Genomic DNA, 288,358 nt, shown 5'->3' with positions numbered 1-288,358 from the left:
ATATGCCTTTTCCAACAGAAAGGAACATCAGACATGTTTGAGGCAACAACGGTATGAGCTATGTGTAGGGCAATCAATTCCTAATTAGTACTAGGGATTTGTAGAGATACCTGTATATCTTCAAAAGTTAGATTTTTTTGAAAGCAAGATCAGAACAAGCAATAAACTTTACTTACCATTGCAATATTCATTCTGTATAAGCATATGATCATCTTCTGCCCATGCAGAGTAGTATCTTACTACGTGAGAATGCTGTCCCAGAACCGCATGTGCATAGACCTCTCTTAAAGCATTTTGCCTGTTACAGTCACAAAAAATAACACCACGCAAGAATATTACAAGGTGAAATTAGTCCATCTCAGCCTGATAGAAAAACTTACTATAATATCATGCCCCTCTGCCAGCTCAGGTTTCTAACTAAAATCTTCATATTCAGTTCTCTGGCACCTTAAGGTAGATTTGTACTTATATCCAAACAGCCCAAATAATTTACATTGTATTAAAAGACTAAGTATATGGAACATCAAAAAACAGGTTTTGTTGCAGATAATTCTTGAGGGAGCTGCCAATTCCATTACATACTTTCCAAGCAGCAGCAGCAAGCTTTGAGAAGCATCACTGAAGTTTTAGGAAAAAACTTATGATGATCATAAGCCAGGAGTATGACTGAACTCAACATTCCTAACTTCTCGTGTGTAAATCTGACATGCAATTTTGAGCAACTCAAACTTGTGGAGTTTTATAATATAACTATTAAAACAGTGGGGGAAAAGTAATGAATCACAGGCTCATTCACAAATGCCAAAAAAATACCCCAAAACTGACTTAACTAATCTGCACGTCACTCAAGTTGACAAGGATAAGGACCTAGTTGGGAATACTGCTTTTCTTTCACGTCTCAAAGGATCATTACTGCACAGTTTATTCATATACTCCCTCCTGACATTAATGCAAGTAAGCATTATTCTTACTTTCCAGATGAGAACAATCTGTTTTCACACAGAATATTGGGACAAACATCTGCTAGGAGAAAGGCCAAGTAGCCTTTCCTCCCTCCCTCCACAGTATTCAGAAAAAAGAGGGGAAAAAAAAAAAGTAAAGTGACTTCAGAATTGTATCTGGTTTACATTTAATTCATGTATATTTGTACTTTTCTCTTAAATGCCTTCTCTAGACACTGATACAAAGAGATATGGGAAGAAAAAGCACCAAGAGGTGACTTCTAACTTTTAATAGCAGGCAATACTCACTCATCCACTGAGCCAGCTAAAGGTTTCTTGGATCGTTTTATTGCATAAATACAACCATCCAGCCTCTTCACACATTTAAACACAGAACCGAATTCACCAGATCCAATCTTTTCCAACTCATGAAATTCGGTCGCATACCGTGACTTCATATTACTTTCTGTTATTGTTATCCTCTGCAAAGATTAGAAAGGAAAATACTTAGATCTGCAGATACACAAACTGCCAAATTTAGTATCAAGTTCTAAAGATTAACTACCTTAGCAGGTCTTATAGTTTCATCTTCAGGCTCTCCATCACTTGCTTCCATGTCCTCTCCACAAGAGCTGAAAATTACACCAGTTACTTTTGCAGAAGTAACATGGCTTAAGTAAACTTAAAACTGAAATCTAGCAGCTGTTGATTTTTCTGAGATCTAATTCTCCTATTCTACCGAAGTTTAGTTTAACTAATTGAACACTAGACATTTGTAAGCACAAACTCATAAAATAAAGGTACCATGCGAATATCTTTGTCATGTCTTTCTTCATGTTTCATACTAGTATTTAATGTAGTTTTCCCTCAAGGAAAGACTCATAGCTCATTCAGTCAGGTAAAAACACTGTAGGACACAGCCTAGTCTATCCTCTCTGTATACTAATCAAAAGATCTAGTGCTAAATGCTTATTTCCTAATATCATGCATCTCAAAGCAGATAAATTAAGAGCTATATTATGCATCACTAACAGTTTTGCAAGAAAAAATACTTTCATAGAAGCAATTTGTAACAAAACTTTTGCAGCTAAAAGTAGTTCTAAAGATAAGCTTAACAAAGGAAGATACAAGTTACTCACTCATTCCAGTGCATTCTCTTCCTCCTACGACATTTTCCTTCAGAGTTGTGAAGGAACATGGAATCGGGAGTGAAGGGATTAATGTTCACATGAGGTGTTTGTCTAATATCTTCTTCTTGCTTCTCCGATTTCCCAACATTCATAAATAGAGAGCCCCCTCGAAGTTTAACTGAGCTGGAGCCTATTCCTTGTGCTTTAGAAAGCAAACTCTATATTTATTAAAAAAAGGAAAAAAGGGACAAAAAAGACATTTATAGCCTCAATATTGCTTTAGACATAAACAGTCAGATCATGCTTGAAAGCCATCATTACTATACTGTTTAATCAAAGTTAGCATGAGTTGTTTAAATACCTGCATTTCCATCAAAAAGAATTCCAAAGAAACTATTAGGCTTTATACTCCACACAAAAACAGTTAAAGGAAACACTGAATGTTAAAATAATTCTTAAAAGATAGGAAAGACTGTAAGAGCAGTGTTTTTCTGTCTTTAATCATGTCATCACCTAAATTTCTTGGACAATTCTTTGTCCACAAAATGAACACAGATGAAACTCATCATCCATCCTGTGCTGTATCACCATGATTTTCACATATAAGATATGGAAGTCAGATCAGACATAGGAAATTATCTCTGGTGATTAGAAGTTTAGGTGGCAAGCTAAAAAAACAAGTAAGTAGAAGATTTAATACTGATGCACAGATGCCTCTTCATGAGCCTACAAAGAATTGCTGAAGAATTGACAGCACTGTTGCGCTGTCAGTTCAATATCCAAAACGCATCTTTTGGGTGGTGATTTGTCAGACCAGGCATTTTGCAGGCACATGACGACACCTCTCCCAGTTAGGCAGGGAAGTTTGCACCTGAGTCTCCTACATCTTGGTGAGGAAGCCAACTACTGACCTATTGGATCACAAGCAGGAGTATTGCCTTATCCCAACCACACCTTACAAAATAAAGAACTGACATAACTAAAGCCTAAACTGCCATAAGGAAGAAGGCTGATACTTGGGATCTCAACTGCACTCCCCAAATCTGGACTAGATGAAGACCTTTAAGTCACTGTGCATCTCAACAACACATTTCAGTACTTCCACTGGATACCTTAACCAACTGATTCTTCCAGATTCCAAAGATAACCCACGTAGAATTTGGGCACCTAATTTAAGAATTCCACTGAACTGCAGTATTAAGACCTTGTTTTTAGTGTCACAATCCACAAGAGTCTTGCATTTCTAAAGCATCTTCTCCTGACTCGGTACAAGATCATAACCAATTTTACTATTTCCAAACATGTACCACTGATTTCTACCAGTAAAACCTCATTTGAGATAGAAGCTGTAGAAAACCAATTAAGAAGGTTGCCTTCCTTTCACCTTAAGTCAGTTGTTTTCAATCTATAGTCTATAGATCCCTGGGAGATTATCCCTGGGGATTATCCCTGGATTACTGCTAAAGGGCTATATGAAAAGTACTGAAGAAAGCAAGCCTATTATCACTAGATTTAAATTCACTATATAGTGTTCTACATTAAGAGTCGAGTTCAAAAGTTGAAATGCCTTCCAAAAGTCTGTTATTGACAGTTAAGAGCTACCTATCCCTTTAAGCTTTCAAATCCATCAGTTTAAGAGCATCGTCTACTCGATTAGCCTTCACATTTGATGCAAAAGAGTGCAGACACTGAACTTGCACCGGCATACGGTACAGTAGTACTCAAACAAGACATACTAATTTACTGACAGACACGTCGGAGCAAATTCCAACTCAAGCTTTAACTTTCTGGTTATAAAAGTACAAATGCCCACACGACACTCAAATATTTAAGAGTTTAATACTCTACTTTCACCTTTTAAAATTTTTTTTCCACAAAACATAGCAAATCAGGGTACTTATATACTCTTCTATATAAATAATATACATAAAAATGTAAAAATGCGTTTGTAAATATGTATTTTATATATATGAGGGGGGGTTGTTCCACGCCCCCAGTTACCCTACGGGACAAAATGCACGACGGAAGGGGCGCGGTACTACTTTCGCCTCGCCGTTCGCCCGGGCCGTGGCCCCTCGGCAGACAGCGCGGCAGCCCGGGCTGCGGAGCGAACCGAGAGGCGCCCGCCCTGCGCCGAGGGAGCCACGCGGAGAGGCGGCGCCTCCCCGACCTTTAACGCGGCGCCCGCAGCCGCCCCCGCCCCCCCCGCCGGGCCCACCGGCGCGCGGAGCCCGAGCGGCCGGCCGGGCAGCGGCGCGGGCGGAGCGTCGCCCCCCGCGGGTTACATAACCGTAACGGACGGGCTGTGGGCAGGTCCCGGGGCAGACGCCAACTTGCCGTTGCGGGCAGGCGGGGTGGTGCAAGCGGCTCGCGGGGCGGGCGGCGACCCCGCCGGCACCGCCCGGACCCGGGCCCCCGCCGCCCCCTAACCCCCGCATTTCAACGGCCGGGCGCGGCGCGGTGCCTCCCGCGGCCCCCCAGCCCGCCGGGGGCGGGCCGGCCGCCGAGCCCTGCCCGGCCCAGCACCCCCCTCCGCCCTCACCCCGGGCAGGGTCCCCGCAGCGCGGCGGAGCGCTCCGGGGCGGGTGCCTCACCTTGGGGGTGTGCGGCGTGTCGAAGAGGCGCAGCTTGCGGAAGGTCTTGTGAGGCGGCGTGCCGGGGTAGTCGGGCAGTGGCGAGCTGGGCTCCTCGCTGCGCACCCGGTAACCGCTCGCTGCCGGGTGCGGCGGGGAGCGCCCGCAGTAGCGGCGGCCCTTGTGGGGGGGCGGCGGTGAGGGCGAGCCGGCCATGAAGTAGGCTCCGGGCGACTTCACCGGAGAGGAGCCGAACCCCTCCTCCTCCCACGAGTCCCCCTCGTCCGGCAGCGGCGCCGCCGCTGGCTCCATCTCCTCCTCCTCCTCCAGCAGGGGCGGGTCGCCCCGCGCCGGGGTGCGAGCCACCGAGAGCGGCGAGTCCGCCTCCTGGAAGGCCGAGTCCTCGCCGGTGCTGTTGCCGCTGCTGCCGCCCTCCTCCTCCTCGTCCTCCTCTTCCTCCTCGCAGTCGCTGTGGCCGCTCAGGAACAGCAGCTTCTGCCGGATCGGGGCGGCCGCCCGCCGGGCCGAGACCCGCCGCGGCGGCGCCGCCTGCTGCAAGCTGAGAAAGCTCATGGCGGCTCGCTGCGAGCCCCGCTCACGGCCGAACCCGGCCGCGCCGCGCCCGCTGTCGCTGCGCTGCCCCGCGTCCGCTCGGCGCGCTACGCCCCTGGGTGCGGCGGCGGCTCCGCACGGCGCTGCCCCCGGGCACGGTTCGCCTCGCGCTGTTCGGACTCCGCGGCTTTCCCGCGACCGTTAGTCACGTGGCGCGCACGCCAGCCAATCACGCCCGCCCACTCGGTTTGAAAACACGGAGGGCGGGGGCGGACCTACACGCGGCCGCGTCACGGGGCGCTTTGGCGCGAACGCCGCGAGCGGTGCGGGCGGAGGGGGCGGGGCGGGGGCGGGGTTCGCCACCCGAACCCAGCCCTGAGGCGGCCACTCGTACGTGTCCGCCCGGTGAGGCGCGGGCGAGGCGCCATCTTAGCCCCGGGGCGCGGCTCCGCCCAGCAGCGGTGGCGGAGCCCGGGAGGCGGCCGGGCCGGGCCGGGCCGGGCGCTGCGCTTCTGAGGGTGCAGCTCCCCGCTTCGCAGCAAGGTTGTTTTGCTGCCGTTTGGTTGCTAGAAAAATGCGCGAAAATCTCCATTTCATGTGCCTGAAAACAATAACTCCTTTTAGGCCAGTTAAAGGTCTTTTTTAGGTAAACCAAACAATTAATACATTCCAAATAACTCGGTTCATGTGATTTAAAATGCAGTCAGAAACACACGAGCCTCAAACACAACACCCCATGCTGTTAACGGTAACTCCTACAAGACGCTTTCAAACGACCCAAAAGTCTCGGCATAGCAACTGTGATGTACAGGGCGTGCCATTTATCACACAGGCCGTCCCCTACAGATGCCCCAGCTTTGCCTCTCAGCTTCATTTTCCGTCTCGTACCACCTTGATGAAATGTAACCCAACAAATAAACGTGCCAATCTCTCTCCTGTACTAAATCACCTTAAAATGAACCCCCTGGGTAACGAAAGTCCTGAACAAATCAGGCTTTTCCAGCCACAGGAGCCCCAAGCAACCCAAAGAAAGCCAGGTGTGTACCCCTGTTGAGTTTCTCCCTGCTTCCCCAGGCTCTCCGGGCAGGCACACATCCCCTGGATGTAACGCCAGGGGTTCGCTTCCCTGAGAGCTGAGCGTGCGTGGGATTCTCGGACCCTGTGGCACAGCCCCTCTTCTGTCAGCCCGCACCTCCCGCCAGCCTCCTCCCCAAAGCCTACCCCTCCTCACCTGGAGGACAAAAACCACATCTGCTGCAAATGGGACACCTCTACAGAGAGCAGCACGGTCTGACTGCGAGTCTGAAAGCTTCAAAGGTAACGAACTAAAACATCTAAGGCCCAGTCAATAAAAATAGAAGTTTGTACTTAACCACGTTTCCATTGTTTGCCCATCTCCTGCCTCTGGGCTGCGATGTCCATGGGCAGAAGCCTCAGAAGCAACTTCGAACACGGTTCCAGCTCCTGCAGCCGGGGAGCTGACCTTCCCGCTGCTGAAGAAAGGGCTGTGGTCAACAGTGGGGCTCGGAGGTCCTTTTCTGCTGCCTGCTGGAACAGGACACCTGTATCTCCAACAGGTAATTATTTTTAGGTGGATTTTCTATTGAGGCCCAAATCAAAAATACCGGGATGCTTTTTTCTCCCCTTTTCACACCGGTGCTGTTCACATAAGTGCCGCTCTCCAAGTCCGTGTGCTTTTGGGATGTAAGAAACACCACAGGGATGCTAGTGTCCCATACTCCACTTCTGGTAGCAATTCCTCCTTTTTTAACCTCTTCTGCCTGAAAATACCCATTTCTTTGTAGAGACCTGCCACGCAGGATGGTACAGCTGTCCGCAATGGCTCTCACTGGTACCCTGCAGGGATCGAACCAGCAGCGTGCGCAGGGGCAACTGCCTGTGCCACCAGCGTTGCATTAACGTAAGAGCGTTTTAAATTAATTTGGCTAATATAACTCTGTACTCACACACACTCCCTGTGCCTGTGAAGTGAAATGGTTTTGCTCGGAGCTCCGTCACCTCAAGATGCGTGGGTCACCACCCTTTTCTTTTGTAAGGCCTACATAGAAACATTTCCGCTTCAATATCACATCCCTATGTATTTCTCACACTTTCAATGGCCCGAAAGCTTAAGACAGTTTTTGTTTCTAGGACAAGCAGTGGCGAGCCCCAAGAACACAATTTTTGAGATTATGGAAACCTCCTGAAAACTAGTTTCAGAAAACTGAAAATAGCCAACATAACCTATGAAAACAGGATTGGGCAGCATTTACAGAGACACAGCTACATCAAACCAAGTGCTATAAACATGCTTGGTGTGCAATAATTTAGAATCACAATAATGTCCCATTAAAAAGACTCATTTTTAAAACTGAAATGCACTGTATAGCAAATATTAATTGAAGCATTCGAGTTTTAGAACGGATGATGTAAGAGAAGGCTATTAAAAAAATACCACCTCCATCTCTTTCTCAATTAATAGCCCACAGAGGGAGATGCAAAGCAATTCCTAGTAAGTGACTCAAAACAACCCAGCCACTAGCTGTGGCTTACTTCAGTCATATATGAAGTTTCCTTTTCTTTAAAAAAGATTGAAGAATTTAAGCTTTCAATAAATCCCTCCCCCTGAAATGTCAAAGTTGCAGTTTCCTTCCCAAACTCAACCTAAATATAACTGGTGCTGCATTGCTTTCTGGAGTCTACAGACAGAGATATTTAGTGAGAGTAAGTGGCAAGCTGAAATTCAGAAGCCCTATTGTATAGACTTTAACTAATGAATTGCTAATCACTGGAACAGTTTAAGTGGGACAAAATCAAATGGGACAATTCAGAGAAGGAAGTATTTCTGAAGAGAAGACAAAGATACGAGAGGAAAGGAAAAAAGGAATAGAGAAAGAAATAAACAGCAGTAACACAATTGTTTTAAAATGAAGTTTATTTCCAAACTGAGAGCCAATAAGAAAGGGAAGTACTGAATAAATATGTAACTATAACAAAATGCGTAGTTGCTATATAAGGACTGCATTCATAGGGTCTACATATGTGCTGTTCTGAATTTGCATCAGTTGTTCTTTTGCTGTAGTTTGACAGGACCATAAACGGTTGTGTTGAAGAGAAGATGATTTTCCCCCGACTGAGTGTGGCAACTCTGCTATCCTGTCCAGCATGACAACCACTATAACTAGCATTAGGAGGCCTATAAACAGCCTAACTAAAAAGCACCGCAGAGCCAATTCCCTTAGTCAGGGGGACATTAGCAATGGACATCATCACAGGAGGAAGAGAGGTGAGCGGGAAACAGCTCTGCAGGCTTCCACTCCGCCATACTTTACGACTCAAATTCATCCCAAATTCTCTGAAGCTCATTAAATTGCGCCTTTGAGCCTCTGTAGATCTTGCAAACTAAAGCACTTATCCTCCAAATAGATGTAACAGCACGTAACCCGATGTCCAGGCAGTGCCTGACTGATACTCCTACAAATTTGAGTGGTTTTAAGGGTTTTCAGGATATATTTGCAAAATTGGCTTCTGGTTTTCTTTAATACTTGCTTTTAAATTAAAAAATAAGTATATCAGTCTGGTGCACTGAAGATTTTGCCACCAGAAATACTTATCTGGGGCAGCACACACTCACTGACAAACAGCTGCTTTTAACTAGAAGTTTTCAAGCTCAAGTTCAAGCTCAAGGGAAACTGTTGTTCCCTCTTTTGTGGGTAGCAGGGGAACCCAAATAATGATGAATGGGAAAGAAGTGGAACAATGGCCAATTTGTCTAGCTGTCAGAGGAAACTGCCACAGAAGTGGGTACACTGCCATCTTGTCAGGGTTTCCTGCACTTACAAGTTCTCTGCAGTCCCCCAAAACCATTTTGATAAAATTGGTTCTGCCAAAAACTAGATGAAACCCATTCTACATCAGCCAACACAGTCGTGAAACTATGATGAGTTCATCTTATGAGAAGGGTAAATGGCGTGAAAAAGCAGAAGAGGAGGAAGGTCAAGTTGCTTATATGAAAACAGAAACACTACAGCCACCTGTGCCAAGGCTGTTGCTGGAGAACCGACAGCAGAGACAGATCTGTGCTACTGCGGGCTTTTCTCTTGGGTTCCAGCAGGTACCTGGGGACCAGTGTGCCTGTCACCAGTGCCAGTTGATGGCATTCCAGTGTTCACACAAGACTTGGCATATACAGGGCTAATGGGTCTCAGTGGTAGTGTGCCAACTGGGAGATGTTGTCTCTGGACCACTGACAGCTTAAAGGTGAACAGTTTAAAAATTATTTTATCTGGGGTTGTTCTGCTAACAGCTGCTGTTAGCTGGCAACCTCTTTTTCTTCATTACAAGGTCCAGAGTTGAATCAAAGGTGGACTTTGCGTCCAAAGACATGCCTGTAGTTAACGCTGCCAGTCCTTTTACTGTTTTTAGCCTATAGTCTGCATGCAGATAGAGCATTTCTTAAGGATGTATTCACGCAGGAAGTGTAAATAGTAAGAGCAAGATAACAAGGGGGAGAGTAGAATTGGGAATTTGACAGCACGTAGGATGCCTCCCAAAGTAAAGAGCAGCTTTTGGGCCCAAAATCTGGGAATTTAAGGGAAGATACTCAGAAAGAAGTTATAATGGACAAGGTACATTAGAAAAGCACAGGTTTTGCCAAGCAGTCACGTACAATTCAGTATTTCTCTGTGACTATGAGAGCACACACTCTTAACAATTTTTAGTGACTCCCTTTTTGCCTGTATGTCTGCCTCCTCACACTTGAAATCTCTGCTTATAAAGAAAATGGCAGAAGAATCTGTTCCTAAGAGCCATATTCAGATCAGAAATTTCCTCCAAAACATCCTAAAAATTGAACAGATAGAATGATTGCCGTGACTGAAAACAGGTACAATCAGAATGCACCATTCCTGTGCTGAAGCGAAGTTAAAATGATCAGAATAGCACAGAAGTCAAGATTTTGTATCTGTAATTAAAAACCTCAAAATGTCTAATGCATAGAAACTAAATAGTCACTACTAATTTACCAGTATCACTAACGTTCTTCCTTTTTCTCCTTCAGGGAACATGCAAAACCATAAAAGAGGTAGTCAGCCTTTTTTCAAATTTACTACTATTCATTTTAATAATCTCTTACACATACAATTTAAAGTAAGACATTTTGCAAAAATTTTTTAGAGATGCAGATAAAAAGATAAAAGCCTACTAAGTTTCAAGAAGCTCAGCCACCTTCTTCCCAGTAACACCATCCTCAGGAACCTACATACATTCACAAATCTGTCTCTTACTGTCTTGAATATATCTGTTTAAAAACAAATAGCAGCTAATCCTGTCTGACCCACGAACAATTCTTGTACCTTCTGATTTTTCAGTCATTACAACCTATATTTACATCTGAATTAGCTCTACACCAAAGCAAAAAACCCACTGGAGATGTAGCTTTGGAACATTGCCGTTTCTCCAGGAGCTTTCTACAGCCATTGTGGTAGTTTCTGTTATGCCAGCAGACCTGCCTGATGTTAGGAAGTCAGCCTCTCTTCCTTGTCTTGCCTCCCCCTAAGATACCTGCTCAGAAGCCTCTCAGCCAACTACTACAGAATCGAGCAGTAACATGATGGAGAGTCTAAAACTCCCCAGAAAAATAAGTAAAATACAGCAGCCAGTCAACCTAAAGGCTGGTGAGGGATTCAAACAAAGAAAAGGTAAAATGCTGGGGTTTTGACAGTAACATAAGACACTTTTTTGTTATAGAAAAAATTCTGCACAATCACTTGTGCCCTGAAAGTGTAAATGTTTTGCCATTCCTTTGAGTAAAATGCTTCAAATAATCTAAACAGAACAAAAATAATCCAAATATAATCTCTTACTGCTTCAGAACCTGAGATGGATGGGATTTAAGGGGGTCACATTTCCATTAGAGATAAATACACAGACTGTGTAGGACAAAACGCTTGCTTGTTGATACAAGCTTGTATGTTTATTGGGATAATTAAAGTCTGCTTTGAATATAACCCTCAGCTGAAAAAGGCTGGTATCACATTCCTGATAGGGTTAGGTGTCAACCACTTACCGCTAATGGTGATGGTCTAATTAGATTGTTAGATTTTCCTTTGGCCAAGTGAACTTTATTAGCAGAATGAAAAATAGCATCAAAGGAATGTCAAACTGCTGGCAACACCTAAGCTACATTTTAAAATACACATAGCAGAACAAGAAAAAATGCTTGGTTTTATGCCTTATTTGGAGTGTAGTTTACTATTTACAACAGAAGAACTGAAAGTGGCTCTTGATTTTTTTGGTCTCTTGTCATAGGGGTCCAAGCTTTGGAAGGTTTTTATCAATGGAGCAAAAATTACTTTTGGGAGATCTGGTGTTCAAATATATACTGCTTTGCAAAAAAATAGGAGTACCTTACTAACCACAACCAGCTGGAGTTTGAACTTATGCATCTGCAAAGGCAAGGCATGTGTTAATTTCTATCTTTTTCAAGACAAAAATTATGCAGGCTGAATAAATATATTTTTAAAGTTCCAAACAACTGTAAAGTAATAGCTGAACAGGACACAAGTTACCCTTCATTTCCAGTCTTTTAATGCCTTACTGCTTAATAAAATCAGTTTGCTTCCCACCCAACTATTAGTGAAATTTCATCTGTGCTATATTTGAAAATTACACAGAAAATTTCACAGAACATTTAATTGTTTTCATTCAATGACAAACTAAGAGTGACTGGAATAGGTTTGTTATGGGGCACTTCTGCATCTTGGTAGGTAGAAGCTATGGTCAACCTAAGGTATGCAATCTGACTAACCTCAACAGCTGTAGCGCTGAAGTTGCCAGATTCAGAAACACTCTTGATCACATCCTTACTCCATACCATCGTTTCCTGGTGGCTAAATATCCATTAAATAGCTTCCTGTCCCTGGGGAAGGCTCCCTGACTCTGCACTCTGAGAAGTACACAGCATGCAGAGTGATTTTTCCATATTCTAGTACAGCATGATCATCACAGAAACCAGAGCATCCAGTCAAACAAATTACTCCGGGCAGTATTTGAGGGGTTACGAGGGTTAGGAACTAGAGTAAAGTTTAGGAAGAACTGCCTTCCAAGCTCAGACATTTTGTTTATATGGACTATCAGCTCTGTTCTTCTCTTGTGTGCTAAGCAGACACCACATGCTGTGCCTGAATATCTCTGGTATCGGTCAGCTGATGCCGAGATTAATTACGCCATCAGAGATTATGGCTGTTTACAACTTTGTTGTCAGGCTTCACGATTTACTCTTATAAAAACACTCTTCCAGTGTCAGCCCATTCATGTGTGCTTTGGCATTAGCTCTTTAGGGTAAAAACTGTCCTATTGTTATGCATAGTGTGTCTGGCACAATAGGCCATCAGCCTGGAGCACCGAAAATAATTGCCTCTCTCTTTTTACTATCAGGGGAGGCACTGAACTACAGTAAAGAAAAGCAAAGCCCACAGTGGTGAAAAACTGTAGAAATATTTAAAAGGGAAGAATTGACTGCAAAGTCTAGAGAGGTTTTGTTTTTATTCCTTTAAGGGAGGAGTTGGTGTAGGCCTGGAACTCAGAACTGAAAGAAGAAAGTGACTGGGAATGCTGGAAACGTGGGAGCCAATTTGTAAGAGGAAGTGATATACTGAGTTGCTTTACTTGATAGGATTCCTCTTTTACAAATTATTTCCTTCTAGTGTGCCAAAGTATTCCCTTTGAGACAGAACTTTCAAAAAGAGGAATAAAATCTATGGGGAAAGGATAGAGATTTCTACTGCCAAACACCCAATCCTTTTTGTCATATTCTTTGTTGCCTCCTCCTGAAATCCTTTTTACCAATATTCCTATCTAACCCGATTTCATCCTGTCTAATCTCCACTACAGGTCCTTCCGACACCAACACGCAGCATCAGCTTACCAGAACAGCTCCTTCCACTCCGGTCTGAATGGAAGCAGGGCGGAAAATCACACAGGTCTCTCCACTCTGAAAGTAAGTCTATTATGAATACAGACCTCACAGCTAGGATGCATATAATTACTTCAGCTTCTCTTTAAACACTAAGCAGTCTAAGTCAGTCTGGCTTATTTATTCAGTAAGTATGTTTTCCTTTATAGGGGTAGCTAGCACAACATGGAAGCACAACCTTTGACGTGGGAGTTGTGCAAGAGTAACTGGTAAGATACCAGTAAGAGAAATAATTTTTAAAATACTGCAGGTTTTCCTGACTGAGCTAGTTCTGAATGCCTTGCAGCAAACCAACTAGTATGAAAGAGGAATGAATACTCACATTTGTACAGTGGTCACAAAATGTCCTGGGAAACGAGAAGTAAGAACTGAAGTATTTCTTTGCTAAGTCAAAGCCATGGTTCCAGCCACCATTTCCAGAAACTATTAGCAATGAAATTTAAGAAAAAAACCTTGAACGTTCATGTCAAATGATACATCTTTAATTTCTAAAAGGTGATAAGTACTAAGAAACTGATCTAGTTGACAAGGCAAGTAATCCTCCTTGCATAGTACATTTATCTCCATGGGATATCAAGAATTACAACACTTCAGGAAAACTGGTACCTAAGTGAGCAAGCAGCCTCAATCCTATAGAAAAGTTACAGACAACCTCAATGTTTCCAAGTTTTACTTTGTAATGGATCCAGAGAATAGTCTTTGCTTTGTCCACATCTATCCCACAGTACTGTATTCTTTCACTGCACTTTTCAGTTGGCCATCTGTATGAAAAACATAAAAGGCTGCAACCCAAACTCATACAGTAATTCACAATAAATTAGCTTCATTCTATGCAAACTTGGCCTTTTTGAGGTCAAATACCTCAAGGTATGTAGTTACGGACTTTATTTTTTATGTAAAATGTGTACCTCACAATACTTATAAAATGATTACTTGATTAACACTTCATCCAGAAGATGTTTAATCCTTCCCTTGAGAAGGTAAAAGGTGAGGCTTCAGTTTCAGAAGTGCTCTTGACACTCATCTAAAATAAGCACTGAATCTTACATGAAGCCAAAAAATTTAAACTTAACAAGCTTACTAACAAGACAAGAGTAAAGACACTTTTTCATATAAAAAAAATTTAAAGTTATGTTTTACTGTATGTATTAGACATATCTACAATGGATTTTTTTCCTTTACAGAATGATAGGTGGAGAGGAGCATTGTACTTACATCATCCTTAATAAATCCCTTTTTTCTAGTAACTTGTGTCCTGATTTTCAAAAGCACTGATTATCAGCATACCCTAGGTACTGAATGGTAGCAGCAGGCACTCAGAACTGTTGAAAATAAGACTATTATAGTTGTACTTAGGCCGCAAATGCACCATTTGAAAATATTCCTCTTGAAAACAGGTAGTTTACTTTTTAGTCAAAATCAGTTGACGAATTACTATTTTAATCACTCTTGTAGTGTTTTAGAATGTTTAAAATAACTATTAACACTAATTATTTAATACACTATAGTGGATTATGATCAAAATTATTATGTCAAAAATTTAAGTTTATGATAAATAAACTTTGGAAAAATTTATACAAGGCCGTAAATAAATAACTTGAACTTCAGTCTCATTAAAAAGTAAAACAGTACGTCACACAACAATATCATCCTATCTAGACAATACAATCTTGCTATATTTTATTGCATAATAATTTGAGAGTAACATCTTAAGTAAAGTATGTAAAGAAACAAAATCATTAGATTTACTTCCTTTAATATTGAACAACCAAAGTTTCTCCTTTGTACATAATCCAATTTAAAGATAATATAATTAGCACTTCCAGCATTAACAGTCTGTATTTACAATGAATGAGATGGGGTGGATAATCTAAAGAGTATTCAAATCTGTATGAAACAAATCAAAATACGAAGATTTACAGTAGCCTCAAAATCCAAGACTTTTCCATTTATGGAATGCAATTTAAAAGGTTTTGTTGTCTTTATCACCTGTAAGGGTTTCTGAAATGATGATTTTAAGTAGTATTTTAAACGTTTGAAATCTTCAATAATGCCTTCATTATTTGTACATGACATTAAAAATTAATTCCAATACTTCTATTTAATTTTTCACTTGCTTGTAGACCAGTCTGAAATCTGATGAAAGGGTAACAAGGAAATTTACTATATAATCCTAATTCCATATTCCTGAATATACAACGGTTGGAAGTAGATGATGTCAGTCCATTCCAAGGGTTATGTACACAAAACTTACAAAATGTTCTTCGCTCTTGCATAAAATGTGTACACAGTATCAATGAGCGGGGAACTTCAAAGTTTTTATGGGTTGCTGCTGGCATGGACCTTTGTTGATTGAAAATAAAATACCTTTCACTCTATTGTTCTGGTAGCAGTTTTAGAAGTTAATCATCAATCCCTGGTGTTTCACCCTGTTGTATTCTGGAGGCTATTCTAATGGCTTCTTCCAGAGACTGTTGTTCTCCAAGCTGAAACAAATGCATTTAAACATGAATAAATCCAAAATGTTATATATGGATATAAATGTATAAAAAAAAAAATTAAAGATGAAACCAAAGATCTAGATATGGATCAACACTTTAGCACAAGTAAGTGTGATCAGTATTGTCACACTTCTTTTGGGTAATATATACTAGCAGCTATCTAATCAGCATGACAATTAAGATAGCTTCCAACAGCAGATTAAACTGAGTTTCTATGTATCTACCGAATAAATTTTCTTCAAAGAACTGCTGTACTGTAAACACATTTCATGACACCCAATTTCAACTTGGCAGATAAAACAAAGCTAAGATAAGGCTTTCAAAAGTCATGGAGGCTGTTGAATTGCATTTTAACGCTGGTAAAGCACACAAACATCTTCATTTTTCTTAACTCTCTTGCAGAAAGTCAGGTCTTTGGAACACCATATGACATCAATATATATAAAAAGTGTATACTCATTGCAGAATGCTGACTGTATAAAAAAGCAGTCATGATGACACTGTTTGATTCTACAGTAGTTTAGAGAGGAAATTATCTTGTAGTTGCAACTACAAGGCCATCAATGTATCTGGCACTGTCAGAAGCAACGTCAACCAACCCTGAATGAAGACAACTGGACACAATTTTGGGGAAGAATCCATGGAGTTTTATAATATGTACACCATGCATGTACATCCAGGGATGGGAACACTGAAGAAAACCTCAACCTAACAAAAACGTAAAGCTGGCCATTACCTACTGGCTCGGGACAAAGAGGTGTGAGAGTGTGAAAAGTAAAACCAGATTATTTGACAGATGGATAGACCTAATGGGACAGTTCTAAATATCGCTTGTAACTTGTTTTTACAGTCACTGGATATCACGTTCTGGAGCCACTCAAATCAAGAAGAGCTCTGTTACCAGCTCCTTAGGACTTCAATCTGGCTATCAGGCTACTGGCTTAATCAGTATTTAGAAACCAAATGGATTCATTTATTAGTATCAAAGTACATAAGAGAAACAATCAAGAACTCGGGTATAATCAATAATATTTTAATTTTGAATTCTCTCTCTTCTATTTGTATTGTATATTTTAAGTTTAATTAATATAAAGATACTTCACCAAAAGCTTCACTGCTGGTAACAAAAGAGGGGCACGTGCAGAGTGCACTATGTTTTCCGTTCATTCAAAGGACACACTGCTGAGGGTGCAAGTTACTTTTTTTTCTTCCTCTCATGCAAACAATTGCCTTCTGATATGCTTTCTCTTAGATGCAGTTTTGATTACTGCCAACTTAGCTCAAAAGACAGGAGTTCAGAATTAAGAGCTTCTCGACTTTCATTGCTCTTCAATCAGCATCTGACTTACTATTTTCCATTTAACAAAGGGAAAAATAACAATCTTATTTCTCATTGAAGATATTAACACAATTCCTTTCAATTTGAGCTCTTAAGAGAGTACCATGCACACATACACTTAGACTGCAGCATTAATCCTGAGACTCAAATGCTCAAAGGTTTTGATCTCAGTTTCAGCAAATATGAACAGTTTGAAGGAACCAGACTTAAGTTGCTGTTACTTCCACATGCAAAGTATATTTTACCCCCGGAAATGAAATTTGTGAGTGCATTTTCTGCATTTCTTTTTCTATTTGAAGCTATTGCCAAGAACCTTTCAAGAACACATGTTAACTTACACTGCTTAATACTGATTTGTTTAGAAACTCTTTTGAGCATCTTCTGTCTGCGTAGCCACACTGATGTTCTTTTATATTGGTATTTGTCAGAGCCAAGGCCCATCATGCAAACCATACTCAAGACAGTTGCATATATTCAACGCCCTTTGAAATTCATAGGGCGTATCACATCCATGAAAATTATCCTTCTTCTAATTGTATACTGTTTCAGGATGTATGGTTCCCGTGATTTTCCATGTTCTCTAGAACAAAATGTGTGTTGTCTGTGGTGATACCCAGATAACAATAAGATCAAACCCACAAAGTCTCGAGTCCCAATTTCACAGTAAATTTGAATACAAAAGTAGCTTCATTACACTCCCACTGGACTTCTTATTTATGCATATAGTTAAGCACAGAATCAAGAGGGCTATGAGGTGGACCAAAAGTATTAGGTACTTTGCAGGACTGATACTATTATGCAACCCAAAATTTAAACTAATTCAACTCCTTTTATTTTACTTTGAGTTTAAAATTGGCTTCTGTCATTTATTTGACCCTTGGCTGCAATGTCATTTAAAAAGATGAATTTTTAAAATACTAAATCTTCCAGATCTAAAATTTCCAAAAGCTTCTATTAACCTACCATCATATCATAGGTAACAAAAATAAAATATACACATAGTTAATTTAATGTTTGAGTAAGGTAGCATACTGGCTGTTGTTTGCCCTAGAAGTTTCATTTAACCTTCCAGTCAAGCCAAGCTTCCCTCTGAATAAACTATTCACAAAAACACTTGTCTAGGTTTTGGTTTTGGTTACTTTCTAGATAAAAGCTTAATTTTTGCTCGGTTTCCACCTTCTTCTAAATTAGCCCAATTTAAATTAAACTCTTTCAGACCTAGAAATTTCTCTTTCATTACAGTGTTTGGACAATGTGAGGAACTATTTACAGAGATTGCTGCTTGTACTGTGCTGGTTTGACACATAAACAGGTCACTATTTCCAGAGATTTCTGATTATTAATCTTTCTATATAACTGTTCACACTTTTTCACTATTAGTATTTCAAGGTTGAAATAACAGAAATTCAGCAATTTTATCTGTATAAGTTCACAGCAATTTACCCTTGAGAGTTTGGCTTTATATGTATCAGCTCTATATGTAATGCTGAAGGATGAATGAAAGCACTTTTCTACTGAAAACCTGTGATTCCATGAACAATTCAGTTGACCTGAAGTTTGGCCCTCCCCCAACCTCCTCCTTTTTTGGAAATTCTACAAGTAGATTTGGAAAATCAGGTGCTTATTATTCCTCTTCCTAACCCTATATATTATTTTAAATATGAGAACATATGGTTATGGACTATTTTTTCAGGGAGCCAAGCTTATTCGAATCATTTTCTTACATGGCTAGGAGCTTCTAGCTCTAGAAGTAAGAAACACTCCAAAAAACATTTATCACCATCTTACCTGTACTGCAATTTGTGTTCCATTGGATGTAGCCAACAATGTAACAGGTCTCGTTTCTGTAGTCACTAAATGGTGCCCATGTTGCTGATGTCCCATTTCTGATGAGGCACTATGAAACGCTGCTAAGTCTTGAGCCACAATAGCAACCTTCAAGACCAAAGGAAGAGAATCAACTGGATGACAGATCTGTTACCGTTACTGACCTCATACAACGGTTAGCTTCAAAGTTAAATTCAAAGCTGTGATTATTCATGAGCATTATTTTATTGTGCAAAAGATACATTTTTTAAGAAAGGTTGCCATCACTGTGTTCTCAAAGTTATCTATTAGCTCTCAAAACATAAATATCCACTGAACTGCACCTCTGTAAATGTGCCTATAAGCCTGTGATTATTTATACATACAGAGCACGGCGATTAATAAGTATCTTCATTTTCACATGGTGCATTTTTAGAACAGTGGAATGCATTTTAACTTAAAGATTAAAACCTGTATCACTATATTTCTACTAAAAAAGTTAGCTATTTTATTTGTATATTACAAACAAAACTGTAAATAGGTACTTACACAAATGTTTCCTATCTGCCAAATAAATTACAGTCCCATAACATTAAGTGATAAAGTTACAGTTCATATTGGATTCTATTTTTAGCTCTGCCACTCATTTACTATGTGACTTTGGGGAAAATGCTTAGCATTTCTAGGGTCTTATTTTACATACACCTAAATGAATTACTGGACTGGTACCTCAGAATTTTTTCTTGGTGCCCAATTGTTTTTAAAACATTCTGCCATATGTTGATGTACAGCACTGGAGTAGAACACATCATACTCTTATGAGAGGAATGCTATGGCGGGGTGTTGAAAACTGCTTTACTTAGATAAATCTATGTGAATAACAGAACTGTGATGGCTTAGGTGCCTATTTTATATCATCTTATAAAGGAACACTACACATGTACGCAGGATAATATCTTACCTGCTGTCCTTCGGTGCCTTCTGCAGTAACCATCGCTACAGAATGTGTTCCTGCAGAAGAGATGACGGCATCATGGGCAGGGACTGTGATGGTGGTGCCATCTTGTGTTACCATAGTGATAGTATTGCCAATTGCCTGCATATCTGCCTGGGATATGTTGACCTGAAACATAAAATAATTCCTGAAGTAAAAAAAAGAAGGTTTGATTGCTGCTCAAGTCATACCCAAGTCTTACCTTTTGGCAAGATAACATAAGTTTTTAAGTAAGGTTTGGAAAAAAAACGATATGCATTTGAAGTGTAACAGCATTTATCAAACAAATTCCTGTTAGTTGGTTCAGCAGGAATACTCCTGCTAGTTCAATTTCTTCGTTTGAAACAAAATGTGTAGCAATCCAGAACAAAAAGGCAACTTGTTCATAATAACAGGGAAAAAAATACTTTAAGCCATGATCACAAGTAACATACTGGCCAAAAGATCTAGTAGCCATTATTCCACTTCCTGACCAGCATGCTCTTGCATTCCTTGAGAATCAGTGTCACTCTTTGGCTAAGTCTCCATCTTGGATAAAGAGCCCTCATCGCATTCATCTTACTGATTGGGATCTAATATTCCATGACCTTTCAGACACACTTATCTGTTTACAGAAACAAAATTATGGCTCTCAGTAATAAGAAAAAGGATGCATACTTGCCCCCAGAGTCTACAACTCCATGTTAATCAGATCATCTCCCAAATAACTGCATGATAGATTATCTATGCATGTGTCTTACACAACGGACAATGTGACTGAAGGTAGTACCAACTGACATACTTTTATCTTAATGGAAATACTAAAGAGGCCTATGAGGGCTTAGAATTTTAACCACGAATAAACAATTCATAAAAAATTAATGATATAAATTACTGATGTCTCCAGTATAAATGCATTAGGGCATCAGATACGTGATTTGATGTCTGACTTACAAGGTAATAAAGCATCCCAGAACTAAAGTCAAGCTGAAGGATAATTTAAATAAATGCAAGAACTCCATGTCAAGGCTTCTGCAGGCCTTCCTTTTAGAGGGTAAAAATGCCAGTTACTTAGTATTGCTACAATGTTCAGGGCTGGCAACATAACAGCCCCCTTTAATATTTCATTTCCAATTTGAATTTGGAAGATATCTTTCATATGCTACTGGCATTTCAGCTACCTTTCCAGCTGAGATATAAACTTTTCCCCATATTCCTTCAATATATTGCCATAGGTAAACAGAAGAGTTGTGCTGAAATCCCCTACCAATGAAATTTCATATAAAAACCTTAAAAACTATATCCATGGGAATCCTTAAAAAATATATCCATAGGAATTTTCAAGTGGAGGTAGTATCAAAGCATTCCTTATCCTCTTTTTTACGTTAGAAATGGTAAGAACTGCACACTACCAAACAGCTTGTAAAGCAGGCACCTGGATTTCCCACCCCCCATTCCTCCAAAGTGTGTGCAGAAAAGACAACAGTGAAGATGACCATCAGATATTAATAGAATAATCAGGGAATTCTGAGAAACCTCAGAAACTAGGCTGTATATATAACAATTGTTAAAATAGCCCATAACTACTTTAAGAGTGACAAAGATAACAAGGATAGCCAAAAAATCTAGCTTTGTATTAATACAGTTTCAGATGTCAGACTATGTGGTTTAATTCAGGTATTCCACAGGAGGCCCAACCCTAAACATATCCTGACCCAGCCTCAAAGAAGCTTCTTTCCTTAAGAAACCCACTTACAAATTTATCAAGAATCCTAAGTTATTTTAGAAAGCACATGGATTATCTGCAAACACCTGCCTCAATTCTCAACATATTTTTGTCAGCTCTTCAACACTGTGGTTACTTACATGTTGGGTTCCGTCCTGGGATATTAGTGCTACTTGTTGACCTAATCCTGACTGAGTAACTGTAGCAACCTGTGCAGAAATTACATCTTCTCCCTCTACACCTGTCACATAGGTTATCTGGGAGCCTTTGAGAACATCTTCACCTTGACCTATTTGATACAAAGAAGGCAAGAGGATAGTTTACATACTCTAAATGCTGCCAGGAAAGCAAATGACAAGGATTAAGTGCCAGCCTGATTTGAAGGTTTTAAACACTCCAATGGAAAAGTTTTAGTGGAAAGATGAGAAAAATAAAAGAAGGAAAGATACCAAAAACAAGTGAGAAAGTCTGTTGTGTTTTGGGAACTCGGGGTATAATCTTTTAGCAATGAGTTTTAACACACATAAATACTACACATAAAGAAAATACACATTTAGTTTATAAGCCAATATTAAAATGGTGACAAACATTTCTAATTCATTCACTAAATGTTAACCTCTCCATACAAGAGGCTCCATGTAAACACAACTGGCAGCTTTTTAAAAGAGTTATTAATTAACAAACATACAGAAGTACACAGTGATGCCTGAGTGTGAAGATTTAAGTAAGTTCATTATCTTAATAAATGTTTAACCTCAGCAAATGAATCTTATCATTCCCTTAAAAGAAGGAATTAGACTATAGTAAATCTACTTGAGGCATTCAGTGCAGTTTCCCACATACATGTAGTAAAACAACTTTTCTGACCAAAACAGTTTGTGTATTTCCTATCTTCAGTCGCATCTAAAAATCACAATTTGACAAGTGATAGTTGTTCTATCACATTACTTCCTTCAGTCTGATCCTTTATAGTCATAGGATTCAACACTCATGATACGATGAAACACATACTCTAAGGAGTACTGCAGCACGTGAGCTTATTTTCATCTTTGCCTCTAGGACAAAGGACAGTTTACAGAAACTGCTATTGGCCGCAGCAGAACTGGCACAGTATCAGGGTGCTGCAAAGACAGATTTTCCTTTTCTCAAGGCAGTACTCCTGCACAAAAGACTGCCACCAACCATGGTGTTATACATACTCTTAGAAAAATCCCTGAGAAAAATCCAGCAGGTTGCTAACATAAACATTTCAGATTCTCTCAGGTCCCTTCCCACATTCATGTTTATAGCAGGTTTGCTGGGACTGCACCTCAAATTTCGCTCTTATCCCCAGGACTGCTATAAATGAGTTTATGATCTGGTCAATTGCGCTCTCAGTTTGTGTTTACAAGTTGCATACCACACTAAACAGTCCTACAAAGAAGTTTAATAACTTTATTAAGTACTTCAGATTTTTATCTATGCTTTCATTTCCTTGGTTATAAAAAAACCAGAAAAATATTATCCAGCCCATTTTTTTACAAGAGATTCAAAGACTGAATGAAACTCTAACCTGGAGGTGGCTCAAAAAAAGCCTCTTGTTCTTCTTCAATGGGCTCTGTGTCATTGTGTGCTGTCCGCTTGTGCATAGCAAGTGTAGAAATCTGCTTGTATGTTTTCCCACAGTGATTACAGTTATATGGTTTGGAATGAGTATGTACAACATGATGTTTGTATAAACTGGAATACTCTGTAAAACGTTTATCACAACCAGGAACTGTACAGACATAGGGCTTCTCCCCTGTATGGAAAAAACAAAAGAGATGAAGAGAACTTTATCCAGGATGCACAGAACAAATTGTCCACAAATGATATTTAGTGACACACCTTCATTACCAACCATACTTGAATTTCAAAGGCAACACTGAAGCTCAAGCTCACCAAGTTTATCAATGCAGCCTCTCACTGTCTTTTTTTAAAAATTACTGCCAGTAGTAGTTTTTCTCCCTATTTACTCCCTAACTACTGCCCTTTTTTCTCCCTGTCATTCAATCTAAAACATGCTCCTGATGAAGACAGAATGATACAGGCTGAAAGCTGTGATGCCAGTTTGGCATCGTATTGAGAATTTTGTTCTTTTATTACTGGAAGCCCCATACTTTTCCTCAATGATCAGGTACGTTGATTCACCAGTACAATTTCACTGGCTTTTGAGTCTTTAAGCTCTGAAGAAATCTATAAAAACACCTTTCATTTAAAAATCAATGAACAAATGGCCAAATTACCTTATAAACTAAAAAGATAATCTGAGGTACAAAACGTACCTCTGTGAAACTTGTCTGTGCTTCTATAAAATATATAAGGCTACCAAGATGATATGGCTATCACTGGCTTTTACATTTTAGAACCTTCGAATTTGTGCCAATTATTTCTGCTCATTAACCCTGACAATCAAGTTGGATAAGTATTTTTACCTCCGGTCTATAAAAAGAAGGTTTTGACCACTGCTCCAGGAAAATACAGCTGGGATGAAAGTGTGACTCACAACCATGAGCCAAAGTCAAGCTCAGACTTGTGCTTTACTGTTATTTAAGAAACAGCTCACAACAGAGGCAAGCCCCAGAATCCCAGCCCAACGTCCACTGAAGACAAGGTTTTGCACTCATTTTAAAGAACTTTGTATCCAAGCCAAAATTATTCTGCCTTGACAGCAAGGCGGGAAACCTAACTCCTTAACTATCCTCAGCTGAAGGGAGACGAGGCCCAAACAAAAGTACCAAGCTAGGTCATATGAACATGACTATACCCAATTACAATGCACCAAAACAGTGTTCACAAGGAGAATGACACAGCCTCTCCCAAGCAGATTCCATTTTAAAATACAAAACATCACTCATGTACCTGTGTGTATTCTCACATGATTCTTATAATTAGTTGCACTGGCAAAAGCTCTCCCACATCCTGGCTCTGTACAGTAATAAGGCCTTTCGCCTGTATGTGTCCTGATGTGAACCTTTCTAATATTAGATGTTGTGAATGACCTGCCACATCCTTCAAATGGACACTTAAAGGGCCTTTCACCTGAAAAAAAGAGAAGAAAAGGTACACATCCAAAAGTTATAAAAGAACAAAAATCCTAAATCCTTATACTTAGACTGAATGTAGGAATCTAAAGCTACCTAAATTCTCTCTTTGAGACCCTCAGTCAGAAACCATGAACATGCCACTGTGGAGTGTTCTACTGTTTAGCCAAAACTGGCAAAATTCAGGAAAATCATACAATCTGTAAGCTAAATTATGAAGCATTTAGATTAGTACTTTATGATGTATAAAACAGACTCAGTTGCTTGGATTAGCTTCCACATTGTCTATATTCCATATTTAACACACAATTCATACATACATTATCCAAAATAAGTATATCATACCATTTTTACATTTGTTAATTGAATTCATAAAATGAAAACAATACCTTCATGATTTAGCATATAACCAAGATACAAATGGATTAGTAAAACTCATTACAGAAAGCACTTAACCTTACATGAGAAGAACCAACTTTTTAAAGAGAGACAGCCCTGAAACTCATTTCAAACCCCAAAACCAAAGCAATCACAAATACAGGTTCTTTTAAAAATAAGTCTATTCGTGTAATATAAATTTGAGCGCAATAACTTACATCATTGCACCAAAACATTTTACCATGAACACTAGATAAGGCCAATGCCTGTCTAATACCCCACTACCCCTCACCTTTCAGATCTATCAAAGCACACAGAGGGGGAGAGTGAAGGGGGCTAACTTTGGAGAAGTGCGAACCACCTGACACGCTGTCCTGTTGTAATTTCACACTTCCTAGAGCCAAGTACATTCCACCCACTGTACTACTTACCAAAGACAAGAATCTGAGAGCAAGAGAGGGCAGATTACCACTGCAGATACAACATTAAGTACTTAGAGACAGAAATAAAAAACAAAGTCCTGATAGAGACATTAATACCACGAAACTCCAAAGTAGTTAGCTCCTTGGCAGAGGAAACTATAATTCACTCCTCAGGGCAGCTGTTTCGGGAAGGTTTTTCAGCTTCCTGCCAAGGCAGTGTGTGTATTAAGTGTACACGCCTCAGTGTTGTGTTACCATGGCTCCCCTAATCCTTGCTTCAGCACAGGACCTCAAATCATGCCTGAGAGGAGCCGGGTTGCAGAGTCAACCCCGCCCAACAACAGACCCTGCATTAGAAACCAAAACAGATTGCTCTTAAAGAATGCCCGCAAGAATGTCATCCGACCGGTTGATGAAGCCAGCCTTTTAAGTTTCTAATGTACTTGTTAGAAAAGCGACCTGTTTCCAGGTGACTGAGATTTCTAGCACTAGAAATGCAAAGCAAGTCAGAAGCCTTCGAGCTCTATCCCACAGCAGCTATGAGGAACCATCCACACCAGCTTTGCTGATACCAGAATAGTATGTCTAGGGAATTAATGGAGGAACCCGCGGCAAGCATTTGATAGCAACAGAAAGTGAGACTGGACTGCCACTGAAAGACAGGGAAAAATCAATTTTGGCTAAAACAGGCAGAAAATGAAGAAAGTGCTAACCCTGCTCTATGTGATAAAGGAATGAAAAGATTTCAGAGGCCCGGGCCAAGAGTGGGCAGAGCCTGGACTTGCTTCCATCGGGTGCACTGTTGCAGCTTGCAGAGGGTATGAGCATACGCTACTCCATCCATCTGCACAAAGGACTTGGTGCAATTTTCTTCTCATTCTTTGGCTTCCTGCAACTGCTTATAAAAAAGACACCCCTGAATTCCAGTGCCTGGACTGCTGGGAGTCTATGATTGTATTATTAATATTGTTCAAATGGGTAAATGGTTACATAGGGCTAGCTCGTGTCTTTTGTCTCAACTGCTAAATTAGATTAAAGCGATTTAATTACCATACAACTTCTAGGGCCATAAAGAAGTAAAGAAAACAGTCTACAGCTAATCAAGTTGTAGTCCATACAAGAGAAATATTTCAGTTCATAGTTTGTACTTGATGTACTACATAACATCAAACAGTTCTCTTCTAGGACTGAAAACAGATGACACTTTTATGTCTTCATTCCGATGATCAATTTAACACCAAGATAGCACTAATCCCAACAGATTGTCTTTGAATACGGAAGTCCAGGAAAGCAGAATTATCTCAATGTAATCTTGAGTTTTTATAATTTTTATTGCCTGCTTTTATTCCCCTCCCCATTGTTCTTTTTAATCTGAGAAAAACATATTTCTTTTGTTGTTTTTTTCTTTTTTACTCTCTAAGATTCAGAAAGTTCAGTGGAAGAACTTGGTGGTGTTCTAGCAGGTAAGTAAATATACTTAATGGAATAGGTTAGTAAGTGATAGATTATTCTTCCTACATTTAAGTTTTTTTTTCCTTTTTTTTTGAGATCTCAGAAGCAAAGGAGACATCGTGTGAACTTGTTTACACGTGTGTGCACACACAGAGTTTTGTGGAGTGCAGTGTATGCCATCTAGAATTTATTTGTGTTTTGTCTTTCAAATGAATCTTAGACAAAATGTAAAATTTTTTTTTTAATGCATTTGAAAGTTTTAATAACAGCTGGTTTTCTATGATATTTTTGTTCATTTTTCTGCTGCAAGAAGAGGAGGGAAATCAGGATAACAACAAGCTCAGAACTATCAACCTTCATGAAGCTGGCATGCAAGTTATCTTAAAGCACCAAAACTTAAGAACACTGATGCCATTTCTGAAAGGCGAGCCATATTACTGAGGAAAAGATCCCTGTTCTGTTACAGCTGCAAATGAAACTGTAAAGGCACCAAGTGACTCAGTGACAATGTAAGTGATGCATTGCTAAAAGTTAGTGCATTTGCAATAGCAGTGTGAATGCTTAAGCACTTTTTCCAAGAAAAGCATGCTGCATTTGCAGTAAATGCTTACCATGCTGAAATGCTGTTGAGCTCACTGGGCTTCAGAAAGAGAATATACACAGGCTGATTTCATAAGTATAAAGTCACAGAATTATCAAAGAGAAAAAAAAATCCACCTAAATGAATTAACAAAATTAACGAAAAAAATAAGGGTGATAATAGTACCTGTGTGGGTTCGGATATGTTTCTGCAGGTCTCCTGAAGTCTTGAATGATTTGGTGCAATTTTCTTCTGTGCACCGATAAGGCTTTTCACCAGTGTGTGTTCGGACATGACTTTTTAACCCATATCCTGAAGATCAGAAAGGATGTTATAATAGTATAAACACAAAATTAGGATACTCATAAACCATCACCATCAAAAGCTGCGCTTGCCATTCCAATCAGGAAGCTCCCTGATGAGTAGAATTTGCTCTTTCACTCTTCACAAGCTCTTAATTCTACCATAGAGAGCAGCAGAACTCTAGATACAGTTTAGAAATTCTTTCATCCTTCATTTATGAAGAAAGTACACTTCCATAATGCTTCTCCTTCCCTTCAAAAGGATAAACTGTAATGATTATAATGTGGACAAATATTTGTTCTATCTTGCAAGGAAGCTGTATGCTCTGTATTCCATCTACTTTTTATTTCTTACCACTACTGTCATCAAAATGACATTTAATTATTCGCTCATACAAAAATCAGTACCATTAATGAAGTCAGCAGTAAAAGCTCTACTGCTATCCAGGCTCTAAACTCTTAATTATTTTAAACCATATTATTAACATCATCACATATATACGTGCCAACTGGTAGCAGTCATGGACACTCATTCCCTTTAAGATTACTTTTAGGAACTCGTCATCATCAAAAACTCTACCAGTCTAAAGCGAGCTTTGGATCAGCTTTGTAAATTATTTTGCAAAAAGCATTTTACCAAGATTTTCCTTTCTGCACTTCCCTGAAAAGATCATGATCATGACTAAAGAACCCTGAAATAGCCATTTTGGAAAATGAACTTGAATTTTACTTGTGTCCACAAGTGATGTATGTATTTCTACAAAATAAAGTAACAAGTCTGTAAGAAGATGGCACCTGCTTTAGTTTCACAGTGTGTTCTCCCTAAAACAGCTGAAATCCCTATTCTTGATGTTTTTAAAAACACAAAGCATATCTACCAAGCTGAGCATTAATTCATTCTTAGATCTAAAATAAACTCAATTTCACGATCCAACGCAGGAAAGTTCTTAATATTTAAACTGAGAGCATTCAGTACTGAAAATGAACTTTATCAAAGGCAAGAATTGCTGAACTACAGTGGTACAATGGCTCTGACCAAAAATACGGTATTAATAGACAAACAGCTGTTTATAGCCATACATCAGTCGGTTGCAAGGGAAAAGAATATTTCATTCTGTAGTTTTGAAATCCCTTTACAAACACTATGCAATTAAACTTAGGTTTAACCCTTTCAGTGTGGTTGTTTCCCTGTTGTCCTTTCTCATCAGCATTTCTGTTGCTCGTTTCTATTCAAAGAAACAGTATTAAATGTATTAGATCAGATAAAGTTATTTTAAAAACACTTTAGTAGTCTGTACGAAATGTAGAGTTTACTTCATAAGAAATGTCACTCTTTGGTACAAATTCAATAAAGAATACTTAAAACAGCATCTTCCATCAAAGTTCCTTTCAGATTTCGAACAGAAGGTCAGGTGTTTACCTCTAGCCAACAGGTTCAACTTCTTATTATCACCTCATTTAACTTATACTATTAGTTTCATGTTAAGAAAGGCCTTATTTTTTCAACATAACATCTGACTGTAGCATAACAGGTGAAGAGTAAGGCAAAGTGTCAAGTGTTTCACTTCATTCCTCCTTCAGTAACTAAGAGTTAAATCTTCTGTCCTTTCTATATGCTACACTAGCTGAAATGATGACTTCTTTTGCAGTTCTCCCAACGAAGTTCTTTACTTAGCAGTTTAAAAAACGGCAGTATTAAAAACTTATTTTATACAGAGACAAACACTAAGAAGCAGAAGGAGCTAGTCTACGAAAGATTACCTGTTGCAAAGGCTTTGCCACATCCAGGATGTTCACACTGATACGGTCTGTCTCCTGTGTGTGACCTTTCATGCACCTGTCAAGACATCCACTACACTGATTAAATGAAATGATGTATCTGATTACTTCAACACAGAAACAGTTCATTCTCAAAGACAGTATTTTATTTCTCTTCCTAAGATTCACATTCAAGCGTCTTCTTTCTAAATCAGTGATTAAAAAATAAGGAAATATTGTAACGATATTTTCCCTAAAACTAAAGGTCTAACCTGATCCTTTCAGTCCGTTTTGCAAAGAAATATTTCTGTAAACACACACAGAGTTGCCATCACGCAACTACATTAAAGACTGTACGCAAACATCAGTGCCCGCTCTCTATTGGATTTTGACTCCACTGAGTGCTTCTAATGATCCTCTTATATTGCATGAAACCTCTACAGCAAGGACACCATTTTAACACATGATCCATAGAGTCAATTACTCACTGACTCCGGAGTGTTTTGTCAGAGACAAGGCAGCACTGCAAGGAGTTTATCTCATCAGCAAGTGATTATCTCAGCCTAAGCTGGAATGTGAACAGCTCTACACCCTTACTGTTTCAGTAATTCCTTTACTTAATTTAAAAAAGGAAGAGAATTAAGGAGTTGCCACCTGTAAAGGAAAGATGTTCCAGCTTTTCACTTGAATGTTGGATTGTTTTGAAGAGTTAGACTTTGTATTATGATGGTAAAATCTTTCAAAAATTGGAATTTTTGCATGATCATGCATACACATAAAGTAGGTAAAGTGAACACTGGTTTCCAGAATTTCTGTGACGCTGCTGGTAGAAACTATCTCAACAAGAGATTTCTTACATGCTGGCAATATAGAAGCCTAACATGATCCCACACCTGCATCTATCCAGAACACCAAGCAAAATCAGCTGAGCACCTGGGACAACCAATTATTGTAAAATCAATCCGATAAACATTTGGCAAAACAGCACCATTGCGACTGGCTCTCTGTTAATTTCTATTACTTTTCACCACATAATGTGTCAAAAAAAATCATGCCTGCAAAGTAACGACACTCATTTTACATCTCATCACCTTAAGATGGTGAGCTGTTGTGTACAGTTTTCCACAGCCATCGTAATCACAGCGAAAGGCTTTCTCTCCACTCTGCTGAGATTTTGCAGTCACTCTTGTTCCATGTCCTTGCAAGACAATCTTAAGTTAAAAAAAAACCACCATTAAAAAAAAGAAACACAATGGATCAGAAAAGTCACACACTTTATTTTGCTATCAAGCTAGAGCTGATTCTGACAGGTTTCTTCTGTCTCTCTTTGCTATGCCATGTACTTCTTAGTCCTCAATAAACAAACTAAAAATAACTAAAAAGCGTAAATTCTGATGAAAGGAAAAAGAGAAAATGTAAAACATATTTACTTGTAGCTAGCAAATTTAAATGCATGCATTAATTAACCAAATAACAACCAAATAATTTGAAATATAAGCCCAGTGGTAAGATGACCAAATTAGTAGACAGAAGAGGCTTAGATTACATCTAAGGCGCTGGATCCGTTCCTAAGGGAGATTAGCCATAAATCAGACCACCTTCAAAGATAAGTTCATGCAAAGGCCAAACAATAATTAAATGCACTTATAATGAGCACTTTTTGAAAATGAAGGAAAGCATTTTGTACTTTGTCAGTGATGCATGTGTTTTGATCAAACTAATTGGAGCAATTTGAGCTAGGTTCTACTCTCCTTTCTGGCATGACACAACAGGAAAACATATGATGCAACTTAAACCCCTTTTAAAGGCTTCTTCATACACATACACTTCATACACTAATATGGAACATTCATACAGACTGAAAAAAGAGGCAGAAGCCCAAATGTAAACATTTTGATACAACTGTATGCAAAGTAATCGAGACTATTTTAAAAGGCCTATCATTTCTTTAAACCACCCCCCTTTTCTTATGGATCCAATTCTGTTCTGAATTGTCAAAAGAACATTTAAGAGAATGGATGAGGTGGGCAGGCACCTCTGGAGATCTTCTAATCCAACACCCCCTGCTCAAAGCAGGGTCAGCTGCAGCAGGTTGCTCACAGTAGTATCCAGATGGGTTCAGAGTATCCAAGGATGGAGACTCCTGAAGGCTGCCCCCAGCCTTCACATTCCCAACTAATCCTTCTTGGTAAGTATGAGGTCCAGCAAAGTATTTCACCTCGCCAGCTGCTCAATAACCTGCTTTAGGTCTCCAGTTGCCACCCCTGAACTCCAGAAACCTCCTGGATTTCATATGCCCTGTTGTGATGCTCTTCCAGCAGATTCCGAGGTGGTTAAAATTCCCCATGAAGACCTGGGCCTGTGAACATGAGGCTTCTTCCAGTTGTCTGAAGAAGGCCTCATCTTCCTCCTGATAAGCACTCTGTAGCAGACAGCCACCGCAACGCCACCCACACTGGTCTGCCAGCTGATTCTGACCCATGGCTCTTGACTGGCTCACCACCCATCCCAAAGCAGAGCCCTGTGCAGTCCTGCTGTGCTCACATGAAGGGCAGCTCCCCCTCCTCCCTTCCCCTGGAGGTGGGGCCTGGCCTTATTAAAGAGCTGGTTTCCCTCCATCACAGCACTGCAGTCATCTGAACTGTCCCACCACATCTCCCGCATCCCAGTGAGACTGTAGCCCTGCAACTGCGGATAGACCTCTAATTCCTCATTCAGACAGATCAGAAGGTTGATTGAGAACAACCTCCCTGAGGATTCTTCAGGGAGGATGCCCCCTGTTACCTAAGACTGTAAGACTAAAGATTTAAAGTTGAATATGAAATTTTTAATCAACTGAAATGTGCAACACCACCACTTCAGAAAAGCTCCTCTGGAACCATGGAGAAAAACATAACTTCATGAATCAAGAAACCCATTACTAATACTATGGTTTAAACTATGATATGAATCACAGAAGTCACTTTAATATATTAACGATCATGAAGAAGACGCTTGATAGAGCACCTGCACTTAAGCACTGATTTGTTTTTTCTATCAGTAAACCTGCTAGTATTTCTTTGTTGTTTCAGCATATAAAAATATGTATATAGTTGCTAAGATCTGCTATAAAGCTGAAGCATGCCAAAGTTTAAAAGAAAATTAATTTTACCAATATTAAGATTGATACCGGGGGGGGGGGGGGGGGGGAACTAAAACAAACAGAACACTTAGGAAAAAACCAGTTGAACATCACGAGCGTTTGTTTGTTCAAACAACTGTTTGCAGAAGTCTGTGTCTCTTCACAATACGTGAGTTGGTATGACTTGAGGATTATTAAGAATTCAGTTAGTATTATCCTACAACAAGGACAGATATAGTATTAAAATTACTGTTCTTAAAAGATAATACACTCTAAAGAAACTAAAAAATTCAGATGTTAGGAGGCACAAAATCAGAAGAACATAGCAAATAAACCACCTTTATAATAATGTGAAACTTGTTAAGAGGAATTGTGTACTTCAAAATAATTTTAAATAGACAAAATTTTAAAAACCCCTGATTTTAAAAGAAATCACAAATGCATCCTGAGTTCAGACAGATAACACGGGAGAACAACAAAGGCAACAAAGATGTCAGATAAGATTTTTATATTCTTTACATACAAACTTCAGTCACATGATTCTACTTTTATTATGAACAGATGGGTATGACAGGTTTGAAAGGAAATAGTGTGTGATATCCATTTGGGCATATATAGTCTTTTGTTTTCACATGTAGAAATCACAAAGAGGTTTTATGCTTTTTTCTTTGGTGAAAAACCTAACCACATGCAAGTTTGAACGACTACTTAATAGCGTTACATCTGTTCTGTTCTTACGTTACCTGTGGACTTAAAAAGTTTATAAATATACACTTATTTAATACTGCATCTAAATATGAGACTATTTTATCCCAAGTAATATATTATTTCAGAATGAGTTACAAGTAGGTATCTACTTAAATCAAGATATAAACACAATTAAGATTTTCATAGATAATAGATAGCTTTGGGACCCTTCAGTTGGTCAACTGAAGTCACCTTATAGGGGTCAGAATTTGAGACTAAGCCTCAATACCTTTTGAAATATCAGATCTTTTTTTGTTTGGAACATATAATGCTCTGTAAGATTGGCACATTTCCATATGGCATAAATGTTGCCATACATGTATAAGATAAAACAACCTCCAGATTCACTTTGTTTTGGGGTTGAGGCTGAAATCAACATGTAATTGGATACTGGTTATTTTGCTTAATAGACTCTTACTTCCAGGTAAAACCAATCAAGATCTTATCTTACTGTTCCTTGAACTTTGCATTGTGTTGGAGTTGTATCCCTATTCCAACCTACAAGTGTGCAAAACCTCTAAATTTCTTGATTTCATTTTATGGAATATATTCCAATACCATAAATAATGCATGTATTAGTTATTATCTACTTTCACAGTCATGCCACACAGGCAACAGTGGGGTGTCTGCGGCTTTAAAAATTGCGGGACCTAGCTTTTAAAAAGAGAATTTTGAGGTCAGAGGTGAGCCTATAATTCTTCCTTTCACAGATACAGTATTTTACCTTAGAAGATATTTTTCCTCCTTGTCTAGTTCATTATCTCTTAAATTAAACAAAAAGGAAAAATAGCGCTTCTCTGACCAAACCTTTCTCAATACAATGACTTTTCCGTTTTTGATTTTGTCATTTGAACGTGATGGTATAGGGGTTTTATTAGTATTTTTGTTGTTGATCATAATTCTTTGTAGCCCAGAATATGTTTTGCTTTGTCTTTTCCTTTAATAAAATATGTTATGATGACAAATACCATTCTCCTTACATAATTTTATGGATCCCAGGTAAAAAAAGCTTGAGATTTAATAAGTTGCACCTGTATTTTCCATTGCCCTTTGAAGTTTTAAGTTAATATTTTCACATTGAAAATGTTTTTATATTTCTACATACTAACAACATGAATACAGAAAAAGAAATGGAAGTATTTTTCTGCTTCTTTAAGCGTTCACTAGGAGCAATGCTCTGATCTACTGATTACTTACAAAACCCGCAATAAAAGTCAGGGACTCTTAACAGGGCAAGTGGAATCAAAATAAGTCATCAAAGAGAAGAAAATAATTCATTAATTGAGTCAGTATTCCTTCTGCTTTAAGGAATATAAAAAGTCTCTGGAAAAGAACTTCTGAAATACTTACACCCTTACTGATGAAATACTCAGGTCAGCTTGAAGAAATCTTAGAAATCCAATATAATTTTTAATTATCTTTTAACAGAAAAACCCCAGAAAACAGTAAGTATTAGAAGATCTTTTTAAAATCCTGTGAAAGGATCTTGTACAAAGAAATATTACCTATCTGTATAGGTTTGAGATCTAAAATTCCTGAAGGGTAGCAGCAGACCCTAGTTCATTGCTACACAGGACTACCTGTCATGCACATTGCTGGGCAGAGAAGACAGAAGAAATAAATATATTTAATTATTTTGTATTGGGCTACATACCTGCATTTTTTTATCTTGTTCATTTTCACCTATCATTCCTGTGCCACTAACACTGTCATTTCCATCAATAGACACCTGAAAAATGAAGTTGAAATGGGAAAAACATTTACAGGTTATTTTTAGTCATTTGAAAACCAGAGGGTTACAGACAGTTTCTGAGGGCTTATTATTTCATAGCTCTCTAGCTCCCTCTTGAAACATGATTATCCTATAGATAGGACATTAGCTCACATGAAAATCACCACTTGTAGCACCTGCATTATAGAATAGGTTAAGAGAGCATCTCAAAGTTCTCTTAAAATAAGGTAGGAAAGACTGCAAGAACCAAGTATGTTAAATTAATAGACTGACAAAAGTACTAAAATAAAATAATAAATTTAACAATACTGAGTTCTGACAGAAAAAAAAAAAGAAAATGTTTACTTCCTTTATAATAGAGATATATCTCTCACACTCTGTTAAGCAGAATTTACTTGTTTTGAACAGCACAACTCCTTTGGAATTGAAATACCTAAGACAATGTGTAACATCGCAATTCGAAATAGTCAATTTACAACAGCTAAGCAAAGACTTGTGTATCACTCCATAAGTTTTTTTTTAAAAACAGTCTACAGGAGGAGAAAGGTATTGCTGCTTTCCAAGGAGCTTATAAAAATATTTGAAAGAGTATTAGATGTTAATTTGAAATTTTTACTTAAATAAAAATGTAATTGCCCAGTTTAAAAAAACCCAACAAACTCTCTCACATACATCAACTCAAAGAACAGCATCTTACTAGTCACTGTAGAAAAAACTAATTTAAAGTATACTTTACATAGTTTTCCATTCCTTAATTGCCTCTGTATTGAGCACAGGCATCCACAATACTCTCTGCATCCATTACACTCAAGGCTGAGATTGATGCATCTAAATCTAGTCTAAGTGATTTTATTCTTCTCTGAAATAGTTTGGCAGGAACCCTACCTCAGCTGGTATGCTTATGCCCTTTCACTAAGGAGGTCATAGCGGGCTCCTGAGAACATTAATGTGTAAAGTATCTTGCTCAAAGCATCAGCTTAGAGATTGAAGATGAACTTGTCCCATAAGAGGTTTTCAGACTGTACTATCTTTCTAAATTAGACGATTGTGAGCAATATACTTTTGGCAACTTTGAGCTAAAACAGTGAAGAGGAAAGTGCCCAAGCAGAAGCAAGTTTACATTACAGAGAGACTGCAAAGACAGTCTGCAAGCAGGTAATTCTCAGGTGGTTTTTTTTAAAGGAAACAATAGCCATTTTGAGACCTTCTCCTGCAGAATTTTTGAAGGAAGGGGAGAGAACCTGCACAGAAAGGAGACTTGAATCACTTCATCCTGAACTTCCTCTTGTTGGTTGAGAAAGGAACTGCTGACATGAAATTAACAGTTCATCAACGCCACTGGAAACAAATGATCCAAACGGAATGTGCATGCATGTGTGTAGACATACACAAATCCCAGGAACTGTACTTTTCCAGCAGCTGGGATGTCGCAGGAAAACAGCTTATGGAAGAAAAGTATGTATTGGAACCTCTTCACAATTCCATTACATATCTTCTGACTTTAAGTTCACTGAGAGCAACGATCTCTTTTTTTCCTTGGTTGCTTTGAGAGGAAGGTGGCATTGACTTAGCCCAAAATTAAGCGGACTCTAGTTAAGTCTTTGCATGCGCTCTGCAAGATGTGGGAAAGTAGTGCAATGCCTAAAGGAGAAGCAAGGGACAGTGAAAAATGTATGTGTTCCACCACTTCCAGTGAGCTTCTCTGTAGTCTTCTTGGATCTCTTTGTATGAACTCTCTTACAGAGTTTTTACACTGATCTTGGGCAGCCTATTGATCTTTGCTATTTCTCCCTCTTATGTAGGACAGGGGAACAGAGAAGAACCACCGTTCTCCAAATCCGCCTTTAAAAGTTTTTTCACCCTTTTCAGATTTGAAGAGAAAACCTTCAAGATTAACAAAAAAAGCAAGACATCCAATTTTAAACCTCCTTTTTGCAGTATTTGGAGAATTCTGGGAGGATTCCAAGGAAGATCTTTGAGTTCCTTCTAAAAGACACTCGTAGATTCTAAAGAAAGATTTAGTCTGCCTTCAATTAAGAACATAAGAACACCTATACTGAGTCAACCTAAAGGTCTATCTAGTGCACCCATTTTGTTTCCAACAGCAGCCAGTAGCAGACGCTAGAGAAGACTAAAGGAACAGGCCAAGGATATAGTGATACATTCCCAGAAATATTCTCCCAACCTCCAAGCAGTTTGTGGCTTAGGAACTTCCTGAACTAGAAGTCACATGTTTCTACCTAATAGCCCTCAATACATTTTTCTTTTATGAATTTATCTAATTACTCTTTGAATCCAGGGACATATTAGCATCCATACTATCCTACAAGCAGTGCCATGGCTTAACTTCGTGCTGTTTGAAAAAGTGTTCTTCCCTTGTTTTTCTTTAACCTGTCACCTGAGAGTTTCATATGATGTTTCCCAGTTCTTACACTGGTAAAGACAATGACAAGTTGCTACTCTTCTTTGTGCCACCTAAAATTTTATAAAATTCTATCATATACTTACCTTGTGTATTTCATATGTTTGGTCATCATTGATGCCCCTTCCTGTACCTTTTTCAATGTTCCTATACCAGCTGCTATGAAAAGTATACATTGCCTCACTATGAAGCGTACACGGGCATGCACTAGAATCACAAAACCACATTTCTCCTTTTAAGAAAAAGACAAGGTTGTGATGATTGAGCTATTATTTGCTTTTGTATGTAAAACAGGTGCAATACTTGGAAACTCACTCCTACTGACTTTCCCCGAGAGGTTCTAGCAGTACCTTTCAGAATAAGATTCTGAGATGAAATTTAAAGAAAATAAATAGAATTTTTCCTAGACACACACAAGTACACTACAGAAAACAAATTTACATTACAGAATTAAAAAACACATGTTGAGATAAATGGGACAAAAATGCAAATTTATTTGCATTTCTTCTGTTTCTTCTTCACCTTCTCAAAACAGAAACTTAATACAAATTATGATTAATATAGCTCCTTGTTAAGAAGGACAAAGTTATGATTGATCTAAACCTAAATTAAATAGTAGCTAGGGAATGTGTAAAAGCTTGTCACTACAGCTCAACTAACCCTGAATTACCTTTTATTTTATTAAATGTTAAGGCATAGCCAAACACAACACAATCTGACTGGCCCTCTTAGGATTTCTCAATTATAACAGTCAGAAGCATAATGGAAAGAATAGTGCATAAGCCATTTAATTATCCTAACTGGCTTTCTCCCAGAATTTTACAACTCTCAGTGACAGTAGAGGACAGATATTAAAATTTATTCTACTCTTTTTCCAGAGCAATACAAGCACTGGTAGTAATCATCCAGCAACTGGGACACTGCTAAACTATAAAGTCATGGAAGTTGCACCGCCCATTATTATACTTACATCATGCTTTATGGAAGTCCAGTAAAGTGGACAACATGAATTTTGAGCATCATACTACATTTTACTATTGAAAGTATGGATCAAAGAAGTTTTTTCCAAACTCAGAAACTGTATAATTGTCTATTTTACACTTCATAACATGTGTTGTCCTTGCCCAGTACACCAGGCCCTACTCTTCCCAATACAAGGAAAAAAAACCCCCAAACCAACCCAGCAATAGTGCCTGAACAAGAATAATTTAACTTTGTCCTTCTTTCCAAACAGTGTCCTCTCAAGAGGCTCCTTTCCAATGCTATATTTTAGAGAAAATTATTATTTAATTGTCTAATAATCTTTCCGAATCAGTCTGACTCCACATCATTTCAGTGTTCAATCTTTTGTTATTTTTATGCAACACTACACACTGGAGCTGCTCATGATAGTGAAGCACTGTCATGACAATTTAGTGTTCTCTCTTCTAAGAGTCTGAAGACTCTCTTTAGTATCATTTTAATTCTTAGATCACAATTGGCTTTTGCTGACAAATACCTTGTGATGCTACATTAAAACATTATCGATAGAGAAAATGTCTTTCAGTATACCTTGGCTGCATATTGCTCCAAAGCACTGATGGTATCTGGGTCAATGGCAGCATCTCCCGTATGAAGACCTGCCACTGTGCCATCAGCTTGAATGGCCAAAATGGTATCTGACTGTGGCATTTGCACCGTGTGGTGAATGTAGGCAGTAGTTCCATCCTCCAGCTGGACTGCTTGTAATGCACTCTGGTCGTAACTGTCTGAGAAATAATATTAGAAAGTGTTATGAAAGAAAAGGAATAGCAATGTCTGCATGTTACACGAGAAACCTCTGCTGTTTAGGAAATGTCTCCTAAAGTCATATGTATGTATGAAATATATGAGAAATATAACTACTAGTATATCAGAAATATAAACACTTAAAATATTATTATGAATAGCACTGAAATTTTTTTCAAGACAAGACCTCCCATAGCTTTATTTCTGCACACTTATAAAAGTGCAAAACCCATTTTATATTGGTCTAGTTTTATTTACAAAGGAAACGAGGAACACAAATGTGCTTTCCATTTCGTATCCACTCGTAATAAAATGAAAATAATGTAACACATGTACTGATGTCAATACTTCAGATTTTAGAATTCATAAATCTGATCATTTTAAGAACAGAATCATGCAAATATGCAAAAGAAACACATAAAATACAGGATGTCTTTTAAGGAAGAAATTCTTTATTATATTCTCTCCTCTTAGTATTGCTGATTGTAGAATGTAATTCTTGTCACACTAGTTTAAATATCTAATAAAATATCTACTTGTTCACTTTTTGTAGAGAAGTAGTACTATTTCCAAGACTCGTGTAATCACCTTCTGCAGAAATCTAAGTTATCATTTAAAATAAATACGTTTGCATTCTTGACTGTCAGCTGTCACATTTTCTGCCCTACTACCTAATGGCAAAATCATCAGTATTACGATCTTTAAAATTTAAGTCAATCTCTACATTCTTTAGGTCAAGCGGAATTGATTGATTGATTCTTACCTGCTTTCTCTTGTCATTTTCACATGCAATTATTGCTGAAATCTGTGTAAGGGCTTACATTCTCTATTAACATGACATATACTTACTTGAATGTGATCCTGGGCTAAAAAAAAGATAAATATGCTGGTTTTGATTCTGTTTATTACTGGCCCAAATAAGGAAGTGAACCAGTCCCATTTCAACAATTTCCAGATGTCACAAAGTAAAAGCAACAAGTAATCTACATTGGAAATTACACTAAATGACGTCATAGTCTAAAAAGAGTTCCATATTTTATACTGCTAAAGTTCTGTTGAACTTTAATGTAATGTAATAAATGTAATGTAATGTAATAAATCACACTTAAAAAAAAAATTACCTTTCGAGGTGTGATGAATAAATGCCGTAGTTCCATCTTCCAGCTGAACTGCTTGTCCATCTTCCAGACGCAAGCTATCCCCTGTTCAGAAGAAAGAATTACAATGCTTCAACAACAGTTTGAAAAATCCATTAGTTGGAAAGATTAAATACTAAATACCTAGGATCTCTTCATGACTGTTTCCATTAAAATAAGAAATCAAGCTATTATAATGACTGTTAATTACTTAATATCAATATTTATCAGTAATACATTATTTCAGAATATATTTCTTATATTACTACACTTACTGCTTTTAGGCATGGGTACATGTTGAACATAAGCAGCAGAACCATCTTCTAGTTGAATCACTTGGCCATCCATTAATTTACCATCTGAAATACACAATTAGAATTCTTAAAAAATATTCTGTATGACACATCACAGTTTAAACACACAGTCGAAACTTTCTGGATTAAAATATCAATAAAATATCAGTGAGAAATAATGTTTGGTAAAGAGTAAGCACAGTATGACTATACAGAGGTTTTAAAATTCTGGTGTCCTATGCAGTCAGCAGAATGTTGATATTTGGGTTTGAAGTATAAAGATCATCTCAGTTTTGTTTGACTTATGTTGTGCACTTGATACCTGCATCATATTAGTAGCAGAAATATTTATTTTATAGTATTACTGTAATACCTATAATTCCCAGCTGGAATTGAAACTTCATAAGCATTGTACAGATTTTGCCTGACTTTACAACCCAAAGGGGTTTACAATCCAAAGACAGGGTTAAAAAGGGGAATACGATTTCAGTACTAACCAACTTCTAGTCATTTACCTACCTTTAGAATTGTGCTGTATGTAAGCAGTGGAGCCATCAGCAAGGGTAACTGCTTGCAAACTTACACCTTCCATGTTCTCTAAGTTGTCACCATCTAGCAAGGAAAAAAGTTCATATTCACTATTACCAGCATCAAACCCTAAAGGTCACAACTTAACCACCTCCATAAATGACTACATCCCCTTAAAGCATAATGATTTCAGAAATAATAATAGGAAATAGTTCTTACTTGCTTTCTGGTTTTTGAACCTTGAATATATACTAGGGTCCTATTTTCAAGATTTTGCTGTGTAAACATGACAGCTAGAATGTTATTTTCCTTAACTAAAAAAGTTACAATGTTACTGAATAAACAACTACAAAGCTGACGTTTTAGGAGAAATATTAATTAGGCCATTAATCCCAACAGTGAAATAACGATATATATACTTGTATTGATAATTTTGTTTTGTACACTACTACCTGTCATTAATATCCACAAATCTATTTAGAATAAAACACAGATTTAGGAAAAAGGTTTTAATCACATAAAATCATAACAAAGCTGACAGAAAACATCGTTTAAACCAATGCTAGATCACCAATTTAAGATCACTACTTTAAAACTCAACTTGTTTAATACATACTTAGATATAAACTGAAGTTACAAGGTATAAAACAGTAAAACTATAGTGAGAATAAAGTCAGATTTTATCAGATTTTATGTTTCCTATTTTGGCACGTTTACACTCCTATTACCTTAATTAAGAGATCATTTCCTTTCAGAATTAAATTAGTGAACTTAATCAATCTCAGTTAACTAAGAATAATTTCTGTTATATTTTTCATTTAGAATACCCTACCTGAGTTTTAGAGTTTTATCTGAATTTCAAACAGAAAAGACACCATTAATGTAGAGATATTTTAACCTGAAGGTTCACCTTGCACAGCTACAGCTTCTGTTAGACAAAGAGTCACATGCTGGGCCTCCATTCCTCCTCCAGAAAATTCAGTCATTCCCTGAGAGTCTCGATTTATCTGAGCTAATAACATTGTCTACCTAGAAAGAAAGTATTCACAAAACATAGATAGAAAATTTAAATACAGAACCAGAACTAGTTAAAGACAATCCACATTTAATTAGATTTTTATACAGCTGCTACAAATATTTTATGTTACCTTCCGCATAAAGAAGATGCAATGAATGATTGACTTACCTGGAAAATACTTCAGAGGAAAAAAAAAAGGTAAATATTATTATCTCAATTAACTAAGCTGTTAAGAACTTCAGGTAGCAGTTACTAAATTGAAGTGCATCAACCACATTTAGATTTCAGTTAAATATGAATTATTCAACCAATGTGTAAAGAATAATGGTGGTAATGACGGTATAAGTAATGATATCTTTTTGTCCCCAGAATTAAAATAAAGCTGACAATTCACCCACAGTCACCCATGACAACAGCAGGGCTTTAACTATATAAATTAAGCATCTCTCTGGTGCCAGTAAGAGGTTTAGAATTTATCACACACTGGGAAATACACACTTCATTACTAAGTCTGACTGAATGATCCAACTATTTCCCTAAACTTTCCAGGAAGGTTTCTATTTAAAAATAAAATAATAAAAAAAAAAACCTCCTTGAAAATAATAAAATATCTCATGATAAAATGTATTAATTTAGACAACAGGATAGTGATTAGTGAGCAACAGTCACAACTCTGCATGTATCTCATAGAACCAGGTATAGCCATCTCTTTGGATACTAATTTTTTACCCAGCCATGTTTCAATATGGGAGATTAAGAAGTCTACTGAATCTGAAAGGCTTACTAGTAATACTTCAGTATTACTAGACTAAGAAGCTATAAAGGAAATGTGTAACATTGCATTCTATTAACTCAGATGTTGGCTTTCACGACAGGAAAAAAAAACAAAAACAAAAACAAAACCAAAAAACAACCAAAAAAGAGTCAGAGTTCTGCACGCCCTTTAGTTAATGTAAGATACACTTATATGTGGATGAAAAGGAAAAAGAAAAAAAAAAAAATCACATGGACTTGCAACTAGGCTACACAGCATTAAAGCAACTTTCCTCCCAACCCGGATCTCTTGATAGTCGAGTTTTTCTTACAATAAAAAGCAGTTAGATAATCTCACAAAAAGGTTACAGATAAACAATCAAAGCTTTTAATCTTAGTATGGCTCTATGACCTGCTGTTTTATAATTCAAGGCTGAGACATATTATCTAGGGTTTTTGATTTACTTATGATTACATTTCTAAATAACTAAACTATTTTTACCTCTACAATCCAGAAATCTGCCCTTGAATGAGCAACTCATCAACGGTCTCAAAGACCACTGAGAAACTCGTGCTTACGTCAAAACTAAAGAATAACGAAAGCAAAATTAGACCATTTAGGTACTCCAGCATGCCTGTGGTATTTAAAAGGTTTGGTACACTAATTTAGTAGTTGAAAATAATACCCGAGTAATATTTTCCAAATACATCCAAGTGACTTTGAACCAGACTCTATTTCCTAGAGAGGGAGGCAGCTACATACATTTCTCAGTCTCAGCAGAGGAAGAGCCAACCCACACCCAGCTGCTGCAGCTCTGCTGCTTTTGCTGTCTGAAGTGCTTTAACCCGAGTGCTGTGCACAAAGTAAACGTCCTACGGTCCAAGCCCCGCTAACTTTTAATGTGATGTTATACCAAGTACCCACATTACCTCCTGAAATTGGACCTGGAGTCTAAATCACGTTGGCATGTATGAGAATATCATTGACAGTTTGGTTAACTGTTAAAAGCCCAGTTAATGGAATAGATAGTTTAATAAAGAAAGTAGAAGGGGTAGCTTTAGGAAGGTTTTAAGCCTCCTGTGAAAAAACCAAGTTTTTTCATGCGCTACATTGAAAATCATATAAGAAAAAACGACTACTATGATCAGTTCACAATTCAGTACGAAATATGCCTTCCAAGATTAAAATCCTACATAATATCTATCTGGCACATTAAGGAGATTAAAATATAGGCTTGTAATAGAGAATTTGAACCTTAAACAACTCTGAGCATCAAAAAGAAGATACAGTTAAGACAGAAACCAAAATATAATTCAAAAGTGAGAGATTTTTTAACATCCAAGGGAAAATGGGAAATTCTTGTTCGCAGCATCCTTTTCACGAAAAGAAGCTTTGGTAGAAAATAAGGTCTCTACAAGAGATGTAAAACAACAGAAAAAGAGCCAGTGCAGAGAAGCCATTCAGACTAAATTGCATTTATATTAGATGTTTCTGAAGAAAATGAAATAGCTACGTTTTTTTGGATACTATAATCTAAGGGACAAGGAATTGTATGAGGACATAAGAGATCCTGAGTTCAACTCCTTCCTCTGCCATCTCCACGTTAATGACTTTGGATTAGCAACTTTTTTCCCTATTACTCATTTATCCCCCCTATCTCAAAATAGGGACAAAACACTTAGAAAGCACTTTGCTCGTAAACAAAAAATGGGACAACAACATGCTGTAGCTACAGGATCAGCTTGAACAAGCACTGAAGTGAAGTGGCCCTACCCTCAGCGTTGATGTACTGTGCAGCAAATAAGATCAGAAAACTGATGCAGTTAAAAAAATAAACTAGCACCAAAAAAAGTTTTGTTCCAGACCAGTTTGCAAGGACTGCTTCTCTGGAGGTACTGCCAGCTTATAGCAAGTTAAATTAAGTAATTATGGTATTAGATGCTAGTGGTGCACAAAGGTGGTCTGTCTTCCTAACTGCTAACAGTGTTCTGTATTGTTAATGTTTTCCATTCACTTAATTTTCAGGACACCTCACGGAAGTAGGTTGCAAAGCAGCTAGACCATTTCACACATTGGAGAAGAAGGGCTACACAACCACTGGTTTTGCCTAGAACTATATTCTGAAACAATTCCAGCAGGGACTGCATCTCAAAGGCCTTTCAGCTCCGGTTTACTTTAGAGTATTCCCTCTCTTAGACAAAGTATCTTTTAAGAAGCCCCCAGCATCTTTAATATACTATCTGCCTTTAAAATAGAATAATGTCCTTCCCCCAGAGCTTATGCCTCTTCTCTCAACTTTGGGGAAGTAGAGAGGAAGCAAGTCAATGCAGACAACTGCGAAGTCTTGAAGAGTCAGAGCAGAACCAATTGCTTAAAGGGTCAATGGTTATTTTGGAAGAAAAAGAAATCTAATGCAAGATAAATTAAAGGGCCAAAGAAGTGTTTGTTATTGTAGTGTGGCTGATTAGTAGTTATCACACACTGAAAAAAAATCAGAGTGAACTGCACACAGCAGAACAATGTTGACTACTTTTCTCTATTCCAGATGATCTGGACCATCATGTGCTATAACTCACACTGTTGCTGTTCTCTCCCAATTCCGACTCCTTTAAAATTATCCCTTCCAATATATCCTCCTCCCAATCCTCTGTCCTTCCACTAGCTTCTTACCCTCAGCTCCATCCCTTCTCCTTGAAGTACCAGTTTTCTTCTTTTGCCAGTCCTATCATGGTACCAAATTTCCAGCACGTCCCTCTTCCCAAATATAATCCCATCCTTCTTGTCAAAATAATCTAAAATACTCCCATGTCTGCACCAACTCCTTCTGCAGCTAGTCCCCAAGTCTTCTCTTACTGCTGGTCTGCTCTCCGTGTCCATCACACCATTGTCTATCACCTTCCTGCCTCTTTGTCTCAAGACGGTTCATGTTCAGACCCATCTTAGAAGTACATTCCCTGTAATGGAGCTTGTAGCACTGGGACCCTCCCAAACAGCAAAACCCCAGCTTTCACACACTCTCTGGTGATGCAGTTTCATGCTGTTACTCTGCTGTGCAGGGAGGAGTACCCTCAGCCAAAAGTGGATGTGCTGCTCACTTTGAGCCTCTCTTCTTCCTCCCCAGTGGAGAAGACAGGCTAACCAGACAGGGCTACGAGCTCTGAGGAAGAGGATGGGGGAAGAACTAAAGAAGATGTAAAGTTGGCCTATGTTGTAGAGAAATGGGTCAGGCTATCACAGAGATATTGCTGCTACAGTGTTACCTTTTTTTTTTTCCCTAGAAGATGGGTCAAATACAGGGACAGATGGCCAAGAAAGGTTATGGACTCTCCATCCTTGTAGGCATTCAGGACTCAACTTGACACAGTCCTGGGCAACCTGGTCTAATCAGAGCTGCCTTGATCGGGGCTGGACTAGATAACCTCTGGAGGTCCCTTCCAATTTAAACTGTTCTATGATATCTAATCATTTTGATATTGCATACATTTAAAACAGTATCACCATGCTGTTGGTACATCATCCACCCTGCAAATCTAGTCTCCTATCATATTTTTATTCATTTGCCTTGGTTTTTGAAACCAGTCTGTTTTCATTAAACTCAAGTCTCTTCCCTTACCTCAGCTTTACTCACTCTCTTCCCCCCTTTTCTGCTAACTGGTTTATATGCTGCTTTCTCCTCAGCTTCTCGCAAATTTGTCTTCATCCTTCTTCCAATCTGAATCTCAACAGCTTCTTTCCCTAATCCACCTCACTGCTTTTACTTCTGTGCATTTGCATCACTAAGCTTTTTCTTTAAATCTCCTGTCTGCCAGGAATTTTTTCAGCAAGAACCTGGGAGAGAAAGATTTCCTTTACCCAATTCAAATATTGCACCTCATTAATTAAAAAGCAGCTGAAAGCATCCATGAACCCTGGGGTGGGGCCTGCATGGCTGCTCAACACGATTGACACACATGTATTCTGCTTAATCTCAAGAGCTGTCCTACAGAAAAGACCCAAGTATAGGCTTAGTCATGAGGTACTCACTGAAGTGAAAACTTGAGACTTGACTTTGTGAACTCTTGCAAATCTTCACAGATCATATGCAAGTTGCAATTTTCAAAGGCATGTTAATGATGATATTTGGAAAGACTTTCACAAGGACAGTAATGCATATTGCATTCCTGAAATGATTAGTCACCGAAATACTCCTATGTTATTCATGCAGAGAAAATCTTACCATTCCTTAAGATGGTTAAAATACTTCCCACAAAAAAAAACAGTGTGAGACAGAAAATTATTAGACTGAAAAATCTCTGAACTGAAAACAGTGTCTGATAGAAGGAAGCAACAGCCAGTCACAAGAACTGATGCTGAAATAAGTCTCGCACTGTTAGTTACAAAGCAAAAGCAGCGAGTTAGTGATGCGCATTGCTGACTTTATTATGCTTTTTGACAAAAGCTGCACCAGCAATGTAAACCCCCAGTGTAACATTGATAGATAAAATATGCCATCCAGCAGGGTGGCATCCAGCATAGGTGCAATTTTTTATTTAAAAAAAAAAAAAAAAAACCCAAAACACCCCCCCCAAATTCTGTGAACGGAAAAAACTGTGAACTCAAGTATGCTTTAAATTCTCAACACTCAGAAACCAGAGGGATGCCAGGGAGTGGGGTGGGTGGGTGTGTGTTTGAGGAGAGAGGTTGATTAAAAATAAAGACTTTTTCATGACGACTTCATCAAGTTGCCTATGTAGAGAGCACCTCCTGTATTCTTCCCTCCACTAACGCTCAAACAAATAGAATCTTTTGGGTGCTGTCACTTGTTTTGGAGGAAAGATGCAATGTTAAAAGAGAAGTTTTTATATAAACTCAATCTAGCAACTGGAAACAGGAGTCTCCACTGAAAACTAGGAATTGAACTAAAAAACAGCAGGTGGGATTTAGGCAGCTGAAAAGTAAAGCAAAAGCTGGTAGAGTGCATGCTGCCATGGAGCAGAAAGTGGGTTTGGGGCACTTGGGAACTCCGGCAGCTGAGAGGATAGCATGAGGAGACCCCATGTAGTGGAGAATGTGGCAAATAACAGCTGGAAAATAGCAGGAATTTGCCATTTAAACAATGACTGTACCACTGCATTGCTGGACAAAGGAAAAAACCTGCAGTGACAGCAGCAGAAACTCCTTAAGAGGAAAAAAAAACATGATGCTTAGAGGATGATTAACAGGAAACGGAATAAAGTTTGTAATAGAAGTCATGGAAGAAAACGTACGGTTATAAAATGCAATCTAGAATATGCGTGAAGAAAGAACCGGGAAAGACAGACAGGAAAGAAGCTACTTCAGACATTCAGCAATCTTGTGATTGTTCACCCTTGTTGCGCAGATAGCACCGAGAAGTTTGAAATAATATCCATTTATTTCATTTGAAAAGAAACATCACTTTTATTTTTAATACACTTCTAAATAATGTACAAAACCATTGTAATTTTATAAAACTTATAAAAACAATGAATAAAAACCAATCCAGAAAAGTAGAAAGGCAAATGACACATAACCCCACAATACTGAAACTTTCATTAAGGAATTTTAGGAAACTGCATTCCCATATTTGACAAAGATGGATCCCAAAATCAGTTCAAGTATGTCAGCACAGTAACATAAAATTAAGGTTTTTCTGAATTAAATACTGGCTGCATTAGGATCCTTAACAACTGATATGATTGCAAATATCAGTAATTTCCCTAAACTAGCCTGATTAACACACATTTGTGAAAAATCAAAATCTGTACCTACAATTAACACTCTGGTTAAAAACACTTCAACTGATAGATAATATGCATTACAGCCTTCTGGGTCTCAGTGCAAAAAATGACTGACATAGACTGAAAAACTGGCTAGTCCAGACAAAGTTTTTTTAGAGGACCCAAGTGTATAGCTCACTAATTACATAAAGTAATTTGACAGCTGTAAGCTCAGGAATAAAAACATAGCAGAACTAAGGCTCTCTAAAATCTTCTGTTCCCATATGTACCTGTATGATAATCTTTTCCAGTATTACACTAGAAATCTGTAGCAGGGTCAGAAAAGCAATTTAGATCCTGTGGATGCTTTGATCAAATGCTTCAATAGATGAGACATGGATTTCTTTCTTCATCAACAGTCCTTACCTTTTTCAGTATTTTACCATTGCACTGAAACATTGATTTCATGCACTGAAACACTGATTTTAGATTGACTTTTAGGGAATAAACCTAACAAACTACTTAATGTTAGGCATTTCTAAATTTCTACATGCTTTCTTCTACAATCTTAACTTCTTTTACTGTATCTTTTCCAGTCTCTTGTAAAGGCAAGCAAAACATAATTAAACAGCAATTTCCACCACATTAATCATGTATAAATGAAAACAAGGCTGAAGTATAGAACAAAAGCTCTACTAAAGAATCTGGTAACAATAGTTGGATTCAGATAGAGGGGTAAAACATGCAATTTAATAGCAAATTACACAATGATTTTCTAGATAGCGAAGAAGTGTTGCGAATTATGAACCATGGGCTCTAACCCTGACCCTGGAGAAGAACCTAATCAAGACTGACAACACTGTCAACTGCATGAGCATAATGCATACACTCTAAGTGGCAGCACAGCTAACTTGCAGAGACTCATGTTGCCCAAAGCAGAGATTTACAGTCAAACTCAAGGCTCCTTTTTACTCTTTTTGCAGTATTACAACCTCTCTGTTCCACCAGAGATACATTCTGATTATAATGCAGTTCAAGACTAATTCACTGCCACAGAGCCTGGTATCTCTTCAGAAATAACATATAAATGCAAGACCAAATGTATCACTGCCATAACCAAGCACAACTCTTCTGACTTCAGTGCGAGCCGTGAGAACCACATTTAGCCTCACATAATTATTTTATGTTCCAGCAGTCTTCTTCCCCCAAAGCCATCACCATACATTGTTTACATTGTGAATCCCAACTACAAATCGTGAATGTTAAAAGTATTGTCAGATGTCAATGTTTGCATTTTATTAAAAAAAAATTGGATTAACCAGTGCAAATAAAGAATGTTTACAAATCCTTACTCTAACTAATATTACGAGATTATGCATATGTGTGCAATTTCACACTGTGGGAGTGCTAAGGATGCTATGATTTTCAAATGTATGGCACTTAAAAAAACACAGGCAGATCAGAAGGCAACCCACCAAGAAGTCCTGTAAGTGTGAAGAAGACTCAGGTTGATCCCAAATATGACTGCTAACTTGACATGTTTCTTGAACATGTTGGAGAAGAAATTACTAGTTAATCAATGGAGATCAGAGTAGATCCATCAGCATATTAACTGTCAGCAGTGCTGACAGAAAGCTAATTAAACTCATGCTGCAGCTTTGGGACAAGCCCTCAGCAGCAAATGCTTAGTTCAATGGTCACATCTGCCTTGGGCGGCACTATTACAACAGCACTCCTTCTAAGTATCTACCCCGATGACCAGCACGGCTTCCTGAGCCAGAGATCTGAAAAAGATTTGGGAGACTTCGGAGATCCGATTCCAAAAGTCCTGCACAGAAGGTAACAAGCAGTTGAGATCCATACAGCACCATTTGCAGAGGTACAGAGACCAGGATTCTGAAAGCTTTATTAAAGTAAAAAAAGTATACTAATGCACCTGGGCAATGATCAATGCACTAATGAGACAGTTATTCTTAGTACACTGCTGTATAGGTTTAGCATAAGAAAGGGCCATATAATCTGTACCAAAACATAAAATTCAAACATGACTGAAAACACCTATGCATCATTTGGAATACTTGTGTGTGTGCATAGAATGGCTTGCAGGCGTATTGCGACAGGAACAATGTAAGTCACCTACCAAAACAAGCCAGCAAGTTTCTCTCAACTCAGATGGTATTCCTTGCTCAAAGTTAATACACATTTCTTCCCTCCTGGCCAAACTTGTATTATCAATGCTCAGGCATACCTTCTTTTCTTAAAAAAAAAACACATTTCTTTATTGCAGACTGACTGGTAATAAATTATTTTTGTTTTAATAGTCAAAAAAGTAAGGATAAATAATTATAATGTGCACACTCAGAAACTGAATGTTGGGCCCAAGATCAGAAAAAAGCTGAACCTATGGTAGGTCATCTGATTTTCTGTTTTATACTTGAAAAACTTAGAACATAATTAACAAAGCTGAAAAAAACCCCAAACCTTTAAATAATTTTTCAGCACACGTCAGTGAGATAAAGCACTAGATTTCATTCCAAGTGGATTTTCCCCCTGGAAGTCACAAAGTGAGAAGCAGACTTAAAGCACTTAAACAATGAACCTATGTGTTTTTAAAACTACCGGCTTTTGGGGTTTGTTTCTACCATCAAATATATATACACAAAATATTGGCTATATAAAGAAGGCATCCAGATGATGCATGTCAGAATTGTATGCAAATTGTATGCAGTAAGAAGGAAAAAAAAAAAAAGGATAGTTAACTTCTGAAGCACTTCAGGAGGCTACATAATCCTTAAATCATAAAACCTCTGGTTATATCGGTGAGTGTTTTAAATAAAACAAGGAACATTTAGTGAATAGGTGAATACTTAAGGGCTAAAAATCTGAAAGAAATTGAGACCAATATTTCTATCAATGTTTTACTTTTGTGTCAAACAGGCTGCTAACTCTCTTAATTGTCAAGAAATCACAAATTGTCTAATTTACATCACCAAAACAGTTAATCCTGGCTGTGCCCCTTCAAATCCTGCAAATCTGCTGAGACTGCCAACAAAACAGGGAATTTTGAGTGGGTTGTTTTCTGTGGTTATGAGTTAATTAGTAATCTGATAACTACACTATAGATGTATCAGTATTAGCCATGACAGTTAACAGCAGTGGATTAGTCTACACTTGTATTTCAGCAACTAAACAGACAGCCTACTGAATTGCCAACCTTTACTCTGAATTGCAAAAAAAAATTACAAGTGTAAATTGAAAAACAGTACATCTAAATATATTCTAATGTATTCTGTGTAATACCATGTTAGTTCAGTATGAAGATAGTTAAGATATGGGCAACACCAACTAACTGGCAAATACAGACCCATCTTCCAATTCTAGAGAAGTTTGTCATCAGAAATGAAGTCTAAAGCATTAAGTGGATAACATAATTTTCCCCTCAAGAAGTGTATACAGAGGAAAACATTCAGCAGACAATAAAATACAGACTGAGGGAAGCACTAAGTAGTTGTAAGTGTAACTCTGATGTCAACTTTGAATATCGCAGAACTTGCTGGAGCTAAATTCCCTTCAAAACCAAGAACTTCATTTATTTAACCAGTGTTATCTTGCTGGAGCAAAGTACAATCCCACTATACGATTAAAAAAGCAGCGTAACCCAGAAAATTTTAGCAGACTAAGTCACTGGAAGCATTTCACTAATTTAGCCCAATTCTGTTTTTAAGTAACTGATCAATAATTCCTGGTGCGCAGAGCAGAGAGTGAGACGACCAAAACCATATCCCCTTAAGTAAATACAACTAAGAGCAGATCAAGTGATAGACTTAAGGTACAGGCAGAACCCCATAAACCCCATTGTGCCACGATGGGTAATAAGGCTTTCTTCCTTTCCTCCCCCAGAAATGTGGTGCCCATGGACAGGCACCTCCCTCAGATTCCTCACTCCATCCTTAGAACAATATCTATGCACACCTCTATTTATAGGAACTTGCATTTCAGAGCTGAATTCTCAGATTCCAGAAGAGGATCCATCTGTTAGTATCACAATCCATCTTAGGGATCCATAAGCTAAGCAGAAACCTTCCTTCAATCTTTTGGGATCTGCTTTGGCACAAGGCACAGGAATATATTATCCAATTCATGCTTTCTTTACCATGTGCACCAATTTACTTGCAGCACAGAAGAGATGAAAAAACAAATTGCCCACCTATTAATGCAGGAAGAGCAGAAAGCATGCTGTTGAGCTGTAGAAATGTACAGGAGATGTGACAATACAGGAAAAAAGCCAGGGGCAAGGAAAGGCAAACAAAGGTTGGCCTGGGATGCTACGGTATGTACATACACATCAGAGGCAGCAGGAGTTTCTGCATGGGAAGCAGAAATCATGGGGATGATCAAGGAAGAGGGTACAAGTCAAAATGCAGACAGGAAAGAGTAATGAAGGAAACAGACTACAAGAGCACTGAGACAAGTTAGATCTTCCTCATGAGTATTTGCATTCTATCCATTGCAATGCTTGAAACTGGAAGAATTGCCCTGATTATCAGGAATGTGCTGTTTGCTTTGTGTGTGGAAACTCATCCAAATACAGCTGAACCCTGCGCTTTGGAAAACAAATAGTTTCACACGTGCCAACTAGACTCGTCAGAATTTAATTACAGTTTCTCAAAGACTGCACCTATGCTGCGCATGTTTTAACCCAAAACTCTTAAGGCCAAGACTTACATGCAACAGCAAGGAAAGATCAACATCCCGCACTCTAAATAAAGCCCAATTACACTCTAAGAGAAGCAACCCAGTTCAAAATGGTCATCTTCTTAGCTTTATTTTAAAACAAAACCCATACATTTTATTAAGGCCAATACATAAGTCTGCAAGAATACACACACACAGAGAGTTTTAAGGAATGCCGAGAAAAGGTGGTGTCCAGGGAGAGACCATTACCACCACCAAACTTAAGCTGAGCAACTCTCAGCCTAATCCTTCCACACATCCAACAGCACTGTAGGTGAGAAGGCAGCCCCCAGACAGCCCACGCACCAGCACAGCTGTGAGCGGGCACAGCAGCAGCAGCCCATTGCTTAGACCTGCTCACTGCTCGAACTCCTACCAATTCCCTTCTCCTGGATAGCACAGGAGAGCAAAACGTGGGCCAGCAGCAGCCTGCTGAGCTGAAGCAGTACGTAATTTGAGATATTCTAGAGACAAAAACAAATTTACAGCCTAATTTTGGCACCTATTACCAGGGAATATTCATCACTTTATTATTGCTGCGCCCATCTCCTCTGAGAAAGGGAATTGCCAGCTCATGAGAGGAATTATTTTGATGTTTAAGCATCAATGCTACACAGGCATGAAGACAGAGTGAAACCTGTGTGACTTTCTAGCTAAAGAAACTTTTACACTTGCTTAAGCAGTTGCTTTATTTGAGCCTTTAATGTAAGGCATAATAACTCTTCCTCAGATAGGATACTAGAAATGAAACATTATTTCATTATAATAATGAGAATAGTTTATGTAAATTATGCAATCAATTTGAAATACATTTCTCAAAACGGTTTAAAATGTTTATTTTTACATCTCATTTAATCTGCAATCTATTACCAAAACAATCATGTATTATTTGACTACATATTCCCGAGTTTCATTTTCTGTAGTGATTCAGATGAATAGCTTCTGACATATATACAGCTTGAAAGCTCAAGACTTTAATGCATGAAATACAAAGAAAGAAGCCATGAAAAGAGTTATGTTGTACTCTGCCATTCTAAAGCTGTATGGCAAATACACGAAGAAGCTAAAATATACTATGCACATACTACTTCTCCTAAAAAGCTACTAGTTAAGGACAAACAAATTTAACTTTTCAGGTACAATCACCTTGAAGCTACAACAGAAATATCTGGTATATAGTCCTCTAAGGCATAACGATGTACACCACCTGAAGCAGAATCTTGAGAAAACTATGAGACAAGAGAAAATGTTTTCTTTGAAAGACTGCAAGGTTGAAGTTTCTGTATCACTGTAAACAGGAATAATGATCCTTAAAAGTACTGGTATCGCTCTGCATATAATGTCAAATGTAATTCTTTGGTAGATCATAGATCAAAACAAACCCTTAAGAGATTTTACACGTAACTGGAGCTGCTCAACCGTAGGCTTGTTTTAACAGAAAATTTAACTTGCATGAAAGTCACGTCATTTTTTCTTGACGAACAAGCACCACAAATAAGACCTTATCAGAAAATAAAATCTTTGCGTTATTGCAGGTAATTTTTCTAGAGGAGTAGCTTCTAGTTATCCTGTTCTATTCAAAGTTCTACACAAGAAAAGCTGACGGAAACGACAAGAAAGCAGGCTGTAAAACGCTTAAAATGATTCTGGACGGCATTTTAGTGAGTTGAAAGAGATGAACTAAAATAGATGATTTCATGAGCTCCGTGCAACGACCTTCTGCGTTACACGGCAACAGCCGCGCTCATGGCGCTACAATACAGCAACGTTAAAAATAAGCAACTTCGTGCAAGAACAGCGAGTTATTCCTTCCCAAACGCGCATCAAGCCGCAAGGCCGAGAGAGCTCTGAAGACAATTGTTTTAATGCCGTTTTGCAAGTTTGCCCTCCGTCAAAATAGAAATAATCACGTTAAAAAAAATGAATAAAATGTAAAAATAAATTAAACCCCAAATTCATGCACGGCGAGCGCCAGCAGCGACCGCCGGGCGCCGCGGGGCGGGAGCAGGGCACGGAGCGCGCCATGATCCCCCCGCCCGCAGCGCTGCCCGCCGCCGCCCCCGCGCCCCCCTCCCTCCCTCGCCACCGCCCGCCCGCGCGGAGAGCGCGCCCGCCGCCGGCAGCCCCCGCCCGTGACGCAGCGGCTAACGGGCGCCCCCGCGCCCGAGCCCGCGAAGGGGCGGCCGGCCGGGGCGACCAGAGCCCCCCGAGGGCCGAGGCGCCGCCCGGGACGAGGAGGGGGCGGCGGGGGCCACGGCCGGTGCCCGGGCCCGGCGCGCCCCGCGGTGGGAGATGCCGGCGGGCAGGCGCGGGCAGGCCCGGCGGGAGGGGGAGGGGCCGGGCCGCGCGGAGCGGGCGGGCGGCGGAGCCGCGGCTTTATTCGTGTCGGTTGGTGCCGGCGCTGCCCGGCTGCCCCCGCTCGCTATCCCTCGCCGCCTCCCTGCGCGCGGGGCGGAGGGCGAGGCCCGGTTCGGCGGCCCGGCGCGGCGGCCCCAGCCGGAGATGGCGGTGGTTAGAATAAGGCACACTGGGTAAAAACACATTTATATACTAACCTCGCCGAGAAATTTTCCAACAATTCCTCCGTCCGACCACCATGCACCAGGACAGGAAACGGCCGCCTCAGCGCCCGCCCGCCTCAGCACCGCCCCGAGCCGCGCGGGCGGGCCTCGCGCCCCGTGCTACCGCCGCTCCCATTGGGCGCGCCGTGCCGCGCGTCACCGCCTCCGCTCGCCATTGGCCGCCTCCAGGCCCCGCGCCAATGCCCATTGGCTAGGCGCCCGGGGCCCCGCCCCGCGGCTTCATGGCGTCTCGGTTATGCTGGGTTCGGGGCGGCCGCTGCCGCCATTTTGTACCGCGGGGAGTGGGACGCTTGTGCGTCAGCGGGGGAGCGAGGGAGCCGGGCGCCATTTCCTTCCCTGGGGAGGACGCCCGGCGGCAGCAGCGCTCGGGGACGCCGCGGGTCCCTCGGCGGGGGCCGCGGGGAGGGAGGAAGCGAGGGAGGGGACTGCGGGGGGCCGGGCGCGCCCTGAGGCGGCTGCCCCATTCAGTGCGGCCGGCCCCCCGCGGTGGGGACGGAGCGGCGCGGCCCGAGGAGGCGGACGCCTGGAGCTGGGCCGCCGGGCGCCAGTGGGGAGGGACTGCTGGCTCGTCTGCGGCCGTCGCGCGGGCTTCGGCCCCGCCGTCGCGGCCCCCAGAGACGGCTCCGGCCCGTCCTGCTGGGCCCGGGGCGCCGCCGTCCCTACGGAGGCGGGCGGGCCCACGGCAGGCGGTGCGCGGGGCTCCGGCCCTTGTTGGTACGAAAGCTGGAGGGAGGGAGGCCGCTGGAAGGCTGCCGGGGTGCGGTGCCCTTGCGGAGGGCCTACTCGGGGTAGGGCGTGCGGACAGGGCTGGGGGGAGCGAGCACCCTGCCCTTCCCCAGCCTGGTTATCTTCTGCCATTTCAGCCCAGCTCTTGTGGATAAGGACTCTGTTCTTTATGCTTGAGAATATTTATCCTTATGTGATCTTTTTGGTATGGAAACATGTAATAATCCAACAACAGCTCTACAGGCAATTAAAGGGTATTACAATTATCTTGGTAGACGATTTTTCAAGAAAACCCAACTGTGCAATTAACATGAGCTATCACCACTGACAGGACAATATGCCCAGCTCTATAGGGCTTGCTTCACCTTTCTGAACATGATATAGAAAAGCATTTCAGATTTTTTGCTTGAAACTCCAGAATAATAGTTCTAAATTCTTCATACGAACAGCCAAAAATGGCTTATTCCTGAAGAGGCCTAATACAGAGCAATTTTCCTTTCTTCGTTTCAAGTTTTCCTTCCTGTTTCTTAATTGGAAACTTTCACCCAAAATACAAACTACAGCCATCAGTTTGATATGAGGTACAGTAACACTGAAACACCCAAGATAAAATTCTGTTCTGGGTTTACCAACTCCTCTATGTTAATAGATGACCTGTTAATCTCTCTCAAATCCTACAACTCAGTACTTCCCATTATGAAGTGCTTTCTGTTTCTAGCATCAACATCTGAGAATGGTTATAAAAAGCAGAAATACGCAAAGCAGTGACACACCATTTAATAAGCTACATATTGATTGCAAAGTAATTTATTATCAGTGCCACACCAGACAAACGAAGCTTTTCCACGTTCCCGGTTCTGGGTATGTGGAAGGTCCCACAGAGAAGAGAGCTGAACCCAGCTCAAGGGACTCAACTCTGGCTTTTATAGTCTGTAACAGCATAATACAGAGAGCCTTGGACATTCCAAGATTTCCTCAAATTTTGATAACTTTTTTTTTTTTTTACCACTGCATTCAGGTTAAAACTTGAATAGTGGATTGAGCAGAAATGCAGAACTGTAGCGCTCTTCACAACTACATTTTTTAAAATAAACCAAATGCCCTCTTCTGCATAGATTTTCAGAAGCAGTGTTCATCTACTGCTGATCATACACCAAAGACAAAAACTTAATTAGTAGCCCAGGTCATGGAAGACTGGTAAAGACATTTGGACCAGCATTGCCTGAACTTGGCCACATCTGTTAAATCAAAACCCACACGTAGCCAACGCTGGGTCTACCACCAATACTGACTTTGGAACCACGTCCTTCCTCCTGGAGCCTGCAGCACCGAGGAGCCATCCCCTCAGCTGCGCTGCTGGGAGCCATCAGCGAGCATCAGTCCCACTCCTGACACTGGAGAAGGATGAGCCGCGTATCCTGGTGTTCAATACACACACACAGAGCGTCAGCAGGGGTATGACTGCCTACAGTATGAACTGCTTAAGTACAAAGTGCTTATACTTTCTGAGCAGCATCTCAAGAGAGTTACAGGGGGACAAGTTCCAGCCCGTGAAGTGAAAATGGTTAGCAAGAGAAAGTACGTATGAGAGAGGACTGAAAGGGAACTTGACACAAATGTGCAAAGACAAAATGTGCTGAGAAGCTTCATGATGTTTCTACTCGTCAGGAACTGATAGTCGCAAGAGGAAGAAATTTCCTTTAGAAAAATACAACTTAACCTATAAAACTTAGCAGGTATCAATTACTAGGCACAATTAAAACCATCTGCATGTTTATTGTCAGGTATTCTGTAATTAATCCACTGCAGACTTCTTGAATCTTGCAGTAGTAATTCTAGGCTACAAGAGATTTGAACAGAGCTTTGCTGTACTACGCTGACACCTATTAATAATTCTTTTAAGATAGTGATTTAGGAAAAAAGGGTATTAAATTACCCAGTATGTCAACATTTTAAAAAATAGTGTATGACACAATCCTTTTGTATTTAACACAGTTAAGAGAACTGGGGTTGTACCTAACATTTCTGCTTGAAGAAATATTTTAGAGAGGAAAATACAAACCTTAGAGCTATGTAACTAGAACAGGACTCCCAAGTACTGTAAGAATACAGCTACATTCAAAACACCACACTGAAATAAGTGAAGGTAAGGATTTGCTTTAGATGTTTATTAATCCAAGGAGATCTTCCATAATAGAAAAAACAGAGGCTTTAAATTTCCCAGCTCTTCCTTTAGAGTTGCATTATCCTTGAAAATGGAATTGGATAAGTGCAAGTTCTAGGAGGAAGATCAATTTTAAATTTGACATAAGTGTATCACTGAAATTGATATATTGCATCACAAAATGCACTATCACCACCAACAACAATGCAAAATTGTTTTGCAATTTATATAAATACATTTCTTGGAGCAAAGGAAAGCAAAGTTCTAGATCCATTCTTAAAAAAGATGCTCCTTGCTAACCAGTCTAGCGACACATAAAAGCACCCTTGAAGTAAGACTGTATTCCTCACACCAAGATAAAATTCTTCCCTTGACTTGTGACTTGAAAAATATAACTGTTCCAGAAATGACAATGGCACGAAATTGGTGTTTTTTCCCCTCATTTTTTTCATCTGCTTTGAATATAGAGCCTTCTCACTGTTGCTCTGTCGTTATCTTCTGCCATGAGGCAAAAGCGCCTCATCTGTCCTAAAAGGTTCTCTTACTTTTTTTGGGATGCATAACAAGATAAGCAGATACCCAACAAGCAGATGTTCAGAAATTATTTATGTCAAACTGGGCATTTTTCAAGGTCAAGGAATGCACAGGAAAAGGCATGCTGTAATTATGTCTGTCACCTTTTTCTACAAAAATAAAACCTTGTCTAGAGATTATCTTGAGGCCGGAGTAGACCTGTACGTGCTCATGAGTTACACATTTACAAAAAAAAGTTCTGCTATATGTACTTGGCCAGTCAGCTAAAGATTCAAAAGTACTACCGTGGTTCTCATACCACTACTATAACGGATACTCTGATTCAAGGCTTAATTTTTTAGGCTTTTTCACATCAGGTGCAATATCCATCCTTTTAAGTCCACAATTTGCTTTTAAAGTATCCCTTTGGTATTCGGCTAGGGCAACGTGGCATTATAGTCCTGGCTCAGTCTCTCACATTAGCACTCTGTGCGCAGGGAATTGTATTTGCCGAAAAAAGGCAGACCAGAGAGGAGTGACTGGAAAAAACCATTACACCTGCCCAGAGAAGCGCTAGCAGTTGTGCAACAAATGGAAGGCAGAGCAAGGTGCTGGTCAGCTCGTCAAGGAAACCCCAAACCACGAATTCCTGCTACTCTGCTGATGCAAAAAACCACACCACACAAACCAATTTTCTGAAGACTGCATTTTGAGTATCATAATATATATATGTGCATTTCATTTTTACAGATATAAACTCAGTTTATTTTTAACCTGTATTTAAATTTTGGAGGCTTACATTAAATTAAGGTAGCTTGTTTAATATCAATTGTAACAGCAGGTGACATTTTTATATAAAAACAGCCAAAAGAAAAAAAAACACCAAACATTTGATTTAAAAGACCTGAAACCAATGATCTCAAGGCAAGATCAAAAACCTATGGATTTTTGCTTTTAGAAAAGAAAAAGGGGGCATTTAAGCCAACCCATTCATAGCATCTCCCTGCTGGCTTCTTCATACAGTGGTTTTGATAGTGGTCCCAGAGGGAACTGTATTTTGCCTCTCTAGCTAAAATACTAGTTACTATAGCAACTTTGAAGGAAGAAAATTGTGGCTTCAAAAACGAAAGATTGGCAAAACTTCAAATACACTGTCTGGATCAGGCAGACAACAGCACACACTAATGCTGGGAGTGCACAAAGAGGGGGAATGAAATGCAAGAGTAGCGCACCTGCACTACCACGTGCTGGAAAAAGAGTATTTTGCAAAATTAGGGGAAAAAATTGCATTCATAGATCATAGCCCAGATTAGCCAAATTAAATTGTTGTGTTTTTAATAGATTGCATATATAGATGTTTCATCCACACATTTCAATCGACTCTTAAGAGCAGAACTTCACATCTTATTTACCTGCTTTAGAGAAGATAACTTTTTCCTCAGTGCTTACAGTACACATTTGTATCCAAATTTCACCTTGTACAGTGAGATCTTTAAGAAAAACAAAGGACACAGAGGGTGGTTGTTTTTTTTTTTTTAGCAGCAATGAAATATCACTAACCCCTTTTTACATAACCGAATTCAAGTCACAACCAGAGGTGACTGCACCACAAAGTCACCAGGTACAAAACTGCTAGTTCATTTTAAATTAATAACTTGAAATTATTTTCCCCAATACATCCCTTATTTTTTATTTTTATTTTTTATAAACAGCAAACATTTTGCTATTTTTGTACATAGGCTAGCAGGCTTGTTTCAATATGAAAGTGCTAATTCATTTACAGATTTATCAGTTATGTAGTGCTACATTAAGTGTCCAATATTCTACATATGAACAATCTTGATAAATGGAAATGATGAAGATTAAGTAAGGCTATCTGATTACCTTATCTTATTTACATTACAAGAATAGACACCCAATAGGAAGGGAGAAAAGGGAAATAAATTGGGCAAATACTCATACTGCCACAGGTGTAAAAATTAAGTCTGCCTTCTAGCTTGTCCTGTAAATGAGACATTTTAAATAGTCCTGCAGCCCATGCCTATTTTTTTCCTCAGAAAAAGAAAAGCTGCCTTCATGACATCCCCTCTCGATTTCCGATTTCCAAAGTGTGTCATTTGAAGCTTTAAATTCAGATTCTTCCTATCTTCAAAAAAACCTCTGGTTTGCTTTCCAGTATTAGGTTGCATGATCAGGTCCCACTTCTGGGGCTTTTTTCCAATCTATTTATCAATTAGTTTAGAGTGAGTTGTAGATAACATGAACCAGTTCTGGAACCACTATTGGGAGGAACACAAGCTCTTCACTACAATCACACAGTAGCAGGAAAAGTGATAATTCAATTCATTCCTGGGGCAGGGCCTCCAAAATTAAATGAAGTTGGCACAACTGGAGCATTGAATTTGTATCCTCCATGCTTTTCAATCATTTTGGATTCTAAAACAAAACAAAAACAGAAGGAAGGTATTTTAGTGCGTGTGTAGGGGGGAAGACAGATTAAGATTTTGTGACTGACCATTTTGAGTCTCTCAGAGATACAGGTTTAACCTGGGGTTACCCAAGAAAGTAATCAGCACCCACAAAGTGGAAATGTGCCAGGCCCCAAACAACAGATGGACTGATTATTCATTTATTTATTTTAATCTCTCAATATTGTTATAGCTATGCTTAAATGGATTTATAGTTAAAAAAGCCCACACTTTAGCTTTTGGACATGAGTACGTAATTTTCACATTTCAGAAACAGGACCCGAATGAATGCTGGATTTCTAAACTTGCTAACAGGTGCCCAATTCTTTCTGATTAACATTAATAGACTTTTCAGTCAAATCAATAACAGAGCACATGTACAAAAAAGCAGTACACAGATATTAGCTAAATTTTCAGTGTTCCTATCTCAATTCAACAATATAAGCAGAAATAGCCACTGAAGCACCAGAAACAGACTTTTTAGTATACACGCATTTCCCCCCGCATACCCAAGCAGATAATTTAGGTTGGTTACTAGACCATATAATATAATTGTGAGAGAAAACTACCAAGTTTATCACTTTTCATTTTCAACCAAACCTTAAGATCTTTAGGCATCTGAGGTCCCCATATCCATCACTGCAAGTAACTGTGATAATTAAGCTGTCTGCTTTTACTAGCTGCATATTCCGTCCTTTGAAGATTATTTTAAGGCTGGTTTTTACAAGCTCTCATACACGGACAACTGAAAATTAGGTTGGTAAAGAGCAGATAGAAATGTGTATTTCCATCTACCTTTACTACAATCTAGATAATGCAGAAGAAGGTTTATATTATTCCCAGCTCAAGATAACAACGCTTATTAATGTTTTATTTCCAGTCTAAGAGTTTTCTCCGACCTCAAATTAGTTGCAATCTCTCTTTTTCTGGGAATACAGGACAGCTCATATTATCTAGAGGATCTGCATTTTGTCTCTGCTTCTTTGGAAACAGGCCAGAAAAATGTTGCCATGGCTGATGGAGAACATGACCTGGGGAGCATCACTTTGTTCCCTCCTGGCTCCACAGAGCACAGATGACAAATCTCTTAGCTTATGGAAATTCTTCTTAGCTACATTAATGAGAAATAATTATATTCCGAATCCTTCTAACAGGATGTGCCCACGTGTGGTAGGTAGCCTAAATAGAGTATCAGTATGCTCTGATAGTAGCAAGAATTTCCTATAATGATCTAGTTGCTTAAGTTAAACTTCAAAATCTCAACCGAACTTGCTCTATGAATAAGCAGCTGAAAAAAACCACCCAAACCATTCTTTTTCATAAAATGCACAAGTAGTATATAATCTCATCAGTATGATGTCTAGTGCTTGACAGGGTTCACAGTGAAACTATTTTATAACCATTAAAAGTGGACCATTCTGGACACTTAAAAGCTTTGTGAGGTAATTTAGGCTGTTTTCTGACAAAAACTACTTGTAAAATGTGCATTCTTACTACCAATCTTTTTACTGAAAGATTTCTGAACTTCTATTTTGAAACATCTTGCATTAATTGCTCAGTAAGATGCAGGATATGAGACTGGACTGATCACTCAAAATTCAGCCTTGACTTTTATTGGCTTACTCTCAAACACCTGGGAAAACTTGGGGGGGAAAAAAAAAGAAAACTGAAGATCCGCCCACTTCCTATATTTTTAAATCTGTATTATCTGTATTGAAGAATAACAATCTGAAATATTTAATAGGCTTAATAATGTAGCTTTACGGATGGATACTACTTCCATAATTTGGTATTTTCCCATCCATAGAATAATTGTCTATCCCAGTTGGACTAGTTCACATCAGGAAATAATTTGTCAGCCACTTAATGTGTTTGTTACCATACCTAGAGTTCATCCACCTTCAGGTAATCAAATCAATTGTTTTCAAATCGAAGCAATTATAACAAATATGCTTTTATTTACTTGGCCACTTCATTAAGACATTTCTATCATTCCTTACACCTGTGGTATGCCATACAATTTGTGCATTGAGGCTTTGTGACCTGACAATCTTAAAGAGATTTCAAACATCTCTGGAGTGTAAAACAACCCTGCTTTGATGAAGACATTATCAGGCTTGAATTATAGGCATTTTCTGTATTATGCTTCTCGAGCACATAAACAGCATTCAAACAGTGAAAGAAGCAATTAATGGTATAAAGGGGGAAAAATACCATGTGCTGCCCGCCTCTGATCTGCCAGAGTTGCTATGTCCTGCAATTGTTTTCTTTGTTCTTCATTAAGACCCTGTGTCAAAGCTTGGTACCACACAGGGTTACGATTCTGAATTGCTGCAAGAGAAAGAAAACATAAACAAAAGGAAAGTGTTCATTAAAACATTCTGTAACTCAAAGCTTACTAACTCACTAATAATATTATGTTAGGGTTACATAATTCAAGACATTTAAAACACTAATACAACCTCTGACCTCTTCCCTCCCACCATAAATTCATTCAAGCGTCTCCCCCTGCTCTGAAAATTTAATGTTGGCTTCCCCTTTCCAAAGAACAAACTTGTTCAAAGCACATATTGGAACCTGTTTGGAAGCTTTCAATGGGTTCTAGTTTACAATGGTATACACCAAAATTAAGTTAAAATATAACTTGTTGGCCAGGAAAGGAAATGAAGTTACTTACTCTGAAAAATTGTTTTAAATATTTGATATTCATCAATAGGGTTGTCTTCATCATCAATAATTGTAGAATAGCCTTCCAAAGCAGTCTCTTCAGCGTCATCTTCTTCCCAGTCTTCATCATCTCCATCTTCGCCTGCCTGTTTTGCTAGAATTTCTAGATATTCTTGACCATCTTCATCAATATCATCTTCATCACTCCCCAGTTCCTCTGAGTTAAATATCACACATACAAAAAGTTTATCTCAAGAATAGTAAGAACAGCTCTTTAGGTAGATGGCTGATTATGCAAAACAGGCAGTAGAACTGAGAACAGTATAGTGCAGACTAGAAAGGGGGAAGCTCATTTAACTCCTCTCCTAGTGCCATGGTCTTTCCCCCAGTCAGTCTTCCTTCACTTATACTAACTGTGTAAGTAGGAAAGGAAAATGTTATTGTCACAAAAACATATATAGAAAAATGTATATACAGATAGTTTGGAACAGCACTTGATAAAACTTTAAGCAACGCAATATTCGTGCTCCAAAGAAAGTCTGAAATAATTTGATGAAAACACTTGTAAAGGCACATGCAAAAGGGCTGTTGAAAAGAATGCTTGAGAAATACAAAATGTAATAGCGTGAATGATTTATAATGACAATAGTCTGAAGAGTCCAGAATTCAACAGCAGAGATCAAAAAGAAACTGGGCTGTGAGTAGACAGATGAAAACCACAGATATTCCTTTGAGTGTGGAAAACTGTTCCAAACAGTCACCCACAAAGACCCCAGCCTGATAATGGAAAGATAAAAATAGGGAACAAGAACTAAAAGCTTAACCAGAGTATAGGGAAAGGTAGAAGAAAGAAGTACGGGAAAGTTGTAGGTAATTTTGAGCTTCATATAAAAAAGATGGCAAAAGATGTGGAAGTTTGTGAAAAGACTGTATGAAGAAGAAAGTCTGTAAAGGCTGATGAGGTCGAGATTACATTAGTCCAAAGCAAAAAAAAAAAAAAAAAAAAAAATCACAATAACTGATTTTCAATACCCAGCTAAAACACCAGCAGCTCATGGGACAGTTTGTAATATATGGTCCAAACTGTACAATGGATTAGAAGGATTCCTGGAAACTCCTTCTACTGACTCTTACCCCTCACTCAAATGGGAAACATGCCCCAGTAATAATTCCTTTCAGCAATGACACACACAAAAAGCTAGCTTGATGTGACTTTGAAGAGACTCAGCCTAGGAAGTTAGTTTTTAAATGGCACTGGAATGTAAGTCAGATATACTTGAAAGTCGTTAAAAGATGTCCAGTGTACTACTGCAGCTTCTGATTTTTGGAATTAGGGAACTGAAAAATTCCACAAAGGAACTCAGATTTTTGGAATTAGGGAACTGAAAAATTCCACAAAGGAACTCACCACAAAGGAACAGAAAAAATGAAAAATACAAAGTAACAGTGACGTTTCAGTTACCATACCTGTTTCCTCATCTTCTTCAGCTTCGTCATCATCATCGCTGTCATTTTCATGCTCTGCATGACAGGCATATGCTCTTTTTAATCCATTAAATAAAAGGATAAAAGCTGGCAGGATCTGGCCAGCAACTTGATTTAAAACCTGTGGTATTTGCTCCAGATCAATAAGAGCACACAAGCCAAGCACACACATCTTTCTATCATGAAGCCTACAAAATAGGAGAGTAAAAAAGTTGCAAGTTTTTTATGATTTACAAGCAGGTAATATAGAGGTGTATCACGGAGATAATCTTCAAAATTAGAAACACTTACCCCAAGAAACAGTCCACATCATTAAGCCACTGTGTTATGAAGTGATTAGTGACAGGCTCCACATTATTGGGAAAACGAAGATTTTCCAATGTATTTAATAGTAAATGAGGATTGTAATACAAAGCAGCTATGGCAACCTGGAGGCACATTGTTCGCAGTTCACTTGTTTTCACTTCTCTGGTCAATCTCTCTAACGCAGCTTCCACAAATAAGGGGATGCACTGAAAAGTGAGAACCGTTACAAATTTAGTGATCAAAAATAAATTTTGTAGTTCTGTATTTCACACTAAAGTTGAGAAATGTCTGGCGCATTAAGACAGAGGGCATAAAATGGGAATAATTTTTAATTGCCAGCAGAAGTCATGTACAAAGATGAAATGAAAAGGTGAAAAGATTTAATCTACTCTGAGCACATGGATTCTGTGACATCATGCACAGTAGATGTAATTCTTGGTTCTATAATCCTGTGTTTTAAAAATGAAAAATAGAGGAAATGTGTACACTAGGAAGTCCAGAAAAATCAACTTAGTCTTTTTTAATATCCACAACAAAGTCAAGAGATATTACTAGCATTCCAAGAAAACAGCTATTCAAAGGAGTAGTCTCTTCAGAGATCCCACACTGAAAAAAAGAAATTGCTATAGAAGATTTTCTTTCAAATAAATTAAAAATTAAAGTTTCCAGGGACCATATCCACAAGTATTAAAAAGCATGCAAAAAATGTTTAAACAGCTATTATACAGTGCTTGTCACTTGTACACGGCGAAGGCACACAAATTCATCTCTCAAATTCCAACTTCCATATGTGCATAATGAAGTCCCTGGTTCCTCTATGACATTAACTGAGATTCTAGGAACTTCATTTTCATTCTTACTTATTTCAAGGCTATTAACTTGACAGGTTGAATAATTTTCATTAAATATTCACTAGAATTAACTTGGAATATAATTAATCGACTTTTAAAACCAAGATGCTCCTAAAACAGTACTCTTCCAGATTCACAAAAACACTTGAGTTTTACAGTGTCCTACATTCTGGAGACAAAGTGTGCAATAACTACCTCTGCAGTGCTGTTAACTGAGTAACACTGAAGTAGAAGACAGGATTATTAGTCATACTACACAAACTTCTCGGAACAGAACTCATGTTAATACATAATCAATTCATATTTGAGAATAAAATCTTTTTAAAATATTAGTTATAGCAACAAAGTTGTTACCAACCTGATCAATGCCACGCCCTTTACACTGAAGAATAATTACTTCTAACAGCTTTGCTGCATGACATTCTGCATCTTCTCCAGCAACTCCTGTAAGGACCTGAAAAATAACAATTACTATTGATGATATCCCTTCAAGAAGTATTTTCTATATACTGCTTTGCTTTGAAAAGCTGATATAAATTCACCCACTCTACTACAACGCTAGCATAAACATCCATCAGTGAAGCAGCCAAATCTAGAGCAATGGCTCAGTGTCACAACTAGAGACTGAAACATTGCTGAATGCGGGTAAAACTAATCTACGTGTACAAATATTCAATAACTCTATGGATGCAGAGCTTACAACAGTACCTGTATAAACATCAGCTGCCATTTTGCAAAACTTTATTTCCATACACAGAACAAAATTTTTTCTTATGCATTTGTGTACTGAATTTTGTAAAAATTGTATTTACAAATTTGGGATATCCAGTGGGAGACCACGCAATACCTAAAACTTCTGTGTTAAAGATTCACTGTGCTCAGCTAATAAAACACTAATCACTAAGAGGTTATAACAGGCTAATTTTCTTTTTTATATATAAAATGTTCAAGTACTTACAATCAGCCTAATCAGCCTGGTTGCAACTTGTTTTCAATAAAGGCTGGCAAGAGTTATTCACTATAATATTTAAACATCTTCAAAAGAATTACTCAGGAAATACCATGGGCAGGGCAGCTGACAGTTCACCATAATTCTTATATAGACACAACACACATGATATCCAGAAGCGGAAAACTGAAATCCCCCCAAATTACTATTAGAGATTATAAAATATTAACACCATCTTATAAAGAAGTATTCAATTCCTCACATAAGGCTAACATTCTGGAAAGCTTTGTATTCTACATACTGATTGGATAAAGAAAGCCCAGTTAGTGGCTACCTATAATACAGAGGAGCTGAGAAGCTAAGTTAAATACAGAAACACTGCGCAAAAGTGACGGGACTGAGTCAGAACAACTGCATCCTGCTCCCAGCTTTCATCACTGACTTGGCATGAACTTGGGAAAATAACTTCCTATTCCTATCCCTCTACTTTCCATCCCTACTTCATTTGTTTTAGCTAATAGATTTAAGACCTTTAGCATATATATGATATGTAGTATCCTAGCCTAGTGAGGCTACAAATCTCAGATAAAAGAAACCATCTACCTTTTGCAATATGCATACATGTTTTGCATGCCCGTATGCACAAAACATGCATGCTCAAAAAACTGGGTTGTTTAATCTGCTTTTGTTGTGTATGATTTTTTTTTTCCCTTTTAGCAAAAGCATGCATCTGAAACTTGATGCAACCTCGTTATATTTCTCTGCAATAACTTAATAATTTGTAGAATCACAGAGGATGTTAAATAGCATAATGCTTTAAGAGCAGACGTCAAAATTCTTCAGTTTCACAGTCTGCTGCTGTGGAAAAAAGTACCCAGTTTAACAGTGTATTATTTCAGAGATCACAGGTTTTGTTACCACAAAGGAATCTACTTACCTTTTTGCACATACTGTAGATCATTTCAAGATATTTTGTGTCTGACAGAAGTGTATCTGTATCAACAGTAACATAATTATGCAAGAGAGGCATCATGTCTGTATTAAAAGAATGATCACAGTTAGATATTGTTTGCATGTTTTATTAGACGAACTGTTAAAATCAGATTGAAATCTATGTATTAATAAGTTAATTACAGTTCTTGCTTAATGTCTGTCAAGATAAGCATGCATCTAGTCATAGATGCCTTAGCAAAACAAGTCAGGTTGCAGTAACAGCAGAACAAAATACTTCAAGCATAACCTCACTGCAGTGTTCTCCTAACATTTCAATCAAGATGCTATTCATTGTATGGTTGAAATCTCATATATGAAACCATTTGGCTTTCTGATTTATTTGTATTACTTACCAGTAAAATAATCAAAGCCATCCTGCTGAAAGACTTCAAAAACAAGAGGAAGAAGCTGCCACATTTGTGCAGAAACTTGTTGACAGGTTAGACTATGAGCCAAGGAAAAGATCTCCTCATAGAACTCTAAAACAAACAGAAACTAGGTAAATTTAATGCCAATCCCATACACTTAAAAAAATAAGCCAACAAAAAAACAGATACCTAATACATGCTGCTGCAAAACTGTTCCAATCACTTGCAAACAGATCCCTTCCAGCTGCTGGGTAATCTGAAAAAAGGAGATTTATGACTGTTTTTAATACTTTGGAGTTGAAATTAAATACATTTTAAAATAAAATTACTGAAAGCAGTTTCTATTTATACAATATAGTCTTCTAAAAACAATTCAAAACTACTCATATTTTAGAGCACTCTTAGCTAAGGATTTGTAAGATAGCTTTTAATATGAGGTGGTTTTGGAATATTATTTGAATATTGGAAGAATCTCATTATAGCGTATCTTTTAAAAAGAAAAGCCTGACAGTAACCCTCTGCAATAGTTCAGTCCCATTAAAACACAGTAAGTAAATGTATATATCAAAGGGGTAAGCAATGGAAGTTGCAGGAAATATTTGCTGTCCCAGAAAAGTGAAATTTCAAAAAACAAAACCAAAATGAAATAAATACCAAACCACCTCCCAAACCTTGCTTAGGATGTTCATATGGTATTGTGGACAATCAGTCTAAATGCCAATTACAGATTCAGACACCCTTCCCAATTAGTATTTATTAGTCCATGAAACAGCTAACAAAACAGTCATTAACCTGTTCAGGGCACTTACCTTGGATAGGGACAAATAAGGGTTGAGTTTCTGGTCTTAGCTATGCAGAATAGGATTTGAAACTAACCAGCTAAATACCTTATCTCTTGGAACACTGGTCATCCTGTGTGAGATGTCTCTAAATATAAATGTTTACTGATCAACGTTTTACAATTGAGTTCCTCAGGACTAGCATATTGTTACACAAACTTTTCATTTAGATAGCAAGAATTTGCTGACAAAAACAAGTACATGAAAAGCTTGCTGAGCAGCTTTAGCAACAAGTAATTGAGCCCAACTCGTCCTTGGTTTATTGCATGGCAGCACTGGATTCCGCCCTTGGGCATTCAGAATGCATATTATGCTGCTTCCTTAGTAAAATCTTCAGAGCCCTGAGAGTACAATTTATTACTGAACTGTTTAGTCACTAAAAAACTATAATGTATTTGTCAAAAAACAGTAGCTGATTTTGTCAAGACGGATATAGCAATAACATCTTTTGAACAAGCTGCACTCTGGACAGAAGTTAGTCCATTCAGTACAACAAAACTAAATAACAAACTTTTTCATCACACTGGAGAATTTTACAGTGCAGATTAGGCAGGTAAAACCCTATCATTTAGCGTAGCCACAACAGCTGTATTTACAGACTGATTCTGTTGCAGAGCAAACTAAGCCAGCAGAATCAATGTTCAAAGCTATCTGAAGTTCTATTTTCTTTTTTCAGACCTTATCAAATCAGATGGGTTTTCCAGCTGAGCTGACAGAGTTCCATCTGTTAGAGACAAGTTGCTTCCACCTATTCCAACAAGAACCTGGATTCTTATGGGAAATACTGGGGCAACGTTTATGCTCTATTACTACACGTATTATGTTAGAAATGTGACACTGTTACAACTTTGTTGGTAAGTACTTCACTGTTTTTTGTTTTAAGATATTTTTGGCTGAAAGGACAGTTTTTCAAACAACAGTATCAGGAATACTGGAACCACGAAAGACTTTCAGTGTCTTAGACAATACATATTAGCTTTAAAGTAATTTTTGCTTACTTCCTTGTGATCTTCAACTACACTGAGAAGTGTATCAATAGTGTTCAAGATTCCCATTGCTGTCACTGCTTTATCATCACTGCCCTCTTCATCTGGTCCAGTCTGGATCACCTGATTAAATGTCATTGCCTGCATATAATAGCAAAACAACCCATAAATATGTCATTTAATGAGGACATGCTTGGAGATGAAGAACAATTGTGCACGTCTGGTATTCTACACAATTTAAGAAGGACTTCTGCTAAGAAAACGTGTATGACTATTAGAAGGTGACTGCTCCATTCCAAAGTTTGTTTTCAAGATTGATAAAATTTGAATGTTAAGCCATTTGAGCTGTCATCCTTTATCCATTCATGAATAAAAAGATCTAAATGACATTACTTTCCATGCAAAAGAATACATTTTCTATGAGTAAGTTTTTCTGACACAAGGTTTAATTGGTAGCTGAACTAGACTGACCACTTTGCAGGCATTCCCAGAGAGGACATGCAAACAACTTAGTTTTAACTCCAAGGCTAGCACTGAGCTGACCTTTGCTTTTGAAACCATTAGTACAACTTACTAGATATGGCCATTGAAGCTCTGAACTTCTCCTGCAGATTCAATTTCATTTTCACATTACATACAACAGAACATATTTTCACACCAAACTTTTTATTAAAAATCTGCTCTTTAATTTCCCATTTTAAAACAGAAAACCTAAGTCACATTGTAGAGACTACCCAAAATGTGCTACCAAAATGAATTATTAACACTATCAGGAGAAAATACGTACAAAGATTTCTCAAACATTTCTACAATCATTCTTAGAAATTTCCATTTAGTTCAAGTTATGAAGCCACTTTTGAGAAAAAAGTGTCTAAATGCAGAAGAAAATTACTTGTATCAATGCACTTAAGCAGACTGGAGTAACAACAGCTATTGATTGATGGACAACTACCTTAATTTTAAATACCAATCTTTCACATATTAAACATCTTCCTAAGTCACCAGAAAGTTCTTACCAAATGCTGTGTCATTTCTACTGCAATTGGGGTAACTTCTTCACTATATTCACAGATCATCTTCTGAATCACATTAGTAAGATCATCATTTTCAGTCTCTCTTATAATATGAAGTAAAGCTTGCATTACAGGTCTAATGAATGGAGTAATATATTCTTTAGCTGTAAAACAAGTGAAAATACTTGAATTTACATTCTTACAAAACTACAGTATAAGAAAGCCAATATATACTTTATGAATACTTAGTGCTTCAGCATTAATATGCCAAAACAATGGGTAGTATAAATCATTATAGCAATACTAACATTCAGAACAATTTTTTTAATAAAAATGTATACCAAAAGGATCACAACTGAAGTATGAAAACCAGAGTTCTACAGTCTTTATTGAATGCAAGATTACTTATGAATACAAATTTTAATTGCAGGAATGGGTACATACACATTTTTGTCACATTAGCCAAAGTATTTAATATAGAATTTATGTTTGCTTTGTGGCTTTTATGCCAGCTTCAGGAATACTAAGCCTGCCAGGATAAAGACAACTTTTTTTAAAAAAATAAATTTTAACATGAATGAATGTGTGCTGAGACAGAGATGCTTATATTACCACTGTATTTCCGATTGAATGATTAGGTGCTGTAAAACTGGATTTATTGTGCCATGAAATGGTGATAATGTTATTTATAAAAAATATAAAATTTTCCAGCTGGAAAATTACAATAAATGATTACAAGATTAACATCACGAAAGAAGAGAACAAGGTTCCCTGAACATTGCAATATTAATGCCTATTCCATTAAAGCTTGCTGTAGCTTTAAGAAAAGAGGGCTACCTTTCTCTTGATTACTGATCAGAACTTGAAGTGCTATTGCAGCTTCCACTTTCACAGGCATTTCCCTATCATCTATCAGACACCGTCTTGTGAGTTCTAAGGCTGTCTGAAGATTCTGGTCACTCTTAAATTTGACTTCACAAAAATAATGAAGAACCCAACAAGCCTGAAAAAAAAGATATTGAACAAATTCAGAGTTACAAAACCTACAAACAGGATTATCGACTACTAGTATACCCATAACCTACAAAAATTATTAAATCTGAAGTACAACTACTGTTGAATAAAGATACTGTAAAACTTCTTAACAGATAAAGATGTTTGAGAGTGTGGAGGCTGGCCAGTGGGAGGCTTGTCTTTCAGACATCACTAGACCAGTACTATGATCTCAAGTTCATCTTTGGCCACAGGTTTTGTGTGAGCAGTACAGTCTAAATGCAAAACACAAATAGACCATACCACCAGACACAGATGGAAAACTATGCACACAATTCTGCAGCCATTTTAAAACTACACAGTAGCTATCTATAATCACACATAAAGACTGATACTAATCTCTGAAATAATCATACAATTTATTACAAAAAGGTGCAGGAAGGAGTGCATTTGTTAGAGGGAAAAATTTAAAGAATATTCCTGAAGTCTTCAGTTGGAACAGACAGCGTATCTTAACGGTAAATCTTACACTTTCTTACCCGTGCTCTCATGTAACCCAGCTCACTGCTGAAGAGAGGGAACACGTGATTCTGCAACATATATTCCATCTGATCTTTATATATCTTCTTCTGTTAGAATATGAATAGAAATACATCCGTTTAAAACTTCATATAAAATGCATTTCTAATCCAGTAAAAAAACGTCACATGTAAAAGTGTGAACAGCATAACAAAACCCTCAGACTTTTAACTTCCCCCTTTATTTAAGTCCATTAAGCAACAATGAAATCCCATATTAGTAATTAAACTTGGATCCTACATGGACTTTTATAGTCCTTTCAGTTAAAATAGTGACACATTTTTCCTGTCATTTTTTGACTCCTAGAGACACCTTTTGCTTGGCAGTACATTACTCTGGTATCAAAAGCAAAAGCGGTCAGGGAAACTGAGCTGTGGTCCAAATACAAGTCCATGCCCTGCATCTTTCTTGCTACTATTCTAATTGAGCAAGGTTGCTAATTTCACTTTATTTCCTCTCTTCTACATTCAGAAAAGATCTCTCTAAATCAACAGCCTCTTACTGGATGATTTTTTTTTTCCTTCCTTCCACAAAAAAAGGGCATATAGTTAAGTGTGGCACAGGAAACGGTGTAGCAATTCTTAGTAGAAGCAGAGAACTTAAAACAATAATCTGAACTTGAACATGACCTAATAAAACTTATGTCATTAAGCTGACAACAAAACCAAAACAATTAAGTTCAACAGCTTTAAAAAATCCTGGCAGTGATTCAACAGCTTCTAAACTCAAAGAGCTACTCTCATTTTTTCTAAGATACTATATGTGAAAGAAAGGAAAGGAGGAAAAAAAAAAGAACCAGAAGAACCACCAGATTTGTTATGCTTACTTTTAGGAGAATTTCAGCCAAAGAACCGATCATATGTAAAGCACCATCTTTCTTACGAGGGTCAGCATTTGGCTCCGTAAGGATCTGGTAACAAAAGCCCATTGTCTTCTGCAAGACCTAGATTACATATAAGGTTAGTCAAAGTATTTCAATTGTCTCAGGTACCATTCTCAGGGCTCTGAAATGTTTAAATCTCTAAAAATCTGCTCCAAGTCTGGAATTTGTATAATGTTTTATGTCTTTGTTATAAACACATAACATTCTTGATAGATAGGTCCTAGGGGAATTGGCAAATACAAAAATCACAAATAGACCAGTGCAAAATAAATTTGAGAAATGATAAATTTTAGTCTACTATGATATGACAGAGAGCAGAAAAGTAAAACTTTTATTAGTAGCTCTTTCAGCAAATGGAAACTATAAACTAAATCTAGCTAACATTGTACTTAAGTAAAATCCTTGAATAGCTTACCTCTTTCCTTTTACTACATGATGTAAACAATAACGTCTGAGCAGCAGTTGTTGGAGAAATGAAGTCTTCAAATACATCTATTAAGTAAACATATAACAGCTATAAATTTTGGTCCTTTACTACAGTTCATGATCCTAATGTAATCTAATGATTTAATATGAAACAAAAGAGCAGCAATTTTCCTTTTTTTCAGGTGGTTAATCATGCTTTCTTACTACAGATATTCCAAGGCCAAACAACAGTAACACAAGGTTGAAGATTTCCGATACATACGTTTCACCTTTTTCATGATCACTGGCTCTACATGTCTAATTTGAAATTGTGTGCCTTCCTTATTCTTAAGAGAAATCTTTTGTAACCGTAGAAGCAGACACAGCAGCCGATTTTTGACATATATGTTATTTGCTGTACAGGCAAGCACTAACTGATTTGAGTTAAAAATGCTCAGTTTCTTGTTTCTCTGCAGCAGAGGAGTATCACAGCCTTGTATAATACCTGTACTGTTTACAGGTCTGCCTCTGACCTGAGGGATAAGAAACTCCCAAACCCATCAAGATTCCTTGTTCCAGCCACATAAAAGTTCTAGTGGAGGAAAGAATTTGTTCAGAAAGTCTGAAGTCTCTTCCCCAGCCTGAAAGGACTGCATAGACTTACTGTAAACCCCAAAAACAAAGTAGCAAGCCATTGGAGGTGCAATTAGACAAGTCCGGAATACTAGGCTTACTTCATAATGTTTCATTTATCATTACAGTAAATCTGTTCTGAACTGCGCCATGTGTGAAATTCCTTAAGATCATAAAAACTCCAGGGCCTGAAATATTAGCTGTTGTAAAGCATAAACTTTCAGTAACACTAAACTTATGTGATTATTGTTAGCAAGACCTGGACTGTTTGACTTACAACAAAAACTTTGTAACTGTCAAAATTAGCTACTTTTTCAAGTGCCATTTTTGACTGTCATATGTTATCTGTCATTTCCACCAGTATATCTAAAAGTTAACTATATGAAGTTACATTATTTAGATAATACAAACTGTTTTTCTCTTTTTTTTTTTTAAAGATTAAAGCCATCTCTATTTTCACAAAAAAATGTAAAAATCCCGTCCTTGTATGAAGTAGTATCTTAACATGAGTAGATTTCAAATTCTCACCAAATTTCATGCGAATATATTCATACGGATCTTCTTGCCAAAGCTCTTCATCAGCATCTGTATAGCACATCAATGGAAAAATAACATCTTGGATAATTCCCTGCAATAAAAAAAAAGTTGAAAACAGGCTAGCACTACTAAATCAATCTCTATATTCTGTCCTGTATTTCACAGATTTTGTCCATCCTGTCACTCGTCATATAAAATGGTAACATTCTAAAACTATTTGGACATAGTGGATTTTATGTGCTACATTACAAAAGAGAGATCTTTTAACTTAAGGTAGAGCTACAACACAGCGCAAGCTATTAGATTTGCTTTGGATAATGGTATGTGGAGATGATTCAATGCCATAAATTCAGTAGTTAACACCATCTTCAAATTTGTTGTGTTGTTGTGTTACACTGTAATCCTTAATATATTAAAGCACAAAGGACCGACAGCAAAAAAAGCAATTAGCTAGCTTTGCTCATGTATCAAAGTAACCTTCACCAAACAGGCTTAAACTCTTTCCACCAGCAATTTATAACAGAGGTCCATAAAACTTGAATGCTACAGCAAGGCTAGAAACACTGTACAACAGACTGACTAATGTACCACTGAGTCACCTAAGTATTAAACCCCGAAAATGGTTTACTTGAATATGAGGTTTCAGATTCTTCCAGGTAACTGCGTGTGACACTCCTTGATTGATGTAATTCAGTGTTTGCTGCAGAACTCTAGGAGCCATGTACTGCTTTTCCTTGTATTGATACAACACCTTCAGCAACACCTAGAAAAATCAGATCTCATCAATAGCTTATACTGAGCACAGACCATTTTACCCAGAAGAATTCTACCCTCCCTCACAATCCTACATAAGAACTCTCTAAATCCAACAACCCCCCCCTGTTTATTCATTAGTCTAAAATGGGTACTGACTAATCTTTCTACTAAATGTCATTGTCAATTTTATAAGGCAATTCGCAGCTCACATCAGGTGCTGCACATCTTTCAAAAATACAATCCTTTAATAAGACAAAACATACATGCTAATTCATCACCAACATAGCCCAAGGGACCTTTCCCTCCGAGGTTTATCATTCCATATTGCCACTCTTTGGGGGCAGAAATTCATGCCCAAATACTGGATTGGTAAAATACGCTACACTCACGCAATCTACTGATCCTTGCCTATGTGCAGCCTTACAGCAATGATGCTGTATGAAGAATGTATGTGTATGAAGAATGATGAACCAGCCTCTCCCCTTGGCTATCTGGCCTCAATTCTTCTCCTGAGGTGGCATTCAGAACTATTCACAGGGATTTACGTTTGTTAAAGTCCATGGCTCTCCACGAATAAGGACATGAAATGGACATGGAACCGATACTAGTAATGAAATTCCAGCTCACTGGGAAGTTTGGTATTGGTAATGCAAGGGGGTTTCTTTGTAGCCCAATCCAGGTCAGTGGCAACACTGCACCTTCAAGAGCAGCAGCACCAACTGGAGAGAAATGACAAATCCCATTTCCAGGGTTTCATTTAATTCTTCGCATAAAACAATGTTTAAAAAAATATCCAAAACTGAAGGAACTGAAAAGATATCTATCAATCTGTAATATCACCAAGAAAACATTTTGGAGAAAATGAGATTCTTTATTTTGAAAAGTAATTCCATTGATAACATTTGTTACACAAGCACTGAAGCGTTTCTCCCAAAGGAGATGCCTTGCACTTGAGTTTAAAGAGGATGCATTCATTCACCATGAAATTCATAGCTTTACAAACGGTTTTATGCTCTAGATGCATTATCAGTCCTCAAAGTTTAACTGTTCATATTTAAAAGCCTCCTGGACTTAAAAAAGAAATTACCGGTTGTTACTCTCACCTGAGTACAAGGCTTTGGTGACATTAGATATGATAGGAAAGGAAAAGAGAGCAAATGTTCAGACTTGCAGCTGTTTTGAGGATTATCAAAGAATACATATGTCAAAATTTCTTTTTAGTCTCTTGTGAACTAACTAAAAGAGAAAATGATTCACTGCAAAGAAAATACCTTAAGTGACAGATGTTTGTAACTTCCAAAATCAGTAAAACATGAGTACGTAGTAAGACTAACATGCTTCTTGAAGTTAGAACAATTAAGAAGAATGTAATCATTAAAAAGAGCTTAACAAACTGGTAACAAAATTGATTAAACATGTAAACAACTCTGCAACATATTTTACTTCCTTGATGGGATGCCTTAAATACAGTCTTTCCAGAACTAATGAAGACTAATGAAGACTGGGATTTCTTGCGGTTTTACAGAGAGTACATGACATTCTAAAGACTGGCTTCCTTTATATAAATTTCAACACAAGCAACAAAGAAATGACCATCACTGTATTAACATCACATACTGAACTTTTATAATGCATGGATCTGAGACAGGCTCCACGGCCTAAGTCACACCACGGTGGCAGCCCAGGAAAGATTTAAAAAATACAAATTAGGGGTTCTTTGTTCTCTGTGGAAAAGCTGATACAAGAAGATCCAGTTTGCTAGTGTATTTGAATTTTAGAAGGATCTGAAGTTTCTTTTTTTTTAAGAGAGAGAAAGATTCTCCAATGTAACAGGACAACACACAGAAAAGCCTAAATTCATCAATAGTCAATGAAGGGATGGGTGGTAGTCTTTGGAAATGAGGACAAAGCTGAGGCCTAACAAATGGTCTTTGTAGCCACGCTTCTTAGGACAAATGTTTTGGTCCTCTCTTTTCACAAATCGAAGCAGTTTCATGATTCAGATGCAATAAGTAAAGAAATTAAAAAGATGAAGAAAAGGTTTAAGAATTGCAGTGAAGAAAAGCAGGATGTGGGATGGAGGCTCCAAGGCAAATAAAGAAAATTCTGCAACTGTGCCAAGGGACAACCAGGCAGTAGTGTTCGACCAGGGCTTAGTTCTGGCTCATCAGGTCTTTCAAAGTGAGAAATGTCTGGAGCAAAACAGCTGCTAACACAAGGGGTAAGAATCAAGGTATTCCTGTTAGGCAGCTCAGCTTGTTTTGGTCAAGCTTAAGAAAGTTTAGTTAGAACTAATGCTGAATGTATTAGATTTTTTTTTTTTGGGAGGTTGGTGACATGCACATGACAAAAAGATACAGAGTAGATAAAAAGAATAATCAATGAGAACTAATTATAAGAATAATACTAGCAGTATGATTCAAGTTTGTGCTTGAACAACCTGTAATCCCATACCATATATTTATCTATTACTCCTTTAGTGAAAGGGTGCATACACTTCAGAGAGTAAAGAGAACTCAGTGAAGCACATTATCAGAATTTATATTCTTCAGTATTTCACAGATCTCCAATTTTTGTAAAGAAATACATTCTACTCAAAAATCTTCCATAACATTTATCTGAAAGATTCCATTTCTTGAGCATGCATCCAAGATTTATCTTCTGCACAGAGAACAGCACCTTAAAAATAATCTGTATTTCTAAACAGATTACATTATTGTATAGGAAGAAACATTTTAAAGTCTTGCTTTTTAGCAATTTTCTTTAAAGACTTGAAATCTTGGTGTTTCCTAAATATAAATAACAGTAAGGATCAAATTTGATTCAAAGAAAATGTAAAGAAAAAACACGAAGTATTTTGTTGAACTGTTTAAATTTCTCTTTTTAAAGACTTCTTTTGCCCATACAGTCTTTTGTCAGAACTTCATTTTATCTTGGAAGTGCAAATCAACCAGTAAGGTCTTAAACAACATGTAATAATTATCTGTCTGACATCATCTACAGGTGACGGATGAGCACCTCAGAACGTGACACTGACTCCACTTGTCTGAGTAGAATGTTGGGATATATTTCCTAACACTAAATGTGACAAATGTTCTTTTCCCTTTCAATACTTTGGATGACCTTCAAAAAACTGTATTTAGGAGATAGCTTTCCCTACTTTTCCTCTTTTTAAGTCCTGTAATTCATTATAATTTCATTAGGAATGAAAACTAAGAAAACTGAAACTGAACTAAGAACTGTTCTCCTCCTGATTAAAATAAAGGCTTTGAAGAAAACATTCTGCTCCCTGAGATTTTCATAAATTAATAGTCTATTTACATTTACAATGTAATCAACTTAATATAAACCGATTTATGAGCCAATACAAGGAAATTTTACAAAAACTACTTGAAGTTTTTTTTATAAGTAAACTTGTTTCAAAAGAGCAGAAGTCAGCAGTACAGCCAGGAGCTGGGAATCGTATCCAAAAATTTCCCAATATTCATGGGAATTTTCTTGCTAGTTCAAAAAGTTCAAATTTCTGACTTTGCAACACATGCACTATAAGAGAGGCAGATGACATTTCAGGAAAACCTGTAGGTTGCTGCCATGTGGTAGGACTATCTGAATCATGAAGTTACTCCAATAAAGGTAAATCAAGGATAGTTTGGCATAACATTAATACATCAGAATAGAAACTGCTATAGTCCAGAAGATGCTTTGTGTACAACAAACCCTGTAGAAGTGACAACCCTCAGACAGGGAGATGAGTGGAAAGTGACCATCAGACTTACCTGTCTGTAAGTGAGCCTCTGCTTGATCAGGCTTTTGTAGAAGGCTAGAAAGCTTAGTATTTACTGACTTTGAGTCAAAGAAGAACTATATCATCAGAGTTAAAAGGGTAGGTAAGAAGGTCAACTACATCACATAAATATTATACCTATCTCTTTCAGAAAAAGAAAAATTGATAGCATTTACCTGAAGCTCCTCTGAGGGCTTGTTAGATGAGAGCATTTACTCTATTTACAGATTATCAATGCTGCATAGGCTTTTTTCAGGGGATTATCTTACGTAACAAATTAGTAATTTTTTTAATCATTCTTTTCTTTTAACCCACAGATGTCAGTGCTTTCTACATCAATGTGCTTAAAAAAAAACAATTGTGAAGCAGAGCAAGAAGCCTTTTCAGAAAATAATTAAATAAGAAATCACTACTAACTCTCAACTTATCCTAATACCCCCCACATGCAGGGTTTCTTACTTGCTGAACACCAACAGCAAATGCCTTCAGGAACACTTCAGCAAACTCATTGTACTCCTTGGAAACATTACCAGGGCTTCCATACCTAGAATTAGAAGCAAGTATGCAAATTCAAGGGTGCAGCAATATTATTGACTTGAATATTTGTTTGGTTTTTTAAAAATAATAATGGAAGAGAAAATACCTCTCAAAAAGTCTAGCTAAGATATGCAAAGCCCACTTCTTGCATTTCCACCAAGGCAACTCAGGTCTGTCATCTTCATCAACTTGAAGGGTTTCCTTTGTGGGGGGGGCAGGGAGAAAAAGAAAAAAGATTATTTACCAACTATTCACAAAAAGTTCAAATTATATGTATTTTAAACAACTATATAGCATATTTTGCTTTTAACCTGCCATTTGTACTTCTAGCTTAATAGAAGTATAAAGTACAGCATATATAAAAATACATCCCATGATATATGCTGCATAAATTCTTGAACAAATTCTTGAAACAAGAAGCCAAAATAAGTTGTGCTGTAATTTGAAAACAGAACTCCCATACAAGCTACATATTTTCAAAATTTGTCTAGTGTTTAAAACACCCTATTTAGCTTAAAAATTTATTTTCTTGGCATCTGAGAAAAAAGAATAAAGAAATAAAAAGTTAAACTTTTTAACGTGCTAATCAATGAAAAATATTTAAACTTAAAGACATAAATAGACAAAAGCCACTTACAGCTGGTACATCCCTATCGACAACAGTCTTCAGGATTTCTATCCATTCAGTCAGGTTTTGCTGATTTATCAATTCCAAAGGTAATGTGTACTTATTTAATAATAAAAAAAAAGGCAAAATAAATTTATCATAAAGCAATTTGAATATAATGTTACTTTCATAGTTTGAATTTTAGCTCTTTCAAATCTTTGTCTACACTTAGCTACCATGAAAGATTAGCAAACGACTCGGAAAACCAGGCTAAAGAACTTAACATAACCTAGTCTATATCCTCAATATCCTCAAAGGTGCTAGAGGTCTTTACTCCATTCTGCTTATGCAATGCTAAGACGCTACTTAAATGGATGTTACACTAATTTCTGAAGCAATTAACAGCATATTAACCGTTTCATTCCAAACTGCTGCATTTACACTGGTAATTCTATGTAGGCTGGCCTCTACAATCTGTCATTAGTAAACTGATTTTCTAATCGGTTTTCTAGCCAACACTCTACTCTAGAGGATGGCATGCGTAAGTTCTATCTAATGCCAATCAGGAATAGCACTGTACAGAAGTAGAAGTACAGCACAATCAAGCATACCAAAAACCTGTGATACATACCACAGTTGAGTAGTAGGGGAAATGATTCAGATGTAATCTAATATTGTTAATATTTCTGTCATTTACTATTTAAGGAAAAGCATAATGCTTTAAATTAAATTACTGATCAAGTATATACAAAGTTTTTTACCTGGACAAGGGCATAAAATATTTTGAAGATCTGTTTCTGGATGAGGACAGACTGATCAGATGGATCACTCAAGAGCTGAATGAAACTATCCTTCAGAACTGGTAGAAAATGTTGCATTGCAGCTATCAAAGGACTCCGCTCCTCTGGTTTCTTGTACCTTTAGACAAGAACAAACTAGTTTTGTAGATCTTTCAGATAGCTTTTGAATTTTATAAGTCCACCCTTCCCCAATGTAGACACAAGTAGATTATATTACAGTTCATAACAACATATGATTAAAAAAAAAACTAGCCATTTTTTGTTACAGAATTTGAAATAAAGCTATAGCCAGACAACATTACAGTTAAAAGGCAAGTTAGAAAACCGCTGAGTGTCCATTACTCCACTATATATCCACATCAGTTTTCTGCTGGTAACGCACTCCTGCCAACTTACTCACTTTGAATACTACATCATGTTCAGCAACACCATTACTATAGTGAAAAGCAATCAGAGCACTACAAAAACTGCAAGCACAAGGTACATGTTTATTGCCAAGAATGGCAGATGCTGGGCTAGCCAGTAAAATTCCAGAAAGACATTTATCAGAGTTCAAAATTTATCAAAATATTTCCAGCAGCTAGATTACTTCACTGACATTGAAGGAAGTAAATGGTGAAGTCTCTCACAGTTTACCATTGATGTCTCTCACATCTTACCATTTAATTTGCCCAAATCTAACAATCTGATAGAGAATGTAGGCTTCAAGGCTATGTGGCAGACACTGAGCAGGCTTCAATTGCAACCCCCCTTGAAATAGTGCCTCAGACCTTCCCATGCTGGTGACAGTCCACCAGTGTGCCTATGCTGAAAACAAGGCTCCATTTCCTTTCTCAAAACATTTCAAGATTCCTGAAAGGAAATGAAGCTACATTTTGAAATCTTCCCCCCAACTTTTAACTTACAAAGAAGAAAGTCCTTATTGACTCAAGAGTTATCACAGCAGAATAGGATCTTGTCCATACTAGTGATGACAATAAGAACAAAGTAAAATATCACTTTAAGACTGTACAGCTTTATTTTTTTTATTAAGCAATTAATACTATAATACTCTTGGACCTTGTGGGAGATTTTTGGGTTGGGGGATTGTGTTTTGGTTTGGTTTTTTTGTTGTGTTTTTTTTTCTCCTCCCAAAATACATTCTTGGTAGACTTTCCATTAATATTAAGTATCACTGCTCAGCCTCTTAAACAGTGCCAATTTGCAGAAGTATAAGATAAAGTCTACCCCGTCTGCTGCCATGTGGCATGTTCTGTAAAAACTACTACAGAACACTGAGCTCCAAAATCCTGTTCAATAATACAGTTTCCACGTATTTTCTGAAACAGAAACCTAAATATAAGGATTAAATATTGCTGAGGAAAACTCAGTTTCTAATTTCTGCAAAAGACACCATTGAAAAAGACCAGAAAAAATGACTATGCAAAGAGCAGCCATTTGATCTTGATAGCTGGATTTGCAGGGAAAAAAAAAATGTTGAAAAGCCCCAAGACATTTACCTTCCACATTAAAAAAAAAAAATTCAATAGCTAAATATTCCTACAACTCGAGCAGTAAAAACTTGATCAAAGTCATAACATCATGCAGATTTTTCCCCAAAAAACCTGACATAAGTAATTTAACAAATTTTACGGAGACCTGCTTGCACCCATATTGTTACGCGATGAAATGTGCATATTCCTACATGATTTGTGAAACCGACACTTTTTGACCCCAACAGAAACCTGAACAAGTATGAGCAGTTACTGGCCTCAGCTAAAGTGTTTGATCAACTAGGATTATGAACATACCTGTTACTTCAGTTAATCATGCAATGACTGTGCTCGTATCAAAATTCTTCCCTAAACAAGGATTACTATAATCATAATACACTACCATTGAACACTTCATGTTTTATATCCCGCAGATCTCTGCTGTATACTTGGTTTAAGAGGTTTAAATTGAAAATCAAGTGAGAAACCAGTTTATTTTCCTTTCCTAGCAGGACTTGCAACTTTCAGCCACTGAAAAAACTCCAACATGGGATTACAAAGGTCTTTATAGTATTCCTGTAAAAAAGGCTTTTTGAGAAACTGATACTCACTTGTTTTACACTAATTTACGTAAAATTCATGGAATTTGGCAGTGAAATTTTTCATGCAACATTTTAAATCAAGTACCTGAAACAAAAAAGTTATGCATGACAGTGCTTTGAAAAAGTTGTGGATTCCATCAGTTCCACTGTTACAATTCCCTGACTCCAGGATTGCACTTTTCTCTGACCCAGCTCAGATGAGCTTCCTACATGCCAGCAGCAGCAGCTAAGCTCCACATAACTTCTCAAAGCACAACCCCAACTTTAAAGCTCTAAGCATAATACCAGATAGAGCAAAGAACATTCACCTGTATCCTAGCCCAATGCCTTGCATATAGGAGAACAGTGGGCTTTGATAAAGATTTCCTGTGATGGGTTGGATGAGGCTATCAAAATGATCATACCAAAGTCAGTCAGCTAATTCTGAACTTCCTAATATTCAAGATTTCACACTTTGAAACCTTTATATGTTTACTGTCACTGATACCTATAGTACCAATTGTTCAAGATTCTAAATCTAGTTTAAATAAATAATGATTTTCTGCAAAAGTCATGATTCTGAGCAGATTTTCTTACTGCTATCAATCCATAAAAAACAACTACCAAATTAAGGCTTTAAAACACCCTCTTTTTTCTGATCTCAAACCTTTAATGAAGGCAGTTTTTCTGTAATTTCTTAGTGGAGAAGATAGATAAGCCAACATCTGCATAGCGAGTATTCAAGAATATTTTCTAAAATTAGATTTCTATCACCTTTGCGCAATCTGAGACACAATTCTACATGGTTACAATATACATACAGAAGAGAAAAAATACACACAAATATACTAATTCTGCTGTTATATATGGGAGAAAAAACTTACTCATAGTTTTTCACAAGTTGATAAAGACAAAGAAGAATTCCAAGCCAACAAGCACTGTTGTCAGACTGAAGATAAAATCCAATTTTCTCCACAACTGCAGTCCAGCGACTAGGATAATCATGCTTGATAATATGGTGAATGCAAGTAGTAAGCTGTACTCTAGAAATCAAATGCACAATGATTAAATAAGCTACTACTATTATTTTAATAATATTCTTGTGGTGTTGAAACAGCTAATATTGCCCAAACTTAGGCTTATTTCAAGTTTTGTTTAGAAGGTTTAGGTTCTGTACTTTCTGCTTAATATTCTCCATTTGAGGAACTTTAAATTTCTACATGCTGCACAAGCTGAAAACTGTTTTTCCATCTACATTAATTCTATGCTTAGGATACACAGTGTATGACAACGATACTTAGCACGCAGGTGATCTTAGTTGTGCAAAAAAAAAAAGAAACCCAACTGTCAGAAGCCACAGCCAATTCATAAACAGGTTAAAACTGCATACCTAATCAGCTCAGGAGAGTGAATAATGGCTTCTACAATATTTTCACGAATACAGTGTCTATCTTCTTCTGGGATTGAGTAAGGTGGAATCTCTCCTGGTGCAGTTTCACGATCTGGCCAATACTGGGTTATCATATTTTTCAAGTAGATAACCCCTGCGAGACAAAAGTGGCAAATCAGCTGATAGCCATTCAAAGTACAAAACAAACATGCATTTTGCAAACAAATCTATTTTAGAACAAAACTGATTGAAATTACTAATTCATTGACCATTTCTGAGTAGGAGAATCAAAATACATAAACCATGCAAATTATTAACCTAATAATTTACTAGGTTGATACTCTTTTACCCGTTTACTGTGATGTCTGTATTTTTAGTTCTGTAAAGAATGTGTTTTCATATAGAAACACTAAATGTATCGCTTTTATCTGTGCTACAGATAAACAGTTGTGGAACATTTTAGCAACACACTTCTGAAAAATCCTTTATAATTATTTTCTCAGCATTTTCATTAAAACAAAGCTAATCTATACTAGTGACTATCTAAAACATCCCTTGTAAGGAAAAAAAAAAATATCTAAGTTGGTGATACAGGAGTGAACGCTAAAGAGAAACAGCACTCCTTTATACCAAGGTTATGAGCCACAGCACTTTGTAGCAACCAGGCTGCTGGCACAAATGCCTGCATTTACCATTTCACAAACAAATCCAAACTGCTTATGTGGCAGAATATAGATTACAGCACTTGGAAAGAAAAGGACTTGCAAAACGCAACAGGAAATCTCAAATGGCAAACTAATAACAAAGTTACTATTAATCTAATTCTCTGTACAAATCCATAAAGCAACTTCTCTTCCCAAATTTCATATGCACCTTCTGAAGTTTCAGAAACCAAAGGGTTTCAGAAAGGGTCTGCAAAAGTAAGAAACACTCAGCAGATATGTGCTATTACAAGACTGAAGCGATGCAGACTTCAATCTGTCCTCAGTGGGATTTATCATGTCAATAATTGCCTTGCAAAACATGCACTGTTTGTAAGCTATGCGTTGTATGAGTTGTCTCCACTCTCTATAGACTGCTTTGGTTTTTAATTGGCTTACACTAAGGGTGAATTTTCAGAGGTTGTTTTCAAACTTCCCTCTTTTTTTTTTGCATGTTGTACATGTTAAGCAGTAATTTTTTTGAATCATCATCTGAACAGTACCCCCAAGCAATAAGATAAAAAGGCAAGTTAGACTTATGCTACAACTTAGAATAGTCTACTACGTGGAAGATTCAAATAAGTGATCAAGATCACACTTCCTCAACTGGCAGAAAAAACACTGAAGTATCATATTAGAAACCTCTATCAAGTAATCATAGCAGCTTTAAGGTGATGTTTGGAGTTGCTAATACTCAATACCCAATTTTACTGATGACTCATGCAAATCAGCAGCGTCCAAAAGACATAATTTGTTTTCTTCCACTTAAAATGTTTAGAAACATTAACATTACTAGTACAAGGTTAAATTACCTCCTTGGACCGAGTGTACTAGTATCATAAATCATTCTGTTTCCCCAAAGACCGTTATTCACTAGACATAAAGGGGAGCAATCACTGAAGACCCAGACACTTTTTCTTTCTGTCTTCCCTATTCAGTGTATGGTGCCAGATATAGTTCATGATGACTGTAATTCGAGTGACTCCTAACTTTTGAGTATTTCAGATTAAAACCAATAGAATTCTTTAACAGTATCTGCATATGTACTTGTGTGTATGCACCATTAAAGCAGATACAATGAAAAAAGATTTGAAAACTTGCCTGCCTGTCTCACTGGTAAATCCAGTTGCTCGGACATAGTGATCTGAAGCAGAGTTGAAACAAAGTTCACTGACTTATGAGCCTGTAGAGAAAAAAGAAAGAATATTATTTAGTCATAGTTTGGTAAGTTTTAGAGTACTCCTGTTAGGTTTTACAATATCTTTATAATGATGTAATGCAATCAATAGAATACCAGCAATTCAGACAGCTTTACAGTAGTCAGCTAATCAACCAAAGCATTCCAAAGTTTCACGCTCACTGTATTCTGAAGACAGCATGGGGGAGGAAAAACCCTACCGTTTAAAGTAATAGAGTTGAAGAAATCATTAAACGGGCTTCAGGAATTAGCCTTTTACAGTCACCAAACATGTTCTTCATTCAGAACAAATACTTACTCGAAAGAAGAATATCTGAATAGCCAAAAAAATCCAGGTGCAGCAAGTCCACAGTGACCTTTAACAAGGTATGAATTTATCATATAATAATCTAAGAAACAGATGGCAACTATGTTTTAAAACTAAGCCCAGCCTTAAGCAAGCCCATCCAATTCACAGTTCATCTTTCTAGAAAGACAGCTTCAAGTGACCATTTATGCATTACTGCAGCAACTGTCAGCATACCTATACAACAGCAAACCAACAGTATGGAGACCTAAATGGAGTGACATCCTCGGAGTAACAACTTTGCCAGGATTTGCAAGAGTTCACTTACAAAGAAAACAAAATGTGTTTTTTCTTACAATAATGAGAAATGTCATTGGTACACTAAATGCCATATTGTATTTTCAACACGAGGAAACTAACCTCATTATAGCATCCTCTATCCACCTTTCCTAAGCATCAAAAACTCAAGACATTAAATGAATTTCCCTGGGAAAAGTGAACTGTAATTCTTAAAAATCAACTCTACTTTTTATTACTGGAAAACAACATAATTTTCCTCAAGGTCAAGAGTTAATGGACATGAGCTGCAGTGAGGGAAATTCCTATTTTACAGAAGGAAAAAAAAATTCACAAGGGTGGCCAAGGTCTGGAATACTCTGTCCACAGAGGCTGTGGGACCTCATCCTTTGAGATATTCAGAACTCAACTGGACAAGTCCCGATCTACCTCATCTAACTTCAAAACAGCTTTGCTTCAGGGGGCTGGACCAGATGATCCGCAGGGGTCCCTTCTAACCTAATTACTTCATGATTCAAATTACCAAGATATATTTCTGCTTTCTCTTCACTGACATGTCAATATTGTTTCATACACTCTTTGCAGCACTTCCATCAAAGACAACAGCATAGATCTACATAACTTAACCTGTTAAACTCTTAGGAAAACACTTCTTACCTACTTGTTACTCAGTTTATTACTCCCTACATGAAGCAAATAAATTAACACTTTGAAAACTATTGAAATTATACTATTCGTTTATCAAAAACAAACTATTGTCTCAGTTACTGCAGCAGAGCAAATTAATATCATAAAGAGAAACAATCAGAAATTATCTATTCTTCTAGTAGGACCAAAAGCTCTTTTGACAGTATGAAATGATGTCAACATTCCTCCTAAGTATGTAACACTGCGCAGCTCACTCCTACAGCACCAAGTTCTTCTCTCCAACTTTAACTTTCCCAAGCAAGTATCTCCTATACATTCTAGCATAAACAAGTGTAAGAGGGACAGCCTGGGACATGACATTTGTTCATGCATTTGTACTAAGATTTGATTAGTGTAGCTTGTTTTCTATCTCCTGTTACTTAAAACAGATTTTAAATGAAGAACGAACTTGACTTAAGAATCTCCCCAAAATGTTAAAATGTTGTTGTACATATTCATCCTGTGCACTAAAACTCTACAGGCTACAGAAAACTCACAGACGCAACACTCACATCTTGTCCAACCAAAATGTTTATTTGTAGAGTGTGTTTTGATGAATTGGGAGTAAACGACACTGCAATATGAGCAGGCATCTTTCTTACCCATGTCCCTCTGATATCCTCAAAGTCCTGAAGAAGCAGATACACTTTCAAATGAAAAAAAGTATTTGTTTTCAACTGTCAAGTAATGTTGAATAAATACATTTAAAATAAAATTTACTTGTTGGCATTAATTTCTACTACAGCTCCAGGTCCGTTAAGTTCCTTCTTTTCTTAAGTAACATTAATAGACATGCTTCTCCTGCAACACATACCAAAATGACATTAGACCCTAATTCAACACAGTATTCAATTATATGCCAAACATTAATGTCAGCGGAAGTACTCCTGTACTTAAATGTGTTATTATGAACTTGCTGAAGAAAGCTTTCAGATTCAATAACCTTTAACTCACCTACAAATAAGGTCATATTACAGCCTGCATAAAATTGACTTAAAAGTGCAAACTGATGTCTTTCCACAATGACTATGATAAACTTAACAGCAACCTTTTCAGTAGTGAAAATTTGCAATGTATTTCATGTTTGGAAATTGAAAAGCATTAATACTAGAACTTTAAAAATGAAGGATTACCTTCTCTTTTTCATGATAAATGACAACTATGCTTTTAATAAAACTATCTTTTTCAATAAAAAATATGGAAATTGCTTAAGAACTATCACGGAACTAATGGGAATAACAAAACAAATTGATACAAAAATGTTATGTCTTAAAAGCAAAAAAAAAAAATGAACAGCAGTGTACAAAACTGCCACACATTGAAATTTAATAAAATACCAAAGAATAATCTTTTCTTCATTTAAAAAACCAGGACGGAGCCTATGCCTGTACCAAGCTACAGAAGCTCTGTAGAAACGTCAATTATATTAGTATGTGGGATTAATATATTTTCACTGGATTCTTTGAACTGTAACAAGTTTTAAAGGATAGGACCAAAGCACTTATACCATTATCTTGGCTTTTTAAAATCTTACAAGTATCATTCTTATTAACATCTCAAGCATCAGACACCAACCAACCATGAGGATGGGCTACTTTATCACCTTTAGTAGTTCAAAGCAAAGATTCAGACTAGAAATAATTTATGCTTTTAATGCAATGTAGTATAAGTAAAATACCTTGTACTTTTCAAACAAAGCCGCCTCTTAATCCAGTCAGTTCATAACTAAATTCACACAGAGCTACATTAACACTTCTATGCATTCTATATGGAATATAAAGGACTTCCACACTCTTTACAATGATCCCCTTCCCATGCCACTGAAAGTAAGGTGATTCCAGAGAAACTTAAATGTCGGGAAGAGTAAGGACAGCTACATGAAGGCATGTGTGCACTGAATGGTCAAATAAAACCCCAGGTACTACAACAACATGCTCCCTTGTTTTGCTTTACTATTAAAAAGAACATCCAATGTTTTACTGGCACTTAGAAAAAACAACTGTAAAATAAGACACCACATAGGCACCAATTTTGTATCTACGGCATTAAAAAATACTCAATACACATCCATTTCAGCTATTTTAATCTTTAGTATTTTTACTCTCCAAAGATGGCTGCATCTCAGGACATCATGTTCCTCTTCACCGACAGCGCTGCTAAAAAAAATCAACCAAACAAAAAAAACACACCTATTTTAGGTACATTTTCTATACAAATACTAGCTTTTGGTTTTAGTGCATGCGATTAGTCAGAATACTTCACTATACAAAAGGTGAGCTGCAAATGAAGATTCATTAAAGGTCTACCAGGGAACTATCCGAATGTAGAGGATTCTGCTGGCCCATGCACACCCCAGTCTCCAGAAGAATCGGGTGCACTGATGCCACTTCAGTGAAAGCCACTGGCAAGTAACATCATTCCACACAGAAGTCCCATGGCTCCAGCATGCAAGAATTAAAATCAGGATTTCACAATGGTTGCTATCACATACCCTAAACTATGCGGAGAACAGAAACAATTTCTACGACTTTACAGTTTTGACATCCGTAAAACTTTGTCTTTTATTCTCTTGCTCCTTTTTTACAAATATCCTTTTAAAATAAATATTAAATTTAGAGAACTACAATGAAAAAAAAAAACAGTTCTGTCACAGTCAAAGTCTGTTTCCCAACATGTAACTCAACATTTGAAAAAAAAAAACAAAACCAAAACTGATCTCAAGTCCTTCCCCCTTACAAATCCTCCAACATGCCGTGTCACTGGTATGACTTTGTTGTCTAAGAGCCAAAGAATTCAGGGACTTTTCCCAAGAGCAATCTTTGCTATGCAGCCTCGCTAGCTGAGGAATGTATTCTATCAGACCACAAACGTTGCACCACTGTCTGTTAATATCAATCACTGTTCCAGAACATACAATCTTTTTGCGTATTTCATTGCAGTTTTTCCTAGCACAGTTGGTTTGTTAGCCATGTGCTAAAACACACTTTTGAGAAAAGTGTCATGCCAGCTACATAATCTGAAATATAAATGAAGTTTGAAGTTAATATTAAAGAGACCAGTTCATGGCGTATGAACTATCAACAGTTAATTATGATACAGTGTCCTGGTTTCGGCTGGGGTAGAGTTAATTTTCTTCCTATTAGCTGGTGCAGTGCTGTGTTTTGGATTTAGTACAAGAATAATGTTGATAACACACTGATGTTTTAGCTGTTGCTAAGTAGTGCTTACAGTAGTCAAGGACTTTTCAGCTTCCGATGCTCTGCCAAGTGCACAAGAAGCTGGGAGGGAGCATAGCCAGGACAGCTAACCCAACTGACCAATGGTACTCCATACCATACGATATCATGCTCAGTACATAAACTGGGGGAGGGGCAATCGCTGCTTGGGGATGGGCTGCGCATCAGTCAGCGGGTGGTGAGCAATTGCATTGTGCATCACTCATTTTGCATGTTCTACCATTATTATTATTTTCCGTTCCTTTTATGTTCTATTAAACTGTCTTCATCTCAATCCACAAATTTGACTTTTTTCCTGATTCTCTCCCCCATCCCACTGGCAGGGAGTAAGCGAGAGGCTATGTGGTGTTTGGCTGCCTGCCGGGTTAAACCACAACATATGGAAAAGCACTTTTCTCCCAGTAATGATACTCACTAAAATCAGTTACATTCATCTTTAATACTAGAATTATTCATATCTCACACAAAACCTGCATGCCACTAAACAATAAAAACAAGAAGCTTCATCTCACGTAAAAAGACCTCGGTGCATTCTTCTTAGACATTAAGAATTTAACATATCATAACAGACACACTACTATAGGTACCTCCTTTACTGTTACCAAAAAAGCAAAACAGAAGGGCAATACTTACTACATGTTGCTGAACTAGAACCCTAGGTTATTTATATAGTTATTCAAAGTAGCACACATTTAAATAAAGGCTACAATTTATTTTTAAAGGAGCTGAAAAAATACCAATTCAACACATCTCCCCTATTCCAATTTTGAAAAAAATCTACATACAATTTTTGATCTAGACCAACAGGACTAGGTGAACACAACTATTACACTGAGATGAAACAGTTTGATTTTTGTATAGAAAGGTAAGGTCAGGAACTGTTAGGCCACGCTGAATCAGCAAACTGCCCTGTAGCACGCTCTAAATTCTTTTTTAAGAACTCAGCAGGTGTGGAAGTCATTCTGACCTCAGGTTTTTGCAAGCTAGTTCTGCCACCTCTTACGCAGCTACAATGTATATGTAAATCCAGTTTAAGGTCCACAAAAAATACATACACGCTTATAAGATCTTGCAAACATCCTTGATGTTCATTTTATCAGAATACTGTCTGCAAGTTCTGAAGCCTATTTGCTCTCCTGTTCGCAGAGGAAAAAGGAATGTGCTCTTAGCAAAGGCTAGCTAAGCACACACAGTAACTATTTGCTAAGTCATGAGAAAATGGCAAGTCGCCTTGTCTGCTAGGATTTTACCTTGTACTGGTTAACATGCATCATGAATGTAACTTCTTCCTAATGAAGACAAAGATCCCTTGGTTCCTTATTGCCCCCAAGGGGATTTCTGGTGTTGGATCAGCCTTGATATATAAAATTTAACCATCCTTTACCAAAGCATCTCTCATCTAGCACACACCAAAATATATAGATGGAAGATAAGGGATCTTATCTTGATATTAATAATCAAGTACTTTCGGTAAAACGTCATACTAACAACTTTAAAAGAGAACCCATGATCTGATAACCAGGGCCAGGAAACTCATGCTCTGTTCTTGTTCTTACTCACATTACAATATATAGCCGTAGGTGTTATATATGAAGACCATGTTAGAAAAGGTTAAAAAAAATTAAAGATGGGGGTAACATTATAAATACCTACCCCAAAGTATCTAAAACATAGCATTTCAGCATTTGGAAATTCCTGGGTGAAAGGCACTGCGTAATAAGCAGCTTGCTTTTTCCCCTTTGACAACCTTTCACTCCAAAGCTCCCAGTAGTTAGAGTCCGATCATTTAATCATTCCATCGTTCTGACATTTGTATCTATTAAGCAGGCAATGAGAGACACTGAACTAGGCCCTACTGTAGGCTGTTAAACCAACGGCGTGCTGTGGCGACTAGTCAACAAGCCGAAGCATTTTTCCTTCCCTTGTCACCTATATTAGAACATGAAAAGGCTTAAACACAACTTCTGAAAGCAACAAGATAACATTTTTGTAAACAAACTCCTTTCAGCTTTATCTTAAATTATGAGTTATTAGGAGTTAATTTATCTTAAATTATGAGTTATTGGGGATTGCTCGCTCTTTTTTTCTTTTCTTTTTTTTTTTTTTTAAACATTGTCAGACACAAAAATTGGGTTGTTCATGTAAAAAGATGTCTTAATAGCTCATATGTAACTGGGGTTAATCTCAGATACTTACAAGACACACATAACAGTTAAGTTATAAATTCCCTGGAATTACAAAGAAGAAACCTGCAAGGAAAGTATTATCTAGCAACTGCATCTTTATAAATATGTTGATATTAAAAGATGAAACAACACTGTGTATTATTTTCAGAGTGTCATTCCATAGCTGCATAGTTAAAAATATCTATTTTCATCACCATTTCTGGGAAAGACTTTATACACGCAGTACAAAGACTGTTTCAAAAGGCAACAACATCTTCTTGCTGCTTTTCAGTAGCTTACTTGCAGAGTGGTTCTAAGTCCTTGTAAAACACAGCTTTCCCCTGTAAGACAGGGACGGAGATGGGGAAACACCTCAGGGTACATCATCAGCTGGAAATTACATGAGAGGCTGTCGGACACAAGAGCTAGTGGTATCGTTCCCTGTAACTTATTTTCACAGTGAGGAAAGTAAAGCCAAAGGGACTGAGATACCTGTTTTGTGGGGTTTTTTTTTGGTTTTTTTTTTTTTTTTTAAAGCATATCTCAACTCTAAAAGTTCTCACAGCATCTTATGTGCAGGCAATAGAACCTGATAAAACTTACTGAAAGAAGAAATAAAGCATAGAACAATTCATGACTTAGCCAAGGTCAAAGGAAAAATAACAAAGCCTGGACAAACCAAGAATCATACAACCCGATTCTCTTCTCCAGTCAGTGGAAACTTTGTTGATTATCATGAAGACAGACCTAGACACTTAATTCTTCCATTAAGTAGGAATATCAATTACTGACTGAAGCACATTCTTTTCTGATAAGGTAAAATGACCATTCTACTGAAAACCAGTCTCATCAGCTCACCAGAGGCACGTCAGACAAATTAAAGGTAAACTAAAAGGTCAACCAAGGACAACTATTAAACTTAAATTATAAACACACTTGTGCGTGCCTGGCCACGTGCAAGAATAGCGTTTGCTGCTGTATGATTTCATCTTTACAAAGAAAAAGACCCCCATACCTGAAACAAAATATTAACTGGTAACACAATTGCCCTAACAAATTTAGTTAACAAATTTAGACCAGTATCCTGCAAGCAAATGCATAACTGACTTCAGTAAACCTATGCAAAACCAAGACCCTGCATGTGACTAAAACTACACATATGTACTAGTGCTTGCAGATTTAGGGTTTAACAAATTTTTTTATCACAAAAGGTCTGTGAAAGATCAGTGAGGCTACATTTCCAATAAATAATTCTTACGCACCAGTTCAATAATGTCTGGTGTTTTTAAAGGGGCACAGATATTTGGATTTTACACCAATTTAATACTTGTGTAGTACATGATAGACTGTGATGTTTTGATTCAAAAGTGTGAACAAAAGCCAGTTGCTGGTGAGTATGATCCTTCAGGCAACAGAGTTAGCCATTTGCTGAAGACCCCAACTGGCAGAGAACATAATTTCCTGCATGTTCAGCAACTCAATACCTGCAGAAAATAGCTAAAGTAGATTTCAAGCAAGTTACTATATATAGATATGGACAGGCATAGAACACAAAAAATTGCATTTTGGACCAGCTTAAGATTTCATCTATATTACTATCTTTATAGGCAATTACATTATTTTCACTTTTGGTTTAAATAAGAAACACTAAAACACTTTTTACCGAAGTATATGGAGAAGCTGGCCAATCACTTTATACAAACCTCAATTAAACATTGACTAGTTTTACAGCTATCTATTTCAAATGTACCTAATATTTATTTGCCATTCACTTATTAAATGACATGCAGGAATTCAGCTTAATTACACTTTTCTATAATATGAGAAGCTATACCTTTAGTTTCTGAAAGTTTCTCTACTGCCAGCAGAACATTTGGCTCACCTTTATCTAAGCTCTGCTGAACATCTGTTGCATTAAATGTATTTTGTCAGGCCTCAAGTCTGCTTAAGAGCAACAAAGAAAAACATTTGTGGAAAAGGCCAACTAAAGGCACCACGCGAACTGCCACACAGGCTTATCCTTCACCTCCTCCATCAAGCTATCGCCTTTTCTTTGAGTCAAACACTAGAACACCTTTTTTTTCAAAATGTCTAGAAGCCCTGTGCCTGTGTCTTATCACTAAACAAAAGTTTTCACCTACCGGGTGAAGTTAAGTGCAACAAAAATATAACCTTCTTCCAAAATCGAAACCTGTGGAACTAGAAGCTGCTGATTTTGTTATATCCCAATGTGACACATGAATGTAGTCTAAGCAGATGACATATCTGGGTTGGGAACCCTGTCTTCCCCCGTCTCTTGGGCACATGTCGATACTACACCCAAAAAGCACACCTACCTCGACAGCGCTGCCGAGCCCGGAGTCCAAAGGATTTGTACAAACACCAAATAGCCAGGCTATCAGATTTATTTCTGAACTCAGCCCAGGCCACTCTTACGTGAACAGGCTACACTACTTATAAAGTGATGGGGGTCTTGCTACCTCCTTTCCCGCTGACAAATTGCTGCCTTCCACATGCAAAGACAGGCCTTAGATAGTCCCAAGCAGGACTGGGTGCAGCCCCTGAGCCACCGGGGGCCTGCGCCTCTGACGATTTTAAACACCCCTCTATAGATTACCCTTTCCCCGGCTGAGCAGCAAGACAATGGAGATAATTTGTTACCGACAGGGAAGGCAACGGGGGCCTCATCCCCAACCCCGACCGCTCTCTGCCGTTAAACCCCCGCCGGAGCAGCCCCGCCCGGTACGGCATGGCCTGGTCTGGCCCCGGCCGGAGGCCCCGCTGCCATGTGCCGGGGACAATGCGAGTCGGGCGGCCGGGCCCGGCCTGCAGCCGCGGTGACACCAGACGGGGCCCGGCGGCGGGAAGGGGCCGAGGGCGCGGGGAGACGGGGCTGAGGGAGTGAGGGGAGGTGGAACCACCCCCCCCCCCGCCGCTCCCTCAGCCCCGTCTCCGCGCGCCCTCGGCCCCTTCCCGCCGCCCCCGCTGGGCCTGCCCCGCTTCCCCCTCACACAGGCCTGCCCCGACCCCACCGCCCGCGCCGCCGTCCCCCCCGCTTTCCAGTACCGCAGCGGCCGGGGCCCCGGCCCAGGCCCCGTCGGCGCCCTCACCTCGTTAAGCTGCCTCTCGGCGGCTTCCCGCAACGCCGGGTCCATGGTACCCCGCAGGGCCTCGATGATGGTGTTGGGGTCCATGGTGGCGGCGGCGGGGGGAAGAGGAGGAGGCGGAGGGCAGGGGCCGGGGCCGCGCCGCGCCGTGCGCACATGGACCCGCCGCCTCACAGCGGCCGCCGGCGCGAAAGGAAGGGAAAGCGCCAAAGGCCCGGATAGAGCTGCCCCCCGCCGCCGCCAGGGAGCGGCGCCCCTTCCGCCGCCCGCGCCCCGCCTCCGCGCCGCGGGGCGCCACGGGACCTGTAGTCCAACGGCCGCCACGGCGCTCGCCGCCGCGCCAGCCAAGCCGAAGCGGCGGGCGGCGGGCGCACTTGTAGGGAGACCGCGCCGCCGCCCCCGCACGCTGCGGGAAGGGGAGGGACGGAGAGGGGTCCGCCGCGTGGTTCCCGCTCCCTGCGAGGGCTCGGTGCCCGGCCCGCCGCCTCGGGGGGCGTGTTGTGTTCGGGGCAGCCGGGGGAGCGGCGCTGGCCTGCGGAGAGGGCCTGAAGGCGACCTCGGCCTTGCGGTAGGCGCCGCTGGCTGCGGGGCGCTGGGCTGGGCTGCCCGCCTCTGCGGGGGAGGCCGGCACACGGTCTGCCCCGAACTCATCGGCCGCGTTAAGATTAAGTGGAATCCGTTGTTTTATCGAAAGTCCCTCCTTTTAGCACGTACGCCTCCCGTTTTCGGAGCGACTTGGATGGCTGGTGAGGAAGGAGGGGTGCGTGGAGGCATGGGTTTCCTCTAAGGGGCTTGCTTTATAATGGGCACAGGGTGCAAACAGGTCTTGGGCATCTGGGAAAATCCAGCGTTTTGTTCTGCTGGTTTTAGCAAAAAAGAAAAAAAGAAGTCCCGAAGGTGTGTCAGAAATTTGTCAGAAAATCCATGTAAACAGAGCTGTCCGTCCTGGAGGGGTTGACTCACAAAATCAGAATTGGATGCTTAGGTTGGTCCTCTGTAAGTCTCTTCTGCAGGCTTTATCCTACAAGCGTTCAGGCACTGAAGTAATTTCACTTATGTGAGTAGTCATGATAAAATAAGCAATGCTATTTATAAACTAGGTGCATAGTGATTTGTAAAATTTAATTGGTAGTATACAGAGTCATTCACTGTCATGTCTTCATTTGGGGGATGACATGCAGTGATGTACTGGAAATTCGGAGTTATTTTTGCGAGAGGAGTTTATTGAACAGTCAGATAATACAATCAAGAAAAAAAGTTTCACAAACAGCCCAACCTGGAACTAATCTGAAATGATGGCACGTTAACAAAGAAACTGCATATCAAATAGAAAAGCAGAAATGAAAATATATACAGGAAATAACAAAAGTGATACAATTTAGAAAATTGATAAAGGACACTATCTTTTTATACTTAAGTTAAACAGTTTCAGGAAATGCGACATTAAGACTTGATTCCCTTTACCACCTTGCTGTGCTAGTGGTCTTGCAACGTTGCTAACTCCGTACATGGAGTTAGCGCGGGCCACAGGCCATTCCCAGCACGTAAGCTGGATGGGGCCGGCTTGGTTTCGAAGGCCATCCTCTTTCAGTTGGCCACAGTCCCAGAGAACGGCCTAAGGCAGGCTAACCAGTACCATCTCAGCTGGCAAAATCTGCACTAGTCAGGTTTTTTTAGAGGGTCTTTTCATATATGAAACGGCTTAACAGACTTGCTTTTGTGTAGAAATTTTCCAAATGAGTAACTTTTCCATGATTGTTGCTGGCCTAGAAAACACATTTCTCAGTTTCTCTTGCTACTGGTTTGTTGGTGGTGTTTTTTTACGTAATGCTAAAACCTGTGATTTACACTACATAGCTTTTTTTTTTAATTGCAAGTATGAAAATGAGTGCCTCATTTATAAAACTAAACGGCGAAGCAGCAATGAATGGCTGGCTTTCTAAATAAGCCCTGGAGACATACGGACCAAAAAGACCCAAGTGGCAATGTAGCATAATTTCAGGACATGATGTCATAGGATGTTCTTCTATAAGTTGCCCAGATCTGCAGTCACTCTCCAATTCTAGATGTTGCCCAAAATGTAAAAAAAGGTGAAATACTGTAGATTCAATACCATTAAAAAATGCTACAACAAAGTCTTTTCTGTGCCTTTGTTGTCAGATAACAAGATCAAATCTCAATGCTCTTTGTATCAAAGGAGCAAAGCAGTAACGCCTGTAACCAGAGAGAACATAGATGCTAAGCGGATCCAACAACTTACGAAACAGAATGTATCTTCTCTAAAAAGAAAAATAAGTACTTCAAAGGACAAAGGGTTCATGATGTGCTGGTTATACATAATACTCTCTGTCAGATATACACATGCGAAACACTGCAAAGAAAAGCGCAAAGGGTGCTGTGGGCTAGAGGAGCTTATTGCCAGAGCTCTTACCATTTGTATACAAAAGTGAGGAGGACAAAAAAAAGTTATGCAGAAGAATGTGTAAGCAATTGTCCAGAGTCTGAGTACTCTGAAAAAGAAAACATTGTACGTCAAGGAATGTTTGTGTTCACAAGGATGTTTGCATTCGCGTCTTTGCTTGCCCAAAAGTAATAACAATAGCTAACCTCACAGCAGGATTAATTGCATAAATGATTCACAGAGAATAATAAATGCAAAGTTCAGTAGAGATGGACATTTCACGTAGACTGGACACCAGCTTTAAGAAGAAACATCCATGAGGTTAAAAAAGACTATCACAAATCTGAACAATTTGTTGATGGATCACATTTGCCACAGGTAGTTTAGTGTTGAACAGGGCGATGAAATAGTAAAGATCAAAGAAAAGACATACTAGCAGTTTGAGTGGAGCAACCTAACAGATGACAACTGACATCAAAGTACAAGGGACTGGTGAGCTGTGGCATCTTGAACACTGAAATTTTGTCGGGATTAAATAAATACACCCGCTTTTGTCAGATACTTTCTTTGAACAGTATTAGCAGGACAAAAGAGACTAAGTCTAGCCATCCCAGCACAGCAATTGGCGAGGACTTTGGCCAAGCCTGTTTAGCAAACTAAGGAGCTGAAAAATACCCTACCAAAGCATAAATAAATATCTTGCAAGATACAACAGATGAGTTGATATAAGAATTTAATTTTTAAGTCAAATTTCAAATCACAAGAGTTAATGGAGAGAAATGTGTCCCTTAGCCAGACAAGCCTCATCAAATTCTTGGTCTCAGAACAGAAAAAAATGTATACATGCTGCAGAGATGAGCTGCCCGATAATCTTCTCTGTTGTGTATGAACACTTGTAGACAACCTCGGGCCGCTGTGGGAGAACTGAGTTTCTCAAATTATCTCATAAAAGGCAGACGTGGTATTGTGCAGGCCTCAAACATTGCATACAAATCAGTCGCAATTACTCCTGAAGATAAACATACTCTCATAGACTGTCTTGGGTTTAGCAGCCATGTATATTTTCCCTGGAAAGTTGGAACGATAACAAAGACAGTATTTGTCAGCTTTAATAAAGTAGTATACTCCCTTGGAGCTGACTGCAGAGCACTGCTTAGCATGTATGCCTTTCTGGGGTACCGTTCTCTTTACGGTAAATGAAAAGCTGGAAGCCAAAAATTGTCTATAAAGGGAGCACAGCTATCGAAGATCTTTCTTGAGCCTTGTCAAGTTTGAGTGCTTTCATCAGATCTTTCTAAAAAATTTTGCAGAAATTTTTATGCCATCTATATATTCCAAAAAAGGTGGTAACTGATAAATGCTGCCATCAGCTGTTCTGGGCGGGAACAGATTTGGCAGCAGCCAGATTGACTCCAGCTATGCAAAGACAGTGTATTCATGCATCAACAGCATTCAAAGTATCAACCCAGAATTCGGAAAAAAATAACTTGCAGGTACCTACCAATCCTACAAATCCAAAGGGAGTTCGGACATGGAGTGAGTGGATGAATCACCAGCACCCAAAGCTCTCCTGGAGCTACTTCTGCTAAATCAAAAATGGCAATAGGAAGGAAAAAGTATGCACAGAAATACTGTGCCAATATGCAAAGTTTTCAAATAACTATTTATATTAGTCTTAAAAGAAAAAGCTCAAATGGGATTCAGATATGAAGCTAGAAAATGAAACTGATGACAGTCAACAGGATTTGGTGTAAAATCATCAAATAAAGGTGATTAATTGTTTGAGGAGTTCTCTAGTTTGGCTGGGAAAATGGTGCAGAATAAATAGACTTCTTTGCTTTAAAATATCATAGTAGACTATAACCCCTGAGCACGCATCGAAGGGATTGAGAACTGGCTAAATTACAGTTCTCGGTAAAAAGGTGGTAAGTGAAGAGTGATTATTTAAGGGACCAGTTTGTATTGGATTTCTACTGATACCCCTGGCTGACTCTTTGCTATTTGATACTTGAAGCAGTTCTGAAATAAATATAAAATCTAAATATAAAAATTGCTGCAGATCATTGTGAGGATGACATAAGATTAGCAAAACAATCCTATATGGATGGAACAAGCTGGTACCCTGAACAACAAAGAGAAATGCACTTTAATGCAGCCAAATGTAAAGTTATACATGTAAGAGCAGAAAATGCAGGCAGGTTTCTGTAGGCTGATTGCAGGGACACCGTGGGCACGCAGGCTGACCTGGGCTCCCAGCAGGACATTGTGGCAAAAGGCTTAGTACAATCTTCCAGTTGAAAACAGAGGTCTGGAAAGGGGGAGTAGGGAAGTGATTTGTCCCTTCCTCTGGTGCTGGAGAGACAGATGCTACATTGCCAGAGAATAGCTCTAGCATTTACGTTTCTTAAGTATTTACAAACTGGATTGTATAAAATAGCCACAAAAATTATTTGAGATGAGGAGGTTACTCTCTTCATCTGTGTGAGGCCTATTTGAAACGTCCAAGTAAGGTTTAAGACAAAAATTGTGAGGAGTCTTGGTTACTGTGTGTCACCACTACAATGACGAGATGAAGCAGAGATTTAGTGGGCGGCGTGAGGGAGGTGCGTTCCGGGGTCCCTGCTCTGAGGGTGGCCCTAGCCGAGAGCAGGATGCCACAGCTCCCGTTAATCCCTCCTAGTCAGCTGGGAGTTGGCTGCACCCTCAAGGTAAACTTTGCTGAAATTTTGTTCAAGATTGTAAAGAAGCCACTCAGCTCCTTTATGTAGCCATGAGCTCAATACTCGCTCCACCCCGCCAAAAAAAAGCGCAAGTCACCCCCACCCCTCCAGCCAGATGGCAAGGCTTGAGCAGATGCGAAACCCCATACTCAAACAGGTTTCCCAGGGGTCGGAGGCTGAAAGCACGAGTCGGTTATTAGCTGGTGGAAGTGTGTGCAAGTGGAACAGCAGGAGTAGAAATGCTGAGATAAAGCAGCAAAGAAACAGTCACTGTAACAGAGCCAGTGGTAGTAAGGTCCTGAGTAAATGCCAAGGAGACAGAGCTTTTATAGAGTTTTTAGACCAATGGCCTCTTAAAAAAAGAAAACAAAACCACTTGAGCAGCGTGAAAATAAAGAGAGAGTTCTGATATATGATACTTTTGAGTTCAGAAAAATGGGACTTGTAATTTTTTTTAAATAAACACCTCTTAGGTGTACCTTAGGTACAGGACTCCCTCACCAATTCTTTTAACAGTTAACTCTGGGCTGCAAGCTGGGAAAAAAGAGCGACAGTATCTGCTCAAGAAGAAAATACTGGGTACTGAACAGCTCTTTAGTGAAGAAAGATGTAACAGGATCAAATATCTAACATGAAACTAGAGAATCACTGAGACAAATTCCCATTGGCGGTAATCAGTACTCTGTCTCTCGATGTCTTCTGACTGAGACTGGATGCTGTTCTGGAAGATATGTTTTAGTAAAAACACAAGCTGTGCTTCAGTCACACTGACAAGATTAGAGCTTTAATAAAAAATATGTGCATAAAACGTGGATTGCCAGTACTACACAGGATGTTGGACTAGATGATGTGATCATAAACTGCACAGTGGTGTGGTGGGTTGACCCCCGCTGGGTGCCAGGTGCCCCCCAAGCCGCTCTATCCCCCTCCTCAGCTGGACAGGGGAGAGAAAATATAACGAAAGGCTCATGGGTCGAGATAAGGACAGGGAGATCACTCAGTAATTACCATCACGGGCAAAACCGACTTGTCTTGGGGAAATTAGTTTAATTTACTACCAATCAAAATGAGAGTAGGATAATGAGAAAATAAAAACTAAATCTTAAAACACCTTCCCCCTCCCTTCTTCCCGGGCTCAACTTCACTCCCGAATTCTCTACCTCCTCCTCCCCCCGAGAGGCGCAGGGGGACGGGGAATGGGGGTTGTGGTCAGTTCATCACACATTGTCTCTGCCGCTCCTTCCTTCTCAGGAGGAGGAGGACTCACACTCTTCCCCTGCTCCAGCGTGGGGTCCCTCCCACGGGAGACAGTCCTCCACAGACTTCTCCAACGTAAGTCCTTCCCATGGGCTGCAGTTCTTCACGAACTGCTCCAGCGTGGGTCCCCCACAGGGTCACAAGTCCTGCCAGCAAACCTGCTCCAGCCTGGGCTCCTCTCTCCATGGGGCCACAGGTCCTGCCAGGAGCCTGTTCCAGCGTGGGCTTCCCATGGGGTCACAGCCTCCTCCGGGCATCCACCTGCTCCGGCGTGGGGTCCTCCACAGGCTGCAAGTGGATATCTGTTCCACCGTGGACCTCCATGGGCTGCAGGGGGACAGCCTGCCTCACCATGGTCTTCACCAGGGGCTGCAGGGGAACCTCTGCTCTGGCGCCTGGAGCACCTCCTCCCCCTCCTTCTTCACAGACCTTGGTGTCTGCAGAGTTGTTTCTCTCACGTATTCTCACTCACTCCTCTCTCCGGCTGCAATTGCGCAGTTTTTTTTCCCCCTTCTTAACTCTGTTACCCCAGAGGTGCTACCACCATCACTGATGGGCTCAGCCTTGGCCAGCGGCGGGTCCATCTTGGAGCCGGTTGGCATTGGCTCTATCGGACATAGGGGAAGCTTCTAGCAGCTTCTCACAGAAGCCACCCCTGTAGACCCCCCACTACCAAAACCTTGCCACGCAAACCCAATACAGATGGTTTGGTTTTTGCTGTTCGCTTTCAAGTTAGATGTATCTGCTCCTGAAGGCGCAGTTTCCGCAATGTGGAAGTCCAGCTAACCCAGCCCAGAACCTGCTTCAGGCGGCGGAGCAAGAGTGTCCGTAGCTTCAGCAGTTTTATAGGCGTCTGTGCTTTTAGCTTTCCCTTATCGTGCTGTGGAGTCCTCTCCAGCTCTGTAACTCTACCCCCGGCCAAACTGTGCAAAAAACGTACTTCCCTTCATGCAGGGAAAATGAAACAGAAAGAGGCAGTTTCGAATAAGCCTCAGTGGCACATAGACACCGACCATGTCGGGCACTAGAAAATGGTGAATTCTGTGCGCAAAAACATTGGATTTCATGGTGCTTAGGGAAAATGCCAAACTTACAAAGCTGCAGAATGGTGGATCTGTGACACCCTGGAGAGAGAAGCAGGAGATAGGAACTGCTGCTTGCGGCACTAAGATGGCACTAACAGTCTGTGCTCTTTTCATGTTTTTAATTCGGTTGCACAACCACAGACGTTAACAAACGCATTGAATGGAATGTGTTGTATTACTGTGAAATGAAATCTCATGCTGAAGATCACAGAATGGCTGCAAGTGAATTCAACGTCCTCAGAATACTGACTGTGATCACTGTGTTCTCCAAGAACGTTTTCTTTTTATGTGCACTATGGGCATGGTTTTATTCTGTTTTTGCAAGAAAACAAGTGTGTCCTTTCCTTACCGTTCCTTAAGTAGGACCCGAAGCTCATCTTATTTTTTATGATTGTTCCTAAAATGGACACCTGTGGATCAAATGTAATGCGGACTTGAAATTTTGAAGAAGCAAATTTATAGAAAATCGAAGTATAAGGGATGTGCATCCATGATTTATTAGTGTTCAAGCGGATGCTGATTTTTAAAACACAAGCTTTCTAATGCAGTTTTTACAGCCAAGACACAGCAATAAACTGAAATTGTTCAGAAATAGCTGTGAAAATGTTCAAGCTGGGGAACAGGCAAAAGTTTCTGAAACTTCCTAAGAGTAAAAAAGTACATTTAAGCTGTAACTTTAGCTGTATTATTAAATATGTGTTCAAGTGAGGCTTATGCAAGCTATATGTACAGTTATCAGATGTATATTATTTCTTCCTATTTAATAAGACAGAGAGTTCAAGCTGTTTAGAATAATTTCAGTCTTTATAATCATATCCTGTTCCCATTTAAATTGATTAAATAACGAGTACAGTAGAACAGGACTAGGATTTTATTATATTAAAAATTCACTCAGAATAAATTCTCAGCACTTCGGCAAAGCTTTTCATTTGCAAGGAACTACATACACGCGTTAAGAATTTTAGTAATCTTGTAACATAGCGTTCAGTTTATTAACTCATTCCAGTCTGTACAGGCAGTTCCCTCCGTAACACATCTGTGTTCAGAGCGCGTGCCAGCCTGGCTCCTCGGTGCCTGTGAAGCATTTCCAGAGTCCCGGCAGCCAGGGAGGCTGTGAGGCAGCCAGGGATGGTCAAGGCCATGGTGAGGAGCCTCTGGTGTGCTCAGTGCCCACACCCTTGGCCATCAGTTCCTAGTGCAGCTGTGAGGTGACACCACAAGCCAGAACGTTGGGAAGCTCCGTTTCCTTCAAGCACCTTGAATTGCCAGCAGGTGTTGAGACTGTGCAGTTTTCCACAGATGGTGAGCAGCATGGATGTCATCAGCAGCAGTGAGGACGCCGGAGAGCAGCAGCACGTGGAGGCAGCAAAAGGAGAAAAGAGAGGGAAAGAATATCAGAGGTGGAAAAGAAGAAAAGAAGGAAGTGATACAGGAAAAGAAGGTATAAGAAAAGAGGTAGAGGTAAAAGGGATGAAGTTGATCAAGACGTCTATTATGACTATTATGCAATATGAATGACATCAAATGGCTGTGGTAACATTCATCCAAGGATGAGAAATCAGTAAATATGATTGACCTCTAGTGATGACCACAATCTTAATTGCACATTTGGGATTTATTATATATTTATCATAAAAAAGAAAACATATTTTGTTTTTGCTGGAATGGTACAATATTCCTTTTTCTTACTTCTCCAGCTTTTCAGATCTACCTTTCCCTCTGTCCTTTCTAAACTTGAGGAGACAGTCATGTATGTTACTAAGTCAATAAAATGAATAATAGTTTATCTTTAAATAAAAGACTAAATTGAACCTTTTAAAACTTTCCTGTTTGATTTTCATAAATAGCACATTCAAGATGACAGTTGTCCAATGCCAAACAAATACCCTTAAAATCCATTCTATGCCAAAATTTTAAGATTAAAATTTAGGCCAGGCAATTAGGTATATTCTCTACTCCCTTCCCCATTTGATATGTAAACATTTTTTCTTTTAGAAAAGTAAAGTAAATGGAGAGTACAGTTTCTGCATAATACAGGAGAAGCAGGTAAATAGAAAAGAAGCCTTTTATGCAAGAAAAATGTAAACCCAGTTCTGTTCTTTTATGGAATGTACAGCTGAAATAATCAGAACTGTGTTAAAAGCAGAGGCCCCACGCAGGGCAGGTGAAGAATCACAGTACATGGCCAACTGCCTTTCTTTGGGTCTGACTACAAATAAAGGAGAGTGACTGTCGCTTGGTGAATTCTCTGTCTGTTTGAGAGGAAGCGTAATAAAGGCATCAAAGAAATACCCAGAGGCAGCCAGGGAAGTGCTTACAGCTGACTGGGAGAAAAACTAAGATTTGTGAGCAGCAAATTAGCTGGAAAGTTTACTTACAAGTACTAAAAGAAACATATTACTCCTTTCTGTTTGATTCATGCTACACTAAGTGAAGCACAACTTTTGACACATATTTTTTAAATAAATAGGATTTCATAAAAATACCTTACTCCTTCACCAAATTACTTTTCTATTAGAAATAGCTCTAGAGATCATAAGCCTTAGATAGCTGCTTATGTTAAAAGAGTCAAAAATAACAAAATTAGGGTTGAAAAGTGTGATGTGTATTTCCTAGACAGAGCAAAGATAAATATCAGAAATTGAGTGTATTAAAAATACATTTTTTTTTGTTATAAGACCAAATTCTTTTAATTTCCTTCTTTTACTTGCATGTTAGATGTTATCTGATTAGCACTTTTATTAGGTGACTCATAGTGTTTATTCTTTGCAAGTCTTTACAATTCAGTATTGCTGTCCAAATGGGATGAATATGTTTTCTATTGGGTTATATTGTTTTAAATACCAGTATTTTCTTATTTAACAAAAGCGGTTAGAATGCTGAGGAAGGGTAAACATAGGACCCATTCTGACCTGTATGTACATTGCTAAAGAAATACAGATATTAAAACAAGCGATGAAATTGATATTATTCAACTTTATACTCTACCTGTGGGCACATGTATGTGTTTCTTGATGACTGTTGGTGCGCCACTAACTGTTTATGTGGAATAATAGGTGGGTGAGCTGGGGTGTGTATGTGCTGCGGCAGGGTATCTGCCTGTGACACACAAACATATAGGACACATAGCTTTATCTTGGTTAGCTTCTGAGCAGCTGCCCAGATGTCTTAGCATCTTTGACAGAGGCTAACTGAGTTAGTACAGAGCTGGCCCAGAAAGTCACACTCCTGTGGCTTCCAGGCTCTTGGTAGCCAACCACTAGATTACAATTAGCTCAGATAGCCTGGCCTGTGGGACAAACGCACCTCATGATTGCTGCATGCTAATTCCAGTAGCTGCAACAGCAAGGCAGGGAATGTGTGTGGAAACACGAGAACCATATTGCCAATGCCCATGTCTTTGGCTGAACAAGACTCCGTGTCTCTTCCGTGTGTTTTGTGAAGAAACAAGGTGGAAAACATTTGCCCCTCATTTCACCTTTTGAAGGCACTGAATGATGCATGCAGGGCAACATCGTGTTCTCAGGATAACAGAGAGCTGTGTCAGCTTCCTCCCTGGGCGCTCCTCGTACACCTTGGTTCCTGCCTGCCAGCATTCTGCTGTTCTACTCCTGGCCCTTCCCGAGCAGGATTCCTCGCTTCAGAACGTGAAATGAATTTTCATTCATGTTTCTGCTGGGTTGACAAGATAAAATAATGAATTGCTACAGCTAAATCAAGCTGAAAGTTTATTAAAGTATTTGCATGAAATTGTATCACCAGTACAGCAAGTAATTCCACATAAAAAAGCAAACATGCTGGTTCAGCTATAATAAGGATTTCTACAGAATAATGGCATACTGGCTTTTTTTAGTTCTTATAAAACCACTATCAGTCTTCCTGTGGATTCCTTTTATTTTCTCTGTACTAGCCTTGCTTATTCAGAAATTATTACATCATATTAATTAACAATGTCTTAAACAAGCATCTGACATGTCTTTTCTGTAGTCATTGGCTTTAGCCTATTTTGTTGCGGGAAGTGGGCCAAAAAGCTGATCCTGTAGTCTCTCCACAGGCAAAAAGGAACTAGTATTGTGTGCAGTAAAAAAAGTGTGCGAATTTCCTTATCACAGATATTTGTAAATCTGGATTTTTGCACTCAGCCAAGCTATTCAACAGGAAACTTTGCTAGGACTGGGTGCATAATGTTCAAGATCGAAATGAAGAGGTTTCCTTCACAGAACTGCCTTAGGTGAAAACAGTCTATACTTGTCAGACCGTCCCCATTTAGTCTCTAATCCTGATTACCAACTGACTCTGTGATGCTCATTTATTACGATAGTAAGTGCTATCAGTCATATTATAGCTTTTTCAATTAATTTATAATTTCCCATAGGAATACATGTACAGCAATTCATTTCTCAGAATGTTGGCAGCTTTTTTAAAATGTTTCAATTAAACAGATTCTGACCCCTTTGATGTTGCTCTGAATTTTAATTATTTTCCATTGCAGAACACTGGTTTAATGATGACCTGAATATATTTCTTAAAAACTAACTATGTGTGTAGTTGCATATAGCAAGGATGAAAGGTTTGTTCCTTGTGGATTGGTTATCAGCCCACTCATTATGAATGGTTCTGGAAGAACTTAGACCTTAGAGGCCAGATCAGGAGAAATACTGGGCACTCTCACTGCAGACATTTTGTGTCTCTCAGAAAAAGCAAAACAGAAGAAAATATGGCATTACATTTGCCATATTTTGATGAGACCACGCATTCTTAAATTGTGAATTGTGAAACACATCGTAACAGAAAAAAAAAATCATCCTATTAACTTTTCCCCTCCTAATCTCAAATGCAATTCATGCAATTTATCTGAAGGTTGCTAAGACTCCTTACAATATGGGAAATATTTAGAAGTTCTAAACTTTTTCACTGGAAGTTTTGCTTTTTTTGGAAAAAGTAATACTAGGTTTTCTTACTTTTCCTTTTTTCTTATCCTTCTTTCTTCTACAATCTGTTTTACACTCACATATTACCTGAACACACTTCTCTACCTTCCTTTCCCCATCAGACTACTTGTTCCACATTTTCTTCCTGAATCATGTGTCTAACCACTATGTCATTTTTTTTCAAATCTTTGTCTGTCTGGTCTCCACTTCCAAAGATCCCTGGTTTTTCCTCTCTTCCTCCTCTAAGATAGAAGAAATTTTCAATCGAAGTAGAAACTCCGACCTCTCTCTTCAGATCTTCTGGGACCCTTGAGCAACACCTGGAAATAAAGGATCAACCAACCCGCAGTCTTTTGCCTGCTGGCCACCAGCCAGTGGTTCATTGACAACTGTAAAGAACTGCTGGTCAGGCTATTTAAATCTGAAAATTACTAATTCTGAAAAGTAAGGTGCATTTAATTTTGAAAGTCTTCATTCATGTGTCCACTACAAATTGGGAAAAACTGCAGAAATAAACCTTCAGCTACCTGACCATACCGTTCTCCTGCAGTATGTCCGTATAGTGGGTGCTGTCTGACAGGCTCTGAGATCACCTGCGTTCTCTCCTGAGCAGGGGCACTGCCTCTGGTTTCAGTGATTTTTGATCACTCCGTATGTTGTGCATCAATGCTATGAGAAACGGCCGATGCGAGCAGGAGAAAGAGCCTCTGCATTTGTATGACTCTGTGATGCACTAATATTCTTCCCTCTTATCCCACACATGTACACGCTTACTTTCCAGGTTAAGGTCTCTGCAATGATCCTCCTCAACAATGAAAACAACTCTCAGAGCATGAGCAGTGAATGGCTTTGATCATCCAGCCTGCTACGATTTGTGGGTATATTGGCCATGAGAACTGATTCAGAAGCAACACTAAAAGCAGCTGAACTTCAAGCCGATGATTTCACGAGGGTTGAAAGATGGATGTGTAAACTGGTGCCCCTGTCACTCATAGCACTACCCAGTATGGTCTGTAAGACCTTATGTCACATAAACCAGGCTGCTTCTGCCATCAGACCAGAACCGTGTTCCCCCTGTGTGACATAACATTGTTTACCAAGTTATGTAGGTAAGAGAGAAATGTATTCCCAGAACAGAAAACCCTAGGAAGTGTCATATGACACAGTGCTACATTGAGACCTTCTGAGCCGGAATTTCAGAGAAGCTGAGGTCAGAAGTCAGATATTCAGCATTTCTGAAAAGCTCCGTCTTTATAATTTCTCCTTTGCCAGGCATGCTTACCATAATCTGGGTCACATTGCTTAAGGTCATTCTGTTATTTAGGTGATTAATGAGAAGACATGCAAATCCTTCCTAACACTGAAGCAAGTGTTAATTTTACGCTTTATTGGTCTGTTTTTCAAACCTATGTGCCAGTACCGCTGATTTTCTTCTCCTTTTGCAAGCCAAATGCATTTACCGCTTAACACCAAATGATGATTAAAACTGCACTCAGAGCGCAACATGGAAGATGATCACTGATAATTTGACCCTTTGACTCTGCAATACCATTAGGCAATTGGCTGTTGACATACTCTTTCTGCTGGTAACCCAGTTCAGGTAGCCAAGTGGCATGTTGTGTAAAGACCACATTCCAAGAGAGCTGTAGAATAATGAGGAAGTTGAACTGGTTTCTGATCCGATCTCAACAAGTTCTCATTTTTTATCTTTCACAGTGTTTACTCTCTGCTTTTTATCATATTAGTTTCAATTATTTTTTATAAACACATTTTCTCTTCTAGCTTCTTTCTTAGCATTAGGGGACAGAGCTAGGACTTCAATTGAGGGCAAATTAGAATAAAAGGAAGCTTTCTTTATGATCGTGTAACCTGCTTAGCCTACTTAGAGTGAGAAAGCAAAATGCAGAAAGGAAATGTCAATAGACAGTTACAATGATCTGACCCCTTGTCCACTTTTTAAGAACCTGGCAGCAAAAGGAGCTCACTCAGGTCTTGGTGAGTTCCAGCGGGTGGTTCCACTTGGGCCTTTGTGAGGATAGTGGGAAAAGCAGCTTAAAAACACCTGATTGCACTCCACAGCATTAATTTCTGTCATTACTCCAGCAGATTAGACACTGTCAAAGCTACACACCCCGGATTGTGTTCAATACTGGGAGGTGGCCTGAAGCTGGCTGTCCAAACCAATGACCTTTGTGAGTTCTTCACATGACTTCACATGGGGTTCTTCACATGAACCCCAAGCTTTCCAGGTAAGGCATGTTACAGGCCCATATGGCTGGACAGTGCAGTGTGGTTACATCAGGAAGAGTGACCTGGCCCAAAAAGGTGACAGTAAATGATGGGGTTGAGACTGGATAGGACAAGCCTCAGACACAGGCTGTTTAAATGGACACTGGAAATCTCCACTTCTGACTTTTTTTTTCTGCCACTATACCATTCCCAGTGTTACTTTTGAACAACTCTGTGGCCATACAGTGAGGCAGTTCAGGACTTAGTCCAATAAAGAATAAACCAGAAAAAAGAAATACAGAGTATTATTCAGTGAGATCAAAGGTCCCTGCTCAGGTTCACTATTCATCCCCTCCCTCTTGAATTTGCGTGCCCAAGAACAAGAATCAAAAGACAGACTTCTGCCAACACCCGAACATATATCCTAAGCTTCAGTTTAACTGAGCTGAAACTCCAATTCCGCATTTGTAGAGGCAGAATCTGTAAAAACAGTCTGAAAAGTATGTAATGGCATCTAAAGAGAAATTAAAATGGGTCTTTGATCAGATTAAAGATAGTGTTTTTATCAGCATGGAATAACTTAAATCTGGGAACTTGTGCCCTGCGGACAGGTATGTCCAGCTACCTTATTGCTATAAATTAGAAGGAATCCTTGAAGGAACATATTCCTCCTTAGAAGAGATATTTGAATTTTCAGCTATGTTAGTATAAACTCAGCTGCAGACAGGGTATAAATTTGATCATTACATTTAATCCTAACCTGGTATTAAATATGAATCACGACTAATGGGTGTATCCCAGAATAAGGGCATATACATTTTCTACACGGAAATTTACAAATGTGATAGTTATCACGAGTAATAAACGCCAGATTATAAATACCTCACCTGCGGACCCGCGCTGCATGGCTGAAGTCTTGCGCAGCTGTTTTTGAGTCAAGCAAGGACTCTCCTTGCAGCTCCGCATGCTCACTCTCCTCTTGCGCTGCCTCCCTTTTATCTGCCTGCGGTTTGGACTGCCGCTCATATTGGCCTCCCCCTACAGCGCTGTGTCCATTACGTGTGGGTTGTGCTGTGCTTCACAGGTGCCTGCAGAGAGCTTTGAAGAAGGAGACACTGAGCAAGAGTAAGGTGCCAGGAAGATTTTCTTGCTTTGGAAATACTGTTACTTCCCTTGCTACCTGTCTTAAAGAGCTGACATTGGCTGAACTCTTTGACACATTTTCTGCCTGAGCCCGTTCCCAGAACTCAGATGCTAGATTAAGGGTAGGGATGAGGTCATTAACAGAGTGAGGTGGAGTTGTTCAGCCCTCTCCCTGTTACAAACAGTAAGTTAGTTATTTCTGTCAGGAGGACACTTGAGATTCCCCCAACTGTGATGAGAACTCCCTCTTCTCCTGGTATTTTTAATAAGAGCTTTGACTTTTTAGAGAAAGTGCTTTCTGAGTCTGGGGAAAAAAAAAAAAGAATCAGAAGTAAGGCCTCTGAAGGTTGGTACTACATTTAAGGAACCTGACGGAGCTTTCATGCCATCCCTTAGTTGGGATGGCATAAGCTTATTACAGGGTATGTTTCACTTTTAATTTGCAGCAAGACAAAATAACCTTTAATTCCTGTCTTCTTGCATTCAAATATAGGATATGAGCAGACTAACCAGAAAAGTTTCTTTCCCCATTTCATACCATTGGCACATGCAATAGAAAAAAAAATGTAGCTGGCTATTTAAGGTGATCTATGTACTATTAATTAGGAACAAGAGCTGCATCAAAACTGAGAATCTGGATATATTTTTATCTTTTGGCATAGAAACATCATAGCTATCTATTTTACTGTGTTTCTAATTAACTAAGCAGTAATGAAAATAAATACATACTATTGTATTGTGTATTGTATGTACATATGTACATATGTACTGATTGCACATAAAATGTACAATTGTACGTAAAATGGACCATAGGAGTTAAGAAACATACCTTCTATAAAAAAAACACCAGAAGAGAAACGAACCTCAACATTTACGATTCCTGAGTTCGGATTCAACTCATTTTAATGCTTACAAGTTTTGCTCTCCCTTCCTGTTTAATTCATTTTTCAGCTTCTGTTCTTGAGCACTGACTTTTATAAATAAAAGCTTTCATTAACTCTCCTTCTGGCTCCAAGATATTTCTAATCCTTCATTCACACAAACAGAGCTATTCAGCCACAAATATGTGCTTATTTCTATTTATCTCACTTGTTGGTGACATTCTTCGATTTCTTTTAATCAGTGCATTCCATCCTAACTTGTCTTCTGTGCAGGTGCTTATTCACCAGCTACATCCTCAAACTCTTTATCGTAACTAATGAAAGTATGAGCTCATCAAAACACATAAACCCCATTGCTTGCAAAGGACACAGGTTTATTTGGTTTAAATTAGTATTTGGATAGAATGACAATAAAAAAAATGTTAAGAGGTTTAATTTCTGACAGGTATCGCTTAGTTTACACAGTACTCAAGCATTTTTAATTGTACTCCAGCAAAACTATACTTAGGAGAACTGAGGAGAAGTGGACTCTCAAAAATTCTTAACTCCGTTGAAGCTTGTTTGTATATGAACATTGCATCCATATAGCTAAATTAGTTTAGATATGCTTTAATTGCATTAATGCCAACTTCTTGGAACAATGTCCGTATACCAAACTGATAGTATCTTTAAACAAATTCGTTGAAGTTGGTAAAAAAAAAAGTAAAAAAATCACTAAGACCCTGTGTACTTCGGATTGGTTTACCAGTTACATCAGTGTAGTTGTATATTTAATTTTGTTGTCTTGATTTTCTTCCCAAGTGATATAAATGAAGTTGAGGAAAGACCTTTCTTTAATACAACAAGAACATCCACACAACTTGGAGAATTACAAGTGTAACTCCATTGGTTAACACTTACACCCCAAATACAGGTTTCACAGGACTGTAAATCTTTAAGGCAAAGGTGGAATAAAAAAATGCATCTGCCACAAAATACAAATTCCTTTGTTGATTAAAAATTGACCTGCTAGCATAATTTTGTTCAAAACTTTTGAAAAGCCAGTCTTACTCCAGCAGACTCCTGGGTATGGCGTATGTACTGCTATACTACAGACCTCTTGTAGTTACCTCAGAAAGACTGCGTCAGACTCTTCTTCGCCAGCTTCTTTCTACATCTGTGCTCCAAGAGCAAGGTCTTCTTTCTGAACTGGTTCAAGCAATGTACTTTCTCTTTCGCTGGGATTACTGCTGTACTTGGGAAGTCACTGTCACCTCCGCATCCAACACCCAGCACCCATGCTGAGAAACAACTCGGCACCATCAGGGAGCCGTGACAGGCTCAAAACCAACCAGAGACGATATGCTGAGCGCTCATAAGCTTCAGGCTTTGTCCACCCCAATCCTAGCCAGGCCAGGAAGAATCAGGAAAAAACCACCTATGCAAAGTCCTTATGTCAGAAACATAAGGAATGATGTGACCAATCATGCCATCTCTGCACGTTTCTGCTGGAACAGCGTTTGGGCTCTGCGATGGCTTGCGAGGGGCACAGGCAATAGCAGGCGCTCCATCACAGCTCCATTACAGCTGGGCCCTCCATCACTTTCCTGGGAATGCTCTCAGGAAGGGAGGTGAGCTCTGGTGTCATCTGCCTTCAGGTTGTTACAACTTCTTTTTGCAAGCTACTGCCTCTCCAAGGTGCCAGCAAAGTAGCTCCCTGTTCTGTGTAAAGCAAAATCAGCTGCTTTATTCTAAAGTTTAAACTGTTAGTTGGAACAGAGTAATTTCTTGCTGTATTTACACATACTAAAAATGTTAAAACAATGCAGTTATCTTTGTGGTTGTCAGAAAGAAGACAGTAATAGGGGAAAGCAGGAGAAAAGGGTTCTAAATCTGCACTTCTCCTTAAGAAATTATATGTATGATTTACTTATTGATTAATGCTCCCATTTTTGATAATTTTCAGCTAGAAGCTTTCAGGAGTAGGATCACTCTCAGTCTCTCTTCCTCCTTCCTCTTGCTGACAATTAGCATGACTCAGTCTACAAAGCATCGTCAGTGTCAATGACTCAGCCATGCGACATGTGCTCCATCAGTCCATCTCGGTGTGATTTTAAAAGGAAGCAAATACAAGTTTTTGTGTTGTGGGAAGACAGCTCTTTCAATTTGATAAAAATAAAACATTCCATCCAACCACCCACAAAAGGAAGTTATTTCATATAGCTGACCACTTAGCTGTTGCCCTAGTAACTATTTTGTTTCTTTCCAGCAGGTCAAAAAAGCATTTTTCCTTTTGGTTCACATATAATTTGAAAGAACTCGTATTCTGAGTTTAAGGTATATATGAAACCAATTCATATAAACCTTGTGGGTTCTTGCTTCATTCAGTCTATAGCCTCTAAGTACAAAGTGCTGCTCCCATTGCTAAAGCCACTGAGCAAACGCCAACTGGAGACTAGAGCATTCTTTCTCTGCTGAATAAAGTATTGTGCAGCATATGTTCCATATCAGGAGGGGCTTAGAAAGAAGCTCCAAAGACAGAGGAGATTTTATGTTGCTTATGCAGTTATACACTATGTATACTTTATACATGAAGAGAGTAAATCTATTTTCAGTCCACAGCTATCGTTCTCAGTACACTGTGGAGTGAAGCTGCTTCCCGCAGTGCTGATCTCCACCATGTGTCAAAAGTTTCCTCGATCACCCACTGAGTTCCAGTTACCAAAACTCTTTCTCCTCTGAACACATAAGGGATGGGGCTTATGGTGGCATTTTTCATTCTCTGCTTTCCCTCCAGTAAATGAATCTAATTTAACGTTTTAAGTAGAGGTTCTGAGTTATTTTATTTACAGAGTGAGTCCTAAGGAACATTCCCCAGACATGTCCTTTTTTTTTCCTGAGAGAATGCAGAGGTTCTGCTGATCTTTGTTAGGTGTGGGCATCTTTGGTGGTGACTACTTAAATTGCCAGCAGATACTAAACACCAGTGACAGTTTCAAAGTTTAGTAAATAGACAACACATTCACAACAGCAGCATGCCCCCTGAGGGGAACCAACAACAGCATAGAACAGTCTAAGAGTCTTCTGATAATCTAGTCTAAAAAATATCACTTATGCAGTATATTTCAACTTCAAAGTGATCTAGTTAATGAATCCTTAAATTTCACTCTGGCAGCAATTCAGAAAGCTGGAGCTCCATAACACTGAGTTGATTAGAGTTATCTTCTCTATTTTTAATGAGACATATACTAACACTGGGAGCTTACTGCAGAATCAGCGTCCTGGGAACCATCTGCAGGCCATGCGCTTGTACTAAGTAAATAGAAGGGGAAACATGGAGCAAATTAGTATTGCTCTGATTGTCTGTTGTATGTCTTACAGTGTGTCTTGGACAGTGGGAACTGTAGAGAATTGAGCAAGAGTCAGATGTTGGGCTAACCTGTGTTGTCAGGTTACCTGCATTTGGGTAACACAGAGGGGCTACACAATACAAAGCAGGTTAGTTAGAAGTCAGACATCCACTGAAGCAGGCTCTGCCCAACTCCTTGGCTCTGAGTGATTACTGAACAACAAACATGCCAAACTGGGATTCATGCCCCACGGTGCAAACCACTACAGCAAAATAAGCCAGAGCCCTTGCAGCATTTAGAATCTACTCGGCAGCTTTTAAATTGTGGTACGTATTTTATTTACATCTTTCAGTATGTGCTTTTTCTCCTGTTTCAGGATGACTTGGTAAACATTTTTCTGCATAATAATCTGATTTACAATTTTACTTCCAACATTCTTCAGTTTAGTATCTATTTGATGTTTTGTCAGAAGTTATCCAGACAAGAAAGAAGTCCCAGTGTTTGAATCATTTTACCTGGAGTACCGGAAGCAATGGGATAATCAAAGAGAGATGACAAACATGATGTGCATTTACAATAGGGGACAAAATGCTATCTGCTACGGTGTCAGCAATTCCTATCTTGCTAGTATGTACAATTTTCTAGTGAAAGAGTTTGAAAAAACAAAGGATTCCATCATCTGGCACCAATGCCCAGAGCAACAAGTTCATAGACCTGACTGGCTCCTCAGGGCACTTGCATTTCTGAAATATCAATTTAAAATATTAAAACAGTGAATTACATGATTTAATGAAATAATTTTAAATAATTTGATTCTAAATGTAAGAAATTCTGAATAAATTAAAGCTTCATGTGGAATCTGCTCATGAGTTGAAGCTTTATTTGGAATCTGATCGCAATTTATAGTTTCGATTATTTCCTCCCACTGGATTTGGCAGGGCCTGTACTTGTGTAATAGCGTATTAGACTATTTAGATCTTAAATAAATCATCAACTTCCTGTAGACACTTACACTGTAACACAAGTGGATTTGGTACAGTGTAGCAATAAAGCAACGCTTTTAAGAGGTCTACTGTATGCTGAACTGCATCCTCCTCACTGCTTTATAAAGATCTATGACCTCAGGAAATACAATCTCTAAAATTCTACTGCTATAAAATTACTTATCTGTTGTATCCTGTACAAGCAATTTTAAAAGATATGTTTAGGCATGGTATAAAGTTAGTTGCAGCCAGAGTATTCAGATAAACGATGCTGAAGTTAAATCTTAGAACAGTGTCCAGCTCCCTCATGAGAGCTTCCTCTCTAGAAAAACTCCCTGAAGAAGGGCTAGAGATTTATCAGTAGGTATAGCTGGAAAAGGGGAGAGAGGGTGACACACTATCTCCTTCAGCCAACAAGTGTGCCCAGAAGCTTATGCAATGTGTGTTGTCTGCAGAGTTTCAGAGTATTCTCCCTGGAGAATACTTACTGTAACACTTGCTGGCAGCGAGAGTTGAAAGGTTAAGAGATGCCAAAAGATTGCATGAGGAAATAGGTGCTTTGAGGTCAGATTCGGCTTGAATGCCAAGGAATCTGTGAACACTGGGACATGACGCTGTAGCTTTTCTGAGGGATTTAAAACCTTCTCACTGACAGGAGGAGACGTGAAAGAAAACCCTGAGACAGCTAGAGGTGTTTTTCTTCCCGGGAAAGAGCAATCCGGCTTATTTGAAACAGCGCACTGAGGCTTTCTTCTCGAAAGAGACGAACAAACCGGTTCGAAAACCTAAAAATTTAACTGTAAGAATCAAATAAGGTTTCCCCTTTTCCTCAAAGCTCACTACTATTCCAGCGCCCCGGAGCCGCCCGGGCACCGCCAAAGCGGCCGCCGCGGCGGGGCGCGAGCGAGGCCCAGCCGTCTCAGCCGCCCGCCGAGGGTCTCTCGCCGCCCTCTCTCCCAAGGGAGCTCCACCCCCGTTCACAAATGTAAAGCCGCTCCCACGCCTCACGCCGTTACCGAGGTAGAACAAGCCCGCAGACGGGTTTTATCCTGCTTCCCGCACGCACGATCGGCCTCTACTTCCAGCCGGGGCCGAGGGGGCCGGGCTGGGGCGCCGCCACTCCGCCGCGCTGAGGGGGCACCCTGCACCGTATTTACCTGTATTGAGCGCACGCCCGATTACCGTATATACCCATATGGACGTTCCCAGAAGGGAGGCGTTACCGTATTTACCGTCACTAACCCACTGCCGCATTTCACGCCGTGAAGCCCAACACGTGCTCCCGTATATCACGGCGCAGAAGCGCAAGACCGTAATGCCCCTCATAAAAGCGGCACACCGGAGCAGCGCATGCGCTGTGCGGCGACGGGGGCGGGAGCGCGACCGCGACCCGGTGGGGTGAGGAGGAGCGGCCGGTCCCGCCTCCTTCCCGCGGCTCTCGGTGCCGGCGAGGCCTGCCCTGGCCCTGATTCGCCGGGCCCCGGGGTAGCGCGGAGCCATGGCGCAGCGGAGGGCGGCGGAGAGCGGGCCTTGCCAAGCGGCGGCGGAGAGCGCCAGGCACCAGCGGCAGCTTCTAGAAGGTGCCGGGGGTTGGGGCGGCGGGAGCGCGCGACCTCGTCCTGCCAACGGTCAGCCGCCCGCCCAGCCGCCCGCGCGGGCCGGGGACGTTGCCCTCGGCGCCGCTCGGCGAAGACAACGTCCCCGACCCGCGCGGGCGGTTGGGCGGGAGAGCGGCAGCACGGCCGCCTCAGGGGGGCCGGTGTGTGTGGGGGTGAGGCGGGCTCCCGTCGCGGGGCCTGTGAGCCGCTACCCGCGGCAGGGCCCGGGGCCGAAAAGGGGCAGCAACCCGCCCCACACACACGCTAATGGGGAAACACGCGTGGGGTCGTGTGTATGTTATTCCACTACCGGCATGACTGTAGTACGAAAGGTGGCAGTGGCAGAAAGTGCAGTTCCCTGTATTTCCCTTTTTCGTCCTCTGGGTTTTTTTTTAATATTTTTTTTTTTCTCTCTGGAGAAGATGATGTTAAAATAACCACCGGTGAGGTATTCATGCTTGTAACTGCTACACGGATGCCGCCTTCGGCCTTGGCAGAGCCAGTGCACACCTGTGGGATCACGCTGACCTCAAAGCGAAAAACGTTAAAGCGAGCAAAATTGCCAGCTCGTCCAGCCGGCTCTGTTTTGTCCGTGGGTTTCATCATCCTTTCGCTGTGTTTCACAACAGTGAGGTGGCAGTGTGACCCGCTTGAATGGTGTGCGTTGGCATTGTAGTCATGCCAGCGGCATCCTCGGATGAAAATACAGCCTTGGCATTTTTTGTGTTCTTCAGGTGACCAAGACTGATGCCCCCTGCAAAGTTGTGCTAGCCTAGCAGTGTCTGAGGAGAGTGTTTTAATACATGCACACATACACACCCTAGTGTGGATGTGGAGAGTTCTTACTGTTTATTTCTCTGTTTAAAATTCTTTGTGTGTATAGCTGCATTTGTGCTAATCAGTGTATTGCATATCATGTTGGTAAAAATCTAAAGTATAGAAGAGGTCTAAAATGTAATTGTATCACTTATTGTACTCCCATTACTTCCTTTACACAAGAATTTAAAGGCTAATAAAAACTTATATAGACATATCCAAGAGAAGTCTGTTTTATACGAGTGTAAAATATGTGTAATTCCCAAGTCTGAGAACCGTAATCTTTATACCCCAGGCTGGTAAGCGTGTCTTTACATATGTTTTCTCCTGATGAGTGTCTCACCTAGTTGGCTAGTGGCTGTGCCTGATGTTCGTTCTTGGGAGGAAAAAAAAAAGGAAATCTGTTAATGAGCCTGTTTCAAAGTTGCATTGTACATACTGAAGGTTTAACTTCAAGTTAAATCTCTGGTTAACTAGACTGGCAGAAGATTTATGGCAAAAAGGAAAAAATATGTATGGCTTACTTTGTTTTGCTCTATTTTTCTCTTTGCAAACCTATTTATTAATTGAGGCTTAAATTATTAAGGATCATAGAAGTTGACTTCTATGGGATGTTTGCCAGTGTAAGAACTTCAGATTTGTTGAAAGCTTTCAGGGAATGTAAGCAATGTGTTGTATATGTTATTGAAAGCATTAGTGGGAAGATTATGTCCACAGAGAGCTTACCTTAACATTTCCTTAAAGTATCAGTTTGAAATCCGTTGTAAGATGTGAGTTTTTTTTGTTGCTGTTTTGTTTTGTTTTTAACTTTGTTTGTTTTTGTTTAACTTCAGGGAAAGCTCAGGCAGAAGGTGGATCAGCTCGGACATCACTTCTTATTCTAGTGTCTATCTTCTTATCAGCTGCTTTCCTTATGTTCCTGGTATATAAAAATTTCCCACAACTTAGTGAGTAAGTATGTCAGGAAAGATTAATTTATTTGCTTTTCATTCAAGATCAAATTGTAGAGGGGCCTATGTGGGGTTAAGTGATTTTTAAACTGACATGAGGTAATTATAGATATAACCTTATTTTTTTAAAAGGGAATTTGAATGTATAACCTAGAATGTCAGGATACAAAGCTTAATATTGAAATACTAACCGGTAGGATTTGTGTAAACAGAGTTGTACTTGACCTAGGGTTTCTGTTGGACAGTTGAGATACCGTGTTTTGAAAAGTTACCCCCTGTCACATTAGCAATGGTAACTCACTATGTCTTGACCTTCTTCAGTTGAGAGCCAAACCATGCTTGGTTAGGGCTAGGTTTATTTTAAAATTCCTTGCGCACTGGTATAATTGCAGGCTGTCATCAAAAGGGGACATCCTTCCTTTGTACCTAAGCTTCACGTTCTATTTTTCTCCTTTTCGTTGCATCTAGTGCTTGTGTTGGGAAGGTAGATAGTTTGACAAGATGGAAGCCTGCTTGTCTGACAACTTTCTTTTTTTCTTTTAGTAGTTAATTTTCTGTCTGATTAACTTGCTCAACAAGTTCAGTTTGCAACAGTCCAATCACTAAGTCTGATACAGAGGAAGAGAGGACACTCAACTGTGCTGCCCAGGGTTGCACCAGATTAAGGTGTGACATGAGATTTTGCTCTTAAAGCTTTGTTTGTTTGTGAGGTAAAGCTCTGCCGCTCTTGCTGCACTTCAGATGTTACGACCGTAGTGTTGAGGCAGTTACAGTTGGTTTTGGCTGAAATGTTGACTGCTGTTCAGTTGCCAAGGTTTGGTTTGAGTAATTATTTTTTTGATCGGTACTTGGTAAGAAAAAAACCCCAAATCCTAGAAATTAAGCTGATTATTGTAATGAATCAAAAAATATGGTTTGCAAATATCTAAAATCGAGGATTTTCTAATACAAAACATGCTGTAAATATTAAGTGTTCATCTGAGAACATTATCACAACAATAATCATGTGGTTTGTTTGCTGAGGTTGTAGTTTAGTGATGTAGTGTATCTAATTATTTATATATTCAGTAAGTAATTTTACTATACTCTTGGATTACATTTACCACCATTCCTGCTTTTTTTTTTTCTTTCCAGAGAAGAAAGAGAATGTATAAAGGTTCCTAGAGATATGGATGATGCAAAAGCCTTGGGAAAAGTCCTGTCCAAATATAAGGACACATTTTATGTTCAAGTATTAGTGGCTTATTTTGCCACATATGTTTTGTATCCTTTTTCTGATATAAATGGCAGTTTTGGTATAGTCATATTTCTCTGAAAAAGAAATGAAAAATACAAACTTATAAATTCTTGATCATGGGTGAAGAAGGCTAACCTACCTAGGTGTGTTTATAAATAGACACTGATATTCCAAAATCTTTGAACTTAAAAACGTTTCTTGTGTGTTCCAGAATGCTTTTTGGACTGTAAGAAGGGATTGAGTAGAAGGAAACTGATCAGGCATGTATAGCAGTAAATGCTGTTGGGGATTTGCATGCAGCTTCACCTTGACTGTGTCTGTTATGGACAATATTATTAGCTTTGATATTAGACTTGGTCTGATTTTAGTGTTAACGCTAACTTTGAAATTGCAAACTGAATTACCAATTAGAAATTACTGTTGATTCTAAAGGATAACTGGGACTACTGCACTGGTCTTCCTTGAGACATTCAAAAGTGCTATATAAGGATAACTTACAGAATATTTTACAGCATTTCTCAAGGAAAGTGTTTTGAGCCTTCTTTTATCTCTGCAGTGCCCACATTCAAAAAAGAAATCTATTTCCTTTTAGAGAGCACTAAATTTCTGAAGTACTTTCTGCCTAGGGAGACACAAAGGCTACCCGTGTTCTGTGTTAACTTCTTTTTCCTGAGTGCTGAATATATTAATTAATCATTAACACATTCTTAACTGGAACACTTAACTAAAGGTTGGTAACTTTTAAAAGCTGTATAAAGGTCTGTTTCATAGTTTAATGCAGGAGGCTTTCGTAACTCAGAAATATCAGCACTGAATGTGCTATTAGTAATTATCCTCTAGCTCGTTCTTTTAAAGTGTAGTTCACAAATAATAGATTTATGAAGAAAATTAAAATATTTGTTTATATATTAACGAGAAGTAGAACATAATTGGCTGCTTATTGAACTACTATAGCAGCTGATGTGACGACATTTACTGTCTTGGCAGTAGACTGTGATCAGTTGACAAGCATGTTACAGTTATCTCAACCTTGACACTTGCTTCGAAAAAGCTGTACTGGTTGTAATGGACTTAAAATAAAGGAAGATCATTTGGCTTTTTGATATTTCAGTCAGTTCAACTCAGATAAAATAGTGTGCAAATTTTTTTTGCTTTACAGGATTTCTGTCTGAAGTATAGGCAATACATTATAGTCTCAAGTATGCCTTAAGCTCAACAGCCTGTTCGCTTATGCTGCAGGAATTTAACTTTTGCCTTTTTGAAAAATTCTGACAAATTAGTGATCATGTATCCTAGTTATCTAGTGATTGCACCATGCCTGTTTGTAAAGAAGTAGTAGTTGCCTTCATACATGTCAGTCTTCCATGAAACTCATAGTAGTTATGGGCTAGGACAGGAGTTCTGTGAACGTTTCAGAGAGAATGCCTGAAATCTGCATATCTCTGGTCAACAATGTAAAATCAGAAGTATGTGTTTCCTGTAATGTCACAATAAATACCCAGTGTCAGTTGTAGCACAGATAAAGAGAAAAATGTAGTACAGCTTTTATTATTTAGTGACGTATTTTTGTACGTGTAATGATGAATTTACCCCATGTTTCTCTGTGCTTGGGCTTCTTGTGCTACTCTGCAAATGTATTTTGAAGTAAAGGTCTTTAGAGACTATGCCTATTTATATTTATGCTTTTTTTCAAATTGTAGTATGTATCCTGACTGGTTATAAAATTAAGAATTGATAGCTTTTTAAATTTTTTTTTTCCTGAACTAAGATGCATCCAGCTTGCAAACATTTGCTATCCCTGGGTCTATATTTCTCAGTATCCTGTCAGGGTTTCTTTATCCCTTTCCGCTGGCCTTGTTTCTTGTTTGTCTGGTAAGTATGGAAAATAGTTTGTGAGGGCATATATTTCTATCCATTTGGAATACAACCAAGCATCTAAACAGCTTGCTGTTTGAAATGATCAGAGTCTGAGTGAAATAGGAGTATGCATGAGTTATCATTCAGTTCTGTTGTGAGAATGGCGTTACCCAGAAAATTCACTGTAGCACTGCGTGATGATGCAAAGACTAAACTGTTTCTCCAAGTTTTCTTAATAATGGAGGCAGCTGGGTGTGAATCAGCCAGAGTTTCCTTTGCTTTAAATTTGTCTAGCATCCAGCAGAACCTGATTGTAATTTCAGAACACGATTACTACATTTTTATTATCGCACTGCAAAACACATCTATTTTTAAATGGCTTAAATACCCAAGCAGCTTCATTTAAGATATGAAATGTATGTTACTGACAAGCTTCCAAAAAAGTAATTTACAAAAGATGCAGTCATAATGAGCGTTAGTACTCACGAATGAGATAATTGAGTAGGTATGGAGGACCAAGTCGATGAATTTTCAAGTTTGAATCTCTTTAATGCCATTGTGCCCCTTATTTGCAAAGCTTTCACTGTTCAAAATAGTAAAATAAAACTGCAGAAGCACTCAGTATTAACTGATAAGTAATCAACATTGTCTACTTTAAATGTTAAGATTGACCTAAATGCCTTGGAAATAAAGGAACTGTTTTGGGTCAACAACATTCTTAGGGAGTATGTACATGCTGCTGAAGGAGAGCCCTTCAGCCTCAATGGAGGGCTGCATAGAAGCAGGCTCTATCCAGCCAGTGTAGTAAATAGGGATATAACGCTAAGATTAATTAGAGTTTTTGCTTGTTTGTTTGTGTGTTTTTTTTTTCCAGTGCTCAGGACTTGGAGCTTCATTCTGCTATATGCTTTCATACCTAGTGGGACGTCCTGTTGTATACAGATATTTAACAGAAAAAGCAGTAAAATGGTCAGAACAGGTAAAGCTTCTAGAGATGCTGAAATTTATGATAAAAAATGTATAGTGGAATAACATGGAAAGCTACTGGGTCTCGTGCTTATGTATCTAGTTACAAAGAAAGAATTCTAATTCCTTGCTACACTATGTAGTTACTTTCTCTGGGCGTTTTTAAACAGTGGGTAGTATTCCTGATTTTATGGTATTTCCTGTGAGGAAGCTGTTTTTACCTAGGAAGAGTTTGCAACTGATAACCCCCTGGTTTAGCTAATGTCAATAGGAAACCTGTCCAGTTTCAATTTAAAGTAGCAGCTCTCTAAGCTCAGAACTAATGAAAACTGGGTTTGTGTTTTTTATAGGGGAAGAAAACCTGTAGCTGTATGTCTGATTGCAAAACCTTAATTTCAAGATGTTATTGTGGCTGGAGCATTTAGAAACTTTCTCTTACAGTATCTGATAACATTAGTTTCAACAAGTGTTAATTGTCAGATGAAGTTAAAGATTTCGCAATACGAAATCATAGTGTGATTAGTATTTGAGCTCATGTCTCTTGCTTTGATACTCTGAAATATGTTCAAATAGATTTTTTTTTTTGGCAAGTGTGAAGCACAACTTACTACTGTACTCTGTTCAAAGGGTTTGAATCACATACAAATATTTTACACTTGCTCCTCATTAGATAAGATGTAGAGCTGTATCCTGCACAATTGACCTTATTAAATAATATAGTAGTATTTTGACTCTTGACCCAAGTAAATCTTAATATCGCAGTATAATCTTGAGGCTATTCTCTGAGCAGCAAATGGTTACTATTTCCATTAGTAGAACAGGGTATGTGATTTAAAATTATGTAATTACATGTGCAGCTCATATCTCACTGCTTCCAGGTTAATTGGACTATATCATGCTTGCATTTTGAGGGCTAAGACATTTTATATGCAGGATAAATCAATGTTTAAATATTCGTCCTTCGCTAAGATTAAAAAAATTCACAGTGGTATTATTGAACAATAGCAGGGCTACTGACTTTAGTGTTGCAGTTAAAGCTAAAGTTGTGACTGAGTTGTTACATGAGATTGCAAATGGAATTGCAATCAGGCCAGGTTTGATTTTTAACTGTTTGGGGTCAGATGACCATGTTTAGGCTTAGACTTAGTGAAGGTCTGCCAGGATAGGGCAGAAGTGGTGGATGCTTTGCTATCCTTATAACTTGGTTTGAGGTTACAGTTCTTCTTTGAAAGGGCTGATGTGCTAAAGCCAGGCTGGAAGGAGAAGAGGCTTTGATGTAGTACTAGCGTAAGGAGCTGGGCTAGACTTGAGAATGTAATTAAGACTGTAAAGTTTGGGCTGTTGTTGTAATGGGTAATTTTAATGCTAGGCATTCTAACGTATGGGTAGATAGGTTTTGCAACTGTGCTGGCAGCAGCCACCTGATCAACTTTGGCGCCGTGACCTGGGTAGGTTTCCAAGTGAGGAATACAGCTATGTTTTAAGTTTGATCATGAGTTAGGACAGAATGGGTTGAGGAACAAACTTCATTGCTAGTTCCTCCAAAAGCTTTAGGAATAGGATGAGGAGCTGGCCGTGTTGATTGGGCTACAGTTAGACAGGCGGAGGTTGCTGCGCTAAAGTTAGGGTTAGGCCTGCTGCTGTGCTGAATTACTTGTTTGCTGTTTAAGTTGGCTGATTCAGACACATCACCATGCTCCACCACAGACTGGTATTTCCAGACTAACTTCAGTACTGTTTAACAGGTGATTAACTGATGACTCTTCCTTGAGTCACTTTAATTGATTTTACGTTTGCAACTTTTAAATTTTACAGAGATACACAAAAAACCCCTAACAACCCTCTAGTAGTAAAATCATTGTGTATTTTCAAGGCAGGGATTTTCTACTGAATTTCTTTTGTTTTTGTTTTGACAGGTTGAACGACACAGAGAACACCTCATTAACTACATAATATTTCTGCGAATAACACCTTTTCTTCCCAATTGGTTTATCAATATAACATCTCCTGTAATTAATGTGCCATTGAAAGTATTTTTCGTTGGCACTTTTCTAGGTAAGAAAGTGCTAGTCATTCTGGCTAGTGAACTGCAGTTTAGGGGTAGCCAGAAGAAGGGGTATTATTTGCTTCTCTCTGTATGCGTTGTTCAGCAGAGATCTCCACCTACTGGACAGCTGAAAGATTACACCAGAATATTGTTTTGGTACTTTTCGATGTGTGGCGCTTATAGCATCGAAAGATTTTAGTAGTCAGGACTATTCTGATGTACTGGATGAGAGGTAATGAGCCCAGGCTAATTACTTGCTTAAGGAAACACACATTATATGAACACTTTATTAGTAACTTTTTGTTCCACTCCATGACTATAATACTTCTATGAACTTCTATAAGCTCCTGTTTTGAGCTCAGCATAATTGTGTGAGGATGTACGTGACTTTAATCTGAAGGATTGTTTCTCCCCTTCCCATTCCATTTTGTTCATCATAATATATCTTCCTAGGAGTGAATTCATAATTTAACTAATGTAGTACTAAACACTTTAGTTAATAATTGACACATTTTTGCAAATACATCTTTATCTGGTTAGGAAACAATCCATATTTTTCCTTTATGAACTTACATAAAATCCATTTGTAGAGAGACAACTTGAAACTGCTGAGTCTAAAGAGCAGAGATTATTTTCTTAGTCTTCTGTGTTTGAGTTGGTGTTAAAAATATTAAAAATGGCATAAAACCAGTTCTTTCGATAAGGGTTTTTTTGTCTTTGAATGTTGTATTTATACCCCTCTTTAAAAAAAAAAAAGTACAAGGCAACAAAGTCTGAATTTTTTGGCGTTAAAAATTGGATGACTTATTTATGATTTTTTCCATTTTTTTCCACCTTAACAAGCTGTATTTTCTTCCTTTGCTCTCCTACCCTTCTAATTCCCTGCTCCAGGTGTGGCACCACCGTCTTTTGTAGCCATTAAGGCAGGAACAACGCTGTACCAACTTACAACAGCAGGGGAAGCTGTTTCCTGGAACTCTGTTTTTGTTCTCATGATTCTAGCCATCCTCTCCATCCTACCAGCTGTCTTCCAGAAGAAACTGAAACAGAAGTTTGAATAAGGATCAAACTGGACCAGAATTTCCCATACTTCATCTCAGGATCAGCACTTCTGATATTTGTATATTTGCTTTTCTATTGGATCTTAAGCAATTTAAGGGGAGGCTTGTAATTGATAAGAATGTCTTTAAAAGAACACATGGCCTAAAATAGAAGGAACTGTGTTCAGAAATGTACTGCATATAGTTTTGTAACCAAACCATCAGTGTTTTACTTTAGGAGGTTGTGTGGAGGGGGCCCTCAAGATGAAGGAAGTGAAAACACAGATGTAACACTTTGCTCTGATTATCTGCAGAGCAAAAATTGTAATGTAGACATAAACTACAGATAATGCTTTCTAAAACTTGCAGGAAAAAACCCTAAATATTCAGTCCAATTTTGTGACATTCTCTGTAGGTTTGCATGTGATCTGGTCTGAGTACATTTCTCATCAACGCTTTTTTTTTTGCCTTTTGAGATTCCAAAATAATAGCATAATATAATAACGGTGCTCACTCACGAACAAAGGTTTTTTGCAGTACTTTAACTACAATGATATTCTCATCCTGATTGTTTACTTCTATTTATTAGTGCTGTGTGGATTTAAATACTTGAACGTACATTTGCTTTACTAACTGGATTAACAAAGGCAAAGTGTCACATCATTCCCTCTCATCCTCTGTAAAGTTTTATTCTGGAAGAGGATATAGGAAGGGAGAGAACAGGTTAGAATTTTTATTGTGGCTGGCTGATGATTTTGAAGTTCTAATTTTAATTTTTTAATGTTGATTATTTTGCCAATATTTCACTTGCATAGATTTATCCTGCCGATTTAAGAAAATGATCATATGATTATATATAAAACTCTCAGTTCTCAAGTGATTTAAAAAATGTATAACTTTAAGCAGTGTAATACTACCTTTTCTCAAGCAATATGTAAAGAGTATAAAATTTTCCATTGCAGCTCGATTAGCTAGAAATGTCAGGTACTCAAATTGGTGCAGTTCTTATTAAAGAGCTGATTCCAAATAATGTTCAAAGCATCACGTAACAGAAGGCTCATGTGTCAGTGTATATAAAATTGAAAGGATGATTCTGTTGTCTGGTAAGTCAGTAACTGGCAGTGGGCAACCAGCTATGATTCACCTTTAAGTAAAAGTATATATATTCACTCAATAATGTATATGATACCTCCCCTTGTGTGCTTACAACTGTTGTAGTTTGTTGTATTGTCAGTGGAATCCCATAAAATGAGGCCCTGATCAGCAAGGAACTGGGGTATGCATTTATGTTTTATCCTATTGAAACCAGTGCTGCTTATATGCTTTAAGTTGGTGCCCCTGAAGTATCTTGCTGAAATGGGAGTTGACACATTAGCATATGCTCCAATTCAAGGGTTTATTTGTCTGTATCCTCATGTTAACTCATCATATGATAGATCATTTGAGATGTAAGAGAACAGTTCCATAAATGTGATAATGTGAAAGGTACTGGTACCTTTAAAGAATTCTGTTCTTTTTGTAATATAATGTTAATTGACTCCATTTCATCACAGTATTACATGTAAATATATAGTAAATATTATTGATATGCTATTTGTCTTTTATTTAAATCTGGGCTGCACAGTCAATGTTATTTTTTACATAGGTATATAAAGGAATTCATATCACTTCTGTTTGCAAGTTTATTGTAAGATCATTTAGCTTCAGCAATTGTTTTGTTATTTAGAATTTACTCTAAAAGTGTAGTTTATTGGCATTTAAAACTGAACAGTAATTATTTTTATTGCTGCAGTTCTAATCTCAGAGGTCATTACCCGGGGGATTTATTCCATAGTAAACTTGAGTATGAATTCAGCTGTTGTGAGCAGGTGTCCCCTAGACTATTGAGTGTGAAGTCGCTGTAGATTTACAGCCTACTTTTCTGCATAGTTAATTTTTCATGCAGATGAACTCTCAGAATAAATTACCTACTACTTATTGTCCAGTAGCTTTTCTCAAAATTTGTCTTAATTTCTGGTCAATAATAGATGCTGTTGTAGAATCCCTTCTATGCTGTATAAAGCCAATGTTTTGGTGGAATCTTGACCCTAAAGAAGGAACTGAACTATGTTTCAATTTAATGTGAATCATGCAATCACTTGACATTTTCACTGCATTATATTTCACTGTGTAGGTGGGATCAGGCTATGTTACTGAAAAACCTGTTGTGGTTCAGTCTTAGCCTGGGTTCCCATCACAGTGGCTAAAAGCCTTAAGATTTTAAAAAGGTTGAAAATACAGTTCTTTCTGTTTGCAAAACCTTAGCATTTTTTTAACCTGTCTCTTCTGTGTTTATCTTCAGCTGCCAATGGCCTCAGGCAGTTTTCTACCCTATGAGGATGACTTTTGAGGGTTGTGAAGAGTAAGGAAGGCCTTACTCTTGAAAAAGACAAAAAAGCACTGTGGTGTGGAATACTGTACTAGCCTGCTCTTTCCTTTTGGGGAGTCCAGCAAATGATCCAAGAGATAGCCATTACATTTTGACAGGAAAACAGTGTCCACCATGAAACAAACCAGGAAATCAGGAAGATGTAGCCTTGTTTTTTAATTGCAAGGAATTCTGAGCCGTTAGGTGACCTGTTTATCTTTTGGAATTTTTTGTGATACTTGCATGACATCATTACTAAATGTCTCTTGCCATTTGATAATAAAGCTATTATATAAAACATGAAACATTGTATTTTTGAGTACAATGAAGCATGCTAGACTTCCTACTGAGCTTAATTTTTTATTAACCTGTTTAAAAAGGGATGAGTTCTTCTTAAATGGTATTTTTAATGACGGATTAAAAATTAAACTGAGCTGATTACCTCAGTAGATGAGATTCATTCTGTTTCTACCTTTATTTCAGAACACCTAGGTAAACTTGACTTCCTTTTCCATCTGAAATTAATTTCTTATATACAACAGTAATTTTGAAAAGTTTTTATATTTTGCACTGGAAGGCAATTGGGTCTAACTTGTATCTCCTCAACTAGAACCATTTGCATAATTTGCTCTTTTGTTTTGCATGAAGTCCTGATGCAAGGCTCACGTGCTGAAGTTGTTGTTATAGCTTTATTCACCTGCCCTTAATGTTCTGTTATGTCCAGTTTATGGAATTCTTTTTTTTTGCCTTGTATAGAAAACTGATGTTGAAAGCTTGCTGAAAGGTTAAGACGAAGTAAAAATTAAAAAATGACAAGTCTCTCTTTAAAATGTTAGTGAACTATACTATTATGCAAAGTCAAAACATGGTTTTTGTTGTCAGGTAACTTTGAAGATTTTTGTGTGTTGTTCCTGAGAATATTCATCATGTATAGTTTGTGATAACTGCTGGTTTTGGCTGGCATAGAGTTAATTTTCTTCATAATAGCTAGTATGGGGCTATGTTCTGGATTTGTGCTGAAAACAGTGTTGATAACACAGGAATGTTTTCATTACTGCTGAGCAGTGCTCACACAGAGCCAAGGCCTTTTCTGCTTCTCGCCCCCCCCACCAGCGAGTAGGCTGGGGGTGCACAACAAGTTGGGAGGGGACACAGCTGGGACAGCTGACCCCAACTGACCAAAGGGAATATCGCACCAACTGAGACTCCCTGATTCCCATCCATAAGCTGATTCGTTGACTGGAGAGCCAAGGAGTCATCAGCAAGACTCGCTCACCCTTTAACAGTCCCATATGGCCAGTGTGAAAGTCTAATGGAGAGTGGAGACTAACAGCAGACTACCGTGGCCTGAACAAAGTCATGCCGGTGCTGAGTGCTGCCGTGCTGGATGTGCTAGAACTTCAATATGAACTGGAGTCAAAGGCAGCCAAGTGGTATGCCACAACTGATACTGCTAGTGCGTTCTTCTCAATCCCTTTGGCCAGTTATTAACTCTATCCCAGCCAAAACCAGCACAATAACCTAGTTTTGTGGTAGTAACTAAAACACAGTGTGGATTGCTCTGCTTTGCATTAGATCTGAAGTATGCTGCCTGCCTCATACCATGCAGTTTACTCTGGATTACACTGAACCACCAGCAGAATTGACTCAACCAGGTAGCTGATCAAGGACTGAAGCACCCAGCAGCTACTGCAGGTACATTTTTACAAATGCGAGGACTAGGTGAAATAGATGCCTTTGTGAGAGCTGTTGCTACAGGAATGAAATTCATACCTCTAGTGTTTTGCACTAGAAATACATTAAAAAGGAACGATACTGTTTCTTAGTCACGTATTTTTTCTTTCTTTCATTCTTGTAAGTAATAACAGTGGAGTAATAACTCTGGGAATTGTGGGAGCTAAAGCACTGAGAATTATACCTGCTAGTCAAATTCCTCCATTCAACATTAAGTTTGGCACAGTGAATAGATCCTGTCCCAGAAGTGCCATGTGAGTGCCTGTCTGTTCCTCAGCACCCGCTACAGAGCCAGTGCCAGAACGGGGAAGTCTAGCTATCCTTCAAATATATAATGAACTATTTTTCATAATGTGGCACAATCTCTTTCGCAAGATTACAAAATAGGGGGATTTTTCTTTTTCCTAGGAGGCTGAAAAGAATACAGGTCAAATTATAGAAAGCTTTCCTTCTGTCATAAATAGTGTGAGGTTTGTGAACCATATATTTTAGTGTGACAGTGTTAAGAGGGAAATGAAAGAAGTTTTGACAGGAGAGCAGGATCCAGAGTGAGCTTTTCAAATTTCCCTCAAAGAGAAGTTAGTTATTCTGATTATTTTTATGACCAATTGATGTCTTGCAATGACACACATTTCTATCTAACTCTCAGCTGGTGGCTTTATAGCTCCAGGTCACCCAAACTGAAATAAATTATGGCCTTTTAATAATGGTAATTAATATGAATAACAGCAAGATATGTTTACTAACATACCATGACTCCCCTTCCTCTTCTTACAAATATTCCACCTAGTGTAATAATTAACGTTTCATTATTTTATAGTACACAAGGAAGAATCTGAGTCTGGATTATGAGAGCTAAGATCAATGACTGGTGTATAACTATGCGAGAGGCCTCATAAAAGCTCCTTTCTATAGATAATCTTCAAAACACAGAGAATTCTGCTTCTGCACATCTCTAGGACTTCAATGATGTCTTCATAGCCTTAAAAGGTTAGTAGACACAAGTTTAATAGGCTCTGGAGAGGAGAATGTGCCATAGTGGCAAATAGCTTTTGAAATTCTGCATCAGAATTAAGATCTAATGGTTATGGTCATAACTCCTGATTTTTCTTTCACCACCTCGCCCTTGAGCAGTTGTATCTAATAATCTGGAATTTGCAATATTTACTGTACTTGGAAGAGTTCCATGCCATGAAAAAATGTTTTGAGCAGATCACTAAATCATTCTTACGTTTGAGTATTTGTTCTGTGCTAAAATGATTTCTCACAGGGAGTATCCCCAGGGTGGGCGTTGGAAGGGCGGGGCCCAGCTGGCCTGTCCACTGCCTCCAGCGAGGGAGCAGGGCAGGCCGGGGGCAGCCTCCGTCGAGAGCCTAGGTCATCAGGCAAGCCTGTAGTGATGAGACAGCTCTGAGGGGAAGCCAGAAATGCAAATCAGCACACAAGGTCAGGATCAGGCCCGGGTAACCAGGTCTGACACAGCCTGGCTGCCTGACTTAACTGGACCCATGGTTGGTGGGGTTAAGACCCAGGCAGAGGCCATTAGTGCCCTCAGGGCCCTCTTACAGGCAGTTTCTATCTTGATATGGTGACTTTGATGGGACTTATCCTGAATTCTATCCTCTAATATCCTTTGATTTTCCTCCAGTGTTAAGGGAGATCATAAATGCTCAGTCTGAATACTGAAAAATTTATGAAGCAGATATAGTAAATCAGACATTTCGATACCCAAGTCCCCTTTGTGGATCTAGCTCAGTGTCTCAACTAGAACACTAGGCCAGACAGCCACAAGTCTTCAAACCTGACTTCAGACTTAACCAATGTGTGACCTTGACTGTGCCAATATTGTGCAGTTTCCTGAAAGCCTCTTGATCCTATGTTTGCCTTGGTCTTGACATCAATGATGAAAATCAGGGTATTATCTTCTTTCTTTTTCATGGTTGATTCTGCGATCAAAGGGAACCTCATAATGATATAAAGTTCAAGCTTGTTCTGCTGTGGGGTGCTCTTGCAGCCCTGGGCTGCCTTTGCAGCCACTGGGTTGAGTCTCGGGCCTCCCACAAGTGGGAAATGTGCAGGCCTTCTTGAAACGGTGGAGGTTTTCAACAGCCTTGGCCTTTGCCTCAACCTTGGACGATTCGGCCTCCTTAGGCTGGGGGCACCATCCTCAACAAGCGGAAGTGAAAGGAGTGGAAATAGTTTAAACCAGACTCTCACGTACTCGCCCTCTGCCCTCATCTATGATATTGACAAACTCTCGGACCTCACCGACAAGCGGCCTGGTGCCACTGCCCATCTGAGGCTCTGGGAGCCCTTGCAGTAGATATACCTGCACAACGGATCTATGACCTGCTCACAAGCTGCGCCACCAGGTGTGGCCTCCTGGAGCTGGGGAGAAGAGGGACAACGCTGCATGGGAGCTTAAGAAACGTTCAACGGCTTGACGTGACAGTTCTCTTCCGACCTGCGCCCTGATGCGGCAGGATGTGTCTGTTAGGTGATCTGGCGTGCAGGCTGTATTGCAGAAGTCTGTTGCGTGGATATTGCTCACACAAAACGCGTTGTCATTAAGCAATTGCAGCCAGTTTCAAGTGTCCAGTTTTGCAGACTGGAGATGACTGCTTTAATGCTAAGTGTCACTGATTTTTTTTTTTTTTTTGAGAATCCAGGGTAAATATCTTAATCGAAGTAGTTAGAAGACACCATATCCAATCAGCACCCTGACAACTGTAGTGATCGATTTATGCTTTGAGCTCTGTTACCTTTCTGAGTGTACCTCATCGTGGGAACTGGCTGCACAGAAAAAGGGCAGATACCCTATTTCAGACTTTTTCAATTCTCTGAGCAGTGTTGAATGAAACTGTAATTTGCTGTTTAGGTTTCTTACTGTTTATTAAATAAACTCTTCCCATAATCACTGCTGTGATTGTTGGCAAAATAAACCTGAATTAACTAGTATAAGGAATAATCAAGATATGTTCACATTAAGTTCTGTCTTCACTGTTTTTAAAAGACTTTATTATTTTTGATTTAAGGCTTGAGCTTGAAAATCCCAGTCTTTGCCATTGAAAGCAGCAGCTGAATCAACAGTGATAGTCTTGCCAAAGGCAATGAATCTTTTAAATTACTTCCTATTTACTAATATAGCTTCATGATTCTCTGGCTAAACAATCATAGTTTCCACAGATTTCACAATTCCACAGATTCTCTCACCATCATAAAGAATACTTTCAAGAATTCATAATCTAGTTTAGAGTGGTGTTGCCTTACTCAAGGACATCTAAGCAATTTGGAAAGTTTACTGACAAAATTGCTGTATTTTGGATGTTTTCTGTGATGGGAACATTGCTTAAGAAGACTAACAGATTAAAGCTGCTGGCCTTTGAATTAGACGTCACAGATATTGCTTGTGGTCACTAGGCAAGAGTATTTCAGAAATGAAATAATAGGGGAGGGAAAAGATACAATGGAAAAGAGACAGTCATTGACAAAATGGGAGGAGAAGGCTCTAGCTGTTTGGGTACATGTACTGGACGCCTAGATTTAACAGAGACTAGGCTGTAAGCTGCCTGCGAAAGCAGAGAATTTATCTGACAAAATATGAATGAGCTTTTCACAGCAAAAATTGTGGTGACTCTCCTCTTTATTGATTAATTAACCTTTTGTGGATTCTGGTTCATGCAGTTCCTCCCTTCTTGTTCCTTTCTTGTAGCAATTCAAAGCAAATCTGAATTTTTTAGTCTGAGACTCTCCTTTTAAAAAAATATTTCTTGTCCTTAATCTGTTGCATAGCAAGGCCTGTGTGCCTTTAAATACTGCTGCTCAACAGTATTTCTGGTAATCCTCTGCTTACTTACTGGCCCATCTAACTTTATTTGCTAAATCTTCTAAATACGTGGTTATTGCTGGAACAGTTAAAGTGCAAGTAAGAACAATGTTTTATTTCCCCATTTTACTCTTTATTTGACAAAAAAAACCCCTGCCAATACCTGTGCTGTTTCCCTAGACTTTCTTGCAAGTCCTTCCGAGACCCTCAGGTTATGACTTTTGTTTGTAAGGGTTAAACTACAGTTCAGGCTTACTCAAAAGAAGTTTACTGCATGCTGAATACATTGTCCCTTGCCACATCGTAAGCAGACCAAGAAGCAAAATGTGCAAAAAAATGGCTAGAAAACATAGCAGAATAAGAGCAACCAGATTTAGCTATTTCTGTTCTCTGTTGCTGCCTTCCGCAAACCACCAGGAAGGCTCAACATTATCTAAATGTACGTGCTTACTCTAGAGTTAACTTGAGACTTTCACTCTAATACTGCTCCTAATTATCCTGCTGTCTTTATTGAAATCTCCCCCTCAGGTTCACTAGTGGTTTAAAATTGAACTGTCGGAATTGTCAGTCAAATCTAAGCAATACTTTCATTCATTGATAACCCATTCTGTGGCCCATACAGTCTTAATCAAGTGAATACTAATAGCACCAGTGCTTCTTAGTTTTTCCTATTTCCCAGGATTAAAAAGCTCTCCACAATTCACTGGGCAAAATGGCATAAGAGCTTAGCTGTTGTACTGCAAAAGGCTGTAGACCATTGACAGTGGAGTCTTAACACGTGCTGCTATCTCTGGTGCTTGCAAAGAACTCAGTATGTCTTGGCAATGTAAACTCAAATATGTTTTACATGCTTGATAGCATGTTAAGTTAGATTGGTGTCTGATTAATTCAGTATTATGGATGCAACCTTAACTACTTGGGCAGTCCTAGATAATAATCCTGAAAGACTGGAAAGTTTTAATTTCTCCTCTTATAAGCCCTACAAGATAGGGAAGGATTTTGATGTGAAAGCCACAAATAGAGAACTGAGTGAGAAGAGGAGAGGAAGGGGAACTGCTTACAGATCCAATTTTAGTCTAGTGGGGCTATCCCATGTCCCTCTATGGTCAGTGGAAAGAAGTGCTCTCAACTCGGAGCATGGGTACGTGTTACTAGTCCCTCAGTAACTTGTTTGAGTCATTCTTGTTCTTCCCCTCTTCCCCAGGGGTTGTTTTCCTTTCCATGCTGGGCCAGAAGCAGGGTGGATTTCACCCAGCTGTGCAAGCCCAACTGTTAACAGTTATCTGTGACGTTAATTCAAATAGAAAAAAAAAAAACAACCCTAAAACCAAACAATCTCAAAAGCACTTCCCCTGCACCCACCCCCTTTCCCCCACGACCCAGGCCAGTTTCAGGGCATGGCTGCTCCACAAAGCTGTGGAGTCACAACCACCATTGGAGCAGCAGCCTTCAGGGAGCGGGGATGAGAAGCTGTAGGTGACAGGGGAAGATTTAAGTCCAGATGTGCTGTCAAAGCGCCACCAACAGTAAACCGTGCCTTAAGCGAGTAGCCCCTGGCAGAGCCTCCTTGACCCCTCTAACTGCAGAGGGGAGCAGAGCCTCTCCCTGGCTGATGAGAGCCTCTGAGGGGAACCGCTCAGCCACCGACCCCGCGAAGCTTAGGCCGGTGCTGTAACCACGGACCCCTCGCCAGCCGGCAGAGAGCAGAGCCGCTGTCCTGCGCTGGTCTGACCGCATCCCCTGACGGCTGCCCGCCCGCCTCACCGTCCCCCCGGAGAGCGGACGCGCCGCAGGCAGCCACCACCCTAACGGCCACCGCGCGCGGCCGCCCCCCCCTCACACCCCACCAACTGCCTCTGCGCGCGCACCGCCCCCCCAGCTGGACCAGCAGCATCACGTCATCCCCCGAGCCCAGAGCGCAGGCGCAGCATTGCGGTTCCCCTGCCCGGGCCGCCCCCCCGCAGGAACAGCTGGGGGCTGTACCCACAATGCCGTGCGGCGCTGCCCGCTCCGCTCCATCATGGAGGCGGCCGCCGCAGCTGGCGCAGCTGGCGCAGCCCCGCCGCCCGCCGGCGCCCGGCCCCGCACCCCCTGAGCCCCGCGCACCCCTCGGGCTCCAGCATGAGCGGCGGCAGCGGGGGCGGCTCCTCGGCACCCGGCCGCTTCGCCGACTACTTCGTGATCTGCGGGCTAGACACCGAGACCGGGCTGGAGCCGGACGAGCTCTCCGGTGAGTGGCCGCGGCGTCGGGGGGCGGCGGCCGTTAACAGTCGGCTCTGTGGCGGCGGCGGCGGGACGGCAGCCTCCGAGGCGGGGTCTGGCCTCGCCGCCTCCCCGCTCCGCGGACCCCGGGCGCCGTCTCGGGCGGCCCGGGGCATTGCGGGGGGAGCTGGAGGAGCCGTCGGCGCCCCCCGCCCCGGGCAGCGGCGGTTGTGCCCCGTGCCGCCGGCGCCTCGGGTCTGTGTAGCTGCCCCGGGTGCTTGAAATGCAGAAACGCCTGGCTGTGCACAAACGTGTATTTGTAGTAGCGTACCTAACTTCTTTAAAAACCCCAACAAAGTACCTCTTTTAAACGGCCTTTTCAAAGTGAAGGTTGTGTGGTGGCGGCGGCGGTGGTGTTTTAGATCATCTCTGTCTTAACAGCGATACACTGCGCTCTTCTGGGAGCTTGGTTGTGGTTACCAACTTTTAGTCAGGCTCCTGGACGTTTCAAACATGCAGGTAATCGTAATGAATCAGATTTCGGAGAGAAAGCGAAGACCTCTTACTTATTCTGTGGTAGGTTTTGTTGAAGCATAGGATAAGAATTCTTTTCCAGCAGTATCTGAAAAGAAATCGGGTTAAGAAGTAATTACTCTTAGATGAGAATGTTCACACCACATACACAGCTAAACCATATCAGCCTATCCCACAGTACTGTGTCAAACCTGTTTTTGAGGTTATAAATCTGGTCTTTGTTTTAGCAGCACCTTGTTTCAGCTTTAGTTTCACTGTACTGGCTTCAGTTAAATTAGATTGCTGCTTAGCATCTTTAACTGTTCAGAAAGATACAGGAATGCGGTGATGAAAACATGGCCTAAAATCAGTACTTACTTTGGGTATTTGAGCTCAGAACTTGACCAATGATATGTTCTTTCTTTTTTTTTTTTTAATTAGCTTGCTTTTGTAAGGTGTCATGAGGGTTTTTTTTTTTACATCATTGTATTAAAAAAACCCGCCATTAAACACTTGTTTCTTGTAGAGTGAAATTTGTTATTAGAACTGACTTCTTACATTGAACTCTCCTAAACTTTGGCTATGATGGAAACTTTTTTTCTTTTCTTTTAATGACTTCAAACAGAATTTCTCATCTGTCCCTCATGCTGAGCAGTACCTTACCCTGAAAGAACTCATGCTTGTCTAATGTTAAAATAACTGTAGACCACGATTTGAGACTTGAAGAATGAATACAGCATGGTCTGTTCTATAACGGCACTTTAAATTACAGCAACAGTTTAATTTAGGAAATCCAAGAGAACAAAATTTCACTGAAGGATGTGTGAGGTTCCACAGATTTTTCTTGATTAAATCACAAGTGAACAAAATTTCTGGATTGAAAACAGTTTCTGATTTTGTTATTCATTTACTATATATCTATTAGTGTAACATAGTGCAAGGCACACTCAGTAATACTCCCTGATCTTGATAGGAACATGAATAACTCTCCTCATATAATTAAATTTAAAAGCAGCAGTGTATCACTTTGAGCTAGCTATCTAATAGTACACTAGAAGACATCAGTGCCTTTTTTTAAGTATTCTGTCTGAGTGCGCAGGTCTGAAAGCTGGAGCATGATGTTCTTGCTTTCCCTGTCAAGGACTACATCTATAGTATGTAAAACTGGAGCACGCAATATATCTTGGACTCTGCTATTCCACCGTGATACTGTAATGGTGTTGCTTGTGACAAGGTGTGGGTTTTGGGGGGAGGGAATAGGTTTTAGTATTTATGGGGGAGACCTTTTGCGTGACTTGAGGAAAGGGTTTAAAAAAAGGGGGGGGAACAAGGGGGAGGAGGATAAATTTATAACATCACAGCATATGAGCTAGCTGGAATTCCAGTGCATTTTCTTGAGTTTGTTATGTTATTAATAATGCATGATCGTGTGACTGATAATGCTTTCAAATTGTGTCTTAGGTTGTAGCCTCCTCCAGTGTCCACTGATATAAATGGAAAGGGCCTCTGATTTCAGTAGGTTTTGGATAAAGCTTTGAAACACTTTGTACTTCCTGGAAGGCTTTCTTGTTTGAATGAAAGGGTTATTGTGCACTGTTTTTTTCCCCTCCTTCTTATTTCTGTGCTGAAAAATAGGTTCTGAATCCTTGTACTGTTGAAACAACTTACTTCATAAGTGTCCATTGTTGGAGGAGAGGCGCTGGCACTTCAGCTGGTGGGTGCAGGGGTGGGGAGTGGGATGCTTCCCCAGCACGGTGAAGCCAGGCACAGCGGGTCTCTCCAGGGCTTTCCTGCATCAGGGCTGCCGGAGCTCAGCCTGGCATGATGTCATCGCCGCCCCACCGCCGCAGGGAACTGGCGGTCGCTGCCAGGGCCCCCGGGGATGCTGCCGGCAGACTTTGTTCTCACCAAGCTAATGAAATTGTGTATTTCAGGTATTCAACCTTAATATTGATGATATAGCGTTTTCTGCAGACTTATAAATGAAGCATAAGATCATGAATTGATGCTCAGTCTAGTTGCTTTGCTTGAAGAGACACCTCTGAACCTCTGACAGTGTTTTTCCTTTGTATGTTGGAAGCTTACGAAATAGCACAGCTGTAACACTTTTTCCTGAAAAAGTTAGCTGACTGATGGAAAATGCACACTGTGTGTGTGTGTATATATATATGTTTGTTTTCTTTTAATATAGTGAGAAATACTGTACTTAGGGCTTTGTAGTTAGCATGGGTTAAAGATAGCATGTTCTCTATTGCTGGGGGTTTTTTTATCCCCAAATTCAGGTTATCTGGGCATCCTTTCTTATTTTGATAATTGTGTTTGCACTGGGTGACCTGTTAAAGCAGATAGAAAAAGTTTACTAGGTGGTAATAAAAAAAACCAAACAAACAACAAAAAACCCAACACTGGATGGAGTTTAAGCTTCATCTAGTGTCAGTTGCTGAGCTGGACAGGCGAGGAGCTGAGGCAGATTTCCACATTTTCAGGGGGTGTTGATGTGCCAGAAGTGATGACAGAAATCTGTCTGTTACAGATACATTTCCTTCATAGAGGAAGACACAGAATGGTTGAGGTTGGAAGGGACTCTGGAGGTTGTCGGGCCCAACCGCCTTGCTGAAGCAGGGCTACCTAGGGCCAGTTGTCCAGATGATTTTTTAATATCTCCAAGGATGGAGACTCCACAACGTCTCTGGGCAACCTGTGCCAGTGCTCAGTTACCCTCACAGTGAAAAAATGTTTCCTGATGCTCAGATGGAACCTCCTGTGTTTCAGTTTGTGCCCATTGCCTCTGGTCCTGTCACAGGGCACCACTGAAAAGAGCCTGGCTCTGTCCTCTTTGCACCCTCTCTTCAGGTATTTATATACATTGGTACGATTCCCCCCGAGCCTTCTCTTCTGCAGGCTAAACAGTCCCAACTCTCTCAGCCTTTCCTCATACGAGCGGTGCTCCAGACCCTTAATCATCTTCGTAGCCCTTTGCTGGACTCTCTGCACTACGTCCATGCCTGTCGTGTACTAAGGAGCGCAGAACTGGGCACAGCACTCCAGGAGTGGCCTCACCAGCGCTGAGTGGAGGGGAAGGATCACCTCCCCCGACCCGCTGGCAGTGCTTTGACTAAAGCAGCCCAAAATACCATCCGCCTTCTTTGCAGCAGGGGCACATTGCTGGCTCATGGCCAACTTGGTGTCCACCCAGAAATAATGAAATACATCAACTACCAAAAATCCTCTGTGTGTAATGTAATTTATCGTAATGCTGCAACATTATGATAGGATTTCTTAATTTAGGTTGTATGACTGTGGCCTGGAAAGGTAATGAGAATGAAGTTGTGCCTCATCTCATCTTTCAACTGGAGTCCCTTATCTGTTGAGTTGGTTAGATGTGATCTGAATGACGGTGGAAATACTTGTGCTGTATGGAACTGTTGGAGTTTTTGTTCTACATTCTTTTTCACTAAAGATTTTGTTTTCTTTTCCTCCTCTGTGGTGTGTTAGTTTTTAACAATCACTTGTCAATAGAGTTTGTTTATTATGGAGTGGCAAAACAAAGGATCAACTTGCCATTGCATTACAGTTTTGAGTAATTGTAGTCTGGGAGTTGCTGTTACAAGATATGGAACTCAGACCCAAATATCTGGACACCATACTCTAATCTAAGATTTTTCTGTTGCATGTGCCTTAGTAGTCTGGAATATCATATCATAAAGATGATGATAGTTATTTCAGTGTTACAAAGGAGAGATAGTGTTTAAAAAAAAAAGAAAATGCTTATAATCTGTGAAGAAAAAATTGATGATTTAATAATAGGATTGTTTTTAAAAAAATCTTACTCTGGAAGACTAAGGTCAGTGACTAGTCTGTCACCTGTATTTCTTTCTGCCTTTCTTCCCAGTCTGAGCTGGTCTTTTAAGGTTTGGTCCAAAAATTAATTTATTCAGTAGATGGATTTGTGTTCCTTTTGCCAAGGTCCTTATCACGGTGCTTTGAGTTGTCCATTTGATCATGAACTTCATCCTTAAAGGATGTGTCCAGGAAATATCCTTGCTGTAGACACCCTTCACGTGCCTTTTCCGAATCCATATTAGATCTCCTTTCACTCTAGTGTGTGATGATGTGATACCATTTTAATTATTCTTTGTCTCACATACCTTTTTTTGTATTTTGTTTTTAATGGTGTTGAGGCAAGATCTCTGTGTGTGTGTATAGATTATGTAGTGTAACAGGACTGATTATGAGTGAGGCATCTATATGCTGGCACAGTAGCCACTTTATTAGTGCTGGTGTGTGAAATTCTAAAGAAAGATGATACCTGGTCTATAGTATTCACCTCTACTTGAAATTAGTCTGACAAACTGATATTAGAGCAAGTGTTTCTCCTCACCAGTAAAATAGAAACGTTGTCTCACCTCATCCCTCTGTAACTGAAGTGTAACTATTTTTCTATTTTGTTGGCTTCAAATTTAAAATGACAGCTTATCTTCATATGTTTCCTGTTGGTAGGGTTTATTTTAACAGCATTCTGTATCAATATAAACTTTTAAAAAAATATGGGTGTGGTAAAATGATTGAAGGCATTTGTCACATATATAAACCAATAAATTGCTTAGTATTTCAGAATTGGGGTAGTAGTTTCCTTGTGGTAGTCCATGTAGTAATGCTGTTATCAGTGCCTGTGTTAGTTTCCAAGTTCAACAGACTTAGATACAGGCTTTTATTTTGCCTCAAAGGTATTTGTAAGGGGTAGATAAAGGGAAAGAGGAGGAAGAAAAGCAAGCTTAATTTAAATTAGCAGATACCATTTTCTGCCTGACATTTGACCTGTTTTGTATTTTCTTCTTTTGGGCATTTTTATCTTGGAATTAAGACATGGCATGTGGGGTTGGAGCCAGCTGTGATTCTTGCAGTGAAGCTCTTCTTCAGTACCATTTATTCCTTGGGTAAATAGCGTGTGAGTAAATTTCTCTACCTTTGCTAAGGTAGTAGTACCAATGCTTGCTGCAGGAGTGAATTGCATTGGTGGGAGCCATTGCTTGATTTTTCCAAAGGCTGAAGTGTTCTGTGATTTTGGGGTTTTGTTTTTGGTGGTTTTTTTCCCTCTTCCTCTCTCTGTCCATAACATGGATGGTATCGGCGCAAGCTTCCCACAGTTCCCTAATGGTATGCCTCTTCCCTTGGGGATTCATTCTGAGGCTGAAAGGGAGGTTTTGCAGATTCTTTGCTTCTCTGAGATTGCTAACCAAGGTGTTAACTCCCTGGGGGGCCTCTCCAGTGGCACCAAGGCTGAGACCACACACCGTTTTCCCGTAGGTCACTGTGGATGGGCAGTAGATAGCAACAACTTTTGGCTGGACTTACACTGGCACATGTGAAACGTTTTAATCCGGATAATAGTTTATTCCACTCCTCCCTACCCCCTCTATCTTTTCCCAAGAAGCTGGAGCTGTTTGCCATGTTTGAGTGCCAAAAAGATCCTTTGTCTCTTTGGGAACTGAGGCAGACGTGCTAGGGTAGCTGATATGTAGAATAAAGAATGGCAGAGCTGATGTAAGGGGGAAGCAGCTGTACTTTGCTGAGCTACATTTGAAGCCACAGTTTATTAGGTGATGTTTCTGTAATGCCAATCTTGTGATTATCATATTTGTTTTTTAGGTTAAACTGAGCTGCGTGCTTTACAGAATCATCCCCTCAAAACCCCCAAAACTCTTCATTCTTCCACCCTTCAGTATTCAGCTACAAATTTGGAAGGGTCTTAGGTAAGGTGTGGGGGAGGGGAAAGGTTACAGGTTCTTGATTTGAGACTAGACTAAAGATGCTAAAACAGTGTCTAAAGAATTAAAATTTACAACTCTGACTTTTGAAGCCTTTTAAAAAAGCCATAGAAATTTCACCTTATTAAAGCAAGGCATACAAAGATGGGTTTATTTGGCTTTTTGTTCCTTTGGAGTTTTTTGTGTTTTTTTTTTTTTTTCAGTTTCTTTTGCAAGAGAGAAACTACACAAAGAAAACATTCTTAAATGGATTGTATGGGAAATACTGACATTTGCAAGTAATAAAACACTTTTCTTTTTTCCTCCTAAATCTTCAAATTATTGATCCTGTAGTTGCAAAACACTACAACTGTTTTTATCTGCTTTTTGACTTAGTGATGTCCTACTTGATTGTTCTTGGTAATGACTTATACTTACCTTTTGAATTCCCTCTAACCTGCAGGGCTCCTGTAGCAGAAATAATGCACGTGAAGTGACAATGTCAGAAGCAATTACTTACTGATGTATGTTGTGCAGTAATTATTCTCTCAGAATTTCTTGACAACTCTTTCAGATTTGTGGTTTGTAGTCAAGTTTGCAGCGAACTGGAATGTTAATCCTGAGAGGCATAAAATATTATTGCACAGAAAAATTATCAAGCATTCCAACACAAAGTGATGAATGATGAAGAATTTACTTGGAGTGCTTCTGCTCAAGGCTTTTTTCTTAGTCTTTCCAGGAAAATGCTACTTTGCTTATGGTTTGATGGGCAAGAGACCTTTAGTTTCAAACTTGCCTGTAGAAGTGTAGAATATTGCCTTTTTGTTTAGTTTTTTGTTTTTTACTGGTTGTATGATCAGCCACAGTCAGGTTCAATGTGTACCTTCATATTGATACTGAAGCATCTTGAGAAAGAAATTTTATTGCGTTTCGCGGATAAGTCATCTGCAGACAGATAACAGGGCAGTCATAAGCAACCTTTTCATTTTCAGATATAGCAACATTTCAATGCTTAATTGAGTGAGGAAAAAAAGTTGGTTTTACAGAAACAGATATTCTTTCAGCATGACTTCAGGTGAGTTTGGAGAAGTTTTTTTGCAATGGCAGTTGCCGCTGCTTGTGTCTACAATTGCACTCTGTGTTGCAGAAATCCGTGGTTAGAGATCTCGAGGTTGCTGCAATGTACTGATCTGTGCATTGCTTCCGTCCTCTACAGGCATACATTTTTATGAGCTATTCTACTATTTGCATATATTACTTATTCCTCCTTAACTTGCTACTTTCAGCAAGCTCCCTTACCAACTGTTGTTTCCTGATTTTGCTCCTCAAGCCCAGCACTGTCATACTGAGCTGTCATCAGAATTGCATTGGGGAAAAGTCCCTTAAGTTAACAAGGTCAGTGCCAGCTCTAACCAGCATAAGACAGTCATGTCTCTTTCTGGCTCTTTTGTGTGTGTGGTCTAGGAGCTTGAAATGTGAAATAACTCATCCAACAGTCTCGCCGAAGGCTGGTAAAATTTCTATTTATCAGTATCTTGGTCATTTCTGAGAATGAATATGGTAGAGATTTTATTGCAGCCCAGGCCACCCTAACTACAGGTTGTCATGGTCTCCCTTTCCTTGTCCTTACTGCGGTCGTGTGTTCCTGCCTCCTTTCCTTGCATGAGGACTAGCTAGTCCTATTGGACGTGGTTCAGCGCAGCAGGTTCCAGCGCAGCTGGGTGTGAGGAAGGAGGTTGGTAATGCACAGCCATTGATTAAATTGGCATGGGTGCCCTGAAGCACAGCTCCGCTGGGGGCTATATTCAAAAAGTTCTTTAGACTGAAATCCATGTGAATGATCTGCAGAACAGTGACCTGACCTCTGAGGGGTTTGTGATCCAGAGGGTGCAAGTTACTTATGCTCTGTGAGGTTGCTTTAATGCTGCAAGGTCATCGCGGGCAGTGAGCATTGGATAGATGTCCCGGTGTTCACGTCTCCCCAGGAGGTGTGCTCAGGATCCATGAACTAACCTTCCCTACGTAGAGGTCTGCCCTTGCATGTGGTAGTAGCGTTGAGAATGGCTGCCATTTCACAGGTGAGGCCTTATAAACAGGGCCTAATCTCGGCTTGGAAAATGAAGGAATCTGGATGTATCCACTGAGTGAGGTGAATTGATGGTTCTTTTGATAATTCATTCCATGAATAGTCCTGAGTCTATTATGTGTGGGTGACAAAGTCTGCTCTAGGAAGTACTTGTGTGGTGTGTATTTGTGGGGTATTTGTTTTTTTTTTATTTGTGTGTCTTTTTTTCCCTTTCCTTCATATAAAGTCTTCCACAGTTAAAACTATATATAACATAATGTTTTGTTTTCCTCAAGCTCAACCAGGTAGGAGATTTAACTCATAATCTTGGTTCTATGGAACCATGAGCCATCATCTTTGTTTATGACTTTGAACAGAGGGGTGATGTGCAGTTACAAGTGGTTAACTTGGACCTGTGACTTGTGTTTTCAGGACCGAATAAAAGTACTGGACTTTGTTCTTCCTGTTCTAATCAGATTTTCATATTGAGAACGTTATTTTTTACCAGACATAAATCATGCCTTGTGAAGAAGAAAGGTAAGCTTGATATGGTACATGTAAATGGAAGAAAGCTCGAGAGAAGTGGTTGGTGAGATGATAAGAAAGGATATAGTCAGAGCAAAGATAAACTTCAGTTTGTCATATCCATTGACCAAACTGTCAGAACATCTGATTAATTTTCTGGTATTAGAAATCACTTCTATTCTAAAAATAGAAAAAAACCATCAAGCAATTTGATGACTTTCTTACAGGGCGTTTTTTTTCGGTGGGGCGGACAGACCTTATTGAGGCAAGTTACTGCAAAACACGGTCTTCAAAGGTTAGATAACAAAGTGAAACATACTGGACAGGACTCGTATCCTGAGATGGCTGTATAGCTGAGCTTTTTGTATGTTGCTGACCTCTGTAAGTCATTGGAACCTGCTTGAAAGGCTTCACGTGTATTTTAAAATATGGCTTTCCTCTTTGATGCAAAACCTCAGTGGTATCCCAGAAGAATACAAATACTTGGTTAAAGGACTGGACAGATGCTTCAATTACATTTGGTCCTTGTGCTTTTACACAGACGTGTTTCCGTCAGTCCTCAAGAGCTGGAGTTGGGGTGCAAGGGGAGCGTAAAAAGTAGGGACATTTAACTGGATGGATGGGACATGTCACTGTAAAAGGAGGTCCACGGTGGTTCAGGAGGGTTGCCTGAGATGGTCTGTGCTTCTCTTTGCTCAGGCTTTCCTGAAGCAGTCTCACTGGGTCTGCCAATCTTAGATGGGCATGAGGAGAACAGCTGATTTCTATATTAAATATACTTAAAATATGTTTGTCTCCACTCCTGTTTTATTTTTCTAGTACATGTAAAAGAATTGTGTTCTATTCTGAAGATAAGCCACACTTTCCCTTTCTCAGTGTCTTCTGTTGCGTGTATTTCAAATCTATTGTGTAATGGAAATGGCGGCCCCCCCAACCCCTGTGGCTGAGAACACGCCTGTCATAGTAATTTTGAGTGCTGCTTCTGTTGTTTAGTTGGAAACAGACCTAAATATCTTTCTGTAAGTCTTTTTGCTGTGGCTAAAGCAGAAAAGTTGTTTAGTAAAATAATTCTGTTTTTAAGAACATTTCCTTGAAAATTTCTGCCAGGCAGTCTTGATTAAAATACATTGTGTCCATCTACTTTCCTGTATTACATGCAAAGTAGTAAAAAAAAAAAAAAAAAATTAAAAAAGGTTTAGGGTGCTTTTAAAGATGCAAGCTGAGGACTTTTTGGGGGGTTTTCTTGCTTGTTTTTTAAAAAGCTGTCTCAGATTCTTCATGGTTTCTTTTGCCACTTTCCTGCCCCACCTCTTCCCGCCTTCCTTGAAACTGTACCAGAAAAATAAAAACAAAAGCTTTTGGTTTCCTGACCTTACAATTACAGAATGCAGATGTCTCCGCTGTTTTTCTGTGGTGCTTTAAATTCATTGTTGCAGCATTTGAAACTATTCCAGAGTGCGTGTGGCAGTATATTTTGTTATCAACTAGATGAATGCTGAAACTTAACTGATGAGTGGATATCTATTAATTCCTAAATTTTCATTTGCCATAGAGGTCTTGGAAGAATTTATGCTATCAAAGCAATGGATGGTCAAGAGATTATTTGTATCCAGTGGAGTTTACACTAAATATCCAGTTAGTGAAATGAACTCTTGTTTTTTATTTCAGTTCACAGTGAGGTTCTTTGTGTTACAATTCTTGAAACATTACAATTTTTGAATTCTGGAATGCAAAAGAAAATGGGAAAACAACAGGATCTTTTGCAGTCGACAGATTGGGGTTACCTTGTCTCCTTGTCCTTCTGATCTTTTTAGTGACTGGAGTAGGAAGAATTGTATTGTCCATTGAACGTTCAAATGTATGTTGTATGCCGAAAGGAATGTGTTCCCATGGGATTGGAATAAGGGATTGTTACAAGCAAGTTTGGGTTCCCTAGATGACAAACAGTCAAAAAAACCCTAGAGCCTTTCATCACTGGTTATTTTCTTCCTTTTCTCTCTACTTCCTCTAAAGAAAGTCCTTTAACTTCTACAGATGAAGGATGGCACCTTACCCAACATACCCTTCAGTTGCATCTAAGATAGATACCGAGGTAGAGGGCAGTGTGTCCATAACACATATTTGCACCTTTGTTTTAGAAAGGCAGACAGTGGAATTCCTTTGCCTTTGAGCTCTTTTGTCAGGGAAAGTAGAACAGTAACTTGCACAAAGAAGTTTTTAGAGGAAGTCCCAGATGTGAAAATCATAGGTTGTAGAACTGTTACAAATCCAACGGAATGACAACTGCTAGAGAGAGTGGTTGAAGCCCCTGATTCACTAGAGACAGTGAATGAAACCTCTGATTCCAGTGGCTTAAACAGCAGTGCTGCAATAAAATGAATGTCATCCTGAAGATTTTCTCATACAGATAACCTGATCCATTTTAAAAACTGTTAAAAATCCTAATTCCAGTAACAAATTAACTGGTCTCACCACCACTTCAGCTTGCACTATGCTTGATAGTCTTGCCAATGGGGGGGAGGGGGGATAGAAGTGCAGGACAGAGGGTTTATGTGTTTCAGGATAAAAGGGAGTAATTCTTTTTTGTGTATATCCAAGGAAGAGGTTTGCTGGGGGAGTTCTCTCTAATGAGAAATACGTGCAGTTCTGCTTAAGGAGGAGGAACTGGAAGGAAGGAAACAAGTCATAATCTGAAGGCATTTGTCCATTGATGGAGTGGCTGTTTGCTTACAGATTTGGCAGCTGCAGCTTTTCTTGAATCATGGTTTTTGTTCCAGAATTCTTGTTTAATGAATTTCTTACCTTAGTCTGCCAAACTTTGGATGTTTATATCCTACATTGTAAAGGGTTGTGGGTTTTTTTTGCAGTTACGTATGGTTTAATATTTGTTAAAGAAGGAATCAGAGAAACTTACTGTTTGTTTTGTTTTTTAAAATAAACTTTGGCTAATTATTAGTATATTAATAGCTCTCTAGCTATATATTGAAATGACTTTTCTTTAATATTAGAATATGGGTTTCTGAAAAATTGGAATGATGTTGCTCTCCAGAAGACTAGATCTGGGGTTTTTGCCTTTTTTTTTTTCCTTGTCAGTTTTTTTAAGGGCTAGAATGAATCAACAGATTGCCATCTCATTTCACATCTAGTATGGTACGGCCTTATGATTTAGTTACTTGTTTGATTATCCCAGTTTTGCTCTTAAGACTTGGAAATAGAATATTTCATCATTTCCATTGGCAAGTGGAAATATGGCAAGTCTTATTTTTAACAACTCTTTTGCCTTTGATTTTAAGATATTGGTTCTTGGCTTGGCTGTCTTTCCATGACTACATGCATCTTAAGCACCTGTATTTGCTTTTGCAATGTAACCAGATCATCTATTTGTCACCTGTCAGTTTGACTAATCAAGAAGTCCTCAAATCTCTCGGTGTACATATCACCTCTTCCCCTCGCAGTGCTCCCCTCCCTGCAAATTGCTCTCATTTGCTCCATATGTTCATCCTTTCTACAGTGTGGATTCCAGAAGTATGCACACTATCTGTTTTGCCAGCCAACTATTTTTATTTAGACTTGGACCACGAATTTTAGAGCTGGAGTAATTTTATGTTTAGTAAGCATAATTATTTACCTTAATATCTATAGCGTTATTGTGTGTACTGGGAATGATTGCTGGCTGAACTGGGAATCCTACTGCTGTTTATGACATTAGCTGCTGGTTTTAGATTAATTTAATTCTAAATGTGTTGTGGACTGCTGCCATTCTTGTATCTTTGGAAACAATTCAGACTTTTTTCCTATGTGTTATGTCCTTTGACAGGCATGTTGTTGCAGTATCTGGATAATGTTTATAATTCATGCACTGTTCAAATCCCCTTGTTGACTGACTTCTGACTTGTAACCCACACTTGGGAAAACCTCTGCTCTTTGGCTGTCATGGTCAGCTCAGTCTCAAGCCCCCACCCTGCAGAAGTTGGGATGACTCCCACCATTGCAAGATTCTTTGAACTGTGGTGTAGAAAGTACGGAGGTAAAGGGTGTGGTTATAGGGTTCTATAGGGTCTTCTGAATCCTGAGTTCAGTTTCTCCAACGTGCTGCACAGTACAGGAAAGCTGCTCTAAGTGTATGGCTGATAGTTTCTGTTGCTGGTACAGACTCTCATTGTTCTTATTCATTTGTTTAATTACAGCAATATGGCTGTTTCATGTTGAAGCTGTTTTATATTTACTTCATTGAGACATACAATTTAGTGGCAGCAAGAATTGCATATACAGCCTCTTGATGCTAAAAGATTCCTGTAAGGGTGTCCTTATGTGGAAAATATAAAGTTAATGTTTTGATTGCATGCTATCTAATATTTTTTATTTGAAGATGTCATGTATACAATAAATGTACACCAAGACTGAATGAATTGAATGAATAACAGGCTGTATCACAAGAATTTAAAGAAGCAAGCTACTTGGCAGGGTGAAAGCAACAAACCATTTAACCAGAATCAGTAGAGCTTTCTGGATGTCTTTTGTTTTGTAATTATTTTGAGCAGATCAGCGGACTCGATGGACAAACGAAGGTGGCAGTATTAACGATTCTTTAAAATCAGTGCTGTGTGACCATTCAGTTCTTTTATCGGGCACTTTCTCTGGTAACTAGGGTAGCTTCTTCTGACTTGCTCTTTATTGTCACAGAAGGAAAATTGAGCTATATTCTACCTCTGAAATAGCTGCTCAAAGACTTTTTTCTAGCTAGTATGCAGGGTGAAGTTCCTGTACAGTTCTTAGTCTTGCATAATTTTTAGAGTGGCGGCACTGTGCTCACTTTCTAAAAACTAAACCCAAATGGTGAATTGACAGCATATACAAAAGGCTGTGATTCGATTTAAAAAAGTTTTGTTTGCAAAATATCCCTGGCGTTTTTTTTGATCAGGTTTGCCCTTTCTAATTAAGGACAACTTAAGCCACACAGTACTGTTCAGTACTAGATAGAACTTTATTACATGAATGGAAACTTTTCATGGCAGGGTGTGGGTTACAAAGAAGAGTGATTGCCTGATGTATTGAAGAGGAAAAAAAAATCTAGGGGTAGAAGCATACTTATAAAGAAACAAACTACTCAGCCGGGAAAATCGAATTGTTACAATCATGTAAAAGTTTTCTTTGGAATTTGCGTTAGGAATTTGCAAGCAATCTAGCTGGATATGTGTTGCTTCTGTTGATAAAAGCTACCTAAGAGGACATATATGATTGGCAGGCATAGCCTGAATTTACAGTGTATGTGTTAAGAAGTTTCAGTACAGGTCTAGCTTATTTCATGACCACACATGAAGGTTTGACGGGAAATATGTTACTACTTAGCATGGTTACATGCACCTAATAATAGTGATGGCAACCATAAATTGCACTCCCCCGTGGTTCAGGTTGTAAACAGAACTTTGCAAATGGCGTAGTCAAAAAAAGGAAGGGAATAGAGCGAGAGGTGTGTGTCTGCGGTGGTAGCGTTTAAGTCTGGATTTCCAGCCCTTTAAAAAGATCTTGTCTTCCTCTTTTGTTTTGTTAAGAATTTGAAATTTCATCTTTTTCACTTACAATAAATCCACTTCTCAGTTGAAACTTGTAATTGTTGATATATTAGGGGGGAGGTCGTAAGTAATTGAAACTGCAAATTATACAACCTAACCATTTTTCTTATTACTGTGTTGGAAAGTCTTTTTTTTTTTCTTTTTTTTTTTTTTTTCCTTTTCTTGAAGAGGAATACGGAATGCAGTGAATCAGATTTTTCTCTGGGTAAATCAGGAAAGAGCTAAAATTAGACCTTCAGAATTCACTTTTTTTTCCCCCTTGAAGGGGGGAAAGCTTGGTAGATAGCGTTTTGCAGGTTACTGAATTGAAGAGTGTTTTAGTTCATTCTAGTCTCTGTAACTTTTTTTTTTTCCTCTGTATAATCTTGTAGAAAAGTGGTATCCATTGATATCACTCAATAAAATGAGGTGTAGTTGTTAGTTCAAACGTAGGATGCTTGGAGTGTATGCATTAGCTGTTCTAATGTGCTTGTAATTAGGAAGTCCAAGTTACAGACACATAGGCCGGCATCATTTAAGGTGGTATAAATAATGTTAGAACTGGAAGTCTGTCAGGCCTTATGGTTCCATAGACTGCAAATTGTATTTTGCTGTTAGAGGAGTGGCGTGAGCTTCAACGCAGCTGTGAAAAGGGGCTGGTTTTAATGGCATGTTCCAACTAAATGTAATGTGTTTCAACCCTTTGGTCATCTTAAGCAGGTCTGTAGTTTCCTTTATGCATGCAATACAGTCCATCAAGTTCAGTTTGCTGAAGAGATGTGAGGGAGAGGTTGGAGAATTACCTGCCTCTTACGTGAGATTTAATCCGGTCAGTACTGAGTGTACGGCACTCCAGTGAGAGCGCTGGGAGCTGCGCTCTCCTGCCGCAGGAGGAGCTGGCCAAGCGGCAGCCTTGGTAGCGGCAGCGTTCGACGACCTGGACAACCCTCAGCCAAGGAGACTGCTTCAGAGGTTATGCCTAGCTGGTGGCTCCCTTTTGATAAGCAAGCTTACTCTAAGAACTTAAGTCTTCTATACATGTCTTTTTAAATTATGTGGTAACAAATGAGGAGAGAGCAATATAGGACTGTAATGAGGCTGACTGCCTACATAGTGTAACAGTGGGAATAGCTTGGTTTGCCACAGTTCAGATGGATAAAATCTTTCCAAGTCACTGACTGCTGTAGCATCTTTGCTCCTTTTCCACTCTGTGGTGGAGTCTTAGGGGGTTGATGAAGTGTGAAAGAAGGGAGAGAAAGGAAGGGGCATTACCAAAGCCAGATGGTGGTTCTGGTGTTGAGAAACCTATTACCCGGCATGGCAGGAGCCAGCAGGTGGGCAAGCTGGGCCTCCGGAGGGATTCAGTTACCCATGTAGATTATTAAAACTCTACTATAGTCCCATGTTTTCCTCAGTGCACCAGTTTAAGAACCTCTGTGCCTGTGGTTTCCTCTTTGCTTCCTTCCTGTTTTGGGGGATCCCTGTAAGCTAATTAAGCTGTTTGTGTGGGCGTGGGCTAAACTGGATTAGTGAAATATTAATCTTTGTTGACCTCTTCTTCATTCCCTATTTATTTATTTTTAATCCAAGTCATTTCACTGATCCTATTTTGAGTGGGATGCTACAGATAGTGTTTTTTCCAATGACAAAGAAATTCTGAGATTCTCTGTTTCACTGCCATTCCTCTGCTGGGTGCAGCACCAGGTCTCATTCAGGTGTTTGTGGATTTGTACAGTGCCTAGTGAAATGATGTTTCTCTATACTTCTGTGATATTATTTACATTACAAAATACAGTGGGATTCTTACTGTTTTGAAGGTTCGATGTTGAGAAGCATGTTGGCCTGAAACTTCCTGAAGTATTCCTGTTTTTTTTTTCCTTTTTCCTGGAATTTTTTATGTTTCTGGATTTTATATGTTATATGACAGTTCCTTACAAGTAGTCTTATAGTAGTAGCTATTTGATTACTGTTTCTGTTTTAAATCCAAATTAGTTGCAAGTTTGTAGTCTGTGGGGTGGTTTGCATCTTCATTTTTGAGAGCTTTTCCTACGCTGTGACAAACAGCTGAATGATAATGTGTATGTGGGGATCATCAAACATGTTTGAAAGGCCACCTTAGTCTTCAGCAGGCAATGCTGTGTTCTGTTTAAAGAAAAAAAAAATCCCTTTTACATGGAACTTGCACAAAAGAAAGAAATTATTTATAGAGAAATCATGTTTGAAGACCGCTTTATTGTAACTCGGATCAATAAGGAAAGTACTTTCTAGCCATCACGTCTGCTAGAAGAGAGGATCCTTATGAAAAGCATGGTCTGATGATAGCAGCCCTTTGATAGTCATTAAGTGTGGGAACTTGTACTCACTCTGAAACTTGTGGGGTATGTCATGTTTTTATCAGTTTACCTTCTCTTACGTCTTCATTTTCTCAGTTCTAGAATAAAACTTTGTCCGTTTTTGCTGATGGGTTTGTCGCGTGCATTTGTTAAACCTGGTCTTGTCTTCAGTGTTTTTATCAAAACCGTTTCAATTAGTACTAAATTAATCAGATGTCTAATTCACACAGAGATCGATCTTGAAACCATGAGTTATTTTTGCCTGCTGGAGATGTGCTGCAATTGGTATTTTGCTGGAGCAGGGTGTTTGTGTTTGAGGCTTCTAACCGATCATAAATTTAGAAATTCAGGGTTAATTGCTTTTTGACTCTGGATATACGCAAATATTGTTTGTGGATTTTTTTTTTTTTCCCTGTCTGTTGATGGCTATCTAGTGACAACCACTAGCTGCTTAGTGGGAGAAGTGAAGGGGGAGCCTAGGCGATGGACTGGCTGGTGCTCAGGTTCTCAGTAGTTGTAATGGCAAGAAAACAGGGTGGCCAGTGTCCTGGAGTTGCACAGATCCCATTTCTGTTCCTGGGTCGAACCTTCCATATGTTGTTGGTGAGCTGTCACTTGAGATCCCCTGCCCTGTCAGTGTCTTTGGAAGTCAGCATTGCCCAGTCTGAAGGTCCAGTGGTTTGCTCTGTTACAAGCGTGAAGGCTCTTACAAAAAGAGATAGCTAAAGATGGAAGACTCTGCTGCCGTGAAAGAGAAAATGAGCATCACACTCATGCGGAAGTCAACACAACAAATATGATATCAGAGCAGGCTGGCTCTAGGAAAGGAGCGTAATATGGAGGCACTCTGGCAAGAGCGGTGTCTGTGCAGCAGCTAAATTGTTTGATGAATTGCAGGAAGGCATGTAAGTGTTGCCTTATGTTTCTGTCTGGATCAGGACTCAGTGGGCTTCCAGAAATCAATTTCAGTACTTTCATTAAATTATAGACAAACTTCAGGTCTAAAAAATTTAATTGTGTGAAATGTGAGAGAATGTCTCTTGGGAGGAAATGGGGCAAAGCTTCTTAAAATATGTAAGCATCCATTCGGTGGTTTTGTTTTTTGTTGTTTTGTTTTGTTTTTTATCAGAAGGGAAGAGCGGCACCATGTATTTTGCAATATTAATCATCTTAATGAAAAGGTCTTCAAGTCACAGATTTTATTTCCAGAATATGCATGACCTTGCACATAGGTGAACCCAGTGATTGTGATGTGTGGTTTCCAAGTTCAGGAGAAAATTTGGCCTTCAGATATTTTCTCTCTTATATGTATGTGGAAGAAAAAAAAACAGGAACAAAACAGCTTAGTAAATGTCTGAGGTTTTTCCTCAATTATCTAAAAGGTGACATTACATCATCTGCACAGATGTAAATATAGAAAATAGTAGGTGTGTTAAATCTCCTGACTTATTTTTAAAACCTCTTTTACAGAGGACTGTCTTTACTTGAGTCTGTGTTTGTACTAGTAAATAGAGATGTGGCATTATGTCCATTTTTCTTTCTCTTTCTGGGAGTTTCTTTAAATGCTTATTTTCATCTTTTGAGATTGTTTTTAGCTATTGCAGAAATGCTATATGTTATGTTTTCTGTCATTGACTCTGCTCTTTCCCAAGATGGTTATATTTCAGTGAAGTTGTGTTCTGTTGTTTCCTAACTATCCCTCTCTCTAGACGCGTTTCAGATTTTCCCAAATGCACATTTTTTTCTCTCTGAACAATGGTGGTATTGTTTATTATTGAAGTAATAAATAATTTAGCTGAGTGGTTTTGTATGAAAATCAGCTGAGCTGTTGGTTTTTCAGACAAACAGGAAAAACAATCCCTCCTTTAATTTCAGTGCTAAAACCCAGAGGATTAGCAAAATAGATGTGAATATTTTGCGTCTTGTGAGACCTGTCCTAGGTCCTGATTCAAGATAAGTTCCCTGTTCGAGGTAATATTTAAGACTTAGTTTAAACAAAATCCAGAGTTACACGACTTCTCAACTATTAAAGGACTTCTTAAACATTTGTGATGGTTTAACCATGGAAACGAAGTTTTGTTTGGTGTAATGTGTTTTTTAGGTACTTTATTGTCTATAGGCAGTGTTATAACTATCTCTGTGTATGGCTACTTTGTGGAAGTAAATGTTTGTACAAAATAAGGATTCTAATTTGGCTTAGAAATTGAACTTTAAATATTACTGTAAAAGTACAGAACAAACCCAACCAATACTGGAATCAATTTCTGTTGCCATGTAATTGCTGTGTGAAGAAAACAAGTGAGGAGTTGAAGTGTGTTTTCTCTTTTGCAGGTGTTGCTGAAATAGTTTGATTTATTTAAAACATATGATTTCATGCAATTGTGCCTTATTGTTAGTGCAGCTGTCAACAGCTGCATGCTCATTTAGCTAATTGCATTCTAGTAAGATAGCTAAGCTTATTTTAAGATATGCAGTTGTGCACTTTTTTTAAAGCAACTACACACATTCAGATTTACTGCAGAAAGTTCTGTGCTATCACAATGAACAATCATTGCTCTAGAGGAAATTTGAGAGCTTGTAAACAAGACTGTATCAGCCAGTCTAGCGTATGGGTAGCATCTGTGAAAAGTTGGACCGTGCCACTTAAATTCATATAGCTCTAAAGGCCTTGAAATGGTCTCGCCCTTGGGGTTATTTCATCATCTGCTCTTTGGGAGTATTTATAGTTTAACAGGTAAAATTTCATTTAACAAGCAACTAATTCCTATTGCTGCATCAGTATTCTGGTTGTGTATACAGGAACTATGTGCTTCTGGTACATACTGATCATCTCCTTCAAGAAATATGTACCTGAAATAAGAAATTTGTATAGAGTGGTAAATATATAAAAAGCATATTAGGAGAGTAGACTATCTATTATGCATGCTAATTCTGTATAGAATACTTGTATGTTTTCTACTGGTATGTGTTAGCTACGTAATTACAGTCGACAGTATGAAATTTGTAATGCAGTGTTGTTTTTATTTGTTATATAGCTTTATGCCAGTATATACAGGCCTCTAAAACCCGAGATGGTGCCAGCCGTTTCATTTCAAGTGCAACAGAAGGTAAAGGAAAAAGTGTGGGCAAAAAAGCAGCGCAATTTTTTGTTCATCTGATACCCTATCTTCATGGGCGTTTATGTGGTTCTTGATCTTTTAACCTTCTAGACTCTTTTCGCAGCTAACTTCTTGTAATAGATGGTGAATAGCCTTTTTTCCTAAGTCTTGAAGAAGAAATTAAGTGGTGCCACTTGTACGTCTATCTTAAACTTGCATCATCTTTGCATCTTGTCTGTTTGTGCTTTTCTTCAGTAACAAAATTCCACTGAAACTGAAGCTTTAGCTATGCTTTAACAAGAATCTGAAATATCTGAAGAGTAGCTTAGAGAATTGCTGTCATGACCACAATCTCAAGATAGTCACACTTAAGGAAAAGCACAGATACTTAACGACACGGAAACGTTACAATGCTAATCCTTGCTAATATCTGCAGTTTGATTATATGCTAACTAACTGTCTTGCATTTTCTGTTTCTCTTGAAAGGAGTGTGTGCTTAATTCACTTATCCTTGCATCTACCTGCTGATGTCCTGCTTTTTGGCCTTGTTTCAGCTTAAAAAGAGAATGAAATATTTACTTCTGTATTTTTCTTTCACCTGCAGGGGAAAACTTTGAACAGACTCCGTTAAGACGCACATTTAAATCCAAAGTTCTTGCTCGCTATCCTGAGAATGTTGAATGGAACCCTTTTGACCAGGATGCAGTGGGAATGGTCAGTATCACTTAATGGCTTTTGTTTTTATGACAAAAACCTACCTTAACAATTGAAGGCATTCATCTGTGTTTTCTTTGACAAAAAAGTGTGAAGTCTATTATAGATTGGAAATAATCATGAATTTCTCTAAATTGTGCAGGCTCAAAAGGCCTTTTCATTTAATTGGGATATTTTTTAAAGGAAATTAAGTTTAAACTTATAAGTGGTAAGTCCCTAGGAGAGTTTTTTGTTCTTTTACAACTTTTTGTAACATTCTAGAGAATTGGTAGGGAAATAAATTAATCTGCAATTAATGAATCTTCTTTGTGCATGATTTTTCTGTTTAATGGAATGCCCTGTGGTTTCTTGATCTAGATAAAATATAGCACTTTTCTCTATCAGGTTTCTGGTCTTAGTGACCAAAATACTTTCCTTTATCTGAGTTTGAATTATGTTATTTTATTCCCGTTGAGGTTGGTAACAAAATGGTTATGAGTTTCAGTAGAAACTACATACAGCCCTTTTAATATGTTCCTTTAATTTTTCTGATTTAGATGCATATTACTGTATTGTACAGAAATGTAACACTTAATAGAATTTAAAGTGAAATGCAGTGGCAATCTGTGGATTCTAAATCCTATTTTCACCAATGCTTCTGGAGGCAGGGGGAGAGAAAAGTGTGTTTTAATTGATATTATCTCCCCCCCCCCTTTTTTTATAGCTGTGTATGCCTAAAGGGCTTGCTTTCAAGACACAAGCAGATTCCAGAGAACCTCAGTTCCACTCTTTTATTATTACTCGTGAAGATGGCTCACGGACATTTGGATTTTCTCTCACATTTTTTGAGGAAGTTACTAGCAAACAGATCTGCAGTGCAATGCAGACACTGTATCATATGCACAATGCTGAATATGACATTCTTCATACTCCACCCACAAACGACAAAGATAGCTGCAGCAGCACTGGAGACTGCAATGGCACTTCTGTTTCAAAGCTACAGCGTTTTAACTCCTATGACATCAGCAGAGACACGCTCTATGTCTCAAAGTGCATTTGTCTGATTACTCCAATGTCTTTCATGAAAGCTTGTAAGAAAGTACTAGAACAACTTCACCAAGCAGTGACTTCACCTCAGCCGCCACCTCTACCTTTAGAAAGCTACATCTACAATATTCTCTATGAGGTTCCTCTTCCTCCAGCAGGAAGGTCGTTAAAATTTTCAGGTGTTTATGGACCAATTATCTGCCAGAGGCCAAGCACCAGTGAACTACCATTATTTGATTTTCCGGTTAAAGAAGTTTTTGAATTGCTTGGAGTAGAAAATGTGGTTCAACTCTTTACCTGTGCCCTTTTGGAATTTCAGATACTGCTTTATTCACAGCGTGAGTATTTGGTTTTTGTTTTCTTAACTTGTAGTTGTACCGGCACAAGGTCTTTTCATTTCTTGAATTTTAAAAAACACACAACAGAATAGCTGCATTAAAGTGGCATTAGCATGCTAATGCAGTCAAGCTGATCTACGTGCAGGTTTTAATGTAAAGAAAAGAACTGGAGTTGCAAAGAGAGCGTTGCATTGGCTCCTGTTTTTAGACACCTAAACTTAAAACTTTGGCCTTTCACATAATCTCCTGTATTCATGGACTGACTGTCCCCTTTATTGTTGCCTCTGGCAACGTGCTGTTGGATAGAGTAGTATTTCTTCTCCCATGTTCCTCTCCAGCTGCTTAGCTGAATTCCCTCCTATCTCTGCCAAACTATTCATGCATTTTGAGAAGATACATAGTTAATTATATATGGTTCTGAAGAAGAATTAATGATGCAAATATAATTTTCTCTGAGTACCCAAAGTCACATTTCAGTTGTTACTTTGAAATAAAATTACCTGAAAAAAGTTTTATTTGACTGAATTTAAGTCCCAAATCTCTGTTAAGGCCTTGAAACAGTTCTTGCTGAAGTCATGTAGATAAAGCTTGCTTTGAAGAGGATAGGCAGCAACTAAGCTGAAATAGCATCTGTTTATCAATTAATAAGTAATGTGCTAGTGGTATCCATTTTCTGTGTTGAAATTTGTGAATACTGGGCTGCTTACTCTGCATCCTGTTACTGTAACACAGAGAATGTGGAGTTATGCCAAAAGATAATTTTTCTCCTTCTTTTTTTGTCCCAAGCTGGCTAATGTTAGTCCAGACCCACCCATCCATAATGGTGTGGTTTAAATTAGACAGATGCATTTTGAACACTGTTTTATAGTAATGGTAAAGAAGCCTAGAAGACCCCAAGACAAATCCAGGGATAGTCCATGGTGTTGCTGAAATCTGTTTTCGATATTTTCTTCCATTGAGCTGTCACTGAAATATGTGGAATACAAATGGTAACTAGTTATAAAATATAACCTGCAGTTATTAGCAACATTCTCCAAGCATGAAATACAGATGTTTGTGTGTTGAGATGTGTGCGTAGACTAAAGCCAAAGATGGATTTTGTGTGTATAGCCAAGGTGATTAAAAGTGTGTAACGGCAGCAGGGCGTTACATTGCAGTTGTCGCATTGTATAAACACTGATAACTACCAGAGAAAAACTATAGAGTAATTCAAACGGAATCAAAAAAACTTACTGTACTCAGTAGTGGTTACTCTCTTGGATTTAAAAAACAAATTGCTTTGCTTATTATTCATAGAAAATCTAGAAATACTTGCCTAGCAGACAAACTTCTTTTGTGGTTTCTCCAGAAATGGATTAGGCATTTATATTTTTGAGATTTAGGGAGAGTTTGTGTGTGTGGCTCTCTGTGTCCCACCAGTGGAAGGTTCAAACATCAGTTCTTCCATCTGAAGAAGAGTGCAGTCCAGCTGGCCTGTAGTTGTGCGCAAGTGTGAGTGCCTGGCCGGTTGGAAGCACCACAGGAAAAGCAACGTGCACGTCGCCGTATGGGAACAGCGTTCCCTGATCTCTTTTCACGCCATTGTGTTACAAGTACTCTTTTCTCCCGGGCTGGAGCTCAGCTCGCTTCTGGGCCAATCTTCTGTGTTCTGGGTTCTCTTTCCAAGTCATATTAATAGGTTCAACTTTTTTTGCTGGGCACTTTCCAAGTGTCTGATCAGTGGCTAATTAAAGAAGCTTAAAATAACTCTGGAATGCCTGAGTTTCTTGTTTGCACGCACAGACATATGGAATTCTAAAGGGACCCACGCAGGCCTGTGGGCCTGGATCTTTATGACAGTTTTTGTCCACTGTTCCCCCGCCTCACCCCAAGCTGTGGCTGAGTTGGGCTGTGTTGCACCTTATAGAAGGGTCTGGTCTCTCTCTACCAAGTTCTGACCTATAGTTTCTGGCTGAAAACTCATCTTTCAGTAGCAAAATAATTTTAGTTATTTGTTTGCTGACTTTTGGCCCTCAGTTTTGGTGAACTAGCTGTGGCAGTGCCTTCTCAGTAATAGTAGCCATAATTTTTGAAATGTAGCTTACTTTCTGAGGGATTTAATCTCTGACACTTTTTTTTTACCTGCTGTTTTTTTTTAAAAAAACCCTTTGGTGCAGTTTGCTAATACTTACTCAGAATACTTTCAAAGTACTTTCTAAAATGCTTTTGATACACATGCACTTTATTTTCGTATTACTTGAAATGGGAGTGTGAAGTATTTTGAAGTTCTAGAAAGCCAACTTTTTTTCCCTGTAACTTCTGTTTGTTTTTCTCTTTTCTAGCCATGATATTCTGTTTTCTACTACATGGCAGTGAATTAAAAAATTGTTTTAGTAAAGTGATTGCTTGCTTTGCTTAAAAGGATGATATCAGTAGGAAAATGGAACTTCTGACTGAGGTTCTGATTGTTTATACGTTTACTTACTGATTTCCTTCTTTTGCTTTGTTTTGGTTTGTTTAGGTTTTTGTGGTTTTTTGGTGGGTTTGTTTGATTGTTTTTTTTTTTAAACTGGAATATGCTCCTGATACATTCTTCTCTTTCTTCTGTATGGTTGACTAACATCTGTTTTTTGCTGTTTGTAAAACAGGGAACGTTGAATGCAGATACAGGTGGTGGTGCACTCAGTTCTAAGTGGAATCAGAAATTGCTTGAACTTTTGTAAGGGCTTGCTCACGTTCTTGCACATGCAGTAGTGTGAGGTCTAGGTTGTCCTTCAGAACATAAACCTTAATTTTTTAATGTCCTTTGGGTTTGTTAAATCTCTTGGGGCTCAAATCTTTGACAGTTGAGGTGGCTGGGATAATTTCTTGTTCTTCTAGGTCAGATGAGATTGTGGTACTCATTGGGTGGATTTAGATTTAGAACAGTACGTGTCAGGATCAGAGGGTTTGCTTGTAAGATTTACTTTTTAAAAAAAACCAAAACACAGAACTCTTGGAGGACTTTGCCAGATGCAATCCTTTTTGAAACAAATTATTTAGCATTTTAAGTTGCAGTCAGTCCTTGGAATAGGAGTAACTTCACTTGGCAGTGAATGTGTTTTGCTTTAAGATTCCTTTGACATGTTTCTGACTTTATGTTTCTGGAAATTCTTCTTTTGTCCCACTGTGTTGGCACAGCTTCTATATTCTGGATCAGTGTAAGCCAAATGTAGGGAATGAATTCCTTGATTTGATTGTCCTCTTGAAGGAGTTGTTTCCCATTTGGGAAAGTGTTAGAGAAATGCAGGTGCCTATAAGACAGTGAAGAATCTGAAGCTGCTCCTAGTGCTCAGCCAGTGCCAAGGAACTCTGGCAGAGACGGTGGTGCTGAAGGAGGCCTTCAGTAGTGCCCTCACCAGATTATTCTGCAGGAGCTGGTTTGCATGCCTGCAGTTTATGTTGCTCTTTTATCTGTGAAATAGACTAGTTCCTTATCTCTTTAGAGCACCTAGAGCTCTTCTGAAAAGTGTGCACTGAGTTAAGACAGCTGTGAAATCTTGGAGGAGATTTTCTAAATAGCTAAAAACAATAAAAGAAGAAATATAATGCACCACTGCCACAGACTATGATCTTGAACGGTTTTTATTTTCTGGGTATTTGCTGTCTGCTGCCATTTTTAAGTACAAATAAAGTTGTTTTTTTCTCCTTTGCTTTCCTTTTGAATCACTTCTCCCCATCTTTGTTTCACTTGCTTAAAATTATGTTCACTCTGGAGACTTAGTTTTATTTCGTTGCAGTTTTAGTCCCGTGTTGCCCAACTCTAATCTCTCACATAGGACATTTTCTTCTTATTCCTCCAGTGATTTAGGAAACTTGCTGCTTGGTGCAGGCATCTTTAATCAGCCTTCTGTCAGACGCAGAAGTGAACACGAATAGGAAATACTTTGACCCACTGCTTCTACTAACCACAGTTCTCTCTTGTACTGCAGTTACAGGTTTTTTTAAGTAAAAGGCCCAAATAAAGAAATGTATGTTTCTCTGAGGAGTCTAACATACCGAATACCTGTGCTCAGAAAAATTTGTTGAAAAATGTTTCTTTTACACCACGCTTTCTGCTATGAACAAGCATGCCCAAAGGGAACTCTCCAGGCAGTGCTTTATTCCGGTGGCTCAGCTGCATTGCATGCTACCTGTCAGTAGGCACTGCATATGTAATTTGTTTCTCTTTGCACCCCGTCAGGTTAAAGAGAAGATTAATCCTGGCAAGTAGCCCATCTTTCTGGTTTATCCATATACTTTCTGAAGATCTCCAAACTCGTCTGTAGTAATGGTCCTCCACCATAGGGGCAACTCTCTGCCTTAAAGCAGCAATATGGGAGTTCCATGTGGAATGGAAATTACTTCATAAATACAAGAATATTTCATTGTGATCCATAAAGAAGGAAGATTGGAAGGAAAAAAAATACTCCAGAATGTGATCATGTAATGGTTTTAAATTTGGCCAAGTCAAAGAATTTCTGTAGGCGCTTGATAGACTTCTGTCTGGTAGAATGTGAGAATGGAGATGTGGAATCATGGTTCTTACAGCTGCCACTTTCTTTCCATCCTGCTCCTCTCTTTCCAGACCCAAGACCCCTCACTACTTCTTTTTCCTGGATTTACTTGCTTTTTACAGATCAACATAAATGGATAGATATACTAAACATACATAAATACTAGTGTAAATAACTTCTCATATGCATTTTAAGGGATAATCTATTTTGCCTACAGTAATTTGTTAGAAGAAAAAATCAGCCTTTTTCTGTGTTCTTAAGTGGCCATGTTAAAAAGTAGCAGATTTTCTTTTCCTTGCACAATGATCAGTTAAACACTTCCCAAACTAATAGCGCACTAGTGGTATGTCATTTTTTCCCTATCAGTGCTCTTGTACAATACAAGGCCAAAAGGTGTCATTTGCACCAGAATAAGCATATTCTGGTTCAAAAACAAGAGCAAGACCACTACTGACACACTTCTTCCCTCTTTTAAATGATTTTGTTATTATTATTTTTAAATCTTATGTAATGCTTTGGTACTAGAAGTGTGCTGCTTTCTTCTTTTTTAAAAAAAAAAAAATTATACCCTCTAAGGATAGGTATAACTCAAGAAAACATTTAAGTTATTTTGTTTAATGTTTGTGGACTGCTTGCCTTTTGTCCTTGCCTTTTGCCAGCAGCTCTGACGTGCATGAAGCCTGCAGAATGTTGTCATTGTTACTTGCAGGCTGTGACTGTGCAGGCCAGGTAGTTGGGAATGGCTTAAGCCATGTGGATATCCAGGATCAGAGCGCTGCATTTGGAGGTAACTCAGTTGCAGGAGGTAGCTGCTGAGTGGATAGAAATTCTGAATTATTGATGCTACTTTGTAATTAATTTGAAAGGCTAATACTGAAGTTAGCTTAATGACAGAGAGAGAAGTTGTATTTAAATTAGCCAGCAGGATTAGACAGGGGGGTTTTATGTAGTAGGAAAACACTGTTTCTATTCTGAGACTTGTTCTTTCAAATAAACAGGCTGAATACGAACCAGCTGGAATGTTTGTATATCTATAGCTACATTTAAAGTTTCTTTTAAAGCTGAAGAAAATGGGGTATGGAATAGATTCTTCTTCTTCCCAAAGCTTATCATTAATTCATCACTTCTTTGCAGTCAAGCTGTGATTAAAGCTGCAAACCAGTAAGTAATTGTGTAGGCAGAAACTGGTGTCCAGGCAGAATAGGGGAGTGCTGCTGGTGATATTCATTGATTGTTCCCTAACATGTTTCAGTCCAAGTAAGCTTTTGGCAAAAACTTTAAGCTATTCTCACTTGTTTTGATTGAAGGCTCCTTCAGTCACAGTAGATCTACTGTGAGGCAGTGACAAGAAGCTCTGTGCAGTAAGCTTTTCCACCAGCAGAGCTTGAACTGAAAAGAAAAATCAAAAGCCTAGATTGCAGAATTATGACTGGTGTTAGCAAAACTTGTGCTGAGTTCCTCTTGGGTTGTGGGACTCTTTGCAACTTTGACTTCAAACAAAATCAATCATGAATGCCAGGAACTGAATTTCTTAGCCCTCTGTCTTCTGCTATCTGAAGTCTGAGCGGAGGATGGCTAAAGAATAGAATTAAAACCATAACCTTAGAAAGTGCAAAGGTAAGCTTAAATTTTCTCCAGAGCGTTTGCTTAGAACAAATGTTCTTTTTGCAGTTTTCATTTGTACTCCGCAACAGTGTACAACAGCTTCAGAAACCTCAACGCCTGAACACGTGCATTGAAGTGTCTTTTCCAATTTCATAGTGTCTGTAGTTTTATGAACATGTTAGGAGAATGCACGCATACCCCGCACCCCAACACACATATGAAGGATACTGGTTTTTTCCCCTTACTCCTATTTCCCCCCCCCCTTTCCTGGCTGGAATTGGATATTGTTGCAGTATCATCACAGTTTGACTGAAGGTGTTAGTCTTGTGAGCTTGTTTTATACTCTTTCCAGCCTGGCGGCTTGAAAGCATTCTGAATGTTTCAGCAGTTGTATTAGACCACACGCTCTGAGTTATTCTGGTGTTGCCTCCTGCTTTACAGTGCATAGATATCAAAAACCATTAAAGGTGATTCTATAGTATAGAAGAGGAGGGCAAGGTTTTGGCCCAGCACACTGCAATGTTAACGGCTCTAGCCACCAGCTGCTGAATGAAAAGATCTTTTCGTATGCATGTTGCACAGGTGCATTTAGCACTGCTGTTAAATTCTAGGAGAAGATGAGTTGGTTTTACATTGAACTGAGACTTCGGTCATACATTGCAAAGAATAAACAAAGCTGATCCTTTTTATTTTCTACACAATTATTTCAGTCGCACTGTTGGTTTGGCTGCTATATGGCATGCTTTATAGACATTTAAGCAGTCTTTGAAAAAATGTTTATATGAGAGATACCAGATGCCTTGGATTTCATCCAAGGCTTCCATAGAAAGCCATAAACCCAGAGAAAAAAAATTATTCCCGATGTGTTTCTTAGCCGATTACAATACTGCTTCCATACTCAAACTGGTGTTCCTGGTAACTCTGGTATAGGTAGCAGAGGGTGACTTACTGGGTACTAAGACTCAATTTGCTCATTTACATATGACTTGTAGAATGACCTACTTCGTGTTGAGCTCTCTTTGTTGTTTCAGCAAAATGTGCTTGGGTGTACAAGTCTGGGGTTTCATTAAGATGCCGCTCAGCTAGTACTGGGTTTTGTGGTTGCTGTTTTAAAGCAAGCTCTCATTTCTTTAACTTAGATTCATTTACTTAAAAACGTTTGTGAACGAAATATTTTTTTTTCTTGATCTTTTTCAGATTATCAGAGACTGATGACTGTGGCAGAGACCATCACAGCACTAATGTTTCCATTTCAGTGGCAGCATGTGTATGTTCCTATCCTTCCAGCATCCCTCCTTCATTTTCTAGATGCTCCTGTCCCTTACCTCATGGGCTTGCACTCTAATGGGCTGGATGACAGGTCTAAGCTGGAACTTCCTCAAGAGGTGAGAGGAGCTCATCTTGGCTGATTAAATATTGTACGTGACTATGAGGGAAGTGAGAAATGAGACAAAACACTAGTGCTCACTGTAAAAGCCATTGTGAAGTTCTTGCTGGCTCTGGTTTAGGATAGCTCTTACTTTGTTTTTTGGAGATACAGGAGAGAATCTGTTGAAATAGCTAAATAAACCCCTGTTTTGGAAATTGTATGCTCTGATAAAATTAAACTGTGACTTTACGGGTATTGATGCAGTGGGGTTACAGAAGGAACACTTTTGTGCTGCAAAACTTAGCCCTGTAGTGCTAGGAAATGCAAGAAAGCACATTGTGAATTCACCAGCTGTGGCTAAAAGGCCGTACAGCTGGTTCTGCACGGTGCCGCGGGAGCAAAGCTGGACTGGCTTCAGCACTGTGCTGTGCTTGGGCCGGTTCCTGGCTGCGCGGGGTTAGACTGAGTTTCCCTGCACTGCGTTTCTGTGTTGAGGTTAGCTTACGTGGACCCAGCCTGTCAGGTGTCTGCCCCAAAATTATTTCAAATTTTCATCTCGAATGCAGTCTGCAGCAAAATGTCAACATCTACTTGAGCAAAGTGGTGCTAATTGGGATAGTGCTCTGGAAGTCCTCCCTTGTAGTGAGACTCTGTTAACACCAGCCACTGTATAAAGGAGAAGCAACCGGTCTGTAAAGGTCCTGCAACTCATACATGGGGCTGGGACTAGGTTCAAACTGCTTAGAGGTTGTTTTTATTTACTTTATCCCGCTGTTCACTTCACAAATATTCTTTTTAGGGACGTGCCGAGAGAGAGTTTAAGAGCTGGTTGTGAGGATGAGGGGACCGAGAGTGGCTGAGCACTACTCGGGTAGCAAAGGAAATGTCTGCAGGAGCCAGTAACCGCCGTGGGAAGTGTGTCAGGTGGCCGGTGCCCGGCTGGCTCGTGAAGCGGTTCCATCGGTCATCTGAGTGACTTCCCTCATCGAGCGCCATTGAATGGTTTATTTGTTCTTGTATATAGGAAATGCTGAGTCTTACAGTACGGTCTGGCCGGCTGTTGTCAAGAAGCTGGACACCTCTATCGGGTAGCCCTGTGGGAAGCGAGTGCTTGCAGAGATGTTAGCTGCGGAAGAGCACAGCTCTGGCCCCTCTGGAGTCTGCTTACTTGTAGGTGTAACTTTGGGGGGGAGCGACTGGGTAAACCATGGGAAGCACCCTACTTACAGGAACTGGCAGGATTCTCTAATCTCTGCTGTTTTCTCTGGTTGTCTGTTTTCTTCTATTATCATTTACATTACTGGGAAAGCAGAAGTGTGGCAGGTAGAGGGTTTTGTGGTGTGTTTTTTATTTTCATTATCAGGCAGTGCTGCAACATAGCTTGACACAAAAAAAACTTCTTAAAAAAGCTGCGTGAAATTAAAGACAAGATATTTTTGTGAACCTCCAGTCTGGTCACCATGCCAACATTGCTCTTTTTCTCAAATCCATATGCTGATAGTTTTCATTTGTTTTTCCTGGCAAGTTCAAAGGAAAATTTCTCTTCAAATGGTGTTATTTTTTCTATGAAAACTGAAGTATTTAATCTCTTGATTTCTTTCTTTTCTCCCTCTCTTTTTTTGCACTGGCATAATTAATAACAGAGTAATGTATGTTCTTGCCATGAAAACAGTCTTTTGCTTTGGTTTACTACATTTTTATAAAATTTTGGATGTACCAACAGGCCTAATTAATACGGTTAGTATACTTTTTAGAGAGGATAGCTGGTGAAGTAAAGTGCATGTGTGGATATGCATGCTAATATGCACCATGGATGTTTTCACTATTATAACAAGCTTCTAAAAGACTGTCCTCCTTTTGTAAAGAATTTCCTCATTTTAAAATCACTGTAATACTTCCAACTAAATAAACATATTTTAATTTCAAATAGATATTTCAATTATTTAAAAGGTAAATGGTTTTGAAGAGCTTTATCAATTTACTTTGGAGGTTTAAAGTAAGGTAGTTGATCTATTTTTAGGTGGTAAAAGTGAAATCAAAGTAGTATTAAAAAAAATAATCTGGCACCTCAATTTACATTTTGTTTTACAGATAGCCATTTATGAAGGTGGAGGAGTAGATTCTTGATAGTATCTTAGAGACATCAGAATTGCCTGGGAGGGCAGGGAGGGGAGGACACACAGATACCAGCAGCAATGTGCCCATGTGATGGAATTTGCTGCAGAACTTGTCCTTCTGAAGCTTTAGCTTTTCTTTCGTATTCGAAGAGCAAGCTCTTAAAGCTTTGTACACGATAAGTATGACTTGGTTTGAGAAATCCCCTTGGTAGTCACTGCTGAGTAAGGTTTCTTGTGAACCGTTGAAGTCCTTAGCACTGCAGGCTGGGAATGTAGCTATGGCATAGAAATGGGCTTGAACGTGTGCTGAAGACTACAAAGATGAGTAAGAAGTTATCCTATACCAATAGATTTGCTTATCTGAGAGGCAAAGTAGCTTGGGAAGAAAGAGCTCACTATTGTTGAGATTTTAATTGTAGAGTGTTTACTTTCAAAAAAAACCCCAAACAACCTTCTGTTGCAACAAGAAGTAAATGTACCATTTTAAAATATAAAGCAGAATTCAAAGTGCTTGCTGGTCTCACTAAGTGAAACTATTGGTCAGTGTCGGTATTTCTGATATTAATAATTTAATCAGTCAGCCTTAATATATTTAGAACTGCAGATTACAGGTTCATCTCAAAACTACTTTGCTTTATGATTAGGCTTTCAGATACCCTTTACTTAAAGAGCCAAAGAATCTCTACACTTAATTCCTTACACAGAAACTGACACGGAACATGCATAAAATGTGGTGGTGTGGAACAGAAGAGGGCATATGGGTTGGATTGTTTGTACTTCAATAAAGACAAATTTAACATCAGTAACAAAAGGGATATTAATATTTAGCATTGCTTATCTCTGAAGTTTGGAATGTATATGGTCCTTTAGGAAATCATCAGGGTTGTATGAGGAACTTGATTTCCAAGTCCTGCGTCTAGGCTCCTGATTCATAGATATAATAAGTATCAGAATTCTTCTCACTTAATGCAAAGGGTATATAAAGAGCTGTTCTATGCTCTAATTTATTCTGAGTTCTGCAAAAAAAATTTTTTTTTTCCTTCGTCTTGAAACTGCATAAACTGCATTTCTGTTGCTAATCTGTTTACATGGATGCATGGGACAGCTGCTGTTAAAGAAAGCAATATCTGATTTAGACAAGGGGCAAAAAAGTGAGCTTTGACAGGAAATCTAGTTAGTGCTTCTCAGTTGAAGGGCATTGTGTAGGAATATACTGTTGCTGTCTAGCATAGCATGGATACCTCAGTGTCACTGTAGACTTCTTGATTGTGGTTTTATAATGAAGTTTTAAAAAGACTAATTTGTCTTGCTCAAAGTGTTTTAGGCTAGTGAATGTGAAAATACTATCTGTCCTAACTCAGTCAGGTTTGGTTTGAGTCTTGCACACATATGCCATAAGGCTTGTTTTGGTGGCAGTCTCCCATATTTTGGTCACATCTGGTGCTTTAAGGGAGCATGGAAACCCAGCTGTATCCCAGAAGTTGATGCTTTGTCAGATGATGATTAAAATCTTCAGCAAAATAACTACATTAGTACAAAATTCAAGTTTAGACTATCCCTTGGGTACATCAGAAAACAGGGCCTGATGGAGAATCCGCTGAAGTTCACCACTGGCTTGAAGACCTGACTCTCTGCAGCCCAGTAAAATTGTAGAAAAGACTCGAGGCTTGCTGAGGGTTGAGTTTCTTGTACATGTCAGTGACACAGTGCACTTAAGCTTGTTCTTGTATGTATTGCCGCTTTGCTGAGGGCTCTTTCTGTATGCATGAGCATCCTTGTGGTTTCACTGATAGCTGCATCAGAGCCTTGTAAGGAACCCAGAAAAGAAAGGCGGGGGGGCATGGGAGAAGCGGTGCTAGAATAAGGTGCTGCAGAAATCAAAGGGGAAGGGAAGACTATGTAGCTGTTTCAGATGTTACTGGCAAAAGTGTGGTTTGTTTATCAGTAAAATTGATCAAAAAAGTGGTTAAACTAGCTTTTTGGCAGATCATAAACCCAGCAAGTACTAAAGAAAGATTGGTTTTTTGATATGTCTTTGAATTTCCTTTTAAAGAAACTTTTGCAGTGCTATAGCAATATGTTTTTAACAAGCAAGTTAATCTGGGCCATTTCATGCTACTGGATTTGCATGTGCATCTCACCACTCGGTAATGCAGGAGAATGGTGGAAATTTAAATTATTTTGAGTGAAAATAAGCAACACGGAGTCTTCCGGTACTGGTGAAATCAAACAAAGTAGTATCTCATTAAAAGAGCTTGTTTTTAATGGAGCGATCCCAAGGGTCTGGGGCAATAGCTTTTTCTTTCAGAAAAGTTGAAAGATTTTAGAAGCTAAAATCCAGTTCTCTGCTAATATAAGAGAGATATATATTCTCAGTATTTTTATTTCAAACATTAAAAAGATGCTAAATCTTAACAAGTTCTGTGGGTCTTTATTTTTGTATGTTGTTTTAGAAGATAAGAAAGATCTCTCAAGGCCTTTTTTCCTCTTGATACCAACACATTTAGACCAGACTGACCAAGATAGTTATTTTGAAAGATTATCACTGCTTTGTATGCATTCTCAGGCTATCTGCTGATGTGATAGATACTCGATAATACTGCAAATTTATTGACAGACTTCAGTTTTATATTTTCCTGTACTTCAGTGTTAAACAGCCACTTGAGGAATTAAATTTGTGTTTCTGAAAGCTGCAGGTGTAAGTTGTTCTCAGTCACAAATTCTGGGTTGACTTGAAGAACAGTAGTGCTGAGAATAAATGCAAAAGGTCACCGTTTGCTTACAGGAATGGCACAGGAGCATCCTTTAGAGTTTAGGACCACTATTAACACATTTTCCACAAGCCAGCCGTGTGTGTATAAATTTGCATATCCATGTTTTCTGTGTGTTAAGTGAAGTGGGTGGTTATTTGCAAGGTTGGAACCTAATGCACAAAGGTGATACATGCTGCGCAAATGCTGTAGATGAATGGTTTTTAGTTTTTCAATGCTGTATTCAAGCAGAAGCCTTAACTCAGTACCATGTTTCAATCTGACTGTCTAGGAGGTGATGTGAAAACCTGTATGTAAGCTATAGTTTGAGCACCTGTGCTGCACAGAGAATTCAAGTAGTGGTGATTGTGCTTTCAGAACTGACTGTTCTATATTGTTGTAGGCATCTATTTGCATACCATGTAATTATGTATTAATGTTTAAAATAAAGCATATTTTCCCTTTAGGATGTCAGTGGCGTGGGGAGCTTACTTATTATTAGTGAATATTAGTTCCTCCTTAGACATCGTTTTGGCAGAACGTAGATCATTTCCTTCTAGATTTTTGAACAGAGCTGAAAGGAAGGATATAGGCTTGATGCAGGCATTGCTGGATGTGTGTGGGGGTTTGGCCCTTATTGTACTTGAAGTCAAACTAAAGAATTGCAGTTGGTCTCTGGCTTTGGAATTGATGGGTGCAGAAGAGACCCTGCTGAGCCAATGGAAGGTTGTGCTGTTGACCTCAGGGGACCAGGCTTTGGCATCAGATACATGAACATTGACTTACTTGCATCCACATTTCTGAGGTTTGTAAGACTTTTACCTGGATACCCCGTTATTTGTGATGATAAAAGTTTATGGGAAAGACAAGTTTTTAGATTAGGATATGACACCCTTATTTCTTAGTACAGTGTCTCAGGAGAATCATTTTACTGTGTGATGATGTTATGTGTCCTCTCTTGTAACAACCTGCTATTAAAGTGGTGTGTAACTACTTGAGGTTTTCTTTTGGTCAGAAAACCTATACCTCAGCAACAAATGAAAGAATACTTGACTGATCTAGAGACCTGAAATACCAAGTGACTAACTTAAGGATGCTCTTTCAACTGTATCTCTGCTTACACATGTTGCTAAGTATCTTGTCTTTATATCATTTTAATTTTGTATGTGTAAAATGATGATCAGTGTATCCATAGAGGCTTACATACAGAGCTGTCAACTATTCACAACTCGCTCAACTCTGCTGCCTCCAGAAACAAAATAACTAAAATTTTGTGATCAAAGAACTCCTTTATTTTTCTACTTTGCGTACTTGCCCAGTTACTAGCATGCAAAATGCTTTGGATGGCCATGATTTCATACAAAATAAGTGCCATTTCATTTCTTTTGCTTTTTAAAACAAATTGAAGGTGGGGACCCCTCTATCCTTACTGGATTCCTGGTATTACTTTCTGTTGAATCTATAGTGTAGCAGCATTGTGAGACTTACTGTTTTGGTGTTTGTTACCGGCGGTTTATTTACTTGGGATTTCATTTTTACAGAAAAATGTTGTTTTGGTACCTCTTGAAGGGCTTGTGAAGTGAGGTGTCTTTTGCCATTTCTGTTCCCTGGGGAACATGGCCTTTTCAGAAGTGCTTATGCAGTTCTTGAGGATGACCTCAGTCTCCCTAAGTTAAGAGAGGCTAAAGCCGTCTACTGAATCTCCTTTGCTTATGCTGCGCTAGATAGTCCTCTAACTTACGGGTTATTAACCAGGGACTGAATAAGTGTAGAGTGTCCCCAAAAATACTGATTACTTTTTTGGCCAAGCACTTTTTAGGTACAGCCAAGCTTAACCAAGAGTGATGTTTTCTGCAGAATCTGTGCTAAGGTAAGATAATCCAAAAAAGAAGGAAAGTTGAATGGCATCAATTAAAGAGAGTTTAAAAAGGAAGAAATGCAACTAAACTGTTTGAAGAGTTTCTTGAGTCTGTCTTGATATTTCTCAGACAGCTTGTGATGAATTAAATGTTTTTGTTCTTCCCTCAGCACCGATTGTGCCTAGTTTCAAGGCTTTATTTCTCTCATGTCTTGAAGCGCTTACAGTGTTCCTGATAGATATTAGCTGACTTGACTTCTAATCGTCACAGAACCGTGTGTATAGTGGGGGTCTTGAAGTTCCTAAATTCAGGTGCTTACTTGAAACATGAGAGTTCTTGTGTACAAAGTGTCCCTTTGTGCGGAATGTTTCTCTGAACGAGAGGCAGATGCACTCTGCGTGCATCCCTAGCCTACCACTGGAGCTGCCTGGCGAGGTGGGCACACACACCACCGGCTGTGTTGGAGCAATGTTGGTACTGGGGAAGTCTAAACAATGACACCTGCCCGATTTAAAAAATAAACACTTTTTCTAGGGTGCACCAGAAGCTGTTTCAGAACCAAGGTGTTAGTTCTATTTATTGACCTTGGGTTCTTTTGCAACACCTAATGCAATTTTTGATTTAATTTACAGTAAAGGATCTCTACAAGAGCTACGAAACTGTTTATATGTATTCCTTTGAGCATAAGAAATAAATACCAGAAGTAAAATGCTAAAACATCAGGAAATGGAGAACTAGAACTCTTATACTTACCTTTGTAATTATGGGTAATATTGTAGCAGAGCATAAATTGGACTTTTTCATGCAAAGTTCTGTGCAAATCTAATGTGATATGTCCAGTGGAGTTCTGCTTTAAGAATTGCAATGTTTTTTTAAATTTTAATGTTGACATTCAAGAAATCACAACAGATACTTGTGTTTTAAAGAGAATTGACATCCTAACTCTGTTCTGTAGAGACGCCAGGAGAGCTAAATCTGTCGCAAGTATTAAATGTATATTTTCACACCAGGTTACTTAAATGAAGGGGTCTTGTCAGGCACAGCTTATCCTAGTCTATCTATGATCGGTCCCTAAATTCGACCAGAACTACTTTGTCCTTACTGATACTTCACTGCTTGTGTACACTGCTCTGATTTCTGGGATCATCCATCATTCATTCAGTGTGAGGTTAATCTCTTCCAGTTCTTTCTTTCCTATTAAATTGTGAGAGTGCTTCCATCCTTCTGCACTTACTGAATCATAAGAAATAACTGGAGATCTGTTAGCTTTCATGACTTGATATGTATTTTTGCTGCAAAGCTATAGTGGAACCTGAGTTCAGGTGTGGCTCTTAGAGTAATGTGATGGAGCTGGGTTGAAAGAATCCCATAATCTGGGTGAAGGGATTTTTTTCTAGGGAAGGCTAAGTGACAGTCCACGTTAATTCTGCAGTGAAGAAAAACTGAAATGCTTCTACAGAAAGCAACGTTTCTTCTGTATGCTTAACTTTCCAAGCAGATTTCACACATGAATGGGGTTCTAGATGTGAAGTATATAATTATGTAATGTTAGGAAACGGTTTGTTACAGATTTTGTAATGCAGAAGCCAAAAGGGCAACCCCCCTCTCCCCCCCGCCAAATATAGGTGACGTAAATCCTTGAAAGATGTGTAACTTCTTTTGCTGTTGCTGTGGAAGCCACGTAGGTGGTTTTTCTTTCCTTTTTTTTTTTCTTGGTCTTTTTTGATGGTGAGATACAGATTGGAACAGGAAAATAGAATTGAAACTAGTTCAATTCATTTTTCCCCTTGAAAACTAACTTCTAAACTCGTTCAAGGAATTGCCTTAGTTCTCAAGTTACTTACAAAAAAGAGAAGATAACTTTATTGCAGCCTCTTCAATACGAGTACACCTTTTTAGAATGCAATTCGCCAAATCTCTAAGAGGATCGGACTGATAATCTGAGCAACAGGCAGTCACCTGCCTATGTATGCACGTGTATAAAATAGTGTTGCAAGTATCCTGTAGTTAAAAACTGGCTGGATGTGTATGAAAAAATTCGCACACCTGTACCTAATGTATACTACAATCTCTTTTGTACCTAGTAAACAACTTCAGAGTCTTCTTTCTTAGTTACCTCCTTGAAAGACCTGGAAATGTAGGCCTTGTGCTGCTTGCTTCAAAGCCAACCGATCAGTTCAGTTATGGTTGGAGCAAGTCTGTTTTACAAAATAACCAAACAAATGCAAATGTATTTGAATCTTTTAATAAGCACAAAACTCAAAGATGAATAAAACGTGACCCTTGTGCTTAGTGATGTTGTAATGGTATCCTGTTCTAAATTAAATTCCAGGCTAACCTGTGCTTTGTGGATGTAGACAACCATTTCATCGAGCTGCCAGAAGACTTACCCCAATTCCCAAATAAACTTGAGTTCATTCAGGAAATTTCAGAGATACTAATGGCTTTTGGAATTCCACCTGAGGGAAACCTTCACTGCAGTGAAAGTGCCTCCAAGATGAAGAGCCTCAGAGCGTGTGACCTGGTTTCTGACAAAAGAAATGGGAACATAGCAGGATCACCTTTGAATTCCTATGAGCTGCTAAAGGAAAATGAGACTATTGCAAGACTCCAAGCACTTGTTAAAAGAACGGGTGTGAGTCTAGAAAAGGTAAGCTATGAAATTATCTGCACTCTCTCTCGACCTGCAGCAGCAGGTGGTCTGAAGTCATGGTCCAAAGACTCTGTTTGTCTGTCTTCACTAGAAGGAACTTGAGGTAGAGACAAGGGCAAGCTTCGGGGAGGGGCAGAGTGGGATTTAACCCCACAACATCTAGGGAAACCTTTGGCTATCCCCCAAATGTTTCTTTGCCAAGATGATGTGTTTAAAAATACACCTTGCCTTGTTTATTCTTTGTTTTAAGATTTATTCTAAATTTACACCACTTTCTTATGATTTACATGGCTAAAACTGACATCCAGATAATCCTGAAGTTGGAATCCAGTCATGGATTCTATAGGTATCTTTCTTTCTCATTGTGTGTGGAATATGTATAATTTTGCTTGTATATAATATGCTTGCCATAGGGATATTGTGATGCTTTTTTCTGGTTGATGTTGTAAAGTGCATTAGTGTCTGATTCCCAGCGAGTGAATGTGCCTAGCTCGTGGTGACCCTGGTTGGATATTTTTGGGTGATCAGAATTGGGGAAAAAACGTTGCCCTTTTTGCAGAAGAGGTATTACCTGAAAGACCACTGTGGGTTTTTTGAGCCTTTGTGGAATGGAATGAAGATTTTTCTCAGCAAAGGTTTTATTTCTTGCATGTTTAAATTATCTTGACCAGTTCTTCATTGCTGAGTCTGATTCCTACTTGTGTGACTGTAACTTGGGCTACAGGTGGGGCCAAACAGCGACAGAAACTGTGTGACCCACAGTAGGGTGGGGAGGAGAGCCATTTTGTGGGGAGGGAGCGGCAGGGGGTTACAAGAAGCAGCATTTGGTTGCTAGACAGGGTTAGATGCTCAAATCAGCTGTGTTCCTCTGCTCAGGTTTTCCTTTTGCATTGTTTTCTTCTCGTTCGGGGGAAAATTGGTAAGAGGCTTTTGTTCTTTTGCTGAATGGATTGGGAAGTGATGGGAGAAGTACAGGTCTTTTTTTAATTTCTTGTAAGTTTTTGCACATTTAGGCCTTATCTACTCTGTGCTCTCTTCCATAGTAGTTAAAGTCCCATTTTACTAACCTTTTTTGTGATGAGAGGGGTGTGTAGGTTATAACTGTCAAAATTTTCTCAAATACTTAAAGAATTTAAAAAACCTGCTTACTACCAAATACCCAATTAATAGAGAATATATAGATGCCAAGCGCTACTTATGGGATGCAGTTAGAAGAAGTGACTGAATAGCAGAGCTCTCTCTAGCAGAGAGCACGGCTGTAGGATGCTATTTATAGCTTGCCTTGGACTGCTATAACCAAGGCGCTTTAAGAAGCGTGGGACAGATGTTGTAAGCTCTAGATATTATGTCTAATTATGTGCGGCAGCACCTCTTACAATAATTAACAAAGGCAGGGGTAGCAAATGTGTATTCAAAATAGTGCATAAATGCTTGTGGCTTTGATTCTCCTCTCCTCCCCCCCAATTCCAATCAAAACTAATATGAATTGAGTATCTGAATCTCATATTGCTGTTTCCATAAATCTTAGCCCACATGTTAACTGAAAATGCATTTTATTTCATTAAAGATTACTCTGGGCTGTGTAGTGATGAATTGTACATTCTGCTGCTAGGGAGTTACGTTAAAGTTACAGGCACAGCTTCTTTTTATTGTGTGGTTCTGTGCTCATTTGAAAGCTGGTGTGTATTGAACTGTAATAGTACTGAACCTGGACTTGTATTACACCAGACAGAAATATGTATTTGCCTAATATGCAGGGGTAGTAAAAAAACCCTAAAAAGCCTATGCAGGTGACTAAAGGGTAAAAGGAAGTAAATTAACTACATGGCATACGTGGGTATATATATGGTTGTTATCTATCCTTTTTTAATCTAATGCGTATCTAGTGCAACCTCTACTAAAGTAGGTTATGGTTTATTATCAAAATTAGAACTTTTATAGACAGAGGTTTCCTTCTTCCTTTTTTGATGTTGCTGTTTTATTATGGTGCTTGAAATTGTAAGCAATTTTTTTTATTGGAATGTTGACTTGAGGAGTAGCAGCTGAATGGCAGATTAAGGTCTTGTATACCTAGAATACCTGACAAAGCAACAATACAAATTTTTTTTGTGTTCTCTTACTTTCTTAGTTGGAGGTGCGAGAGGAGACCAGTAGCAAAAAGGATCTTAAAATTCAGTGTGATGAAGAAGAATTCAAGATTTACCAGCTGAACATTCAAATCCGTGAAGTTTTTGCCAACCGCTTTACGCAAATGTTTGCAGATTATGAAGTCTTTGTCATTCAACCCAGTCAGGACAAGGAATCTTGGTTTACAAACAGGGAACAGATGCAAAACTTTGATAAAGTAAGTTGTAATAAGAAGATATGTCAATGTGAAAAGTAAAACAGTATTCAAATCTAAGACTTTGTTTATTGGGCCATAAAATGGGAAACAGTACTGTCAAAGTTGTAATTTCTTCCCTAAATTTCAGTGTTCCCAAAAAAGTCACATCTTGTATATTGTGTGAAAAATATATACACACTTAGAGAGATAAAGATACTCTCTTAAGGATACTGTAGAAGAATACAGCTTGCTGTAGAAAAACAGCTTAGAAAGCCTCACTTTATGACTAACCTCTACATTAAGGTTAAATATTACTAAGGAATTTTTTTTTTTTATCAGAGGAATTGCTGAATATGTTAATGGATAAAGCATGACCCCACACAACACTTACTTACACATGTACCAAATATATCCCTAGCTCTTTTCTAGGGAAATACAAGACGCAGTTCTTCAAATTTTACTACTGTCTTCTTTATTGGAGATCAGATATTTGTCAGCAGGGTAGTTCACGTGGGTGAAGATTATGTTGCAGCACTGCCTGCTAAAACGCTAATCTGATTCCCATCAAATTGTATGAAAAGATTGTCATCAACTTTATGAGCTTTGAGCCAGGCCAGAAGTACATAATATCCACACCTGCGGTACTATTGCTGTGGTTTGCTGGGATTCTGTTGAAATTTTTAGAAAATTAAGGAAATGCTAAAATCAGAGTTTAATAATTATTGTGCTGTATAATAGGTGATTGTCATGAAACTGAAGATTTCATATAGACTGCCTGTTTCGGAGATAGAATTGGTGTGTGTAGTAAAACTAGGCTTTAAGTGGCACCAAAGCGCTCTAATACATCCTTAATTAGAAAAATTGGTGCTTTTGGTGGATATGTCTTTCTCTGCAGAATCCCAAACACTCTTATCTCTTCTTGTCTTTTAGGCATCTTTCTTGTCCGACCAGCCTGAACCTTACTTGCCTTTCCTCTCGAGATTCCTGGAGACCCAAATGTTTGCATCTTTTATTGACAATAAGATTATGTGCCATGATGAAGACGATAAAGACCCTATTTTGAGAGTATTTGATTCTAGAGTGGATAAAATTCGGCTGCTAAATGTTAGGACACCAACTCTGCGCACATCTATGTATCAAAAGTGCACAACCATTGATGAGGCTGGTAAGAGTAATAAGCCACTTTCTTGACACTTAAGAAAATACAATTAGTCAGTGCTGTTTGCTGTAGACATGAGGTTAAAGTTAAGTAATGATTCATGCTTTGAAACCTCAAAAAAAAAAACCACCAAAAAAGCTGAGGTGTAAAGCTTAAGTGGGGAAATAAATGTTACATAGGAAGCTGAGATGTGAGATGAAATTCATGTAAAGTTTAATTGAACTCAGCTATTTTCCTGCGTGCTTTGTGTGAAAAATGTTTGAGCTTAAGAAGATAAGCATTCTTCTCCTTTTGGTGTCAGTTCTTTGATATTTAATGAACTCTTGCACTAGTGTACCTGTTGGGGTCAGTAAGAAACTTCCACCTCCTCTCTCAAATTTGAGATCTGCTTTTAGTTGAGGATATATGATTATAGATACATGTCTGATTAAGACACCTTTAAAAAAATTAACTTTCTTGCTATTTCAGAGAAATCTATTGAATTAAGGCTAGCAAAAATAGATCACACTGCAGTCCACCCACACTTGCTGGACATGAAAATTGGACAAGGGAAATACGAGCTTGGATTTTTTCCCAAGCTTCAGTCTGATGTTTTATCCACTGGACCAGCAAGCAACAAGTGAGTAAACTAGGACAACAGGTGCTGGATCTTGGCGAGATCTATAGAATGGTACTAAAGCAGAGATACTAGAAAGCAAATTCAGTATCTTTTTTTTTAAAGTGAGAACAAATCAGGTGATGTGGGTGGGTTGTGTGTGGTGGGGTTTTTTTGTCTCTTGTTTTGTTCTTTTTTTTTTTTCTTTTTTTCTTTTTTTAAATCCGGACTTCCAGAAGCAAATTGACTTGAGAAAGCCTTATTATGTTTGAGGTTATAGTTGATGTACTTTGAGTTACTCATAATTACTGTCAATATAAAAGCAAATCTCCTTATGGGATCTCAGTTAAGAGCTAGCAAATATTTTAGGATATCTTCTTATAAAAACTTTGAAGGAAGAGCAAAAAGGTGTAAATTGTAACTGGATATCATAAAAGAATGGAAAAATACAAAGCAAGTGTATGTGATCTAATTTTCTGAAATCCTTTGGCTGCCCAATGTCGGATTCTTCTACAGAAATTCTTTGTGTGTATTTGCAGCTGCGCTTTGTCTGATGTAATGGATGTCGACATGTTCAATATACAATAAGATAGAAACTTATTTCCTCCATTGCTGCTCCGCTTCACTTAACTCTTGATGTTTGCTTAATAATATTCCTCCATCTGTAGGTGGACAAAGAGAAATGCTCCCGCACAGTGGAGGCGGAAGGACAGACAGAAGCAACACACAGAGCACCTGCGTCTTGACAATGATCAGAGAGAGGTGAAAACTGTTCAACTATAGAGATCTGATTTTTTTTTTCCCCCCTAATTGCCTGAATAATGCTCTGTAACCTTTATAAAATGTCTAGGCAGTTTCTTGCCGTCTCTGCTCTCCCGTATTTGTATTTAATACAAATGAGGTTCCTCGTCCTTAGCAAGACCAAAAATACTTAGTTTGCTTATTCTAAAAGTTACGCCATTTTTACCCTCTCTGAGGACAAAATTATTTCATCCGATGTATAGGCGAGTTCCCTGAAAATGTCATCACATGCTTTAAAGTTTGTTTTGTTTTGTTTTGTTTTGTTTTTTAAAAAAAAGGAGGCGGGGTCAGGGGGAAGGGAGGAATTAATCTTAACAATTTTTAGCCATCTATTTCCCGTCTCTAACTTAGTCACCCTGTGCTTCCTTTGTATATTTGATGGAGGAAGGATAACCACCTCCAGAGTGTGATTAATTTCATCCTAAAATCAGAAGCATTGCCTTTTGGAGTTGCCTGTTTTTCTTCTGTAGACCATAAAAGAAGTCTTAAGGTGGCAAATTGATGCACAACCTCATGCTAATGTGGGAATGTGAACCCCACCCATACGGTCAGGTTTGTGTCTGCCTGTTTTTTACACAGCGCAGTGTGATGCTGATTTACCCACCTTCTGAACTGATAACTTCTCTCACCAGTGCTATTACAGCTGACACAGTTATTCTTTGTGGTGAAGGGATTTTGAAAGATCTGGGTGATGTGAACGAATTACAGTACAGTTTCTGATTCATATGATACAGACTGCAAACTGTTACACCGGCTGTTGATTTACGGGTAATTCCAAGAATAATCTGGTTTAAAATATCAGAATTCATTTTTTTGTTTGGTAACCTCAGAGCTTTACTTTTGTTTAAATTTATGTTGTTCATTGAAGACAATATTCTCTTGCCTTGTTAAATATCTTCAGGAAGGCTTAATTTGGGATTTTGAAGTAGTCTTGTGTCTGTTAGGATAGTGTTGTCAAAATCAAATATCTTTGTCTGTCCAGTTCATTCATTTATGGTAGTGATGAGTTTAATTGCCTTTCCAGTGTACTAATTTCCAGAATTTTCTCATTGGTTTGTTAAAATTTTATTGAAGTATAGTGTCATCTATGTCATCCATAACTATGTAATAGAAGAATGTCTACCTAATAAAAAAAGCTACGAGTAGTTTCTGGCTTTGACATGTTCCATATGCTCAGATAACGCTAAAGTACTTTTCACTTACAAGTAACAGAAGTGAAGAATGGTTGATTTGTAACCTCGTTATTGCTTTTAATAGTTATGATGTTTAGCACATGTAAACTTCTGAGATTTCAATTAGTAATTACAAAGGCAAAAATCTACCTCTAGTCTCTGGGGTTTTTTGTTTGTTTTGTTTTTTTCACTGACTCTTCACATGTTGATTATCCTATAGGAGTTGTTCTGTCACACGAGGCAAATAATTTCTGAGGAATAAAAATTACAAATACGTGCTTAGGTGAGGGTACCAACTGCCAGATTAACCTGTGCTGGTGTTTTAGGGTTTTATGCTGTACCTTGTTGGTTACCTACTACTGGTTGGACATTGACCCCTCTCCCAGGTGAACCAGAGACTTTCCTATAAGTCTGCAGGAATGGGGAGGGAACCCTTCCGAGATGAACACTGGGGATCAGGCTGAGCAGGAGGCAGTGGTTTCGAAGTGCAGTGTTGCGAGTTTTAGACAAATTGAAGCTTTGAGGCAGCCAACAAAGATCTGTGGAATTGAGACTTAGTGGCTTTTAACTTGCAAATATTTGTGCCTAGTGGAGGGCAGAGTTTACACCAATCCAATGATTGAACACCATCTTTTCTTTTTTCCTTTCAGCTTCATTACTTATGAATTTATTTTTATGTTGAATGCTTGGGAGTTCTGCATTGTGTTATGTCTTCACTCTTTTCCTTTTCTGTTTTGCATGCTTGCTTTTATTACTTCATGTGTGCTTACCACTTTTGCTTTACATGGTCTGCTTGGCTTTTTGGCTACCAACTTGTCCTGCCAGCACCTGGAGTTTTCCATGTCAGAGCTTCAGTTGCAGTTATGTTTAGACTGGGACCAGCATGATTGGCCCTTCATGCCCTCTATAAAATCTGTGTCAGAGCGTTATCTGGTATGTCCAATGCACAATATGACTGTAATCATAGTTCTGGATAAAGATGCATAATTAAATGTATATATCATAGCTTTTAGTGCAAGGCTGATGGAGAAGATGTGGTTTTTCCTCTTTGCAAAGGTCATATCATGTTTGATAAATCTGTCTATTCACTAAATTTTCAGTTGGTCATTATTTCAGTGTAAGCTAGAGAAGTTACCTACCTGTATAGCAGTAATCTGAAATATATACTAATCGTGAATATTCTGTCAGTGCCTGTACAGGACTTTCTCTTTATCACTTATTCACAGTTAGCTGTGCCCCAACCAATCTGTGATCACCTGTCTTTCAAAACATTTGTCAAATTATTCTTGTCTCTGAGGTGAAAACAATGGCAACTCCTTGATGGCAGTAACAGGAGCAGAAAAGCTCTTTCTAGTACAGTGAGCTCAGGAAATTATTTTGCTCAGAAATGCAGATGGTTCATAGCTGAGAGCTGTTAGTAGCATTTTGCAGCTGCTTCCTGAAAGACTGGGCGGGTGGGTAAGAAACAGGAGATCTGCAGGAATGCAGGGCATAGCACAGATCTCAGACCTTGTCAAGCTCCAGGCAAAGTTTTCTTGCAGATCCCATGTAGACCAGTCTGCCATTTGAATAGTCGTGGTCTTATTGGGTAATTATTACAAACTTTCATTTTATATGAAAAAATAACAAGACAATTCTCAGGGGTGGAAGGAGTAATTGAATCTCTATGCATCTGAATATCCTTGGCAGTTTGTATTGTGTTTTTGTTATTCAGCAATGTGTGTTCTAATATGAGATAGACAACGTAAATGGGGATTTGACCTCAAATGAAATAATACCTTAAGTGTCTCAGCCCAGTATAATTCTGGGTATGAAAAGGGGCCTTTTCTGAAAGGGATCGGATCCTTTCTCCTCATTGCATAGGGGTGGGTTATAAAGATAAGTTTATCCTTTTCTGTTGGCAAAGTAGTCTCATTTGCACTTTTATCTGTATTTTTCAATTTTCTCCCCCAATACAGAAGTATATCCAAGAAGCCAGGAATCTAGGCAGCACTATTCGGCAGCCCAAATTGTCTAACCTCTCTCCATCGGTAATTGCACAAACAAACTGGAAGTTTGTAGAAGGCTTGTTGAAGGAATGCAGAAATAAGGTAATACAGAGAATATTTCTGTTCTCTTGCACCTCATATCCATCCTTTATGGACCATTTCTTGGCCGATATACTTGAACCTCCCCCCTCTTCCACTATCTCTTTCTGCTTTATCCATATAAAGATTTTTGCACGGTAGTGAGAAATTCATGAAGAGATAACATATTTAGAAATTCTGCAAGGAGTGAAAACTTTATCAAGCAGATTTATGGTAGAGAATGTAAAATGTTAGAAAGAGATTGAATATTCTGGTGGGTCTTTATCATCCTGCTGCCCATGTCTATTATAGCTTATTTCAGTTATCACTAATGACACTATACTATTTCAACAAGAGTGAATATTCCAAAAGAGGAGGTTATGGTGAAAATGCAGGAGCTTTTCTCATAACTAAAGGAAGGGGGTTGACAAACTTCTGAAACATAAGTTTTCAAGCACTTAATGAAGAAGTTTGGCATTAGTTTGTGGACATGCTTTACCAGTATATATTTGACAATATATTCATCTGAATTAAATGTTAGTGTTTATACTAACACAGTAAAGAGAATAATTATCAAATAGACACATTCTTGCCTTAAGTCAGTGGAGGCAATATAGCAATTGTATACAACTTTTCGTAAAACCGAAAAATGCATCTACTTCTGATTTCACTTTAGTTTTCTGTGTGTATGAAACTGTCCAAATAACACCCTTCACTCAATAGAGGCATAGGACAGTGAAAATCCTTGAAGGTAGACTTGACTCCTTCACTGTGGGAGTGCAACTCTAGGGAATGTAGTAAGCCTGCCGTTAGCCGAGAGAGAAATTACCAGGGGAGGTGAGGAGGGGGAGAAGCTAAAGACTAACTTAGCTCTTCATCTCAACTAAGTCTGCGCATAGGTGCCTGAGGGAGTATTGCTCATTTGAGAGCTACTCTAGAATAGCAACAAAGATGAAAAATTGAGATGAGCAGAAGTGATTCCCTAATCATTTTTCCCCCCGGGTAGATACATGATGAATATGTTGTGACTGGGAGACTGTACTTTAAGAGTTGGTGCGAGCTTTGTCGACCAGTATGAAATTGTACACTATTTAGGAGTAGTGGCTCACTGGGGAAGCTCAAGAGATGCGCTCCAGACTGGGTTTGGTTTAAACGCAAATACCCTTCTGACAGAACGGGGTCTGGCAGGAGTGACGTATCCCCCTGCTTCTTGGAAGCACTTGTGCCCGTTCACCTCTCCTGGGAGGAGGTGGACACAGAGCTCTGCTCCCAGGCCTCAGGAACGCCCAAGCCCACCTTGCTGCTGGGCCTCCAGCTTGTCCACGAGGGGCCTGCTGTTCCCTTTGGGGCTACTCTGTGGAGGCTCTTGTGCCCGTTTGCAAGCCCCTTGTTAGAGAGAGGGAAGAGGCTGTGAAGTGATCAACACTGCTGCTGCCACGGCTTGAAAAATGGGGATAAAAGAAACGCAGTCTTGCACTAACTTCAGAAATACTGCATATACCCAGTTATTCTGTCACATCTTTGCTATCGTGTGCTTCCTTGCTGGTTATTTAAAAAGTGTAAGGGATCTTGGAAGTTCCCGCGGAAAGAATTAACTCTCTTTTGCCTTGTCCTTTTTGAGACCAAGAGGATGTTGGTTGAAAAAATGGGTCGAGAAGCTGTGGAGCTAGGTCATGGTGAAGTGAATATCACAGGTGTAGAAGAGAATACCCTGATAGCCAGTCTGTGTGACCTCTTAGAAAGGATATGGAGCCACGGTCTGCAGGTCAAACAGGTGAGGAACAAATATTCCGGTGTGTTGCAGCGCGCACTTTCCTTAAGTCAAGTTATGCTCTTCCTCTCTCCGCTTTCAGAGGATACCTTTTTGTGTGTATATAGACGTGGTAAAATACTTGTGTCCTCCCCCCAGCCTTTACGTCAGTTACTGCCCCCTCCTCTGTCTCCACTTTTTGCTCTGGGGCCTGTACAAGTGCACATGTAGATGTGTTCCACAGATGGCTTCTTGGAAGACTTTCTTTCCGTTTAACCTGGGGTTTTTGTTTGGTTTGGTTTGTGGGTTTTGGTGGTTTTTTTAATAGGATGGTAAATAAAACTCTTTCTGTGCTCTTAATACTTTCATTATTGAAGTTACATAGGCTGTAAGGCAGTGTATGCTAAAGGTGCTGTCAGCGGGATGTGATATGGGGAATTTGTTTTCATGAAGGATAATTCAGTTTTTAAGAGTAAAACCCTTGCTATTTTGGTTCTTCCTGAATGATGTAGGGATAGTTAAGTGACGTTTACAAGATGACTAGTTAGAGATGATGTTTTTCGTATGAAATTAATAATTGTTTGTTGTGTTGTTCTCTTCTGAGTCACTTGCGGGACTAGATGGAGTTTGGAAGGCCTTTATCCTTTCCTTCTCCTTTGTACAAAGGAATAGCAAGGACAGTGAGGATTCTAACTTTTTTTAAAAGAATGCGCAGAATAAATGTACATAATCCAGACAACTGTAATTCGGTATCTCTGTTCCCAGCACCCAAGCACCAGTGTTTAAATCTGCTCTCCTTCAAACTGTATAGCAGTTCTCTATGTGAAGATTTATCATGTGATTCTCTCCCTTCCCTCTTGTATATCACTTAGGATAGAAGCTGTACTGCTTTCGTCTTAGAAGACAGAGCATCAGTATACTCTGCTTCAACTCAGATTTGGGCCTTTCAGACCACCAGACGGCCAACCCTACATAAGGTTAATGCTTTGGATTGATTGCAGATGTTGGCAAACAGTGCTGAATGGTGGAATAAATAGAGTGGTGGAATACAATAGAGGCCTGATGGAGGAAGTGCAGTGCATCTTATATTATGATCCACAGTTTAAAAAAAAAAAAAGTGCCACCCATTCGCTGTGTGCTCTGGCCTTTATTAAATATGCAGAAGCCTACTGTTTTGTACATCGATTTTATTTTATTTTTCAATAATGAGCCAAGGAAGACTCTTCTTTCTTAATTGACCATAGTAATGAGGGTGGCTTTCCTTCCACCAATCCCTGCTTTTACCTCTTCCCTGCTGATGAACCTTGATAGTCCTACATTAGCTACCTACTGATTCTTCCATGTGCAAAATGAATCCACACCTTCCTTTGCCCAGAGCAATGCAGGAGAGCTGTCGGACGTAGGGTCTAATGACTGAAGCAGTCTGAACTTTCAAAAAGCCTTTGTTATTCCCTTGCCCGTTCTCTATCCCACTCCTTTCCTTAGGCTGTCTGTCTTTTCCCTTGTAGATAGAGCTTGCATCGTCATTGCTATTTGGTGAGGTTAAAGGAGAGTAACATGATGGTAAAGGAAGTGAGCAGATAGATACTGCATGAGTTCTTACATTCATCATGATTGTTGACATCTATTTGCTGCAGGACCCTTTGTTTGCTGCTTTTGTGATCTGTTGCAGTTCTCCTTGCCGTGGCAGCGAGTTGCTGAACGCTAGACTGTGTGTGCATGTGTGTATTTATTGAGAGAAATGCCATTTTGGATGTAACTGTTCCCTGGTTGATATTTTTCATGCTCTCTTTTTATGTTTTTATAAGACTTGAAATTTTGGCTTTCCAAGTTGGATCTGTCAGGTACACACATGAGGCATTGAGCTTCTCTGGATTTTTTTATATCTTCACCACCGAATGCATATTTTTAATAGATTTCTCTCAACACAGATGTTACAGACACTCTAGGCTTTATCTTCTGGAGGCATGCCATTTCTGGAATAATCCCTCATGGTTGTTAGCTCTTTACATCAATTGTAGTGAGCTATAGGATTGAAGTGTTTAGAGATTTTTAAAGATAGTTTTAAAAAAAAATATTTTGGAGTTGAACCATAATTACTGCACCTCCAGGAAGGCACTTACATGATTTTAGATTACATTGATAGTGCTGAATTGACAACTGTTGCTTTACAGTCATGGTTTCTTTCTGAACAAAGTTGTAAATAAAAATATGGCTTTATAATATGACTGCTTTTCTGAAATGCAGAATTGCTAAAGCTTTACTGGGATTTCAAATTAATGTAATAATTTAGGAAGATGATAAGTAATACTAATTAATTTCCTCTGTAAGTAATTCCAATTAATGTGCTGGAAAACCCCTGTTCAATTACTGCTGCCTTTCTGTGGCTTTGCAAGCTTTTGATTTATCATGCAGAATATTTTAGGATGAATCCAAGAATCTTTTTAGTTTGCCAGTGAAAGATTTCCTCACACTCTGCTTTAAGCCACCAGAGGTTTAAGAAAGCAACATAATGAGCAAGGTGCACCTTTTAACATAATTTGACAGATTTATCTTGGCCTAAATACTACATCCCAAATTTTAACTTTTAAGTTGGTTTTATAATGTGTAGAGCTGGAGTATTCTTGCTGATAAGCTTTCATTGTCCTGCTTGTGTTTTGGGTTGTCTTTTCTTACTGTGTTTGTGATTATCCAAATCCTTTGCTTGATGAAATTGAGGGGGATCTTTTGAGGTTCTGAAAATTTACAGCGTGCACCTATAGCCCTGAATTACCCTGAAGAGAACAAGACTTGGTGTAGGTACGAGGTGATTTACTCAGGCTGGCTCTGTATCTCATGTCATTTCACCGCTGGAGAGGCAGGGAGGGAAAGACACGTAGTACAAGTTACGGCCTCAGACTTAGAACTCTACTCGCACATAGTGTTTTACAAGCCTTTAAATGTTTTCTTGTCATGTTAATGAAGTATGAGAAATGAAGTTCAATTAACTTTTTACTGTTACCAGAATCATTAGATCCTGGTAGTTTGACTCTTGCTTTTCTTTCTCAACCTCTTTACAGCTCCCGAGCACCTCCAACTTGTGTCTCATTTTTGTTTTTTACCAATGACTTTATAGGGAGAAACATACTTAAAGGAAGTTTTTGTTATGGCTGATACTTTCAATGATGATTTAAACTTTTTTTTTTTTTAAATTCAGCTGATAGTGATTTCTTTAACTAATATTTTTTTTTTTATTTTAGGGAAAATCTGCTTTGTGGTCTCATCTGTTACACTACTTAGAAAACAGACAGAGAAAAACTACATCAGGCAGCTTCAGTACCTCAGGTAGGATTGGCTTCCGCTGGAAGAAGATGATAAAAAACTATGAGTAAGAGCTGCCTGCAGATTTGCACCATGCAGAGATTGTTTCCTTGGAAATATCCTTCACTCAATGTAGTATTCTATCCACCACAGAATTAATATGCACCTGGTGTATTGTCTCAATATATTTTGTGAACAATAAACTTGTTTGGATTGAGCCCACTTGTTTGGGTCTGGTATCTGGCTACTGCAGTAGTCAGATACCAGAAATATCTGATGTTTCAAAGATAGGCTTTAAAATGTATTACTCTGATATACCATCCTCCATATGACATATAATCACTGCATGACTGGCAAAGCCTATTATGTTATGGATGGAGGTGGAAAACAAGTATAAGCATGTAAAATTATGCTGTACATCCTGAAGTTTTACATTCTCTCTTGAAAAACAACTGAACAGTAGGTTTATTGTTTAAAAGAAAAAGACATTTAAAAAATACAAAAAACACTGAAGAATCATATTTTAATTTTTGTTATATCAAGTGTTGCAGTAAAAGTAATATTGCACATAAGATCCACTGATAATCTGTTTCTGAAGTTATTAATGTAATTTTTAAACACTACTACTTGTGTCAGATGGGGGCATAGGGTGTAATTTTGGAGAGAACAATGGGTTTGGGGGAGGCGGTGTGTGCCTCTTTTTTTTTTTCTAAAGTTGCTCTAGGCAGAGCTGAGCATTACTAACATGCACAAGGTCCTGTAAGCAATCAAAAAATGAAGACTTGGAAAGTATTAAGGTCTCGTGAATGTCACTTTGTCCATAGTGTTTTTGCATATCAGACTGAAGTTACAATCTGTTTTATGCTTTCTAAGTTAGAACTGAGGGCAGGGACTGTATTTAATATACAACTTGATTCTAGAGTGGAATTTGAAAGATAAGAGTAACAATATTGCTTAAAAAACCCCAAAATGTGCTAATTTAAAAAGTAGTGGTGTTACAGGAGTGTGCAAAGTGATACATTAGTTAAGCATATGATGTGTGGTGTACCGAGTAAAACATGTTTTTCTGGTGTCAACAGTGCCAGTCAGTTTTACTATGTAGAAAGAAGTAGTAGGTAGTCTTTAGAAAATAATACTTGATTAGTGTATGTCTTAAGCCATTTGATGTCATACCAATTTCAGCTGAATCGAAGCTCATTAATGTGTTAATGCTCAGTGTGTGTTGATCTGCATAATCATCTGTGTAGCACATTAGATTTTGATGTCATTTGAAGTGGAAATATGCCACAGTATCTTTACAAAGCAGTGAGTCACCAATAACACGAGAGTGCAAGTTGGCATTAATTCACCTTTTTTATATTGATTTTAAAATCTTTAAATGGATTTCTATTAACAGGAAATTCTGTTCTTCTGAATCTAGGAATACTTCTTGATTCAGAAAGGAGAAAGTCTGATACCAGTCCAGCCATGTCACCTCTTAGAATCTCTCTCATCCAGGATATGAGGTGAGTTTAAACTATTAAAACCAACACCGAAAACCCGTGAGATTTGCATACTTGTTTCTGTGTATAATGTGTACCATACAGAAAAGTCTGTGTTTCCTACATCAGGAGGGGGATGTGGGGAAGGAACCTGCTGAACTGTTTTAAAGTATATAATGCAACCTTTTCATTGACCTTTACAAAAACATTTCATACTAAGCAGATTTTATATTGTCACAGCTATTAGCTTATAGAAATACCCCAACACAGTTGTCATCTTTTTGTAAGTATTCTGTATTATTTTATTTCCACAGAGATGTGAGTGTAGCATATGTATTTTCCCAGTCATTGCCAAATTGGTTGCGTAGCTCTGAGCTCATTCTTGCTTCTCAGTGAAGAAAGTAGTTTACAGAAGTTGTTTGATCTAAAGAATGGGTTTATCTAACACTGAGTACTGTAGTGTGAATAAAACTATAACTTCTGCTCAATGTCCTGTTCTCAGTACATCAAAAAACAATATACAGAACTTCTAAATTAATTTTGAAAGGATTTTTCTTTCTTCCTTTGTCCTTACCAACATCTAATTTTTTCAGTGGGGAGGAGTGAATTGAGGATTTTCAAGGGACATGCTTGTCCTTTCAAAATATGTAATATGTGTCTTGTATGCAAGAAAAGCTACTACTGAGCATGCAAAGACAGTATTTAATTTTCCAAAGCACTCAGCCATAAATATTGCAGTGATAAGGTCCAGAATGATTCTTAAATCATATGAGGCAATGGGCCTGGTTTAGAATTTTGTAAATAGGGCACTGCATTGCAGATATTTCCTTCTCAGGCTCTTATTCTTTTTCAGCTAGATATGCAAGGAATTTAGATACTGCTGAATATTATGGTGGTCATGCCTCTTTTTCCAGTAGTTTGCCTAATATTTTGCATTCTTGGCAAAATTCCTTCTTCAGCCTAGCTTAGTTAAAAAGAACTGTCATGCTTTGAAAATACTGGGCAGTGTCTTTTTCTTTCTTTTTTTTCTTTTCAGGCATATCCAGAACATTAGTGAGATCAAAACAGATGTTGGCAAGGCCAGAGCCTGGGTTCGTCTCTCTATGGAAAAGAAGTTGCTCTCTAGGCATCTAAAACAGCTGCTTTCAGATCATGAACTCACAAAGTAAGATGGTTTATCTTGGGCAAAGCTTTTAAAATTAAGCCTGTTTAGTTGTTGACTTCAAAAACCCAGAATTGCCTATTCTTCCATCTGCTTAGCAGCGTGCAAAAGGAATAGAACAAACTAGCCTTCCAAGTGTGTCTCTGTATCTGTGTATGAGCTATTCGGGAATTATGATTCAATGCTGGGGTTCTTTAGATACAGAATCAGTTCGGTCAGTGTAGACTGTCTGTGACTTCAAGGTGAAATCGTCAAAAATTACTAGGAATTAAATAAAACGGGGTGTAAGTCCAAACGCCACTACATTGCTAAGTCAAGCTTTTTATCTTGGCCCCCTTTCTGTAACTGTGGGATATTTTGTTTTCGTTGGACTGTTTGTGTGTTTTTGCAGTGCATGACAAAGTGCAGGTTAGGTCCTTCTATGCAGTTCTGTCATGATATGAAGAGAGTAAAGGCACATCCAGATGTGCTTCTGTGGTTCTTGTTAGTGACTCAAAGTGACTGTTCCTTAGCTTCTCACTTCTGTCTCCAAATCTGAGAGATTTAACTCCTTTCAGTGCCATGTAAAATAATGTAGATAAAATCAGCTTCTGGTGTGGTTTAAGAGAGCAGATGAATGGTGTACATGCAGTACCTTGAAGGTGACTAGAAAGGCTGTGATGATCAGTTCTTGCATCTCATTTTGGCGCAATAAGCCCAAGATGAGATCTGGTAATCTTTTGAAATCTTCCATCTTCTAAATCTTTCAGAGCATGATTGTCCACGTCTCTAGATCAAACTGACAGCGTCTCAGCTTTGTTTGTCCTCTCCTACACAATAAAGGTTTTGCATTTATAGCCTGCTTAACAACATGAGGTGAATTGCTTTCGTACTAGTCAAATGTCTGCTATTATGATCCACTAAACATTTCAAAATACGTGACTTTCAATTCCTTGTATATGAAGTCATAAAAAAATTATGAAAAGACCCAACCATTGAGACCCAGAACACTATTTAAAGAGTAATTGTACTATAGGAAGGAAATGGGAGAAGTATATGAAGTATGGGGGGAGAGGGATGTGAATGAAAATTGAAGACTTGAACCTGGAGAGAGTTCCAAATACTGCTGGCTTAAACTCTGTCAAAAGTACTCTGTGCTATTGCTTCTTGTAAGTACGCATCTTAAAGGACAAAAGGAGAAATGCTCGGGACAAGGACCTATTTACTTGGTGAAGTCCAGAGCACATATACATTATGTTATCTTTGTAAACATAAATAATTCTTTTGTAAATAGTTGCACAAATCAGAGTACAGGCCATATTTAATACTAATTGGTTTAGAAGTAACAATTTGAGGTTTAGTTAGTGTAACCTGTGCAGAAAAAAATGTATTGCTGATAAGGTTGGATATACTGTTTACTGTGTGGAAATTTAAAGGTTGTCCTGTATGGGCCCTAGTAATCATCATTAGCTTTAATGGAAGACTTCTTTCTGGAGACAGCTTAACCTATGCTGTCTACTCTTCCTTTCCGCTCCTCCCACTCGCACCACCTTCCAAGAAATGTCTTCCCTCCCCCAACTCCCCCGATCCCCAACTGCTAATTAGTTGAGATTTGCCTTGTATTGAATTATGTGGACTTTCTGATGAAGCTGTGGCCTTCCAACAGCGAGCAAGGAAAAGCTGAAGGACAGAATGAGGGCAGCTAATAAATCTACCTGTATCTCTAAATTAAGGTTAGGCCTCCCCAGTGAAGTCAACAGTCCAGATCAGGTTAAATTTATCAGTGCTTGTCCCATGCAGAACAAGTGCTGTGAGAGGACTTTCCACACACCACCACATTCCTCCACTTCCCTTCCCCCTCCTCCCCCCCCACTCCCCCAAAAAAAAAAGTAGTAAAAAACCCAACTCTCTTAATACTGGCCAATGCGCTGTTCGTCTATCAGACAGATTCTGATTCTCTAGAATAGAGTGAGACAGCAGCAAAAAAAAAGTTTAAAATGAAAGCGACAAGCAAAGGAGTGACTTGCATAGGAATGACATCAGTTCTTTGTAATCTTGTGCGCTTTGTGCTGCATATTTAGATATCCTACTTAAAGAAGGGTGTTCTAGGCAGCATGGATTTAAAGTGCGCTCTTTGTTGTTTTTAGAGGAAGCAGTGCCAAGTTCAGTGAGGTACTAAAAGTAATTGTGTGACTTCTGCCATTTTACAGATAACATGATTTTGTGTTGTTCTTTTTTGAAGCAACTGTTAGACATTTTAATTAACCCTTGGCATTTGCTAAAAAATACGAGAAAATTGAAACATGTTTGGTTTCTTTCTAGTCTGCAAAGGGACTAGAGTTAGGGAACAGAAGGAAGTCACATAGCTTCACTCCCCTGAGACCTTTATGTGCACAAGTAAACTGAGAAATCTTACGCTTTGAAAAGGCAGGACAGCACATACCCTTGTGGACAGGCTGTCTAAACATGTGGTTCAGATTGTTCAAGTGAAGCATGGACACGGTCACCCGTGAGACCTTTGTGGTTTGCTACTCTTGTGGCTGCAGGTAGGTTATGTTGATTTAAGGCGCAGTATCTTTATTTCCACCGAACGTTTCCTGTCAATCTCTAGTGTTATGTAAGTGAGAATATGTGTGTGTGCTAATCATCATTGATTTGTTTTGCAAGTTTCTGGCTTGTGAGCAACTTGCTTACTTTTTTGTAATTGATATCTGAAATTGAGGTGAATTGTCAGGATGCCCTGCTGGCAGGAACAACCTGTCTATGGCTGTGTCAGCATTTCTAACACCCAATTCATGCATTCATGATGTTTTGAATATTCCTCTAGCGTCAGTTGGATTTTGATGCATCGTGGCATGCTCCTCCTTTATGATTATTCACCAACACTGGTGTTATTTATTGGCTGCATAATTAACAAAAATAGTGGTGATTGCTACATACAAGTGAGTAACTTGAAGAGTATTTTCCCGTCAAAATTTGCACTTGAAAAGGTTGAGGTTGTAAATTCTTTTCAGGGTTTCTCAGTAGCAAGCCTTGCAGTGTTAAATTCTCTAATGACTTGTAGTAATTTCAGTAAGTATATAAGATTGTTTCTGTTTACAGTGCATTCTTCTGCATAGGCGTTAGTGTCTCCACTAGTGAGAGAAGGCTACTGAGCTACATCTCTTGATATTTCCTCTTAAAAGGAGTTGCAGTTCTGTGCGGACTTGTAGTCCTAGTGAAGAGTTTGCAACCCAGTAAAAGGGAGCAGTAGGACTTTAGGCCACTTTTGCATGCTTATGATTTTGGTTATGTCAGGAGCTATTAATTAAGCTATTAATTAAGCTATTCCCTAGCTTAATGTGCGGGTTGTTGTGGGCCCTGGGTTATCACCTATAGCCTAATACAAGCAGATAGCCCCAGTGTTTGCCCTAGTGTCCTTTGAAAACAGTCTTCTAACTGTCTTATGTCAGGTGCTGGAGGACTCTCCCACAGCACTGTCTGCTCGGCAGTAACTTACGAGGACTCTCTTTACATGGGCAAAAGAAGTCAGAGAATTTTTTCCAAGAAAGTACAAAAGTCCTTGTTCCATCTTTTGGGGTGTTTTTGGGTCGGAGAAGACCCTTAGACCACCCCAAACCTTGCTTTTGAGGAGTGGAAAATAGTGTGAAGTATTGGGACTGATGCACTTGGGAGACTTCAGACTTGCAGAGTGTTGACATATCTTGGCGCGTTAAGTACTGTTGGCTCTACCAGTATCACTTGTCATTTGTAATCACTTGCATATTCTTTATAGTTTACCTAATAAATATGCATAATAGAAAACATTTCACTGAAAGCATCTTGTTACTATGACAGATTATTTGTTTTGCTTTGTCAGAAAACTCTACAAGCGTTATGCATTCCTCCGCTGTGATGATGAGAAAGAACAATTCTTATATCATCTCCTGTCATTCAATGCTGTTGATTACTTTTGCTTTACCAATGTTTTCACAACGATCTGTAAGTATTTGCTTTCCCTGGAACTCTGATTTCCAGATTTGGTTGAGGCCTTATCCAAAATTCTAAACATCTCTGACCAACATGCCTTAATGTAATTGTTCTGCTTTCTTCCTGGTATCCATCTGTGTGTGCTGTATCACTCTTTCTGTGATCCTCTCTGGTGGGCACTAGTGGCTCGCTCTGTGTCACTAAAGGCTTTTGTTTCTAACGTGGTAAAATACAGGCAGCTTTAATCCTTTTAGTTGGGGGAGAGTTCTCAACAGAAAACTTTGCGGTGGGCTTGTTTGCGTCATGCTAAACAAGAACAGTATGGATTGTTCACTGTCAATATTAACTTCACACACGCTAGGAATTAAAAAGAAAACAAAAAACTTTCCCCTTTTTGTGCTCAGCCTACTTTGCTGCACGCCTGTCTCTGAGTTTGGGATAACAATGAAATGCCCATTGAGGGCTGCATCAGAACTCTGCGACACATAGAAGTACTTTTTTCTTTTCTTCCTTTTTTTCTTGCTTTTTTTTTTTTTTAAAGATGCCCTAGAGAAACTTTTAGCCTGTTGTTGTTGATGCTTAAGTGTTTTAGAGTTCTCATGCATTTGTGTGCCTGCTGCCACAGGACCTCGCTAGTGAGGCAGGATAAGGAAAGACTTCAGCAAGGCTTATAAAATTGGGGGTGGGGTTGTGTGAAAGGACCTCTCTGGCCCCATGGTAGGAGCTACTCTTGATGGTATGTTATGATCCATATTTGTGTGTATGAAAGACAAAGCAAGCAGACATCTAAGCAAAATAGTTTTTGGTCTTCTTGTGGGCACGTTCTGGACAATAGTAAAATCTGGTGTGCTGGATGCAGTTAAATTGTCACTTACTTTAAGACTATCAGCACAGAAAATAAAAAGGGAAACATTTTAATTCATTCTTAAATGCTACGAGCATCAAGCTTTTAAGAAAATCTAACCACCAAATGCTTTCTTGAGGGCACTGACAGCTGAGGAGGCATTGAGAGAGAAATGTTATTAAACATCTCAGCTGAAAAGCCCTGACTATAATCCATTTATGCACTATAAAAGAAGGGCAGATCGCCAGGAAACACAATGACCATTCAGATAATTGGATTTTGTTATAAAAGCTTAGTTAATAGGAGGCTGTGCATGAGATGCTAGGCAATTGAAGAGCACATGCATTTCCTCAAGAGCACGTGCCTCCTGAGTCGGAGAAGGGGCTGTAACTCAGGTGATACTATGATGAATTAGTCACTAGTAAACCAGGGTTGAGCATGTGTGTGGTGGCAGTTAGAGGGGAAAAAAGTTGTTTGTTCTTTTTAAAATCAGGAACTCTTACAGTTAGCATAACTAAGAGCAACGTGGTATAGAGAAACTTGCAACATTGTAATGTATTTTCACTGAATTTGTTCAACCACAGCAGTGAATGCTGCTGCAAGCAAGCCTTGCAAACAAAGGCTTCAGTTAGTAATTGAATGGGAATTGGTGTTAGTTGTGTAGTGTGCATACATGCACACACAAAAGCAGGCAGTTAGGAGTTGAGCATTGAGTTGCATGCTGAGCTACAATGTAGTCCTGGATACATGAATGCTCTGTCTTTACTTCCTTGTCTCTAAGCTGGGAACAAATAACCATCTTCATGACATGTTTTGAGGCTGGTAAATGAAAAATTATTATATGAAGGCATTATTCCGTCCATATTTCTTTTTTCATCTGACCGCATTTTGCTATCAGCTCTGCTTCTTAATGACTGCTATGTGTGCGCTTCCTGGTTGTCAATCGGTGCTTAGTGTGCAAATGTTAGCATGATTAAATAGCAGCTCTGATGTTGTTTTAACATTTCATGGTACTGCAGTATTATTTTATGACTTACCTTTTCCCCCCTCTCTTCATTAAAGAGGTTACATAATTATCCTTCTTCATTTTTTGAAGTGTTATTTCTTCTTGTGTTTGCAGTGATACCATACCATATATTGATTGTTCCTAGCAAGAAACTTGGTGGCTCAATGTTTACAGCCAATCCTTGGATCTGTATCTCGGGAGAACTGGGTGAAACAGGAGTCCTGCAGATTCCCAGGAATATATTAGAAATGACTTTTGAGGTTTGTATTGCTTGATACAAAAAATGCTTTGGATGTTCTGTTTGTTCAGTTTTAAATTCTTCCCTTGCTGTACCACCTTGCCATACATTTCGTATCTTCAGTCTATGTGGTTAGTCGCAAATACTTCCTGTGCCTGTACATAGCAAATTTAATCTATATTTAATAACATGCAGAGCAAAATGATTGACAAATCCTTAATGCAAGGATGGACAAGACTGTCTTTATATTACAACTTTGTGCTGTAATGGTGGGAGGTGTCATATCCTCTTCTGTTGGAAACAAGGAAATGATTCTGTTCTGATTTTTGTGTGTGTGTGCGCATTGGGTAAAATTTAATTGAAAAATCTAGTTCAACTGATGTACTCTCTGCTGATCAAAATGGTATTTAACAAAGCAAACAAACAAAACCAAATAGAGCAACCTACCCCAAAAAAGCCCAGAATCAATCATGCAGTCAGCAAAGGAGAAGCACGTTTCTGATTCCCTGTCTGAGCATGCTCTCTAACAGTTTACTCCTCCAACATACTGCTCTCTTTCAGTTTACTCTGATAAACTCTTTTGTTTCATTTGCAGTGCCAGAACCTGGGAAAACTGACAACAGTGCAAATAGGACATGATAATTCAGGGCTGTATGCCAAGTGGCTAGTGGAATATGTTATGGTCAGAAATGAAATAACAGGGCATACTTACAAGTAAGTATCATCCTGACATTTCACATTGGGTAAGTAGAATTTCTGCAGGGGGCTGGCACAGTAGGGCTTGTTTGATTAGAAAGGTCTTATCTCCTGGAACTCTACAGCTGCCACTACCTGAAGGCATAGAAAGGTCATTCGGCTTCTAGCATTAAACAAGTCGTGACTCTTACAAAATTAAACAGAGTTTTCGGTTTGCAGATGCTCATGCCTGGCCTCCAAACATTGGTGGAGAAGATGAGTTGACTGTTACGCATCTTAAAAATAATCTGCCTTGAGCCCAAGGAAGAAATAGCAAGTTAGAGCTTGCCGCTTACCAAATATGCGTGGTATTTTATATTAAGGCTGAGTGCTCTAGGTGTTATAGAGAGACCTTTGGACACAAGCTGGAACACAAGGGCTTATGAGTGTTAGAAAGCTGTGTTTGCATAGTGAAAGTAAAGGAATGAGATTTAAAGTAAGACTTTATTTGTGTTAGGTACAGCGTAGTTTGATGCCCTTTCCTTTGTTTAGAGAAACTGTCAGGCTCGTGTTGATGACAAACTGATGGGTAAGTCCACTCAGTTCTCCATGCCAATTTGTTTGTAATTAAATGAAGAGGCAAGATTCTATTTTTGGATACTGTTCAGTTTTCTGATTAAGCTGATTAAACTGACATCACCATTGGTTCATAGAAAGTGATAATGAGCAAGTGAGCACATGTGCTTTCTAGTGTCTGATTTAATACCCCAATTTCAATGGATGTATTGGTATTTTGGCATTTAAGTATATGTTTCAGGTTTTTTTTGTGGCTGGCCTGCTATGTAACGTATTCAGTGAAAGCATAGGTGTATTTCTCTACCCATCTATAGTGCGTAGTGGGTTTTCCCCTTCTACCTCTTTTTCCTCTGCAGCCCTGAAATCATGTGCTACATATAGGACACAAGACAAAATCCGCCACTGTTTGCTTTGCGGATCATCTAGTGCGACATTTAGCACAAACCTGGAACTGAAAAGCTGTTTTACTTTTGCTCCCTCTGCTGGCAAAAGGCAAAACCAAGGCTTTGTTTATTTGTTGCTAGATGAATGAAGTATTTCTAACAGCTATACTAGCAGAATTTGGGTTTTATGCAATTGCAGTTGAAAGTCTTTGGCATGGAATTTAATCTGGGTTGAAGGACTTGATCCAAATATCTCCTTTTTGTTCTTAGGTTTCCCTGTGGAAGGTGGCTTGGAAAGGGAATGGATGATGGCAGCTTAGAGAGGATCCTGGTGGGAGAGTTGCTGACTTCCCACACCGAGGTTGATGAGCGGCAGTGCCGAACCCCTCCTTTGCAGCAGTCACCAAGCATGATCAGAAGATTTGTCACTATATCGCCAAACAATAAGCCAAGTGAGTGGTAGGGGACATTTTGTCTTGAACTGTTCTGCATCATCACCTGAGGAGAGCTGCTTGCCAACGGAACTGTAGGTTTTCTTGTATTTTAGAACTGTAGCTTGGAGAGGACCTGTGAAACTCACCTAGCCCAACCCCCTGCTCAAAGTCCAGCTAACTTCCAAGTTACAATCCTGAGCAACCTGTTCTATCTACTCAGGTTTTTGAAAGTCTCCAAGGATGGAAGGAAGATGTCTCTGGACTCCTGGTCCAGTACTTAGCTTGGTATTTTCTGTAATTCTTGTCCTTCATCTGTGGAATGGATGCTATGGAGGAACGTAGAAATTTGCTGTCCTGTCTCTGTCTGTCCTTCATGGATGAAAAAGCTTGCTAGTGGTTTCTATTCATGGACTTTAGTTTTCCGAGATCACTGTTCTGGGGTTCTGTTATTCCTGATAAAGTAGGTGGCTATTTTGCTCCTAAGCATGCTTGGGTTTACAGTGAAACTATCACCAGAAGTATTTCCAGGATGCCCAGATTTGGTAGTCCTAATCAAAGCATGTCTCCTTTTCTTAGGTTTGGGCCCTGGTCTGAAAATGCACATAATATGTAAAAAGCCTTTCCACCTGTTGTTGTGTTGAAACATCACAGTGTTAACTTTGATATAAAAACAAACGATCTCCATTTGTACCTCCTCCACAGTAAATAAAAGTAGAATTGGATTTCTATTACCCACAGTCTAGCACCTTTTCACTAACATGTGTATGCCTTATCCCTCATGCACAGGTACAATTTCTAAAGCTGTTACAGAGTGACTGGATATATTTTTCTATTTTGCAGAGTTAAATACTGGGCAGATACAAGAAGCTATTGGTGAGGCTGTCAATGGTATTGTCAAGCATTTCCACAAGCCAGAGAAGGAGGTGAGGAGTTGTGTTGTCTGTGTAGTGGCACTCCTGTTTTAAAACTCTTATTAGTAAGCGTTGTAGAATATATAACAGAAATAACTAAACTGAATGAACAACCATCTCTTTGAAAATTCTTCAAGTGGAGCAAAAACGAGATACTGAGACTACACTGGAATAGTACCTCTTCAAGTACCTCAGTTTTGCTGCTAAATGAAGCATTCTGTTAATTTAAATGTTAACATTCTGTTATTGGAAATTGTGTTATTAGTCAAATTCTGCCGAGGATTCTACCTGTACCACTGTCAAGAGTGTTGCCTCCTGTTTAGTTTGTTCTGGAATAACTGACATTTTACATCTACATTGAGTACTGGGTAGGTTTTTTTATGCCTGTTTTGCATTATCTTTGCTACTTAAAACATGGAAACCCATGGGCCACTTTAAAAAACCAAAAGAAACAAAAGACCCTCACCCAAACACCCACCCCCACCCCCCTGCAAGTGAAGCGGAAGTGCCTCTCAAAGACTCTGGTACACTTCTATGTTACACATGTAATCATCTTAACTGACACAGCAGTTATTTCCTGAAACAAACATAAGCAGCATGCCTCTGTCAAAGCATCAAAATCCAGCCCTTGTGAGCAGGATGGTGTAAAGCAGTGCTGGCTCCTGTATGGATATCTCTTGAAAGTAATTAATTTTTTACAAATAGGTCCTCCCATTCCTTCTGCACCTATCTTTTCTCAGTTCAGTATAGCATGGCAAATTCATATACAGTATAATTCTGGTTGATGATCGCATTTACACAATAATCTCAAGCGGTCATGCACTGGTTTTGCAAAATAGAATTTACTATCGTGTTCTAAAGAAGAATTTGGGTTTTTTCTGAGGTTTAAAAATTGCATTAAATGTTGTTTTGGTTGATAAGCAAACAGTCTGAGGCACCTGCTACAATGGACCTGTGATCTTTATTACTTAGTAAAAGAGGAAAATACTTTCTTAATTTTCTGTACAGTGGTTGTTATTATAGGTAAAACGTGCTCATGATCTTTATCTTGGTCTTTTTGTGGCTTCATTTGATGACGATGGGGCCCTGAGACTGCTTTCTTCAGCCTTGTTCTTAGAGAGGTCAACAAATTCTTGAATGCTCAGGACTTGTGAGAACCGGGCCATCCTGTCTGGAGCCACTGTTTGACAGTAGACTGTAACTTGGGGCATCTGTTTATTTAAAAACTGGTTTCAGTAATAGATGCATGAGCCACTTTTGTGTCCCAAGCTTCCAAACTGAGATAATAAGTGTGTGTGCTTTCTGTGTGTGCTTGGCAGAGGGGCAGTCTGACGCTGTTGCTGTGTGGAGAAAGTGGACTTGTTTCAGCTCTTGAGCAAGTGTTTCAGCATGGATTTAAATCACCGAGACTCTTCAAAAATGTCTTTATTTGGGACTTTTTAGGTAAGTGGGAGGAAGACATACCAGAGCCTGCTTGTGTCTTTGAAATATATCCATCCGTGTGCCTTTTCATTGCCACTGTGTCTCAGCTGATGTGAACAGCATACGTCTTGGAGGCATCTCGGCATCATCTCCTTATACCATCGTTTTACTGTAGCATCTCAAAATTCAGTAGATACTAGAATCTCTTTAGCACTATTCTCAGGGAAGGAAGTGGAATCCCAGTTTTAGGCACGGGGAACACAGGACTGAATCAAACAGAAAAAAACAATGCCTAGACATAATCATTCACGGATGAGCTTTGTATCTAGGTCTTTCAACTTTAACTGTCCCCTCTATGACGCAGAAATCATGCTGATTTGCCAATGGGCAATATATGGGCATCAGATAACGTTATGGATTTGTAAGCATGCTTATGGGGAAAGCATTATACTGAGGTGGTATTAAATTTAATCATCTAAATTGAAGGTCATAGTGCCTAATTATTTTATTCCAAGCACAGGAGAATGATATTTCAGGTATTTTAGGACTGCAATATGCACTGATGAAACTTCATTATCTCCCACCATTCTTTTAAGAAAAAGCACAAACATACTATGAGACCCTTGAGCAGAATGAAATGGTCCCAGAAGAGAACTGGCAGACAAGGGCCAGGAATTTCTGTCGCTTTATCACTGCTATCAACAACACCCCTAGAAACATTGGGAAGGATGGCAAGTTTCAGATGCTGGTGTGTCTTGGAGCCAGGTATAAAGAAACTTTATTATTATTATTGTTGTTGTTGTTATTACTATTATTGTTATTACTGATATTTTAATAAAATGAAAAGGATGTATTAGTAAGATAAAGCCACACAACTGCTGGGTTGTGCAGTTTGGCTATTACTTACACAGTTCTTTGATGTAACTAAAGAAGGATCAAGTGAACCATGCCCTGACTGAGTTCTTAGGCATGTGAAGTGTGGGACATCTGAGATACAAAACTGCGTATCCCAAAGAGCTGAGCAGCTGAATCAAGAGAGGAGGGTATAGGCTGGTGTGAATAGCCTCCCTCTCATGTACAGCTAGCAAGGTCGGAAGATAGAAACAGAAAACCGTCCATTAGTGAGGCCTCTCCAGTTAATGGCTGGGTGAATTCCCCACCCTCCACCTACTCATTGTAGGAGATGGGTAGGAGGGAAGCTGGGACCATCTAGAAGCCTCTTGACGCACAGGCAATGGAGCAGGCTCGTGACTTTGGGCCTGCTTGGGACTTCCAGGCCTCCTGGGAACCATATCTTTTGATGTGAGGGGTGGAAAGCCTAGAAACGCATCTCTCACGGATGCTCCCTACTTAAACAAGTTCCACAGACAGTTACTTCCCCGCCTTATAAAAATATGTGGAGAAGATGGTACGTCTGTTTAGAAGGCAAAGAATAAAAATCATGTCAGTGAAAATGAGAAATTAACTTGGCTTTATTTTTATTTTCAAATTGCAAATTGCCACTTTGTCAGAGACCACCTTTTGCATCACTGGATCGCCCTGCTCGCAGACTGCCCCATCACAGCACAGATGTATGAAGACATAGCACTGATTAAGGATCATACTCTTGTGAATTCTTTGATTCGAGTGCTGCAGACCTTGCAGGAGTTCAACATTACGCTGGAGGCATCTCTTGTCAAAGGCATCGATATTTGACCTCTTGTCCCACAGAAAAAACTATCTTTTAAAAAAAAAAAAGCAACAAGGAGTGAATCTCGTTAGTATGCAAAAGTTCTGTCTGCCAGTACATTGTATCGTGAACTTGTTCATGGCCCTAAAATGCAACTTTTGACTTTTCTTGAAGGAAACTCAAAAAATAGTACAGGCAAATGGATAGAAGCTGTAAACTCAATGTAAAAAAGAGGATTTTGGTATAAATCTATTTTAGAGTTTATTTGCTGATTTGCTTTTTACACACTTTCATGTGAAAGAGATAGAGATGAGTATTGTGCAGCTTATTTTAAAGCTGCAGTATTTCCTTGCCATAGAAAATGTGCAGTGAGCCTTTCAGCATTCTGTGAACTTGCCTTCAGATATGCTGTATGTCATAGACCCCAGTACACTCCATTTCTGCTGAGAAGGTCATTCTATAGTTTTTAAACTAATATTTTATATATTAACATTATTACCAACGTTTGATTTTTAATGTATGGGTCATGTTCTGCTGCAAGGGAACTACAAATCTGATGTGTGCTTTTTTTAATAGCTCCAAAGCACTGATTTGTCAACAAATCATTTTTTCCTTTATTTTTGTTGTCAGTATTATTTTTAGTGAAATCCAGGAGACGGAACCGTGAAATGTGCAGAGATCAAAGTAATATTTTTCATATTGGTACGTAATTGCACAGAAAAAATTAAGCGTGTTTTTTAACTGATGTTTTTTATTTATTTAACCTATCATTGTGTTTTGTAAGTTTGTCTTTAAAAAAAAAGATCTTCTATGATACAACTGGCTATATTATGTTGCAATTCAGAATTTACAGTGCAGCCCACTTAAATGAAAAACCTGGAATAATTGTTCATAACACAAAAATGTTTCCACTTGAACCAGCCTTTTGAAGTTTGGTATATGGTTGCTGCTGGTAATTCTCTTAACTGCTAATAAAGAGGGACGTGGGTTCCCTAAATGCTAGATGACTATATAAAGATGTTTATGCCCCCACGAAATAATAACGGTATACCTTACTAACAAATATAAGGATTTCTTAATTCTTCTGAAAAGACAGCGAGTAGTAAGGTTTTTTCTTTTCCTTTTGAATGATGATGTCTTGGGTCCTGTTGTCACAGTCTGCTTCATTTGGGATGCTTTTGTTTTTAGCAGGGAAGGCTTTAGTCCACTTCTGCAATAAAACACAAACTTTTGAAAGCTTAATTTATTGGAGATCTGGAACTTGGCAAATGCCTAAAGGCATCTCTGTTCGTTTGAATCCTCTGATAAAAATCTCTTTGAAATGAATATGTGACTTAAGAACAGGCTGATTTATCAGCATCACAAATTACTGTATAGATATTCAGGGCTATGTATTTAAGAGGTCTCCACTGTATAAACTTATCTCAGTATTGTCTCTCTTTTGAGAAGCAGAGTCCAAGTTTTTTGGTTCATACAATGTTGTAGCACCTTTTCTTTACCTACAGCTTAGTCACATCTTGTGATAGTTTTATTTCCATAATTTATAAGTATAGCACATGTATTAAATTTTTGACTATTTTTACTTTTGTCCTATTTATTTCATTATTAAACTGAGAAGTTCCTTTGTCACTACTTATCAGAGCAAGATTCTTTTTTGATTTCACAGTAGCATTAGGAAGATGCAAGGGCAATGTCCAATCCACTCCTCATGCTGGGTGGGTGTGAATTCTTTCACAGTCTGGAGCTTACAGGAGCATTTCACGGAAGCATTTTGTATGAGCAGGTTTGGTTTCGTTCATTTTTTCCATCTTTGGAAGGGCAAAAATAAAACAGATGTACTTTATTCTAAGAATTTCATGTATTCAACTTAATATGTTGGGATAATCTTTATACGCTTGCCCCAAATTGCTTATTTATGTATTAATAATAGCAAAAAAAAAATTTTTACAGTGCTTTCAGCTATATTTAAGACAACTTTACTAGGCCTGTGTATTTCACAGGGAATATGTCTACATGAGAAAGGAGGGTTGAATTAATTATTTTGACCTTAACAGATTAGTTGATCCTGTTAAAACCGTATCTGTCATAATATGAAGTATGGATTAATTTTATCTTGCATGAGGTAATTAACCTTGAATTAAGTTTGGTGGGTTTTTTTTTTTTCCTCCTTTACATAAGTTCACCTAGTGTGGCATGATGCCATTGGTTTAATGGCTTGCTTTGATGTGGATCTTTTTGGCCTCATTATGACAGTTAGCGATACCTGGGATGGACACAGGCTGGGGTTTGCTGGTTCCCAAGTGGTGGGTTCTTTGGCTAGCACATGAGGATGAAGCTGTCCATCAGTGACAGCACCCTGTTCGTGCTAGCTGTCCAGACACAAAAGGAGGATGCAGAGGTCATCTTCCCAGCTCCTCAGTTACTTTATTTTCACAGGAAAAACCTCTATGTGATAGACCCTTCCTGCTTCTCTCACAGGGGGGACTATGCTTAATCCCATTAGGATTCAAAGCACTTTTTGGTATGGACTTTTGAGTCTCGAAGGATTTGCTCCACTGAAGAGCAGTAGAAGGTTCTGAAATGCAGCAGAAAAAATGTTGGTTTTGTTGGATCCAGAGGCCACCAAGGACGACTGAGATACTAAATGTAGCTCTGTGCTAGCTGTTGCTGTTTTCTGGTTTCGGGAAGAGATTTGGCTGATGTATCCAAGAACAGTTCAGTCTGTAGCAGCAGCCATAATCCCTACCACTCTTCAGTGTTTACCACAAACCAACCTACTTCTTTCATTGGTGTAGCTAGCATCAGTCCCACACAATAACGTTAGGATCCAGCATTTGCTCCTTCCATGCCATTCTGCTGAATTGGATGACTCTGTATAAGAACAAATGGTGTAGTTGGCGTCTTTTACACTTTGAGCTTTGTAAAATCCATTTCCTTTTTTAAAACCTGCATTGCATTTTTTGTTCAGAAATGAGCTATAGAATAATGCAATTGTAACTTTTTTTTTCCCTGTTACTTTTGTAAAGTACGGGAGCAGATTTGGTAGGTGCAGGTTAATGTGGCTATGCTGTTTTGTTGGTTTGTGTTTTGGTTTTTTTTTTAACAGTTAATGGGAAAAGATAATCTTTTTTTAACAGCAGACATGCATTCTGTAGAGAGAAATATAATGATAAAAAGTAAGTAATTCATACTGCAGTAAATATATAGTGCTCAATTGGCCAAATGTGTTTACAGGCTGATACCTGATTTGAGGGGAAAAAACAGGCTATCACCTATTAATTATTTATGCTTCTTTGATTAATGCTGTCAGAGTTGATACAATGATACTTTATATGAAAAGAAAATGCAAATTAATAAAGACTTGTTTTAAATGTAATGAAATACTATGACAATAAGTTTATACAAAAAATAGCCTTTACTGCCATAAACTTAACCATCTGACGTTCTGTAGCTGAAAACATATTCATGAACTGAAGACTATTCCACAACTTTTTCCATTACGAAAAGTATTTTTCAAATTGTTCAAATGGGACCTACTAGCCGGATGATCCATATTTTTGATGTGTTTTGAATTCATGAATATGTTAAGGTTTCTGCAGTGAAACTATTCAGAGTTAACTTTTTCCTGTATGTTGTCAAATGATTTTTGTCCATAGTGCAAGATCTATAGGATACTTGAAAATACTTGAAGATATTGTACAAGTACTTCACATCTTTGTAGTTCTTTGTTTTATACCTAGAGATTGGCTGTTAAACTAAGATAGAGCATCAATATCTTATAAACTATATATTTTACTACGTGGGGAAATCACTGGCTTGTTTTTTTTAAGGGCGGGCGTTGAAGTTTACATTATAATGACAAAACCAGGTACTGTTTTCCTTTTTTATTTTTCCTGTGACATTTCAATCCATTGGACATTAAATGTGAATTGGATATACAAAACAGTTTTACAGATGTAGCTCATTTGCTGAATTGCAATAAAATTTGTCTTCTAACATGAGAAATAGCATTAATGTGCTATTTTCAAAAGCCTCTCATTATAATTTGGCCAATCATCTTTTCTTCTTTGCCTGACTGCAGGTACGTATGACATTTTAGTGTCTGATTTCAGGAGACCTTTTTTGTACAGTTTTGTATCTGATCTGTTCAACTACATGCCTCCTCCCTACCAGTGTAGCCTTCTTGCAAGCAATTGTTGTCGGTCAGACTGCCATCAGCGGAAGAGACGCCTACTCGGTACTCAGGGAATGGGGAGAACAGGAAGGCAAAGGGACTAATGCAGATCTTGGAAGGTATCTGTGAGTACACACGCACACATATGTGCTGCCATTTATATTAGCTTTTTTCCTACCTTACAAAAACTTTCGATACCAATAACCAGATTTGGTGGAGGTCTCAAAATTTTATATTCTGAAAAATACAATTAGTCACCTCTCTGTACCATGTACTTAATCTTTCTCTTTATGTGAGAGGATCCATACAAAGGAGCAGGAATTGTTGGAAATGTAATTATCTGATGCTTCAAATAGAAGGTTAAGTGAGAAAATAGCACTGTCCTCCATCTCTGAGACTCTGACAACATCTGTGGCACACATGCGTGCCCAAACATTATTGCCTGTATTGCCTGTTTCCTGCTTTTTTTACCCCATCTTTGCCCCAGGTAAGATCTAACTTGACAGATAGTCCCAGAGGAGGAATTACTGGGTGGAGGGATTGTACTGGCACAGAGGCAAAAGTACGGTTCCTTCCCTCTCCATTCATTCACTTTTTTAATGATTTGAAGTACATACCGACGTAGTGGAGCCCTGTATAATCTTGGTTCATTAGATATTGCTCTGCTTACCTCACCTTGAAATTGGTTTTGCCTGCCTTATTGTATCTTAAATCTAGTTTTTAGATTTGAGTGGAGTAGTAAACAAATGTGAGCACAACTCATTTGTGGTTATGCTTTTCTGCTGCCTATAGCCTGGAAGTTTTATATGTCAATTGTGTGAGAAGCAGGGAGACCAAGTCAGTTTTACTCACTTTCATCTCCTGCTTCATCCAAAATGCACTCGCCAGGACATCCCTGCTTGAGCAGGGGGGTTGGACAAGATGGCCTCCAAAGGTCCCTTCCAACCTCAGTCGCTCTGATTCTGTGGTTCCTCCCTACGTACAACGACAGGAATAGGTAAGAAGGCTGAATGCCACTTCCCCCATGTTGTACGGTTTCTGCCATTCCTTAGTAGCCCAGCAAAACTCATCCTTCAGGTGCAATATTCTTCCTGTGTTTTGGGGAGCTGCCCACTCTTTTGTGAGCTATAGCCGGAGAGACTTGCCTGTTCTTCTGACCTGCATGTTAGCAGTGGCTAACTTCTGCTTTGACAAATTTCTGTTTTGAAGCTGACAAATACAGACAGTGATTTTCTCAGCCTGGGAAAAGTGGTTCACGTTAGGACTATTCTGAACTTGGTGGGGTTCACTCTGTGTCAAACTGTATGAGGTCATCATTGGACGTTTTATACCATTAGGGAAAATGCAGAAGGAAAGGAGTTTGATCATTATTTGGAGGTATCTCTGCTTCCTTCACCTCTCTTTGTTTCTCCCCCTACAACACCCTGGTCTGTGGTGGAGGATTTTTTTTAAGCAAAGTAAAATAAGAAGTGTTAAGATCTCTCTTGGAACCACATCAGTCTTCCTGAGCAGGCAGTGATTCTGCACTACTAACAACTGATGGTGTCATCCTCTGGGCTCGCTGGGGGAGATGCTGAGAGGGTGAACTCAGCCTGCCCCATGCTCTGATGAGGTGGTGCTGGTGGGTGAGCCTTGGACAGGTCTGGGGGGGTGCAGTTGTGAACTTGGTACCTGCTGCCAGGCGTGCCGCGCTTGTGTGAGACGCCAAACCTGCCTCTCTTGGAAACTGAGACCGTTTCAATTCCCTGGGCTTACTAGACCTGCTGCTTCTAATTCCTTTGCAGGGCACTATGAGGATGGACGTGGGGCAGGCCTGGATGGAGCTGTGAGGTAAGCACGGCTTCAGAAACACATTCACTTCATCACGGGTGGCCTCGAATCTTTCAGACTTCCTGCAAGGGGAAGGAACAAAAAGAACAGGGGCCATGGTGCGCAAAGTGTGTTGTGCAACTGCTGGGTTCACAGCGCTCTTCCAAGGGTCAGGTCTGAGGTGGTTTTATAGAAGGTGATGCTTATTAATGTCTGTTGCTGAGGAGAGTTTGAGTGCTAGGCGATGATTGTCTTTTGACTAACGGGTCCAAACACACGGGTCTAGAAATGTGCTTGTGTTATGATTTGTTGCAGTGATGACTTGGAAAGTTCTTACAAAGTACAAGTGTCAAAGAGCTGCACCAAGCAGATCTTTGTCTAAAAGTTACTTCACATAGCAAAAAGTCTCCCTTTTTCCCTATTAACTCAAAGTTGTATATTCGTTAATAGAACATACCGTATTCAGTCCTGCAATAAACAGGAACTGTTCTTCTTCAGTGACAGTGGCATTTTAAGATACAGATCCTACAACATTTAAAATATCACTGATGGATATGATGTTTGTTTCAGGGAAGTTTTTCTACCAGTGGCATAAAAAGACTTAGACAAGGAGTATAAATTATATTAGAGGGTCTTTTAGACTCCTTGTCACCAGAGGAATCCCAGATTTCCTCATTTGAGATAAGCCATGTGCAGGTCCTGCTCCGAAGGAAAGCCACTGTTAAATTGCAAAACTGAATGCTTGATTGCTGAAGATGTGTTATTTTATGTAGAACTCAACAACCTACTTGGTAGCTTGGAAAACCCTTGGATGCTAAGGTGGAAAGTGTAAGTGCAAAAGTTTGAGTGATGCATTTAAAATAATTGTTCAAAACCCAGTATACCTATGGAGATGAGCAAGACTTGAAACTACAGCTCTGAGACATGATGTGTGTGAAAAGCTTTGGAATAATTCAATATTTGAAAGTATTTCCTCACTTGTCTGTCTGCCCCTTTCTTTTTTTTGTTCTGGCATCTCCCCCCCCCCCACCCCCGAGTTGTTTTCAGCTTCTGTCACAAGCACTCGTTGTGCTCGCCCAGTTGTGTTAAATTTTGGGTCAATATGATGCGCTGTTGCTCAGCCCAGCAGACCCACTGCTTCTCACTACATTAAAGTACAAGTGAAATGGCAATCAAGATGTTTTCAAATAATGTTTGCTTATCATTAAATAATAAAATTTAACAAGGATTATAAAGCAGTTTTTATGCCAAATTTTCAGACAAAAGTATTCGACTCTGCTCAGGAGATGAGGTGCAGAATTTGTGGAGTAGTTTTTACATCCAGCTGCTCTGTGGCAGCTTAGTCTCGATCTCTCAACGTGAGGCAACTTTGAGTGATACTTAAAGTGGAGGGCAGGGGAAAGTTGGGCATCTTGTCTGTGTGGAAGAGTTCCTCTGGAGCAGCAGACAGTGTTCGTAGCAGTGTTGTGCTCCTAGCAGTCCAAAGAGATCAGACAGTGTTAGCAGGAAGAAGTTCTTGGTTTTGCAATATTGTAAGGCGGCACACACATTGGTACAATTCGAAAAAGCAGACAAGTTTTCTGGTGTGCAGCCTTTCTCCAAACATCAGACAGCCAAACCTCTCTTCCCCCAAAGCATCTGTGAAACGTGACTGAATGGGACTCTGGTCCACACAATACTGAGAAAATTTAGTTCAAGACTAAAATGCTGTATAGTATCTAGATGAGCAAAAACTTTGCTTTTGGTTTTAGGATCACTATGCATAATGTATGAAAATACCCTGTTTGCATACACTTCTTGCAGATATTTACCAGTAGCTATTTTCCTCCCTAAAACTTTGTGCTTTTATTTTATTTTTAATTGCTGAAAAAAATCCACTGTGCTACTTGGGGTCTCTTCCTCTTGAACTACCCCTGGTATGTTTGTTTTTCTTTGACCATAGTTAACTTACTGCTGAAGTTGAATCTTAAGAATTTTTCTAGCTTCTCTCTCCCAGTAAAGATCTTAGTACCTAGTGTGGTCATCTGTCACTTGGACTGTGGAGTTGAACAGAAATAGTTAAGAAGGCTACAGAAAGACATCCGAGTTGAGGTCTGAGCTTCTGTCTGTTTTGTGTCTTTAAAGAGAGATTTAATGGCAATTCTTCATCATAAACAAATGAGTATTATATGTGAAATAATAGCTAGGATCCTTCACAAAGCACTTTGAGAGATATATATAAGAAATGGTTTAATTAACTAAGATAAATTTAATATTCTTCCTGTTTGTTTTCCAAGCTGTGTTGAGATCTTTTGATCTAACTCAGGCATTCCCAAATATTTGTGTCACTTTATATTTTAGTTTACAGAAGTAAATAAGATGCTTTGCTTTTACTGTGTCTCAGAAAGCTTTAGTTTGGGTATATGGCTCTTCTCCTCAGTGTCTTTTACTGTTTTTTCTGCTACACTCTTCATTTGTAGATTTTATGTCTTTTGTCAAATCTTGTGCTGAATTTTAATTAAACTAATATTGGTCAAGTTCATTGAGGAACCTTGACTGGAAAGTGTCTGAAATATGTAACAGCTTTTCGGCAGGGTAGCTTGTAGTCACATGCCTCAATGGGAGATGGCTTCTCTGTGCATTTGGGAGAACTGTTTGTAGAGACACCTTGACTGATATCCCCGGATGAGAGGTGCGTGGATGTGCGAATTCCCATTGTAAGTATGATTGTTTATTCATGAGATCATGGAAACCGTCAAGAAATTCTTCATTCATTTATTACTTTTGTTGTAGGGGATGCTTGGGGTGTCGTGCGGGGCTGGAGAATCCTTGGAGAGTTTAATGAGCAGCTTTATGCATTTATAGATTAGTTTGACTAAGACTGAAACCGTCCAGGAGATACAATAGGTTGTTTCTCATTGGATTTTAGAAGAGAATAACTTTGATCATTTCAAAAGCAATGAAGCCTGATGCTCCAGTGAGAAAGGAAAGTGGTAATTTATAGCTACCATTAAGGAAACAAAGACAAAGACTGAGGGAAAGTTTCACCCTGAAGATTTACTAATGTGTATAAACCACCCTTACAACTAGAAATAGGTCGGTATTTCTCACAGAACAAAACAAAAGAGAAAGGGCAGCGAAATGGGGATAGGAGGGAGGGGTAGGAAAGAGTACTGCCTGCTTTCGCTTGCACCATGAAAGGTCAAACGACATTTAGGAAATTACAATTTCAGTGAATAATGGATAGGCCACTTTTACCTGCCAAAGGAAGGACAGCTGTGGGAAATCCCTGGCTGGGAAAGGAGGTGGGATGGGGCTGGGGGTGGTGGTGTGATGTTGTGGGTTCTGGTACGGCCTTCAGACGGGGACTTCATGTGCTGCAGTGGGGTGTAATTACTTGGTAAAAACTGTAATACTGTATTTTTGAAGAAACACAAGCAAGGCTCGAGTGAGCTGTGTGTATCTGGGCTGACAGGATGCAGTCATACAGGATCTTCGCATGGGCTTGTCCCTACTAGAAAGAGACCGTTTTATGGGCTGCTCCAGAAAGGGGAGCACCGCTTCCAATACACTTGCCGCTGGCACCCACAGTCTGCGTGTGAGGTATTTTATGTACCTTCAGGAAGCACCGGCTCTCCGGGACATCTGTGTTTAGGGTGTTGTGCAGGTGTTTGAACGCCGGTGCCGCGGGTGGGTGCGCTGGTGCGGTTGATGCGAGGTTTTAATGTGGGTTCGCGTGCAGGGAGGTGCGCTCACCGCCCCTGGGTGCCGCCGGGCGGCCCGCGGGGGCAGCGGGGCCCGCGGGGAGGGCAGGGAGGCCCGGGCAGGGGAGGCCCGCCCAGCCCTCGCCGCCGCGCCCCGCCGCCCCGCGCCCGCTGTCAGTGCGAGGCGGGCCGGCCGCCGCAGACACCTCCCTCCGCCGCCGCCGCCTCCTCCCGCCCGGCGGCGGCAGCAGCAGCGCAGCCGCCGCCGCAGCGCCATCGATGGGGTCCGGCGGCCGCCGCGGCGCGGCGGGGGCGCGGGCGCTGCCGCTGCTGCTCCTGCTGCTGCCCGCGCCGGGCGCCCCCGCCGCCCTGCCCCTGCCCGGTGAGTGCCGCGCCGCCGCCTCGCCTTCAGCCCCGGACAGCGGCTCCCCCCGCGGGGCACCTGGCGGCCCCGGCGGGCGGCTGTCCCCTCGGGGCGCCTGGCCGTCGCTGCCGGGGGCCAGCGCCCGGGGTGGGGGGGCGGGCGGCCGAGGGAGGCCGTTGGCGAGCGGCGGCCGTTACCGAGGTGAGGTGAGGTGAGGTGGGGCGAGCGGGGACCGTTACCGAAGCGGGGGGGGGGGCCGCTCCTCGCGGGGCGCTGCAGGCACCCCTGGTGCCTTTCGAATGCCGGTTTCCAGGCGGTCTCGTCTGGGAGCAGGGCTGACCCCCGGGGGTAGGGCACCCGGGTAACGTCTCACCTTTGCCGAGGGAGCGGGGAAGTAAACTCTGCGTATGTCACGGCTTCATCTGCCTTTGGTCGCCGAGGAATAAACCCAGTAATTCTTCCTGCAGCCTCCTCCACGCCCGCCTTACTGCCAAGTTTAAGGCTGCGATGTTTGCTTAGTCTCCCTCCTCCAGGGTCTTTTCAACTCAGGCTACTGTCACTACATGAGGAAATCCCGCTCCCTGTGCCTAGTGATTCTTTTCTAGTCCTCTTTTCCATACTTCTGTATGCATTAAACCTGCTTTTTTTTGCTGCTGTTCTTCCCTGTGCGCTGCAGACCATAGAGGTTTAGTGTAAAAATAAAATAGCAGAACGGCCGTTTTGCCGCTGGCATGAGATCTAGTTGACGTCTCTGCCATAGCTTTGAAAGAAGCCCCCTCCCTGGTGTGTGTTTTCTGGGACCCACCTTGCAGGTGTGACCCCCTGCCTTCCCGGCCCGGGCTGGGAAGGGGAGAGCTTACCGGGCAGGGGGTACGCAGCCAGCGCGTGCGGCTAACGCTTCTTTCTGCCCGCTGTCTTTCCTTCCCTACCCATCCTTTCCTCCTGCCCTGTCTACCTGAATCCCACTAGCTGGAGGTCCCTCAGCAGTTCCCTGCACCCCTCCTTGCATGACTTGCTCCCTCAGTTTGCTGCTTCCCCTATTTTTAAATGGCTTGACTTGTCCGCTTTGAGGGGAAGCGGCTTCTGCCGCTCTCTCTGGCTATTTTCCACCTTCCCTTTGCTTTCTGGGGGTGGTATCTGAGGACCCCATCGTTGTAACTGGTTCTGTGTGCACCTGAGAGCCAGGAGAGCACTGCTGCTGTAGCACTGGCTCTTTGCCTTGTTTGCCGCTGCCAAATGCCATTAGGAGTTAAAACTACATGAATACTTTCTGAAGTTGGCAACTGCTGCAGTACCTACAGGCATGTTTTGTGATTGGGGTTAAAAAAAAAAAAAAAAAAAAAAAAAAAAAAGAAAAAACAAGATGAATGCTATAATTGTAAATGGGAGAGGTGCTGGCTGAAATTCCCGGTTAGAAAGTGATCCCAACTGTAAAAAGTGGCTGACTATTTAAGTAGTCACTTTCTACTGATACTCCTGCAATTCATCCTGTTATTTTGGGAGTCACTTTTTGTACCTATGTGGGGTGCTGCTTCTCCAATTCTTCCTTTTAGCCAGTTGCTGGAAATCTTCCTGTTTCTGTGTTTGAATTCTCTCCTGCTGTATGAAAAACTTCTGCTGATGTCTTCTGCTGCCCATAACTTTTCTTCCTCTTCTTCTGTCTACACTTCTTTGTCTCCAGGACTTCCTCCTGTTGGTGTTTCCCTTTCTCCTCACTTCCTCTGCTCTGAAGTTTCCACCTGGATATTTTGCTTCCGTATGCTGTGCTTTGTGATGGCTGGCAAGGTGATTTGTCAATGCTGTTCACCAGATACTATGCTTGTATTAAAAAAATTGGCATTATTTATAAATCATACATCTGTTTAATGGTAAGTCAGTCTTGTAACGTGTTGGTGGTGACTTTGAAAGTACATTTCTGTACACTCCCCTTGTTAAAATCATTGGGCTTCCTGAGGGTGATGTCACAGACATGATGAAAAACTCTTTCAATAACTGTTTTTTGCTAACCAGAAAGATTAACAGTCTCTAATGAATCTCTGTAAAACTGTCAGCTAAATCTTGTGGAGGATCTAGCCCATAATAGATTATTTTGGATGTATGTATAAGTGGGTGCAAAAGCTTAACACAAGCTTATCTGAATTGCATACAAATACATCTGTATGCAGATAGAGCATTATACAAATTGAAGTTCAGATACAGTCTCTGCGTGTTTCTGTCCTGACTCACAAATGCATATAATATGCGCGCACGCACCACAAACAGGCGCTCAGCCTTACATCATCTCGTCAGTGATGTGCACAGGAGACGTGCCCTGTTCTCCACCTTCTGACATCCCTTCTGAATCTTCTTTTTTCACAGATGTGGATGAATGTGCCTTGGGGCTTGATGACTGCCACCCAGATGCTATTTGTCAAAACACCCCGAAGCTGTACAAGTGCATGTGCAAAGTGGGTTACACTGGCGAAGGGAAGAAATGTGAAGGTAAAGTGATGGAAGCGCTGTGCTCTGCCTGTGTCGGCATGAGGTATTTTTAAGACGACAAAGCCATTAAAAATAATGGCTTAGCATATGGAGGATGATTTTAAATCAAAATAGTCATTGTTTCTTCACCTGATTTACTTCTTGTTTACGAAATCAAAGGCAGACAGGTTGCATGGCTTTTCACCTAGTAATATCACTTGGTCTAATAATTAGTTTGTTGTTTAACCAGCAGCCTTAAAAACTATAAGGTAAAGCTACATGGGGAATCTCAGGGCATTTTGTCACTTTAGAAACATTCAGCAAGTAATGTGTTAAGTATAGTCTATTTGCAAGACAATGATGGTTTCGGACAGCAGTTGCTGCTCGCATTTACACAGTCGCATCTCTAACTGCCTATAACACTCAAGCAAGCATCCATCATATTGACTTTTGCTTTATTCCTTAGACATTGATGAATGTGATAATGACTTCAATGGAGGCTGCGTCCACGAGTGTTTCAACATTCCAGGAAATTACCGCTGTACTTGCTACGATGGCTTTATGTTGGCTCATGATGGCCACAACTGCCTGGGTAAGAAGTGTGTTCATGAACTTTGCGAGTGGTGATGCTAACATAACCTTTAACTGCATCCATGGGAAACGCATGGCGATCTGTTGGGCTGAATCAGCTCAGCTAGAGAAGGATGTTACATAAGGGACTAAGGAATTCCAGATACTGAGGTACCATCCCAGTGTGGCTCTTTGCACCTCTGAAATGAGGATAATTGTGCTACATTTCTGTTAAGTGCTTTGGGTTAAAACGTGTGAAGTGCCATCTACTATTACGCTAAATGAGTTTATGTAAAAGAACATGTGCTATCATTGCCTTTTCTGTCCCAAAGTTAGTTTAGGATCCGTTCTCAGGTGTGTTTCCAGGCTTAGAAATCTTCTGTCTCATACATCTATAACATGTGGGCTTCTTACTGTGTGAGTATTTCCTGACATGCAAGCTGGAAGGAGAGGACAGTTAGGAGTGTGCAGTAGCTGTATATGATAGAGGCCATTGAAGTACAGAGGAGCTAAGCCAAATGCTTGGCGTTTCCCTGGGTGGTTAGTGTGAAGCAAAGTACGCCACTCTGGAAATGTGTTCAATCCTGGCAACGCTCCCTTGACCCTACATGCGCACACTCTCTCTCACCCTCTTTTTCTTTTCTTTATTTAAGACCTCGATAGTTTCCTTCTTTTTGTGCACCAACAGGTGAAAATTTTTAAGAACGGGTAACAAGACCTTGTGGTTTCACTGTGGTAGTATTCTTTAGCACACAGTGCGGCAGCGTACAGAGATGCATGAGTTGCCAGCCTGTTGGCAGTGTGGTATGCTGCCAGTGTGATTTCCCTGGGACAGAGCCTCATGTCGATGAAGCTGTCCTGCGTCCTGGACCCACGCTGGGTACCCTGTGTGGCTCTGCCCTGCGCTGTGGTACCTGTCCCATTTACTTTTTCAGAGATGGCTCTGTTTTTCTCTTGCGCTGCACTGAGTGTGGATGTGCCCGGGCAGGCTTCCATGCCCATGTCAGTCAGAGGGAAACTTGCTCTCACAGCATAATTTTAAGGTTGTAGTTAGCTTGGCGGGGGTATTTCCCAGCAGCGTATGGCGTATCAGGTGGGGAATCAGACCATCCCTGGGCTGTATCTTCTGCTGGGACAAGTCAGAAAAGCTCTGGAGTCTCCAGTGGGATTGTGTTGGGTTTTACCTGCTGGGAACCTGGTTAACTTTGTTACGGTGTAAGTGGAGGAGAGGATGAAGTTCCAAGTATTTCACGAAAGAAAGTAGAGGGGGAAGCAAAATATCTGCTGATACTTTAAAATAATAGGAAGGCCATCTTATTTTTCTCTAGCGCATTTGTGTAAACACACAGTGGAGTTCAGCTGAGGTTACCATGAAGGGCTGAATGCGAACGAACACATTGCCTCTTACAATGCCACCAAAGGGTGTATTCTCTTTGTATTCAGTAGCCCCTCTAGAGCATACTTCAGCTGACTTGTTTGTGATCAGTAAGACCTAGACATAACTTAGACCAAAATCTACCATCTGCTATGTTACTGGGAAGCTGCTCAGTATTGCATGGCAGAGTTTTAAAAATAAAATAAAATGTCATTGACATACAATGAAGTTTTTACCACTGACCTGCCAATTTTGAGATGTGATGTAAACGTTAAATAAATATTTTGGCATGCAGCAAATTGGATCACATCTTCTCTTAATCTGTTTATTTACTTTGTTCACGCCAGGGTTGCCCTCCTCTCACCCTTATTTTTGAAGATCTCTGCTGTGTGCCTGGGTTTAAGCCAAATAGACAATTACTTGTTGGAAAGAGATGATTTTTCTGAAAGCTTTCCAAGGTCTGTAAGACAGAAACATCTGCTGGAGTTCAAATCTGCAGTACTAAAGGCTCATGTTGGATGTTTATTCATGATTGTTTGCACATTCACATCACTGTAGAACTCTCAAATACTCAGCTTCTCTGTGATGGAGATATGTCAGCCGCTCTTTTTGCTACAGCAGGTCACATTCTTTTGCATCCAATTGGCTTACTCATTGCCTTCAGTAGAAATTAAATCTGTTGTAATACTACGTTATGCTTCTTATTAAAAGCCTTTCTCTTTCTCCTTTTTTTAGAAGACAGCTGTTTTATGCCAGAAATGCTACAATGTTAAATTAAAAACATTGTACTATTAGCACAGGAACAATGAACAGAACAGGGAGCAAACACGATGTTCCGTATGAATTTGCAAATGAGACCCGTGCTTTGTCTCAGCCATGTTTTGTCCTGTTTTTAAGGGACTGAGCATTTTTACTTCCTGTTCAAATGGGCATTTCTGAAAATTAGGGTAGGGAAATTCTTTGCTGGTAGTGGTTACAAAAACCTGCGCTTATTAAGGGGTAAAATTCCAAAGAATTGGAGGTTGGGATGAGCATCCTGTTTTCAGAGCCTTAGCTGAAGTTTTTCTACTCTTTGTTTCTCTTGGTTATCTTGCAAGCAGAGCCTTTCTATATTGTCTGCTATTGTTGAAGCTCTGAATATTGCAAAATCAACATTAAAACTATTTCCAGAACTTCTGCTCTTGTCCTTGACTGCAGTCGGGCAACACAGCAGCAACCTTGATGGTAAGTGGTGATGACCTAGAGTTGAGGGAGGAGGATAATAAATCAAACTGAGCATCAGAACAGATGTGATGTGTGAATTCTAGCTAGAGTGAAAGTAAGGAGCAGGAGGTAGGTTTTAAGCTAAATTTATTTTGAGGTTGGTATTTTTCTTGTTCTACCTTTGCTGCAGAATGGGGAGCTTTCTGGGAAAACACCTTTTATAGCTTGGATGGGTTTGGAACCAAAGTTCCGTCCCACTGAGCAAGACAGAACAACGTATGGATGCTCAACCCAGATGTAAATGCGCTAGGCTGCTGGGCGGTGGTACTATCCAGCTGCACTGAGAGGCAGGGGACGTTCACGTAGGTGGGGTGTGGAGCCCTGCTTCTGGCTGCACCGAGGCTACTCTGCCTTAGTTGTAACCTGGTTAGTTGGCCAGCATTTCTTGGGAGCCCTGTGACTGATTGGGCAAACTGTGAACAGGGGAAGAGCAGCAGCAAAAATACACTTTCCCAAGGGTGACAGCACAACAACAACAACAGGCTAGCCTGGGGTGCCTGGGTGGTTACATGCTGAGTAGATGTCTGTCTGTACTGCATGTTGAGTGGCTGCTGCCGACACGAGTGTATTGGTGTTAGTACAAAGCTGATCTCTCTCTTTCTCTCTCTTTCAGATACAGATGAATGCATGTTCAACAACGGTGGTTGCCAGCATGTTTGTGTCAACACTGTGGGGAGCTATGAATGTCGCTGTAAGGAAGGGTTCTTTCTAAGTGATAACCAGCATACGTGCATCCACCGCTCAGAAGGTACTGGCTGCTTCCCTCCAGGCACCAAGCAGGAGTTCTCGACAGAAGCTAACTGCAAAATCTCTAAAGCAGCTTCAAAAGTATTTTTAGGCTAAGTTTTTCAAAGCTGTGAAGGGTCTTGGAAGTCCTCACTCCTTTTAAAAGGAACAGTGTGTCAGAATCTTCTAAGTGACTTTGAAGACTCTTTACATCCCTTCTGCCCCTTTGATCCCACCTGTATGTCTGCAGTGTTGTGCTTGTTAAGGCTGTACTGCTGTACTCCCAGTGTACTTTATGCTCTGTTGTGCAGCTAAGCTGTGTCCTGATCCAGGGGATGGCAACAAATTGAAGGACAGTGAGTTCTGACCGTTTCCATTGGCTTTGGTTACAGGGCAATACCTGCATTACCTTCAGGTACCTTTTAGATTCCCTGTACAATGTTTAGGTTTCAGCTAAGAGATTTATTGTTTATCAGCCCCAAAGGTATTCAAATCATGTTCTTTGTTTTGAGTGAAACCTTTATGAAGCGACCTTTGAGAGATCAGAGAGCCTTGGATATCTAATTAGACATTGGATTGAACAAAATTATTTTGGATGCCCTTAGGGAATACTTTAAAGTGGTTGCTCAGATCAGGGAGTTGTCCATTGAACTGTACAGTGAATATCTTACTGAGAAGTATTTAAAGCTGCAAAGCTTTCTTTAATCTATGGCTTATCGTTGGCATGACTATAAGAGGAATCTGAGCATGAGTAAACAAATCTCACTTTAAAAATCCCCATAGTGAAGAGATCAACATTTATAGACATATATGGCCATCCACAGATGAGTGCGCTGAGGTGGCTGTCATCTGATGTAGCTGAATTGATCTTTTGTTTGAATTAAGAATTTGTATTCTCAGCTTCTCTGGTACTGGGCTTGGTCTCACAGGGGTCTGCTGACGCACGGTGATTTCTCAGGCCATTGCTCAGCTTCCCGCTGCAGGAGCTGAGCCAGGAGTGGGGACAAGCGGGAAGGCTGCAGTGGTGGGCAAGACGTTTCCCTTCATGTTGCCTGCTAGCAGAGATGTCTGTTTGTGTGCACGGATGATGAATCTAAGGATGAAAATCAGTTGCTTGAACTCCTTGTCTTGTCCGATGCCAAGGGAGGAAAAACTTCCAACTCTCTTTATTCTTACTTGCTGCTACCTGAGTACCTGGAGTACCTCAGCTAGCAGCAGCAGCAGCATTTCCTGTCATTAATAGTTGTTCCCTAAATTGTACCTTTGTAATTCTACCTCGGTTCTCTTATTTTTAAAGATGCGGTTAATTTCTTTTAAAGTTTTGGCAAAAGAGGCCTTTTTTCCATAACACCAAATTTTCACTTCATTTAGTCTTTTTTTTTTTTTTTTAAGCAAAAGGAAAAAAAGATGCATTTTTTCCTAAAAACTACTAAATAAAATACATTTTTATGGAAACCAGTCTTAAGAAAAAAAAACTTATTGTTTTTGCCTGAAATGCTTTTTTTCTTCATACTAAAATACAGAAGTGTTTGTTTTGGTTTCTTTAAAAGCCATTTTTTCAGGTTATGGTGTGACTGTTTCCCTCCCACCTCCCCCCCATTACTGTGAAGAAGTGCTCCACGGGATTCCCCACTGTTTTTTTCTTTTTTTTTGTTGTTTGGTTTGGGTTTTTTTTGTTTGGTTTTTTTTTTTTTCTTGGGTGGGCAGGTCTGTTGTAAGCCAAATCTCATTGCTTTATCTTTCCCCTCACTTTGTTCTCCGTTTTTCTGCTCATCACTAGGTCTTCTATTCTCTGCCTTGTGTATGCATCCCTCAGTGTATATACTTTATTAGCGCTCTTTTGAGACCTCACAGCATTGATTGAAACAGCATTTGGCACTTACTGCCTAGACCATCTATTCAGTTTTGCTTCTTATCTGTAAAACACGGGAGTATTTCCCTCCCTGTCTCCCAGCCCAGTGAAGAGAGTGCATACATTAATGCTTGAGAGACCTTCCTAGTGGTCTCCAATACTGGCCTTTACATACACATACACAGAAAAAGAGTGAACTGGAGTTGAGATAGGAGAACTAGAGAGGCTTGGGGCTGTTGTATTCCTCCTGATGAGCAGTGTAACGGGGGAGTCTAAGGGTCATCTGTCCTTCTACGTCTATCTGCAATTATCCTCTGGGTTCCCTGCCACCTACTGTGACTTGGGACTCAAGGTCAGGTAGCTATTAGAGGAGAGTGATAATTAAAGTTGATTTTTCGTCTGATATGACTGTGTTGGTCTGAAGCACAGGGGTGCTCTGAGGGGCCTGATGGTTCTGCCTAGCCCCTGCTTAAACCACAGGAACTCAGAGTGTCTTGGGAAGTTGTGCACAACATTTTTTCCTTGGCTGTCTGCTCTGAATGAGCTGCTCTTCATCTACACGTGGGAGATGGATTTGCTTCAGGAGGCTGTTACAGTAGCTGGCAGGGCAGCCATGCACATGTAGCTTGTTTTGTGTTTAACTTGCTCCATATTAGAGAATACAAAAATTTGAAGGAAAACAGAGTTTTTCACGAGTAAATGCGTAGTACATCTTGTGGTTGCTATTGCTATGGTTGACAAATCTTGCTACTCTCCCTTGTGGTATTTCACAGTCATAGCTATCTACTTGTTGGGCTGAATCAGTGGGAGTGAATTGGACCTGCAGGATGAAAGCCACATCTGAAATCACTGTGTGGACTGAAAGGTCGTACATAGGGGACCATCTCAGCTGTTGCTTTTGGAGTCCTTCTGACTGTGGAGAACAGTGATAACTAGAAAGTTTTTTGGAAAAAGTTGCTTTAACACAAGGGTGTAGAAAGCATGAAAAAAAGATTAAAGCGTTCCTGGGATGTCCTGTTCTGCTGGCTGTGCTGATGCTCCTCGCCGTTTGGCTATTAGAGGGAGAATCTCTGGTAGTTCTTTGTACAATTGCATCCTCTCCCTCCGTCCCATTGAGCCTGTTTGAAATGGAGCCTTAATGTTCTTAGCAGATTTGTGGTGACGTCCCCACGTCTTCTGTGTAAAAAAGACAAAGACTTAAACACAGATCATACATGTAAGAGATTAATTTAACATGACCTCATAGGGAAATACCGTGCTGGCTTTTTGCCGTGTCTTACCAGTGACAGGAGTGCTCAGATCTCACTGAAGTTTGCTGGGTAACTTCGCGAAGGTCCAGTCATGAGAGAGGACGCATCTGGCTTGGGGTCTGCCAGGCCAGGCAGGCACTGGATTCAGCTCTCTTGGCTGTGAGTGTGGCGACCGAGAGACTCATCCATCCCAAGACGCTTGTGTGTCATTAGGGCAGGGTCTCCTGCAAGAGAAATTGCGTGTCTGGGAAGCATGTCCTGGGATTTGACCAAAATTTGTTTGGGGTTTGATTCTGGACCACAATCTGCCATTGCAACAGCTCTGGAACAATGTGACCTGGGAGACTTTGTGTCCATGAAAGAGTTTGCAGTCACACAACATTTATGGTTTTATAGACACTTCTTTAATACAACCTTATAAAACGGGGCCGAGTAGAAATCTTCTACCACCTTTGGAAACACGGAGCAGCTTCACAGTAAATGCTAGAATGTGTGGATGTATGTATCTTCGCTGAAATGCTGTCTTTTGGGCCAGCTAGATTTTGGTGGGTTTGGTCATGCACCTTGTTACACAATGGGTACTTTGTTATTAAAATGTGCCCTGGTTTGGGAAGTGCAGTTTTAGCTTTCTGTGGAGACCTGATGGAATTTTGCTCACTCAGAACGGAGCAATCCCAGATTGAGCATTTAAACCATTTGTCTGATGTCAGTGAACTTTACCAGAATACCTGCTTGAACAGTTTCCCCTTCGGTAGCTCAATAGAGACAAAAGAATAACTTTGTTAACAGAAACTAAGCCGCTAATTCTCTTAATGCTTTCTAACGCCTCTGAGCTAACAGACCAAATCATATAGCATGCTTAAGAACAGAAATGTCACAAAACCACAAGAGTTAATGAGGCTAATTTGTGGCTTCGTAGGTTGTCTCGTTCCTTGACTGACAGCACAATAATGGATGACAGCTTTCATGTGGGCTCCTTGGGCTGTGACTGTGTGCTGCAGGATTTGAAGTGTCATTGTCCTGTTAGGCTTCTACAGAGCCCTCACTGTGGGAAAGGAATCAAAAAGCCAGCAGAGCAGAATAATCTAGGCTCTGCAGTAGCCATTCTTTTGTTGCTTAAAGCTGTCTTAGTAGAGAAAGGGTACCGCAGCTTGTGCTTCAGATGGCGAGAATAGTCATCTGCAGAGCAAGACCTAATTGAAGTGTAGTGGAATAATGGTGACGAGCTGACCTCTGCTTGCCAATACAGTGGTTTTGTTTCATTTAGTAATAAGGCTGCAAAAAGAGCTGTGTAAGTTTAAAAAATATCTAGGGTGTGGAATTGTTCACACAATCCCTTTTTTCTGCATGGTCACCCTTTTCATTCTTTCTCTGAGTGTGCATCTGCTCAACTCAGCTGAGTTCACTGAGGTAATGTGGGATAAGCCCTTGCAGCCAAAGTATGCTCCGCTTAGTCCTCTCAAATGAAGTGTTCTTACCAAGAAGAAAGAATATTTTGGTGTAACATGTCTTATAAAAGCCAAATGCACCAAGGCAGAGAATTTGATGGCAAAGGTGTGTTCTCCATATACCTGAGCATTCTGTTGTCTTCTCTCCCAATTTTGTAGCACTATAGAAGACTTCAGCAAAAATCTGTGGTGTACTGTTAGAAGAAAAACTATTCTTTTAATTTGGTCTAATGATCCCATTTGATAACTCAGCCAGCTGCTGTGTAACTTTAAGTTGTGTCTGTACAAATGGTGTTACCATCTTGCCAATGGCAAAGGCATTGATTTACCTGAACCATGGGCAAGGTGAAAGAAGTTTTTACAATAATTCTAGGAACAATTCCTCCCTGTTTAATTGACTTCAACTTTTTGCAAAGGCCAGACAAGGCCCTCTCGCAGTCATTGAGTGCTGGTGCATGAACAGCTTGTAACTGTCAGAGACAAAAATGACAGGAGGTTTTTAGGAGGGGCAGCAAAAGGAAGAAAGTCACTAGTGTCACATTGCTTTTTCATTTGGTTAAAGCAGGCACCGGCACTGAATTCTGTCCAGCTGGGAAGGTGTGTAGAAATACAGAACACTGTGATAATCCCCAGTAGGGTTATTTTGGGAGGTATTTATTGAAATCAGAAAAAAAAAGGAAAACAAAATGGTTAACAAAAAAGAGAATTAACATAGAGCGTACGTACAATCTGCGTGTCTGCCTGGTCACTACTTGGTCACTGCTGAGGTAGGTTATGACTTTGGGAATCTGCTTTGTAGGCCGCTAATTGAAATAGGGGTGACTTGTGACTGTCGGCCTAGGCATTCCTGTGTCTGATGGCTACTCTTTTAAGCAGAGAAATAAGGACTTCACTTTAGGCTTTGATCTTGCCAGGTATCAGGCACCTTGCAATTTTTATAAAAGAAATGAGAAGGTTTTATAACCACTGGTATAAAGTGAGAGCATTGGATGAGAATGCAGAGGCTGTACAAATCTAGGGATGTTGCTTTTTGACCTTGCAGTCAAAAAACATGGGCACAGAAAAGATCACAGATGGAGAAACCTTGGGGCCATTGACTTTGCAGGATTGGACTTTCTGCCTTTCCTATCTGTAAGCTTATACTTCTTGTCCTAACACTGTAGAGTTTTCCCAGAAGTAGCAGGCTGTTGTCTGTGTGTGTATTGAACTGATTTTATTTGACTGTTGCCTGCACACAGAGATGCTGAGGATGCTGATGCTCTTGCACTTGTCCTGTTTTGCAGAAGGCATGAGCTGCATGAATAAAGATCATGGCTGTGCCCACATCTGCAGAGAAACGCCCAAAGGAGGAGTTGCCTGTGAATGCCGACCAGGATTTGAACTGTCCAAGAACCAGAGGAGCTGCATTTGTATGCAACATTCTGCATATGCTTATGGTTTCCCAAAGTGAACAAATAGTGTTCTGTTTGCAGTGATATGGGATTTGGTATGTTATAGCTAAACTGGGATGACACGCCTAAATTGTGTGCATTTGAATTAAACCAGAATCAATGGCTTTGCTGGACACTATCACACCAGTCTGTTGGTTTCTACAGTATCTGTAGTTTGGAAGTTGCACCATAATGATGGAAGTTCAGGTCCATCAGAGACCTCTGCAGTGTTTGTCTCACAGAGTTCTTCAGGAAAGGGGCATGTTAGGAAGGCGTATTGGAGCTAATTGGAGAGAAATTGAGCACTGTCTTTCAAAGATGTTGGAAGTACTTGTGAGATGTAACATGTATTTTCTTCCTAGTAACATGTAATCATGGAAATGGTGGCTGTCAACATACGTGTGATGATGCTGATAATGGGCCTATTTGTGGGTGTCACCCCAAGTATATCATGCATGTGGATGGGAAAACCTGCCTGGGTCAGTATACAGTGGAGGGAAGTAGTTTTCTGTTGGTGACTAACTGTAGAGTGGTGTGGCGTTACTGTGTGTGCATGATTAATGCTCCTCATAATAGTACGGCTAGAAAATGTCAAGGAATCCAAAACTAAGAAACCTGCTAGTGCATAAGCAAGTGGGTTGGGTCCAGGCAACTTGTGCTTCCCTATATAAGTAGCTACCTAATACTACTGCAGCCTGTCATTATCACTGGTCCCTCTGAAGCACAAGGCCTGTCACTAACCAAAGATGATTCCCTTCTCTCTAGGATATTTTAGGTTCAGTTTCTTGTATAGCGTGAGCCAGAGAGCGTAACCAAGCAGTAAGTCTGTTAAAACCAGAACTCTGAATTCAATTAAAGTACAATTTTTGCAAGGCAGTTATCCAGTAAAGAAAGCACTTAAGATTTATAAACTCTTCCAGTCTCTGGAAGAGTTTGTTGTCTGTTGATTGAAATCAAATGCTCAGGCATAACTGGCTGGTGCTTGTATTAGTCCATGATAGATGATGACAGTGTGCTCTTAACAGAACAGTTCATGACAGTTCAATTAGTTCTTTCATCTTGTTGCTGTTCACTATATCTGTAGCACATCTTCTGTTTTGTTAAGAATACTGAAGCAAACATGAGTTGTAAGGAAGCAACAAAAGCAAAGTATTCTCATGGTTTTGACTGAAGGGTCTTCATGATTTTCATTATTACTTTCTTTTTTAAAAAAAAAAATTATTTCTGCCTCGTCAGTTCCGACTGTCTCTGATACTTCAGCATGCGATGCGGCCGATTGCATGTGTGTACGTATTGGATATCAGATGAGGCTTCTGGTCAGGGACCTTTACTCATTTGCTTTTTTTCATGTTCCTTACAGAGAGGGAAGAGGCTGCTGTTGAAATTTCTGAGGGAAACGCTACAGCAGGAGCTGATGTGGACAAGAGGGTGAAGCGACGGTTGCTTATGGGTAAAAGTGCTTATCCAAAGTAATTTTGCTGTTTGCTGAAACCTTTTAGATTGAAGAATTGTTTTTTTATTGTAACCATCATAGCTCTGGGCTGAATTCTGCCTGAGATGCTCCACTCCCTTTTAAGGAAATAATATTATTCAATGTATAAGAAACTATGTACATCATTTGTGACAGTCAGTAGGAGGTGTTAGGGACTTGCCCTTGAAGCAGTGTATGTCTCCGTGGTTCTAATTCATCATGGGAATGCAGTACAATCCCTTCTGTGCTACAGTTTTAGCCAAGTGATTGTGGAGGAAGCAGTGATCTACCTGCTTCTCTTCAATTGAAAGTATACTTCTGCATGGAAGAGAATTGGGACCAGTGAAGGATTGCATGTAGAAGGACATGTTAGGATACAAGGCCATCTTATTCTTCCTAGAGGTGTTCGCATCTGGCCCAGAATGCCAGCCTCTGAGAGTCTGTCACTTCTGGGAAGGCACTGGCATGAGAAACAATCACTGTGGTCTCAGGGCAGTTGGGTCAGCGGATGTCCACCTCTCAAACGCCCTTAGTCCAGGCGGTCAGGGTGATTTACTGTGCTTATTGGCATTTGCCGCAGAAGCGGCATGGAGCACGGAGGCTGAGGAAGAAACTACCAAAAGTATAGGGATAGCTCTGAGCTCCTGAATCCATATGTAGACCCCTAAATTTTCAAAAAAAAAAGACATTTCTGTGGAAAGAGGAAGAAAGAAGAGGCGCTCTGTCTTCACGTGGAGATTGGACACGGCCTCCCAATATTGAATGTGAAATGAGAGACTGGAAGGGAATAAACCAGTAAAGGTCTCAAAACTTGAGAATAAGTAGCATATGCTTGATGCTGCAGAAAACTAGGAGACAGAGCTAGAAAGAGAGGATTTCAAAAAGCAGACGTCGAAAATTATCTTTGTGGCTCTCTGAATCAATATGTGCTGGATAAAAATGCATTTGTCCAGCCAGTGAAAAGGTTGTTAAACTGACTGAGGTGGTTAGACTGACTACAAGAGGATGAATGCCAAAGAGTGAGTTATTTCTGTTTAGTTGGATGTGGAGAACTGTATTTTAGGGGTGTTTACTAGAAAGGTTTGGTGAGATTTAGACATAGGTTGCATAGGGGGAAGTTAGAGGAACGTTAAGTTGAGATGGCAGCTGGGTTACAAGCCTGAAGGAACGCTCAGTGTGGGTGTAATCCACCATGACTGGGAGAACAGGCAGCATGTGAAGGTGTGTTGGGAGGGATTTAGGAAAACTGGTTTAGTAGTACTGAGTGTAACCAGGTGTCTGAGCATTGGTGGGAAGTGTCAGAGGATCAGCCAGGATTGAGTGTGGGCATAAGGAGACAGACTGACAGGAACAGATTCGTCATCAAGGAGCGGGGATTTGGTTTTAAGGACGAGAATATCCAGAGACGATATCTTAGTCTGTAGAGTCTCCGCAAAAAAACTGGACATAGCTGAGGCAGGGATTTTGCCAACACATGTATTTAGTAGTTGCTCACGTATACTGGAGTAAATGTGGTTGAATAGCAGTGTGCTTGGAACCATGCCTTGTATCGCATGATGGTTCTTGTTACCATTATAATATCCCTGAGCAAACTTCAACTTTATTTTGTTGGCTAGAAACGTGTGCAGTAAATAACGGTGGCTGTGATCGTACGTGTAAGGATACATCGACCGGAGTTCACTGCAGCTGTCCTGTTGGATTCACGCTCCAGTTTGATGGGAAGACATGTAAAGGTGAGTTTTATACCTGTGGACACGTGCGTACCAACACCTTGGTGTAAGGTATTCATCTTCAAATGAAGGTAATCCACTGTCCAGAGGAAAGCCAGTAATCTGACCTCAGAAAGGACTGCAGCCAGGGGTAGATGCACAGTTTCCAGTGCATCAGGTGCATCGTGTGCAGAGAACCTCTGCTGCTCGGCCTCACCGCTTCCCTCACCACTTCCACCCCTCCTGCCAAGATGGCCTCATTTTTCACAGATGAGGTTTGGTAGAAGGTAATACAGGTCTTGGTAAAGTAGAGGTCGGTACTGGGAGAGGTAGGCGTGTAGGTTCTTACCGGCATACAGTCCAATAGCCTGCTATTCTACCCGCAGTCAACTGGGTGTTAGAGCAGTTTGTCAGTAAAGATCCGTGTGTAAACAGGGATGTGTGAGTGGAATTACTTATACTGGTCCAAGCAGCTCTGATGAGAGTACTGGAAAGGAGCAAAGGGACCTTTAGGTTGTATATTAGAATACGTTTTCCAGTAATTAGATGTTAAGACTGTTCTGCTAGGCAAAAATGATGGAATCCCCATGCCCGAGTCAATTAATATTAGATAAAGAACTCATTCTAATATTGGCATAAAAAGGACAGGGTAGCTCAGGAAGTCTCCTCTGTCTGAGATTTCTGCAGGGCTTAGGAAGAGGAAACGGAGAGAATGTTTAAAAAGCTAAAACCTGTTAGAGAGCATTTAAGTCAAAGTGTTCCCAAACAGAACTTAGGGAAATGGTCTTTTGTGAATACATGTACCCAAACGTAACTGACAGCAATATGTTAAATGAAAGCAAATAACACTGTCATGGGGCTGAATGGGTCAGATCATTCTTAAGAGCTGGATCTGATCTTCCTTAGAATTTGTAGTAGTCTCGCTAGATTTTGTTTCTGGGCTTCTCTAACCAATCGGACGTGACTGTTTTCTGGATCTGGCAGTGGAATTATGTTGAATGTACTGTGTTTATTTGCTGAAGCACTTTTTTTGTTACAGATATTGATGAATGCCAGTCCAATAATGGAGGCTGTGATCATTTCTGTAAAAACACTGTTGGCAGTTTTGACTGCAGCTGCAGAAAAGGATTTAAATTATTAACAGATGAGAAGTCTTGTCAAGGTATGTGCACTGGAGAAGCAATAGAAGTATAACAAATCAGTGTGGCTTGGACATCTACTACAATGATGAAGTGATAATGGACTCCAGAATAATTTCCATGCCTCGGTTATGTTTTTTTTTCCTTCTGAAACAGCTGTTGAGTTAATACAGTTGGCTTGATGCTATTGTAGGAGGTATGTTTAACGGCACAGTGAACTATTATCTGGAAGCGACAGAGATAGCATCACATTAAAAAGCTCTTTATGAGGATAATGCTTCCCCCCCGCCCCTTCTATTAATGATCTTAAAATAATTTAGAGGGAAAAATAGACAGTATCTCTTTCTCCATCTTAGTGACTAGTTCACCATTGCAGTGAAATTATTTTTTCTTAATGGGATGTTTAGGTGCCATGAGTTCATTATTTAAAGAAAAAAAGATATAACGTGTGATCTATGAAATTATAGGCCTGTATACAGACTGGAATCACTATTCCCTAACACATCATAGAGCATTTGATTTTTAGGATGACATGGATTTCTCCTATGAGACTTAAAAAGCATATTTGCTTTTCTGTATCATGGTGTGTACATATAGAGTTAGCAATCCTGTTTAAGTTGCTTAAATACATTAAAATGTAAATATCAAAATGGCCTGTGGTTTTGGAAAAGCTACAGTACGAAACAACATAAAGCCAATCAGCCAACTGGGGAGGTGAATAATTCTGTTTGCTAGACAACCAGCTGACATGAATGATGAATTTCAGAAAGCTGAACTGACCAACAGAAAATAGTTTTCACCTGTTTTTTTGGTGCATTCTTATCCTCTTTAAATCAGACAAAGGAGGACAACTATTTATACCGAACAAACTTCTTGAAAATCTTATCTTAGGTTTTTATAAGATAGTTTGTGTTTTTTTTTTTAATGGAATCTGTTTATGAATGTATTTTAAAGACTTGCATCTCCCTTTTGTCCCTGTCACTTCTGTTACTTTCCCTAGATTGTTTCAAAAGTGGTATCTTGAAGCATGCCAAAGCCCCAGAAAAAAGAATGATGTAATGTGTCAGTGATATTGATGTGAACTTTTTTGTATTTTGCAACATTCTTACATAGCATGCATAATGTACTAGCACAGAAATTTTAGGTGCTTTTGACGGTATAATAAACATTCAGGGCCTGAGAAAGTGGTGGGAATTTTACCATTTTACCATTCAATTCACTGAAATCATGATTAGGCTACTATACTAACTACACTTTACAAAGAAGATGTGTGCAAAGTGATTGTAATGCCAAGGAAAACTTTTCCTGGAGAAAACAGATACCTCAGCAGTTTTTAGAGACAGACATTGAAGTCTCAATATACAGGATAACGGATCCGTGGAAAAATTCACCAAATTATTCCAGTCATCTGTCTTCAGGTGTATCTCAGAGAACATGGTGATTTTCAGCAGACTTAAATCAGGCACTGCATATTCATATAGAGTTAAAAATGTGGCCTTTGGTTTCATTTATGAGGGAAAAAACAAAGGCAGGACTTATTTTTGTAAACCTATTTCTGCAGACCTTATGTAGACTTTTCTTAATGAAGTAAGTGTTTTGTCAGCATGTTTTTTTTCCTCCCATGGAAGAGAAATAACTTATTTTAAACATAATTGTTAAAAATGTAGCAGCAGTTTTCGTGTTTGCCAAGAAAAAGCTTCTTTGGCAAACTAATTGTTCTTTTAAAAGTTGTCATTTCATTATGTTACATTATTTGCTTTAAAAGAATTTGCTTAGTTTACATAAATCTGCACATCTCTCTGTCCAACTTTGTTAGCTCATCAGTGCTCCCTTGTCAGGCTGAAGGATACTGATGTATCCCTTTAAAACTTGCAGACATTGATGAATGCTCTTTTGAACGGACGTGCGACCACACGTGCATCAATCATCCAGGCACCTTTGAGTGTACTTGTAACAAAGGATACGCGCTCTACGGTTTCACACATTGTGGAGGTGAGTTATAAAAAGACACTGCAGGCCATGCTGACAGTCTGTTGCTACAGGTCTGATTAGTCTCTGTGCAAGACGCAGGCCTACGTATATGCAGTAGGCATATAGAGTAAATTTTACTCTTTGTCATGATAAGGAGATACAGCAAAAGTAGAAACTAATCCTGCTCATTTCTGTCTTTGCTCAAATGATTTTCCCCTTCCCACCCTGCATCCAGAAAGCACCTGTGACTATTGGAACAAACTGATGGTTTTGCATCTAGATATGAAAGCCATAATTTGACAGGTTTTTCACATGCAGAAGTCACATTGGCTTCAACGAAAAGTCAGTGGAATAGGACTTACAGAACAGGAGGCGCTGGATGACTTAGAAAATTATGGTTTTGCAGGTTGCCTTTGTGCATATTCAGATCCTCATGTGATGTAGATTGGAATTTAGCTGATGTAGTACCACTGATTTACATTGGCCAAGATTAATACTCTTAAATCTTTTACGTCTTTTCTACAAGAAAAGTTCAAGGAAGGAGAGAAAGATGTTCACAGAACCTCAGTGTGTGTCAAGTGTGAATATTTCTGCGACAAATTCCCAGAATTAACATTGGGATGAATAACTGGACACTAAATGGAATTAAACCTGTTTTATATAAGCTCTAGGCAAGACCTTACTGGCTGCGTATGCTTACTTAATTCTGAGTAAGACCTATTTATTTCTGAGGCAGAATGAGCACACTTGAACTTGGAGGTAACAATTCAGAGATCGCTGTGTGCCTGATCTGTTCTAACCTCTGCCTCTAGAAAGTCTGCAAAGAAGATTACAGGGCTACAACATCACTGTGTTTTATCCTGATGAACAGGGAAACCTGTCTGGATGGCAAGTAACACTGTTCATGTGTTCCACTTGCTAAAAGAAATCTATTCTCATGAATTCCTCTGCATTAATTCCATTTCTTTTGGCCACCGATGAGGGAAAGGAACTGTAATTTTGCTGTTGGCTGCTAATTGGTCTCTTCATATCATACTCCTGTGCAGATGTTAATCCCTGTACATTAGTAAGTCCTTCATTTACTGGCAATCACAGGCTGTGTCAAAGCTGATGGGGATACTGAGAATACAGCTTCTGACCTATACGGAAGAAATCAATAAGTGCTGGAGATAATAGGTTGCCATTGCATGCAGCATCCTAACAAAAGGTCAATGAAAACCAAAGATTTGGGCCGATTTTGTGGTATCTTAGGCAGCAGCACCAATATAAAGTGTTCCCTTCTTTCTCCATTATTCCTCTGCTGCTCATTCCTACCCCTGCTGTCTCGCTTCTGTTAGTAGCATGTTTTTCCCCTGAAGTCAGCTCAGTTTTGTAATCTGTTTCACAGTATTTTCTACCAAATTGTTACTTATCTAGAGAGGGGAACAAATGGTTGGGGAGAGCAGTGACAAGAACTTGCTATTACCATTGACAAAAGTGCATGTAGAAGTGGGTGCCCTCAGTTGCACAAACTTTCTGGGACTCGCAAGAGATTTCTTGATGGCAGCTTTCTAGGTTTATGTGTAATTGCCATAAAGCTACTGGAGATAAGTGAAGCAGTCATCAGGGTGGATCTGAGAAGCAGAGACATAGAACTTTGCATTTCCCTTTGTTGAAATTCATGAGATTCCTGTCAGCCCATTTCTCCAGCCAGTCAAGGTCCCTCTGAATAGTGACACAACCATCTGGTGTATCAGCCACTCCTCCCAGTTTTGTATCATCTGCAAACTTGCTGAGGGTGAACTCTTGTCCCGTCATCCAGGTTTAATGAAGAGGATAAATAGTATTGGCCCCAGTATTGACCCCTGGGATACACCACTGGTGAATGGTATATTCAGCATCAGCAGGCAAGTTTGCATCAAAGGCAGTATGTTGTGTTGTCAGTAGTTTCTCCTCCTGTTGGCATTTACTGGGCGGGGCAAGGCCGCGAAATTGGATAATTGGCCAAAAGGGGCAATGGTGACACAATGGTGTTATGTGCCCACATGGAGTCAAATAGTGTTCCACGGCAGTTGCGTCTATCTGAGCACTTTGGAGGATGGATCGGTATGAATCCTGTCCATGTTGTCTGTCTTTATTCCACATTGGAAGTACTAATTAACCAGACATAGTGCGATGCAGACTTGATTTGGTCTACTTTTCTTTGATTTAATTTGATATCATATTGCTGAGGCTGGATATTTTTTTAATTATATGGTTTAAGGACATACCTAACATCTCCCCTCTGACAACATTTGATCAATTTTGACATTTATCAAAGGATTGCCATGAAAACAAACCTATTTTAAGGTGGGTGTCCAGATAGCATTCCTAAAATCTTTTCCAAACCCTATTAAGCAGTATGTGTGTACCTGTTTACCTAGTGGAGTTAGAGTACAGAACTTTGGCAAGAGTAACTTTTTAAAAGTGTTTTTACCTTTCCTCTGCAGATATTAATGAATGTAGCGTCAACAATGGTGGTTGCCAACAGCTGTGTGTGAATACTCTGGGAGACTATGAATGCCTGTGTCACTCTAACTACAAATTACACTGGAATAAAAAGGATTGTGTTGGTAAGGTGCCCCATAAATAAATTTCTACTCCTGATGTGTCTGATGGCCATGTGGTTATAGTCAAATCTGAAAATCTTCATCTGTCCAGTAAAGTGGTATGAGTCATTGTTCCCGGTATTCCGCTTTACTTTCTAGTCAGGCATGATGGTACTGATGTTGAAACTGGTAAAAACAAGCAAAAAAACCCTCCCAAAACAGGAGATACTTTGAGGGATTTTGATGCTTTCTTTTCTGTGCTTTTATCTAGCTCATTCTTCTATTTCCTTTTGTTTCTCTGCATGAGAAGGTTTGCTGCTGATAGCTTTACCTGAAAGGAAATTACTTATGTGGTGTGATCTTCCAGTGATTTTGTTTTGCTTTGATTTTCTGTCTAAACAGCTTATTAATTGCATGGGTGCTCTCAGGTACCCGCTACAAAAGCAGCTGCATGCCGATTTATCAGTAGGGTGTACGTAGATGTTTTACTTCTGTGAGTATTTGTTCTATCCTATTTAGAGACAAAGGGTCCCTTGCCTGATAATATGTCACCTGAGGTATTGCTGCACTGCATTAAGAGTGGTGGGAGCGATAGATGCTTCTTAAGCTGCTCTTCGGATGTCCAGGTATTTTCTGGTAAGTCAAAAACAACAAAAACAAGCATATGATTCTGTAGAGAGCGTAAGAGCAGCAAACTAACTCTCATGGAAGCCCCAAGAAGTAGACAATCAACAGGGGCCTTTCCTCTTTCACTGTAGATAATAAAGGGCTATATCCCTGCCAGTGTCCCAAGAAAGCCCCCCTTTCCCTGTCTTTTATAACCACTCTACCCTCGGATTCCCTTCTCATGACAACTGTCTTTTTGAAGCTGGGGAGGACAGGGCAGAATTCTCCGTGCTCCCTGGGCCATTCCTAAATTGGCCCTGAGAGCCGCTGCTGAATGGAGCGAAGGCATTCCAGCCCTGCGTGGGGTCTGAGATTTTGCCCGCACAGCCCCTCCACCCCACGGGACACAGCATGCGGACGTGGCCGGTGCTTATGGGACAGATGCTGCTTTTCTTCCTTTAAATTGCTTAGGAAGAGACAAGCTCTAACGTGGAGTGTATTATGTACAACGTTGTTAAAAAAGGTGAAGATGATGATGCCGGTCAACAAATTAAAAATGTCTTTTATACTACAGGAGTCTGCAGTCTGTGCACAGTGCCTATGTCTTTACTGTCTGTCTGTATGGTCTGTCTGTTAGGAACACAAGATGCCTACACCCTCACCTGTGGCAGGTCATCTCAGCTTAAGAAAAAGCAGCAAAATACAAATGCATCCAGCTGGCTGGGTAATCACTAGATTTACCGTTGCATGATTTGACCGATTTCTTTTAATAGATAACTGTGAAATAAGGGTGTTTCTGTTGACTTTCTATTTTCCCTCTCCGTTATACTCCCTCTGTTTTTTTTCTTCCTCTTCCTCATGACTGCAGTTCGTGATTACAGCAGGAGTTTCGCCTGGTACTGCTTCATCTGCATCACTCAAACTAAGACTTAAGAATAAGGAAAGAGAAAAAGATCAGTAGTGAAATGAACAGCTAGGCCAGGAGTGTCATGCCTCTTTTTAGACATCCAACCTGGACAGTGTTGGCAACATACAATACGTTTAGGTTGAGCTATTGCACAGTGAAGTTTAGAAAGCATTTAAAGCTGAACAGATAAGGAGGTAGATATAGACATAAACAACTTTCTGAACTGGTTTGGAGTATCTCCTCTGATTTCAACTAACCTTTATTTGATTTACTCAATAGCAGATCTGGACTTGATCTCATTCTTCTTCTTTTTTTTTTTTTTTTTTTTTAATATAAAACCTGTCACACTGTTCCAATTCCAGTTGTGAACCAGCTTCACAGCAGGAGGAAGCTGGCATCTCTAAGTTTTTTGTGATGACCGCTTTTTCACTTTATATCAGCATATTTTTTGATGTCATCATTATGATGTGACTTTAGGGTTATCTAAATTTTCTATTCCTTTTTTAAAATATGTCATTGTTTCTTCCTGAAGATACTTCAGCCATCAAGATAAGCGTAACCTTTAAATTAAATGAAGGAAAATGTAGTTTGAAAAAGACTCAGATGTTTCAAGAAGGTCTGGAACAGATGATACCAGGTATGAATATAAAAATGCAGGTAAGCAGGTTAGAGCCATAGCTCAGGGGTTATTAAGTGCTTTCCAGATATGAAGTATGCCATAAGCAAAGCATAGAGGACTGCAAGCTTTCTGCTCTTCACTGACCTCATGAATCCCACTCCTTCCCAGCCGTGGTTCTTGCAATAGTTATTTCAGATCACAGGACTTCCCTGTGACAGCCTTACAGTCTTGCTAGGAAAGCCCTTCTCCTTTTTTGTTTTGTTCCACTGCCAATAAATTCTCGGTAAAATCAACCATTCTTTTCATTCTTTTGATTTCTTCCTTTCCCCACTCTCTCTCTCCCTTCTTTCTGTTCTTTCCTTTCTCACCTGCTCCTTACTGTCTGATGCCTCAGTGAAGAATCTCCTGGCCTTTTGTGCTGACTCTATTGCCAAAGGGTTGTTCCTCTTTTCTCTTGTCTTCCTTTTATACTTCAGCAGCCCCTGATGGACACAGTGAGGTCAGCTCTTCCATCTGTTCCAAGGCAGAAAGTATAGCCTGAGAATTTACAAAGTCAGCAGAAAATGAGGAGGAGTACATTTCAAAAAAAGAAGGAGCTGGGGGAAGAAGTCACTAAACAATATGATGAATCAGCATATCAGTTTGTTTGTCCTTAGAAGAGTAACAGTGAGAAACTACACTAGATGCTCAGTGAAGAGTTATATACTCCAGAATCAAAGCTTATTCTGGATGTTTTCTTTAACTAAATCTTATTACCTCATTGAAACCTTGAAAATGGTCTCTAAATGTCCTGTGTACGCAGCCACTACTTAATTTAAACACCATTATAAGCTAACATGTTTTTCACCTACTTCATATGAATGTAAATTTTTTCCCTCAAGTAGCCTGCCTGGTGCAGTGTCACGGTTTTAAGATGCTTTGCATAGTGCAAAGGCAATTCCTTGGAACCTGCTGGCAAACCCAGGGGAAGGGGGCTGAGCACTGCGGCCAAGCTCTCGTCCTAGCAGTGAATCATGGCTCAGACCCGCTGCAGTGCCAGAGTCTCAGCCCGACAGTACATCTGTAGGTGCACTGGAGTCGTGATTCTATGTGAGGGTGTACCAGCTGAGAAACTGGCCAAACTGTTCGTTTCCTGGCATGTGGAGTTGATCATTTGCTCCCCTTTAACTCTTCATGACAACATATGTGCTGAGCACTAGTGAATGTTCAATAACATAGCTGGCCAAGCTTTTGCTTCCTTTAATTTTGTTCATACAGAGAGCCATAATTCAGTCATGGAGAGCTTCCACTATGTAAACCTAACGTGCAGCTCTGGCAAGAAGGTTCATGGAGCCCTCAGTAGACTGACAGCGACTAGAGAAATTTTTATCACTGCGGACTTTGAGCTTGAAACAAGCCGAAAGGAGGTGACAGGTTGGTTGGAAAATAATCCAAGGTGCGGTTTGAAGCTTCTTGCCATTTACTCCTTAATTTCTGTATTTTTCACTTCTATTTGTATGCAAAATGATAATGAAAAGTATCTCCTGTTTTGAAAATGAATTTTACTGCTTCAAAAAGAGTGAGGGATGGGGACAGTTTCAAAGATCGAAGAGCTGCCCATAGATTACAGTCTTGTGGTCTGATTAACCTTCTTCTAGCCTGGTGGTGGTGTCCTAAGGATTTCAGACTTGTTCACAGAAGTTCCTTTCTCAGTGATTTGCATTGGTTGGTCTTTTGAATTGGGTGGATTTTTGTGCATGGTCACTTACAGCAGCTTTCACCCTTGGTACTTTTCAGACACATGTGATGTACGCTGCGCTCGGAAAAAGACTGAAAAGAGGTTCCGTAAAACCATTCGAACCTTACGGAAGACGGTCAGCAGGGACCAGTTCCGCATTCGCGTCTCTGGCATGGACCACGAAGTGGCCAGAAAGTCTCTCAAGCTGCCAGAGCCGCAGCAGTCTTGTGGTGTAGGACAGGTGCATGTGGGTAACAGATGTGGTAAGTAAATGTAAATTAGGAACAAACCATCATGTTGTTTTAGTGTTTTGCTCAGGTCTGGTGAGCTTGATGAGATTGTGGGATGCTTGTCCAGAAGAGAGGAGGGCTGCATGTGAAGAAGCAGCGGGTTACTGTTTGTGCTACTGAGATGTGCCCCTCTATGTATTTATTGTGGGCAATTGCTGTGTGACAGGGTAGAATAAGGGCTCAGTGCATTGCACTTTGTTGTAGCTGATGCACAGCCTACAGTAAGCTCAAAGGTAGAAAACATAGGAGTAACATCAGGCACCAGTGGCCTTGACATCACCAGTGTAACGTTTAAGACTACATTTAATATCCAGTGTAACACTGTGTTTCTGAACTTTCGAACATTTCATCTCTCCCTTGTTCCAAAGAAAAGGCTGAGCAGAATTTGATACAGTCACATTCTCTTTGGAGATTAAGCTCTGAGTCGCAGAGAATCTTCATGACAGAGTTATAAATTCATGGAGGGTATGGGTTTTATAGGCCAATACTGAGAAAAATCTTCATTATCATGGCACTGGAGGGCACCACCATAATGCAACCCATAATAAATGCTTCCAAAGCACAAAAGTTAAGGAGAGGGGTCAGATGGTATCTGAACAGAGGCCTAACAAGCATGACGGCTAATTCAGGCTGCATAGGGTAGGCAACATGTAGGTGGTTTTGTGAATCAGCAAGCCTTTAAAATGCTTGACAGGTTGAATTAGTACGTCTTCCAGCAGCAACCCGTTTGGCCTCAGAATAGATTTTCCAATCTAGTTTTGCTAACTCTGGAAAAACTTGGATTCATAGAATAGAAAAATGAATTGGTGTTGCTTAAAACATCTGTGCACGCAAACAGACTAGGGAATTACTCAGGACTTCTGTTGGAAAAAGCTGTAAGTTTTCTTTTTTTTCTTGGTAACATTGTAATAAGTCTGAAAAACTTTGGAAAGTTCACGAAGATGAGTTTACATGGATGTTTTCAAGCTGTTGTGTTGGATGCTGGAGGAAGGCTTTGAAAAACTCTTGTCTCAGTCCATTGTATAGAGCACAGTATGGCTTTCAAGCCATTTGTGATTTCATCTGGAAAAAATAGCAATGAGTAAGCTAAAAATATTGCAGATAGAGAAGGCAACGTGCGTTACAGTTAGGAATTGGAAAAACAAAGAAACAAAGTTTTTTTAAGTAGCTGCAGAACCAGTTTAATTTCTCATTACAAATGAGAAGCTTACATGGCATTTCTGTGCTAGTTCAGAGAGAAAGGGGATTTTTGGAGAATGCCTGGAAAACTCTTCGGTATGGTGAGCACAAATAGCCTGTCCATGGTTTAAACAGAGACACTGAGCATATGAAGACAACTGTTTTGAAGAACAGCTTGTAAAAGTCAAACCTCTTCTGTTGCTGAATTGGTGCCACATTTTGCTCTGGACATCTTAACAGGTACTGCTGTGAGCAGTGGAACTAGTAAGGTATGATTCCCTGTGGGTCTCGTGCCTTATGATTCGATTTGCTCGTGCCTAAAGAGGTGCAATCGCTAGATGAATCTTCCCTTCTTCAGCTGAAGTATTCAGACCGTATCGTTGTGTAGATTTGCTGTGATCAAACAGGAGACGGAACTCGCACGACAGCCTTTTACTTGCATGGATGCTAAGAAGGTCTCTCTCCTCCACTTGCACGTTCCCCACTTATTTACATTAAACGTACAGAAACTTAGAATCTTTGCAACCTCTCTGCATCCTTTGTCAGATTGCTGGAAGCTGGACAGAAAGTTCACTAGTTGCTGAGGGGACATAAAAGTACACACAGAGGCAGTGTTGTTACGTACGCCTCATTTCCTTAGAAAAAGGTGATTGTCCCAGTGTGCATGGTAAAGGCAGCGCTGGGCAGCGGCGGCTGCTGCTTTGACTGCCAGTCAGAAGGAGCTAAGAAATAGACTGGGGAGAAGGGAATGGAGTGGGAACAGTGTGGAAGAAGAGGAAGAAGCCAGCTCAGGGATGTGGGTGGGAAAGTCAGAGGTTTTTGTTTTATTTTGATCTGATTGTTTTTTGCAGAGCTGCTGAGAACTTCTGGACAGGATTGGGGCCCTGCTTATCTAGGCATGCTAATGATTCTGGGGAGAAAGTGACTCCATAGCAAGAGATACCAGCTCAGCAGATGGATTCAGTGCAGGTGGTGGATGTGGTCTCTGGACAGGCAGAGAACTTTGGCAAGGGGATTTTGCTCAGTCTGACCAGAGGAGCAGGAAGCAATGAAGGAACAAAGTCAGTCTAGGGACTTACAAGTCTTCTCTGATGCAGGTAGTGAGTGAAGTGCAGGTTTCAGTTCATTGTTTTCAAATACATTTTTTAAAACAAAATACTTGGAGTATGGCTAGGTTAGATACAGTTTTATTGATTCAGACAGTCTTGTACTGGTCCTCTTCCCGTGGTAGACTTCTCCTGGCACAGCACTGTCTCAAACATTAGTTGTATCTGAGCAGCGTAAGAGGGAAGGTCCAGCTCCTGCTCTGACAGCTTTTGTCTTGGGTAACTGGCCTGCAGTTGCAGCAGTAAGCTAAACTTCATCTGGTGTCACACTTTTGGTGAGGTAGTACTTTTCCTGATTTTCCTGTCTTCACTCCTGCTGTCTGCAGTGGGGCATAGCACAGAATAAAAGCTCCGGAAAGGCACCAGGAACAGATTACATGTGATTTCCATGGTATTTAATACTTTTTAACATGCTGAATGGTTGCATGTGTATGTCTGCTTTCTTTAAACAGCTGTTGATGGTAAAAGGGAATTCACTGGCGATTCCCAGGGGTAGTGTATTTTATTTGAAGTTTGCTGTTTAACATACACGTTAGAGGTTCAAGTGTTGCATTTGTCTACCTTGTTATGTGTGAGCTCTGAATCAACGAGTAAGCATATTTAGCATTGGCTCATGTTGATTAATTCCGTGAATGGCTTCCAAGGAGCAATCAGCAGTAGGTCTCTACTAATGTAGAGTAGTGGAGAAATGCATATAGCAAAATGGAACCTTCATCAACCTTCCCAGAGAACTGGATTCTCATAGCAGGAGTGTGATCTTTCCACACTGAAGTAAATTTTTTGGTAAAAACTATGCATATTTGAATGATAGTGCTTCAAGACTGGATGAACTATCTGAGGATGCTGGAAATGCTACATGCTTCTTTGAGAGGAGATTTGTCTTGGGGAGATGCAGTTTCATTCACTAACCTGGCTACAAATATTCATTCTCCAGTTTGAACTAGAATTTAGACAGGTTTAGCAAAGACCAACTGTTTAAATACTAGCAATTCCTTACCAGAAACTGATTTACCAGAAACCTCCATATTGAAAGAGAAGCAGCTGATATCTGTTGGGACCCTTTTGCGCTCAGGCACTTTCTACTGAGGGAGAAACAAGAAGCAATTTAGCTGCTTTTCTGTTGCTTAAAACTCTGTCATACCTTGATCGCATCCCATGGAGTTGAAAGTACACCTTGACTGTTCCATTTGGTATTTTTTGTGTTGAATACACGAATACTTTAAGAGATGGAAGGAGGCAATGAAAAGTACCGTTCCCTGAAATTGCTACGTAAAAGGACATGTGAGCATGCCCTTGCTGCACGCAGGTTGCAAGTGGACTCATCCAAAGAGCTGTCACTTCAGAGAACAGCAAGCATGAGCAGCACTGGTATAGGCACTGCTCTGATGTAAATGCTGAGCAGCTTTATCTTGTGTGGGAGGTGTGATGCATTTCATTGCTCAGCATTCAGCAGTTTTGTCCCCTTAGTTTAGAGGATACAAATAAAATATTAACATTTCATACAAAATGATGAACCACATCTCAAAGTTTACGTGTGGTATGATACTGGCATTATAGAAGTCTGAGAGATATTTAAAGAGAAAAGCAAAGTGCTGCCTACCTTTGCAGTTGTTACAATTAATGGTTGTGTTACACAACAGAGAACTGTATGGTGCTTTGTTTTTTTTTTTTTTTTACAATTTTATAAAAATCTGACAAGAAGAAATGAATTATCAAATGGGAGAAAGGGTGCCATTTTTCTGCTAACCTTCTTTCTCTGACAATCATAGATTTAAGACATAAATCCTTAGGATGCATAACCATCTCATGTGACCTAAATGTGTGAACCGCTAAAACACAGTAACTTAAAGGGTGCCGCTTCAGAATCAATTTGCATCAGTTGTTGGTGATTTTTCTTAGAAAGTCAAGGCATCATTCTTAAGAAAATGGTGAATTGGTGGATCATGACCTCCTTTATGAGGTTCACCTTCTCAGCCACTGAGATACTACAGCATTTGTCTATAGGAGCAAATGCTCAAAGGCTAACGTGTTGAAAAGAGGGGAAGAGCCTTTAAATGTCTTTGTAACTGTTAATCCTGGTTCCCTGTGGGCCTCTCTCTTCCCCCCACTCCACCCCACCCCCACTCTTTTCTTCTCGTTTTTGCATCAGAAAAGCTTTCACATATTTTTTTTTTCTTTAAAACAGCTGTATGAGACTCAAGACCGGGTTTTTAATGGGTATTGAAGACAAACAAAGACAGTGCCTGCAGAAATGAAGTCTACTAGAGGCAATTGGTTCTTTTGTTCATTTGGAGAAAAACAATCAGGTTTCTGAAAAAAGAGCAAAGCCAGCCAGTGGAATTCTGATTTAATGTCATTATTTGCAAATCTTCACATCTTGTTTCGACTTGGTATTTCCTGTGTGTCAGGTGGGACCATGCAGTTTCTCATAAACTTTTTTGGTTTCATGTGACCTAAATGTGTGAACCGCTAAAACACAGTAATTTTTTTGGTTTCATTTAAACAAATGACAAGAAAAGTTTGAACTGTCAGAGGTGTTTCTTGTTTTTTTTTTTGTTGTTGGGGTTTTTTTGTTGTTTCTGTTTTTGTTAGAGAGGGTTTATTTGTGTCATCCTAATTTCATACACAGACCTATAGATTTCCATGGGATGATTTCTATGTTGACATAATGTCCCTATAATTAATGTTACTATAATTGAACCTAACACCAAGTCTGTTATGCTAAATTGGGCCCTGGTGAGTGCTGTGAACTTCTAAACAGGCTTTCCTCATTACCCCTGCTCTGTGCTCCAGTGGGGTTAGATGAGTGGCCTGGGTTTGGAACATTTCTAGGTAGAAGATGGGGAGGAACTGGGAGCAGTTTGTGGTCAAATTGTCTGCACACTTGTACCTCTTTGAAAAGCTGGGTTTGATGTAGTCATGTAAAGAAACTGATATATTTAAGAGCTTGAGGCATTAAAGCTTGGGCATCACTTAGTAATTTTAATATTTGCATTGAATAATGAGTATTCGTTAGACTGTAAATAGCTAAATCTATATCTGGATGTATTAACCTCTTTTCTCATACGCACATAGAATCTATTAAGGCTTGAAGTGTTTGGTGCGTCTCAGAAGTCATAGCGGGGGAAAGATAGGGTTATGCATTTTTCTAGGCAGCGCAATATTTAAAACTTAATTTTACCAGTCTCTGTGTTTTACATATTTTATAAATTTAATCCAGAGTTGCTTGCTTTTTTCAAGTCTCATTGATTTCAAATTGAGCATGGGTGCTTAACACCCTTGAGAATAAGGCTCATTATTGCATGTAGTAACATCAGATATGAATACGTGTGGAGTACCCGCGTAGGCCTGTCCACCTAGCCTAGCCTCTGCAGTTCCAGGAGGCATACCCCATGCGCTGCTTCATAAACCAGTGACCTCCCTTGAGAAAGCAACCAGGGCTCCCCTCGCCCGCTGCCTGGGAAGGCCGCTCCACGGGCTGGGGCTCTGTAACCATGTGGAGCGATTTCTGAGCAGAGGGTGCTAGCTAGGGTGGTGGTGTCCTGTGACCCCAAGCCCCATGGACACACAGCACAATCCCGTTGCTCATCCAGCTGGACTCCCTGTCAGCCTGGCTTGTCTCCAGCAAGATGCCGTTGCCCAAACAGATATTTTTAAGCAGTAGTTTGTACTGAAAAAGCTGGGCAGTCGTCACATGGCTTTCTCTCCATGGTGGGTCAGCCTGTCCTCTGTCCTCCCACTTGATCCTTTGCTCTCTCCAAGCTATTCACAGCTGCAACCACCACACTGTACACAGCTTTTTTCAGCTGGTTTTGCACGCCCTATTACAGTGGTGGTAGCTAGTTGGACTTTGTTTTGCAGTTTTGTTTCTGTTGTTGCCACCTTTTAGCAAAATCGGAATACTTGAATTGATTGGTTGAGATCAAACGGAAGAACTTTGTTTTGGCCCAGGTTGTTTTTGCACAGTTGCTGCCTTCCGCTGTCTCAGGCCCGTGTTTCTGCTGTGGGGCTGTCCCCGGCACGGCCTGCCATCCTGCGGACCTGCCCCGGCGCGGACAGAGGGCAGGAGGGAAATGGGGCCTGGGAGCCGCTGGAGCCTAGCTCCAGCCCAGCCTAATGGACCTCAGGTTAACACTGGGCAAAGCTGAAACCAAGTGTCAGCCTTCTTTCAGTACACAGAAACTGCCCGATTGCAGAAGCCCTGACAGCTGATCAGCGCTAACACTTGTGTAAACGGAGTCTTTGTGTCACCTTGCGCTTTATCTGGTAGTCTAGCTGCTGGCCACCTAATTTGACTTTGAACCCACAGACACAAAATGTTAGTGACCTGATATTTTTTTCTTGTTGCTAATTAGCTGAAGTGTGGGAATGTACTATGATGGGGAGTGAGAGAGTTGTGTTTTATGCCTTAATAAAACTTAACGGGATGAGGAAGGACAAATAACTTGTGAATCTTGCCCCAGTCCTCAGAATCCTGGAAACCAAAAATTAGCTGGAGCTCACAGTGTGCCTCAATGTGGAGGTAAGGCACAGAAACAGACCGTCGACGCTTCTGCCCCATCTTTCTCTTGCTCTCAGAATTCAGTCATGCAATGCATCTAAGAATGCCCCATGTTGAGGATCTCAGTGGTGTCTGAGAGGAGATCTTTTTAAGTTTACTTCCTCAATGCAAATTTTCAAAAATTAGGCACTTTGCTAAATAATCCTGGAAGATTTAGATTAACGCAGTTTTATTCCACAGGGAGCTCTACAATTTTACAACATGTGGTTTCAAGGCAAGTAAGGTGCAGATGATAAAGTTGTCAAGAGAGATCTGATGGGATAAGTTCTCAAGTGTAACATTTCCACATAAGTGGTGGGTTTGGTTCCTGCCTGGAACAAGTTTCCTTTGAGCTCTGTTAGCCGACCTACTGTTATGCTGGACTCTAAGCAAGTTCAGGAAACCTGAAGTACAGTTTTAAGGTTAAATTTGTATCGTTTTACATGTGTCAATGTAAAGTAGCATTCTGTTCAAAACAAAAAGAAAACAAAGACAAATACACACACCACCCAATGCGAAAGAACCAAACCACCCCAAACTTGACCTGTGATTCAAATGAAAGGAAAAAGACAGGTTAAGGGGAGATAGCAAAGAGCAGATAGTCTCTAGTGAGGCCACTCAGAGCATTGATTTCTCATAGAGCCATGGAGTTTTCTGAGGGAAGGAGATTTGCACTGGTCTTTCCATTGCTTCTGGGTTTCTGAAGTCAGTAGCCACTTCTCAAAATCAGCTTTACTAACCTTGATTGTCTTTCCTTGTCACGGAATGGTAAATAGTGCTCTTTCCTTACCTTATTAGGGGTGCTGCAATGAAAGCCTTAATTCATGCATGTTTGTTGAGTTGCACAAAGAGTACAGAGATGAGTGTTCTGTAGGAATGTTTATAAAATGAAGAAAGGCTTGAAAAGTGTGGGAGCAAATGAATGTGTGTCCTTATGAGAGCAGAAGTGATGTGTGGTGGAAAAAGTTAGAAGCAAGAGCTAAGACTTTCTCACTAGCTTTCATTGATAAGCTACAGACATTGCTTAACCTGCTGTATTTTATTTTTAAGCTAAGGAGGAACACTCACTATTCCACTCAGTGTATCAGCCATAAACAAAACTCTTCATCATTGATCATGACCGGTAGTTAATGCCCTGCTTGTTGTTAGTCATATATCCTGAAATGAAGCCAAGGCCAATTTAACTTCCTAACAAAACAGCTATTCACCGAGTGATTTATTGGAGCTATAAACTAAAACTAACAGTTTATTATCGTAACAGGTCTTTAAAAGGACAGGATTTTTCAGCACAGCTGAACAACTGCAACAGTGTTTTGTGCCTTTCCAGAGCAGGGTAATTATTAAATACTGGCACTGAAGCCAGTTCTTTTGTGAAAAGTTTGAAAACCAGAGTTTTTCAAAGATACCCATAAATATTGCTGCGCTTGTTAGATAATACTGAGGTGTGTGTTGAAGTAAAATCAATCGGGTTGAGTTAGTGCTTTCTATGCACCATACAGAACACAGCAATCCAGTGCACAGATAATCATTATCCAAGATCCAGTATCAGAGGAATGGCAAGAATATTTCTGCTTTAGAAGTCTTCGAGGCATGCATAATGTTTAGTGAATTTGCACAATTACTTGCGCTTGAGGTTTTCACACAATTCAGTTACACCAATGGCTAGGAAGTATGAATATTCAATAATATTAAGATTAAAATACTTAAAGAAATCTGGAAGTACATTTTTGGCATTTAGGTTCAGTACTAAATTATTTCATTTAGGAGGAGTCCAAGAGTTCTTTAGCCAGAAAGAAGAGATAATCACTACATAATTGCACTGTACAGATTAACAGAGAGTACTGGACAGTGTAGCCTTGCAACAAAGCGTGAAATCCTTTCCAGCTCACAGAAGAGCTCGCTACTCCAGAGGTTATCAGTGTCTGTTTCAGTTTGACAAGGTACATTGCATGTATTAAGTTCTATCGTTGCTAGCATTCAGTTCTGAAACCCTGGCTCCCACTTCCCAAGAAAGGAGAGCTGTTTCACCGTAGGGTTTCAGGTCCTGTGCAGGCTCACTAACATACCTGCACCTATAATGTACAGGTTGAAGCCAGTGTGTTCTTCCTCTTCTAGATCAGTGCTCACCAGGTGAATATTCTCCTGATGGCTTCAAACCTTGTCTGCCATGTCCCCTTGGAACATACCAGCCTGAAGCGGGGAGAGTATCCTGCTTTCCCTGTGGAGGAGGTCTAACAACAAGACATAGCAGTGCGTCCTTGTTTCAGGACTGTGAGACCAAAGGTAAGGTCAAGATGTATTTGATGAGCTGCTGCTGCTGCAAGTGGGGCAGCATTCAAAGAAGGGTCATTCTCCTTTCAAGGATCTCTCCTTCCAGGGGTCTCATAGTTGGCTGGCCTGGCCAGGCTGCAAGAAAACTCAATAAAGCCTCAATTCTTTTTATAACTGATTTTTATACAAGACTTGAAAAGGGGTTGGGAGATACATGGAAGTTGGTCAGTGAAGTTGTTGATCTGTGAAGAGTCACATAAAGGAACAGCAGGGAGGAAAAGTCTCAAAAGAAAAATCAAGACCAGTATGTCTTACTGACATTTTGGGTTTGAGCACAGCAGCAATATGAAAACATGAACGAGGGAATTGCAGTCCTGGAGGATAAGTAAGAAAATAGTTTCTTCATGTTCATAATGAGAAACTGGCTTGGATGCCTTGGGATATACTTAAAAAGCTAGCGTTCAGCTTAACCCTGGAGTACCTCAGACAGCCCTTTAAATTTGATCACAGTGGAGCTGAGTGCAATCGGCTCTCAAGGTTTTCCTCACAGGAGTGAAAGTCAGGTGGGGATCATATCTTTAAAAACAAAGGAGTTTCATTAGCATCTTAGTTACCTAAAATGTAAAAAGCTGAAAGGTAGCTATGAAGTTGTCTTTGAAAATGCTGATAAAAATATGTGTCCATGGAGAGAGTTGAAATGTTAATCAGTATAATGGTTTGCTCAATGTCTTAAAGCATGGGTAAAAGAACATCACTTATATCAAAATCACCTGAAGAAAAAGTGTTAATAGAAAATCTACTGCTGTAGAGTAGAAATAAGGGGTAGAAATAAGATCCTGATGCAAACATTTGGTAGTGGTTTGGATTCAGAGATCTCTCTAGTGTCAGTTAAGATATGTTTACTATTGAGAATTGCAACATAATAGAAGAATTTTGCAGTATGGTTGAAGAATTAATATTACTGGTAATAATGTGATAGCTGATAGATTTCTTCACTGAAGAATCACTGAATCCACAAATGCTGTTTTTTCATACTTAGTTTTGCTAAGTTAAAGCACTAAAAAACTGTTAAAAAACTTGGATCAAGATAAGAGGAACTGATTTCAGTTTTATTTAACATAAACAAAAACAGGTCTATAAATGAGGTTCAGTTTTCAAATTAGAGTGGAGATTAAAGGAATTTTTTGTATTAACTGGAATGAAGAGCTCAGGGATTTGCATGTGGAAGAGGCCACATGAGATGTGGAATCACAGATGCAAGAACTATTTGGAACTTGTATCTGAAGCATTTGGATTGGGGGATGGAGCATGTAGGGAAGGACTCCAGGCTGAGCTAGCTTACAAAGCTCAACAAGACTAGAGTTACTTGGGAGTCAGCAGAGCTGAAAAGGAATAGAAAAAAGGGATTGTGCAGCGCAGAAAACTACATTTGAAAGACAAGGTAGTAAATTATTTTGATGTTGAGCTGAGGGAGGTAAACTTGCCAAATGAGGTAAAGGGAATAGGAAAAGATTTTATTTTAGGTTTTTTTTTTCAGTCCCACAGAGAAAAAGGGCAAGGAAAAAGAAGCAAGGTGGTGAGGGAGTTAAGAGCAAAGATAATATATGGCTAATGCTCTTGACTGCTTTCTGTCAGGTTTCAGTACAGATGATGATGGGCATAGATGCAGAACAGCTAAGCAAAATCAAATGAAAAGAAGCATATTGGAGATGTGAGCAAAGGTGTTTGGGTCCTGTATTCTCAGATTGCAATGAGAGAAGAAAATCTTCCTGTCTGCATGCAGGAAACTAGAAAAAAAGTTGCGAGTCTGCTAGAAAGGATTTTCCCCCCTACGTCTGTTTATCTCATGTCTAAAACTTCCGTAAAATCTGTTATGTTTATGATAGAGTTTGTATGTCAGAATGGGGTCTCGCTTTGGTGATGCAGGAGGTGCTCTCAGCCAGCCCTGTGAGGGCTATAGCTTATGTGTCTAGCTATATGATGATTTGCCTGACGTGATGAAATAAAGTAGCAGCAGATCTGGTGGAGGTGGCTGTACCCTGAGTCATGGCCTGTTGTTGCAAGACAGCGTGTGCCCATGAGAGAAGGCGGCAATATACCAGTTTAGTCACTAATATTGATGCAATGTACCCCTTGTAGAGGGCCAAAGTCTTTCACCTCTGCTTGTGGTGAGCTTGATCACAGGGGTATACTAGGATGCAGCAGCAGTTCACGTGGTGCTTGGCATAAGCTGGCAAGAAAGGAAGGTTTCATTAGTATTTCCACATACAGTTCATCTTCCAATGCAAATCACCATTTGGTAACACACTCTTCTACTTGGTATCCTGCTTACAAAATCATGGTGGTTATACTTACTCCCCCATATCTTTTATTACTGCTTCCACACAGAACTGCTCTGTAGTGTTGCGTTTGAGACTTTTGCACTTGCACAAAGTGCCCTGATAAACTAAATTCTGTTCAATTAACTCTACTTTATTACCCTCATAGTTTATGAATATGGCATTTCAATTATTGAAATTATACTAGATCCTATAAAAATGCATAAAATCACATTCTAATGTGTAACTGCCACTTTTTTAACCATGCTGCGTATTTAATTACTCTCCAGTTCAGTGTTCACCTGGCCATTTTTATAATACCACAACTCATCGGTGTATTCGCTGCACAGTTGGGACATACCAACCTGAATTTGGACAAAATTACTGCATTTCATGCCCTGGAAACACCACTACTGATTTTGATGGGTCAACAAATATAACACAGTGCAAAAGTGAGTATAGCAAGATGGTTTTGATGATCTCTTACAAATAAAAAGACTGGGCCATTTATATTCAGAGTGGCCGTAAGGGCAAAATCTAGCTTTGCTCCAGGGGGCTTGGAGCGAAGGCAGTGGTGTTGCTCCTCTTTTGCTGCCTGCCTGCATCTCATCCCACATGGCCTACTGAGGTCTGTGAGAGACCGTTTCTGCAGACTGGTTCCATCAGTCTTGTTAAGGTAAATGATGATTGTGTCTTGCCAGTTGGTGCTGGGTCACTCTGGATCTTGCTATTAAATCTTTTCTCCCATGATATAGCAGACAGAGTTTGTGTTCTCAGCACCTTGATTTCTTTCCCTTCTATTAAAAGGAATGGAAGTTGGCTCATAAAACTTAATAGCTCTAGTAGCCATTTCTTCTTAATAACAAGCTTTAAAAGAGGCAATTATAAAGAGAACCACTGTTCTAGATTATGATAGCTATAGTGTGGGAAGCTGAGGGTAAATTAGAGGGACAATAGAGGGCAGAGAGGCTCCTCAGAAGAACCTCTGGAGACCCTTGTATACACACAGATGTATGTACATAGACATACATAGAAATATGTTTCTGGGAACTACATGTCTCTCACTTAAAGAATCTGTTCCCTGGGCATGTCACACCTGCACATCACTGTTATGGTACTCTAGTGCCCAGACCCTTATGGCCAGAGTTGGGGAGCACAGGCAAAGCATCCTGCACTGGGGTTCACCCTCTCTTACTGCCAGCAATGCGGATCTGTGCAGAGAAAGGGCCTGCTATACTCCCTATTTTGTGCTGCTGCAGGCATGGTGCCTGAGCAGACCACCTCAGACTCCAGTTAGACTTCAGCTGATACTTCATTAAAAACGTTCTGTCTGCTACAAGCAAGCGGAGCATCCTTGTTTTACCATTTCTATGTCCTCTTAAAACTGCCTTGCTGCTTGGCTGGGGCTTGGTTGATAGCACCTGCTGTGTTAACAGGGACTGGTCTGTATTTTTATGTCTCAACATTGATTAAAACACAAAGGCAGAAGCAGGCAGCAGTGTGAAGTGAAGCTGGCAAAGAGAATTGTACCTGCATCAGATGCAAACAGAAAAGTTTGTGTGTCTGTCAACCAGGTACTGTTTCTGACAGTGACCGTAGAGAGAGATGTAGGATGACCTCGCTTTGCCTGGTCTTGCATACTGTATTGCTTTTTCAGATAGGCAGTGTGGAGGTGAACTGGGAGATTACACTGGATATATTGAATCACCAAACTATCCTGGGGACTATCCTGCAAACACTGAGTGCACGTGGAATATTAACCCACCGCCAAAGCGCCGTATTCTGATTGTGGTTCCAGAAATATTTCTACCAATAGAAGATGAGTGTGGAGACTACCTGGTGATGCGGAAAAGCTGTAAGTCTGAAATATCTACTGAGGCATATGGTATCTATCTCAGTGTGCAACACAGGTTTCTCACATGCATTGCTGTTTACATAAACTAAATGTAGCCTGTCTGGCCTCTACTTAAGAGTAGAAATTTCTTTAAACGACAAATTGAGAAATCCTATTTGGTAATGCTGCTCCATAGGTTCAGGTGAAACAAGGGTGCAAAGCTACGATGTGTCAGTGAACTCTGAGAGAAATATTGTTATGAAGGAGTAGATGGTTCAAGCTAACAAGTCATGAATTATGCTAAGCAATTCTAGCCTGGGTTAGGAAAGAGGAGATGCTTGCTAGTCCCTGCCGGTGCCTGATGTATGAATAAATAGCTTCAGTTTCTAGTATAGGCACATCCTTCAAACGGTAGACTGTTTTTTAGGAAAAGGGAAAATATTTCTTGACCAAGAAGTCATCATTGATGGCCTGCCATCCACTGATGGTCTGCCACATTTTGAGGAGTTTTCTTAACACTAGCAAGCATTTCTTGTCATGGTGGTTTAACCTATTTTCTAGTTGTTCATCAGTATGAAGCGCTGTCAGATAACTGCCTATTGTGTGTTTTCTTTGAAAGCTTCTTCCAACTCAGTGACCACATACGAAACCTGTCAAACCTACGAACGCCCTATAGCTTTCACTTCTAGGTCTAAGAAGTTGTGGATCCAGTTCAAGTCAAATGAAGGGAACAGTGCCAAAGGATTCCAAGTTCCTTATGTAACGTATGATGGTAAGCGGATGTGCGCAGCCTATGTGGACTAGTGCAGCTGCAGCAGTGCAGAACTCCTTGTGGGCTCCTTGACCCTGCTAAGCAGCAGGGTAACCCAGCGCTCTCAGCACTGTCTCTGTGAGACTACTTCCAGTAGCGGTTTTCATTTAAAGCTAGTTTAAGGAATTCTGCATTGCACTGCACTTTACAGAAGAGCATTTGGAATATTTTCTGACTGCTAATATGAGGGCCAAGTACCACTGGTTCTTTTGGGGGTGGGGCTGTCATGTGTAACCAAGGGAGGTATTGAGTATGTAAGTGAAGTGAACCTGCAAATTACTCTCTTGTGCATTCCCCATAGAGGATTACCAAGAACTAATAGAAGACATTGTTCGGGATGGTAGACTTTATGCATCTGAAAATCATCAAGAAATACTTAAGGTATATTCCTTTCACTAAACATGTTGGTTTTGATTGAAAATGACACTACTTTGTGCCAGTGAGGTTGCCTCCTGCCCTGCATCAGATTTGTTCCTTGGTGCACTGGACACATGCTTCAGGGAAGTGGGGTGAAGCAGCACATCCTGATTGTGCAAAGCAATGGATATGAGACCCTGTGCCCAGGGGGATTAAAGGTGGATGAGACCTGCTAGGGAAGTCTATGGTGAAGACAGCTCCTTGAGCTTCACATAGGCTGTGCTGGAAGGAATCAGTGGAGCAAACTGAGGGACGTGGGATTTAATCTCTCGGAGAAGCACTTGGTGCTGCTACTTGTAGCCTGTAGATGAGCAAGGGCTTTCCTCCCTGGCGAAAAAAATCTCGTCGTGGATTTCAGTTCTCTGACCTTGGTTACGGGAGGGTTGCATGGGCAAGTTGAGTGGATGTCATCCCAAGTAAACCTTTCTTTTGCTGGATATCAGATCCAGTGTTTGTTTTCAGTTTGTGGGTTTTTGGTTTTGGTTTGGTTTGGTTTGGGGTGTTTCCTCCCCCCCCCTGCCCCCCCCCATTTGCTGTTCTTGGAAGTACGAGGGGGGAGAAATCCTGGTGCCGCTAATGATAAATGTGAAACTCCAGTGACTTCCCTGAGGCCTGAATGTCAGCCTTGCTCCACTAGTTTCTGAGCCCCTGAAACATTAGTACTTGAAAAGTAAAATGCCCATAATCTTTAATGAGTTAATCAGTCATTAAGCTTTGGTAATGCTGACCCTAACTCCTCTGTGAAATTACTGTAAAATCTGCTTTCCTTTTTCTAGGACAAGAAACTGATAAAAGCGTTGTTTGACGTGTTGGCGCATCCACAGAACTACTTCAAGTACACAGCCCAAGAGTCAAGAGAGATGTTTCCAAGATCCTTCATTCGGCTGCTGCGCTCTAAAGTTTCCAGATTTTTGAGGCCTTACAAATAGTTGGCACTGTACTTAAAAAACTAATCAGCCCTGGGCATGCACAGAGGGGTTGTGGTAGGTGGGGCTGCTTTCTGTGTTTTACACACTGGCAGAGAAACTCCAGGGAAGCTTGCCAGCTCCGTTCTTGGCAGAGTTTGGCTTTCTCAGCTAATATAAATATTTTGGTGAACAGAATTTTGATTCCTTTCCAGATAATACCTTTTGGGTACCAAAGATACTTCATCGGTCTCTGAATTAGAGACTACCTATAACTTCTGTAACTGAATGGTGCCAAGCAGAAGTTTGTAGAGCTCTGCTCTGTTGCTTCATCAGTAACTCTAAAAGCTAATGAGGACAGACAGGCTAAGTAGTGTGGTTTGGGACGAACTCTGGGCTGCCATTAATGCATGTTACCTCAACAAAACTGGGTTCATGTTTGGTCTTGCGGAAAGTGAGAACAAGATTGATGTCTCCCTTAACTTTTGCTACGCAGGAAATTCCGAGCTAAGATTTAAATAGTTTTAATCCAAACCAGTGAGTCCAAGAATTGCACAAGGTATAATTTTCCTCTGAACTATATGTTGTACGAGGCATATGGAGGAATACGCAAAGTGTTGAATATTAGCTTGAGTGCTCTGGGTCTGGATCACACTGAGTTCATGCTAATGACCTATTGGTTTAAATGGACTGATAGCAGAATAAAAATAAAACCAGGGCACCACAGTAACGGAAAACAGACCCTGACCCGCTGGACACTTCCATTTTGGGCTGGCTGCAAATGTTACAACAGAACAGCTTCTTCGCTAAATCTCAGTGCTCTCCCTGTGCGTAGGCCTGGGACAGCATGAGTCATTGGCTCTTCCGAGTAGTATAAAATTCTCTGTCCTCTGAGCACCTGCAGTTGAACACACAAGCCCCAATTTAAATGCAGGCTTTGCATAGATTATGCTCTTGTACATCACTGTTTAAACCTGTATAAGGTTCTTATATGAGCCTCAATCCTTACATTCCTTATCTTGTCTGAGCACCTTGCAGTGACCTTATTGAGCAGAGAAGGGCTGCTTTCCCTGTCTTGCTAGAGAGAAGTAGATGTACAAAGATATTCCTCAACCAGACTGTGGCCGCAAAAGTCATCTATGGCAAAATGCTGTTTAAGATTCCCAAACTCTGTCTCCTTTTCCTCAGGTTGTGTTTCTTATGTGAGAGAAGGCTATTCTGAAAGTGCCTGTAGCGAGAACTATGTTGATCAAAATGTTGTCTCAGTGCTTTTCTGTCCACGCTTACATTACGTCACTGTCCTCCGGCCATGCGAACGCTTTCCTCAGTGTAATATACTTTCTGGGCCTTCTGCCTTGAAGAGAGATGGCCGCAGTCCCGCTCCTTTGGAGATGGACTTACGACCTCTGTCTTTCGGTCACTGGCAGTGCCGAGTGGCGCAGCGGGCCCAGGCTTCCTCTCTGTGCCCCCTTGGGAAAGGGACTGAAATTTCGCGGTGTAGGCAGGGCAAATGCTCCCTTTCCTAGGGTGTGGAGTCAGATCTGCCTGGGTTTCATTGCATTGGTATGTGGTATTTAACTGTTGTACGTGAATAATGCCACATCCACAGTGTGACAGATGAAACCCCCATCGAGAGCCAGGGTCTGAATCTCTTCCCTACACTGTTAGGAGCAAATGAGTGCTACCAAATGCAGCCTTGCTGAACTGTCGCGCCATGGCAGCCCTGAGGCAGTGCAGCCCGTGATGTGGCAAGAACACTCTTGGTCACGGTGTGGCGGGAAGGGGCAGTGGTCTTGGGCCACAGCTGGGGAGCAGAGCAGTCAGGATGGGGTGATGCGATGCTGTGCTCCTCTTGCTACTGCCCTGAAAGAAGTGCCACGGTCTGGGCGGAGGAGGGAAGCGGCTGGTGTTGCTGCCAAGAGGGAGAACTGTGTCCTGGCTGGCTGCACGGGGGCTCCTGCTCCAGCTCAAGAGCTGCTTGTGGGTGTCTGTGCCAGGGCGGTGAGCACCCATTCCGGGAACGGGGCTGCCAGGCCTGCAGCAAAGGGGAGCAAACAGGCTTGGGGGGAGGAGGGAGGCCGGGGCGAATTAGCAGAACAGAGGCGAAGGAACGCAGGTGCTTGCGCGCTCCTGGCTGGTGTGCTTCATCCTGAACAGGGCCCCTGCTGCCTTCCTGGGGAGGAGGACAGGGGTTATCTGGAAGAAGGCATGAGGCAGTGTGATGAGTGGGAGGAACGGCTAAGGGATGCCAAAACGAGGAGGGGTCGTAGCACAGGAGTGCTACGTCTGTGGTGAAGTGTTCTGTTGTGGTGAGATCCCAGGAAGGTATTTGAAGATGGTTTCCCTCTGGCTGCACAGCCCCTACCTCTCTACTGTTCGTGGCTTCCCGTGCCAGATGCAGTGCGTCAGCGAGTCGCAATGGCCCACCGGCCGTCTCTGTGTGGCCACGGAGCGCTCTGAAATGGGCGAGGTGCTGCAGCTCTGCTCTGAGTGTACGGGTGGGTCCGAGGGGCGCTGGGAGGGGAGGGCCTCGGTGTGCCAGCCTCGGTGTGCCAGCCTCGGTGTGCCACCACGGTGTGCCAGCCTCGGGGCCAAGCCCAGCAGGGCGGCTTTGCCGTGGTCTGTGCGCTCTCCGCCAAGGGGAGCAGGGCAGTTCTTGCTGTATTCCCTCCTGAGAAGGCCACGGATCTGAACGTTTCTCTTTCACGTTGCTGAGTGACACACAAATCGGAGCGATTGGTTTCAACAAGGATTCAAGAAAACAAAAGTTGTGAAACATCCAAATATTTTTAATTGGTGAAATTGGGCTTTCTTGCTCTGTGCGTGAGTGACTGACTTGAGCTCTGGGTTCGTTGCGCGGCACCTCATCTCGTGGGCACGCGGCTCTGTAGCTCTGCACGGCTGCTCGGGGACCAGCGTCTCGCCCCCGGTCTGTACAGCGGACCTCAGCTTTGCTTCTCCGTTGCCCCCGTGTGCGCAGGCCACTTTCATTGCTGTCTGTGGAAGGAGAGGAGTGCATCAGTGCGGCGTGCGGTCCGAGGCCGAGGAGGGAAACCTGCCCTTTCTTGAAGAAGAATCCTGTTTGCTCCACAGCTCTGTTCGTTTTCTACATAAAAAGTAAATGACTCAGAAGCACTTCTGTTAGCCTTGATCTAACGTTATGAATCAAAATTTCCCTTTTACTGTGGAGCCTGTGTGTGCAGTAAAAAGTGAAGAGGGAATTTTTGCCATCTTAAATATTGGTAGAAGTGATAACTGTTGCAGAATGTTGTAACACTTGGCGTTGTATCTTCATAGCGATGGTAGTGGCTCTGTAGAAATTTTAATTTCTACTTTCTGTGTGTTTGTAGACTGATGTTATTTTTTGGCAACAAATGATTCAAAAAATGTTTAACCTTATGAAACAGGATTTAACTTTTGAAATAATAATTAGTGCTAACTGGATGACTTAATGTCACCTACATGAGATAAGCGTAAGGATCTTTTTCATGATTGTAAATTAATGTAAAATGTTTCAGATTTAATAAGAGAAATAAACCAGTGAACTTGTAGTTGCATGAAAATCCTGGGTAATATTTTTAGTAGTCTTTGCTGCGCTAAATAATAGCTTTGTGCCAAAATTAATGGTTGTGTGGCAAGTTACCACACATCAGGAGGTAGACTTTATCCTGGGAACATCTGCTTACCATAGCATTCTGTTTCATGTAATACATTATTAGCCTGCATCTATACCCATAAAGATACAATTCTTCATATATTTAGTGGTACACATATTTCTGACTAGTGTAATACCAGAATTATCCTGGTATTAATTCTAATAATTACACTAAAAATGTCTCCTATATGATGAGCTGGAGTCAATTGGCCTGTTGTAACCAGCTGTATGAAGGCGGAATACTTAAAGTAACTCCAAAGTATTTTATTACTTTGTAGATTAATATGGGTTTTTTCTTAAAAAAAAAAAAAACAAACCCAACTCCCTTGTTTAAACTTAAGAATAATAAAAAAAAGCCCAAAACAAAACAAGGTGAAAACCTGTGTTAAGACACAAGTTCCCAGAATATTTTCAAGATTACACCACAGTTTCATCAGACCTTTTCATTAAATCCACTGACTTCATTTCGTAGAATTAAAAATTAGAATTAGATCATAGGAAATTATAAATGAGTTGATCTATAATAATTTTTAATACTGTTTTTCTGTATTTGTTTCTGTGATACTGTGTTGAGATTATTAGTTGTAGTCAATCTATCAAACTTTTATAAAAATAATCCCAATATCTTCCCCTTAATTTATTCAGTTGTTTGTTTGACCCTTAGCTTCCTTTCATCACAGTGACAAGGACTGATTTGTATCACACTGAATGTAGCCATCTGGGTTTATTTCGTGCAGTTTTGGAAGATACAGCTATGATTAAGCTGTTAGCTGTAGAAAGCTGACATTGGTTTATATGGAAAAGACAGCAAAGTAAATGACATACAGGAATATAGAGGTCATGGAAAAGTATCGTGACTACAGGCTAATCACAGCAAAAAATCGTGTTATTCAAATACTCTTTCTGATACTGTGAATGCTGCCACCTGCTAGATTGCAGTGGTGGACACATGAGCGCTGATACCCTCGGGGATGGGGAATGTCAGTACGAACTATCTTGTGAACGCCCAGAACAGCGGGAGCTGAAATTCTGACTGGGACCTTTGGGTGTTTACATGACAGAAGTAAGTAATAGCAGAATATAGAGAGCAAGGCTTGAAGCTTATTTAAATCCAAGGAATCAGAAGAGGTCTGGTGTGAGTAAGCGGGAAGGAATGGTATTACGATAATCCTTGGGAACAGAATGCAAGGATAATGGTCCGCAAATATTTCTGAATTAAATAAACTTAAATGCAAATGCTTTTTCTATCATGCGTATAGATTACATCCTGTAAATGCAATAGATGCTGAATGTAAAACCTGTCACAACTAAAATGTACATATACTTCCTATCTTCCTTTTAATGCTGCTCCAATCAAACTGTATTTGTGCAAGGCTGCTGCGGAGGAGATAAACAAGTGCTTCTTAAAGAACTTGAGCCGAATTCAGGGATGGTACAAGTAGGTTTGTTTCTAGGCATCCCTGGAACCAACCTGTCCTAGAACACATCTTGCTGCTGCCCATTTAGTTTGAACAATTCTTTTGCTCATAGGCAGATTTTCACTCTCTGGTGTCCACAATGTATATTCTGCTGTCACTGTAGAACACCCGTGAGCAGTGATGCAAATACAGCGCCTGGGGGGAAAACAGGAGGAGTTAGAGTATTGATGGGACAGATTCCACTCTCGGAAGGTAAGTGCATCTAGTTTCTCTCCAAGTCAGTGCAAATTATGTATGACTTTCTGCATGTTGCTCTTTTAAACTACCTTATTAAACCACTTTAAGTGTTAAAAAAAGAAAAAAGAAAAAAAAGAATCGTTCTCTGTTTAAATATATATGTTAGTGCAGCTGTTGCTCTGATAAAACAAATTTTGAAGAGTAATAAAGTTTTTCGAAGTCCATGAAGTAAAGCCTATTTAGTACACAATGAAAAAAATAGGTCAGAAAAGATGACCTTGAAATCTTTTTCCTTAATTGAACATGTCTATAAATACGGAATTCATTAAGGAAACTCCCTCACACTGGCTAGCTGCTAAACCTGATCTAATGCAACTGAAGCCTGCTTTTTTCTCTTGGAAATTTATTCAATAGGCAATGTAGACTTACAAACCTGGATATTAATCATGTGCCATGAAATTTCCCATCTGTGACGATTCTGGGGATCAGGAAATAAGGGGTTCATAGTTCTAAGAAAAGAAAAAGTTGCATTGGAATCTGAAGTGGTCACTTGAGATGCAATTTGTTGTTTAGTAGATCTTAGTTCAAGTGTTTCATGTCATACCAAGAACACTACAAACATCCATGAAACACTTATGTACAGAGCAAGTTTATGCTTGACCAGGTTTAGAGGAAGCTTCTGTGCCTGAATCTAACACGGCAGTGGTGGCCTGAGTGTGGTTTTTGTGCACTTTCCCGCTTGCTGTGCTAGAAGAAATGGAACGAAATACTAAGCATGGACAGGAGCCTTGGTGTGAGTTGAATGGAGAATCTCTATCTGGAAATAAGTTCAGGAGATAGGGAAGTGTAGAGGTATGTTTAATACATATGTGTGTGTGTGTGCGTATATTATGTATGTATTTGACAATAAGAGAGCCATGTGTGCAAGGACTTTCATGAAAGGAGAACACGAAAAATACAGTTCTTGAGCAGAAGAAAAATGAGTGGAAGTTTAAAAAAGGCAGCAAGCTGGCCCAGGATGTAAACTTGGAAGGAGTGGGATGCTGGGCAGGGTGAGCGCAGCGGGCTATACCTGTGGGTGCCTGGTGGGGCACAGCTCTTGCTGGAACCACTGCCTCTGGTTCCTTCTGTGCCTGCTCAGGCCTCCCCTCGCCCTTTTCGGGAGCAGCCACCTGCGGTGCAACGACGAGGGGCTTTGCTGGGCCTGTGATGCCCTGCCCCGGCAGCAGGCTGCTGCTTTGGGGTGACCGAGGGGGCCCTGCGTGAGCATGGGCAGGGCTGGCTGGCCTGGAAGGTGGCTCGGTGCAGGGTACGCATGCCGGCTGCGGGCATGGACAAACGTGTGCCTGGGCAAAGACGAGAAAAGGAACTCTCCCAAGCTGGGAGCCTTAGAGATGTGTAAAAGGGTGGGCAGGGCAGGGAGCAGGCAGCGTAGGGCTGGGACAACGTGGGGCACTAGATGCTGGCCAGCATTACAGCTGAGGAGCCTGCTGGCTTGTCGTTGTCTGCTGGCAGCCCTTGGGGGCTGCTGTGGGACCTGCAAGGCTGGGCGAGTGTTATTTGCAGTTTTCTGTGTTCATGCCCCAAAAACAGCAGGAAAGAGTTGGGGCTAAGCAAAAGAGCAAATGAGGCTTCAAACACACCTCACATTTGCATTTGGAGATACCAAAAGTCCTTCAGTTGTGCTGGTTTTGGCTGGGATAGAGTTAATTTTCTTTACAGTAGCTATATGGGGCTATGTTTTGGATTTGTGCTGAAAACAGTGTTGATAACACAGGGATGTTTTAGTTACTGCTGAGCAGGGCTTACACAGAGCCAAGGCCTTTTCTGCTCCTCACCCCACCCCCCCAGCGAGCAGGCTGGGGGGGCACAAGAAGCTGGGAGGGGACACAGCTGGGACAGCTGACCCCAACTGACCAAAGGGACGTTCCATACCATATGACGTCATGCTCAGCATATAGAGCTGGGGAAGAGGAAGGAAGGGGGGGACGTTCAGAGTGATGGCGTTTGTCTTCCCAAGTAACCGTTACACGTGATGGAGCCCTGCTGTCCTGGAGATGGCTGAACTCCTGCCTGGAGATGGGAAGCAGTGAATGAATTCCTTGGTTTGCTTTGCTTGCGCGTGTGGCTTTTGCTTTACCTGTTAAACTGTCTTTATCTCAGCCCACGAGTTTTCTCACTTTTACCCTTCTGATTCTCCCCCCATCCCAGCGGGGGGGAGTGAGCGAGCGCTGTGTGGGGCTGAGTTGCCGGCTGGGGTTAAACCACGACAGTTGTGCAGTATTTGCTGTCAGTGTGGTGCAGCAGGGAGCCACAGAGTTTGCTCTGGATTTAGAGCCAGAGGTTAGGAGTTGCTTGTCACTGCGTTAGCACTAGCATCTGCCTCACACCCTCTTTGTGACCAGGCTCTGTAGCTACACATGTCCCGTCACCAGTTGGAAGACCTGTTGCAAAATGCCGGCTCAGCTGGCTTCTGGAGGCGCTGCCTGGAGTAAAACCCAGCCACGGATAGCAGCTTAGGGTAAGAGAGGGGATCACGATTTTTCTGGGATTTAATGCGGAAAGCACTCCAGAAAACTGGGAATTCAGCATCTCTGTGTCCAGCAGACAAGCCTGTCTGTGACACAACCCTGCTTATGAATTTGGGTGGCCCCCAGTTTGCTGTTACTGATGTAGTGCTGGTGTGAGGGGCTGTGTGGAAAAGCTGAGAGGTACCAGTTATTAAAAACAGGACTGGCAGAAAAGTGCTCAGGGGGCCTGCCTGCCTTACATAGCATAACTATTGCGCCCCGGCTCCCGTAGGTGCTAATTCTCTCAGCAAACTTACAAAAATAAAACCCTGAAAAGGCTCATCCATGCTGAGAACAGCAACTTCATTCAGTGGAAGAAGGAAGCTTAGCTCTAGGAACTGAATGCTCAACACTGCAGGCATTGCCGTCTTCCTCGGCTAGTCCAGAAAGCCCCTCAGCCGGTGCCTGTGGCGCGAGATGGACGCAGCAGCGCTGAAATAAGCACATTACAAATACCTGTCCCAGCTCTGCACAGGACACGTGTCCAACTTGACCATTTGCTCTTGGAGTGGGTAACAAAGGCCATTAGCTCTCTGTCCCAGCAGGATGTGTTTCCACATGCAGTAATGGAGAAGTAAAATCTGGTGGAGAAGATGGCCTGGCGTAAGGACGCTGTGGGCACATGCTGTGGCACACCTTCGTACGAGACACTAGAGCCTCGTCCCTCCCTCAGACTCCTCTCAGGGTCCATTCTTGCCTGGCATATCGGGGAGGGGCTCGAATCGGGAGGTTTTGGGGGGTTTGGGGAGCTGTGATAATGAGGCGTACGTTGTGGTGGCCTACATGAAGCTGCTGTTCCTGGGGGTGTTGGCAGACCGCAGCTCCCTGAGTTACCTGCCCCGTTTGTGCTCTCCGTGCCAGGGGGCTCAGGGCTGTGCCAAGGCAGCAGGTACCATCCACTGGGCTCCCCACGAGAGGGCAGCATGTGGCCCTAAGAAAGGAAAAAAAGCTCTTAAAACCCATGCTGACAAACAGCGACAGGTTTGGGGTTAGATCTTCTGTAGCAGGACACCTAAAACAAACAGTCTGCTGAAACTGGGGGCTTCGTTAACACAACAGCTCAAGGTGTGCTTCTATCTTCGTGCGGAGATGTCTGTCTGTACCGAGGAAAAGCGTCTTGCTGTCTTGGGCTGGCTTCAGCAGCTTTGGTGGAATCTGAGGGAGTATTTCCCGGTCCACTGTCATCTCTCTGCAGGACACATGCACCAGGGAGTGAAATGTTCTTCTGCGTAGCTGTAACAGGAGCTCCTCAGCTTTTCTGAGGACATTGGCACCGTTAGCCAAAACACACAATTCAGATTTTCTTTGCTTAGCAGCTCTTGGTCCCAACCACTGCCTCTGATCAATCTTTTTGAAGAAGAGGGAGTGATTTTGTACATAACTTTGTATTTTGTATTATTCTATTTTTACAAAATGAAAATATGGGGTCTAGAAAGGCTTATGCTGCTGGGCCAGATATTGCTACCTCTTCAGATTGCAGTGGGAGGAGACCCTCTTCTGAACTGAATTCTGACCATTGGTCAAGGCCATTCCTCCTTTTTCAAATCACTAGCAAGGAAATGTACAGGCTGCAAGTTGTTGATTTCCAGGCAGAACAAACCTCAAAGGAAGCTGGAGGAAATGGGCTGTGAATGCGTAACTTCAGTTGCTGTTATTTAATTCTGAGAACAGTGAGTGATTCTGGCACCCTGCCTGACCCCCGATCCCTCTCGTGACTCAGTTCTTACAGATGTCAATAATGGACTCTGAACATTTGTCTTTGGAAATAAAATTGTGTGTATAATCAGCTACTGATTTCCTCCATCATTTCAGGGGAGGTTGCTCAGCTCGATCACAGCTTGACTCCTCTCAGCGGTTGGACAGATCATCTCGCAGTAAATTATACCCAAGGTAGGGCAGAAACACCTCAAAGCATAGGTAATCAATAGCACCGTGTGTCTCATCGTTCATACCCGCAGTACACATGTCCCGCTCTCCTGGGGCAGCTGGCTTCCTTTTTAGACATAGTGCGAGCTAAAGTATCTTTCAGTTGACTAGACTTGAAGGTGGAGATATTTAACCAAACCACAACATGGCAAACACAACCTCTGTGTTGGGAGAGTTACATTGAAGTACTGTTGACGATTCTGTGCGTTAGCAAATATTAGCACTGAGTATCCAGTAACATGTCTCACTAAATCTTACCCGTTATGAGTTGCTGCAGTTTTGCATGTGCCGTGTGGAGGGGGATACAATGGTAGCTCACTTATACTTGCAGCACTTGAGAGTGTTGGAGTCTTGGCTTCGTAAAATAAACATAAGAGCTCCACAGAGGTGAGAGATCCTGTGTTTGACTAACACTGTGGTGACCTCCTCTCTAATGTTGATGTAAATCATATTTTTATCTTAAATGGATACTGTAAAATATCTTGGGCTCAGATTTTGGTTTATCTTAAAGTTCCAAAATAAAGATATTTAGATACATTTGATGGACTCGGGATTTGAATGCTTTGAGTTCCAAAATTTACTTTTTTTTTTTGTTGTTAACTTAAAGCAGTCAAATCCTGAGTTCATTGAATATTGGTCTGTTGGGAAACCAGAGCGATTCCAGACTTGATAAAGAACCTATACAAAACCGCCTACCCCTTCTTCCTCTCCTCTGAAGGAGGGGTGCTGCTCTCTTAGATCCGAGCTCCAAGAAGGTGGAAATATTTGTCAAATGAAATCCCTCTATGAATACTCCTTTAACTGGCAGAGGCAGAAGAGGTTCACAGTCAGTCTTTTAAAAAGTATAGTAAGAATGTTGTTCCTTGGTGAATCCCACATTGGCACGAGTTGAAGTAAGCACCTGTTCTCAGGGCTTTTGCAGAAGAGCTGGGAAATTCCAATTCTGTTCGACTCACTCGCTTACTTCATCACTGGAGATACTCTGTCATTTTTGTCACCATCACCTGGTAAACTGGGTATGCCATACAGGAACCTTTCAAAAGGCAATACTGTTTCAGAGCTGACCTGTACTAGTCCTGTTCCAGAAACAAAGTGATCTTCTTTTTTGCTTGGTTTTAAATCATGCTCTGAAATTTGTGTGCTCCGGGAGGTAACTTTCACAGAGCTGGCCTGAGGAGTTCCCCCTCCCTCTCCCCAAGTACTGCTATTCGGGAATCATACCACTCCAAGGCACCTGGAATGAGAAATGCCTTTGCAGCGGATTTACACTTGGGCAGAGGAAAGTTCTCTAGCTAGACAGCGAGAAAAAGCAGAGAGCCTTTAAAAGGTGTGCATAACTCCTTTCAGGACTCAGAGTTCCCCCCTGTGGCAGGGAGCTTTCAAATACCTGTGCTTCACTGTGCCTGGACACTTCAGTGCCAGCTCTAAACTTGTCACCCAAAGACTAGAAATTTAAAAGATCCCTTCTGCTCTATAAGCTGCCGTACTTTTCTTATCTTGTTCCTGCTTAGGCCTTCTTTGATTACTCTCATCCCCAGTTGAGTTTCAGCAATGACTCCAGTCCTGTGATTGCGTGGTGAGGGCAGAGCGCTGGCTCCGTGGCCTCACACACTTCCATAGCGCAGCATCTTTTGTCCTGGAGCCAGCGTGCATTTCACCCGGGTGAAGACACGGGGTTATGGGGGAGATAACCCTGGGCGTAACCACCTTGGCTAACAGGAAGGGAGGCACTTTTAGATCCCAGTGGAAAATGAATGTGATGTGGTCTTCTCCTGGCCATTGTGGGCACCTGCCTGTGGTGCCAGTGGTTTCTGAGAGTAATTTGTTAGTTTGAAAAGAAAGTACAGGAGAAAATGACAACCTGTTGTTCCACGTTTGCAGCAATTGATGGGTAAATATTTAAAACTTCTTGCTGCCAAGTTAGGATCAGGTTAGTAAACTACTTCCATGACTGTAGCTAGGCATGGATGTCATTCTGGGCATCATGTATCCCCACTGCATCTCCACTAATGTTCAAGGTGTTGACTCAAGGAAAAATTTGGCCAGCTGCCTTATGATTAATTAGCCACACAGATCTAAAAGCAAACACAGATCTCCTAAGTTTCTTAAGGTAATGTATACATTAAGCACTGAAAAGGCTTCACTCTAACAAATATCCCACGCGATTTTGTGTGCATACTGGTATTTTGTGTACTAAGGAGTGACTTTTCACCATGCTGGGAAGGAAGAGTCTTGCCCGGAGAGCCCTCTGTTTGTAATCCCCATTCAGCAAAGCATTTAAGCAGGTACTTAAGTGCGTTGGTGGATAGAAATGGATTGTTGTATTGGAGTATTTAGACCAAGAATGGACTCCTTTGTGTCCAAAAAATACTAGAAGATTGTTAGCTGCTAGCATAAGTGGGGCTTTGTGATGGGTGCTGTGCAGAGCTTTTGTCCCTTAGGCTGAAGAAAGCGAGAAAATTGCTGACAGGGCAAGGAAAATATGGGGGGGTTAAAACAATGGCGTATCTCTGCTGGAGCAAATTCAGTGCTGTTCTTGCTCTTGCAATGGCTGTTTATTGGTGTCTTAGATACTCTGCTTTTTAGCTATCATTAGTCCAATGGCTAATGACAGCAAAAGCATCTCGCAGCTCATTTGATGTGGGGAGTCCATAACCCCTTTGTTAGGGACGGCTGTGAACTATTTCAAGAAGTCAACAGGAGAAGGCTCAGCAAAATCACACAGCAGCCTTGGGAGGCTGCTGTTCAGCCCAGCACGCCCCTTAGGTACCATCCGAAGCCCTGGTTTTTACAGCTTGTTGTCAAGCTCTAGGTTGCCCGGGTGCTCTGAGGTGGGTCTGTGAAGAGACTCTGAATCTCGCTATTGCACAACATCTTTCCCTGACTCTAGGATGAGCCAGGGCACCCCAACCACAATCCTTGATTGTAAAGGGGATCTTTTTCATGGCAGAACCCGGCTGCGAGCCTTTGTCTCCCGGGTCTCCCTGCCCTCTCCTACCCCTCGGAGCCAGCAGCTCACCCCACCAGCCCCGTGCCTTTCGGGGAGCGACAGCGGGCTCCCTGTGATTTCTTAGCAGTTCCTGCTGGACTGCCACAGGACCCGATGTGAAGAAGAGCAGCGCCCTCTTCCTCCTGCCTTTCAGAGCTCAGAAATCTTGAGGGGCAGCGGCATTCCTGCGTGCCGGCCCTGCTGCTCCTCGGTCTCTGGGAGTCAGGCTTCTGGAAAGTTAGAAAAGGGGCGAGAAAATCGTGTTTGCGTAGTGTGAAATGACTTGTGCTGTTTCAGCCTTAACAAGATCCCTCCTATATCTTTAATGACCTGAATGTAAAATTTACAGCGTGGAATGCCCCAGCAGCAGCGGAAGCCTTCAGCACACAAGCTGCCTTTTGCAGGACGGGAGGGGAAGTGAAATCCCCTGAGGTGTGGGAAATCTGAACGATGTAGTTATGGCTGGCACTTTGAATATATCTGTAGCTTACTTCAAAATAAATATTTGCAGTTCAACTCTAGCATACATGTGGGAGGGTGAGAACTAGCATGTATTAATGTTTCTTAAAATTAATCATTTTGAAAATTTTATACTGGAATAATCTTATTATTGCACAAAATAAACAGAGGTTAGTGTGGCTACATACCGGGGAGAAATGTCACCTGCCCTCCATGTACACCTTTTCCCGCCCGCCTGCCCAGGTGGAGTTTTTGAAGAAAGCCATGCAAGGGACATTTTGGGAGAGAAAGAGATAGGAATTTGTCTTTTTGCTTGAGAGGAAAGTTCCGTGGTGTCGTCAGCTCCATGGAAAGCTCTGAAAGACCCAGCGGCCATGTCTGCGCTTGTGTGTGCAGCTGGTTTCGTAGCAGCCACCGCTTCTGAGTTGTGGTTGGATCTTGTCTTGCAGGAAACCAGCTAGTGAGCGATGCCGGGGCACGATCAGCCCTGTTTTCCCCCGCCTGTGAGCGGGAGCGGAGCAGTTCAATGCACAGCAGCCACCGTTACCTCCGCTAAGGGCTGTGGTAGTTCCTGCTGGTTCTATGATGTGGAGGTCAGGGGAGGCCAGGCTTGCTGTCCCCCACCCCAGCCCCCATGCGTATTGTTCTCTTATTCCTTTCCCAGTGCTTGGCAAGTCACCTGCCAGCTTCTCCCTTTCCCCTTGGCACCCTGTCCCAAATCCCCCCCCTGCCCCTTTGCTGGCACATGGAACCCGCAGCTTCTTCCCTGGCTCACGTGGGACCTGGAAGGGGCTCAGCCCGTTTTCCCAGCGCAGCGCAGTTACCAGCACGGCTTTGCAGGCTCCGGAGGCAGGACCTGATCTTACGCTGCATCAGCCACAAATAGCTCCTAGCCAGGAGTTGGCTGTCACTGAGGTACGGGTAGAAGACGCTGGGAAGCTTACTGTTTGTTTCCCTGACCAACCCCTCCCGTGCTTTTATTTTTTTTAGAAGTGTGTTTCAGCCTCTTTAAAGCAGGAAAAATAAGGGTATGGGAGGTCTTGCAAGACTTGACATTTTAATCTCTTGGCTTGACATGTGCAGTTTTTGTGTTCTTGAAACTATCGTCCACCTGTTTTCTCCGTATATGAAGACAACTAGACAGAGAAATTCAGTTCCATCTCCTGTGAGAAGCTGCACGAAGTCTGATTCCTCTCCTAGCACCATCAGTGCCCCGGCTCCGTGCCTGCTGCCACCAGCTCCTGCACCACACAGAACATGCACGGGGGAAAGGAGGCTGGAGCTGCACCCCCGGTAAATAGGGAGAGCTGTCCCGGGAATAGTTGTCTCCGTGAAGCGCTCGTGCTGGTGACGGGGCCCACTCCCGGCCCAGGAGGTCCTTTCTCTTGGTCAGCACTGGAAACACAGACGGTGGGTGTGGAGTTACTGTACAGAATGGGTCACATCTCTCGGGAATCTCAACCTGATTCTACCTTCGTATGCTATAGGATTTCTCCAGCTCTATCTGTAGTCTTTGTCTTGCTACAAATGATGATTAAGAAGCTCACAAAATCATTCTGGATTTTTGTGTCCAACCTTTTTAGAAAAAGACTGTTTTCTAGTCTCCAAATTATTCCAGTTATTTGCCTGAGTGTGCTAGAGCTGACCCTTACATATCCTGCACTGATGGACAGAATAACTTATTTTTCTACATCAATTATCGTGGTTTCATTTTCTTGAGCTCTTCACTGTCTTCCCTCTGAAAACTGATTCTTCCTCTTTATGCTGGGGTAAATTCTTCTTTCTGGGACTCTTGCCTGCTGCTGCTTCTGTTTCTGTTAAATTATACCACTCTGTCCTTTCTTCTGAGTTTTCTGGGGCATCTCTGCATCTCTTCAGGACATGGCAACCAGTAACAAATCACTTCTTTTTAAGGAAAGATGAGAAATCAAAGAGAAGAAAAAACCAAAAAGGACCGACCCACTTCCTGCTTTGCCTGCTGCTGCTTTCCTTTTCATCGGGAGAAGAGACGAAATGGGGGCGTGAACGCAGCTCCGCAGCTCCTCTTTCCTTACGCTGATTAAGCTGCAGCCTTGGAGCTGCAGTGTGAGGGGGCTTTTCATGCTCCACTTGCTCTTGCAGCTTTGCTCTTCTTGCCGTAAGCCAGAGCGGACTGGGCATTTGCTAGTACGCCAGGCAGAGTGCTGCTCCTCCACGGAGCTTTTCTATTAAAAATTGTCTCCTGGTTTCAGCGGCAGTCCTTCTGCTTTCTTCTGTGCCCCCTTGCCTTTGGGAGAGTGCGGATGTAATCATATGTCTTTATTTAATCAACTGGATAAGTGCCAAATAGCTCCCAAGGTGAAAAATAAGGTGCTCTTATCCTCCCGGGCACATTTGCCTGTAGTGGAACAATGGTCCTGTCGTGTAATGAGCCGAATCAGCACGGGGAGAAAAAACTACATCCCCCTTCAGACTGTCAGCCCTGTTATCCTTCTGCACACTGACACATTCACCGAGCTCGGGCTGGCTCACGCGTAACGGCCTTTATGTGAGGCTGTGAAATAATGGGTTTGGGTTTTATTGTATTCGGCGCGCTCATCTGATTTTTTTTTTTCCCTCTCTCGCAGGTCATATGAGGAGGGGCTGAACAGACACAGTCTGGCCGTGGCTGCAGAGCTCAGGTGTGTAAGTTTACACACAGAGCGTTGCCGCTTTGGCATCCCCGCAGCAGCCCTGCTCACCGCTCCCCGTGCGAGCTGCCGGGGCTGCGGGGTGCCGGTGGCGCGGGCACTGCTGGCAGCGACCTCTTGCAGAGGGGCTGCTCTCAGCCTTCAGCACCCTCGTGTCAACCAAGCTTTACGTTTAAAATGTGCCGAGATAAAGAAATAGGCGGTTGGTTCTGGGCTGTTGGGGCTGGCCCCGTTGCATGGGTCGAGGTGAGAGGACGGGGCTGGCTGCAGCGCAGGGGGGCCGGATCCTGCCTGGCCCCTTCCCCGCTCAGGTTCAGGGCTTCGCAGCAGCCCGCAGGGGAGGAAGGAAGGAGAAACCGTGGTGCTGCGGTTTAAAGCGACTCTGCCTGCTTGGCGTTTTCATTGCTTTCATTTATTTTTTTTCAATATATCTCAGTTGCTGCAAGGGGAATGTCTCCCCGGCTGCTTTCAGGGGAGCCCCTCTTTTTCCTCTCTCTCCTCCACATTACTTCGGGTGTCTCTCCGAAGTATTCTTCCTTGGCCTCCCCTCTCCCTTTCCTGTCAGAGACAGGAGTGTTTCCCTGAAGCTGGCCAGAGGCTGACGGTGTCTTGGTGAGCGGGAAACTGCATCCGGGCTGCGTTGGTGGGGGAGAGCAAAGCGGGGTCAGCACCCCAGCTCCTCCCGAAGGCCGCGAGTGCCCTGGAAGTCAGGCTTGGCGTAAATCCTGGGCTAAGCTCTGCTTTTCTAGCGCTTTATCTAGCGCATCAAAGGTCTCTGTTAGTTTAGCAAGAACCAAACCCGCGTGGGGTGTTTCTGTCTCTCTGAGGCAGAGCTGCGTTTCCTCCTGCGCCTATTCCTTGCAACAAATTACCTGGGAAGCGGAAGGTCCGGCCGAGTGCCTGCTGCCCCCGCTGCGCTGCTGAAAGTGTGTGGGCCTTCTGGGGAAAAAAAAGAAGTAAAAAGTGTTTCTTTCTGGTGAGAGATGATATATCACTTAAAAACTCACTGTTGCAGTGAAGGAAACACACGTGTGCTGTGAGTCCCGTTAAGAGAATCCCCTTCCCTAACAATTATGTCAATCAGGCTTTACAGTATGAAAGTGTATTAAGTTTGTTGATGTGTATTAGTTCATGTTATACACTGTAATGTAATGAGGTAGTGGAATTTTACTGGAAACTTTCACCCTTATGTGAAATGATAAAGGACAGCCCGGCCCCAGAAATAAGGACTTTGCTTCTTGGAAGCCTCGAGCTGCCCACGAAGGATAAAGGATACCCCTGGACAACCAAGATAGCCCCAGCACCCTCACCCTCTAACATGTCTTTGAAAGCCTCCCAGCATCGTCTGGTGTCAGAGGTAAGTAACTGCAGCAAGACTGACTCCAGCGACGTCTGGATCCACAGACACGCAGCAAGAATGTTGCAAAACTATAGTTGCTTTGCAAAGTTTTACTCTGATTAGGAGAAAATTACTAGCAGGATGCTAGTGATTAGTCAAGGCATGCTCTACCTGAACGTTTGATGGGTATAGAAACCCTGTGTAAAAGCACATTTGGGGTGCCCCAATTTGGCTGGGACAGTTTTCTGACAGTCCTTACCCTTCCTGGGGACTTGAGTAGGCAGTGGTGATGCAGATCGGTGCCTGCAATGCTTCAGTGAGGCCAGTGGCACCCAGAGCCTGCCCTAACCCCGCCAGCCCAGGCGTAAGGTAGCAAACCTCAACGTGGCCAGCTGCACGGCCCCTGTGGGGCTGCATCACCCCACCCTGTCCCATCCAGGACCGCATGGGTGCTGGGCAGCCGTCACCTGCCGTGACACTTCAGACTCCCTATCCAGGCCAAAAAAAGCTGTGCCTGCAGAGGTTGGCTGGGAGGTGCGCTGGCTCCCGGGGCTGTTTGCAGCTCTCAAAGCCTCCCAGCAGCCTCACGGGCAGAAAAGAGCACCGGTGCCGGTGCTCCGGCGCTCTCTTTTCTGCCCGTGAGGCTGCTGGGGGTCGGACGCCTGCGGCTAATCTCGCTTTCAGAGAGGCAGCGAGCAGGAACGGTGCCAATTTATTCCCTTAGACCGAGCCTGAGCTCACCCGCCGTTGTTTGTGCAACGTATTGCAATGTGCCCAACCCCTCCTTTACTCGGCGGCGCGGGCTGGAGTACCTGCCGGTCTCCAAACGTCACCAGGCTCCGGTTATAAAGCGCAGGCGATAGAGCATCTCCCCGGCTCCATCCCTCCGAGAGGCGCATCTTCGAGAAGCGAGCCGTACGCAGGTGGAAGATGTTTTATTCGGGTATCCTGACAGAGCCGAGTAGAAAAGAAGTGGAGATAAGGGAAGCGGCGTCTCTCCGCCAGCAGAGGAGGATGAAGCAGGCAGTTCAGTTTATTCACAAGGATTCTGCAGATCTCCTCCCTCTGGATGGGCTGAAGAAGCTGGGGACTTCAAAAGATACTGTAAGGTTTTATTGTGTTTACTGGAAGGAGACTGAAGAAGCTGGTAGGGCAGTGTCTATTTTTTTTTTCCTCATGCCATTTTTCTATTAGGAGGAGCAGTCGGTTGCTTGTGGAAGTTGATTTTAAAAATGAGGCTTTTGTATGTAAAAAGAAGGGAGTAGAAATATGATGCTAGTTATCACCAGGGTTGCTTTTTGCTAGTTGCTGCTTTCAGATGCCTGGCACTCGGATCTAAAAGCTTTTGAGTTTTTTTTTTTTTTTACATTTACATGAAAATGGGATACTGTTTCCAGTACAAAAATCCTCTCTGAATCAGAGTAGATCAAAATGGCTTCATATAATGCATACATATATACACCTATGTTTGTCTGTGATGCATATATACGCATAACATAAAATCATAAAAGATTCGGTAAAGTGTAGTCCTTAGTACTTCAAAATATAAAACTGCCAAGATTACACTTTGATAAAGGCCTATGCAATATGTTTTTTTTTTTAAATGAAGATACATAATTCTAGGTTTTAAATATTTACATATGCAGTGATCCATGTGATCCTGTAGCTGACATACAATATTCTTCATTCCAGGGTCTGGAGAGCATTTCTGATACTAATGTGCATAAATGTTTGAGCTTTCTCTAATGGGAAGTGATACTTAAATGTAATATCAAAAGTACTGATGTAAGGAGCAAAATCTAGAAAATATATCTTACCGAGGAAAGCTCCTTTACTTTTTTTTGCCTGATTGTTGCAAAATTCTAACACCTTGTAACACACAATATTTGCTTTTTTCAATGCTTGATACAGGTTCATTGAAAAAAGTGAATCTTTTTGTTTTTAGTGGGGTAGTTTTGTTCTGTCGCAGCCTTCCTGCTCAGCTGGGTTAGGCTCGGCTCTGCCTGGCTGAGATAAGTGGAATGAGTTGGCTGTTCTCTGCAGTGCACGTGGAGGTGATTTCTTTTTGACATCCCAAATGTTTTGCTGTTGTAGGGAGTGAAGCTCCTGCCCAGGGAAAGGCTCGGAAGGAGCTTTCCTGGTCACCGTTGAAGGGCAGCTCTCCGTCGGGGAGCTGCAAAGTGCCTTTCAGAGCGTGATGGTGCTGTAGTTACTATTGTCGGTAGGGTCTGAATAACGTGTCGTGGCTCAGCAACCCACGGTGCGTGGGGCTGAGGCCCTGGTGACAGGGGTTTCTGCTCTGCCCAGACGAGAGAGGCAACAGGTAGCAGGAGCCAGGGGCACTGAGCGCTGAAGTCCTTGTCCCCGCAGCAGCGAGGACCAGGTTTGGCCCCGGTGCCAGGGGCTCCTCGCCACCGCCCTGGTCACACAAACGCCACCGGAGGTTTGCTCCCTGCTCCTGTGCCTGCGCCGGCTGAGCCGCGGCTGCAGCATCGCCCCCGCTGCACCCACAGCCCCTGCGAGGGGGGTCCGTGCAGGGCGGCTCTCTCCAGGGACGTGCCAAAGCCCTGGGGAGGTCCACAGCTCCTGATCCGCTCCAAGGACAAACAGGAGGTGCGGCGTGGCAGAAGTGCGCTGCCCGCCCCGGCTACCCTGGCTGTGGTGGGTCTCCGGCCAGGGATGGCGGAGAACCGAGCTGGTATGGGCTGCCCCACTGCAAAACCACCTTGTCCCCACACCACAGGGAGGGGCGATGGGACAGTGGGCACACGTGGCCAGGACTCGCCTTGGCCACAGCCTCCTGCCCCGTGGGACGTATGGGGAGTCCCCCAAGCGACAGCACTGGCACGTGCTCAGGCCGGTTCCTGCAGTCCCAGAGAAGATGCCATGGATTTCAGCATTGTTGCAGTGGGTCGTGTTGCAGCGAAGCCAGGCTGCAGCACCGCCACGCTCAGACCGCACGCGGCCGGGGCGGCAGTGAGCATCGCCTCAAGAGGCCCCGCCATGTCTCCCCGGTGCCGTGGCTGCCTGGATGTCACAAGAGTTGTCGCCAGGAGGAGCCGGAGATCGTGCGTCTCTGAGACTGGAGAAGCACCAAGAGCCTCTGAAACGTGGGACCCCACCTTGGCACGGCCCCAAACCGAGAGGTCCAGGTCCAGAGGGGTTGAGCTGCGCGGTCAGGAGGCCCAGGCCATCAGGGGTCTTTGCCAGGACATTTGCATGCCTTTCTCGTGAAGAACTGCACAACTCCTAACAAAGCAGCACATTTTTGTGTCTAAAGCTGCGTGACAGCTGTGGTGACGTGGGTGGAAGGGCTTTTGACGTGACTGGCATTATTAATGCAGGGTTTCCCGTGGGGGTTTTCCAGCGGCCTCAGCAGGAGAAGAGAGGAGGTAACAGCTCCCCAGAGATGGGGGCAGGTGGGGAGGACAGACCCTGTCTGTCAGGGTGACAGCTGGCAGCGACCACTCCGATTTTGGGGAGAAATCCCCTTCCTTTTGGCCGCAGTGCAGGGGGTGCTGCGCAGAGGTCACCGGGGCGGGTGTGCTGGCATCCCCCAGCTTGTGTGCCATTACTCGGCTCCTGAAGCATCTCTCCTGGTGATGCACCACGTAGGCAGGTTTGACAGATACTTGTTGTAATTACCTATGTTAAGCCTCCGATATTTTTCAGTGTATTTTTCTGGGTTGGACTGAACTCTTCTAGTTCCTCGCTCCCTTTACATGTTCCTCTTTTTTTGCCTACTGTAAGGCCAAACTATAGCATAGCATACATTGGATTTGGCAAACTAAGGGCTGGATATACAGAGCAGAAATGGTTTTGTTTTGATGCCTCACTATTAGCCTCCTCCCCGAAGCCCAGAAAATTGGCATGGGATGGTGGTTAGCTGGGATTTAGGCTTCCCGACGCCATAACCGTGACCCCCTGCCTGGCTTGGGCAGGGCGTGCTGGCCGTTGGCAAAACAGTCCCGCATCACTTTACAAGCTGGGAAACAAAGCTATAAATAGAAACAAACAACAAAAAAAAGCATTTTCCCTTCCCAAAATACCCTTGGAGCCTCCCCTGGCTGCCCCGGTCCTCAGCGCAGCTCTGGGTGCCCCTGTGGCCCCGTCCCCTGCTCCTGTAGCTGGTGCAACATTGCAGTCAATGGCAGCGCGTTCAGCTTTCCCCGCTTTCCCACTGCGCTTTCCCACTGCGTTGTGTCTTGGTTAAAATGCAAAAAACTTTGATGTTAGGTGCACTGTTTTGGTCAGAGACCTGGCCGCTGCCTGGGCACCCAGGGCGCACAGGAGAGCATCTCTTGTCCCACCTCGTCCCCCTGCGAGAGGGGCTGACACCACGCGAGCACAGGCTGCTGGTAGAAGAGGTGAATTTGGATGAAGGATGGGAAGAAGAGAGAGAAATTGTTATTTCTTGGGACAAGTTCCATTGTTTTCTTCTACTGTCTAGGTACAGAAGAGAGCGCAAACCTCCTGAGATGGCTTTGGGGAGGGGAGGAGCTGGCGTCTTCCCTGACTTTCATCTCCGCCTGAGTGAAACTGCTGTTGACGGGTCTTGTTATCCCCAGATCTAGAAGCCAAAATAGTGGGAAACCTGCCAGAGAGATGGATACTGCAAGCTGCAGCAATGCGCTTGCTTATAAATTAGAGAGGAGCAAAACTGCACAGAACTATTTGTGGTTTTGACAGACAGTGGTAAATAGGTTCAGCAATAGCTGGTGTCTCCACTCACTTCTTTTAGGTTTCTGCTGTGACTTCTTTAGGGGATTGTAGGTTTTTGCAAAGTCTCAGGGATGGAAAGGGAAATATCTTATGAAAAAAATCCTGGTTTGTATTTATATTGTGCTGAACGATACTAGGAAATAACTTTTTTTTTTTCCACTTACACAATGGTATGTAATTTTTTTTTTTTATAAAGCTTTCAACAGTTTTGTGCGATGCATAGAAAGACAGTACCAGATAATCTGGGTTACTTCAAACACCGATCCTGGCTGTGTGGCCGACCCACGCTGGAGGGAGAACACGGCTGCCTTCCTCATTGCTGTCACGGGGAAGTCCTCTCCCTCCCTCCCTCCCAGACATGGTCTGCTTGCAGTTTTCCAGCAAAATGTGCGTTTGTAAATGTCCCCTGGCACATTACCTGCTTACCAAGTACGTATCCATCACTTGAGTCATCTCCGTGACTAACATCCCTCACTCTGTTGCAAGGGAAATACAAGTTAAAGCAAACTAATTAATAGCCTGAGACAGGATGGTGCTGCGGGGAACCTCTTCAGCCCCCTCTTGCTAGATTATTTCTGTATTGGAGCACAACGTAAGCAACATTTGTCCCCCCAAAGGCAGGATTCACTGTGGCTTTCAGAAGGGCAAGCGTCAACAAAAGACAGTCCCATTTGTGGTGGTAGCTCGTGTTTGCTGAGTGCTGGATTTTTTCCTTTTGGTGACGGATCCCATATAGGATTCATAAAACCAGGGCCTGAGAAAATTCACATACATAGCTGGTTAACGATCCATATGGAGATGTGTGCCTATTCTACTACTCCAGATGTGTGCCTGAGTTGCAGGCAAACATAAAGGGTGAAAAGGACGTGCCATCCACTGTCAGCAAACCCTGGCTTTCATTTTTGCTCAGATGAGGAGCTTTGGAGGTGATCACAGCGCTGACTGTGCACCTACGGCTTCTGCCTCTTGTAAGGGAGCCCTCGATTCCAAACTGATTTGCTCGTCCCTCAGCACAGGGTCCATTACTAGTGGAGCCAGTCTGCCTGCCTTTAATCTGGTTAAGTAATACCGGTTCCTGCTGTTCAGTCTCGCTGGGAAGGCGGAGGACACCAGAGCGGTGCTGGAGCTTTGTTACTTTGTGTGTGTGAAGGAGACAGTGCAGTGCTGGATCCGATTTCTCCCCGTCACTGGGAGCATGACTACGTTATCGCCTTTACACAGGACATGCTCTCCAGCGTGCCGGTCAGACGTAGTACCTGCAACTGAAAATGGTCATGAAATTTTATTTCCTTTCAAGTCGCAGGTTGTATGCAGAAGTAAGAACAGTGAAAAGTGGGGAAAAATGGAGATTATGTGTCCCGGTGACACTGCTGTTGGCTGCATCCACCCCATCTCAGCAGTCAGGTCCGTGTTACGTCTACAGCAGGATCTGAAGCACTAACGTGGTTGCAGTTATTTTAGGATGATGCCAAGTTGCATTAGCCTTTTGGAAGTGCTGTTATTTAACACGCGGCACAGATTATTTTAAAGATGAGGCGCTGCGCATGAGGGTGCGCGCTGGCCAACTCGGGGAACCACGGCCCGAGGCTTTCCAAGTTATCTTGATCCCATTGAAATTCCCTCTGGATGAGGATGGTTTAAATTTCCCTGCAGACACACAGGCATATTTAATATGAATGCAAAAATTCAGAAATAAGCCAGTAAGAAGGTCTCACTGTGGACAAATGAAAATCAGAAGGGAAGGGCAGTACCGGGGGGGGAGATTAGCCGGGCAGAGAAAAGAGCAGATAATCAAGCAGAGTCATTTCACCTCCAGCAGAGTATGTGCATCCATCCGTGACGAACATTAAACATAAAAAGGCTTTTGGGAAAGCAGTTGGAGGAGATTTTGAGAGGCAACATGCTTCTCACAGAGCAAATGGAAATGGCAGAGAAAGCGAGAAGCCGCCGTACAAAGCGTTGGGGGTTCCCAGGAGAACACCTACCTACCTACTTCAGATGATCCTACCTCTTCCCCTCTCTCCTTTCCCTCCCACAACATGGCACCAGGATTGGTCCCATTGACTCCCCTTTAGCAGCTAAATACAAATGCGGAGGGAAGAGACACGCAGGGCAATTTTTAGACCAAATTCTGACCTAAAGGCCAGACCAGGTGTGACAATAGACACCATCTGTAGCTCTCCTCTTGCAGTTGTGCCTTGTTCACTTGCACCCGTAAGAGCCAACGCAGAGACATCCACATCAGCTTCTTAAATTCTGGGTGGATTCACGCAAAGAGCATCGCCACGGGTGGAGGCTGGACACAGGGATTTCCTACGCCAGCAAGGCCAGTGCTGAATGAAAGTGTCTGTGTTCATTCAGTAAATCCATACATCTTTTTCATACTTAGGTGGTGCGTGTAATTGGAAAGGTAATTTGTTACCTCTTAACTTTTCACGTCACTGCAAAATTCCCGATATCCTTATCAACACATGAAGGCAATTATGGCTGAAACACCAGCTTGGAAAAGCCTGACTTGTTTTGATTCCTATATGAAATCAAATCTTGAACTTGTGTTTGGAAAAGAAAGGCATCCCTCCAAATGCTGGTTAATATTTCGAAAGGATTATTCCGTTGCCAATACAAAGTAGTTGTCTTTAGTCAAAGACAAATAGGTGTAGGCTAGGGAGAATAGATGCAGTCTGGGAATCGGGGAGAGTGAGACCTTAGGGCATCCCTCTGGCGAGAGCAGCGCTGGCCCGGGGGCACCACAAGCAGGCTGGCGATGCAGGTCACTTCGTGGCTTTCCTCTGACTTCACCCTGCTCTTCTGTTTGTGTTTTTTCTTAAAGCAACCACATAATATCCTGCAGAAGCGCCTGATGGAGACAAATTTATCAAAATTACGAAGCAGCCGAGGCAGCTGGACTCTGAAGAGTGATATCTCAGCGCAGACCAACAAGCTGAATCAAACCAAACTGGGCAGCTCAGGGAAAACAGAGGACGAGGAGCTCATAGTGGTGAGCTGCCAGGTAATAGTCCCTCCCCAGCCTTCTGGGTTTTTTTTCCCCAAAATTTTGTTTCTGACAGCCTCAAGCTGTGCTCTTGTTCTTCGTGTTTCCCGATTAGGGTTGCACTCCACCGAGGCTGTCACAGCTGGGGGGATGCTCTCCCTCTGCAGCTCAGGGCTGCTGCAGCACGGGCGCCCACCTGGGTGTCAGCGTGAAAACTGCTCTGGTGGATGTCTCCCCTTGGACATCAGGGCGGAGGGAGTAGCCAGGCTGGGGCAGCATGCTGAAATGCTGAGGAGTAATTATCCATGGCGAATCCCCGTGCTCACAGCCTAGTGTTTTCCTCAAGTGCCATCCCTCTTTTCTTTCCCCAAGAGTAATTTCACATTTCTCCTCCTTAACCCCACGCTCTTTTGTATTTCCTGCTCTCCACAATATCCCCTCCTGCCCAGGGCTGCCCCTTCTGCCCTCTGCAGGGGCAAACGCTGCCGGGAAGGCCTCAGGACCCAGCACCATGTTGTTTAGTAGCACCATTTTGTTCAAAAAGCAGCTCAAGAGCCAACTCTTGGGTGCCTGGGGTGGGCAAGGCGATACCCTGCAGGCATGAGGTGGAGCGGGAATGGGCTGGTGCGAGGAGATGTTGGCATTTCAGCGGGGACCGGTGTGTGCGGAGCGGAGAGCCCAGACACCCTGCGCTCATCCCGCATCCCGCGCATCGTCTCCCGTCTCTGCTTGCTCTTGCAGTGTGCGGGGAAGGAGCTGAAGGCCGTGGTGGACACCGGCTCGCAGCACAACCTCATGTCATCTGCCTGCCTGGACAAGCTAGGGTAAATATCCAGCTGGATTTCTGTTTTGTGGGAACTCGTGGCACCTGGCAGCACAGGCAGTGCTCCTGGGGCTGGGGCTTCGCTCACGCCAGCGATGGCCACTCTGGAAGGGAGGGCAAGCCCCTCAGCCTCCTGTTACAACCAAATCCTGGCTTATTCTTAAATGTCCTTGCAGGGAGCTGAAATAGCCGCTTGTACCAACCTATTCACCTCTGAGTAAATCCCTTCAGAGGGCTGGATGCATTTGTATTTTTTCAGTGCCTGCCTGTTTGTCATTCAGCGCCTCATGAAATAGCTGAACACCCCCCCGCCCCCAATCTTCTGTGTCCCCAGGGCAGGCGTGGGGCTGGGTGAGCCCAGCCCAGCCCTGCAGGTCCCCGCTGCGAGGCAGGGACCTGGCTGCTGGCCGTGCTCCCGCTGGCCCTGCAGCGCTGCTGGCCCCAGCACCGGGTGTAAAGCAGCTGTGCGCTTGTGTACGTGCACGTGCTCGAAATTTGGTGTCTGATGCTACTCCCAATAACAAATTTCTCCCGGTTGAAGGGAAAGGAAATGGATTTACGTAGTGTTAGAGAGCTGACTGCCAGCCATTTGCAGCAAAACTCCCACTGATCTCCGAGGAGCAGGATCAGGCATCAGCTCACAGGGTATCAAGGAGATTTTGGCACTTTATTCCCGTGGAGTCATTGCTTTTTATCGCCGACTCGCAGTGATTATACAAAACCCAATTGCAGTTGTTCCCTGAGCACTACTGCACCGCCCTGAACGAACGGTGCCTGTTTTCTGCCTAGACAGTAATTACTTATTTGCACAACAGTGTTTAGTGGCTGGAAGGTGGCTGTGCTTATTACAAACTTGTCACAAACTGTGAAGCTGCTCAGCCTAGCTCACGGATGATAAGGGTGCGTTTGGAGGGGTCTCATCTCGCAAGACGCTGTATTGGCTGCTCAACACGTCTGAGCCGCACAGCGATGCTCTGTGACAGTTCGTCTGCTCTCTCTGTTACTCATGCGTGTCCCGTGTGGTTTCTGCAGCACCAGTCTGCTTCAGCAGTCTCACCCTTCAAAGAGCGCTTAAGAAGTAGGTTAGAGCCAGTTTCGGCTCTCAGGTTATGGGGATGCCCTCCTGACTGAGCCATCAGCCGGACGGCTGCAGTTAAAAGGCCCACGGCCCTCCCAGCGTTACGCATCACAGTGAGCCAGCTTTGGTTCCTGCGAGGTGGGACCCCACGGCACCGGGGCGTGCAGCAGCCACACTGCCCGTGCAGGCAGACGGCGCGGCCGGAGCCACAGCCCGTCCCGCGCGCGCTGCCAGCCGAGGCGTGCAGCAGGCAGGGCTGCCTTGCAGGCAGCTTCCTGCAGCTCCTTTGCTGTTTGTGTTTGTGGGGACAGAAGCTAAAGCCAGATTAATAAAGCGGGTTAAAACCAGGGCTTTGATGCCTGGCTCGCTCTGCCGTCGCTGTGGTAGGTCCCGTGCGACAGCAGGCACCACTCCAGGACGTTTTACTTCAAAGCAGTCCAGCGCGTGTGGCAATGATAAAACACGAGTTTTGTTTAAATCCAGCCCTGGAAAGCAGCAGGGAAGAGGCGTGCTAGGCGATTTTGCTCTTGCTCCTGCCAGGGCAGGAGGGGCCCCGCAGGGTGCTTTGCTGGGTGCTGCTGCCTGCAGTTGAGGCTCAGCGGCTCTGGGGACGGGCCCTGCTGCTGAGGTCGCTGGGGGCTCAGCGCCTAAAAGCAGCGTGCGTGTGCCCGAGGCGCAGGCCCAATTCCTCCCTTCTTTTTTAAAAATCTTTTTGCATCTTGTCATGGTGCCGTTCGAGCTCTTCACCTCGCCTCTGAGGAAAGCGGTGGGGTTAGCTCGCGGGTTGCCGCAGCGTAAGAAATCCCCTGCAGAGGTGTAGGTGCAGCTGTTGCGTGAGCAGCTCTGGTCATGGCACACTGCTGGGGACTCTCCACTTTCAAACCCAACTCCAAGAGGTGTCGCTGCATCATGCATCAGTGGTTCTCCTCACCTCGCTGCAGTTTCCTGGCCGGCTTTCAGCCATGCATTGCCCACGAGCTATCCGCCCGTCCTTGGGTCGGTCTCAGCTGTGACGAAGCGCTTCCTTGAAGGTGGCTTTACTCTGTCCCCCGCTGCAGCCCCTCTGCAGCCCTGGTCACGCCTGGGAAAACCTGGGTCAGCGGGTGCTGGAGCGAGGAGCCATCTCCAGCTGTCTCTCGGCTCTGTTCAGGTCCTGGCTCCAGCGCTGCCGCCTGTGCCCTGCGGTGGGGACAAATGGAAGGAAACAAAGATCACAGCCAAAGACCACAAGTCTTCCCTTGAGTGGATAGAGAAGCCATTGGAATTGACTGCACCCAAAAAAGTGCATTCCAACCTGTCTCGGGCTAGAGTAAAGCCAGCTCAGGGCCAAGGAGCTCATAAACTTCTTGATATGTTCCCACTGCGTTTTAAGGCCAGTCCCTGCGGGAAGCGGCAGAGGGGATCCAGCTCCTTCTCTCTGCTGCCTCTCCTGGTCCTTGTACCTGCGCTAAATGGCGTGGGCAATCCCCACCTCGGTCCTGGGGCCTCTGCCTCTGAGGGGGGCTGGTCCCCCCCGGGATGGATGGACGGAGAGACAGACAGACAGACACAAAGGCACTGCTGCAGTGCAGCTCAGCAGAAAGGTACCTCAAATAGCTGAAAACCAACACAGCTTTTATCCGAGGGAGAGATCACCGCCTCGAACTGCCTTTCCATTAGATTCTCCTTTGGTTTAAAAGAGAAACTGAAGCTAAATAATTAATCAGTGTTGCCAGACTAGTTCATGGGGCATAGATAGAAAAAACAACTGTACCTGAGATATCCCTAACATCCTTTTTTCCTTTTCTTGGGCTGAATGTGATTGATCTGTCCCCATTTCCTCTGACTTAACCCAGCAGCAGCACCTGCTAACAAGCGTGGATCAGGCGCGCTGCCCCGACTGTGAGGCACGGGGACACGGTGTGGTGGGAGCTGGAGTGGAGTATCCCTTCCTTACACCCACACTGCATTAGAAGCAATTTTAGATCAGCAGCTTCCCCAAGTCTTGAGGAAATGTAGGAAAAAAGATTCCTCAGGTAAAAAGCAAAATCCAGGAAGGAGCTCTGCTTGGGGCAAGGGCTGACGCGGCCCCGGGGCTGCGTCGTGGGTCGCGCTATGGCCTGATGTGGGTGTAGGATGCTGGCTGTAGGGAGAGCATCGTAGAAAATCTGCCAAGAAATCTGCTTTCCAATAATGGCGTGGTAATATGAGCAAGCTAAGAGCACTTCAGGTGTAAGTACCCTCCAAACGCCGTTTGCTCCTTGCCAGAGCAGCCGAACCGCGGCCGTTTCACGTCAGAAGTGTTTTCAACGCGCAGGTTAAAGGAGCATCTCAAAGCACTCCCTGGCGAAGACGAGATGGTTTCATTGCCGTACAAGGTGAGGGCGATCGGCCAGATCGAGTGCCTCGCCCTCACGGTGGGAGCGATCCCCGTGGAGTGCGCTGCCCTCGTCGTGGGTGAGTGCGTGTGGGCTCCCCTGGTCCCCGGGTACGGGCTGGGGCTCTACTCCCTCTTACCCCCGCGGGAAAAATGAAGCTTCAGAAATACGTTAAAATTAAAATAGAAATACCGCTTTTCTGCAGCAAAAGCCCCTGTTTGGCCCTTCAGGGGGAGGGAGGGAGGGAGGGAGGATGCGTTCAGCAGGGCTGGGCTGGCGGCACCAGGCTCGCGCTCTGCCGTGCTGACGGAGCGACCGCTGCGTCTCCCTGCAGGCGCATCCGCCGGCCCTCGTTTGATCTCGTTACCCCCCGGAGTAACTCAGTCCTTTATAAACAGAGTTTTATTTAGCAGAGTAGCCATGAAGGAAGGATGGAGTCTCTGACAAAAAGCATGGGAGAACATTTTGAATGCATAAATCTAAATGTTCCTATTTTTCAGAAGACAATGAGAAACCTTTCTCCTTTGGGCTGCAGACACTGAAATCTCTGAAGGTAGGGGGTTCCCAGCAGGGCTTTTACCCATGCTGGGGGAGCTGGGACCACTGTGAATTCCAGTTTTCCCTCTTACCTAAAGGCATTTATTCTCTACAGTGTGTCATAAACATGGAGAAGCACCATCTCGTTCTGGGGAAGACGGACAGGGAAGAAATCCCGTTCGTGGGCAGCGGCAGTGCTGCGGCAGGAGAGCAGTGAGTTGCCTGAGGGGGTGAGCTGCCTCTGCACCCCCGAGCCTGATGGCAGTGCCCCCCGCACGGCCACGCAGGAGCCCCCAGACCCTCGCTGCAGGCGAGCGAGAGCTCACCGGCGCTGGCAGAAATTGTTTTCATCAGTTCATTGAGTTTTGAAACAGAATCCCCAGCTTTTTCAGCAGCCTTTTAGCTTTTGCTGCTTTTTTTCCAGTAAGCATTGTGCAGCCAAGGGGTGTCTGAAAAGACACGCACAGGGAAACGCCTTAGGAAATGTACTTTTTGGAGGTCACTCCTTGAGCGCTGCTTTGAGAAACAACATTTTTCTGGAAAATATTTATGAAGCAAGGCAAATAAACCCACATGAATTCTTTACAAAGTGCAGGAGACAGAGATCCTGCCTGGAGATAACGGTGTTGCTGCTTCTCCCTGCATTGCCCTGGCTGCCCTCCCTCCAGCTGCACCTGATGTCCTGGACCTTTTCAGCCTTATCTCCCTATAGAAAGAGAAATCTGTGCTGTCCACTCTGGTACCTCCTAAACATGCGTAGCTTGTGACGGCTGGCTCTGCAGTCAGGCAGGCGGCAGGCAGGGCAACCCCCCTCCTTCCAGGCGCTGCACGGGGCTCCTCCTCGCCGAGCACTCTGAAAAAGAGACGTATGGATGGCTCCTGCCTCTGACTTATGAAACCGGCAGGCGCCGGGTGCCTGAGGGGGGATTTGCACTTATGTGCCTCTCCAGCTTCACAGGCAGCGCTTGTGGTTGCTCAGTGATGGGCGCTGCGGACACAGCCATCTAAAAAACGTTTGCTCATTGCGTAAGAAAGCGTCTTTGGCAAATGGCGTAGGGCAGCACCTTCTTTAGCTGCCTGTCATGACCAGCCACAGTCATTTTGGATGTCCCGCAGCCCCTGTGCAGCTCGAGCCTGCTGTGCTGGGCATCGCCGAGCTCCAGGAGCCCGGGCGGGAGCGGGGAAGGAGCGGAGCTGTCTCAGCTAATTGTATTTATGCTCCTTGGGGAGTACACGAGGGATGTACACACTAGCGCCGGGAGTGGGGATGAAAGCGCCTGTGCACCCGCCGCGTGCCCAGGGCAGCCGCCGGCCATGGGTGCTGCCAGCGCGTGAGCCCAGGGAGCGCCCGGTGTGCACCACAGGGAGACCGCGCTGCAGCGCAGAACCTCAGGGTGTTTTCCCTGTCTCCTTTGAAATAGGGATGCGAGAGGCATAGTGTAGTTCTGCCACCGCCGCAGTGATGAATTATTTCTTGGTACTGCATTCAAG

General features: G+C 40.9%; 7 protein-coding genes and 1 non-coding gene across 25 annotated transcripts in view; 4 read left to right on the top strand and 4 right to left on the bottom strand.

Annotated features, from left to right (window-relative positions):
* WEE1 (WEE1 G2 checkpoint kinase) overlaps positions 1–13,509 on the bottom strand; it is a 20,210-nt gene extending 6,701 nt beyond the window's left edge. The window contains exons 1-6 of one of the 2 annotated variants that reach the window (XM_075163141.1): positions 13,494–13,509; positions 13,124–13,189; positions 2,081–2,289; positions 1,507–1,573; positions 1,251–1,423; positions 177–298 (exon numbers count right to left, since the gene is read on the bottom strand). In XM_075163141.1, the coding sequence (XP_075019242.1) occupies positions 177–298; positions 1,251–1,423; positions 1,507–1,573; positions 2,081–2,223 (505 nt within the window). In that variant the 5' untranslated portion in view covers positions 2,224–2,289; positions 13,124–13,189; positions 13,494–13,509. Of the gene's footprint in view, positions 1–176; positions 299–1,250; positions 1,424–1,506; positions 1,574–2,080; positions 2,290–4,665; positions 8,108–13,123; positions 13,190–13,493 lie in introns of those variants that run through there. The other variant, XM_075163140.1, reaches the window with a different exon arrangement.
* ZNF143 (zinc finger protein 143) lies at positions 10,290–56,134 on the bottom strand. 8 transcript variants are annotated; one of them, XR_012675741.1, is made up of 21 exons: positions 55,995–56,115; positions 42,115–42,245; positions 41,208–41,300; positions 40,671–40,754; positions 40,381–40,461; positions 39,044–39,240; positions 34,993–35,067; positions 30,562–30,681; positions 29,474–29,549; positions 27,597–27,722; positions 24,397–24,576; positions 23,069–23,296; positions 21,657–21,805; positions 19,779–19,940; positions 18,800–18,946; positions 15,539–15,657; positions 15,161–15,307; positions 14,387–14,493; positions 13,845–13,932; positions 13,494–13,594; positions 10,290–13,189 (listed from the first exon to the last, which is right to left on the bottom strand). XR_012675741.1 is itself a non-coding variant. In XM_075163137.1 (17 exons), the coding sequence occupies exons 2-16, from the start codon at positions 42,236–42,238 to the stop codon at positions 15,574–15,576; spliced, it is 1,926 nt and encodes a 641-aa protein (XP_075019238.1). In that variant the 5' UTR covers positions 42,239–42,245; positions 55,995–56,115; the 3' UTR covers positions 14,680–15,307; positions 15,539–15,573. The 8 variants fall into 8 exon arrangements, 3 of the variants coding, with proteins under 3 accessions (XP_075019238.1, XP_075019239.1, XP_075019240.1); XR_012675745.1 differs by lacking the exon at positions 15,161–15,307 and having other exon boundaries at positions 42,127–42,245; positions 55,995–56,134; XR_012675742.1 differs by lacking the exon at positions 15,161–15,307.
* Positions 56,135–58,893: 2,759 nt separating this feature from the next.
* On the bottom strand, positions 58,894–98,250 carry IPO7 (importin 7). Of its 4 annotated transcripts, none has more exons than XM_075163133.1 (25): positions 97,987–98,250; positions 88,109–88,190; positions 86,307–86,460; positions 85,801–85,959; positions 82,825–82,981; positions 82,094–82,183; positions 81,563–81,657; positions 81,379–81,463; positions 77,008–77,142; positions 76,371–76,470; positions 75,220–75,296; positions 74,748–74,864; positions 73,882–73,971; positions 73,187–73,352; positions 72,353–72,513; positions 71,349–71,477; positions 69,701–69,767; positions 69,497–69,622; positions 69,088–69,185; positions 67,560–67,655; positions 66,336–66,556; positions 66,027–66,232; positions 64,570–64,776; positions 64,107–64,223; positions 58,894–61,860 (listed from the first exon to the last, which is right to left on the bottom strand). In XM_075163133.1, the coding sequence occupies exons 1-25, from the start codon at positions 98,068–98,070 to the stop codon at positions 61,763–61,765; spliced, it is 3,117 nt and encodes a 1,038-aa protein (XP_075019234.1). In that variant the 5' UTR covers positions 98,071–98,250; the 3' UTR covers positions 58,894–61,762. The 4 variants fall into 4 exon arrangements, with proteins under 4 accessions (XP_075019234.1, XP_075019235.1, XP_075019233.1 ...); XM_075163132.1 differs by having other exon boundaries at positions 60,128–60,914; positions 97,987–98,210; XM_075163135.1 differs by lacking the exons at positions 58,894–61,860; positions 64,107–64,223; positions 64,570–64,776 and adding an exon at positions 65,629–65,918 and having other exon boundaries at positions 65,964–66,232; positions 97,987–98,210.
* On the bottom strand, positions 73,502–73,683 carry LOC142088472 (small nucleolar RNA SNORA23). Its single transcript, XR_012675853.1, has one exon. It is a non-coding gene; the product is annotated as a small nucleolar RNA SNORA23 (small nucleolar RNA).
* A 22,044-nt stretch (positions 98,251–120,294) lies between the features above and the next one.
* Positions 120,295–132,165, top strand: TMEM41B (transmembrane protein 41B). 3 transcript variants are annotated; one of them, XM_075163131.1, is made up of 8 exons: positions 120,328–120,522; positions 122,190–122,307; positions 123,441–123,569; positions 125,322–125,415; positions 126,275–126,379; positions 128,283–128,421; positions 128,517–128,645; positions 129,305–129,391. In XM_075163131.1, the coding sequence occupies exons 1-7, from the start codon at positions 120,441–120,443 to the stop codon at positions 128,594–128,596; spliced, it is 747 nt and encodes a 248-aa protein (XP_075019232.1). In that variant the 5' UTR covers positions 120,328–120,440; the 3' UTR covers positions 128,597–128,645; positions 129,305–129,391. The 3 variants fall into 3 exon arrangements, with proteins under 3 accessions (XP_075019230.1, XP_075019232.1, XP_075019231.1); XM_075163129.1 differs by lacking the exon at positions 128,517–128,645 and having other exon boundaries at positions 120,295–120,522; positions 129,305–132,165; XM_075163130.1 differs by having other exon boundaries at positions 128,517–132,165.
* A 7,215-nt stretch (positions 132,166–139,380) lies between these two features.
* DENND5A (DENN domain containing 5A) lies at positions 139,381–210,113 on the top strand. Of its 5 annotated transcripts, XM_075163124.1 has the most exons (24): positions 139,422–139,650; positions 159,393–159,464; positions 160,060–160,169; positions 160,873–161,533; positions 168,850–169,037; positions 178,080–178,397; positions 180,529–180,744; positions 181,654–181,888; positions 182,351–182,501; positions 183,146–183,239; positions 186,409–186,540; positions 188,138–188,290; positions 189,139–189,243; positions 191,506–191,590; positions 192,987–193,071; positions 194,084–194,212; positions 198,048–198,169; positions 200,122–200,267; positions 200,841–200,959; positions 202,150–202,331; positions 203,154–203,236; positions 204,544–204,667; positions 205,243–205,411; positions 206,158–210,113. In XM_075163124.1, exons 1-24 carry the CDS (start codon positions 139,542–139,544, stop codon positions 206,339–206,341), a joined length of 3,972 nt encoding a protein of 1,323 aa, XP_075019225.1. In that variant the 5' UTR covers positions 139,422–139,541; the 3' UTR covers positions 206,342–210,113. The 5 variants fall into 5 exon arrangements, 4 of the variants coding, with proteins under 4 accessions (XP_075019226.1, XP_075019225.1, XP_075019227.1 ...); XM_075163125.1 differs by lacking the exon at positions 189,139–189,243 and having other exon boundaries at positions 139,381–139,650; XM_075163126.1 differs by lacking the exon at positions 204,544–204,667 and having other exon boundaries at positions 206,158–207,893.
* A 5,774-nt stretch (positions 210,114–215,887) lies between these two features.
* Positions 215,888–257,294, top strand: SCUBE2 (signal peptide, CUB domain and EGF like domain containing 2). Its single transcript, XM_075163128.1, is given in 24 exon segments — positions 215,888–216,071; positions 216,074–216,284; positions 217,118–217,128; positions 218,704–218,826; positions 219,272–219,397; positions 222,627–222,761; positions 228,573–228,698; positions 229,082–229,198; positions 230,080–230,169; positions 231,807–231,923; positions 232,939–233,061; positions 234,914–235,030; positions 237,478–237,600; positions 238,096–238,212; positions 238,820–238,906; positions 239,622–239,726; positions 240,966–241,121; positions 241,485–241,688; positions 250,656–250,823; positions 253,420–253,581; positions 254,787–254,984; positions 255,583–255,735; positions 256,076–256,155; positions 256,968–257,294. Coding segments are annotated over 24 exon segments (3,186 nt in total). The 3' UTR covers positions 257,121–257,294.
* Positions 257,295–275,064: 17,770 nt separating this feature from the next.
* NRIP3 (nuclear receptor interacting protein 3) overlaps positions 275,065–288,358 on the top strand; it is a 15,543-nt gene continuing 2,249 nt past the window's right edge. Inside the window, exons 1-6 of the mRNA XM_075162778.1 lie at positions 275,065–275,462; positions 281,911–282,090; positions 282,814–282,896; positions 286,270–286,409; positions 286,831–286,883; positions 286,983–287,080. Of these exons, the coding sequence (XP_075018879.1) occupies positions 275,289–275,462; positions 281,911–282,090; positions 282,814–282,896; positions 286,270–286,409; positions 286,831–286,883; positions 286,983–287,080 (728 nt within the window). The 5' untranslated portion in view covers positions 275,065–275,288. The remainder of the gene's footprint in view (positions 275,463–281,910; positions 282,091–282,813; positions 282,897–286,269; positions 286,410–286,830; positions 286,884–286,982; positions 287,081–288,358) is intronic.

Source organism: Calonectris borealis, chromosome 14 (genome assembly GCF_964195595.1).
Source record: "Calonectris borealis chromosome 14, bCalBor7.hap1.2, whole genome shotgun sequence".
NCBI lineage: Eukaryota > Metazoa > Chordata > Aves > Procellariiformes > Procellariidae > Calonectris > Calonectris borealis.
Note: the sequence above shows the minus strand (reverse complement) of the source record. Positions and strands in the feature narration are given on the sequence as shown.

What these genes read in the sequence shown, in the direction of transcription:
- ZNF143 (XM_075163137.1), bottom strand. Translation starts at nt 42,238, where the DNA reads ATGTTATTAGCTCAGATAAATCGAGACTCTCAGGGAATGACTGAATTT. An exon ending in CATACAGCACAATTCTAAAG is followed by an intron (nt 40,755 to 41,207) that starts GTAGGTAAATGA and finishes TGTGTATTTCAG; the next exon opens with ATGGTAAATTAATGGATGGC. An exon ending in TCATGTGAGAATACACACAG is followed by an intron (nt 23,297 to 24,396) that starts GTACATGAGTGA and finishes TTTTCCATACAG; the next exon opens with GGGAGAAGCCCTATGTCTGT.
- IPO7 (XM_075163133.1), bottom strand. Translation starts at nt 98,070, where the DNA reads ATGGACCCCAACACCATCATCGAGGCCCTGCGGGGTACCATGGACCCG. An exon ending in TCTACAGTATGTGCAAAAAG is followed by an intron (nt 67,656 to 69,087) that starts GTAAGTAGATTC and finishes GTTATTTTTCAG; the next exon opens with GTCCTTACAGGAGTTGCTGG. An exon ending in ATTTAAAACAATTTTTCAGA is followed by an intron (nt 64,224 to 64,569) that starts GTAAGTAACTTC and finishes TTTCTCTTGCAG; the next exon opens with CAATTCAGAATCGTAACCCT.
- TMEM41B (XM_075163129.1), top strand. Translation starts at nt 120,441, where the DNA reads ATGGCGCAGCGGAGGGCGGCGGAGAGCGGGCCTTGCCAAGCGGCGGCG. An exon ending in CCAGCGGCAGCTTCTAGAAG is followed by an intron (nt 120,523 to 122,189) that starts GTGCCGGGGGTT and finishes GTTTAACTTCAG; the next exon opens with GGAAAGCTCAGGCAGAAGGT. An exon ending in AATTTCCCACAACTTAGTGA is followed by an intron (nt 122,308 to 123,440) that starts GTAAGTATGTCA and finishes TTTTCTTTCCAG; the next exon opens with AGAAGAAAGAGAATGTATAA.
- DENND5A (XM_075163124.1), top strand. Translation starts at nt 139,542, where the DNA reads ATGAGCGGCGGCAGCGGGGGCGGCTCCTCGGCACCCGGCCGCTTCGCC. An exon ending in ACCAGGATGCAGTGGGAATG is followed by an intron (nt 160,170 to 160,872) that starts GTCAGTATCACT and finishes CTTTTTTTATAG; the next exon opens with CTGTGTATGCCTAAAGGGCT. An exon ending in TCCACAAGCCAGAGAAGGAG is followed by an intron (nt 203,237 to 204,543) that starts GTGAGGAGTTGT and finishes TGTGCTTGGCAG; the next exon opens with AGGGGCAGTCTGACGCTGTT.